This window comes from Drosophila subobscura, chromosome O (genome assembly GCF_008121235.1).
Source record: "Drosophila subobscura isolate 14011-0131.10 chromosome O, UCBerk_Dsub_1.0, whole genome shotgun sequence".
Lineage (NCBI taxonomy): Eukaryota > Metazoa > Arthropoda > Insecta > Diptera > Drosophilidae > Drosophila > Drosophila subobscura.
Window position 1 is genome coordinate 14507726 of NC_048533.1, and position 239463 is coordinate 14747188.

At 46.8% G+C, this 239463-nt stretch overlaps 26 protein-coding genes across 36 annotated transcripts; 16 read left to right on the forward strand and 10 right to left on the reverse strand.

Moving 5' to 3' along the window:
* The first annotated feature begins 472 nt into the window (after positions 1–472).
* Positions 473–976, forward strand: LOC117897207. Its single transcript, XM_034805910.1, has one exon. It carries the CDS (start codon positions 620–622, stop codon positions 818–820), a length of 201 nt encoding a protein of 66 aa, XP_034661801.1. The 5' UTR covers positions 473–619; the 3' UTR covers positions 821–976.
* Positions 977–2639: 1663 nt separating this feature from the next.
* LOC117896500 (protein timeless homolog) lies at positions 2640–71180 on the forward strand. The gene is made up of 18 exons (XM_034804847.1): positions 2640–2843; positions 2905–3228; positions 6864–7121; positions 7185–7504; positions 9149–9334; positions 13039–13162; positions 13804–13967; positions 21221–21389; positions 23625–23758; positions 23822–23902; positions 29233–29333; positions 64965–65048; positions 65123–65171; positions 65919–66060; positions 67994–68199; positions 69015–69103; positions 69295–69498; positions 69576–71180. The coding sequence occupies exons 1-18, from the start codon at positions 2742–2744 to the stop codon at positions 71087–71089; spliced, it is 4251 nt and encodes a 1416-aa protein (XP_034660738.1). The 5' UTR covers positions 2640–2741; the 3' UTR covers positions 71090–71180.
* On the forward strand, positions 3235–4044 carry LOC117896502 (E3 ubiquitin-protein ligase TRIM39). The gene has a single exon (XM_034804851.1). It carries the CDS (start codon positions 3265–3267, stop codon positions 3898–3900), a length of 636 nt encoding a protein of 211 aa, XP_034660742.1. The 5' UTR covers positions 3235–3264; the 3' UTR covers positions 3901–4044.
* LOC117896501 (insulin-like growth factor-binding protein complex acid labile subunit) lies at positions 42921–62928 on the reverse strand. 2 transcript variants are annotated; one of them, XM_034804848.1, is made up of 4 exons: positions 62763–62928; positions 61954–62373; positions 47005–49044; positions 42921–44078 (listed from the first exon to the last, which is right to left on the reverse strand). In XM_034804848.1, exons 3-4 carry the CDS (start codon positions 48145–48147, stop codon positions 43113–43115), a joined length of 2109 nt encoding a protein of 702 aa, XP_034660739.1. In that variant the 5' UTR covers positions 48148–49044; positions 61954–62373; positions 62763–62928; the 3' UTR covers positions 42921–43112. The 2 variants fall into 2 exon arrangements, with proteins under 2 accessions (XP_034660739.1, XP_034660740.1); XM_034804849.1 differs by lacking the exons at positions 61954–62373; positions 62763–62928 and adding an exon at positions 53224–53258 and having other exon boundaries at positions 47005–48892.
* A 13593-nt stretch (positions 71181–84773) lies between the features above and the next one.
* Positions 84774–85638, forward strand: LOC117896860 (cilia- and flagella-associated protein 299). Its single transcript, XM_034805389.1, has 2 exons — positions 84774–85105; positions 85164–85638. The coding sequence occupies exons 1-2, from the start codon at positions 84800–84802 to the stop codon at positions 85557–85559; spliced, it is 702 nt and encodes a 233-aa protein (XP_034661280.1). The 5' UTR covers positions 84774–84799; the 3' UTR covers positions 85560–85638.
* A 6298-nt stretch (positions 85639–91936) lies between these two features.
* LOC117897256 lies at positions 91937–92773 on the forward strand. The gene is made up of 3 exons (XM_034805980.1): positions 91937–92056; positions 92120–92299; positions 92359–92773. Exons 1-3 carry the CDS (start codon positions 92009–92011, stop codon positions 92659–92661), a joined length of 531 nt encoding a protein of 176 aa, XP_034661871.1. The 5' UTR covers positions 91937–92008; the 3' UTR covers positions 92662–92773.
* A 2120-nt stretch (positions 92774–94893) lies between these two features.
* Positions 94894–95461, forward strand: LOC117899002 (E3 ubiquitin-protein ligase RNF5). Its single transcript, XM_034808749.1, has one exon. It carries the CDS (start codon positions 94931–94933, stop codon positions 95459–95461), a length of 531 nt encoding a protein of 176 aa, XP_034664640.1. The 5' UTR covers positions 94894–94930.
* Positions 95462–113832: 18371 nt separating this feature from the next.
* LOC117898871 (cysteine-rich secretory protein LCCL domain-containing 1) lies at positions 113833–119006 on the reverse strand. Of its 2 annotated transcripts, XM_034808553.1 has the most exons (5): positions 118603–119006; positions 115325–115525; positions 114815–115073; positions 114510–114745; positions 113833–114473 (listed from the first exon to the last, which is right to left on the reverse strand). In XM_034808553.1, exons 1-5 carry the CDS (start codon positions 118685–118687, stop codon positions 114016–114018), a joined length of 1239 nt encoding a protein of 412 aa, XP_034664444.1. In that variant the 5' UTR covers positions 118688–119006; the 3' UTR covers positions 113833–114015. The 2 variants fall into 2 exon arrangements, with proteins under 2 accessions (XP_034664444.1, XP_034664443.1); XM_034808552.1 differs by having other exon boundaries at positions 113833–114745.
* A 4673-nt stretch (positions 119007–123679) lies between these two features.
* LOC117898874 (chaperone protein dnaJ 20, chloroplastic) lies at positions 123680–124521 on the reverse strand. The gene has a single exon (XM_034808555.1). The coding sequence runs from the start codon at positions 124460–124462 to the stop codon at positions 123839–123841; it is 624 nt and encodes a 207-aa protein (XP_034664446.1). The 5' UTR covers positions 124463–124521; the 3' UTR covers positions 123680–123838.
* A 2104-nt stretch (positions 124522–126625) lies between these two features.
* Positions 126626–169211, reverse strand: LOC117898870 (acetylcholinesterase). 3 transcript variants are annotated; one of them, XM_034808551.1, is made up of 11 exons: positions 169207–169211; positions 166193–166200; positions 149423–150169; positions 147592–147730; positions 146990–147535; positions 146723–146930; positions 141865–142007; positions 141334–141483; positions 137059–137222; positions 136749–136912; positions 130902–133862 (listed from the first exon to the last, which is right to left on the reverse strand). In XM_034808551.1, exons 3-11 carry the CDS (start codon positions 149722–149724, stop codon positions 133747–133749), a joined length of 1932 nt encoding a protein of 643 aa, XP_034664442.1. In that variant the 5' UTR covers positions 149725–150169; positions 166193–166200; positions 169207–169211; the 3' UTR covers positions 130902–133746. The 3 variants fall into 3 exon arrangements, with proteins under 3 accessions (XP_034664441.1, XP_034664440.1, XP_034664442.1); XM_034808550.1 differs by lacking the exons at positions 130902–133862; positions 166193–166200; positions 169207–169211 and adding an exon at positions 126626–126945 and having other exon boundaries at positions 149423–150327; XM_034808549.1 differs by lacking the exons at positions 166193–166200; positions 169207–169211 and having other exon boundaries at positions 128555–133856; positions 149423–150327.
* LOC117898875 lies at positions 165129–166598 on the forward strand. 2 transcript variants are annotated; one of them, XM_034808556.1, is made up of 3 exons: positions 165129–165215; positions 165984–166150; positions 166404–166598. In XM_034808556.1, the coding sequence occupies exons 2-3, from the start codon at positions 166022–166024 to the stop codon at positions 166485–166487; spliced, it is 213 nt and encodes a 70-aa protein (XP_034664447.1). In that variant the 5' UTR covers positions 165129–165215; positions 165984–166021; the 3' UTR covers positions 166488–166598. The 2 variants fall into 2 exon arrangements, with proteins under 2 accessions (XP_034664447.1, XP_034664449.1); XM_034808558.1 differs by lacking the exon at positions 165129–165215 and adding an exon at positions 165274–165296.
* On the reverse strand, positions 166644–168154 carry LOC117898873. The gene is made up of 2 exons (XM_034808554.1): positions 167966–168154; positions 166644–167903 (listed from the first exon to the last, which is right to left on the reverse strand). Exons 1-2 carry the CDS (start codon positions 167995–167997, stop codon positions 166781–166783), a joined length of 1155 nt encoding a protein of 384 aa, XP_034664445.1. The 5' UTR covers positions 167998–168154; the 3' UTR covers positions 166644–166780.
* On the forward strand, positions 168518–172821 carry LOC117898868 (protein suppressor of variegation 3-7). The gene is made up of 5 exons (XM_034808547.1): positions 168518–169310; positions 169376–169960; positions 170029–170364; positions 170428–171312; positions 171376–172821. The coding sequence occupies exons 1-5, from the start codon at positions 168676–168678 to the stop codon at positions 172457–172459; spliced, it is 3525 nt and encodes a 1174-aa protein (XP_034664438.1). The 5' UTR covers positions 168518–168675; the 3' UTR covers positions 172460–172821.
* LOC117898869 (TBC1 domain family member 5) lies at positions 172809–175331 on the reverse strand. Its single transcript, XM_034808548.1, has 6 exons — positions 174480–175331; positions 174328–174424; positions 174117–174259; positions 173921–174063; positions 173516–173865; positions 172809–173456 (listed from the first exon to the last, which is right to left on the reverse strand). Exons 1-6 carry the CDS (start codon positions 175223–175225, stop codon positions 172929–172931), a joined length of 2007 nt encoding a protein of 668 aa, XP_034664439.1. The 5' UTR covers positions 175226–175331; the 3' UTR covers positions 172809–172928.
* Positions 175332–184287: 8956 nt separating this feature from the next.
* Positions 184288–189597, forward strand: LOC117897653 (stearoyl-CoA desaturase 5). Its single transcript, XM_034806635.1, has 5 exons — positions 184288–184594; positions 187222–187516; positions 187588–187924; positions 187994–188340; positions 188660–189597. The coding sequence occupies exons 2-5, from the start codon at positions 187222–187224 to the stop codon at positions 188914–188916; spliced, it is 1236 nt and encodes a 411-aa protein (XP_034662526.1). The 5' UTR covers positions 184288–184594; the 3' UTR covers positions 188917–189597.
* Positions 189598–190315: 718 nt separating this feature from the next.
* Positions 190316–191351, reverse strand: LOC117897482. Its single transcript, XM_034806345.1, has 2 exons — positions 190838–191351; positions 190316–190776 (listed from the first exon to the last, which is right to left on the reverse strand). Exons 1-2 carry the CDS (start codon positions 191349–191351, stop codon positions 190316–190318), a joined length of 975 nt encoding a protein of 324 aa, XP_034662236.1.
* Positions 191352–192750: 1399 nt separating this feature from the next.
* Positions 192751–193400, reverse strand: LOC117897392 (protein apnoia). Its single transcript, XM_034806203.1, has 2 exons — positions 193213–193400; positions 192751–193139 (listed from the first exon to the last, which is right to left on the reverse strand). Exons 1-2 carry the CDS (start codon positions 193325–193327, stop codon positions 192850–192852), a joined length of 405 nt encoding a protein of 134 aa, XP_034662094.1. The 5' UTR covers positions 193328–193400; the 3' UTR covers positions 192751–192849.
* A 1950-nt stretch (positions 193401–195350) lies between these two features.
* On the forward strand, positions 195351–196474 carry LOC117897152. The gene is made up of 2 exons (XM_034805824.1): positions 195351–196053; positions 196119–196474. The coding sequence occupies exons 1-2, from the start codon at positions 195354–195356 to the stop codon at positions 196442–196444; spliced, it is 1026 nt and encodes a 341-aa protein (XP_034661715.1). The 5' UTR covers positions 195351–195353; the 3' UTR covers positions 196445–196474.
* A 1013-nt stretch (positions 196475–197487) lies between these two features.
* On the reverse strand, positions 197488–198706 carry LOC117896698 (wnt inhibitor of Dorsal protein). The gene has a single exon (XM_034805152.1). It carries the CDS (start codon positions 198519–198521, stop codon positions 197589–197591), a length of 933 nt encoding a protein of 310 aa, XP_034661043.1. The 5' UTR covers positions 198522–198706; the 3' UTR covers positions 197488–197588.
* A 1555-nt stretch (positions 198707–200261) lies between these two features.
* LOC117899484 (glutamyl aminopeptidase) lies at positions 200262–203761 on the forward strand. Of its 2 annotated transcripts, XM_034809522.1 has the most exons (8): positions 200262–200639; positions 200688–201674; positions 201732–201829; positions 201894–202211; positions 202281–202399; positions 202469–202554; positions 202622–203027; positions 203087–203761. In XM_034809522.1, the coding sequence occupies exons 1-8, from the start codon at positions 200312–200314 to the stop codon at positions 203733–203735; spliced, it is 2991 nt and encodes a 996-aa protein (XP_034665413.1). In that variant the 5' UTR covers positions 200262–200311; the 3' UTR covers positions 203736–203761. The 2 variants fall into 2 exon arrangements, with proteins under 2 accessions (XP_034665413.1, XP_034665411.1); XM_034809520.1 differs by having other exon boundaries at positions 200262–201674.
* A 330-nt stretch (positions 203762–204091) lies between these two features.
* Positions 204092–207437, forward strand: LOC117899485 (glutamyl aminopeptidase). Its single transcript, XM_034809523.1, has 6 exons — positions 204092–204311; positions 204364–204719; positions 204926–205070; positions 205124–205657; positions 205718–206652; positions 206722–207437. The coding sequence occupies exons 1-6, from the start codon at positions 204120–204122 to the stop codon at positions 207386–207388; spliced, it is 2829 nt and encodes a 942-aa protein (XP_034665414.1). The 5' UTR covers positions 204092–204119; the 3' UTR covers positions 207389–207437.
* Positions 207438–207864: 427 nt separating this feature from the next.
* LOC117899483 (glutamyl aminopeptidase) lies at positions 207865–216863 on the forward strand. Of its 5 annotated transcripts, XM_034809518.1 has the most exons (8): positions 207865–207963; positions 208024–208333; positions 208391–208463; positions 209302–209672; positions 214239–215204; positions 215263–215406; positions 215467–215958; positions 216021–216863. In XM_034809518.1, the coding sequence occupies exons 1-8, from the start codon at positions 207954–207956 to the stop codon at positions 216694–216696; spliced, it is 3042 nt and encodes a 1013-aa protein (XP_034665409.1). In that variant the 5' UTR covers positions 207865–207953; the 3' UTR covers positions 216697–216863. The 5 variants fall into 5 exon arrangements, with proteins under 5 accessions (XP_034665409.1, XP_034665406.1, XP_034665407.1 ...); XM_034809515.1 differs by having other exon boundaries at positions 208024–208463; XM_034809516.1 differs by lacking the exons at positions 207865–207963; positions 208024–208333; positions 208391–208463; positions 209302–209672 and adding exons at positions 209815–209928; positions 212801–213207; positions 213638–214127.
* Positions 208682–209077, forward strand: LOC117899486. Its single transcript, XM_034809524.1, has 2 exons — positions 208682–208767; positions 208830–209077. The coding sequence occupies exons 1-2, from the start codon at positions 208740–208742 to the stop codon at positions 209033–209035; spliced, it is 234 nt and encodes a 77-aa protein (XP_034665415.1). The 5' UTR covers positions 208682–208739; the 3' UTR covers positions 209036–209077.
* A 462-nt stretch (positions 216864–217325) lies between the features above and the next one.
* Positions 217326–218929, forward strand: LOC117896801 (beta-1,3-galactosyltransferase 1-like). The gene is made up of 2 exons (XM_034805300.1): positions 217326–217575; positions 217649–218929. The coding sequence occupies exons 1-2, from the start codon at positions 217377–217379 to the stop codon at positions 218701–218703; spliced, it is 1254 nt and encodes a 417-aa protein (XP_034661191.1). The 5' UTR covers positions 217326–217376; the 3' UTR covers positions 218704–218929.
* Positions 218930–219553: 624 nt separating this feature from the next.
* On the forward strand, positions 219554–219876 carry LOC117896856. Its single transcript, XM_034805384.1, has one exon. It carries the CDS (start codon positions 219598–219600, stop codon positions 219751–219753), a length of 156 nt encoding a protein of 51 aa, XP_034661275.1. The 5' UTR covers positions 219554–219597; the 3' UTR covers positions 219754–219876.
* Positions 219877–230577: 10701 nt separating this feature from the next.
* Positions 230578–235416, reverse strand: LOC117897818 (pyrokinin-1 receptor). Its single transcript, XM_034806868.1, has 8 exons — positions 235279–235416; positions 233514–234161; positions 233294–233459; positions 233086–233218; positions 232343–232541; positions 232040–232254; positions 231864–231977; positions 230578–231797 (listed from the first exon to the last, which is right to left on the reverse strand). The coding sequence occupies exons 2-8, from the start codon at positions 233860–233862 to the stop codon at positions 231096–231098; spliced, it is 1878 nt and encodes a 625-aa protein (XP_034662759.1). The 5' UTR covers positions 233863–234161; positions 235279–235416; the 3' UTR covers positions 230578–231095.
* Between the last annotated feature and the right edge of the window lie 4047 nt (positions 235417–239463).

Genomic DNA, 239463 nt, shown 5'->3' on the forward strand with positions numbered 1-239463 from the left:
TTTGGGGCACTATTTAATGTGAATAAAGCATGGAAAATGCTATAATGATCAAAGGAAAGCCAAAGGGAAGTATAAACAGCTAATTTCGGTTGATTGGTTATTGAATTATGCTCCAAATGAAGCATCGTCAAGGAAATAGTCCACAGAAGTGACTGAAAATATTTTACGTTGGATGTGGATCGTGTGGATCGTGTGGATCACGTGGATCCCGAGAGCGAGCATGCACAGCGCTAACAGCATGTAGACTTGTGCGCTGTTACGCCAGACTGTTAACAGCGCTGTCGCCACGCTGCTAGTATGAACAAAAGAAACTAATTCTAATGTCACGCTTGCATTTTTGCCTACTTTGTTAGCTCTTAGAGTTCAGTTCTTGCCTGTGCCTCACCATGCATCGTTTTCTGATATTAGTGGGTGAGTAAAGGTAATATTTAACCTCCCCTGGGACTGCTCTGTCAATGCACAACTAACATTTACAGTGCCGCTGCTGCTGTGGCAGTTCTCCGGCTCTCTGGCTGGCTTCTTCGATGGCCTACAGCGGCCCGTGGAAATAACGACTGTAAGCCACTACTTGCCGGGACCAGTGAGGCTGCAGCGGACTGCGGGACGAACGCGACGCACCATGTCAATCGATCAACAGAATGCCACATTTGATGGCAAAATGGTGGACAACTATTGCTGCTTCTGGGTGTACCAGAAGCATCCAGAGATGCCCAAGAACTGGGAGCACCGCGCCGAGTATCCCTTCGATTTTCTGCTCAATGGCATTTTTGTGAGGAACGAAAGGAACTATACGGAGCCCAAAGCTGTGAGGGAAGATTAAACTGGACCCACAAATAGATGTGAACCCAGTCCAGTGGTTGCCTATCGATTGTGGTTATGCATTTAATTGGACGCTGGCCTGGCCCGGGGCCATGTACGGCTTAACTCAGTCGCAAAATTATAATTAACTTTGTCTGGGCTCAAAGTTGCCTCAAAACTTGTGTGCTGGATTCATTCAGGAGTATATCTACTCTTTTTTGTGCCCAAAAGCCTGACAGCACATAATGGATTTGACACATTATAATCAGGTTTGCATAGTGTCCTGCCTGCCTGCCTGTCAGCTCGTTGCTCCCAGAGCTCCCACTCGTCGTGGCCTGAAGCCTGGCGACGTTTTGGGGCCTTCTCGGGCACTTTTGACGTGCTTTTGCTTATTTGGTCAGCAAGTTGTTTGTTGTAGTTTGAAGTAGCAGAAGTTGTTCATTATCAGCAGCAGCAGCCTCAGCCTCAGCATCATCGAGCTGAGCATAAGTCGTAGCCGGAGCCAAGCACGTTGATAAATATGCAGGCCGGGCTCATGTCTGGGCATTTACTTAGTTAATTAAATTCAACTTCTTCAGTTGAGGGACTTGTCTAGGGGCAGCAAGGGAACGGGCAAGTTTAGTGCGAGGTCCTTGAGCAGGTGGCAAAGTCTTGCTCCCTGAGGTACTCCGCTGCTGCTGCCCTGCTTGCTGCTCCCTGCTGCTGCCCTGCTTGCTGCTCACAACTGCTGCTTTCTACTGCTTGCTATTGCTTCCCGCTGCTTGCTGCTTTCTACTGCTTGCTGCTAGCTGCTTGCCAACCCGGAACTGCTCAAGGAAAGTTTTGCCCAGCGTATTTGCTCATATCATAAGTAAATATCTGCTGCCCGCCTCGATGTTTGCTTTTAATTTTGCTTCCCTCTGCCTCTGCTTTTTAATGTGTCTGGATGATTAGTCGGAGCTGCATCTTGACCAGTTCTATTTGCATAATTCACATGGCCAGGCACCAGGCACCAGGCACCAGCAATTTCCTGCACTCTCCGACTGATGAACGGATTTAAACTTGCCACAAGGTGACAATGCCAACGACACCACCAGCAGTGGGAGGGAGCTGTGTCTGCATTTTGGATTCTTTGGGGGCTTCTCGCTTTTTGTGGCATGGAATGGGCTGTGGGCTGTGGCTGTGGCTGTGTGCAACTTATGCAAGCAAATAATTTCGATTTAAATCGATTTTAAATGGAAACGAGCGCATATGCTCGAGTGTTCAATGCATTTTGGGTTATATGAACATTTTCCCATCAGAATTTGCTTTGCTTCGGGGAGCAGCCACAATGGCAAAGCAAATGTTATTTAACATCAAGTCTATGTATGTATAAATGTATGTAAATATGTACATACGTATTTATGTATGCATCTCAGCTGTCTGTCTCCGTGTATGATGCTTAGTTCAAACAGCGGCACAATCTGCAAAGAACACAGCATAAGGTCTCTGAACCACAAGAAATAATCATCCGTGCAGGTGCTGCTGGGAGTGGCAAGGGATTAATCTTCTGTTGGATTTCTCCCTGCTGACACCTGAGAATGCAATCGGCTGCACAGGAGAATCAAAGTTATATAAATCATGGGAATGCTTATGCAGGCTATGAAAGTTAAAGCAGTGAAGCACGTGCCGCAGTGCCGGAGCTCCATTTAAGCCCATTTAAATTTTCCATTCAAATTTGAAATTTAGCGATCATTGTGAGCGCGCAATCGAAGCTGCAGAGCTGCCAGAGTGTCGCGTGTGAGGCTGCCACATCTACCCTTTGTCACAGACCAGATCAGTATCGAACAGCTGTTTTCAGCGATACATCGATTGAGAACATCGATAAGTTCGCGCGCATTTCACAATTTTGGATCAAAACAACATTTAGTTCCGCCTTATAATTGCCAATAAATTAGTTAAACGCTTGTGCATTGTTATTTGCAATGTCTGTGCTGCTGGCGGACATTGATGCCACTTGCGCGGCGCTTGGCTACAGCGATGGAGAGCGCTATCAGGCCGAGCCGGATGCCGCAGAGGGCCTGAAGGTAACCCAACAAATAAACAATTCAAATTGGTTTTTTGTGTTGATTAAACTCCATGTCTTAGCACTTAATTTGGATCCTTCGACGCGATCTGGACAATCATGAGTACCGGCGGCATTTGGGACGCGCCAAAGTGCTGCAAACGGATTTGGTCTACATGCTGCCCGACCACGTCCACCACGAGGAGCTGTCGGACCTGTTGATTCGCCTGCTGGTCATTCTCACCAACCCAACGCTGCTGCTGTATCGCGAGGGCCCGCCCAGCGACAACCACGGACGCAAGGTGTTCATGGAGCTGATCGACATACTGCAGGGCTACAAGGCGGCCTTTGCCAAGGACAAAATCTGGACGGCGCTGTTCGACAAGCTCAAGCAGGCGCTGGAAATTGTGAGTATTACAGTAAAGCAGAGCAAGCAGTTCAAAATGCCACAAGTAGCGGATCAACGAGGGGGTAATGGAGGAACAGGAAGCAGTGGAAGCGGCGACAGCGACGGCGATGAATCCACAGACGACCACTACACGTGCTCCGTGTGCCTGGGCACCGCAGTCCGTCCCCGCGTTAGCTTCTGCGGGCATCTCTTTTGCGCGGCGTGCATTGAAGGCTGGTTGCAGGCGCTGGGACCCGTTGTCAGGTGTCCCTTCTGCAGGTCGCACATTGCCGAAAAAACGCTCATCACGGTGCAAGCCGCTTCAAGCCGCAGCACACCCCACCGCAGGTGCAAATCGCTGCAGGAGCATCGCCAGGAAATGCTGCAAGGTGCGGAGTACGTTGCGCGACCGGCAGCTCTGCCGCAGGCTTCCATGTTTCTCAGCGCACGAATCGAACTGCCACTGGACGCGTTGCCGCGCTGCAAGCCGCTGGCCGAGCCGCTGCTGCGCTCAAGTCAAGCCGCAGCGCCCGGTGCAGCGCGCATTCGTGGACTACAGCTGGCAGCAGCGTGCCATGACGCTCTTCATTCTGGTGTTTCTCTTTGCGCTGCTGAACTCCACGCAAGTCCTCAAGTAGCAGCATCGAAATTCCTTGACTTTTTCGAATTAGATGTCCCAAGATTTCGTTAATTAGTCTTCGCATAAATGTGGCGGCTCCTGTGGCATCATCGTAAGCCGCGGCAATTATCGTTCGGGCCCTTTGCGAAACTATTCCTGTAATCTCTATAATCTTTACATTAATGGCCAAGCGGGCACGGAAAACTTTTAATGGCCAGCTGCAGGGCAGTTTTGTTTTGGCTTTTGGATTGTGCTGCCGTCCGTCCGATCTCCTTTGTGGGCTGCTCCATAACTAGTTTGAACTTCATATCTGTGTATCTTCCTCGTTTTTTAGCTATTCTTCATTCCCTTTTACGTTCGACCCACAACAAAGTTGAAGCCTTAAAGTGGGCCTCTCACGCTGTGGGTTCTCGGCTAAAGTTTAAGTTTAATTTGGAAATATTTTACTCAAAATGGAATCGGAGGAGGAGAAGGAGAGGGCAGCGCTGCTTTCAGTTCAATTTTCTTTCAAGCAAATCCGCAACAAGTCACGCCAGGCGGCGTGTGTGTCCGTGGGGGCGTTGCAGAAAAATGTGTAAAAGCGATTCTAATTCCGCAAGAGTAAAAGCGCCCACAACAATGCTTGCTCAGCGCTGTGTGTGGGTGTGGGCGTGGCTGTGCTTTCATTTGCAAAAAAGCGATGCAGAAATGGAAACATCGGAAAGGTGCGTGGTCGGAGCTTTTGCATGCTTTTGATGATTATTTCAGGAGCTGTTGTGGCTTCTGGTACTGTAAAGAGCTGAAATTTGGTGGCTTTAGCTTCAGTCAGAACTGATTTCAATAGAGATTTATCTTTGCTTGTGTTTGGAGTCCAAACTTTCGACAAAGCTGCGCTTGAAGGGCAATCTTTCTGTTCATTTCATGACTTAATTCAAAGGAAAAGCTAGACACATATTTAAGCAAACATTTTGGCATTTTTTTATTTAATCTTCTTGTTTATACACACGCGAGGCACTTGGTAATTATACCCGGTACTCGAAGAGTAAATAGGGTATATTGTATTTGTGCACAAAGTGAATGTATGTAACACACAGAAGGAAACGTCTCCGACCCTATAAAGTATATATATTCTTGATCAGCATCAATAGCCGAGTCGATTGAGCCATGTCTGTCTGTCCGTCCGTCTGTCCGTCCGCGGACACGCGTGGCTCTTTTTTGAAATACACTTGTAACAGTGTGAGCACACAGAAGTATGGATGCAAAATTTGGTGGCTCTAGCTTTTATGGTCTCTGAGATCCAGGCGCTCAACAAGACGGACGGACAGACGGACGGACAGACAGACATGGCTCAATCGACTCGGCTATTGAGATGATCCGATTGGATCATTATTATAGCCACAATGAAGAAATTAATTTTAAGTGGCCAAACCCACCCCGTCCCGCAGCTTATAGCAAAACACTGGCCGTCTGCCGCTGGCTCTGCCGTGAGTCTGCTGTGTGTGGGTCTAGGGAAGGGGGGCGAGCTAAAGGAGCGTGTTGGTGTGAGAAGTGTTGTAGATGTAGATGACAGATGAAGAAAAAATGTAAAATTTGACAAATAACCGCTAATGTACAGATGTAGTACTGAGTGCCGGGTATAAAAGTTGTGACGCGTAAGAAGCGTCTCACACGTCCCTTCTCGTTCTGTTTGCAATTCCGAATTTAAAAGATGATTTTTGTACAGGCCCAAAATCCGCTTGAAACATTTCCCTTACAAATTCCGAATAAAAAGATAATCTCTGGAATTTAGTGCTAAAAATTAACTTTGAACATCAAATGGGGTCAAACTATTTGGCAAGGCGTCGCAGGGTTATTCCTAGCAACCGAAGCAATACAAACTCGAGCCTCAAAGATGGTAACAAAAATGAAGCTTAGGAGCGGGGCGGGGCGAGGCGAGGCCTCCCAAGCCTCGGTTTAGCGCAACGACACAAATAAATTCATTTAAAGCCGATTGTATCGACATTCATAACACTCCGGGGAGCAATTCCAAAGGGATTTTCATGGGAGTCGCTGCGAGGATTTTGTTTGCATTTTCATCTGCTTTTTTTTTGCGCGTTGCTGTAGGGAGCGAGGCAGCAGTTTGCCTCTTTTATTTTTGCTGTTTTTTTTTCGGTTTTGCTTTGCCTTTTGTTTAGGCTAAATACAGGCGAAATTTCGTTCTGTGTGGAATGCTGCTGTCTAGTTGTTGTCGTTGATAATGAATGTGTGCGCGAGGATTTTTCCTCGCTGTTGCCTCGGGCTGCCAGGCTCTGCCACTGCTGCTGCTGCTGCTCCTGCTGCCTGACTTTTTATGCTTTACTTCGCGTCGCGCCGACTTACACGCTTTGATGTATGCGCGGCGAGGCAGCCAAGTGGACCGACCAGAGCAGGCGGTTGAGGCGGAGCCAGAGGACTTTCGAGCTTTCAGTTTTGAATGAGCCACCTCCGTGTCTGATGTGCTTGTTGTTGCGTAGGGAAACCAAAAACGGAAGTCATTATTAACTTTGGGCTTTGAGATGTTGGAGCTTGGGCTCTTGCCTTTGCTTGCTGCTGCCTTGCCTTGCCCCCTGCTTAGGCTGGGTGTCCGTGTCCGTGTTCGTGTCCGTATCCGTATCCGGGCAGGAGTCACAGCTGGCTTGTAGGCACAAAAGCCGCATTAGTTGTATTTATTTTTAAGCTCACAGCAGCAACTGTAATGGCCGCAACGCCCCACCCAGCAACCAACCAGCCCCTAGCCCAACCCCAACCCCAACCATTCGCTGTCTCCCCTGGCATTCCCTTATCGCCCGCCCACACCCAGCCTCAAATTGATTTCAACTTGACTTTGTTGTGGTCCTGTCCCGGAGTCCGTGGGCTTTCCGGGGGCTTCCGTTTCACAGTCGAGCTACATAAATTTGCAATTTAATTTAATTTCATTTCATTTGATTATTTTAACTTGACTCGCGGGATTTGGTGCTTAGATTTTTGCTTCTTTCCTCCCACTGCGACTTAGTGCAGCATTTTATTGACTTTGACTTTTAATGTCTGGCCGCTTCCAGGGCTTTGCCGTACGCAGCGAGGAGCAAAATTTACTGATTGAACGAGTCCTCGTGCTGGTGCGGAATGTGCTGCAAGTGCCGGCCAATCCGGAGGCCGAATGCCGTGCGGACAACGATGCCAGTCTGCACGATCAGGTCATTTGGGCGCTGCACCAGACGGGCATGCTGGATCTGGTGCTGTTTGTCATCTCCTCGCCGGATGAGGAGCAGTTTCATCTGCACGGCCTGGAGATTGTTTGCTTGCTGTACAGGGAACAGGTTGGCTGTCCTTTGGCTCAAAGTTCTCTCCATTTCAATTAACATTTCCTTTCTCTCCCGCAGACCGCCGAATCCCTGGCCGATGCTTCACTCCAGCGCAGCCTCAGCGAGAAGCAGCGGGATCAGCAGGAGCTGCTGGCCGCTAGACGGCGCGAGCGTGCACGTCGTCAGGCGCGTCCACCCACCGGCAGACACTCGCGCTTCGGCGGCACCTACGTCATACGCAACATGAAGTCCGTGTCCGATCGCGATGTCATTTGCCACCAGGCCTTGGAGCGTGTCTCAGCGATAGATTTCGATCGCGAGAAGCAGCAGCAGAAGCGCTCGCATCGGCACATCAAGGAGGAGGCGCAGGTGACGCGCCGGAGCGCATTTACAGTGAGGTAAGGCTGGGGGCAGCTCTCTTCCCCTCTTCTGGCCGCCATGTCCATTTGTCTGCGCGGGCCACTTCCTGCACTTTGGCGCTGTGTCTGTCCATTGTGTGGCTGTGGCCCGGCCATTAGCATTGGAATTATTATGGCCACAGCCACAGCCCTGCCATGCCCATGCCCATTCAGACCTTATCCCAGCCATTGATTTTCGATTTTACGCCAGTCCAGAGGTGGAGCTGTGGCTGGAGCCGGAGTGAGCAAGCGTATAAAATAATATTCAATAATAAATGAAGCCATTTCCTTTTGGCCGCAGTCAGTCGCTCTTTCGTTGGCTGCTGGCTGCTGGGGGGAAACAATATCTTGCCCGTTGGCGCCTTTGTCGCTCTGCCGCTCCCCCTAATGGCGGTGCCGCCAGGTGCAGCTATTTTATGCTGCTCCGCTAACCAACAAACTACTTAAAGGATATCCACAGCCCAGGATGCCAGAGACCTTCCGGGGGCGCAGCTTCAACAGCTACTGCAGTGGAGAGATCTTACAGTTTTTTCTGCTACTCCGCGCACAAATACCCTACCAAAATGTGGAGAAAATCTAAACAAATCTTAGGGATTTTGTTTATAAAACTTGCCAAGAGCATTCGAACTTCGTCTGCTGTGTGGACAAAGATTTTCTCAATTTGTGGCAAGCATAAAAACCTTTTGCTAGAGATAAAACTGCAGCAGCAGAAGGAGCGGCGCCATCGGCTTTCTGCCTCGCCATCGGCCAACGGCCAACGGCATCGACTTTGGAATCTTTTTCTCTCTTTGCTGTGCTGTGCTGTGCCCAGCGAGCCATGCAATTTTCAAGTAAAATCCTCAAAAGCTTTTTACCCATTTGGCTGCTGCGATTTTCTTTTGCCCGGCCTCTGGCAAACATTTTTGCTTGTTAGTTTCTCCACTGACTTTTGCCCCGGGCCTCGGGTCAGGCACAGTCCCATGCCCACTCCCATGCCCAGTCGCTGCCTGTTTTATGGCCAAGATGCTGGTGGAGCAAATCTTTAGGCGCCCATAAATTGATGGAGCAGCACAAATGTGTCCGAGTCGTCGCCGGCAGGCTGTGATTAGACAACGCCAAATGTGCCACACCAAGCTGGGAGTCTCGTTCGAGGGGGGGCACGTAGTGTGCGGCCAAAAGTTCATCAATGTCGCGTGTTAGATCCCCGTGCAACAATTTGTTAGACCCACCGCAAGTGCAACGAGTTGCAAGGAGGTTTTTTGGGGTTTGGCTTTGGCATAAATTAATCCGCGTCGGCATCGATGCATTGGATTTGTGCTCTGCCTGCGGTTGGTCGGCTGGCAGAGATTGCTCGCTGCACGGATGGATGGTTGGGTGGGGGATGGGCTGCGCCCTGGTTGGCTGCATCTTTTAGCCAGCTTTGCGCAAATAAATTGGCTAGGCGAAATTTATTGCATGAAACCTTACCAAATGCCGCTGCAGCCAGCGTTCCGCATTTGTTAGAGACTCGTAAACTGATAGAGGAAGAGCGCAGAGCTCGCTTTCAATCAATATTATTGTGGTATAACCATTTTTCATTGCATCCCATCCCAATCCATCCCTTTCCCACTGACTTTCATTCAATTTTTTGTGCTTTTTTTATTTGTTTTTTGTTTTTGCTTGCAGACTGTGCCTGCGCGAGTACTGCATCGAGGTGCTGCGGTCCGCTTACAACACGCTGGTGAGGCAGGTGCGTCGTGTGCTGGAACGCAATGCCGGCTCGTCGAGTCACGATGACTCCTATCTATTGTGGGCCATACGATTTTTCATGGAGTTCAATCGTTTGAGTGGTCTACAATTGCAGTTAGTCAGGTGAGTCAGTGTTTGCCTGTCTGTGTGTGTGTAGTTGTGGCTGTGACTTACATTTGCCAATGTCAATGCAGGCCTGGGGGCTCGAGATATGTCTAAAGCGGGCGTGGGCACACAGACACTCGCATGTTTAAGTGCTTTTGTATGCACAGACAACAGAAACGAAGTCAAAAACGTTTCTTGCTTCTCTGCCGCTGCGCTGCCGCAGCCGAGCAATTGTGAATAGTCCGCAGCAAGGTGGTTTACTTATAGGGTGACGTTGTCCGCTATCCAAGCACTTATTCACCACGCACGCTCGGCGCTCGCTAGAATGAGATAGCAGTCTCTGTGGTTCTGCGGTGAAAACGACACCCCAAGTAAATTCATCTTGGCTGCGGCTGTTCTCTGTGCATAGGCCGAAGCCGAAGACACAAAGCTTTTTTCGCTGCGCGCGTGCCGACTGCGCTGCCCGAGATCTTCGCCCATGCACATAGCAAACGAAGCTGTCGACTTCTGCTCTAAAGTGTTCAAATTAATTGCCTAAAAGTTTCAAAGGAAAGCGCTTTGCCAAGTGATTTGTTGATGCTGCTGATGAATGAGCTTCAGTGGCTAACAAAGCGCTGACCTCGACTTCGACTTTTACTTCGACTTCGAGCCAAGTCAGCAGTTATGCAAATGTTATCCCAGCAGCTCTCGCTCTTATCTGCTCAGTGGGCAAGGCACGGCACGCCTTCATCGGAGGCTTTCAATCAAATTACTTTGCAGCACACTTCAAATGAAACAATTTCTGCAAAACTTATTTGCACTCGCACTTTGAATATATTTTTCATCAAATCAGTTTGGGTTACGAAATTGAAAAATCGCAGTCAGCCAAAGCCAATTCTTTAAGATAAGCCATTGGGGGGGAAAAGTCAAAGAGGATGGAATACTTTTGGTTCTATGTTTTATGGAACAGTAAAAAGTTTCCTCCGACTTAATTTATGCATTTTGGTGGTTCTTTTTGGTCGTTTCGATTAAGTACTTAGATTTGTTTTGAATGCAGAAGTTTTTTTTAACATTTTATAGCCCATAGAGTAGAGTTCAGAGTTCTCGTTTGAAATGTTCCATTCCTCATATATTTAAATATAAATTTTAGTTGGTTTAAATTTATGCTCTAAGCCATTTTGTGGTCTACAAAAATCAATTTTCTTAAAGCTTCTTAAACTTCTTAAACTTAATCTTATTACAAGAAAATATAAAATTGGTTTTCGTTCGAATAAGCTTCAAGAGCTGTGAATCTGCCATAAAATCCATCCATCATTTGAGACGTTGAGGGGAGAAAATCAGAATTTTCCTCTTAAATGGGGCAGTCCTGGGGGCGATGTTCTTCGCTTTGCTCTTCCGCTTTCTTTCTTTTTACGACAAAAGGGAAAAGTGCGCTGCAAATAAAGTTTTGTGCCACGACAATTTCCATTGCCATTCGCACTTGGCAAGCCCCCCCATAGCCCCAGCCCTAACCCAACCCCAACAATTTTCCGGAAAATGGTCAAGCAGCGTGTCAATACAAAAAGTGATACGTTGGCAGTGCTTTCAGCTCACAGCTCACAGCTCACAGCTCCCAGATCCCTACCACGCTGTGGTGACCGCACAATTTGTATGTCATTGTTCGGGGTCCTGGGTCCTGCCATCAGCGCCTCGTCACTTGAGTTTTATTGCATTACTTTGGCCGTACAACGGACAACAAACACATGCACAAATCAAAGCCAGGACGCCAATCGTTGACCTACGGCACTTGGCCACTTTACAACTGCATGGGCGACTGGCCCAACTCCTGCCTGGGGGGAACAGTCTAATATTCTTTTTGACAAAGGAATCAACTGAATCCGAGGCTGCCGCAACCCCTGCAATCCTCTCCACAGCCACTGGGACTGCCACTGCTGTTCTCACTACCACAGCGACTGCCACTGCCACTGCCACAGCCACTGCTTCTGTTGTTGTCCTCATTCTTGTCCAGCATGCTGTTAATAAAATTTTGCGTTCTTTATGCTGTCATCCGGCTGACGTTGCTTCCTCGGCTCCTTGTCCGCTTGCCCGCTCTGTCCTGTCCGCTGTGTGGTGGGAAATTTCTTTAAAATTGTTTTGGTTACTTTCAAATTAGTTTCTGAATGACAACAATGAAGCTTTGCAAAAATGTTGTCATTCCGTTGGCGCAAAGTTTTTCGGAGAACCCCTCGTCCCAGCTGCAAAGGGGATGCGACAAGGAGACTGGACTCCCTCGCACTATTCTAAGTTGCTGCTCGGTTGGTTGCTTCTGTTGCTGCTGCTGCTGCTCCTTTTGCTGCTCCTGTTTTTATTTTTACCATTACTACGCTCTGGCCCTGTCCTGTCCTGTCCGATCCAGTCCCTCTCTGCCTTTTATCATGCCTTTTCGTCTCACTTTCTTACTCCGCTCTCCGCTTTGCACTCTCTCATTGGAGCTCTTTCTGCCTGTCGTATATACTTGGCAACCATAAAACTTTCTGTTTATTTCCCTCAAATGCAATTTGACGCTTCCCCACCACCGCCCGCTCAACTTTCTTTATCGTCTGCCATTTTCTACTGATTTTGCACTATATAAAGCATGGCATTGCTGTAATGTATGGCTTGGCCTCTCTCTCTCTCTCTTTCTCTAAGATGGGCAAACTTTCTGTGCCCGAAAAAAAAAGTGAAATTGAGTTTGTCATTTTGTTTATGCGAATACAAAGCTTTGAAACACAAATCAATCGCAACGGTGCTCGTAGACGATACAGCGACTGCACGAAGAGCTTTCATGTCTGTGAGGCTGCGCGCTTACACGCTGCAGCGCTTTGCATGCAGCTTTGATCAGGGCAGAATGAGAGAGACATAGCTGTAAAGCTCTGTGCAGTGTGAAATGAGATTATAAGCATCACACGTACACATGCTACAGTGCAGCCGATCGGTTCACAAAATCTTTACTGTTCGTAGAAGCTTTTACTTTTCTTTACTTTTCAAACCTGCTGAATTTTTAGTTAATACTCTGAAATACCAAAAGTTTAGTTCGGCACAGTCTCATTACCGCTTTTCGCTGGAATAATTGATAGAAAACAGTTTACCGCATCAATCACAGTTTGTTGCTGTTCCCGCTAGCGTCGATTCAGCCAGTACTCTGACAGTTTCGTGTAGTTGCTCATTGCAATTTTATTGATTTTATAATTTATTTATTTGCCTTCCCATTGCCTTGTGCTGTCTGCCTGCCTCCGCACAACTGTAATTAATTTGATTTTAATGCTTCTTCAAATGCTCTCGACGTTGTCGCCGCAGCGCACCAGTTTCGCAAAACTTTAATGGTCGCCGCAGCAGCGGCAGCAGCGGCAGACGTCGCGCTGCTAATTTTGCAGAGGGTTGTAGGCAAGGCAAGGCAAGGCAAGCAGCATGAGCAGCAAGCAGTGTAAGCAGTGAGTGTGGGTGTGTGGGTGTGTGGGCGCCAGGTGCGGCTGGTCCGGGCGCAAACTTAGGCTGGCTGGCGCTCATTTCTAGCGCTACTTAAAAATTAATTTTGTTAATGAGTTTTTCGTCGAGCGCAGAGTTGGATGTTGCAAGGGGCAAGCTGCTTACCTGCTTGCATCCAACTTTTGGCCAACTTTAATGCAGCGCACAGCATTCCACTTGTACGACTACTTAAATATGCGAATACCCACCAACATACATATAACGAATCCTTGTTTTGGCTTTTTCCATTTCATTCGCAGCGAATCGTTGAGCGTGCAATGCTTCCACTGGGTCCTGACGCGCATGCAACATGACATGGACATGATTGTGAGCGACAAGAAACAGGCGCGTCTCTGGGCCAAGCGACTGCATGTTGCCCTGCTGGTAAGTTTGTGCAGCTGCTCCACCCCACTGCTTGGCCAGCTAAGCAGTGCGGGTGATTCCGTGCGTGTGTGTGTGTGCGGGTCTGTTGTTGTTTGTGCGAGCGTAAGTGCACTTTTGGGTGCACTCTGTTGCTGCTCGTCGTTTGCCTTGGATTACGACCGGTACTTAAGCCAACTGAATGTACCTTAAAGAACACCGGAAAGACGGCTTCAACTTTCAATGAGCCCTAAGAGCGGAGCTTTGTTCGATATTACTTAGGGTTTGCTTTTAGCTAAAGAGATTTGCTGATGAGCTAAAATTAAATTTACAATTGCAAATCGAATTTAATGCTCGCACATCTAATTACAGTTTCCAACACGTCTTAAATTATAACTCACACAAAATGTAATTCACTTCGAAGCTTCATCAATTCCATTAGCACTGAAGATAGATCCCTAAGCAAGGGAGCCGCATTATATGTACTCGCACGTTGGTTATACTCATTAGTCAGTGTTGAGACACAGAGACTCAGAGGCTCATTACAATGCAACACACACACAGCACTCGGAGCTCGCTCGGGTTACAGGTTCAGCGCCTGACCCCTTTGGCAATCAAACGTCTGAGTGTCTGCCAAGTTAATGCTTACCAATTTTTAATTAAAGACATTCCGGGAATTGCTGCAAAGCCTGCTGGCCCTGCAGAAGCTCAAGGATGACAACGCGCGGGCCCTTTTCGACATGCTCCTGAACAACGTGTGCTATGTCCTGGAGTACAGGGAGACAATACTGCATTTGTTAATGAACTACAACGAGGCGCACAGCACAAAGTGAGTATCCCGAGTACTCCAACTATTGGAAATAACTGGCCCCCGAACCCAAAGCCCCATGCCTGGCAGTGCCCGGCTAGGCTGCATTTCTGACAGTAAGTGGGGACGGACGGGCAGACCTCATGGCATGCGCAAATAAGCAAGCCAAACACACGCCGTCTAATGGGATTACTATTGAGAGTAGTTTGCCCCCCATCGAAGTATGCAGCGACTGGCAGTGGATTCCACCCTCGCTCGTCCTGACAATCAGGCATTGTTTGTCTTAACGGCATGCCTTTGTCTTAAGTTCGTGGTCTGTTTGTTTGGCTATTTGCACATGCGTCTGAGCTGTACATACATACATATATGTATGTACTTATGTATGTACATATGTATCTAGTATGTATTTATGTACACATGCCCCAAAAGCAGCCAGCGGCAACTGAACTAGTTGCGCGTCGAGTGGTTCGTGTCGGTGGCTAAAAATTTAATTGATTTTACAAGCAGCAGCGGCACGCGTGCCACCGCATAAGAATTATGCCATTTGGCACACTGCATTTTCGTGCCACGTTACCCCTGCTGCATCCTAATTGCAGCGTTGCACCACCCTTGATAAATCACCGAAGAGCATTGGGAGAGAATTGTGTGGAGCAGGCAGCTACAGTAGATTTGGCAGCCGATTCACAGGAGCGTGCTGCTGGCCCTCGACTTGATTTGAAACTCATTAGATTGGCGGCACTTACCTAGATTTCCCGCGAGTTCATTGACTTATGCTCAGCAACATAATAAACACAGCAGAAACCCTCCAACAGGACCTGCGTCATGCGTGTGTGCACTTTCGATTACGGCTGAAAATTGTAGCCAAGAAGGCCCCTACGGGACACGCCCTTTATTTTTGGTAGTCATATCTGAATGCCACTGCGAAATCCTTTTAGATAATTGCAATTTGTTGTAGTGCCACACATGAAGGGTTCAACTCACTTGAATATTTCTAAATGGCTGCACAGTGCGTCTGTCAAACAGAAGTTCGCTCCACCGCGGAGAGCTCGACTGATGATACCTGCAATAAATGCCTGCAAATGTATTTCTGTGCCACAGACAGTGGCTCCCCTGGCTGGAATGCTGCCACCACAGTGGGGCATTGCCAAACCGCTGCATAAATTTATGCAATTTAAGTCAAATAACAAATAGCTCAAAATATTCAGCGAGCAAAGTGGATAGAGAATGTTTTCCGTTGGTGAAAAAAATGGCAATTATTATGACAGGTTTGAATGAAATTTGTGTTGGTTTCTGCATCTGAATTGATTGCAGGAGCAATGCAAATAGAAGTTATTAAAATATGTTAGAGAATAGACAAAAATATAGAAAAAGAACTCCAAAATAATTTACAGAAGTTACAGAAGATTTTAGTGCATTTAATTATTACACAAAGATACATAAAAATATGTAAAAACAGTAACAAATCATGGGATTGCTTGGCATCTATCAATGATTGGAAAAATCTATTTATTTGTATTATTAGTTAGTGTTTAAATGAGTAACACCCTGCAGCTAGACTTTCCTTTTCCATAATGTTCTTTATTTAGTAAGAAAGTGCACGAATTTTTTTATTCCACCTTCTCAAAAACTCCCAAAAATGCGTTTAGCTTAGAAAATATTTCTAATATTTTTTTGTTATTTATGTTAACTCAAAATACCTTTTGGTTTGCCTACCACTGTGCCACAAGCAAATGCACAAATTGTTGTCAGTTGCCTGTTGCCATCGTTGGGGGGTTTTGAGTGTCAACTATCAGCTAGTGTGTGTGTCCAGCTCCTAGTCAGTGTGTCTGTTAGTTTGAGGACTGGCAATTTCAAAGCTTTGACTAAATTAATTTAGCGCGCAAACATGAAATTGACAGAGTGCAGCCGGGGTTCGGGGCGGTGCGAGTTGTTCCAATTGCGGATGCAAATTGTGAAATATATCCGTACATGCAGCTGTGGATGCTGGCTGGCTGCTGGCTGGCTGGCTGGTTAATTGGAGCATGATTAATGGGAATCGAGTGAGAAAATAGTAGATGTTGCCTCTAAAGAATTAAATCGATTAAATATGTAGCTGATCCAGCGGGCGGGCATTCAATTGGCTGGCAATCATGTAAATTGCGAGTGCTCTGCCTTTTGAACTGCAATCAGTGTTCGGAGCACTCGACAGATTAAAGATTTTCGTTGTCAAGATGAATAATTGATGAGTGCCGGCAGCCCACACAGGGCGGAGGGGGTCAGATTATTGCCCTGCTGCTGCAATCGCGGGCCCATCACTCATTGTTGTTGTTGTTGTTGCTGTTGCTACGCTGTCATAATTAATAATATTTTCATTATAAACGTCTTATGCCAGCAACAACAACAACAACAAGCCACAAATGTGCGTCTGCCTGTGTCGAAGTGGGAGTCACAGTCTGGGCGCAATTACATTTTATCATTTATTCAACATGCGCTCAAAGTCGGCGCGAAGACAAACCCCCAGCACAACCCCTGCACAACCCCTCCTAAGCTCCAAGCATTGACCTAAGCTGGCTGGCCCCTACCCCACTCCCTAGCCCTACCCCACTCCCTACCCAACACCCAAGTGTTCTAATTAATTTTGCTCAACCTTCTATGGGGCTACTTCAACTTCTTCTGCTCCCTCCGTGCACGGTGGCGGCCTGTCGTCCATTTAATCAACGTAAACGCGAATATCAAATCAGGCGGCAGCCAGCCAGCCAACAAGAAGTTACAAAACCGCGCCCCCTCACATACAAATTAATTATAAATAATTTATTAACGATTTATCTTTGTCCTGCCGCCACATGTGCTTGAGCTGGCGCGGTCCAAGGATGCGAGTGGGTGGGGCAGGGGGTGGGGGTGCTGGGACTCGATTTGCACCTGCGCATCATTAGGAGGGGTGGATGGGGCAATCGATTTGCGTGCGCTTGTAAAATGGTTTGTGGCATGCAATATGTTATGCAACCCACCCACGACCCACCTGGCTGCTGGCTGCTGGCTGCTGCTTCTACTGCTTGCGGTTGCTTGGCGTTGTGGTCAGATACCCGCAACCTGCCAGCAAACGCCACCAGCAGCAGGCAGCATCAGCTCTAGCGCACGGGCAGAGCACTGCCTTCGGCTCTCCGTTCCGTTTCTCTGGCTCGTTCTGCCAGCAGTTTTTACGCTTCGACTGCTGTTAACGCTGCCACCACCGATGCAGGCGACGACCACAGACATCTTTGCGGTAACGTCGGCGTCGGTAGCATGGATGTGCTTGATTCGTTTCACATTTGAGTTATCATCAAATGTGCACCACACACACTCACACACCCATCCGCTCACGGTTACACTGCCACACACTCAAACACAATCTCTCTCTCTTTGCTCTCTCCTCTCCTCTCCTCTCCTCATATCGTATCAGTTACGCCTTGCAGTCAACTGACTCCTTTTATCATCAATTTGCTGCTGCCCAAAGCCATCATCGTGCCCCACCACCAGCCCCGTTCCGCACTGGCTGTCAGAGTTGTGGTCCATTGCTGACAGTTCTTGATCGGTACAAATGGCTAAATATCCTCGAATTGGCTGGTGAATGTTGAGAGGGGCATTTGCTCAACAGATGGTTTATGTTGTCCCATTGAATTTCTAGCTCAATTAAGACTGTCTAATTTATTGCAGCATTAATTGTGTGTAGTAATTTGAGGAGCCAAATTCCTATATGCAGACGAACTACTGGGTTGCAGATGGTTCATTGATACAGTGACATAAAGCTGGAGTCTGTGTATGTTTAAGAAAGAGCGTCGAATATTAACTTCATCTGATTTCTTAAGAGCATTTAATATTCGTCTATTCTCTCACATGCAACGAAATCACAACTCACAATCGCGTTATTGCTTTGAGCAGTTTTGACTCTCTTCAGTCCCTCTCTTTTATTTCGTTCTCAGAAACTCAAAGCTTTTGAATTATTTGCGTGTTTCATTTGGCTAAATGTCTATCTACGCCATCGATTCCTGTTTACCCGGAATGCCGGATAACCACTTCACATTACAAATTCATTTCCCCGAACGCAGCTACGTTGCCATGATGATCACAGGTTGGCTTCTGTTTTGTCCTTTTCCGTGCGGCGCTGGGCAGCGCCGAACGGCACGTTGACCGCATTTCAAAATGCTGTTGCTGGTGGCTGCTGGCATTAAAATTTGCAATGAATTTGCATAAATTTTGAACGGCGACTTCGTTGACGACCTTTTCGAAAGTTTAACATTTTCCGCTGGCAACGCGATTTAACCATTTCATGGAACTGAGAGCCGGTACCCGGATCCGGTCCTGGCTGTTAGAGTGAACGCGGAAGGGCTTGACGCGAAATGTAAATGGGTCACATGTATGCAAATATTGGGAAATCATGTTAAAAGTCGGAACCCAGATTATTCAGCTCGAACTGGGCAGCCTATACACATACACATTCATTAGTGGGAGAATGAAAAATATCTACTCTGGTTTTTTCTGGTTTCTTCCCCCACTTAGCTTTTGTCTCCTACTGCATTTGCTGTTCTTTTCTCACACACATAAGAAGAACATTTGTTTTTGCGTTGCTTTCGATCGCCTCTTCCATCCCATGCCATTCCAAGAGGGCGCACAGCACAGCACTTTCCCCTTCTAGCCATTCACCGTTGCATTGACAAGTCACAAAGGCACAAACGCACAACACAAAAAGTCAAACTACAACGAGAGAGCAATTAAAAAGTGCTTCTGCGAGTATGTTGGAGCCGCTCTCACACCTCATTTTCGGACGGCAGAGAAGCTTTGCTTCTCGAGCATTCCATGCTGTCCTCTGCTCAGCTTCTTCTCCCCTCTCCCACCACATGCCAACCCAGAAGCATAGTACTTTCCCCTTCTTACCATTCACCGTTGCATTAAAACTCAGCAAACGCACAAAGCTTCGCTCTCTTGAGGTAGCAGAGGCAGAACACAAATGTCAAAGTCAAATGAGAGGGCAATTGGGAAGCGCATCAGAAAGAGAGATGGAATGTTCTAGAAGCCAAGCCACCTACGCATGCAAAGCTGCGCCGCTCTTTCACTTTAAATTTTTCGGTGCAAGCGCGTGGTTTTAGTTCCGCGTTTCGGGTCGCGAAAATCGGGAATTGGATGAAAAATTGTCGCGCAGTTGTGCAGTGCAGTGTAGTGTTGTAGTGCAGTGTTGTGTTGAAGTGTTGTGATGCAGTGGCTTGGTGTGGTGCAATGCAGTGTAGTGTGCAGTTTTTAAAAAGGGCTTCCAAAAGGCAGAGCGGCGAAGGCGTAATAAGCAAATTCCTGAAAGTGAAGTGTTACAAGTATATTACGCAATTGATGCAGATTGTACATTTTTTTTCTCGTTCACGTGATCTCCGGCAATGTGGATTCGTGTGCTTGTGTGTGTGCAAGAAATGCATAGCAGAATCTTGCATCGTGCCCACCCCCGCACCCAATACGAAGAAGAGGAGAAGCGCAGTACGAAAAGAGCAAGTGCAGCGTGTCGACGCTCTCTCTCTCTCTCTATCTATCGTATGGCATTCAAAAAGCAAAGCGGCGAAGGAAAAATAATAAATCAGTGAAAGTGAAGTGTTACAAGTGTGTCGTGATCTCTGGCAATGTGTGTACGTGTATTTGTGTGTGCAATATACCCAATGTGAAGAAGAGGAGAAAAGCAATAAGAAAAGAGGGGGTGCAGCGTGTCGACGCTCTCTCGACTCAAGTGTTTCATTGTGTGAGGGAGGTGAGGTCTTGGCGATCTGGCTCTCTCTCTCACTCTCGAGCTTCAGTCCCGTTATGCCTCATCTTATATTAATCTACCCAAAATATGTGCTCCCATTCGAATGTGCTTAAAATGATTTCAATTCCTATTGTTGTGCCAGTGCGTTTTCGTTTTCGTATTCGTTTCGTAAATCGATCTTTCGATAATTGTCTCACGGTCTCGTTTATTCGTCCGACGTAACCACGAAATCTTTGACTTCTCATGTGTGAGGCAGAGGAGCAGCAAAACGTTATGGCAGAGGTAAGAGAGAGCACAAACATTTACTGTTTTTTTACACGGTAAAGGTTTCTCACGGTTTCTCCTCGTTTTAGCTACATACACATAAAACACAAAAATTAAATTTAGTCAGCTTTAATGCATTTCGTTTCTTGTTTCCTCATCCGTATAGTTTTAGGAATTGCTTCGTTGCCCATTCTGATTTACGAGTGCGTGTGTATATTTGGCCCATCATTGCCCGCCTATTTTGCATATTTTCTGGCTTTGAATTGTCCTTTTGTGTGACTCGCGCGATTTTCATTATTCAAACGGCAATCAATCATTTTAACAAATTGACGTGCACAATGACGCAGGCTTTCATTTTTTTGTTTGGCTAAAAACAAAGCGGAAGTTTGGCCCTGCATAGCGGCAGCTGATTTTGGCAGTTTCGCGGCTGTCTTTTGCCCGTTTTTTGTTACGGTTTTCGGGCCTTTTTCCCCATTCTAAGGGTAATTTGCTAATTGGAGGCGTCATCGGCCTCGACAGCGGCCAACAAGAGCGAAGGCAAAGGAAAGGGCAGATACAGACACAGGGGCGGGGGCAGAGGCAGAGGCCACATCATCAGTCAGAAAAGGTCTGTCCTTGTGTGCCGCCGACCCTTTGAATCCAGTTAGGTTAGTTAGTCCCGACAACGGGGTGGCCTCAGGCTCAGACTCAGGCGCTGTGGTTGGTGGGTGGAATGGAGTGGCTGTGGCTGTGGGCGGGCCAGCCTTTTCCCCTATTTAATGTGCTCGATGATATTCAATAAATATTTCGGAGCTGCCTGAAAAGGTTATTGATGTTCGGCTTTGATTTGTTCGCATAAAAGCTGAATGAGTGGTAAAAATTGATTGAAAATTCTTTAAAGAATTTATGTTATTAGTTCTCTCTTGCGCCATAACTGGAATTTGCGTATTTGGGCTGATCGTGATATCCAGCTGGTTAATTGTTGGCGGTTTGGGATGAACATAAATATTTCTCCATTAAGCTGGCAACATGGAAATTGCACTGGACGATGACACAAAAAAACAAACACAAAAATGTACGTTGAAAAGGCAGGAAATGATGGAAGCGATTGAAAAAATCATACATTTGCCACATTTAATTGAATTTTGAGCATGTGGCATGCATTTTGCATAGGGGAGGTGGTCGACATGTAACAAATTCAATTTCGATGCGTATACATGGATAATAAAAAATTTAATTACAATATATTTTCATTTTGTTAACTATTCCATTCTCTCTCCCTCTCTTTTAGGGTCTTCCTGCGCGATGTGGTGGAAACGGCCAACGTTTTCATTAAAATGATGGAGCGATTCTGCCAGGACTCTGTCGTTGTTCAGGACAAGCGGCGCGTCGCTGGGGGCCGCAGGAAGAAACAGCCGAAGGCCAAAACCAAACAAACAGCGGCCCCACAGCCCACGGAGGTAAGAGCAGCTAAATTAAAATATATATAAATACATTTTTGGTTAAATGTTTAAAAATAAATTGCCGCATTAAATAACTTTACTCGGGGCTACTGCTGGTGTTCAACGCCCGCTGTGCCAGCCATAAAACATACTCTAAATTGCCAATAAAATGTATTAAAAAGGACGCAAAAAAACGAACAAAAACAATTGTCGTCTATGCTGGCTGGCATGGTTGAAGATTTATGCGTACGATCGTGAAATTTAATTGAGTGAAAATATATCCAAAAAAAGAGAGAAACAAAAAGGCAAGAGCAGCTTCTAGGCGATGATTTTGCGCGGGTTGCAGTTGTTTTCTGTGTGTATATGCGTATTATTTCTATGCAACTGAATGTGACCTTACCACATGCACGCGGACACACCGACACACACACACACACACACGTGCATATTGTGCGAAGCTTTGGGTGCTGGGTCCAAGCTCGCTTCTGTTGTTTTTCCGCCGCTTTGACCCTTTTCAAGCGGCTCAGACTTTTTGTTTGTTTTACGGAAATACTCTAAGGAGAGCAAGGGTAGGGTGGTTAGCACAAGCAATAAAATATTACGATTTTTAAGGCAGGTTTTACTTGCTAGATTTTATGTTTAGTTAATGCAAATATACCTAAAAAGAAGTTCCATAATTTCTTCTACTGAAAAATCAAAGCTTAGAGTATCTTCGGTGCGTAGTGGCAAGTTCTTTTTCCTAGCCCCCGCTCTTCTATTTCTAACCATCTTTTGTTTTTTCTACACTTTGTCGCGCTGGGACAGGACGCGCCGCTGAGCGTGATTTCCGGCCACTGGCCACTGGACACAGGGACCGCTGCATGCCGACTGTCGACGGCTGGCCTTTGCCGCAACTGTGTAGAACCTGCACAGGCAGTCGGGCTGCCGCTTAGCTTTATTATTTTTTTGTTTCCCCTTTGTGGCCGCCGTTTTTAGCCTGCTGGCCGCAAGCTGGTCAAAGGGCACGGACAAGGACATGGATGCGGATCGGACACCGATACCGACACTGCCTTGTGGACTGAAAGAATGCCTTTCATGCCACAACCTTCGATTGTGCACCATTTTGACATATTTATTTGAATTGTTGTTGTTTTTATATTGCCGTGCCAAACGCACACACGCATTTCGCGCATCAATTTTTCAACAATTAATTTATAAATATTTGTCATTGCCGGCGAGCATGAACAACATGAGAGAAGCGCACACACACAGACAGGCACAAATATTTGCATGTTCCTTCCCTTTTTCAGCAAACAAAAGTTAAACGAGCGATAAACAAAATGTATAAAATTGTGTAACGTGGAAGGCAAACAAAAGCATTGCGAAAAAAAACAAGGAAAAATCCCGAAAGAGTTTACCGGAAAAACGATACCTGCAAGTCATGTTTGTCGCACATTTTCCAACGATGGAAAAATAATTATTAACTGAATAAAAGTGCGTGGATATACCTTTTCGAGTACCCTGCATGCAGAGGGATATTCCATTGCCTTGCCATTGATTTTGCAATTTAATGAAATGAAAATGCTTTTGCCATATGCCAATGTCCTTGTATTTAGAAGGACGACGCTCCTCGTCAGACCAGCCATCGGTGTTCAATTAATATGCATTGTTAACAGAACCGATAAGGCAAAAACAACGACAACAAGGAAAAAAATGCGAAAACAATGGTTTACAATTATTTTCTTTTATGCAAATTATACAACAAATAATCGGGTAGGAAATCAGGCCACAGCAGCGGAATACTCTTAACATGTTTTTGGGCTGCGAATAATAATAAGAAATTATTCAGCTTGTGCTTAATGAAGAAATGCAATTATATAGAGCGGAATGAGCGCTGTTCCTATATGACAGGACTCAGTATAGAGCCTAAAGTAACGCCAAATACTTGCCAAAATCCATGACTAAATCGTAATACTCCTTTGTTTGTGTGCTTTTGTTTGGGAAGCTTTAATAAAAATTCCAATTATGAAAATCATTTTATTTGCATTTTAATCTCTATCGAAATGTGTGGCGTGTGTTTTATTGAATGTTTTAACTTTGCGCAGGTTTTGTCTCTTGTCACTTGCAAATGGCCGACAAATGTTATTAGATATTTGGTTATAATTACTATTGCATATCCGTGGAATTAATTTTTTGCCATATTCAGCATTTTTACACTGCTTCTGTTGATTATCTATTCAGTTTCATAAATAATTGATTGTTGCATAATTGCAGGATGAATTATCGAGCAAATGGGCCGAAATGGCATCGGAAGTCTGCACCGTGCTCTACGGAGGAGTCAACCTGCCCGAGGAGGAGCTGCCCATACCCTTTGATGCGGCATCCGACAAGTCAATCGATGATCAGCGGTTAGTAGAGCCAATGGTACACCTTTTTTCTATTATATTTTCTCGGTTCTTCCTTACTTACAGCGAGGATTGCATGATTCGCATAAATAAAATGCTGCGCACCGAGAAATTGGAGCAGGCCATCGCCCTGCTCCGTGCTGCCAGGTGAGTGTCTGGCTGGGGCATCAAAATGTTATTTAAGCCGCTCGCTGGCTGTCCCTGTCCCCTGTGAAGCCGCGTTGCCGTAGTGAACTTTGCCATCAAATTGAGCAACAACTTGCAGCCGTAATCCCCTTTTGAAAATTCCTCTTTTAATAACTTGACATTGACTATTGCGGGTTGGTCCTCCCAGTCCGCGCTCTCCGCATCGCTGCGCGTAGCTCTGCGAAAAAGGTACAAAGCAATTCGCATAATAAATTAACTCTAGTAAAAATGGAATAAATATAAACGCTTGGTCTTGGTTCAACCTTCTCGGTTCCGGCATTCTCTGGGCTTTTGTCCCACTTGGCTGGCCTTTATCGAATTTTATTCTCTTCCTGTTTACTCCTCGAATTTTCTCTGGAGCGAGAGTCTGCGTGAGCTCCGAGTCTGGGCAGCCCTTAAATTAAATAGTTTTTATTTATTGTTAAGGCAGAGCACGAGGCAGGCTGCTCACTCCTTCTCCACAGCCAGGTAACTACAGATAATGGCCGCGCGAGGCATTGTGCTCCATGTCCTTCCTTGGTCTGCTCCGCCTGATAATGAGAACGAAAGAGGGAGGAAAGGTGGTGTACTGATGGCTCTGTGGTCTGTGGGCAATGCAATTTCGAGCCTGGGGTTTTGTCTCGTTCTCGTGTGCAATTTTTCAGTCAACAAACCGCAGCGGCCATGGCGAAGGACAGCGCCGTAGCTGGCTCAGGGTTCAGTGGATATGCCCGCCTGCCTGCCTGCCTGCCTTTCAATTTAATTGCCCGCTCAATTATGTAAAGCTCATTGAAGACGCGCCCAAGAAATGTTTATTGTTTGTGCTGGAAAATTGCGTGAAAATAATTTATCTTTTGCGCGTCAACATTTAAATAAGGCCAACACAGCGCAAGCGACACAAGACAGCAGGCAGCAGGGCCAGAACCAGCAGCATCCTCCACGACAGATGTCGTGTACTCAAAGGCTGACAGAGCAATCGAAAACGTGGTTTTAAATATTTCCAAGTCATTTAATTACAACCTCATTAAAATTTTCCACCTGCTGCATGCTGGTCCCGGTCGGAGTTCGTCTCAAAGGCTCACTCCCTGCCTCTGCAAATAGTCAGCAACTCTCAATGCTGGATGCTGTGTATTTGTCTGCCGCTCAAGCGGTTCGACACTGTCTTTCGTTTCCATTCGGGGCAAAGAGTTATTCTGTCAGTTCCTCTCTCTGTTCCTTTGTGCAATTGCAATTGTCAAACTTTCCTTGAAATTTATGTACATTTTAATTGTTGCCAACATACATACATTTTTTTGTATTATTATGTACAGAATTTTTGCCTGTTGCCCTGCTCTGCAGTGGCAGCTTAAAAAGGTCTAGACGCTTTTTGTGCTAATAAATTAAAATGCGATATGCATATAGAGAGAGAGAGAGCAGACCCAAAGCAGTGCACTCCCACTGCCACGAGTAATGCCACTTGCACGGCCCACGGCCCACGACCCATGGCCCACGTCTCTACGTAACTCCCACTTTTGTCTGGCCATTGTCTGGAACTTTTTGTGCCCCCGTTGCCTAGCACTCACGGCTCGGGACAGTTACACTCTCACTTTGCTGCTTGCTGCATACACTATGAAAGCGAGAGACTGACAAGTTTTGGTACTAAAAATGTATCAATGGCAAGGGATGGAGATTTGGGAGCTATCATTTGTGTTTCTGCTATAGAAAGCATGAACCAAAACCAAACATGAATCGAATGTATCAAAATCAAGCTATAATTCGCATGGAAAATGTGAAGATTTCACACATTTTTCTATGTATCCAACATTTACATGTTTCTGTCATAGAAACTGTTTCTGTTTAGTGTATTCCGCGCTTCGACTCAGCCAAGATCCACCAACTCTCATCTCTTCTAGTATATTATACTGTTTTTCTAGCATATAGAGAACATTTTTGGGTAAACAAAATATTGAAAATAAACTCGAGTCGCTCGCAAAACAAATTCCTCGCACTGGGCTGTGTCTGGCCCGGCATTTATGTACATATGTAAAAATGTATGCATGATGTATGTACAAATGTAAGTCCATTTCTGCATGTGTGTGTCCAGCATTTTTAAATAGTTGCCAAGTCACACTATTAGATGGGGGTTTTTTCGTATTTAGTTTTTGTATAAAAAGAAGAAATGAAATTGGAAACGCTTTTGGGGTTTTTTCTTCCTACATCTGGCTTAATGGGTGCACAGAAATGTCAGCAATGGGAAAAAAAACCAACTTTTAAGTGAAGTAAATGCGCAAAATGTTTATTCAAACTTCACTTTGGTTGGAACTTTCAGTTCTTTTACCCCCCCACTCGTCTTGCCCCCGCAGCTACGGCTGGAGCTCTTAACTAAGCTTATTTAAGCGTCTGCTGATGCGCTTATTTAGCATAGCAACGGGGAAAGCTCCAGCTCCAGCTGCAGCTCCAGCTCTTGGGTTTGGCTTTGCTACTGCCCCGTGGTTCCCGCTGCTGCTCCTGCTCCTTCTATGGCTGCATTTCTTGTTGACTTTGTTGACTGTGAATATTTAGCATTTTGCTGCTTTTACGAGCAAAAGCTGCCGTGCAGCTTGTGTTTTTCAAATCAACACAAAATTCATTTGCGTTAAAGTAGGAGGAACCAAAAGGGCAGTAATCATAAACTTCAAATAAAAATGCTTAGAAAAATTCCAGCCAGTGGCCAATGGTCATCATCCATGGCACTGAAAGTGAGATCTTTGAGGGTACTAAAACAAATCCGTTTCATTGCAATTAATATCCGAAATCAGCTATGCGGTTGCACACATTTAATCACGTGAATATTAAATGTCGGCATTTTAGTTTGACCAACGAAAATATGTGCACGAAATAAATACCTTGAACAGCTCGTTATAACATATTATAAATTTAATCACTGGATTTGTCTCGGCAATGTTGTTCCGGGAATTTGATGCCATCAAATAATCCTTGCTGCTGCCCTGGCATGCACATCGATTTATAATTAATGTGATTGTGCCTCAATGTGATTATAAAATGTTCTCTGCATAAAACAATTTATCTGCCGTTGCGAGAGACAATGCGGGGGGACTTAATCTAAGTTAAAAGCCAGCACCGAAAAGTTGCTCTGTCCGGCCACCACTTTGATTTTGGTTTTTCATAGATTTTTTCATGGTTTATAATTAACCAATAGTTCGTCCCATGACCAAAACCGCCATGCAAAAACCGCTAATTATCGTCGTTGCGCTGCCACTGGGGTCGGACTGGGAGGGAGTGTGGGCTGTGGGGTGCGTTGGGTTTGACACTGCAAAAGTTATTCACAGAATATGTCGCATAACTTTTAAATGAACGCACACAAATGTTGATGTAAACCAAAAATACGGAACCCCACTGCCGCGGCCACTGCCACAACCACAATGATGCTGCACTATTGTTGCTGTTGCTGTTGCTTGCAACTGTTGTTGGACCTCTAAAAATGGCACCCGTAGGATTACAAAACGAAACGCAACTAACGAACAGCCCAATGGAACCACTGTTCCAATTTTGAGGCACGGTAGGAAGCGGAATAAAAGGTTGTTTGGTTGACTACGAGGCTTTAGTTTTTCAACATCAAAATATGATGCTTAACTGGTAGCCAAAAATATGAAATAAATACGTAAAGAACAAGTTTATCTTCCCTGCAATTCTGTATGTCCTGCCTCTAGGTTAAACCTTAATTAAAAATATTATGTGCGCCTTTTGTCTGCATTTTCGGGTATCCTTTAGTCGAGCACCCGCCTGCACTGGCACTTTTGGCTGCTGCAAGGAAGCTGCTCTGTAGAGCGTGGTGTCTATCAATTTATTGGCTGGGCGACAGCGAAAAGCATAAGTTGCAGCACTATCGCCTACGAACATGAACAAATAAGCATAAATATGTCGCTTAGGCAGTCTTCGGCAGTCCACTGCGCCTCCGCACTGTGTCTGTGGGTGGCTGTGTCTGTTGCCGTCTGATATGCCAAAGAGGAAAACTGACACACTGCCTGAAGGCCAGTTTATAATTGGAGTAAGGGGGTGGGAAGCAACGAACGTCACTATCTCTTTCTCGTTATGTTTTTGCTGTGCGTTGCATTTTAAGCTGCTTTCAAATATTAAATTAACAGCGGGCAACGTTGCGAAAAGCCTGCAGGCGGCGGTTGCTTGCATCACCAGGAATGGTGGGGGATTATTTTGGACCGACACACAGAGAGAGAGCGAGGCGAAAGTGCAAGCCAGAGCCTGAGCTTGGTGGTCCTCGTTGCCGTTTGGTTGCTGCTGCTGCTGCATGCTGCATGCTGCACACATGAGACGCAATTTTAAACGCATCAATTTCAGTTTGCGAGAGCTAAAAGCTTTGCTTGTTGCATCCTTGCTTGCTGCAGTGTTCGAATTTTTGCAGCAGCAGCCTGACGCTGGCCAGAGTCGCTTGTTATTTCAGGCATTGTTGTTGCCAGCGCTGCACTCCGCCCCCCCCCAAGCCGTGCTGATGCTGTTGATGAGAATGCTGATGGTGATCATAGGGGTTAGGGTGCGAATGATTTGTATAGGCTTGTCGATTCACGTTCTTCACGCTGAATTTGCAGCTTGAAAATCGATTTGAAGCAAAGTTTAGCTCAGTTTAGCTTATGCTGCAGTTTTGTTAGTCGCTAATGAGGATTAAAATCAGGCATAAATGAATGTATTCTGTTGGAATTTCGGTTGCTGAGCTTAGCGGGATAAACTCACTACAAATAATCAGTGAATGTTACAGCAAAAGGAATTTTCTAGCATAAATTTGATTAAAAATTTAGCTCAATTGGCTAAAGTCAGCAAAAAGCTAACCAACTCCATTCTCAATCAATGCACAACACTAACAGAATTTATGAAAAAATGCACAACTTTCTGAAAAGGGAACATTTATAGGAATCTTCGACATAGTTTTATGAGAAAACAGGAAAACTGCTTCCGCGTTCACCCTTAAAAATACGAATAATAGTTTTAGATTTATGCAATAAGTTTTCTCCTGACTAATGCTCTATATAATTATTGATTTGAATCACATTTTACAACCATTTTATATTGCAAACTTCACGATTTAATATTCCCCATAACATTGCTTTCCAATAAGCTGCCATAATGGCAGCAACTCCCAGGGAACCCAGAGAACCTTCCCAGTCATAATTAATTTTTTCTGTGCTTGCACGCTGCACGTGCCACGCTCCTTGTAAATAGATGTACCTACGTATTTGCAATCTATTTTCCTCCACTAACGTTCTGTTTTCTACTCTTTCTCTCTTTCCATCCTCGCGTCTCTTTCTCTGTGCATGCTGCAGGGAGGTCTGGCCGGAGAACGATGTGTTTGGCGCTCCTGCCGCGGAGCCCAAAGATGAGCTGCTGCTCTTGCGTGAGATTTTCATGCACAATATTACAACAGGTGAGTCGAGAATGGGGTTGGGGGCAACATTTTAATTATTGTTTATTACGGTGCATTATGAAGGGAGCACCACCGACCAGGAACCTTCCGTCTGACCGTTGTTTTAATTAAAAATGAAAATCTGCCACTTGGCTTTTGCGTGTCATTTATCTTGCGCTGTCTGCTGTCTGCGCTGTCTGCTGTCTTCGTTATTTTTTGCTGTCTCCTGGCTCGTGCCGTCCCTAGTCCTTCGGGCTGCTCCTGCTGCTGCTGCTGCGTCCTGGACAGTTGGGGCCACTTCCGGTGCAGTATTTTGCATTCTCCACTCTATAAATTTGCTGGCTGAAAATAAGCCAAATTATAGCGCAACTTTTCAGCTCTCTCTGTCTCTGTCTCTTTCTCTGTGTTTCTATCTCTGTCTCTGTGCATGTCCTTGTTGCATTTCGCTTGGCATTGTCTAAGTTTTGTGCCGGCTTGGCTTTGGCTTTTTGCGTTTCTGGCCAGCCATCCTTTGCTCTGCTCTCCCGCTGGCCAAGCATCCTCTTTGCTCTGCTCTCCCGCTGGCCAACGAGCTGCGCTTAACAAATTATCCAACAGAAATTCTTGCGCTTCATTAAAAGGAAAAAATACAAACTGAGAGCCAGCATAGAAGGAGCTCCCTTCTCAGCGTCTGTTTTTGTGTGTCCCTTGGCTTGGGTCCACTAAATGAAAATATATTAAACGCGTAATTGTTTTATTCCATTTTTTGTTTACACCGCCCCCGCCCGACCGCCCGTCCGCCCGTTTGCCTGCCAAGTGCATTGGCTTGTGAAATTTTCTGTTTTGATTCGGGCCAACCCAGCGGAGCGGGGAGCGTTGACAATTCGCCGTCCATATTTTTTCCATATTTTCCAGCGTCAAGCACGAGTCAGTGCCTTTCTCTTCCGGGATCTTCCTCCACCTTAGCCTGACATGACTTTTCAATTTGCCATCTCGTTGGGGGCGCACCTGAAACTGCCAAAAGCTGCCTCGATTTCTTTGCTTAGACAAGGATAATGGCTTTCGGGCTTTGCGCTGTTGTGACGTGCTCGTCAAATACAGAGGAGTATCTATGCATATACATAATAATAATAATAATAGCGTTCCTGCGCTGCACTCGAGTATCCCCATATACCTTATCGCTGCACTGCACTGCAGTTCTCTGTGGCAGCGAAAACTTTTCCCTGACAAGCGTTTTAAAGCGCGCATCCATGGCTGACACTTTTTTTTCTTGTATGAAATATATATACAGTACAAGGACGTTGGAGATGGTGATGCTGGGGAGACGGTGAAGAAGACTCGCTGCCAACGGCAAAGTTTTCAACTTTTGCTGCGCCGTGCAGTTAATCGAGATTTTTGTGTGCGAAATTTATGATTTCCGCTGTTGGGAAGGCAACTTATATCAAGAATTTCGGTTCGGTCTTTAATGCACGAGTTATGGGCAGAGTGAGATACTTCTTTTTACTTCTAGTGTAAGTTTTTTGATAGTCAAGTAAAGTTAAACTGCTGAAATGCACTTTTAAGAACTGAAAGAGTGTCATTAATCTGAGAAGGCGCCTTAAGAAATTGTAGCTGCTGCACTTAACCATGTCATACATGGCCAAGAAGTAGTTATAGGAATTACCGAGGTACATTCCTTCACATTTATTACCAACAGATTCCCAAGAGAGTAATTTCTGACCTAAAAGTGGTTCATTAAATGATAATGTTTAAGTCAACTGACTAATTTTAGGATTTTGTTTAGTATTTTTTGGGTTTGTTTAGTATTTTGTAGTATTTTTCGTATTTTTAAATCTATAAAAAGATTTTTGTAGAAGTCTTTTGGTATTTTTTGGTATCTTTTATAATTTTATGAGTATTTTTTGTAGTACTTTCCTTTGCCTTCATTCTAAATCAACTTAGAAATTGTTTTTAAAGCAGCATTTCCCCATTTTGCTTTACCAAATGGATTGAACAATGTCTGCACAATGGCTTACTCCTGGCTCATCCTCTTGGCATCCTTTTTGGGCCGCTGTCTGTGCCTTGAAGCGCATGCATTGTCCGTCCGGGTGTCCACATGAAAGAGTTCGCCTCCAATCGCAGTGCTTAAAGCATTTGAAACCCTCCTTTGTGTCTGCGTCATCGCTTTTTTTTTTCTGTTGCTCTTCAAAGGGCTGAGCTCGTTAAGTCCCCCTCAAACAGCGTGAACCGTTCTGTACCCGACCAAGGGATTTGATGGGGCAGCTTATCGCCCGCCGGCCGTCAATAGATTGATGGTCAGTTGACAGTTTTCCCGGCTGCAACAATATGCAATTTAACAACCCAAAAAAAGTTCAACATCCGCTTAAACAAATGTACATTGTACATGTGCATGTTATGCACGAGTGTGTGTAAAATGTACATGCTAATGTTAAAAAAAAAAGGAAAAAGTCCCCAAAGTGGCCATTGACTAGGTCTCCTCCGTGACTCTCCGCCGCTTGCTTGTTGCAGCCGTACATTTTATTAATTACCGGCAACCGCAAAACTGCATGTTGTGTGCTCTCGCTCTGCCTGTGGTTTGGCTTTAATTAATATATGTATTTTTTTCTGTATTCCTGCTACCCTGTGGGTGTGCAAGGGGGTTGTGTTCGACATGGGTGTAGGTGTTTTTTCCATAAAGCTTTGCTTAAACATAGCGAAAAAGACAAACCAAACAGATAAACGCAATTTCTACAAATTCAAAAATTGTTTGCTAAAATTGTTATAAATAAACAATTTAAAAGTCTTCCTCTGCAGATGCAAAAAGCACAACTTTTGTATGAAAATAAATGACAAAACCACAATAAGAATCAGACTCCAACTCATACTCAGATACAGATAGAGAGGAAAACCAGTCAGAAATGCAGCAGCTTCTATTTTTAGAGCGTTGTCTGTAGGTTTTATGTTGTTAATTTGCCTCAAAATATGATACACATCAATCAATATTCTCGAGCAATCCTTCACCATCATGAGGATTACGTGCCAGGTTTATCTATGCATTTGCTGTATTTAATTGAGCTAGAATTTGACATACTAATTGGCGCCACAATGAGTATCAATTAGTTGTGCCTGCTCTGCCCTGTCACATTTAATTATTTTACATTATATTAATTTTGCTTTGTGCAAGCCGCCGGGACAGGGCCCTTGGGCAGGGCAAATGGCAGCAGGCAGGAGCATGAGGCAAGAGCATTGACACTTTGCATAATTTATAGCACTTGTCTATTGTTGTACTTCACAGTACAGCGCACACACACACACACACACGTACATGCATATGTGTGTGTGTGCTTTGTTTCGATTTCAAATTGAATTGAAAACTTAATTTTGTGACAAAAAGGCAGCCGAGGGAGTGGCAGAGAGGGAGGTGTCGCTGCATGCCAGCCAGTCTGTTTGCTTAGTTAAATCTTAATCAAGTTGCTTCGTTGATTTCGATTTGTGGAGCGCATAATAAATGACAACAAGTCCCTTGTACTTCATTCTTATACCATCGCAGACTCATTCCGTTTCTGTGTTCTGTGCTGTCCCTTGTCCTGACACACAGCCAAAGCCAAATCAACGCCCAGGACTCATACAAAAATAACACAAAAATCCACTCAAGTGTTAAAACAAAACCAACACAGCAACAGCAACGGTGGAGAGCCTCAACGGGTGGGGAAAACAAGACAGAGTTGGGATGTATATTTCTTTGTGTATATTTCAAGTTCTGGCCAAGTCTGTGCGCCGAGTCCTTAACTGATTTCCCAGCGCAAACAAGTTGGTTCTCTTGTTCCTGCTCGTTGTCGTTGTCGTTGTCGTTGTTGGTGTCCCCTGTCCCACTTCTTTTTGTCTCGCATAAAAATACAAAGTTTATGTTATGAACACAAATAAAAAAAAGAGAACAAGAAAAACAACAAAAACACACGACAAAGCTCAAGCAAGAACAACAGAAAGTGCGCACGAAACGAATAAAATACAATAAAATGGAATAAAATATCCACAGAGCAGAAAGAGAGAGAGAGAGAGAGTCATTTGGACAGAGCTCAACCGAATGGCGGGGCCAAGAGGCAGTGCTCGTACTCGCAGCCAGTATATTTCGCCAGTTGACGTGTCTGCAAATCCACTGCCGTGTGTGCGAGACATCAACCGCAACACCACAGAGCACCACAGGACCACAAACCCCGTGCAACCAACCCAACTCCCCCTCTATGCGGATGAGGCTGTGCGGATGGTCCAGCGATGACACTTACTCAATTAGGTGCCATGACTTGGCGCTGGCTTGACACTGATTTGCCTTTCATTTGTTCATTCTATTTCCCGGTTTTTATGTGTGTCTCGACTGCAGCAACGTCCCCTGCCGTGCCGTCTCGTTCCCTGTCGTTCCATTTAGTAACATTCATTTTAATAGCTCTCTCTCTCTCACTCCCCCTCTCTCTTCGTTTACCTTGATTAGTTTATCTGTCTTTTGTGCGGGTTTTTCAGCAGCTAGTTTGCTTTTTCAATTTTTGATATAATCCAATAATCGGGCACACATCGGTCTACAAAATGGAAATCCATTGACACAAAAACTATGACTAAAATGCATAAAATGTTTACGTGTATGCAGATTTTCGGGTGTTGATGTTATTCAAAGCGCCGCTAAATAAAGCCTGGGAAACAACTGCTGCTGAAATATTTTTTATTTAAAATAAATGAACATATTTCGTGGGGAATTAATTTCAGTTTGAGCATGAACGTTTCTTGTTTAAAGTTATGGAAGGGCAGGTCTGGGAATCAGGTATTGTTACAGATTACATATTACGATGGTTGGGCCTTAATGTAGCATTGATCGAGCTATTTAGGAATTGCAACTAAACCCTGAATCTTAATACAAAAGTTCAAAGCAGGAACACATTTCAAACTGCTAGACTAAAAACGATTGAAAGCTACAATTTAAATATATTTTCATGCCATTGCTTGAGCAACTCTTCTCAACATTTTTGTGCATTTATTTCTGTCTTTTTTTGTGCATTAAATTTACTCTTAGCGCGGATTTTCAGTGCAGCGCTTTACAGCCAACAAAAACTTTATACCTCTGTCCATTCATATCAATTGGGCGGGGTTTTATTTTGCTATTTTTTGTTGTGCCACATAAAAAACACGCTTCAACCACACCTGAGTGCCAGCTGACATTACTCCAGGGGGCAGCGACGGGCCGAGCCGGCCACAGTTGCCGGCAATGACATTCAAAATATGTAATGTGGAAAAAAAACCCAAAAAATTAAACTTTAAATTGAAAAAGCGGCTAAAAAATGTGCGAGAAGCGCCCTCCGAGAACTCGGGGACTTTAGAACGTTGTTTAAATAAAAGTTGTCATAGGATGTGCTGTGTGTGCACGTGTGTGTGTGTGTGTGAATATGAGAGTTCGAGCGGAATTTTACCTCTAGTAAACATAAAACGTTGCATACTTTGGGGACGCTCTCTCGCAGCTGAGCGACAATAAAAGCCAAGCAAAGCGAGGAGACCAGATAGAAGAGAGAGAGAACCAACCATAGAAAGAAGGCAAGGCAGAGTGGGAGGTTGTTAGAGAATGAATGAGGGACCGAGGGAGCGTAAGGCAAAAGTCATAACGAGTGCAAAACCATGAAATGAAATCGTTACCGCTGCCACCCCAACCCACAACCCACAACGCCCAACACACACGGATGCCGCCCAAACGTTTTTGCTGCCCCCAGTGTTTCTCTCCCTTTCCACTCGCAAATGTGTTGAAAAAATAGATGAAGTAACCAACTTGGAATACTCTTATAAAAAATACAAATTTTGAGTACATTTTTGCCTTAAATTGAGGTTTAAAAATTATAAATATTTTATCTTTCTATGGAACTATTGACAGCGACTTAAACTAATATTAAACCAAGCACCTCATCGACTTTTTCATCGCAAAATATTCGTTTTCGCTTAACAAAAATCTTTTTTTTATTAGTTAAAAAATAAATAAAAATCCCATAAATTGAGTTATGCCCTCTGTTAGAGTATAAACTTCTCGAGGTATATTGTAGATATAATGCCACGAATTTTTTTACATTTGACATTTGTGTGTGGCTGGGCGTGTTACACATGGCTCTCCCTGGTACGAGCTCCCGGGACTCTACTCCACGCACTGGGCGGATGGGGCTGGTGGGGCTGCAGCTGAAATTAAGCAATGTGTCCCCAGAGTGCACTACGTTGCGTATACGTAATGTGTCCGTGCTTTTTGGCACCGCTGCATTAAAAATGAATGCAATTTAAAGCAAAGAGGCGGGGGCCCTATGCGTATGCTGGGTGCTTCCCACTCCCCCGCGACCCGCAGAAGTTTTTGCATATTTATAAAAATCGAAGAGCAAAAAAGCGTAAGTTTGGCTTCCCTTTTCTTTCCTTTCCTTTCCTTTTCGTTTTTTGTTCTGCTTGACTGGCGCTAATGGAGCCCCATTTGGCAGCACTGTAGCATCGAAATCAATTAGATAAAGTTTTTACCCCCAGCTGCTGCAGGCACACACACACACACACCCACTATGAGCATTTTTAACTTCAGTTTCGGCAGCGCGGGCAGTAAATTGCATAAAAATGAACAGTTCAATGGTTACCCCGGCAATTATGCCATTCTCCCTACCCTCCAGTGCACTTTTTGCTTTCCTCTGCATCATCAGGGTAGAAAAGTTGCAGGGGCGAAGATCATGGCAAAGTGGTTTCTCCTTGCTTTAATTGCTTTGCCAATGCGCATTTGGGTTAATCAGAGATAATGTTCTTATGGCCTCAGTATGAGTTGCCATCAGTCAAAAGTGCTGCAAGTGCCTGCAGAATATTGGCCCATAAAGCCCAGCTAGAAGCCATTCCCATCACCATTCACCTTTTGCTGTGTTCGAAATTTGTAACCAACCAAAAAAAATTAATCTCGATTGACATTCGCTCATCAAACTGTCGGCGCGTGTCGACACAAATTTCGTTATATTTTTATTATTTTTCCATTAACCTTTTTATTGCGCACGCATTTCGGTGAACATTTCCCAGCTCCATCCTCCACCCGCTTCATATTCTGGAATTTCGATGTTATTGAATGTTGGGTGTGTGTGTGTGCGAGTGTGTTTGCCTCGTTGCAATATTGAATATTTAATTCCGAATGTCCAAGGGCCGCATAACAATTTCTTGACATGTGCGCTTCGGTCCATGTGGCTCCCCAATGCGGCGACAGTTTCACCAACCGGCTCCAGCTCCAGCTCCAGCTTCGGCCTCGGACTCCGGCTTTTACTGGTCTGCTCTCCGTTCCCTTCTATGGCCAAGCTAACGATGTATGCCAAAGGAAACAAAAGCGCCACAAAAGGTCACAACAGGACAGCAAAGATGAGAAGAAAAAAAAAAACGAAAAACGAGAACGAAAAAACAAAACAAGAAAAACCAATTGACTTTCATTTTGTCGGCCATTTGCACAGCGTCGTTTCACACACACACACACACACACAAGCACAAATGTATATATGTGTGTGTGTATCCACTTCCTGTTGCTGAACGCAATCATCTGATTGCAGTTTCGTTGCGAAATAATTGGATTTGAAATAAAAATGTTGCTTCCCCCGCTTGGTTCAGTTCTCCCCATCGATTTTTGGGGGGTTTGTGTGCGGCTTGAGTATTGGCATAATTTAGCCAGTCCCATTTGCTTCGTGCTTAACTGTCCTGTCGCATGTGTCACTAATTTAACGTTTATGTTTATCGTCCTCCTCGCTTGGTTTGATCTCCACATTATCAACCTTCTGGCTTCATTTGTTGTGCTCTAATGAACTGTTTTTGTCTCGCTAATTGGTTGGACGTGGAAGCTCCTTGAAGGAGTTCTTTAGTTATGCAAATGCATAAGGCAAGTGGCACATTTTGGTTGGCTGTCTTAATGGGTATTTTTAAAGGGACATCAGAAGCTTCTGTCCTTTAATGTTTCCTTTTTACTGCCCCGAAACTGCAGCCATTGCATGATTAAATTTCCTCTTCGAGCTGCATCCTCGCCATAAAAGCAATAATAACCAATATTGGAAGTCGAAGCTGAGCTGCCAGCATATTGGTTTATTCTTTGCTTGCTCTTTATTTTCATCCTTCTTCCCTTCCCTTTCAGTATATACAATTGATCCACTTTCCCCCCATTATACTCAGTTACTTTAATCCTCTCCGCCCATAAGAAAAATATCGAGCGTTTTCTTTCATTTCAAATTAAATAATTTTTCTCAATTTTTATTATTTGTTCACATGTTTTCCGTTTCGCTTTCGGGTTTTTTGCATTAAAATTGTTTTTGTTTTGGTTTCGAGAAGAATTCATAAAATGTTTACGTTGTCTTTACATACATTCTTTTTAATTGCTATTCATATTTGCTATATCCATAATACATTTGTTTGTCTTACTGCTAATTCTATTGTTAATCTCCACATTTAGAGCTTAGTTTTCACTGCTTTTATCAACCATTTTTACGCTACGATTTTGGCAGCACTAAGACTAAACATTTATAATTCATATTTGCAGAGCCCGCACCTCTGGCGGATATTTTCCATTGTCGAACAGCTACATAAATAAATACTCGAAATGTTTGTGTTTTTTGGCTTGTCATTTGCTTATTTTCACATTTATTTTATTCATTTATTTACAAAATGCACAGGGAAATTATTATTTACTTGGTTTTTGTTATTCACTTTTTATTTCTGCCATTTGTTTCTGTTTCTGAGAGCTGCTCGCTCGCTCCCGTTCTTTAATTAAAATGCTGCGCGTCATTTTCTCTAAACGAAATACATTTGCTGTGTGTGTGTGTGTGTGTGTGTGTGTGTGGTTTTTGTTTGTAAATAGAATTGTATTTGTTTATTAATTATTTGCTCGGCTTTATGCTAGAATTGTATCTGTTACATACATATTAGATACCATATATATTTTTTGTATATATTTTCTCTAACGGGCTACAAACTGTTACGTCAAATATTTGGCAATTAGTTTTTGCTGTGTTATTGTGGGCTTTTCCTTTATTTTTAACGCATTTATTCACATTTGATTTCCGACAAATTAAATGCAAATATTAACGTTACTCGATTTTGCGTTTCCTGCGCGCTTTTTTGTTTGCTTTTTGTTCGCTATTTTGGGTTCGATTTTGTTCGCTTATTGTGTTGCTTTTTGTTTGGGTTTTTGTTTTTATTTCTCTGTAAATTGTAAATACATATTCTACGGAAAATTGTACATGCAATATTTGAGAAATTGGAAATTGTAATTATCGCAAAACTATCGCAAAAGTATCGCTACAATTAAATATTACCAACTATAATTTACAGTTTGACATATCGAATGTACAATGCGCAATTAACTTTAATTATTGTAAGTGTGTGTGTGTGTGTGTGTGTGTGTGTGTGTGTGTGTGTGTGTGTGTGTGTGTCGAGGGAGGTGCTTTCTGCTGTACTTTTGCTTGCTATCATTTTTTGGCCACCAATTATGTGCCGTTATTTATGAGCCCAAGCAAACCGCCAAACTGGAAACTGCCAACTGCCAACTGCCAGCGGGGCCCCATGGTCCAACCAAACAAAAGGCAACTTATTTTCACATAATTTTCTAAATCGCTTTCATTTAACGGCCACCCCGAAATTGTTTGTCCCAAAAAAGCCATTTAGCAGGCAAATAATTACGTCCTGGCACTGGTGCTGGTCCTCGTCCTGGACCAACTTTATTAACTGCGCAGGGAGACAAAAGTCGACTCTGCTGTGGGTTCGGAAAATGTGTGATCTGAGATCTGTGCTGCCTGCCCTGCCCCATCACATACCAAAGATTGTGTGGAATGTGCCCAAAGTGTCAAATATCGAATTAACTCATTTGAGTTGGTCCTTCCTAGCACTTGATGGCTGGAAAACTTCCTAAATCTTGGCCAGCTGCGTTGTGTTGGGCTGTGGGTGGATGGGAAACCTTCATTAAATTTGACAATGCTTCAGGAACGAACCGAACCGGACCCCACTGGACTTTGGGTCCGCCCCGAACCCATTGTATGTCCCTGTCCGGCTTGCCGTTTCTTTTGTAGGCGAAAATTTTGTGCTGTGCCGGCAGAGTCGAGTATTAAAAAAGGTTTCCTTAAACTCCCAAAGAAGACACAAAAAAGAAAGTAAGAGAAATGCCTCCTGCTGCCTGACACTTGCCCACTTGGAAGTTCCTTAATTAAGATTTTGTGCGTTCTGGCAGCGGACACAACCCTCGGACTTCCCGCCCTCTGCCTGGCATATAATCCCCACCCCAAATCGGGCGTCGCTCGCTTGTTGGTCAGCATTACTTTAATTGTTGTTTCGTAGCGAGGCTCTCACTTTGTTGGGATATTTCGCTTGTGGCCTGCAAATAAATCCTTCAGAATGGCCCAAGGAGTGCGCTTGAACGCCTTGTTGTGAGCTGCTCTCTCTCTCTCTCTCTCTCTAACCCATAGCTATCTCTGTCTCTCTCTGCTCTCTCCACTTTCGGCCACTTCCTGTTGCTGTCGCCACTCGTGTGCACGCGCCTTCCTCTTGTACTTCGCATTCGTATTCCAATTACAAAGCCACAAAAAGTTGCAAAAGCTGTGCAATGATTGTGGTGTGGCTCTCGGCCTTCCTTCCAAGGGGTTCTCCTTAGCCTCAGCCTCAGCCTCAGCTCAGTTCAGTCTGGTTCCGTGGTTGAAGGGAAGTCTCGGCGTGCTTTGTGGGCTCGCTAGATTGTTGCACAACTTTTTATCGTGTCTTAATGTAATTGTTGTGTTCTGTCTATGGCCTGCGTCTGTCCCTGTCCCTCTCCCTGTCCCTTGCTGCGTTCCCTTGCGCGTTTCTTTAGCTGTTGCCGCGTGTCTGTTAATTTGATTTGCTGGCACATTATTCTAGATCTACGTCTAAATGTAGCTTCAAATAGTTTTACAACATTTCACTTTTGGCATGGCTTGGATGGGATTGCGCTGGATTTACACCCATATGTTGTGTCTGTTGTGTCCGTTGGTTGTTGGTCAATTTGTAAAATGAGGTTAAGTGTGGTGCTGATTGTTCGAATGGGGCTGGCGATGGGATTGCCGGATGGCAACACTTGGCAATTGAGGGTGGACTGGTGTGTGTCCAGCACTGGGGGCGAGACTGCCGACACAGGCAAAACTTTAATTAGATTGCAATTTAAACACTGGAATCTGCTCAAGCAGCAGCCGGGCAAAGTAGGTTAAGATGTAGTCAAGCATTGAGCAGTGCAGAGACAGAAGAGTCTGGAGTAAAGCACAACGAAAGGGTTGCCCAGTGGCCCACCAATTTGCTCTGCTTTATTCCCCCTTGCTCAGCATCTGCTGGCAGTTGGATTTCTCTTTGATTTCTTGCCTTGCAGCAGTCGTAGTCGAAATTGAGCCTGTCATAAACTAAACTGTTATTTAATACTTGATCGATATTTCATTTTTATATGCATGACTATCACAACACTTAATCTTGGGCACTCTTATAGAAAGTTAACTGGCGGCACACACACACGGCACACGGCCAGGTCTGGTCTGGTGTGGTCTGGTGTGGTCTGGCCAGTAAACTGACCTAAATACGACCACAAGATGGACATCAAATTGGGAAGGGGAACACGGCCCACCGCCCTCTTGAATGGCTCATAAAAACTTTGCTGGCGTGGGCTATTTGGCTAGGACTCTGTGCTCTGCCTCACGCGGCGTATACGTAACTGAAATTTATGACAAATTGTTGCTGCTAAACGCTAAGAGGCCCCGGCAACGTGTGCGGCGAAGCATCATAAATCAACTGAGCGGCAAAGTCAATGGGACTTCTATTTGGCTTTTGTGTTCTGAGTTACAGAATCAAACTGGAGCTGCAATTTCTATCAATCGATTTGGAGTCTCTTCTAAAAACAAATTCCAACATTGGAAAAGCAAAACCCAAAGAAATTTCCGTCGTTTCCGTAACTGAGAACCGCTTACGGGACGGGACTCTGGCGCCTCTTAACTTTATGACTCATTTTGCACAGTTGGCAGCTGACAGTTTCCTGGGCGGGCAGCTGAGTGCTGGATGTTGGCTGTGTACTGGGTCGGACCTTACTCTCTACTCTCGAGACTCGACTCGACTTGCCTCGACTTTGCCTCTACTGGAAGGGCGCATATTGCCGCTGTCCAAAGACGGTTTGTCACCAGATACCCAGACGCCGTGAGCTGGGTGCCATCAGCCTGCTGCTCACTGATTTAATGACCGGCGGCAAGGTCGGTGCTCCACCGAGGTCAGTGGCTGCCATTCTGTCTGCTGCTGCTGCGGCTGCTGCCACACGGCGGGACTGGCTGCCACTGCTGAGCAGCTCCATGGGCAGGCTGGGCACAGCGAGGCCAGCGCTTGGACTGCTGGGTGCCATCTCAATGGAGTAGCTATCCTCGTGGCTGGGCGATTGCAAACTGCTGCGACTGCTGCCCGAGGAGCCGCTGCTGCTGCTGGCCAGCGAGGCGCTATAGAACTGCTGACAGCGCTGCAGTCGATTCTGCTCCAGTTTCAGCCGGCTCTGCTCCTGTTGCAGCTCTCGAGCCTGAAGATTGTGCAGCGGCGAGCTGTAGGGCGCCTCACGCCGGGTGCTGTGGTGCCACTTCTGCAGCCTTGCAGGATCTGCCTGATAGTTGAGGAAACTGTGCGCATCGTCGCTCTCATTGAACTGTCGCTGATGATGCGGTCGCAGCTGTCCCGGACGTCCGCGTCGCTGCCAGGGCAGCTCACAGCGATAGACGTGGGCCAGTCCCGCCAGCAGCACCACAACCAAGACGCAGGCCAGCAGCAGCATCACGCCAGGATGACTGCTCGAGAGTGTGTGCTGTCCCTCCAGTCGCTGATCCATCAAGTGCTCCGGCTTGGACTCGCTCTTCAGCTCCACGTAGGCCTTCAGTTGGGCAAATGTGTTGAGCTCCTCCAGCGCTCCTTCCTTGGGCGTATTCACGCTGCTGTGTTGGTGCTGCTGTGTCCGCGGGGTTGTTGGCATGGCTGGCGGCATCTTTGTGGCCGCATGCTTGGTGCTGTATGTCATCTTCTTGATGCTCAACGATGGCTTCTTCTTGGTCTTTGCTGGCGACTTTGTGTCGCCGTTTATTGCTTCCGGTTGCCGCTTATCAGCAGACGATGTCTGGCGGGTTTCCTGCTCCCTGTGCTGCCTGTGTTCCTTCTGATGCTGATGCTGCTCCTTCTGCTGCTGCTGGCTATCTTCCAGCTGTCGTCGTTGTTGCGCATCCGCCACGGTGGCTGTGCCGGGCAGCAGCAACTGTTCGGCATCCACCAGCAGCACGTCGCCCTTGTGCATGAGCAGCGGTGTGCCAATTAGATGGCGATCCTTAATATGCAGCTGCAACGTTGCATGTTTGTGTGGCGCCACAGTTGCTGCTGCTGCTTGACCGGATGTGTATGTGTTGCTTGTAGACAGTTCTGGTCGCGCTGTTGTTGTTGTAGTTGTTGTTGAGGTTGTTGTGGAGTATTTTAATAAAGTGTCAGTTGACTTATCAACGCTGCCTCCCGTTTGCGCTGGCATTTTGTCAGATTTTTGTGCTGTTAAAATTGTTTGTGGCACTTGAATTGGTGTTGTTGGTGTTGTTGGTGTACCCGTTGTTGTAGCTGCTGTTGTTGTTGTTGCTTTTGTTGTGGCTGCTCTTGTTGCATGTTCGCTAATGTTCTTTGGCACTGCCAGTCCCTTGGGTTTGGTTGCTGTTTGTGGTTGCAGCATTTGCTCGTTGGAATTCATTGTTGTTGTAGTTGTTGCTGCTGTTGTTGTAGCCATTGTTGTTGTTGTAATTACTGTTGTTGTTGCTCTCGTGGCTGTTGGCATTGCCAAATTGTTCACCGCTTGTGTTGCCTTTGTTTGAGGCAAAGTTGGCACACTCGGCAATGCTGTTGTTGTTGTTGTTGTTGCAGTTGGCTGGCTCGGGTTTTTGTTGTTGTTGTTGCTGCAGCTGGCAGACTCTGTGATGCTGTTGTTGTTGCAATTGGCATGCCAGGCATTTTTTGTTGCTGCTGCCGTTGCTGAATTTTCGCTAACAAAGTTGTTTCTGTTGGCCGCAAAGTTTTTGTGGTTAACTGAGGAATGTTGTTACCGGCTGATTGCTGCGTTGTTGTTGCCTTATCTTGTGCCTTTGACTCTTGGCTGCCTTGTGGCAGAGTTCGCTGCGTGGCTGTTGCAGGTGCAGTGGCCTCCAGACTGCACTCGGGCGGCCTTTTGTCATCTTCCGTTGCTCCCGCTTCCATTCTCCTGCCACACTGACTGCCAAAGTTCTCATAAAAGTCATGAAACTGCAGAAATTGCTGCTTCAAATCGATTTGGCCCCTCGGCTGACCCACATCCACGACGCGACAGGGGCTGGCCCACTCGGCAATGCTCAGCAGATCACTGCACCTAATGGGATTATCCTCCAGCAGCAAGTCCCTCAGCTGCGGCAATGTGTGCACAATCGATTGACTCACACTCTCCACACCAGACGACTGCAGGTTCAGCGTCAGCAGCTTGGGCAGTGCCAGAGCGGGCAGGAAAATCAAACGATTGCCGGACACATCCAAAGTCTGGAGATTGGTTAGCCCTGCAAACGACTGCGGCGGCAGCTCCATTATTTGATTGTGCTGCAAAAAGAGATGCTCCAGCGAGGTGGGCAGACTGCCAGGCACTCGCATCAAGAGATTATGATCGAGGAAGAGGAACTCCAACAGCTCCAAGCGGCCCAGGGCATCGTCCTCGACATGAGCAATGCGGGAATGGGACAGATCGAGGTATTGGAGCAGCGGATAGCTGTCCATGTCGCCGCAGTTGATGGACTGCAAAGGGAGAAGAAAATAGTTAGTTCATATGGGAGTGCACAAGTTATGAATTTTGACCTCTCTTGGGGGTCTCTTGACCTCCGTCTAGCCGTAAACTTTGACTGCCAATAAACTGGCAAGGGTTCCCCCTAAAGATTTCTTCTTCCCGCCTTCATTTGATTAGTGCCCCAGACATGGAGAGCGGCAGGTGTGAGTTGCATGGCATTGTTTAAAAATTAACTTAAATCTGCCATTATAATTACTTCAAAAGACTCGTCAGGCGCGCTCTTTTGCCCCTTTTTGCCAATGCCTCGGGGCTAGTGCTCGTCTAGGTCTAGCGCCAAAGTAAACATAGACGCGACTCGTTAAATGAAACGAGTGGTGGCAGGCAACCAACCAACCAGCCAACCAGACAGCCTGCCTGCCCGTCGTCTCTGTCCTCAGGCAGTGCAGCCACAGACATGGTAGGGAAAGGCAAAGGAGAAGATTGGTAGAAGAATGAGCAGCAGGGGAGCGAAGCACTGGCACCTAAACGCCATAATTTGCCATGAAAAGGCTGCGTGTTGACTGCCGATAAAAGCGGCGAGCCAAAGCAGCGGCGAAAGCAGAGGCAGAGGCAGAGGCAGAAGCAGCGGGCAGAGCAGCGACAAAAGCAGCGGAGAAAGAAGCAGCGAGCCAAAGCAGCGGCAGAAGCAGCGGCGAAAGCTTCGGCAAAAGCAGCAGCAGCAGGCAGGCAGGCGAAGGCAAATTAAAATGGCTAGGCAACAGAGGAGGCGAAGCGGGGGTGGGACAATGAGGAGTAGCGGCAGAAGCAGAGCCACTCCAGTAGCGGCAGCTCCCGCATAGATAGTTGGGCTGTTGCTCCGTTTTGGTGCCAGGCGTCCCAGCTGCACGTTAGCTTGTCTGCTGGCTTAAACGTGATTATGCTTATGCCAATTATCCTTATTTTATTAATGCCAAGCGTCGGTGCCTGTGCCTCTGTCTGTGTCTGTGTTTGTGCCTGTGCCTTTTGTCTCTCTGGCCCTAAACAGCTTACGAGGCGGCATTTTTGCACCTTTTACGGCTGCTGGCATAATCGACATGGACAAAAGGCGAAGCGGCAAGCGGCGAACGGCAACCAATTTATGCGCCGCATTTGCTTGTCTACACTTGAAGCCGTTTAACCATAATACCTGAACAAAGGGTGGGGCCACAGTCCCAGCCGCAGCCTGAGTCTCTGCCTCTGCCCCAGTCCGAGGCCTCCTCCGCAGCCCTGGCGGCGCTTTATGCTCATAATGCAATCGGGATTGTTGTCTATTTTTGTTTGCCCTCTAAATCTGTTTTGCTGTTTTTCTGTGCCGCCCTAATCTGCAGCTCGTGTTGCTGCTTATGCCAATCAAGCCAGAACAGTGTCTACTTTAGGCCTTCCTTTTGCCCCAGCTCCCAGTCTTTTTTGTTCTTTCTTTTTTGCTTTGGGGCGAATTACTTATTAAGACTTGATGGCTGCCCGCCTAGCCATTATTTTCCCTTTTGTTTGTTGAAAAGTGAGAAGTGCACTTTGCTATTTCCATTGTGTGTGGCCACATTGTGTTTTAATTACGTTCTTAACTGGACCTGAGTGGCGTGTCCTCTTAGCCCAGACTAACAGTTGAACAATTGTGCTTGCACTTCCACTCGAGGCGGGGCCCTCGTGGCTAAATATTTTCTTGGACTCGCACTTGAGTCAGTCTTCCGCCCGCCGTTCCTGGCTGCAGTTTAATAAAATTTATGGAACACCATCTTAGATGAGCAATTGCTGGGAAGTTTCTGGGCAGAAAAGCTAGTGAAAAGTTTGCTGCAGAAAAGCGTATAAATAAAATGTTGCTTGATGAGCGTGAAAAAGTCACCACGGAGTCGGCAAAAGTTTTTGTAGGTTTTTAACGCGTTTATCATGAGGATACCTTACAGGGAGACGATCAGAAGTCTCTTGCTATAACTACGATAAATATCTACAATTTATGGATAATGTTTGATACTTATTAGGTGTTTAGAGCGGACATAAATAGCTGCTACTTGATTGTAATTGTGGGTTCAACTTCTATAAGATATTCTTTAGTCTCTAGCTTGGCTTTTGGTGTATTGAAATTTGCTTTTGTAGCTCGTTTTCCCTCGTTGTATTTTAACACTTTAAACACAACAAATTTGTGCACTTTTTCTACAACACTCTGTGTCTCATTAAGTGCCACAAATTGGCTTTAAACTTTTGCTAATTTGATATTGATTGCCACAGTTTTTTCCAACAAAATTCTGGCGACTGCTCAAAGAATCAATAAAATAAATTTCCGGCTTTTTCCCCCATAATAATTCTCGATGCTAAAATTAACAGAAAATAAAATTAACCTTCCACCGCTGTACCCCTGCCGCGCTCGTCGCTATCTTTTTCCTGTTCCCCGCCGCTATCCTCCCATTCTGTCCCCTCTGCCCCACAGAAGGCGGAAGCAAAAGAGAGCCCAACAAAATGGCGAGGGGGCACATTTAAAAATAACAAAGTGTAAATCATACGCGTGGCAAGATTGCCTTGCGGTTGCTTCGGTTGGCATGGATGTGGGGCAGAGGCTGGTGCCTGGCTATTGGGGGATAGCTGAGGCTGGGGGAAAGCGCACTCAAGCACGCAGTGGAGCCCGGGCCACATAACAGATGCTAATTAATGGCAGCAGTACACCCCCAGAGCAGCAGGAAGGAAGGAGCCTGCAGATGCGAAGTCAGAGGCAGAAACAGGGACCGGGGCAGAGCCAGTGCCAGAGACAGCCCCAGAGTCAAAGCCAGAACCACAGCTGGCAAGTGTCTGCTTGGAATGTGCCGTTAATTGTCGGCAAAAGCGTCAAATTGCGGTTCATTGGAGCTCCGCACTGGCGCTAGCACGGCTCATGGAGTCAGCAATTTATCGATTACAATGATTTCGCATTGGAAATGACTTTGAACCTACCTTGAGCCAGTTGTCGGATAACTTCAATGTGCGCACCGACTGTGCGAGAGCGGCTGGCACCTGACACAGGCCTGTGCCGCTGGCATCCAGCTCCTTGAGACTCCAGGAAGCCACAAATTCCTGCATGGCAGCCCCCACCTGCGGGTTCTGGGCGATCGAGAGGCTAACCAAGTCGGGTATGCCCTGGAGTGCCCGAATGGCGGATCCACTCAGACGATTGTGGGACAGATCCAAGTGCTGTAGATTGGGCAGCGCCAGAAACGTTTCGTAGTCAATGTCCGAGATGTTGTTGTGGCTGAGGAGGAGCGTCTGCAGCTCCAGCAGGTTGTAGAACGTCTCACGGGACACGTTGCCCAGCAGGTTGTGGGCGAGGTTGAGGTGCCGCAGCTGCGGCAGTCGCTGCGCAAAGAAGTTGGACGACAGCCGACTGAACCGATTGCAGGACAAGTCGAGTGTCACCAGCGGCAGCGAGGGACTGCTGTCGGCCAGGCTGAGAGGTATGCCACTCAGTGAATTATTGCTCACATCCAGCTGCCGCAGCTGCTGAAAGTGATCGATGCTGAGGCGACTCAGCCGATTGTTGCTCAAATCCATGGACGTGATCACCTGCAGGTCGCCCTGCCACTGCCCGCTGCTGCTGTTGTACAGCCGCAGGCCGCGATTGGTGAGATTCAGCCGGTTGGCGGGTGCATTCAGCTCACGCTTTTGCCGCGTCTGCATAAAACGCTGCTGCTGGTAGCGCTGCTCCGCCCGGAAGCTCGCTGTCTCCCCCCTTAAGCTCGCTGGTTCATTCTCATCGCGCAGTATGCGGTGGATGCTTTGGTAGCTGAGGCCGCGGTGCTGCTTCGACAATTGCTGCTCCTCCCGATCGGCAGCAGCGCGAGTGGAGACTTCGGCAGCAGCGCGAGGCGAGATATCGGCTGCAGCGCGAGTCGGGATCTCGGCAGCAGCGCGAGTCGGGATTTTGCCAACAGCGCTGGTGGAGACTTTGGCAGCAGATGGAGTTGAGATTTCGGAAGCAGCGCGGGTGGAGACTTCGGTTCGAGTGGAGACCTCACGTTGGGCGCACGCCAACCTCGTTAGGAGCAGTGACCATGCCAGCAGCAGGCCCACATCACGCAGGGGTGCCACGATTTTCACCATCTTTTCTTGCTCTTGCTCCCCTTTGCCCGTTATCCGCTATTACGGTAGACTCTCCTTCCTTCCTGTTGGGGGCAAAATGTCCTTTAATTTCACTTGGAATTTATGCGCTGTACGTGCAAACGTTTAAACGTTCAATTTTGAATATGGCTGGCTGGGTCATTCATTTCCTTATTCATTCATTCACTTTTGCTGTGAGAGGGCGGGCGTCACGTGCGCGCCTCTTGGCCAGGCATGTGACAAGTGTCAACAGCAGGTGCTGGGGTCGCAGCTGAAGCCGAAGCCTGAACCTGAATCTGAATCTGTGTCTGAACCTACGCCTGAGGGCACTGCCAATGGCAATGGCTGCGTTTCCCTTGCAGCGGCCATTGCTCAAATGTTCTTGTTAAAATTTCATTGCCCGATGGAGGGGCAAGGGCACGTCGCGGGTTGAAATGTTTTTAATTTTTAATTAAATCAACTTGATCATTCTATTTTGGCCGCGGGTTCGTTTGTTATTTGCTGCTGCTGTTTTCTGCTTTCAATTTTTCAGCAGTTCTGCAATTGTTTTACAATTTTAATTGCTCTCTTTTGTTGTTTTTCACCGCGAGCTCCCGCTCTGCCCTCTCTTCTTTCCTCTCTGCTTTGCTGATTTTTTCCTCTGTTTCGTTTAAGTTTTCCTTGGCCAGCTAATTGCTGTTGAACAAAACGCAACTCAACTCGAGCAAATGTCAATTAAAAAGCGAACAGCATTGCTCCTCTTCTCCTCCTGATGTTGTTGTCCTGGTTGTTATCCTGCTTGCCCTTTGTTCTCCCTGTTATTGTTGTTGTTATGGCCAACTGTTGTCACATTACAGTGGAAAGTGCTCCCCTGTCGTTGTCGTTGTCGTTGGCCGCCCGCTGTCGTTGCGTGTATAAAATCTGTAATAAAACGTGAAAAAATTGCTTGTAATTACGCGTTTGCTCTTTGTTGTTGTGTGAATACGAAATGTGCCAAAGGTAAAATTTGCTTTTAATTCGCTCTCGCAGCTCGCTCAGCATTTATCTGTGTGGGTGTAAGTATCTGTGTGTCCCCTCTGTGGGTGTGGGTGTGGGTGTGCTCTCTCTGTGTTTTTATTTTTTTATCCCTTCTTAATTTCTACTTTGGCTTTACGACTTCAAAGCGCTTTGGCCGTTGGCTTTAGTGTTATTTTTATGTTGATTGCAGCTAATGAAATTATAATTTCAACAGCAGCTCAGCCTCAGCCAGCGAGCAAACGAGCCAAGAGCCATGATTTTGGGTCCAGGCCCAAGCGGCGAACGGGTTGTCCCGCCTGTCAGCCGCACGCCACTGCCACTAAGCTACGGCCATAAACCCCCTCCGGCACCCAAACATATGCGTGTGTCCGTCTGTTTTGCCATAAATCATTTAACTGGGTCATTTCATTTCCGGCGTAGACAAGCGACACGGCCAACAGCCCAGTGTGTGTGTGTGTGTGTGCAACCTAACTGTCAACCGACAACCCACAATCCACAATCCACAGCATCTGGTAGCCCAAAACGACGCAAATTTGATTTACTCATTGCCGGAGGGGGGCCTAATGATGCTCGAATGGGAGGCTCTCCGCTCTGCTCACCACTGCGTTGCTATCTGCTCAACTCTCCGCTCCTCTGCTCTGCTTTCCGCTTCTCTGCTCTACTCTCCACTGCTCTGCTCTGCTCTGCTCTCCGCTCCTCTGCTTTGCTCTGCTATCCGCTCCTCTGCTTTGCTTTGCTCTCTGCTCCACTGCTCTGACCTGCTCTGTCCTCTGTCCCATCCCCTTCTGCCATGCGTTTTTTTTTTTCAATCCTCGTAAATTAATTTGTCAATGTCTACTTAAAGTCGAACATGGCATTTTGATAACCCCAAAAGTGGAGCCACATGCGAGTCTATTTGCACTGCATTGATGGATGAATTTCGTGGGGTGATCACTTTCAGCAGGGGTTAACAGTGTGTCAGTGCGTGAGAGTCCCATTTGAGAGGTGTCAATTACTCAATAAAACACTTAATAGACTCATCTCAATAAACCATCATGCCACAGCTGCAACTTGTTTAATTTAATAAACATTTTCTTAGGCATCAGCTTGTGTCGCACTTTATTTGTTTGATTACTTTTAATTTACTTTATTTAGCAAGGATTTTCCACAATGAACTTCGCCACTGATTGCCATTCCAGCTACTAAATAACTAACAGAAAACAACATTAATGTTTCTCTAAAGTTTAGACTCTAAACAAATGCTTAAATTGTTTTATTTTTTGTCTTAAAGTCTTCTAAAAAAGGGCTGCTGCTTGCATTGCTTAATGGCTCAAAGCGTAGCGTGGACACCTTGACAGTTTTGGCATGTGAATGCAGCTGGTACCCCAATAGCTACCATGGATTAAGCTATCCAAAACTAGAGTTGGTTGTTCCTTTTGTCATGGTTGAAATTGAATTAAAATCTGCTTGAAACTGTTCTAAAATCCTTTAAGAAAATGTCTTGCCAGTCATATCTATTAGCTGTTTTATTTGTAAATTGTTTGCTTTTGTGGCCAAAAACCCACAAAAAAAAACACACCACACACACACACACATACAAATATACAAGAGTATGTACATATGTATGGGTGTATTTGTGTGTAAATTTGTACATAGCAAAGCCCTGCCTGGGTTTTACGTTTAAATTTATTGACAAATATCATCAAGGTGCTGCCTGGCATCTCATTTCATTTCTGCTGCCGTTTGCTTACATAACAGAACGGAGTAACAGTAAAATTTGGGCCATAAGTTTGGCGACATTCAGTCAACGCACCCGGCCCCCCACCCACCCCTCCCTCGAGAGACAGACAGACGCAAGTCAATTGACATGAAAGTCGATTCCAAAAACCAACAACAAATGAGGGGGAAATATCAACAGCAACAACAGGGGTAGGGCGAGGGGACATCCTGTGGGTGGGGTGTGTGTGTGTTGCTGTCTATTTGCTCGTTGAAGATTGACGCATCCCACTGTACCGCTGAGGGGTGCTCCCTTTTTATTTTGGACGAGGTTTCTGGTCCTGCCCCGTCGGTTGTCAGTATATTTTATGCCAGCTTGAAAATAATTTGCAAATTGGTGTGCCATATTTTTCCTGTTTACTCTCCGGGCTGCTGTGTTTTACGACGCGACATTAGCGAGGGTTGCTTGAGGGCATTTCCCCCCTCTGCTGTCTTGCGTTTATATTGCAAAATTTCCTTAGTTACTTTATTCTTTCATTGCATATTTTTGTTAGTTAATCAAATGCCCAGGACAAAGCAAATAACTTGCGCAGTGCACAGAATGGCTCGAGTACATTATTTGAGGATGCAAATGCCAGAAGGAGCAGAGGCAAGCGGCCAGCAGCACAAAGGCGGGGCACAGATGCAAAGGCCAAAAGCTGCACAGCAAAAAAGAAGATACCAAAAGCTGCGCATAGAAAAAAAATTACGAAAGGAAAGCGTGCTGCTTAAATAAAATCCAAGGCGCACTCTGGGTGAGAGCTGAAATTGGATTTTGCAGCGCAGCAGCCCCACAGCCCACAGCCCACAACCCAACACCCAACACCCTCCCAGATGCCATACATACGTCAGTGATTTATTCTTAGATGCCCAGAACCCAAACCCAAACCGTAACCCAAACTCTAACCCAACCCTCACCCCGACATGGCTTTATCAGCAAATGCAAATGCAGTTGACAGCAAGGACAGCCATATGGCCACCCGTGCTCCGCCATTGCATTTCATTGAGTGCGCCCAAGCCCCCTGCCCGTTTGCCCTTGCTTGAGACTCTGCTTTTTGCTTCAGTGGCGCGCTCAATGGTGCAACAAAATACACACAAAATTGTATCTATTCCCCGTCTCGACCGACTGCAGTTCAAGCTTCAGCTTCAGCTTCAGCATTTTTACCAGCACAGCGCAGCATTTACTGCCCAGTCTTTCCTTGTGTGTCCCTGTGTGTGTCCCTGCTTTATTTGCATGGAAATGTTATTGCTGTTGGGCTGGTGGGCTGCCTGCTTGGTTGCTCTTTCGATGCTCTGCATGCCGGGCATGTTTATTGTTTAAGTGCGCTCCCAAAGTTTCTATATGCATTCCTATCTCCATCCTCCCTTTTGTTTGCTGCCTTTTTAATACACTTCCCGCTTTGCCGTGGGTTTCATAGAGCTCGCTCGCTCGCTCACTCGCCTTCACCTTGTGTGAGCGACATGGAGGCGAATCCTTCTGCTGCATCTGTGTCAATGTCGGGCACGTCTGGCCGCACGTGCCGCTACGTGGCATATGCATGTGGCTCTGGGAGTGGAACTGGAATCCGGCATCTTTAAGCCGAATGTCCAACCAAGCACTTGGCAAACAATTTGCTGCGACACTTTTTGGGCGATTCGCACAGACATCGATTTGCCGTTTTTATTTGCTGCGCATAAAAAAGTTTTCAAATTAAAGTTTATTCTCAGGCTTTTCGACTGTCAGCTGGAACAGCCTGAACGAGCTGGCAATTTGGCGGCAAGAGCCGCTAAGATATTGACAGACAGGCGGCCAAAGTGGCTGCTTGGTTGGGCATTGAAGAAGCATATCGATAACGTAGGGCAGAGGCTGTTGAGGGTTTTTTTTTCACAGGCTGCGCTGCTGGGAGAGTGCTCCCAAAATTGGTTTCCCCCAAAAGTTTCTCAGTGGCTGCTGTTTCGGTGTGGGTTCAGGTGGCAAGAAGATTCTTTAAGGCAACTTATGGGCGTTCGTTTCGTTGAGCAAATAATATTTTCACAGCAAAAAATCTTCCTTTTGCTTATGTACTGGCACTTCCAAAATAGTTTCACAACATTTTCCACTCATATCTCTGTCGCTGAGCAGTTAAAGTTTTTGTTGTTGCCGGCACATCCTTGAGGCACTGTTCTTGTGGGGATTTGTCAGCGGGTGTCGCAGCGACTTCTTGGGGGCGGCGCGCACTCGCATGTCATTGACTTTCGCATTCGCATTCTGCCATCATGTTGTGCTCGCTCTTTATTAATGCCCTGCGGCAAAAAGGGAACCCTCCCATCCCACCCAACGGAGCAGCCTCCCCACTAACCAAAAACACATAAGTAAAATCTGTAATAAACTTTTGTTGTTGTTCTTGTCCGTGGTTGTGCCTCTGCCTCTGCCTCTGAGTGTTTTGTGTGTGTTTGTGTGTGCGGCTTTTATTGTTTTATTTGTATGCGTGTGCGCTTCCCCTCCCCACCCTCTTATTTATTCTCTTTTTTTTGTAGTTTTTCCCTCTGCTTTTATTTGTTAAATTGTGTTGTGAAAAATCGCTGAAGGCCCTGAAGGCTTTGGTCTGGGCCCCTTGTGTGTGTTTGTTTGGTTGCTGCTTTTGCTTCCTGCCGTTCTTCCTATTTTTATGTGTATTCCATTTTGCCTTTGTGCCAGCGTCTACGTCTTGGGCTTTCTTTTGGTAGCCCAATTTGGGTTTTGCCAGCCGCTGGCCTGCTGGGACCTGGGACCTGGGACCTTGAGTGCGGTGAATGGGCCACAAAACAATTTTTTAAATAAAAAATAAGGCAGCAGTCAGACAATACGCTAAGGCTGCCTGCCTGGCACTCATTTTTATGATGTTACGCTCATATTTTGTAAACCCTTTTTGCTGTCGTGGCTTAGTTTTGGTTTTGGTTCTTGTGTGGCGAAGCTTTCACTGAAATTGAAAAACTTTTTCAATAACTGTGCATAAATGGTGGAGCACTCATTTGCTGCCCTTATTACTTATTGTTAATATTATATTTGCTCAAGTTACAGCATCCCCTTGGAGCCGGGACAAATTGTGTAGCTGACAGCCAGGAGTCTTGGTAGTTGGGGGACTCTCTCTCTGTCCCTCTGTCTGTCTGTGGGCCACTCATATTTCCTTCGAGTGACACAATGATTTTCTAATAATTTGCCAAATTGCCTTTGGTTGACCATTAAATCTGAGATACGTGTCTCACTGGCAACGCCTCTGAAAGCTGATAGCCGGATTACAGTCGCTGCCACACACACGCCACATGCCCTGTGCAGACAGACATTCTTCTCGGCTCGGACATCACTTGAGACCGTGTTCTGGCCTGGCCCTGTGCGTTGCTGGTCTCATTAAGTGTCTTCTCAGTTGCTCTCTGTTTGGACAGACACTTAAAGCCATGGCCCTTAAAGTTCTTTGGCTCTTTGCTGAAACTAAATCTGTGACTAGTGCAAAATCAATAATTGGGCTGCTGCGCTTATGCGTTTTTCCTTTTCGCTGCTTTGAAGTGGTCTCACATTTCCCACTGCAAGTGCAAAAATGGTCCACAAAAATTCAGAAAAATCCACAAAGGTTCGGGCATGTCCGTCCGTTGAGTTGGCGGGCATTGGCAGTGCAAATGAATCTGCTCCATGCCCTTGAAGTTACAATATGTAGAATTTTGGAGACCCTTTTTGCTGGTAATCTAAGCTCCCAGTTCTGCCTTCAAATTACTCAAATATTTGCCCCTCTGTAACCAAGTTGCCGTACAAAAATTCGTTTCATATTTTTGTCGATTTTTTCTACGAGTATTTCGTGTCAGAGTTCACCAGCCATTCCCATTCGATATTCTCCTCCCCACTGAATATTTCTCGTCTTTTATTTTGATTGTGGTTGTCAACGGCATTTGTTTGTTCGTTCTCTGTGGCTGTCTGAAATCCCCTCTCGTTGGTCCTTGTCCGTGTCTCTCTGTGTCGTCAAGTTTTGGCATTTTGTGTCTTTTAATTTTCATAGCTGGCGGGCCGGGCGCTTGTTGATCCCCTGACAGATTCCCAGCTCCACTCTGCCAGTTTCCCCTTTGACATCGATATAGCTGCGGAGTTGCTGCAACCCTCTAACTCCGCATTCCTCTCACAACTGACAACTTCTTCGGCAATTAGCGCTTGTGCCTGCGCATAAATCTGCCTCGGCAGCCATTTATCAGACCCTGGCACTTGTCAGTAATACGCCGCGCCATTTACATTAACGCACATTACGCTCCATTTTTCGAGTATCAAATTGTGGGGGGGCTGGCTCTGGCTCTGGCTCTGGCTCGGTGTGGCAGCAAACTTTAAATTTTTACGACATCATTTCATGGGCCACAAGGCAGCGGCAGCCAACGAACCCTCCGACAAACCCTTAACGATTGCTGTGCCTTGTCTGCCACTCAGAACTTTCAATGATAATTTGCCAGCACCAGTCTCAGTATCCCTACACAAAAGGAACAAAATATTACACGCATAACTGTCGTATTTTTTGTGTGCCAAGCCAAAGTCTGCGGCGCGGTGTCTGTGCCTGCCTTTGTGTCTTCGCTTTTTCGGGAAAAACAAAAATTAGGCCATTAAGGCATTTACCAAATGCGCCGTGTCCTCAACGGGCATATCGCCCTCTTGTTTTGTTGTGGAATTGAAATTAATGTGCCGGAAATCACAAGTTCCAGCACGCAACGCGGCCTGCAAAGGGTTCAAGGGCTCAGGTCCTTGAGCCGCTTGATATATGCTGGTAATTTCTGTCGTGCGCCGATGATTAGAGTGGCAATTAGTGAATTAGCATACGAAATATGCTTAATGTGTTTCAAATGAGGGGATGTCAGGACCTCGCCTCAAGCGATTTTTGGTGAAAAGTTTTGAACGAGATTTGATGCAATTTTCGCCAGAGCGTCCCTCAGTGAAGATGTGTTTGGGATATGCCCAAAAGTTATGGTTTTGCATGCTGTTTAGAACAAATCGAAACGGATCTGCGTTGCCCATTTTTCCCATGCTTATTCGCTGCTTTAACTTTGCCTCCCGGCTGGGCTGAATTATTAAGCAATTTTTCATATTTTAATGGCAAAACATTTTGCTGGCAAAAGGAAAAGAAAACTCGGCAAAGTTTTTAATTTGTTATGCTGCTTGCGTTGCCGCTGCTGCTGCTGCCGTGTTCCACGCCCACGCCCACACGCCTCCATTGAAGTCCAACGCCCACGCCCACGCGGCGGCGTGCTGCATTTCGCATATTTTATTTTCAACATTTATTGTTCGCCTTTCGCAGGCAACGTCTCGGGATCCAGCACCAGCTCCGGCTCCAGCTCTGGCATTCATTATAAGCCATAACAATTTGACCGTGAGGCATAAAAGTGTCGAAAGTGCAGTGGGCGGCGGCGGGGGGCGTGGCAGCGAACTTTTGTTGTCCAACAATGGCAAGGAAACAGTTTAAACAACAGGCGCCAGAGTTATGCTTGGGATGCTCGCAACAAAAAACATGGAAAATGTTAACAAAATGTGAGGAGGGAGCCCCCGAAGAGGGGTGCTTTTAACTTTATTTTGATGGCCTGGCATTTAATTCGATTGAAATTATATCTACATAAATGTCTGCCAAAAGGAGAGCTGCTGCTGCTGCCACTTAAGATGTGGCAAAGTCAAAGGAGCGGCTGCCACTTATGATGTGGCAAAGTGCAAGCCACACGCATAACGATAAGGATGTGTTTGCTTCTCGTTTTCTTCTGCCTTTTGCCTTTTGCCTTGGCCCCTTGGCCATTGCATAAATAAGCGCGTGGGCCTGCGTGGAACTGCTGCCAACAAAACTTATAAATCCCAGATATCCTGACCTTAATGCCACGTTGAATACCAAATGATGATGCTGGTAGTCCGTGTCTGTCCGTGCCAAGCACTAAAAGCCAAAGCCAAAGTGTGAAAATAAAAACAAACAGCATTCAGGCAGCAGAAAGATAGCAGCTCCAGCCTCAGCCACTGCACACGAGAAAGTAAGACCGAAAAAAGGCGTCGAGAAAAATCGATGGAAAAGTGTTTGCTGTCTAAAAAAGTTTGCCGCAACACAAACACAAACACAGTCGGAGGCTGCGGCGCAAAGGTGCCTTGTAGGTGTCGCCTCGGGGGGCAGCTGGTTAACTGTGCCGCTGAGTGGCTGCTAAATATTTTCAAGGATAACTTTACAGCACAAATGTGTTGCATATGTGTGGGCGACCCGAAACTTTGTCGCCTAGCTGGCTGCTTATTGTTTTAGCTTTGCCACTCGCCGAGGGGATTAGAATTGACGAAAAGGTTACACAAAAGGATACACAGGCTCGCACTTCAAAGCCCTGGCGGGGGATATCAACGGGTTGTAGGACCCCCGCTGGAAGCTTACTGCCACCTTCCTGCCTGTTTAAACAGACCTTGAAATGGGATATGCCCGAGTTATGCCGCGCTGGCCCACAACTATTTTGCATATTTTTACTATTCCTCTTTCTGGTTTGTCACCCAGCTACGTGACTTGGCGCTCAGGGACGCCCCCAAAGGCGTAAATAAATTATCAGCGTAGAAAAAATTGTTAAATTGGAAAGCAAACAGGAAGAATCTTTAATGGAGAAGAAGGGATGTCTCTGGTAATTGCATGAGGCCTCAGTAAATCTCGATTACTTGCAGCATTGCAGGTCATATATCCCGTGCAACATGTGCAGCCCCCCCCCGGCCCTGCCATCGTTTTTATGACATTTCCGATGAATACAAAATGCTTAATTAAATGCCGTTGAATGTTGTCGTCGTCGTCGTCGCACACAAATTGCAGCTAGGCAACCCTAAGCCGGTGGCGGCTGCTCGTGCTCCAGCTCGTGGCCCCCGCCCAGCCTCTCCCCGGCATGTGATGACACGCATAATTTATTCAATTTCCATGTCTGTGTGTGTGTGTGCGGCACGGCTCTCTGAGCCCCGTTAAGGTTTACGCGTCTCTAATGCTTAAATTACACATTCAAACACATACGCATAGAGCACACGCAGGACACATAGACGCGCTCGCACGCACACAGTGTGCCGCAGTCATGTGCGACATTTGCTACGCAGAACTTTTTGCCGACGTTTTGTTTCCCACTTGGGCAAATAATGATCCCCAGACAGAGACCTACACACAGACAGACAGACACACGCGGAGCTTTTTTGATGCGTATTTACTGCAAAGATTATTTGCAATGCCTCCGTTCCCTTTGTGCGATACTGATGAGGGGGGCGAAATGCTGATGGAAGAGACGATGCGGATGAGGCAGCAGCAGCAGCAGCAGCATGAGGTCGAGGGGGTGGCAACTCACAGTATGCGGCCGCTTTGTCTACAACAAATCACTTTGTTGGCGCAACACTTTAATGTCTGGGATTAGGCATTACGGTGAGATTTCGCTCTGTGTGCGGCATTACGGTTACGCTTGCTCGACAGAGACGTAGTCGAAAGGGGACGCGGAGAGCAACTAACCTTATGCTCATTATTGCTCATAATAGCGAGAGCAGCTTTGCTCATAATTGCGTGAGCAGTGGCTGGCGCTGCACTCAGCTACTCTCAGCTGAAAGCTCCCCCCTGCACAGTTTCTGCCTACGCTTCTGCTTACCTGTGTGCTGGCTGTACGCACACAAGCCTGTGTGTGTGTGCTTGAGTTCCATTTGCACTGTTAAAGTCATTCTGCTTAAGGAAATGTAGTCAAATGTTGGCCATTCGTCTCTGTGTGAGTGTGTGTGCTTAAGTACAAGTTCTAACGGAAGTGGGTTTTTGGTAATATCAACTTCATATGTCAACTGTTTACCCATATTTGTGCATGTACAAATGTACATACATACGTATGTGTATGTGTGTGTGCACAGTGGAACATGCACAAATGTGCACTCAGGTTTTGGAGTACTTATTATTGAAAAACTATGTCAACATATACATATGTATTTTTGGCTGCATGTCAAGCGTTAAAGTAAAGCTGAAAAGCTTTCAAATGGCAAATCTGCTGGCATATGTTTTAGCAATGATTACAAAATGAGTTCGCTTTGGGGGCCATACGGGTTACGTTTATTTTTGTAGGCATTTATTCCGTGTGGGAAAATAGTTCGAATTTTGCGATTTATAATTATGAATATTGCAGCGAAGTGGAGAGAATTTCTGACACTTAAATGTGCAGCGAAATGTTTGGCATTTTATTCCCTTTTATTTGCTGATTTTATTGTACTTAATAATTTCCACGGGTAGACAGATTTCCCTTCTACCACTGCTTATCCAACATCTTAAAATGGATTGTAAAGTTTAAGTGGAACACATAAATATAAACCCTTAAAATGCTTCATTTGCTCGCAGATTGCTTTAAAAATTGCAGCATTCCGGAGCAAAACTCCGCGTTAAATATTTCGCCACGGGTAGACGCATTTCTCCCTTTTACATATTTTTTTGCGCCACCATTTATTTGTAAGTGAAAAGGCAGCCCTTGAACAATATAAAGCCAGCGATCAAAATCAGTGTGTAATATTTTGTGCTGTTTCGCACTCGCAAAAAATGTTTTACAATTCAGACGATGGCGCTGTGTGGCTGGGGAGTGGGCTGCCTGGGACTGGGGGCGTGTGTCGCCATCAACTGCAAATTGCTCACGCAAATTGTCTGTTTCCTCATGCCGCAACTGGAGTTGAAGCCGGGCGATGTCTATTTTGCGCCTGTAAATCGTAAATCAGCGCAGATTATTGTTGCAAGCCCCCAAACCTCACAGTCTCAGGCTCAGCCTCATCCTCATTCTCATCCTCAGCATCCTCGTCTCGGCGGCATTTACATTTGTTTCTTTTCCTTTTCGTCTGTCTGCGTTTTTCAATTTGGAGCAGCTTAAAGCAACCGCCAGCCAGCCAGCCAGCCAGTCGTCTCCTGCTGCTGTGGCGCTTTATCAAAGGCCGTTCTTCTTCATAAATATGCAAATTGTTTCAGCGCGGGCGAGAGCCCAGAGCCCGTTGTGGCTGCTGCCGTTTTACGGCTCTAAATCGGATTTACTTTCACTGGCTTTAAGTTTCCAACTGGCTGTCGTACATCGCTGCGTCCCTTTGTAGTCGCAAAAATATTTGATTATTTGCCGCCGCACATGGAAGGGACGAACGGGACCCTGCTCGGGCTGCAGCTAACGATTTTGATTGCCACAACACGAGGCACGTGATTGCAGGTGGCCGCAAACAAAGCGGGAATGGGGCTCCGCTCCTCCAGCCTGTCTCGAGTGCTGCTGTGGCAGCTACCCGCATCACTCATACGCACTGTGGTGGCAGCATATGCTGCTCGTGCGAGCAATAACTTTTGCCTGAATCACTGGCAATTCTTGCAGCGTTTCAGGTAATTGGGGTAGAGCGGCTGGGAAATTCCCACTAATTAGATCAAAATGTTCCCATATTTTCAGCAGCAGACAACAGGCTCCGAAGTGTGTCTGAGCATTGATTAAAAGTTTTGTGTAAATTGAGTTTGAAATACTCGCATTATTATGCAAGAATATCAAGTTTCCTTCCGTGCCCTCAACCGCAGGAGGGGCACTTACATACGCAACACTGCCTGCCCACCTGCCTGCTGGCAGCCTTAATTGAGACTCCATCCTGCTGTCAAGCAACCCCCACATAGACGGTAGCTGTCCTCCCCCCAGGAGTGTGGGGTGCGTGTGCTATCTGGCGGCACTTTTGCTGCCTTCTCATTAGATGTTGGGGCTGCATTAATTGCCACCCCGCAAACTCGGACTTTATGGCTTTTCGAGCAGCTGAACGGCTGAACGGCTGAACGGCTGAACGGCTGACTGTCTGCGTTTTATTGCCAGGATAGATAAAAGTCGAATTAGCGTTGACTTAATTCGCCTGTCAAATGGTTTATGCCTGACATTATGTACTCGCCACCTGGGCCACGATTTGTACATAAATTGGCATTTATTTTTGCAGCATTTACTGCTATAAATAACAGACTGGCCCACTGGAGTTCCGTAATACTTTTCCCGCTTTGCATGCATAATTCAGGCGCATGAATTTCATTCGAAACAATGCAAAAAATCAATCAAATTAAATTGCAAATGAAAATCATGGGAGAAACACTTGTGAGCCCAAGGCCGGCCTCAAAACTTGTCCAAGCTTTCTCCAGCCACAATGCCATTGTGCCAGCTCGCAATTTCACAATTTAATTATCGATAGAAAGGAGGCAGAGGCTGAGGCAGGGACAGGGGGCAGCAGCAGGAGCTCGGCCCTGTACACAAAGTTGCGCAAAAAGCCTGCAGGCTGGCAGTTTCTGTTTTTGTTTCCATTATCCATTCACAAGTTGGTTTGCCGCTCCCAGGAGCCTGGGATTTGCATTTTGCTCTCTGCATTCCCAGATCTTAATTTATGGAATTTGTGCAATTGACTGCGGGCCGGCCGGAGCCAACCGCAGTTATAGGTTGGCTGTGTCCATGGCCTTTGGGGCATCGAGTTCTTATGTAAATGAAATTAATATTTGATATTGTTTTTATTTCGATCAAATCAAATCAAATCAAGCAACACAAACTCTAAATGTCAGCTGCTAAATAAATTATTCCATGCAATAATTAATGCCAATTCCATTACCGAGAGGACCCACAGCGGTTGGGCTTCATTGTTGAATGCTCATTTAAATATTAATTGGATGCCATGGCCATGAATTGATTTTGGCCAAGTGTTGATTATGTTTCGAAATTTGAAATTAATTTTCAATTTTTCACTCGCCTTTGATTAGCTCCAGCGACTAATGGACTGCCAGTTGTCATTCCACGGCGAAAATGATTGTTTTTGGCTTTTCTTTTTAGGCATGGGTGAAACTTTTTCAATTTTCGCTGCTGCCTTGCGTCTGGCTAATTATGAAATTCTTAACTAAAACTCATCCGCAGCACGAGAAAAAATTGTCTTGCAATTAAGGCGCAAAATTAAAACTGAGCAGCAGCAGCGGCAGCGGCAGCGGCTAAAATGTGAATGAATTAGTCGCGATTTGCATGAAAATTTCATAAATATGTAAGCAGCGCGGACCGTGGACCAAAAGCAAACACAAAATGCTGCTGCTGCTGCTGCTGCTGCTGCTGCCTCCCAAAGGTACGAGTAATCAAAGCAAAAATTACCTAATTAACATAATCCGCAGTGGCCAAATGAGGCGGCGGCTGCTGTTGCCACTGCTCCTCCCGCGGCTGGGGCTTGGGTGTAGCCTTCGCGTCGTCTGTGGCCGTTGATTAGCTGCTGCCTGGCTGTACTCTCTCTCTCGCTCTCTGTCTGTGGGTCTGTCCGTAAATCCTCAGTGATAAGTTGTCTAGGACTTGATCCTGTGCCGACGACAGTTTGTCTGTCGAGTTTCCTAGCACGTTGATTAATTTGCAGACGTTTAAAATTCGCTTTTTTCTCTCTCTCTCTCTCTCTCTCTCGCTTACTTTTTGCACTGTTTTTGTTTGGTTTTCGGCTCTTTGCTGTTTCGAGTTTTCGTTTTCGTTTTGTGCTGTGTTTATGATTATCTCACATTGCTTTGTGTTTGTTTGCGTTGAGGGTTGCTGGAATTAGATTTCACTTTAAGGTTACACCGCTGACTGACTGACAGGCTTTAAGAACAGCGCCTGCTGACTTCCTGAACATTCACACTAAATTATACAAGTTGCTTCAGGCAGCAGGGAGGCAGGCGTATTAATTGTGACGCAAAACTAAAAGCCAACCCAAGAAGCCACCCAAATGCCCGGGACACCGGCTGAGACGCCTTGCTGTCTGCCGCTGCTGCTGCCAGCCTGCAAAAACTTTTCTGACTTTCTGACTTTAGCCGAGGCGGAAGCAGGCCACAGACAACAAATCTCGAACTCACTCACACACACACTCTCAATCACACACACACACACACACACACTATCAGCCGCAGTTGCGTTGAGCACTTGAAGGCTGATCTGTCTACCTGTTCTTGGCACTCGTTTTAGCTGCACACAAAATGATGGTGAAGGCGCGAGCGCGTGTGTCGGGCAGCAGCCTAATTATGTTTGTTGGCACTCGGCACTTGTCAGCTTTTGTCGCGCTGTCCCGACTTGGTTCCGCCTGTGGGCTTTATCGCGTGTCCTGGCGTTGGTGTATTCAGCACTGAACTGAGCTACACAGGCGGCCAGGACATGCTTTTAAGCCAGTGATGCTCGGAGGCTGCTGCTGCTCGGCTGCCGCTAGCTGCTCGAAAGTTCGAAAAGTTCGAAATTCGAATTCGAGCGACGCGCACGCGCTGGCTCTCCGTCGCTCGCTCTCTGGTGCTGGCGCTCTCCCGCTCTCTCTCTCTCTCTCTCTCTTTCTCTTTCTCTTCAGCCCTGCGGCGTTGTGCGCTCTTTGTGTTCGCTTGCTCGCTGCGTTTTGTTATTATTTTGTTTATGCTGCCCCGCCAGGCAATGTCCCTGTCACCTGTTAGCATTTTGCGAGTCCTTGAAAGCGTGTCGACTCGTCCGGCTTGGCCTTCAGCTGCGACGCTTGCGGGCTGCTTTGGCGGAGTCATCCACAAACCTTAGACTGCTGCTGGCATTGCTGCACATTATGTAATAATCACACACAGACACAGACACTCACACCCTTTCTGCTGTTAAACTTCAAATTAATTGCTACCGAAAAATATCACTGGCAGGATGTGTGTGTGCAGGACCTTGCCTGGTGCACAAAACCACAAGCCAAACACCAGGCACGTTCTTGCCTAAAACATGCTGCGAAGGTCAGTTGCAGTGGGGGCGGACAGGTGTCCTGTGTGTGTGCGACGCGCAAAAGTCATTAAGTGTGGCCTGAAAGTGCGATGTACGGACAAAAGCTGAGGCCACAACAACAGCACAGGACACACACAGACATTATATTTTTGATGACAAACTCTCGACGAGATGGTTACCCCGCATTTGGGGAGTTAGTCCCAGGGGAACACACTCCCTCCTCTCTCTCGAAAAGTTTGGCTTTCAAAGTGCCAGCAGGACTACCCTGGAGCTGTCCCTGTCGCTCTTCCTATAACGAGAACATCAGCTATGTACGCCGTAACGAGGTTCATGTTTAATGGCCGTGCAAAGGACGTGGAGTAGAAGGGGGCGGCGGGGGAAGTGGAACTTCATCCAGGCTCCTGTCTCATGTCCCAGCTACAAAGGCCAGCTCCAAAAAGACATGCACTAATATCACACCGTAGAGCTGCTGCTGCTGCTGCTGCTGCTGTCCGTTCTGTAACACTCCGCCTGTTCGTGTTGCATGCACCATGTAGTAACAGCTCTGTGTGTGTGTTTGGGCTTACAGCTTGAACCTGACACAGAAAATTGTATTTTAATGATGGGGCCATAGCGACACTGGCAAACGACAAGGGGACAACCGAGCAGGACAACCCATACAACCCCATGGACTCCTACCCATGGCTTTCCCCATTCAAGACGTTAATAAAGCGATGCAACGCAGCAAATTCCAACCGAAAGGGCTCTCGGCGAGGAGCAAATGAAGTTGTAACTGCCTGCAGTTCTGCCAGCTCGTGCCTGGCCCCATCCTGGCTGCAGTCAGCTTCGTGTTTGTCTGACATTTTTTTGGTGCGTTGCCATTTCATGCCTTGCAGCAGGTGCATGCATCACCAGTAGCCAGCAGCCAGCAGCCGGCAGACAGCAGCTAAGGCACAGCACACAGCTGAACGTCTACAAACGAATTGCTGTCCGTGCAACAGCCAAGAGAAGTCTCCTGTGGCATTGCATATTCCATTCCAATTGCATTGCAACAACCCCTGGCTGGCTGCCCTTTCGACTAGCTTTCCATTTAATCAGAGACACATCCACAGACGGCAGTGTGTAGCTTCTGTGTGTGATTTGTGTAGCATTTTTGTGGCATAAGTAAACTTGTTTATGCCTTGCAGCAGTCATAATTGTGGTTAATGGGGCCAGGCATGGCTCTATAAGGGTGCTAACTTTTGCTATTAAGAACTCCAACTTAGAGCAGAGTAACGGGCCCGGCAGTGGGGGTGCCTTTAAGACTGAAAGGGATGCCAAAAGAGTCTCACAGCATTTGTATTTGTTCACCAATGTTCTATTTCCATACACAATAAATATTTTCCCCGAAATTCATTCATCATTGCAGCGCTCTAATGATAGCTTACATTTTCTATAAATATTTTCAGTTGAAGCCTTGGAAGAGGACCAAAATGATGAAGACGAGGATGACGAAGATGACGACGTGGAGAACGAGGAATTCGAGGAGCAGAGTAAGCGCAAATCTGTGATAAATATGAAAATAATTTACGGAAATTTCAACTAATAAATGGCAATCTCTTCCCAGATAAAGGACTCACCGAGAAAACGTTCAAATTTGATGATTTTGCCCGCAGGTAAATGGGAGCGGAGCCGAGCCCAAGGTTCAGCGTGGAAGGGAATGGAAAGTTTTCGAATCAAGGCCAACCGCTTGGACAATTTTGTGTGTGCTTAGAGAGGGGAGGACTGGGAGGGGCTGTGGCTGTGGCTGTGGCTGCGGCTGGCTGCTTATGCCTGTTATTTGAAAAGTTCTCATGGAAGTCGGGGTCCATCGGCTGGTTCTTGCACTGGGATGTTCGTGTTGAAAATTGTAATTGTATTTTTAATTGAAAGGCAGCGGGCCAGTGCTGCACAGCTCGTGGCTACTAATTAAGGATTAGTGTCAGAAATTACTTGTGCCAAAAGTTTTATGGCCGCGGAACGCCAAACGGGGAACGGGGACACAGAGTGGAGCGGCGTGGATCGCTCACAGCTGCCGCAGGCAGGCCCCAGCTTAGATTCCAGATCCCAGCAGCAACAGCAACAGCTACGGAACTGTCCTCCCCCACAGCTATAACCATTATAATAAAATGACGTCAAGTTGGTTTTTGGTTTGCTTTATTTTAATTGTTCTGCCAGTCGCATTGTTGTTGCTGTTGCCTCAAATGTTTCTAAAACTTTTCCCTGGCTGGGCTTGGGTTGGGTTTGGAGCTGTTCTGCGGCGGCTGTGGGCTTTGCTTTTTGGGGGTGTTGGCAGGGATAAACTCTTAAATCATAATTAGTTAAATTTAGCATAATTTAATTGGAGTTTGTTTGTATTTTGTCTCTATCTCTTCCCCCCACAGATTGCTGCACCCAAAGATTGTACGCGCCTGCACTTTGGTGCTCACAGACTGGACACAAATACCCACCAGATCCCTCAAGGCTGCCGTTACCGTGCTCCATCGCATCGCCTACGGCTGCTCCTGTCCGGGCATGCTCTTCCAGGTGAGCCAGGAGCAACGTTGCACCTAATTGCAGGTCTCTTCTTGGTTGGTTGGTCTCCTCTCTCTCTCTCTCTGTCAATGATTGTGTGGGGTCGTTGCCTGCCTGCCTGCCTGCCACGCTTTTAATTCTTTTGGCCAGCGACCTGCACATAAATCAAATTCAAATGCAAAAACAAATGCGGCGGCTTAGCTGCTCCCTCGACATTCGCTGCGGCTCATTTTTTTTCTTACACTTCCTAGACAGTGCAGTGAGAGAAAGTTTGGGTTGAGAGAAAGTTGGAAGAATCTAAGAAAATATTACATACATTTTCAATGAAACTTTCCACATTTTTACATATTTTTTAATGTAAATTGAACAACAGTCGAGGCAGAAAGCTTTACAATTTTAACGGAATTAAATAGAAAATCAAAGCTTCATCCTGCCTCACTTTTGAGTCAATATTCCTGCGAGATTCAAACTCAAAGTAAAGCTAAATATTTGTAATTTTATCATGTAAATTGTAGAAATTTGTAGACATTTTCCCCTTGTGTACTTCTTCTTTCACTGTCGCTGCTTTTCATTTCATTTTTATGGTAATTTGTACAAATTAAGCGAAACCTTTTATTCTTTTTTCTATTTGTGCTCAGCCACAAACGATATTTGCAGCGAGTTCTTTACGAGTTAAACGTACATTTATGTGTGTATATAACATTTTTTGAAGCGAGTCACCCTGCGCGCCCTTTTGGACCCCCCATCAGAGCGCCCATTTGGAATTTGAACTTTTTAAGCCTTTCACGCGCTGCCTTGCGTGGAGTTTTCCCTTCCCCCGCCGCTGCTTTTGGTGGAGCTCCTCAAATATTCAAATGTCTGTGTTTGAGTTTGTACAAGTGTAGACCATACCCTGGGGCATATCAAATTTACTAAGCAGCATGACATTTTCCGTGCTTTAATTAACAGTCGAAATGCTGAAATTTCTCTGTAAATTTCCTCAAGCTCTTCGGAGTTAAATAGGACAAAAAGGACTCCCTTTTTAGTGCACTTTGGTAGTGTATTTTTACGGCTGCCTTTTTAGTACTCGCTCGAACTTTCTTTCTTCAACTGCTTATGCTGCTTTTCACGGCTGGCAATTAAACTTTTCTCCTTTTCCTTTTCCTTTTTTTGTGTTGGTTCAGAGTTCATAAATCACATTCAGCAGCAGGCGGCGGCCATGCCGCGATTTGTTCTTTCTGTTGGCTTTAAGCGGCTTTCTCTCTCTGCTTAAAGGTTTTCTTCTTTGGTTTTGAGTCATTGAGCAGCCTGCAGAATGGCTAATCACTAAAGCAGCCGAAAAACGGCAACAGCTAGAGGCAGTCAAAGCCGATATTCCAGCCAGTGTCTCGTCCAGCCAGGCAGCCAGTCAGCCAGTCAGCTCTGGCATATCAGCGTCATCTAAGCCGGCTCACTGTCTGGCAGACAAGGACAATGCTGACAAGAGAACGAGCTGTAGCTGCTGTTGCTCCAGCTATCCATTTCAATGTGTAGGCAGACTCCGCCTGGCTGCCTGGCTGCAGCACAAAAGTAGCATCATATGCAAAGTCAAAACCACTAATGGGTCTGCGCAATCATAGGATAAATTAAATTCCAAATACGAGCGACAGACTCAACGAAGACAACAAACGATACACAGAGAAGGGGAGGGAGCTGTAGCTTGTAGGGTTAGATGGGGGGTGGTGTGGTGTGGCATTTATAAAGTTTTTGCCAACTGCAAATGATATCTTGCTCAGACAGAGCCAGAGCCCAACCGCAGGAGGGAAGGCAGTGGCAGGCAACCACAGAAGGACGCCCCAAACCCACTCGCAGCTACAGTCTGGCTGCTCCTGCTGTTGTGGCTGTCCCTGTCTTTGCTGAAACTTTTCATTTGAATATGAAGAACTCACTCTTCCTCTCCCTCTCCCTCTCCCTCTACCATCCACAGGCCAAGCTGTTTCGCATCTTTCAACAAGTTCTCAGCGTGGAACGTGACGCCCATCAGGAGGAGCTGCGTCGCCTGGGCCTCTATGTGGTGCGCAAATTTGTCGACGTGGCACCAACTAATCCCAAAATCTATGCAGAGTTATTATTTTACAAAGGCATCAGGGAGGCAAATGAGCTCGAGACTGGCTATTGTGATGCCTATGAAGCGTAAGTATGGCCAGAAGACACTCACTCCCCGCCCCATTGGCTTTGCCTGCCCTGCCCCATTGTCTTGTTGGGGTTAAAAGGGCCCATCATCATCACAATGGCCGCATGATTGACTGAGCCAGAGCCGTTGGCTTCATCGTCTGTCGTTTAGTTGCCAGATGATAAATGATGACCAGCACAGCCCACACCGACAGAGAGAGCGAGCAGCCAGAACTTTACCCAACTCATTGTATTTGCATACCGTACAGCCCCCCAGTCAAAAGGGTGCAAGGACAGCACCCGACCCCCTGGCAGAACAAGCCAAAATCATGACTAAAACGTGCACTATAAAATATATTTCTATTGCTTCACATGGCCAGAAGAGTGGAGTGAAGTGTGGGTCTGCTAGGGATGGACAAAAGCGAGGGACACGGATGTACATTTATCGATTTATAGTTGAAAAAGTCTTTTTAAGGAATGTCTAGCACAATTGTAGAGACATTGCAGATGATTCTGCTACTTTATAGCAAGGTTTAAAATCAACTTTTTGACAGCCTTTTGTCTTGGCAAAACGATCCCTAAAGATCAGAGTCCATGTTTAATTGTTTCGATATTTAATTCGATATTTAATCTCTTCGCTGTTCATCCCTAAACTACACCAAGCCATCCCATCTTCTCCACATTCTTCTGCCTAGAAGTTGCTCTTCCATCGATCCCCAACAAGTCCATCTTGCATGATTTGTTGTGTCGATGTTTTATTATCGATATTTCTTCATTGTTCATCCCTAACCGAACCCTTCTAACTTGTGGTTTCTGCATGCCTTTTTATTTTGCAGTGGCACCAAAGGCGCTTGGAGCGAGGAGCAGGAGTCGGAGCTGCGCTTTCTGTTTGAGGAGAATCAACGCAATCCCGAAACCGATAAGGGTAACTATGGCACATTTGAACACACACAAGGGGGAAGGCTGCTCCCAGTGTGAATTAAGACTCCGTTTTACAGTAAATGAATAGAAGCAATCAGAGCTGCTCGGGGGGCACTCGAGAGTAGCTTGGAGCTTGGGGTAGCTGGGCAAACAATGGCAAAAAGCATTGCAACCCAATTGTGTCTGCTCTTTCAGATGTGATTGATTGGATTCTGGACAATTTGGCCGACAAGACACGCACTCGACGTGGTGTCCTCAAGAAGATGAAGGAGTTGGGTCTGCAATTCAAGGCGCCCACCAAACGCTCTACAAAGTCGGGGCAGAGTGGAAAAAACCTTTGGCAGCCGGAAGAGGATGAAATGCTAAGAAGCTTATACGATCAATATCGCATCGAGTCGGGTAAGTGGGCGGCAATTTATTTGTCCCACCAGCAGGCAGTGTCCTGAATGCTCTTACTTTTCTCTATCTTTTGGCAGATTGCCTGCAGCGCATTGTGGAGGAGTTTGGAGAGCAGCGCAGCAAGCAGCAGATCATCAAGCGAATGCTTCAGATTCATTTGATAGCCGACAAGTCGGAGATACTGCCCAGCAAAGGACGCGGCAAGGGCAAGTCGAAGAGGCAGCAGCAGGGGGCGAACAGCGATGGAGACAACGACAGCGACGAGGACATGGAAGAGCCCATGTTTGAGGATGTTGGAGCTGGCACTCAGCGACAACACAAATCCAGGCCACGTCAGGTGGTGCGCACGCCGCTGGACGTAGGCACGGTCCAAGCTCTAATCGCTCAGGTGGACACGGAAAAGTATCAGCCGGCCATTGAGTGGCTCCAAGAATGCCTGAACGATGCCAGCGAGGACACGGACGAGCCAGCGGAGGATGATGATGGTGTGCCGCTGCTGCCCTTGCTGCAGGCTCAAAAGGATGCCATGGAGGATGGCGACTTTCAGAAGGTACTCGTGGCTCTGGGCATGCAGCCGCCAATTGCCGGCATGGAGAATTACTGGCGAGTGCCGACCTATTTGAATGCCGCTGACTTGAAGCTGCGCGCGAGAATCCTCGCCGGGGAGGAGGTGGAAATGGAAGAAGAGAATCTCCAGCAGGAGGACGACGCGGAAGATGACGAGGAGGACTATCTGGACAAGCGCAGCAGGCAGCGACAGCAGGCCAAAGCGGAGAACATAGCAGCCGAGCAGCAGCGCCGGCTGGACAGCCTAATGTTCAGCAAAAGCGATGACGATGATCAGGCGGAGCAACGAGCGCCGCTCAAAGCAAAGGCAAAGGCCAACGGGCAGAAGGCCAAGCGACAGCGCAAGGGCAAAGCCAAAGCCTTGCAGGCAAAGACTGAGTCCGAGGATGAGGCTGAAGTCAATGAAATTGCCCGCAAATTGGCACGCAAGAGACGGCAGCCTGATGTGTCCAGCGAGGATGAGGAGGAAGAGGATGATGAGCCACAGCAGACAGCAACGAAGCAGCCGAGCAGCGCCAGCGCGGATGATTTATTTGAACAATTGAAAACGAAGCGAGCCACTAAAATCAAACTGGGCGATATGCTGCTAAATGAGTCAACAAAGGCGGTCGCGGAGCAGGCAGACGATGATGCATTTAACTTTAACTCGGAGGACTATCGTGCCAGGCTGCTCGAGCTGGAGGAGGATGAGGAGACTGAGCAGCAGCCGGAGGAAGCGGAGAACAAAGAGAACAACACGAGCAGCAGCAAGGAGAAGCTCTCATCGTTGTCCTTGCAGCGTGCACGTCGCGTTAATGTAATTGACTCGGATAGCGACAACGATGGTGGCGCCTCGCCCGCTGACAGGACAAACAAACGCCCACGCAGCGACGATGGACAAGAATCAGACGAGGCGGAGCAGCAGCAAAGCGACGATGATGCCAATTTTCTCTCGCGCAAAAAGCCAGCAAAAACCGTCGAGAAGCCAGCCAAGCGGCGACGTGTGGCCATCATCGATGACGACGACGACGACGATGAGTTTTAATGCACTTCAGTTTTGATTTTTAATTGCATAGCCAGCAAGAGTTAAGCGCCCGAAATAAATGTAGCCTTTTAGTTGTCAATTTTACAACAGACAGGAGATGTTTGTTGCATTGTTACGCGTCTGTTGGTGCCGCAATTCCCACAGCTGTGCGCAGCCCACTGGTGCACTCGCATCGTGCGCCTGCCTGGGGGCAACATGGCGCACAAAAGTCAGGCAACGCCACAGTGGCGGCTGTCTGGCAGCAAACAGTGCCTATAAAACCCAACTCCCAGTCCTAGGCCAACCACTTCTATTACCTCTGCCATTCCTCTGTTGACTTGATGGCATTTTGTGCTGGTCCATTGTCGTGCACCCCACACACACACGGCTCCTGGATCTCGTGTACACTCTCTGCCTCGAGTGCCTTTTGTGTGCGTCTGCTAATTTGGTGGCTTTTGTTGCTTGGGTTTGGTCTGAGGGCTGCAGGAGGCTCAGCTTCGTGAAATGCATTTTGTTAATTTCCAGGCAAAGGGCCAAGTCGGGGTCGAGCCAGAGTTCGAGTGCGGACATTTGTGCATTGCCATTTGCAATTGCAACCTAGAGAGAGAGGCTCAGACATTGTCGCTAGGAATAATGGCACTTAAATGCATTGCATTGTCACGCAGAGAATTGGGTTGGGAACATGCGTCCCTGAGGCAAAGGTTTTCTCGTATTTTCATTGGATTTTTCGACCTGCTGTCACGTTTTTATTGCCACGTTTTATTGGCAAATTACACGGCCACAATTGCGACTGCTATTGGGTCTGACTGTGAGGCTTAAAGTCGAAGTTTAATGCAATAATCAAAGCCAGCTGTCTGCGCGGCTTCCGCTTCCGTCTTGCAATCAGGCGGGGCATGTCGCCAGCGATGGCATTAGTTCAATTAAGTACATAAATTGAAGAAGAAATATGTATCTATGCGGGAGCCAACGTGTGTTTGGCTTAGGTACTTCATTTACGTGGCAGCCAAATGAAAAGAACGCGACAGACAGACGCGTGTGTGGGCCCCCAAGATGTCACATTATTAATTTCAAGATGGCGCGGCACTCAATTTAAAAAGGCAACAGCGAGACGCTGATGAGCAGCTCATAATTTATTTCATTAATTTAATCAACCTCCCTGGCACATGTCAACTGCATGAGCTGGAGAGCTGAAAAGAATGCCTGCCCGCCTCTCCAGCCATGCGGCTGAGGATGAGGATGAGGATTTCGAGGAGCTGAGGAGTTCGCGCCCCCTGCCACTGCCTGGCGGTAGGTGTGTCAAAGAGGGTTTTGGCAGCAGCAACAAAATGTTTGAAATCACTTAATACATCGTAAATTATGGCAAGTCAGGGGTTGGGGGTGAAGCTCTCTCTCTCTGTCTTACTTTTTTGCCGTGCCAAAGGCAGTTCATTAAACCCTCCGCAGCCAAGACAAGTACAAGGCAGAGCTGGAGAATGTATGTAAATATGTACGCTGGAGTGATGTGCGTTCGTGGGCATAATAAACTGTAAACTGCAACTGTTTTCATTAGGAGCCACAACAACAGCGAAACAAGCAACGCAAATGTGAGCACGCGGGCAAAGAAAGAGAGAGAAAAAGAGTTATTGCCGAGGCTTTTCACACGCTCTTTCTCCATCATTAGAACAAAGGCCGAGCAGATAGCAGGAGTGGCAAAGGATTAACCTAATCTCGGGACTATAAAGGAGACTTTATTGTGACACAAACACACACGCGCGCTCCGTGGAGTGAAGTGGAACAAAAAGTAGCGGCTTTTCGTCATAATGGGAAGGGGAATGGGAAGGGGAATGAGCATGGCGCTGACAAGGGAGCGAACGTGGCATATGCAGATGATGCCGTTGTTTGATGAGTCTCTTCCCCCCACCCATCCCCCATTGTGTGCGTTTTCGTGTGCCCGCTGGCACATGTTTTTCTAACAATCACACAATGTTTATGCAACAACAACAACTTTATATACGCCGCGTCGCTCATCTCGGCTCAAATTGAAGCAGATTTTTGGGGCATAAGACAAAAAGCGCCTTTGACGTGTGATAAACACTTCCAGCACAGTCTGCCCGGAAAGCAGAGTCAAGGAGGAGGAGCAGATGAAAGCACTCTTGGCACAAAAACTTCACCGACTCCTCGCTATGGTGAACATTTCTGTGTGACAAAAAACAGTTCACTTTTGGGAAATCACAAGAAAGCAAAGGCAAAAAACGTGAAGACTTTGACTTAATTTTTGGGCTGCTGAAGTTGCAATACACTTACGGGCGTACTTGGGAGAGTATTTGTGTGGGAGGATAATGTCGTGCAGAAGATATTCAGTCGAGGAATGGAAGATAAATAGAAGATGAAGAGTTAAGAAGGGTGCCTGGCTCGTAGGTGGATTTTAAGTTGATTAAAACTGCTGGAAGGTAGGGAATGGAAGTCAACGAATGACGAAAGATTAGTAGGTTTATGCAGTATATTTACAGTGTAAAGATTAAGCAACTCTTGGCTCTAAATATAAACTGTTTCACTGCCACTTTTGACGTTTTTTTATGGTATTTTTCGTTATTAAAATAGATCAAAATTGTTTGTAGATATTTTCAGAAAGCTGCAACTATTCCATACAGTTCCTAAAGTAGCTTCACTCTCAACAACTTTCAACCAGTAACATTCCCTGCCTATGCCCTAGCCTGCTGGGATAACTAAGGGCGTGACACAAAAGTGTCGGAGGATAATTGTAAAAAGCGTATGGCATGCACTCTTTAGCCTGAGCACCTTTACGGCACGGCACAATGACAATCCTGAACGGCCTTTGTTAGCCCCCAATGGATCGAACTAACCAGCCCCAGCCCCAGCCCCTGCCCAACCCACCCCACCCCACCAAATCCCCTTGTTTGCAGCAGCTTATGCCCAAACTTTGTGGACACTTTCCTTTTGCGCCTGATGAGGGTTGGCAGTAGATGAGGCTGGGTAGGCTGCTGCTCTCTCGGACCTCTTAAGCCCTCTAATTGTTATTGTAGTTTATGTTGTGTGTCCTCGTACAAGGCACTTTGAGTGCCCCCGACATCAACGTATGGGATTTATCGTTTTGAAAGGCCGATTGCCCATGTCTAGCTTGGATTTGTACTTGGAAAAATCTTATAATTAGCCTAATGGCTGTCAGTCCTTGCAGTCATTTTTAGATGCTTGAAGAGGGTACATATTGTAGAAGAGGTTTGATATTTATAGCAGATAAAGGGAAGTGTAAACGAATCAATATTTAACATATGGTATACTCATCGAGGGTGGAGTGCTGCTGTTGATGTAAGTTCTAAAAGTAAGCGCAGGTGATTTACATTATGGAAATGGCGCTGTTGTTGCTGGTAATAATCTTGCATGTTAAAGCCGCTCGCGAGCGCCTTATAGATCGTGAGAGAGCGAGCGCGAGCCCACGCTCAGAGCACTGCCGAAGAGCGCTAACAGCACTGTAGACGGGTGAGCTAGCAGCACTGGAGACTGGTGCGCTTACAGTCTGTTAGCGGGCAGCGGAAGCAAGGCTGTTACACTGAGCTGTTAACAGTGCTGCCGCTCCGCAAGCGCTGTTAGTCTGTACAGTCTGTAAATAGTCGAATTTTTCTTCTTTGTAAAAGCAGTTTGATTGTCATAATTGTAGCTGGTCTTTAGCTACTATAAAGTAAACAAATTAATGTACAATTTATTGGTTGTCTCGGTTGGAGACGGGAGAACCACTTCGACAGCTCCAAAACCATTTTGTGTGTTGTTGAACTTCCAGCGTGCAACGAAAATCCCCTCAAAGCTGCCATTTTGGTTGAATGTTTGCCTTGTGCTTGGGTCGCTGCCATAAATTGCCATATGATTTAGGCTGTTCTGAGTCACTTTGGACAGAGTTTTGTGCAGCCCCTTGATTTTGCGCCAGATATTTTACACTTAACGAGTCATAAATAATTGCGCCGCTTCGACATTGTCGTCCCTCGCCGAGCCACTTGGCTTTCGCCAATTAAAACATGAATTATAAGGCCCCCAAACAAATCGCAAAGATGTGGGCTCTGGCTCTGGCTCTGGTCTGGGGAGTTGAGGCATAAATTTTCGCTTGCCAAAAAGTTCTGCCCCTCGTCTGTGTGGATTTATTACAAACGAAATGCGGTTAGATGTTGAGTGTCCCAATGCTAGTGGGCTTGGGGGGAAGCTTTTGTGTTTTCTGGAGTAGAAATTAGCCCGAAAGTTGGAAGCTTTCGAGTGACTGTGGTCAAGGGGAAGCGCAGCTTAAAGCTGGAACTGCCAGCGCTTGACATCCCCCCTAGAAAATATTCCAAATATTTGCACATTGCACCTGTAAATTACCGCTGCATTGTGTAATGCATTTCGTGTGCAATAAATACGTACAAGCTGCGAATTGCCACACCCACACCCACACACGCCCCAATCCGTATTCATACACGGCCAAAATGCAATGCCAATTCCAAGCCAACCGAAGGCAAAAAACACAAAAAATTGATGCACAGCCACAGTGATTTTTATTTATGAGCCGCCATTGGATAGTGTCTGTTCTCGGGGGAATGAATGGCAGACTGGTGGAGGGGGGGTGCAGAGAGCCATCGCATTAACAGATTCCCGACAATAAACCAAAATTATGGCATCGGCGTCGGCGTCGGATCTGTTGGCTCTTATTTGCACTGGCGCTGCAGCCTTGTTGATTAAATTGATGGCAATTGCCAAGCGCAGATCGGAATCACTTCTGCCCCCGCACCCGCGTACACCCCCTCCCCTCCCGCACTGTTTGCACAGACAAAATGGCGACGCAGGTGGCTCGGCTGTGGCTCGGCTGTGGCTGTGCGCCTCCCTTTTGCCAGCGCCGATTGTCAGTTTGCATTAAAATGTCGAAAACAATTTCAGTTCGAACATTTTGCAGGCGCAGCTCCCTCCAGCCACCGCTCCAGTATATGAATCAGTTTCGCTGCCGAGTGTTTGCCTGCCCCTCAGGCGGCATAAGTAATGGAGCACCTGCTCGGCATGCAAATCGCGACTCTGGCTAAACATTAAGCACCCAACAAATGTGGAATTCTCGGCAAAACGCCAACAAAAGGCTCGCAGTTATTCACTTCTGTGGCTGTGCAAAAAGTATCTACGCTTTTTGCCATTTTTAATATGTTTGCTCGCTGTTTGCTTTGCCTTGCTGCGTGTGTGCTTCTCTTTTGGTTTTCCTTTCCTTTTTCTTTTGGTTTCTTTTCGCTGCTTTTTGGCCCGTTTACGTGCGTGAGCTTACGGTTTGTATCCCCCAGCTACGTGGCCCACGATTCCCGGTTTGATTCCCCTTTTATAATCTGCGCCCCGTCCCCGTCCCCGTCTCTGTGGCAAATTCGCAAAGTGCGTGAGCAGACTAACTGGATCTGCCGGGGCCCAGCCACTGTTCGAAATATTCCGCTCACCTCAGTTGACATTTCATGTGGCCGAATAAGTCTCGGGGAATGCAAATTTACAATTGCAATTGGAAGCTTTAAAACAGAAACTGAAAACCCTTTGGAACCAATATTTGCAGCTTTAAATGTGTGCATTTTGGTGTCAAAAACAGGGAATTTAAATGTAATTAAAACAGCAGAAATACGCCGAAAAATACTTAGTTAAAATGAACAGAAATAGCAAGTAAATGCCTTGAAAATATGTTGAAAAATCTGCCATGAATATTGCGCAAAATACTGCCAAAAATGCTGGACACAGAAAAGCATTTACTCCACATGGAACTCAGTTCCCTTTTTGCGTGCGTGTTGGGTGTGAAATTCGTTGCCAATCAATAATCAAATTGAATGATTTTTCCATAAGAGACAAAACTGGAATGCCTCGGACCCACAGGGAATGTGCGGAATTATTAATATCCAAATAACAATCCATATGCCAGAGCAGCAGCAAAGGTTAAGCTAATCAACTGCTCAACGCTTAACGAGGGTTGCCGCACGAGGGGGATACAGAGAGAGAGAGAGAGGATAGAGAGCTAGAGAGAGACAGCGAACACAGAGGGAAGGGAAGTGGAAGCTGGCTGCCTGCTAACAAGATTAAAAACCTTTCAGCGTCGGAAATTGAATTCAAATTCGACACACAAAAGTATGCACAGGGCACAGCATTGAAGGCTTTTCCATTTTTTCTGTGCAAGCCAAACCAGAGGCAGGGCGGGAGTGGGAGTGGGAGCCAGAGCTGTAGCCACAGTCGCCGCCGCTGCAGCCTCAGCTTGGCAGCAAAATGACAAATCGAGGCGGGGCAGACTTGCAGCAGCAGGAAGCAGTCGGGGGGGGCATGTGTGAGGGCAGAAGAATGAGTAAATGCCACTTGGAAGTCAAGCAGCAGCACTAACAGTCAGCCGAAGATATGAACGTGCCCAGCAGCAGTCCGACTGCCAGGCAGACAGACAGACAAGAGGCGGACAAAGGCTTGCAGCAAGTTCGCTTATAACTCATACGCCTAGTGGGCCCGTGCCCCTGCCCTGCCCTGCCCCACCCGTCCATTGTGTTGTTGTGCGCTCCACATAGTCGAATTTCAAGTTTTAAGTATTATTACATTCCTTCACCCTTTTCAAACGAAATTTGTCTGCGTATTTTTTTACTCTCTCTCTCCCTCTCCCTCTCTCTGGCAGGGATTTGGCTGGGAGGAGGTTTTCCCTTTTTTTATTCTTATTATTATTGACTTTTTGGCGAGGGCGACGGGCCTGTCGTTGGCGTCGATGTCGAGTTTGACTTTCAGCGTTTTCAAGTGCACGTGTCGGGGGCGGGGGCAGGGGCAGGGAATGCTTGGCAAATAAGCCAAAGGCAAAAGTTCGCCTGGCAGTGCGACAGAATGTGGCTGCCTGACTAACTGGAGGCCTGGAGGAGGACGCGCTGCCTGGAGTGCCACACAACACACAGACCGATGAAGCTGTTGAACCTGCACACATCTTTCACTGCATTTGAGCCTTTATGAAAAGAAATCCCAGACTCCAGACTCCGGACTCCGATGCTTGCCTGGCTTCCACTTTATTTAGATTTTTAGTGGCATGCAGCATGTTGTACACTGTTCATCCTTGTCCCTGCCTTCCCACACACACACACACATCCATTTACTATTCATATTTGCACATTAGATTATTGCATGCCTAAGCACATCCTCTGTGGCAGGAGCAGGAGCAGGAGCAGGCAGTGCGGAGTCTGTTTGCACTTTGGCTAAACTTTGCTGCTCGAAACTTGCACAAATGTTTGCCATTTGTGCCATTGGCTTTTGACGTTGCTGTTGCCGTTGTTCGATAATAACGGAAATATCAAATAAATATTATTTTCCATCTTAGCTGCATATCTCTGCTGCTGTCCTGCTGCAGTCCTGCATTCCATATGCGAGCACATTCCTTGTCAGCTCAGTGTTTCGTCTGCACTTCGAGGCCCCTCGAATGCTCGCAGAGAAATACTTTTGGTGTCGAGTGTCAGTGGATCTAACTGCTTCGAGTGTTGCTCAATTGACAGACAGCTGTTTGCCTGTTACAAAATTATTTTTGCTGTTTTTATTCTGATGGGCAGACATATTTTTGGTACGCAGCTGAAGGAAGAATTTGGCTACTATAAAAATAGATTTAAGTCTCTGGAATTTATAACAGATTCCGAACATCCAGAGGTTCATAATGATGGGGAAATATGTATTTTGAAGCACTCCACCTTGATGACAGCCTCTTGTAAATAATGCACAAAAAACCTCGCCCATAATTACAGCTGCAAGAACTTTCAGGAGCGTTAAACTTGCACACTCCTGCCACAAATTTTACTACGCCATTGTCTTCCCTCTTTTTTATTATCATACAAATTTTTCTTTAAAGAAAATTGCAATTTGACAAAAGTTTTTTGATGCTCTCCTGGCGCGAGCGCAGAGATAATTTGTGCTTTTGCGAAATTGCCGCATCAAGAATGCACAGGCCGTGGACGTTACACACGCAGGGCGAAGCAAGGATATGCAAAAGGGCAAGGACCAGAGAGCAAACAAAACAAAACACAGCACAACACAAAGGCCAAAGCGACACACAAAAAAGTGTAGCAAAATTGTTGTCATACGTATGCATAAATATTTCAGTTGGACAAAGGACCCAACAACATGAACACAACTAATGGGGGAAGGGCGGCGGAGGCAGCCACAGGACATTCTAAAATTTCAACAACTTCTTGCGCCCTGTCCCAGACTCCTCCTCAGTTTATGGAAAAACATTTTGTGGCCACACACAGAGACGTAATGCGGCGAGTGTGTGTGCGGGTGGGTGTGGCACGGGGGTGGATCGCATGATATTTCATGTACAAGTGTGCTGCTCCTTTGCAAGTGTAATTGTGTGCGTGTGTGTGTGTGTGTGTGTGTGTGTGCGATGGCTGCGTGTATTGTTGTTGATGTGATAAACGCGTCTGGAATTATAATTAAAGCAAATCTATGAATGCCTCTGACTGCCTCTGCCTCTGTCTCTGCCTCTGCCTCTGCCCATGTGTGTGTGTGAGATTTCCTGTAAGCCTGCGAGCATGTGTGTGTGTGTGTGTGTGTCTTCCCCTGTGCCTGTTCTCTGTTTTTGTAGTACTTTCTTCGCATTTTACGTGCTTTCATTAAAAATGAAAACATTCCGTCGCCGCCTCGACTCGGCTCGGGTTGCTCCCGTCCCTGCCCTGCCTGGTTGCTTGGTTCTTCTTAGCAGCAAACGTCGCTAAATTCTAAGAGGACTATAAATGTTTGCTACATGTGTAGGTACAACTGTGTACGTGTGTGTGGTGTGTGTGTCTGCCTGCGACTCCTTGAGGCTGCTGCTGCTGGGCGACATGTTTCTGCTTCGTCTACGGCTTCGCTGCTGCTGCTGCTGCCGTTGTAATCTTCGTAATAACCACAAAAATTATTATTGTTGTTGTTGCTGTTGTTGCGACGGCCAAGGCCACTGCCACTGCCACTGCCACTGGCTGCTGCTGTTGTTATTGTTGTTGCAAGTGCCAATATTGTCATTAGAGTGGCTTGTTACGCCAAAAGTAGCAACGTCGAACGGCAACATCTTGCGGCATTTTTCGCATTTGCGTCTTTTATTTTTGTGTATTTTGTTTTGGGGCATGCGACACGTTTACACTCTACGGCAGCGTCTCAGCCACAAAACTCGCCACCCTTGGAGCTTGGAGCATCATTATTTTCGGCTTCCTTTGTTCATTAAACGAACATGAAACGTTAATTTAATAAAGTCGGCAGGGGGAGGGCCTGGCTGGCGGGCTTGCGGCGCTTCTAATTGAGCAGCAGAAAAGCAGAAAGAAGGCAGAAAGCCGCCAGACGCAGGCCCCAGCTCAGACGATGATGCCGAAAGTTATATTGAGGCTGTGTAGGACAGGATGCAGTACTTATTGGCATTAATTTTGGTACATTTTGCGAAATTATTAAAAAGGCTTTGAGAGGCTTCGACCAACATCAACCTTCTAGTTCTAATTCTAGCAAAAAAAGGAGGGAGCAAAAATGCATTTTTCAACCCCAACTGCGTGTGCCCGAATGTTGGTTTAACTTTTGCCCTTTCAGCAGCCGAGCGAGCGCTATGCAAAGAGCTCATTGAATAGAATTTGTAAGCCAGCCATAGAAAAGGCCTTATGGCTATCTTTTTGTATGCTCAGCCAGAGTTGAAGGTGAGTTGTGTGCTGTGGAAATGTCAAGGCTGTGTGCTTAAAGAGGAACCCCTGAACGAGGCAGACTTTAATAACTTTTTTTTTATGTTAGTGAAACTTTGCGCAGCTATTAGTATGTATTACGAATATGTAGGTGTTTATGTTTGTTGTTACAAGTAATGTTTAACAAGTGATGAAATATAAAGTAAATGGCACAGGAATTGCATTTAAATATCGATCGACTTCTGTTGTAACCTTTTTCGTCGGCGGCTGCATTGAAAGCTCTCTGCCGGCGTCTCTCTCACCGATCTGCTTGTCGCTCTCGTTTGAATTCGCTTTCGTCTGAATTCGCTCTCTGTCGTTCTTGCTTTGTGTTCTGCTGTCGCGCTTGGAATTTGCATGGAAGCGAATTCGCCCTTTCTCATTTTTGCGTTGCCTACGGATTTCGTGTTCTTTCGAGTTGTGCAGCTTGTGCACTGCTGAAAGTCTGCCCTGCCCCATTGAGCTTTGTTCCATGGTCGCCAAAAATGATTGGGCCTGCTCTGCTTCGACATAAGCAGCGACTATTCCTAGATCCTTGTCTGTTTTCGCTGCTAATAATCTGAATGGATGCAAGGGGTTATAAATGGCGGCGTCAGAAAACTTTGCCAATGGACATAATACGTCCTCGTCTTGGCCATTTTAGTCGCATCCCTTTGTGGGTGGGGGCGGGCATGAGTTGCCAACAAAATAAAAAGGGAATCAAATAATGGAAAAAAGCTGAGAGAGAGAGAGGGAGAGAAAAAAGTTGTGCAAAGTCCATTAAATACATAAACCAGACCAGCCACGAAATGTTCATGGAAAGCGTATAAAGAAAGTTTTGTAGACAGCAGGCGGAACGGAACGGAACCGAACGGAACGGGGGGCGACGGGGCTGAAGCTATTTATGCTCGCCATATGTGACGCACCCAGCCAACAGTCCAGCGTCGGTCCATCGACGAGGCATCGCCATCGCCCGTAATAACTTGATTTGCGCCCATGCGGGCAGAGGACGGACACGGGTTCGGAATCGCCTTTTGGGTGTACAATCGACTATTGGCGCAGATGCAGCATAAAAATGGGCGCGCCTCGCTCTTGGCATTGGGATGGGGTGAGTCCTGGCTGGCTGCGACAAAGGAAGACGGACAATGAAGACGCTGGGTGGACTGCTGCTGCTGCCCCGTCAGCTATTGGGTTATTTATGACTTCCTTTGCATCGGCCAATGGAAAAAGCATTTCTGTTATTATGCACATTTCTGTCAATGTGGCAGAAATTGATTCTCGTTAAAATAACAACTGCAGTGGCGCAACAATACGACCACGCCCACCACAGACTAATATAAAAACGCCTCCTCAGACACAATATTTTTGGAAATTCAAAGCTGCAATTGGCTGTCAAAGTAGATTTAATTGGCATTAAAATGGGGAAAATGAGACGCATAAATAGAGTTAAAAGCCAGAAAATGTTCTGATAAAAATGAAGATAAAAATGTTATGCAGTTGCTTTCAGGATCTTTGAATGGAAGTTCATTGACAGGCACGAGTCAGCTAATGGAAATTCGCATAAAAAAATAAAGAGAAACTCAATTCTCAGCAGAGTCTATACAAGCAGCTGCCAGTCTGGCCATCTTTTTAAATAATTTTCCCAAAATTAATTGCCGCTTTTTTTAGTAGTTTTACTCACTTTTTACCTCCTGTCTGCCTTTGTCGCTCACGCCTCTCCATGGTGTAATTGCCGCACAACGTCGGGAATTGACCGACCATCGTGAGTGGCTATTATTTATTTTGGCACCACTAAAATATTAATACAGATGACTCCTTTCCCTGTTTGCCAAAGTGTTTTATTTTGAGTTTGCCTCTGGCTGGCGGTCATAAATTTCTCTCTGGCAAAAGTAAAGCAATTAAAATTTGCATAAAATTCAAATATATTTTCCGGCTTGTCTAAAAACTAAACATCAACAGGGCACACAGAAAAAAGAGCAAAAAAAAATGTATACACACACACAGAGAAATGAAACATGACAGCCACAGAGGACAAACAGAGACACGTTGGGGAAAGTCCTTTGGAATTGAAAAATTACGTCTATGCCATGTAACACTTGTGGCTAAAACTGTGAAGTGCACTCGCTCACAAAAATGACAAAGCTCTCTCTCTATCTCTCTCGCTCAGGCACATGAACAAAATAATTACCGAAAATCCAAACCGTAGCACATAAATCACATGGAAAATACAGCCAGGAAACTATCGTTATATTATGGCTGTAAGTGGGGAATTATTCATGCGATACGAGCAGTATTTAAGGCTGTCTTAATCATGTTTTTCCGATATCGCAGCACTACTTAAGTCATGTATCTTCATCTATCGGCAAATGCATATTTAATGGAGACTCGTATTTAGTCAGAGCCTTTCTGGAACGTATCACTTTCTCTTTGCATATTTTTTGCCTCTATTTGCTTAGGTTCCCGCTGCTTGTGCGTTCGAGTTGGTGTTTGTGTGGAGTCAGGCAATTTTGCGCATTCATCCCTTTTTCACATCATTTGGGACTTAATCTTGTGTGATGTATTCATAGACTCCTTTTTGCGCCATTAGTTTTGAGTCTATTTGCATAGCTTGGCGGGGGGACTGGCAGGCCATCCTTGCTGTGGAAAATGTTTTCTCAGCTCACACACTGCAATTAATATTCATAATTACGACTTGCGGGTCGCGTTGTCGCGTTGCCATTTCTCATGCTCTTAAATGCTGTCATCATTCACACATGTGAGGGCACATCTATTACGGAGTGCACTTGCAGCCAGCCAGCCAGCCAGCCGCTGCTCTACACAAAATGCAGATGCATTTTATATTCATAGTTGTGAGGGGCAATTTTTTAAGTTTGCGATCTTGGCCAGCATTATGCACAACAATAAATTTATTCAACACATGCCAAGGCGAGGCAGAGGACGCTCAAAGTGTTTTACAGAATTGTCTCCGAGTGTGAGTGAGTGAGTGGGAACGATGGGATTTGGGTCTGTCTGCGGGCTGTGGGCATGTGGACTGTGGGCCGTGGGTTGTGGGCTTCGGGCTGCGGGCGTGTGGGCTCTCGGGTTGTGGACTGTGGGCCGTGGGTGGTCGACCTGATGATTTATATGAAGGCTCTAAATTACACTCGCAAAGAGCTTGCTGATATTGCAGTTGTTGATGGCCTACGTGTGCGTGTTGGTGCCTGGGTCGATGTAAATAACAACGAATATCAGCAGGCCCTGCCACTTGATATATATTTAAATGCCAGCTACACACAGCATGGTGTGTGTGTGCCTGTGTTTGTGTGGATTTATGCAACTAAAACACATTTCAGTTATCACAACCATCGGACAACTCATTGGGGGACATAAACAACACGCACGGAACGCAACGCTCTTTCCCAACTCGTCTGGCGCGGGTCGATTTAATGTCAATAAATACTCGAGGCTGGGTACACGCAAATACTTACTCTGCTATTGATAATTCAACTAATTAGCATGCAAGTTAATTATTTCCGATTCGTATGTTGAGCACGCATTGGACATTTTTGCTTTTGTTATGCCAGCTGTTTGGCTGTTTGGCTGTTCACGTGTGCGTGCTCGGAGCGGAAATTGCTCTAAAACTGTTGATACATTTAAATGGGCTCACGGCTCTTAGTATTTTTATTAGGATACACATTTGGGCTGTTGAGGATATAGCTGTTGCGGTGTGTGTTCTTGTTACATTTGTGGCGTATTTGGGATTAGCTTTCGGGTCAGCTACTACAGCGCTGAAGGACACATTTTTGTCTATTTAGGATTATTGACATTGCGCCAGTCTAATTATTTATTGAAAAATATCACGAAAAGCTTAGATATCAAAGGAACTGATTCATAGTTTGCGGTTTGATTTCGTGCGTGCTGTAACAGCATATTATCCATGCTGTTCCATGTGTTCGAAAATGTGAATCAGAAAACTAGTGAAATATTTTAACAAATATTATATTTCAAAGTAGTAGCTCATAGCTTTAGAGTCAGCCACACATAAACAACTAAAAGTTAAACTCGAAGCACAAAAAAAAGATACATTTATTTTTCTATTTTTTCATTAGTTAGAACCATGACCGACTTTAATGTGGTCAAGTTTAGCAATTACGAGGATTATCTCAGGTCGTTTGCCATAGTCCAGGACTATCGCTATTTGCCATGCCATAAGACAGTTAGAACGGTCACGAAGCTCGGCTATCGCGACAATGGCAATGTTTACACCGAGGATCAGTTTCTAGTGGCCAAGCAACAAGTGGAATCGCTGCTGCGTCCATCAGTCGTGATGCATGCATTCTACAGTCATTATTTGAAGGGCGATGATCCGGCTCTGGTGGCGCTGGCCGAGCGCGAGGCTCCCAATGTGCAGCAGCAGATCTCGGTGAGAGTCTGAGAAAAGTAAACAATGATTATACAATGAACCAGACTTCCCCCACTAGACTATAATATTCCTGGAGATACATCAGAAAAGCGGCTTTGCCATATCCGGTTATATAGACTATGAGGCAAGTCTGCGCAACTACCGACTCGACGGACCCAACGCCGTCAATTGGCGTGCTATCTTTCAGACGCGGAAACTACTGCGTCCCCAGCCCTCTGACATTGTCTTCTATGACTGGCGCAGCCGCAAGATCTTCGCCAACGACAATGACAACTACACCACTGTGGCCCATCCCGAGCATGGTCTTCTCTTCATACACAAAGGCGATCACAAGTTTATTCCGGTAACCAACAGAAAGAACCCTTTCAGCAGCAATGTCAGGCGCACCATGATTAAGTCAAAATTGTATGGCTTCATGACATTTTACGATCACACTGTCCGTAAGAAAACTTAGAACTAGCCTAGGAACCATTGCAAATATTATTCGAGTGCATTACAATTATTTTAGAAGAGAAAGCATAACAGAGTTTTAGCTGGATGGGGATAAAAAATAATATCTGTAGCGGTTTGAATATATTTAAGTAGCAGAAATATTATTTTATATATTGGTCTTAAGCGACTGATGGGCTTTCCCTTGCTGTATGGTGTAATTGTTTTCGTCTCTAACTGCGTCGCATGCACTGTGCATAGGCAAAGTTCTCAAGCAGCGCAGTCGGCGCAAGCAGAGCGTAAAAGCTTCGTGTGCACAGCGAACAAACGCAGCGGCAGAGCATCAACTTCGTATATTGCCTACGCACAATTGATCGGCTGCTGCAGCGGCAGAGAAGCAAGAAACGTTTTGTCTGTGCATCTGTGCATGCAAACGCTCTAAAACGAATAAAGCAAGAAACGTTTTTGACTTCGTGTGTTTTGTGAGTGCATACAAACACAGTAATGCATGTGACTACCTGCGTGGCCGACCCCTGCTTTTGTATACAAACCAATAACTGTCGTTCATTTACGGTTAAATTCATCTGCTATAAGCTAAATATTGCATTGCTGTAGCAAGCAAAATGCCACCCAAGTTGTCAGCACACTCACTCAGGGTTACTCATATATTGACACTGGCCCCCGCCCCCAACCATCGGGTCGGACACGCACGGCCGCCCTTCACACATCTATCCACACCTTAAATACCCAAATCAAAAAATAAATGGTAAGCACCGGACTGCCCACAGACCGCAGGGCTGTTGTGTGACGTGGCCCCATGTCCGGGGCGACTCTATCGAAAAATGCTGATGATACGATATTTAGAATATTCCTCCTTGTTGGGGGATATGTTGTAGGCTCTGGCACTGGGGGCTCAAAATTCCTGCAGAGCATGGCAAATATTTATTTAATGCTTCGAAGTGGACGCCCGATAGCCAGACATGCAAACAGAGCTGGGAATGGGATGGGATGGGATGGAACGGGACTAGGTGGGACAATGAATCTGTTTTTGTTTGCTTGTTGGCGACATGGCAGGGCGCTCTCGCTCTCTCTCACAGTGGGTGTTCTTTAGTTCCATTGTTTCTTTCGCCGGGGCAACTTTGTAGTGGCCAATTCTGCTGCTTAGTTAATTTCTGGCCATCAGCTGGCTGCTACTTACAAGGCGGCTTTTGTTTAGCTGCCACTGCCACAGCCAAGGGAGGCGGGAGCTCGTCGCTGACTACATAAGCCCTGGAAGAGCTCCAAAAGTGGCAGCAAACAACAAAAAAGGCGTTGGGGTGTGGCTAGTCTCTATTGTGTGTCTAGTTTTAAGTGCTCTTCCAGTGCATACTCGTATAAATCACATTGTTGAGCATTTTTACCCAATGCCCGCCTCGGGTCCCAGGGCTGCCTTGCAGGTAATGTCTGCAATAAAATATTTTCCTTTGGCTGGCAGACGCTTTAAGTGGATTTTGTAGACCACAAAATGGCTTAATAGGAGGAAAGCCCAAACTCCAGGGACCCCAACCGCCAGGTTTCATTAGCATTAACAGGCGGCCGAGTTGTCAACACGCCCACATAGGAGCGCTGGCGACTAGAAACAATATTTATGGCCAGGTTAACACGACCTAGCATGTGTGTGTATCCGTGTGTGTGTGTGTGGGTGAGTTTGGGTCTGTTTGCTCACAAACCTGATTACAAAACTCATAAAGTCGCCATGAAATTCAAACAATGCGTTACGTGCATCGAATGCTAAGAGTCAACCAAAGGACAAAGCCCAAGCAGCTCGTACTCGTGCAGGACCCATGCCTAAGCAACATTTTTGTTTGACCCAGCATCCTGCAGGAGTTGAAAGCGCTTTTTGTTCACATGCGTGTGTGTGTGTGTGTGTGTGTCCGTGAGATGTGTGAAGGAATCTCTTCGGCCTGTTTATTACATTTTGATTATTGCAATCTCGTTTACTCTGGCCATGCCCATCCGCAGCCCTAACCCCAGCGCCCGAACATGAAAGGATCCGAGCGCAGATAAAACTGATTTACAGTTGTGGAAAAAGTTGAGAGAAACAAATGAAAACAGCATTAAGGAGAATCAAATCAGTGAATGCCGCACACGCACAACTTTTGCCAACTTTAAAAGCATTTTAACTGCCACAAAGAAGCATCGCCACCGGCAAGGGACAGGAAGAGGGGCGGGAAGAGGGACTGCGGCTAGGGCCAAGAAATCTACTCGTAAATATAAATATTAATGCGGCTGGCCCGCAAAACGATTTGTCAAAAGCGGTTCTTACTTGTGGATTATGAATACTTTGCTTAAATTTAGCTGACAGCACAAAATTATTACGCAATGATTAATATTTATTTCCGCAGGCCACTGAGCAGGCCAGTCCCAGTCCCAGTCCCAGTTCCCAATGGATGCCAAGTCCTAGTCCAAGTCCGAGTCGGTGTCTTCGGCCACAACAAGTGACAATGTGCTGAATATAAATAATTTATTTTTCGCTTCTTTTCCTGCCGCTGCTCAAAAGGGCATTTAATTTAGATTTATGCTCGGCACGGCACTGTGACAGGAAGAGCAAACACAAACACAGGACCCGTTGCCTGCTAAAATTATGATATTTGCCATCTTCTGAGCCGCCTTTGGACTGCGCTCTGATAACGTATCGAACAATAAAATAGCCCCGGTATAGGCTGACGGCTGCTGGTTGCCGACAGCGATTGGGGTCGTGGCCAGGCAGGAGTCGGGTCTGTGTCCTGAGCCATAAGTCGACACAAAGCACATAAGGATATGCGCAAATAAAATGGCAATAAATCAAAACGATTGACGATCTCATGATGCGGCGGCTGGCCTCAGCGATTAGGGCCTCCACTGCTGTGATTTCTCATATAAATCGACTTGAGGTCGAGAAGTGATTTTGATTGTTATTTGTTTGCCAGCCAATCGGTTTGCCAACTTCTTAGTTAGCTGCCTGCCTGTCTGACGGTGAAGGTGGAGTGGGAGTTGGAGGAGTCGCGATTTGACAAGCAATTTATTGCATCGCACTCCTCGAAGGAGGAGCATCATTGTTGTCCATAATTTATGCCGAGCGGCATGCATGCCAACTAAAATCAGTGCAGCGGAAACGCGAACTCCGACTCGCAATCGAAATCAGAATCGGAATCGGAATCAGAGTCGTCAATGCTGCTGCGAGTTGGGGAAACTCCCGCCTGCCATTGTCAATAAGGAAACTTCATTATAAATTACCCAACTGACAGTTGCAGGCAGACGCCAGAGAATAATAATAAAAGCAGCTCCGCGTAGGCGGAGAAGTCAAGCTCTCTGCCAGCAGGGCATTGTGGAAGCTTTTACCCACTCCAGTGATGGCATCAATCTGCTTAACCGACCCTGGCCCTGCCGCTTCTAAATCAAAAGTCTTGGCCCCAGCATTCAGATCTAGCCATTCGTTCCTCTCTCTCTCTCTCTGCCGATGGTCATTGAGAGCGATTGTTGTGTTTGAAATTGCTGTATAATTGTGCGGAAGTTGGTGGGGGGAACTGGATGTCGTTGCACTTTCTGTTTTAGAGTGGGAAGCTGGGGCAATGAATCACATAAAAAGCAAATGTCACATCGTTAGGTTAAAAGCTTTATGCAAATTCCTTCATCTTCCTATCATATTCCATTTTTTGTTGCGATGAAAAGTGAATAAAAATTGTATTGAACAGGGGGGCAGACAGGGCATGGATAAGGCAGCAGTAGCTGTGCAGGAGCTACCCTGAAGTGTCTGCAATTAGGGGCAATTGTTTGAGAGAAAGTGTCAATCAGCTGAGCAATCGAGTACACAAGGCACTTACGTCCCCTCAAGAGTATTGTTATTGCTTGTTCGACTGTGAAGATATTGTTTAGGGGCACTATGGCTCATCGTATTGTATGGCACCTCAAGAGAGAACTGCAGCATGCATATTAATTAGCTGCGGCAGATTGTGCACCCTCGAGTGGCGGTTAATGTAATTTAATCACCTGTGAGACTACAAATGTACACAATTTAGCGGATTGTTTGCTGCAAAATGAACAACTAATTGGGTATTACTTGTTGGAGTGTATCTTTTGGGGTATAATTTAGTGAACTTTCATGGCAGAGACTATTGTTCGCTATTTGCACTGCTCACTATACAAAAAGAGTTCTAGCATTTGCTGACGCGCGGCAGCGGCCGTTCTTTCGTCTATCTATCCCGCCTTCTTTGTTGCGGCACTTTTCTGTCGCTCTAGCTAAGCTTCGCTCTCAACTTAGCAACAGCCGCTACCTGCTCGAACGCTCTCTTTACATCGCTTTCTCTTTCGTCTATCTATTGCGCTTCCTTCGCGGGCGACCTTTCTTCTCGCTCTAGCTAAACTTCGTGCGCAGCTCACAGCAGCCGCTACCTGCTCCAAAGCTCTCTTTACATCGCTTTCTCTCGCACGCCCGTTCTTTCGTCTATCTCTCCCGCCTCCTACGCTGCCGCACTTTTCTGTCGCTCTAGCTAAGCTTCGTGCGCTGCTCACTGCAGCCGCTACCTGCTTCAACGCTCTCTTTACATCGTTCTGTCTCGCTCGCAACAAGGAAACTTTGCATAGGGCACGGGCAATTCAAACGGTCAGCCCAGCAAGTAGCTGATCGTCATAGCTTTCAATTGTATTGTGTTCTTTTCCCTCTACCCACGTTCGCTCTCGTTTGCCAAATCAATTGTACAGTGACAACATCGAACCTCACTGGCTATTTATAAACTCCACAGCTCAAAAGCTCAATAGCTCAGTAAATAAATCGAGCCTGCATCCATTTATGTACATATGTATGTACATATGTACATCTGTATGTAATATTTCAAATCAAATTGAAACGGCCCTCCCTTCATAATCACAGATAGCAGATAAACGACAGCTGGACTGGTGCACAATTAGGATGCTTTGTTCGCACGTTGGAGCTCACGTTTTATGGATGACGCTTAAAAAAAATGAAAATGAAAAAGAGAAGCAGAAGGAGAAGCAGCAGCAAAATTGAAATGCGTGCCAAGAGGCGCAAGGAGAGGCTTCTTTATTGGCAGCAGTCAGGCATCGACATCCTGCCACTGCCAGATGCCTGCGGTCGGTCAGTGGACATTAGGCGTGCCCGAGACCATTGTGGACAACGGGTGCTCATGACCAAGGCCAAGAGGAGGAGCAGCAGCAGGAGCAGGCGTACACGAGCATTATGTTCCGGCGTGTACATGAGATGGGGTCATTAAATACACATTACCATGCACCGTGGCAGCGCGTGCAGAGCGGGGGGCAGCGATAAAGGCACAACAGCCAAACGGCTAAAGCAGGCAGCGAATAGCTATTAAAAAGAACCGAAGATACCCGTAGACAGGGGACAGCAGCAGCAGCAGAAGCAGCAGCAGCAGCTACAGTGGCAGACATAACAAATTACAACATTTCGACAGCAGCAGCAAAAGCAGCGGACCGGCGGGATGGGCCAGAGGCAGTGGCTCCAGTCGGGCTCCATCCAACAACCACCGTTCGATGGCAGCTTCAGGATGGTGTTCGGTGTTCGGTGTTCGGTTTCAATTGTGCTGGTAAACGTGACTCCAAATTGGCTACCAGCAAATAATTCATACGAAACACTTTCGCACCGTGTGCCTTGCCATTAGCATCGTGGCTGACCACCCACCCACCCACATATCTACCAGCCCATCGGCCCGAACCGAACTGAGGGTACGGCACGATGAGTCCGTTGCCGGACTCGGTTACGCCCCGTATAACCCCACGATTGCATTTACAGCAAATTATTTATGGCTGCGACAGACACGAACGGAAGAGTAAGCGGTAGAGCGGGAGAGGGGTGAGGGTACGGGGTACGGGGTACGAGTGTGCGCTGCCAACTTCACGTCTATCAATATTTTATGAAACTCTGTCTGCAGGACGCTCCACGATGCCGCCACAGACAAGGGCGGGGAGAGAGAGAGAGAGAGACTCAACTAGGACTTGGCTGAGGGTGCGGTATCTGCTTACATGGAGTCGGTTGCCTGCCTGCCAGCCTGCCTGTCTGTCGATATCCGGTTAGATGAGTATCTAAATTGCCTTTACTCTTGATGAATTAGCGCCGGATGCCGGCTGCCGGCTGCCGGTTCCCGTTCCCCGACTCGGGTGCGAGTGCGTGCCTGGTCGGGTAAGATAAGCTCCCATGCCTGCCCACAATGGAAATTTCAATTTGTTTTGAATGATTTTGTGCACATCAAATAGGCCGGCAGAGCCAATCTAAAAACGACCTTGGCCGCAGGGAGGCTGGGCCCATCCATCAAACCAAATGCAGAGTGCAACGCGAAATGGGCGGCAACAAATGGCTGCCACAATGGCTGCCATAATGCGAATGTCTGACTGAAACACATTTGTTTTAACGTTTGCCTTGAGTCTAAAGTCAGTTTGCTCCTTGAAAATTCGCAGTAAGAAACGCAACGCTCCGCCATTAGAATGCTCTCCAGAAAGGAGCTGGTTGCCATTATCCTCATGCTGGCGGCGGTTAGTTGCACCTGAGTATCAATTGGTGACCCCAAGCCGACACACTTCTGCTTCCATTTGCAGCTCCTCTCGGTGCTAAATGCCGCCTTCTTCGCCAACACTCTGCCCGTTCATGTCAGTTACGAGCAGCTGCTGCAGCAGGTCGTCTGCGTGGGCACCGCCTACCTCTGCCTCCTGTACGCCCTGAGCACCTGGATGTACCATTCGAATTTCTCCCGCACGCGCCAGCACATGCGTTGCGCGGTGAGTGCTCTGCGAGCTGGCGCCCAAATCACATTTTACGACTCTCCCCCCGCTCTTAGCTGCTGCTAACGCTGCTGCTGCTGATTGTGGCCAACCTGGTGGGTGCGATTGCGCACATGAAGCTGCTGTCCTTTTCCCAGTTCAAGGAATCCACCGACATCAGCGGTCTGTTCTCTCCGTTCGATGTTGCCTGCAAGTCCGTCAGTCTGGCTCTATCGATTCTAACCGTCATGCTGCTGCTCATCGTCGTGATGGCGGTCTTTGTGACGATCATTCGAAAGCACAAGAAGAGGAGCCTTCAGGTGCACAAGAGGGCAGCGGCACGCAGGTCCCAGCAGCAGGAACTGAAGCAGAAGCCCTAAGAGTGCAAATAAATTTTGGTTTTCATGCAACGCCCAACATTTCATGTCGTTGCAATGTGGCGCCGCCGTGGCAATAATATAAATATTATACGCAGACTTGAGACACACACAGGTGCTGGCTGAGGGCAGGAGAGTTACAAAAAAAATGCTCCACTGGCAGCAGCAAATCGATGTGGGGATGCCCTCGCAGGGACTCCTTCCTCTCTCCGTTAGGGTGCTGGAAATGCCATCGGAGCCATGCAGCTGATGCCAGCAGCAGTCTGAGCTGCAAAACTCATAAGGAAGACAAGCAAGCAGCCTCTTCAAACGGCTTTTTGTGTGTTGCATTTTGCATAATGAACCCGACAGACAGCGGCAGACAAACGAAGTTAAACACAAAACTTAAAGGCTTTTCCATCAGAGCTTCCCAAGCGCAAAAGTTAAAGTTAACTTTGCAGGGAGCAGCAGCAGAATCTGGCTGGGGTTGGGATGTTTATCAAGGGGGTTGGGCCTGTGGGTGGAGCAGCCTAATTACGCTCGAATGGTTGCCCATCGAAAGTGACATTTGGCGTGGCAGGCAGCGCACAATAAAATTTGCCAGCTAAGTTATGGCCCAAGGAAGCAAACCCGGTGGAAAGTGAAGTCGAAAGTAATTTGGAATTTAATTGCGTGTAATTTAGAATGGCGAAATGTTTGGCGTGCGTTTAATTAACTGAAAAATAAAACGAAACGAAGACACTGAAAATGCTTAACATTAAATGCCAACTAATTAAATTTCGGGAAATTCCATGACAGTCCGCGGCAGTTGGCAGTCGCCAGTCGCCAGCTGAGCGAACTTCCGAATTTATTGTGGCATTTAATGGGCAGCCCATGTGGTTATGCCTCGTAAAACCCTTTCCACCAGAACCCTTCTGAAATTCTGATTGTTCGACTGCTGTCCGTTCAGCCAAATGAAGGCAATAAAGTGTCCGGCAAAACTGCAGCTCGCGTGCAGAAAAGTGATTCATGTAAGCTGATAAAATGTTAATCATATTTCACGTATTAACACGTAATTATTAATGCCTGATAAATGTCGTCAGTTGGTTGAATGTGAAAAAGTCGCAATTAATGAACAATATTTTCCCCCTGTCCTTTTTTCTTTAATTTCAGCAGCGGAAAGGTGAGCCTTTGCGGCATGGAATTTCCACGTTTTCCACGGCATTCATTTCTTTTATTTATGCAGCAACTTTAAGCAACTTTTACAGGGTACTAACCCATCAAACCCCGCTGCGAGATACTCGGCAATTCCATTTTATTTGCTTCACTTTTGTTATTACTTTCATTACTATTATTATCTGCCTGTCTGTCTGTCTGTCTGTCTCTTCTCTTATTGGTTTTGTTCCCGTTTGTTAATTATGCACAACAATCACGAATCTGGGTTAATTAACCAACCAGCCTCGGGTTGCTGGCCTTCAGCATTCAACAATGCAGTCAGAGTGCAGTGCGTGTCATTGCGGAATTTAAATGCTGCACAAACGGAGCTGCAAAAGTGTCTGCCCCTGTATCCTGCCACTGGTTCAACGCTCGCATAAATTATTCCAACATATGTCTGACATCTGGCGTTATTTTTGTGCTTCCTCCGCTGCGCGTAGTTTTCTTTTTTCTTTTTGTATTTTTTCTTCTCTTTTGTGATTTTACGCAACTGTCAAGTGCCGGCTGTGTGTAGGTCGCAATTTACGAGCCGCGGCCTGGCTGCAACAGCTTTCGTCTAATTGTCATTGGCATTATGCCAGTGCCGGCGGGGGCCACATTTAGTATGAGGCGGGGCGACGCAACTTCCAGCTGCAAACTTAAAGTGGCAAAAAGATTAGAGGCTTAAATGCCATGCGAAATGTTGGAAAAAATCAAGCAAACAGCACGGAAGAGTCTCGATGCTGTGTATGGGTAGAACGTCTCCTTTTGATTATACATTTTCATGGAAAAGTGTCTAAAATTCTACACTCTTTAAGTTCTGGCAGATCTGTGCGTAAATTGTTTCTATTCAAATAAATCAAGTTACCAAAGCCTCAGAGGAAAAACTCAGCTCAAGCAAACATTTCTTTATGCCAACGAGTCGCCTTTTCATTTGTGTACTTTTAGCTCACAATTGTCAAACATTTTTCAACCAGTTGTGGCAGAAATTATAACCAATTCTCAGTCCAAAAATTACTACAAAGAAAATTCATAAAAAGCAAAGCGAAACATGGAGGCAGCTGGCGATCAGCGGCTGGCAGAGCACTGCCCTGTGGCAGATGAGACAATTGCAAGTGGAATGAAGCCAACTGCAGGAGAAGAGCAACCCAAGGCAGCAGAGAACATCGGACCGTTGCCCCGTCAACGCAGCAGCAAAAAACTGGAGCCCTACAAGTGCTGTTTGTGTGCCAAATACCTGCGTTGCGGCGTCATTACCATCTGTGGGCACTTCTACTGCTGGAGCTGCCTGTGGCCGCAGCTGCATGATGCAGAGTCTCCCAAATGCTGCCACTGCTTGAGGCCACTGATCCTGCACGAGGACATCGTTCCGCTGCACTGCGATGGGCCCAATGATGGGGCAGGCAGCAGTCTGCTGGCCCAGCCGGGCAACGTGCCACGTCCCACGGGTTTCCACTTCAAATATGCGAATGCTTCCAATTGGTTTACCTTCTGCGAACCGAGCGATAGTGCTAATATCCCTAGTCGCAGTTTTTGCCGTGTGTTGGGCACTCTGCGCAATGAACATCCGCGAACTGTGAGGGTGTTGGGCATCCTCAAGTGCATCCAATGGCTGTGCGTTGGTGTCCTGTGCCTCCTTTGGCTCCTTTAATTAGCGAGAAATAATCAAAGATGTGACAACAGTTTTTGCACCTGACAATTCGCTGTTGAAGACAAAATAAATTAACCGAAAAAGCCAACAGAAAAACTCAGAGTTTACTTGGAAATTATTCGCTGTATTTAGTTTCCTGGAAGAGCAGGCCAAACTTGGCGCAAACACCAAAATATTTGATCAACTGCTGGGCCAAGTTGAAGTTTGTTGCCTGCAACAGGAGGAGCCAAGTCCAGGGCCCGGGCACGGGCCAGCTGAAACAATACATTCCAGCGGCAGTTGGCCAAAACTTGGACCCAAAGAAAGCAGCAGCAACCCAAAAGGTCGAAAACTTGGCCCTCAATCGGGGAACTTCATTCACGTTGAAGCTCCGAGCACCTCAGGGAACCGCAGAGAACTTCAGAGCAGCAGAAGCTCAGAAGTTCAGAGCCTTCTTAGACCTTGAGGCAATAACTGGAAGAGCGCAAAGCAGGTAGAACCCAAGGACGCTGCTCTGTGATCGGCCGGATTGGGTTTGTTTTTGGAATTTGCATTGATTTTTCGGCTCTGCTCACTTTTGGCTGCACTCAGGGGCAATTGGTGGACTCGGCATACATCGAAATGTATCATAAATAAAGAAAATGTGGCAAGAAAAGTCCTCAAGCGACAGCAGCAGTCAGGAAAAGATTGCAGGATGCCTTCCATAATTCCCCCCTGATTATTGCTGCTTAAATGTCATTCTCCACGCATGTGAAAATCCATTCTTTTGGCACATGACATCGTCCGCTGCAGTGGGACATTTGAAATGTCATTAAAGTGCGGAGAAACTTAATCCCCGATGCACGCAGGCAGACACGAGCGAAGTCTACATCCTGGCTGCCTGGCTGGCTGGCTCTGCTCGTTCGCTGAGTAAATGAAATGAATTCTGTTTGTCTTGTTGCTGTTATGACGCTGACTCTTCGGCTGCTAGTTGCAGGCAGCGGCAAAGTGTGGTCCGTGCATCGATTTCCTTTCCCTTTTCTGCCAGCCAATTTGGACGTGCAGCAAGGGGCGGGCCAGAGGCAAAGGCAAATATTTAGCAGTAATTAATTTAAATCAGCATTGGTGGCGGCGTCTCATCATCATCAGTTGGCTGCCGGAAGTGCCACTGTAACCGACGGCATCATTAAAATCTTCCGCTCGCTGCACAACAAAGCGCCCAGGAAATTGCTCGACAACGAGTGTGGCCCAGTGTTCCCCTTTGCGTCTTTTACCCAAAATATGCACATATTACATGGCTTTAGTCGACTGGCATTATGCTTGCCTTATGGCTGGCACACATGACGTATACGTAATTATGTGCGGCACACACAGGGGAACGGGTTGCGTGGGGCTCTGCCTGCCTGCCTGCCTGCAGTAATTTTCATTTCAATTACAGTATCTGACGCCTAGGCATTTGAAAAGAGAGCGACACACACGACAGGCGTCATTTAGGGTCCGTTTAGGCAGCAGGCTGCAGGCTGCCTCCCCTCGTGGCTGGCCAGCAGCAGCAGCAGCAGCAGCAGCAGCAGCAGCAGCAGCGGTAATGTGGCTTTTATTCATTACATAATTACAGTTGTGTTTGCACTGCGGCATGTGCCCTGCAGCCTGATTATGAGCAATTGTCAAGGTTGGTTAATTACGGCTGGGGGACTACGCTTAGCCAGGGGGAAGCTGTGACAGTTTGCCTGCTTTGGGGCATTCTTTGCACCTTTAAGCTGAGACAGGAAGCACTTTAAGGGTGTGGAAACCCACTCTAAACAGCCATAAATAAGCGGCCCGCTCCCTTATTTGTGCAGAATGGCATGCACCATGCACGTTTCCGTTTCCGTTTCCGCTTCCGCTTTGAGCCTGCTGCAGGCGTTGCAATTGTCGCAGGCTGCTACATTTATCTGTCTGCTGTCTCTGCTGTCTCTGCTGTCTGCGTGGGTGTGTCACAGTCTGGCGCACATGGCGTATACTTTATGCATAACAAATGGCTGCTTAGTATATTGTGTAATTTATCAAGCATGAATTATTTATGCCAAAATGGCGAGTGTCGAGTGTCGGTCGAGTGTCCAATGCAAAATAAAGTGCAAAATTCTAAGCTGATACTTTTGGGCCACAGAAATTTCCACACTCAACGAAATTTAGGTGCTGAAAGGGAAGGATCTACGGCACATGGCCAGGATAATTCTTTGTGTTTAGTTAGAGCGAATTTCCCGTGTTTTGCCCAAGTGCAGCTTTCCCTTTCTTCATGGGCAAAACATGCCGAGGCGTTGACCTGTCGAACGCATCCAAATTTATGTGGCTTAAAGGGCACAGAGTCCCATTGGTCCTTGCTGCACAGGTGTCTCTTCTGGCCATAAAATACCGGCATTGTTCGCAGCCCCAACTTATGGCGAAATGTTTGTTGAAATGAGAGAGAGTTGCAATTGAATTGCGTTGCATTCATTTAGATTTATTTCAGTTGATTAATGTGCAGGCACAAGTGTGGGCTAACGAGCAGCCGCAGGAGTTGCACAGACTCTGCCCTGACTCTGCCCTGCTTGTGGCAGTTGATAATTGCTGGCAAAACTCAAGCGGCCAAAAGTTGCCTGGCACAGGAGTGTGGCAGAGGCAGAGGCGGAGTCAGGAGCAGCGGCTGAGGCACACGAGATTGTGTGAACACAATGGCACGTCTGAGACAGAGTCAGAGACTGGAGGCAGGCGGCAGGTACATGCCGAAAAACACAAAGAAATGCACACGACATTGTCTGCGGAGCAGGCTAACGAGTTCAGCTGAAGCTGAGAGCGGGCGGAGACCAAGTCGAGGCCGAGACCGAGGAGAGTATCATTCAAAACGTGCACCAGCTCACACACACACACCTGAATGGCCCCTGTTGAGCTCACTTTAAGCCATATTGTGTACAGATAACGTGTCTATTCAGACGAGAACTGATATGACGACAAAAACAGATGCAAAAGGCAACCCCAAAACAGAAGCAGCAACAGGGAAGGCTTTCGGGTGGGGGCCAGACATAATCTTGACTTCCTCTGTGGCTGCAGTAACAAGTTGGGCGTGAGGCGGAAGCTGCAAAAACTGTTGCATACTTTCATGCGATGCCACAAGCCATTGCCATTGCCATCGCCACCACCGACCAAACACGAACACCACCCAATCCGAAGCGAAGCGACCCCGAGACAGGCCCCAGCCGACCCCCAAGCCAGTGTCAGAGCTGCTCGACGCTTATCACCGCAAAAGTTTTTACCACTTTAGAGCCAGCCTCGGAGCTGCCTGGGAGAGAGAGACTTTTTTCTTGTGCCGACTACTGATGTGCCGGAGCTGTCAACGCTCAAAGTTTGCCGCCAGAGTGCAGAGGAATTCGCCAGCTTTAAAGATTCGCCATTAAATTATACATAAATGGAGCTGGGGGGAGCAGCCACCGACTCCGACAACGGGCTGGAGCGAACCTCCAACTCCGACTCCGACACCGAGATTGTGCCGAGGGATTGGCAGGCTGTCGGACATTTGTTTGCCGTAACTTTTCTCCATTTTAATTGCCATTATCACTAATTACAAACTGCCACACACTCAACCCAGCGAGCGTCATCAAATCAAAGGGTATGCCCCGTGCCCATATCCTGCTGGGCTACCCACAATTAGCAGACACTCAACGCTCGGCATTCACTAATTAAAACAGACACGCACACACAGTGGCAGCAGCCCCAAGCCCCAAGCCCCAAGACCCAACTGCAACTGCAAGCGGCAGTGCCTGGAGGCACAAATCCAAACCCCTGGGCACAGTTTTGCTGTCGGCCGAAGTTATTTTCCAATTTGCAGCAGGCATTGTCAGGGGTTCGGCCAGGGGAGAGCTACAGGTAGTTCGCCACACGAATTCTGCTCAGTGTCAGCGAGTGCGTCAGCAGGGGAAGGATAAAGAGTTTTGCCCCAGCCACTAATGTGGCGTTGTCACCAGAAAGGTCACAATGTTTCGTTTAATATAAAAAAATATGCATTAAGGGAACAATTAAGGGAGGAAGACCCAATGCCAAGTACTTGTAGAGCATATTTTGAGTGTGTAAAGTTACTTGTAATAGACCCAAGAAAGTGCTTTCGTGTATCCTTAATGCTGTGATTAATGGTCGAGTGGAACGTGTCGCGAAATTCACTGAATATGAACATCCATCTCTGTCTGCCCTTGGGGAGAGATAGGGTGGTTTTATTTATAAGCGAGACGTAAAGAATTCCCTACTCTAGATAAATCTCAAGCACATGTTATTTTAGAGAAAGTTCCATGTGGGCTGCTGGGCTGCTGCTGCCAATTGCGATCCGCAGACAACGCAAAAACGAGCAAGAGCGAATTCGCAAAGCAAGCACGACGCTGAGCGAATTCGGACGGGAGCGAATTCAGGAAAGTGCGGATCAATGAGAGAGGCGCTGGAGAGAGAGCTTTACATTTTGCACATAAATAACAGAAAAGTGATAAACATTTCGGAACAGCATTTACAGTCATACAGTCCCGCATTATACACATTTGTGCGGCTGCCAAAGTTTTAAATTTATTGAAAATATTTTTGCCGCTGGCATAATTCGCATTTCATATTTTTCTGAAGTATTTGCATTTTCGATGATTTCATGTTTGATTGAATAATTTTGAATGTCAAACTATATTTAGAGCTGCTCCAGGACAAACTTTAATTAAATTCGCACACTGAGTGCTTGACCCCCGAAGCTCATTGAGCCAAGAGAGCCGTGCGATGGCCACTAAAGTTTCTTTTATGGTGGCCTGAGCTTGAAGCTCTTAAATTGTTCGGCTAATGGTTAGAGCAGATGGAAATTCCCCGTGGGGGACACTTAACTTTTCATCCGTCAAAATGCTTTCGACAGCGCTGCCCAAAGGGAAAATCGTTTTAGCAAACAGAAAGGGAAAAAAAGCGAACAAAAAGGAAATGCCCAGACAGACAACAGACAACAGTCTGTCTGCGATAACATCCCATCGAAGGATGAAGGCTTTTCATTATACTTTACAATTCACATTTTAAGCAAATGAATCTACTTCCCCAGAGACAATGGAGCTGCCTCCAATCGCGATTCGCGACTCGCGACTCGTGACTTTGTTGCCAGTGTCCCTCCGCGCTCCTGTCGCTGTCTGCACTGCTATAAATCTAGGGATAATTGTGTAAAGTTCGGAGCGGAGTGCAGCATTAATTCGTTTGTCCTTTTTTCGGCTAAATTGGATTATAATTTATTTTAATTGGCAAAAGGCAAATGCACACATAAAACAAACAAAATAAAACAAAACAAACAAAGCAAAGACAGTGCCAGGGAAAAGATCTCAGCCTGTCTGTGTCCCAAATGAAAATTGCCCACAAAATTACGCAGTCTGATGCCGCTTTCATTAGACTAATTGTAACTCTTGGTCGGGCGTGCGTACGAGTCGCAGTCGAGTCGAGACCCATCTCAGTGATTAGGCCTTTGCCTGTACCTTTGCCTTTTCTGGCCAAAAGTGGCACGAAACGATGCGTGACAGTGTTAAATTGTAACCCGAGAGGCAGCCCCATGGGGGGTGGGGTGGGAGACATGTGTGCGGCTTTTAATTAGAGCCAAACAATGGCAGGAGGCAGCAGGCAACCTTTGGCTCACATATTAACATATGAACGCAAAACTAAAAGGCCTCTCCACACCGGATGGACGGAGGCCCGGGACAAAGCCAAATGCCTGAGGCCAAAGCTACATCCAATGTCCAAAGAGAATGAAAGATATATGTACGTATGTACCTGGCTACCCAAATCCTGGCCACAATTAGGCAACTGAGCCAGGTGAGTGCGTGGGTGAGTGGCTTGGGTTGGCCATTAAGCCAGAACAAGCCATCCACCCCCCTTCCATAAGCTGCCAGTGGGCAAACAAACTTTCAAGATTCGCCCGAAAAGTTCCCCCTGTTGCTCTGCTTGCCTTGTTCGTATGTTCCCCTGTTCCACTGTTCCGCTGTTCCACTGTTCCTCTGTTTACGGGTGTGTGTGTGGAATCCGCACGTTTGACTTTTAACCTTTGGCTACATTTTGGTACTCGGCACGAGACTGCGACAAGAGCGCTGCTCCGCTGGTTTTGTTCACGATTTGTGGGGCAGTTATGGCTGCAGGTTCTTGTCTTATTCCTCAATTTAATGGCCAGCAACAAACAAGGAAAAGTGGCAAGTTTTTTGTAGCCAAAGAAACATTTATCTTGACCTAACATTATGGATTAACTCTAGAACTATTTAAAGTGCAATTCACTATCACAGATGAAAGCATTTCAGGCGATGCTCAAAAAGCATTTATGTGGGCTTGGTTTTGCACCCTGCGATCCGTAGAGAACGCAAAAATGAGCAAGCGGAGAGCGAATTCAGACGAGAGCGCAAAGCAGATCCGTGAGAGAGACGCCGCGAGGGCTTGGCTTTCGATTTGCAATTCTGCCTGCGACGAAAAAGCTCGCGACGCTTAAATTCTTATTCTATATACGAATTACAGTAAACTTATTGCCACGTATTTATGCAGGTTCTCCTATGAGTTGCTAACGCACTAAAGATAACTTTTGGCTCAGCTCCTACATCTCCAATGTACTTGCTGAATCTACAAGCTTGAAACCAAAGCGGGAACGCATGCGATCAGTTACACTTATGGCGCCCATTCACAGCAGTTGCCCTCAGTGGCAGCTGAGCAACTATCAGGAAAGCTCAATGTGGGACGCATACATGTATGTACTTATCAAATGACTATTGAAATCGTTAGCATGCTCCTGCCTGGCCACAGCTATGTACATACATGCATACATTTATGTAATTCGAAAATGTAATACCACTCACACACCCCTTTGGCACATGATGAGCTGTAATTGAAATCAGAAGGAACCCTGGCAGTATCAATTAAAAATGCAACATTTATACGTACACGAACACGGGCATATGCCACTTAAATAACAAATTCAAGCAACCCCTCCCGCAGTGCCACACCCTCGCCACAGTGGCAGATTTTTCCATAAATTTATGCACCCCTCGAACTAATTTTTGCCAAACCAAACGAACACTTGCCTCCCCAGCTTCGGTATTTTTGCATATTCCATGAACCCTTTGCTTGACCCGGACTGGAGTGCAGCGAACCCCGGCGCTGGCCATATTTTTGCACTTTCAATTGCCCTTTTCACAGAGTTTTCCCCAGGGGGATGCCATCCTGTCTCCAGCTTATGTGTGGGGGGAGTATTGAGTCATAAATTCCAAGAGTTGCCATTAAAAATTACAAGCGTTGACAGCGTCACGTTCTGGACAGGCTTCTGGGTATGGGTACTCCAGCCAAGTGTGAGGACGCAAGCTGGTTTCATTTTTTATTTTTTATGTGTATTTATTTTTCGTATCCCTGTGTGTAGTCGGGCCTTGCTTGTATTTATTTTGCCATACGTGCGCGCAAATAAATATTTGCAATTACATATCGTATTTATCAGGAGAAGTGTGTCATCAAAGGAGGAGCCCGGCACGCCAGGATTTTGATTTAGGCCTGGGCTCCCCAGCCATAATTGTTTGCTCTCACTTTGGGCACGCACAGACCAGACTCGGGGTGGTGGCGGGTTTGGCCCCCTCGAATGCAAATAAATCTGTGTAAAATCTGCCGCTTTCTGTCTGCAATCGGGGGGGCAGATACCTTATTTGATTGCGTGCCCATTTGCATTTTCATTTGCCAGCAAAACACATGGCAAATTGATTGCTTTTACGGCTCATTTTGCCGACGCACTCGAATGGCGCTCTCGGCTCGTTAAGGTATTTATTTCACCTCCTTGCCACATAAAGATAGCGCTCTGTCTCTCCGATACGTAGAATGTGCGCCAGAGCCGAAAGTTCATATTTTGTGGCGCCTGCCAACAGTCGCTTGATGGCTTGTTTGTGTTTCCTGTCTGATAAGTGTCATTCGCGTTGGTCTCCAAATAGCGAGAAAACATTTTAATTTTACAGTGCCTGGTGGAGTCGACTGTTAAAGTATTTGGAAGAATTTATGTGGGGGTATAGCAAAGTAAAATACTACAAGAAATTAAATTTGAACTGTCGGCTGGTCTCTCACACAATTTTTTACTGAAACTCTCTTTGGGCGTTCCTCTCGCAGATCTGCTTTTCGCTCTCGCCTGAATTCGCCCTGCGTCGTTCTTGCTTTGCGCTCTGCTGCCGGGTTTAGAATTCGCATTGAGGCGAATTCGCCCCTTGCTCGTTTCTGCGTTGGCACGGTCTACGGATAATGCAAAGCCGATTGTTCTTGCCTTTACTTTCTGTTGGAAGTGGATAATAAACTAATATTAAGATTTCTAGTTTACTGAAGAGCTGAAAGCCCGACTTATTGTTCCAGGTGTGCCATTAAATTTAAAAAGAAACTCAAAAATAACCCTCTTCACGTCACTACCAGTCACAGCCTTCCTTGGCGAGTCCCCACAACTGAAATACACTTCAAAAACACATTAAACACATATCAACCTACTCAGTGCCGTTTGTTATGTTGTTCAAATCAGCACATTGCCGCGCTAAACTGTTCACACCGATACTACCGGGCCACACAACCACCCCTCACCACCCCCCTGAAGGTGTGCGTGAGTCATAAATTGATTTTGCCCGCTCGCCGCTCGCTCGCTCGTCTTTTGTGTGGTGCTTCGCTCGACTTAATCGCACCTTTTGACGCCTTGTTAGTGCCCCCTGCTAGGGGGCAGCCACGCCCCCACCCCAGATGCCATTGCACTCGGCCGGGCGCACCCTTGTGGCGAGGTGTTTGCTCGGCAGGGGGTCGGGCCATGTCGGGCATCGCGTGCTGGGCGCAATTTATTGCACCGCTGTAAACACTTTTCCATCCACGCCCGTGCCCGTGCCCGTGCCCGTGCCCGAGCCAGGGCCCGGGCCCAACCACTCATCAAATTGCTGCGGCTCCACGCACTTTGTAGTTCAAATTTCAATTGCAGGGCACACACGCACAATGCCGGGTGCGGGGAAAGGTGCGGCAAAGGCACATCAAATTAGTTTACATGTTTCTTATTGTGTTTGTGCAAAGGCGGGGCGCCACCACCCCCCAAAAAGTATGCAACGAGCCACACGCCTCAATCCGGTAGCTTGCTTTCCTGGTGGTTGCCTTTGCCTTTGCCTTTTGCCAGTTGCCGACATCCGCTGGCAGGGCGCACAAAAATGATTTAATGGCCGTAATGTTAGTTGAATGGTTAATTCACTTACGTTTATGGCCACCGAGCTGGGGCTCAGGCACGGACACAGCCAGAGAGAGACCCACTCGAAGTCTCCCGGGAGCCATCGTCGGAAACATATGTGCCCGTCTGTCTGTCTGTTGCACTGAGGTTGTGCCCTGTCCTGTCCCTGCCCCTTGCCCTTGCTGGTCGCATGTGTAATTATTGTTTAGATTTTATGCCAGAGCCCAGCCAGAGCCCAGCCGTGGCAGCGCCGCAGCCTTTAATGTGTTTATAACGTCTGAGTAATGTGAGTGCTTGGCGGCTCCTTGGGGTCTGCTCTGGGCTGCTCTGGGCTGGGCTGGGCTGAGTGCCCAGGCGTCATCGAGGGCTTGATTTGAGGCTCGTGTGCTTTTAATTGAACATGAACAGCACAGCCGAGAACGAGTTTGAAGAGTGTCATCAATCTCCTGAGGGCCTTGGGCAGCAGAACATCCTGACCCTCGCCTCGCCTCGCCACGCCACGCCTCTATCCTGGCGTTTCATTTATTATGCGACGCAGCCCACACCCAGAGACATCCCTCATAGTTTACTCTCCTGAATGTCTCGTACTCAGACTCGTGTCTGTGACGTGGCAATAAAAACTTTTTCATTAAGTTGAAGAAAAGCGCACATTTTTTTCGAGGACCACATCCGCATGTGGAGAGTGCGGGCCCCGGAGGCTACACAAATTCCGGCGCGTAGTTTATGAAAAAACATTTCTCGTCAATGTCAGTCAACTAAAGTGACAATTGCCAATGCACACTCGTACATCAGTAGCACACTCTCCCGCTCTCTCCCGCTCTCTCCCGCTCCCTGCCTGCTTGTCTGCTTACTCGAGAGTGTGCTCGTGAGTGTTGCTGTTGATGTGACAAACGCTACGTGCATGATAAATCAACTTCCAATACACAGAGATTACGAGTATGTGCACTTGAGTACTCGATTCGACAAATGTATGTACATATGTACATTCTCGTATTTATGTACATGCCTCACATGCTGCTTATGTACACAGAAAAAAGCAACAGTAGATAGTCAAATCGATATTTTTTTGACATGAATGCCCGCAAGGCCAGAAATCTGAGCAACATTCTACCATTTTTTATCTGGTTTAAGTCAGTGAAAGAAATCGCAACTGGCACACAATCCAAAAATAGAATATTGTAGTTAGAAAAAAGTCTAATAAATTGGTCCAATAATTATATGCAGTGGAAACTGCACGTCTGCAATCGAAAACAGCGTTTGAAAGTGCTACGGTACTTAGTATTTGCTTCCCACTCCCACTTCGAGCAGAGCCGTAGCAGAGCCACAGCCGAAAGATGCAAAAGCATTTGCTCTGCTCCCACAAGCAGAGCAGAGCAGAGCAGAGCAGAGCAGAGCTGAATTAACTGTAAATTCACCTTGCTCTGCTCTGCTTTGTAGCGAGCAATTGCAAGAGCAGGTAGCTGAAAACTTAGAGCGCAGAGAGCGACGGAAAGAGAGGGCAGAGCTCTCGTGTGTTTTTTTGTTTTTGCTTTTTCTTTAATTCTGTGATCGTTTTGTTCGCACTCTGTTTCGTAAGGCACCGTTATTTAGGCTCCTCGCTTGATGTCGCTTGTTTAATTTGAACACACAGGTAGACATACAATATGTGACTCTTAAATCCTAATACGATTATTTTCCTCAATTAACCATAAGCTGATAAACTTTAAATTTAAACTTAGTATTTGTAGACATTAGCAAATCAAATACTTAGAACTTTACACCGAATTAAATTACACTTTTAATGTCGCAAGATTTATTCCACTTTAATTTCCAAAGTCATCAGCATGTTTATTTGAAATCAACATCTCTTAAATGACCAAAGACGGAAGGCATGGTGCGGGATGCTAGCACATGTGCCAGATTCTGAATAAATAATGCTGTCTGGCTCGCAGGCATATTGTAAATTCAATAAGACTTTTATTAGGCACAATTTACATGCGCTGGAATATTGTTATGTATTCTATAATATTTGTATACCCGGTACTCGAAGAGTAAATAGGGTATATTGTATTTGTGGGGAATAACGGTTGTATGTAACGCACAGTAGGAAACGATTGAAGCCTACTTCAAGGTTCAATTTTTTTGTCTTAATTTTCAATGGCTAAACCCTCCCCGTCCCGCAGCCTTTTTTTGTTTTTTTTTCACATTCTCTCTTCTCTGCGCAGTGGCAGAGGGCTCTGCCTCTGACACGTCTCTGCCTCTACCTCTGCCGCGTCGCTGCCCTGTCTCTGCAGTGTGCGGCTCTAGGGGAGGGTGGCCAGCGAAAGGAGCGGATTGGCGTGAGTAGTGTTGTTGATGTAGATGACAGATGAAGAAAAAATGTAAAATGTAGTACTGAGTGCCGGGTATAAAAGTTGTGTCGCGTAGGAAGCGTCTCACACGTCCCTTCTCGTTTTGTTTTTATTGAATTTTAAACAGCTGCGCGTCAAGTGACAACAGAGGGGCGCAAGTGCCGCAGGGGCATGGGAATTGTATCCTTGTCAGCGTGTCCTGAGTGTGTCAGCTGTGCGAAATGGTTGCAATATAAACGTGTGCCCGGCAAATTGAGAAATAATGCAAATATTTTGGAGCCATAAAACAGCTTGAGTGCGGACTGAAAATGGTTTTATTAAAGACGGGAATGGAGTTTGCCTTGGGTTTTCTTTTCCTTTTGCCGCTGCCGCTGCTGCTGCTGCTGCTGCTGCTGCTGCTGCTGCATTTGTGTCACATTTTCTAATTGACATGCCACAGCGACAAGGAACATTTGGGGGCACTTTGGAAAATGTTGCATTGGCGGAAACGGATGCGCACAATTAGCATATGGGCCAAGGCCTCGGGCTGGGTTTGGGGCTGCCTGCTGGGTGCTGGGTGCTGGGTCCTGTAGCTGGTGGTAGACGCATCCGTTTCTGGCGCCGCTTCAAATTAATTACGCCAATGCACACGAACAAGAAGCGAAACAACAAATGTGCCGCACATGTGTCACTTTTTCAATTGAGCCCAACATAGACACACACACACACACACACACAAGTGCAGTGTGAGGCAGCCACAAAAGTTTGCTTGCCGCCTGGCTGCGCCTCGGGTATGGATCTTGGAGCCCGTTGTTCTGGCATTTGCAACATCCGCTGCAGACAGCAGCAGGCTGGGAGCAGCACTTGAAATTGAAATTATTTTGCAGTTCAACAAGTAAAAGGTCCAGCCACTGGGCAAACACGAGGTAAACAAGCAATTAATGCTATGATAATGTTTCCCTCTGGTCACAAGACAACAAATAGCTTTTGGTCTGTGGCTGAATCCTGTTGCAGTGCAAAAGAAAATACACATTATGACCTCATGAGGGATTAGACAGAGAGAGAGGCATTCCACTGGCCAGGGAACATAATTCAGGAATTAATTAATCAACTTCGAATTGTGGCAGTCTCCGTCTCCCCGGGTGTGTTTGTGTGGGAAAAAGCAATAAGCCAAGAAACCATGGTATTTAGCAATAAAACAAATATGCAATCTATGTGTATCGGTTGGGAGAGGCAGCTTTTGACTGGTTTGGCTGCATTAAACGAATCAACATGGACGAATGTGTGGAATACTTTATCGACAGATCTGCTTCCCCCGTTTCCCCTATTAATGAGTCATTGATGCGCACACAGGATAAAGACCAGGAAGCGGCTCAAGGCAGCAGTGGGAGAGCAGCAGGCAGGCAGCTCCTAGCTGGAGTAGCGAAGGAGATGGGAGATGGGAGAGGGAGAGGGAGAGCAAAGCCATACCAACAGCAATACATATGCAATAAATTGCTCCATGGCACGTTGCATGTTTTCATTTTAATTGGTTTTTCTTGTACAAGTCAATGCCGCATCCAGGGGCCGAGGGGATGAGCTCCCTGTCTGGATATATCCATCCCCTGCAAGTGCAAATGGCTGTAACGACGATGAACGGAGGGCAGGAGAGCAGAGATACCGACAAGTCGACTGTCTTTGAGTAGGGTAAGGGCAATCAAGTCAGATTAAGCAATTAATTGATGGAGATCGTTAGACTTTTCTTTTGCATATGTGGGAGTTTAGGTTCATTGTTCAAAGTTAAGATTGGGAAAGTTCGTTCTCTTCTCACACAATCTTTTACGTCGCAGGCGGAATTGAAAGCTCTCTCTCTCGGCATCTCGCTCACCGATCGCTTTTCGCTCTCATCTGAATTCGCTCTCCCTCGTTCTTGCTGTGCGTGCTGCTGAGGAATTCGCCGTTGCTCGTTTTTGCGTTGCCTGCGGAACGCCTATATGAAATGCTTAAAGTCGCACAGGAACAATTCGCACAACTGCACTCCGTTGTGTCATAAATCTTCAAAAAATCAAGACACTGATTAACGGGCGACAAATGCGTCGACTACGTGTTGCGAATGCGGATGTGGCTGCGACTGATGATGGAATGTCCCAAGCAGAGCACAAAGTGAGCAATGTGAGCGTTCTGCAAGCGGATGCTGCTGGTCCCGCACAGGCCGCTAAACTAGCCAAAATAGAGTTCTGTTTCGTAACCAGCTCCTGTGGCCTGACCTTTTGATTAGCAACAATAAGAGTGCTGATTGGCATCTGCCGGACCTGATTGGCTCGCCATCACTTTGCCCCCACGTGAGTCGAATTATGTAGATTTGATGAACACATTTTAGATTGAAAACGGACACCCGCAACAATATTTTGTGTGCAATCAAGGGAAATGGAACTAGCAGCAGGTCGGCATAGAGCCGGAGCCGGAGCCGGAGCAGCAGCTAAAGCTGAAAGAGGATTGTGCCCCAACCAATCTGGGCAGCAAACACGGCCAACCTGTGGCAATGGGGCGGCAGCTTGTTGTGCAGCTTTGATGGGCCATAAAGTCGACTTTGTACAGTTTAGTGGCCGTTGCTAGGAGAGGGCCCAAGCTCGAGCCCTGTGCGGGTTTTATGTTTGATTTAACGGCAGTCGGAAGCTGTCATTCCGTGTTTGCTTTCCATTCCAGGCGTTGCCTGGTGCCGATACCCGGGCACTAATGCCACATTCAAAGACAGTTCATCCGATACCCAGCCGCCCACCCACGTGAGAGCCCACACGATCCAACGCACATTTTTCAAAGCAAATATTTCCCTTTCGCAGCCGCACAGAAAAAAGCAAAGATTTATGTAAAATTTGACGCGTAAAGTTCAACAAAGGCAAACGCAGCTTCGGTTTTTTCCAGCGAATTTGGTCCATATTTATTTAACTCTTTTGTGCGCCCAAAATATGCAAATTCATGCAGGCATTTTTTACTACAACGCTGCGCGACCGCCATAAATATTGCCGCACAGGCAAAAGGGAACTTTCTTGGTCAACAACAACGAAATTACTTGGCTGGAATCTATCGAAAGTGAGCGCTGGAGATTGGCTTGACAACGTCAGATGTCAAGGACAGAGGAGTGCAAATGGTTTGGGGCGAAATAAGTGGAAACTTCTTCCAATTGCAACACTTTGGGGCTGGGGCTGGGGCTGGGGCTGCCGTAGTCAACAGTTGTCTGGGCCAATGGAGCATCAATGGGACTTCGAACACTTTGAGCTAATGGCTTTGTCCATGTCCGTGTCTGGTCTCTGAAAGTGTTTTGCATGAATTATTTGCCAGTTGCCAATTTGGGTTCCATGTTCAAATTGTTCCCCTGCATAATGTGTGTTTAATGAGAGTGGCCAAAGGTACTGCTGCACTTCCAGCTACATTTTTACACAATCTGCAGGCACCGCAGACACTCATAAATAAAGGAGCAGCGATCATTTTGAAGGACTCTCTCTCTCCCCCTCCATGGCACGCTTCGTCTGCGAAAGTTTTGCTCTTTTGATTCCATTTGTGCACCGCTACGCGCATTTTTTGGTCATTTTCAGCTCAGACTGCCCTTCGTTTTCCATTTCATGGCCAACTGCGTTCTGGTCGGCGGCTTGGCATGCAAAATTCCACTTTCCACTACACAAAACGAATGCCAGCGGGCGGGCGTAAGGGAATGGGGAACGTGGAATGGGAGCGGTGGATATGGATATGACTGGGATTGGGCCATGGTTACGGGTGGGGGCGGGAGTTTGTGGCCAAGCTACCAATAATACTCGCAAAATGGTTTTTCGGTTTGATTTCGCTTTCCCCTCTCTCTCTCTCTCTCTCTCTCTCTCTCTCTCTCTCCGGCTGGCGTCTCGCTTGTTGGCCATTCATGAGTTTTCATTTCATTTTCGCTTATTGCTTACATTTTGCGTTTTGCTGCCCGGCTTCGCTCCCATTTCTAATTTTGTATTTTCTACGCCAAAAACTGCGCGCGAGTGTGTGAGGGTTTCCCTTGCCCAACAAAATGCTCGTAGCTCTGGCTCCGTCTGCTGCTCCCTCCCCCACAGCGCAGGAGATAGTGCTGCATGGCGGAAGGGGGGTGGGGTTCTGGGAGGCAGCGTCGCCTCGAGGTGGCAGTGTGTGGAGATCTTTTGCATGTGAAATAAAAGCTTTGCTGAAATTGAAAAACTTTTCCAATATCTAGTATACTTTTTGTTGCTCTTTCTCTTCCCATTTCTATTATTGCATTATATGTGTAGTTTTGCTGGATATTTTTATTGTTTCATTTCAATTGCCTTTTATTTGCCGTCTCTGGCTGTGGCATGCCATGCCATGCATGGGGGCGTGGCATTTATGATTCTACTTCCTCAGCAGCGACAGCGACAGCGGCAACGGCAGCTGCAGCTCCTAATCCCATTCAAATTGGCTGCCAGAATTGGCGACAATTTTATTGGAGGTTAAAGTTGGCTGAGAGAAGATGGAAAAAGGGATCAACAAAATGACATTTCTAAGGAGAAAGGTAGCTTGGGTTATGCAGGAAGTTTCTTGCACCTAAACATGAATTAAATTTCACATGTTGCCGCTTAGAGAGTGCCACAAATCGCTGATCCAACTAAGCAGCGAAGCCGCTTTGTTCCCCCACAAAAATCTTTAAATGTAATCAAACTCTTTTCTTGGGCTTGCTTTAATGAATACTTTTTGCCCAAGTTTTCCGCTAATTATCCCAGAGGCAAGCCGCTCTCCCAATCTCCCATTCTGATTATTTTCCTTTTTATTTTTTGGCAACAATCAAAAATGACACTTGGCAGCGGCAAGCGGCCACAGTTGGGGGATCAACAAAGAACTGGGGGAAAAAAAAGGGTACGAAAATGAAGGGAAATAAAATTAATGCGTGGAAATTCATAAGCCCCCGGGACAAACTTTGACTCCGGGCGAGCTGGCAATTTGAGGCACATTAAGCGACTTAATTACATGCGGCCATTTAATTTTATTTTTCTTTGCAGCTTCCCCCCCAACGAATGGCAATGAAAATGGGTTTTTCATGCGTTTAACTCACAGATTGCATTTCCTCCGCTGTGTGACAGCTGCATCAAATTGACGTTTGTGTTACATACATATAAATGCATATGTACATATGTACATGCCAGGCCATTTGCTATAAATCAGGCTGGACAAGCGCGAAGTGCGAGTCAGAGTCAGCAGCAGAAACCATCTTCTTGGCCTGACAGTAAACGACACTTGCAGCCTCTCAGGACTCGCGTCATATTTAAATATATGGCTGGGCATAAATAAAATGCGAGGGGGGAGCTGAGCTCGCCACAGCGGACTCTGGCAGTTAATTTCACGCTGCCAGGCTCCGTGAGTGGGCCTTGGATGATGGAGTGTGGAGGGGTAAAAGCTCCCTTGGCCTGGACCTTTGTGGCGGGACTATTGTGTGTTTGTGCGTACAGATAAATAAAGCATATTGCGACATAGAACATAAACATAACTGCAGATTCAACCTTTTTCATATGGGTACACTCAGAGAGAGAAAGTTGGGAACATTTTAAATGGAATTCTATAAATTTTAGAAAACTTTTTTGAGCATTAAATATCAAAACTGAACCCTTAGCAGCTTTAAAGACAATCCTTTGGCTGAACAATCCCTTCCAAAGGGTAGTAGGCAGCAGCTAAATTTGCTTGCTTTGGTTTCTTTCTCCCTGTGTATGCTTTATGGCCGTCATAGAGGCCAGGCCGCCCCGCCCCAACAATTGACAGCAATATTTGCCTATCTTAATTCCATGTCACAACCAAAATTGACACTCAAATGCCGTCTGTGTGTGTGTGTGTGTGTGTGTGTGTGTGTCTGTGAATGTTGTGGCACAGCTAAAGGTCTGTGCAAATGGAACAATTAAAAGCGGAAGTCTCCCCATGGCTGATAAGCGTGCAGCGAAAGTCACAGCTTTGATTGCCCTTCTGTGGATGCTTATCAAAAAGCACTTTGGCAACATGCGGCAGCGAGGGTGAGAGCGAGGGATGTGTGGCCAGAGGGTAGAAGCTTCCAACTGAAAGGAAACTTTTTCCAAGGTTCCACCTGTGCACTGAGCTGGCAGTAAGACGTGAGTGGAGCGCACCTGATACGACACAACGACATGGCATGGACGACCTTGAGCTGGTGCAAGGATTCCCAGCACAAGCACAAGCACACCCACACACACACACACACAGGCACACACGTGTGCTGCTGAATTCCGCAGGCAGCGCACACAAATTAGATACAATTGCCATTGAGGCTCATTAGCAACATTTGGATTGTTGCTTCTGCTCCTCAGCTCTTCCCTGCCTTTGCTTTCCTTCACTTTGCCTTGCTTTCCTTTGCTCTTTTGTCATCAGGCAAACAGTCGCTTTAATTGTGCGTGTGGGTCTTGCTGCACTTGTCGCACCCGCATGGCGTTCGCCCACACCAGCTGTGCGCTCTTCAGGCGCTGCCGCATTCAGCGTAGTATTCAGCGGCAGGCGCAGGCGCTCTCTTAGCTGCCAAACTGTACCTGTGCTCTTTCGCTTTGCTCTTTGTAGCTGGCAAGAGCGAACGCGTTGTAGCAGCCAGCTTTGCACTGGCAGCAATTCAAACAGCTTTTGGCTGTTACCCATATTCAAACCACTCTGTTAAAATCAATTTTTCATGTTTTATTTAGCTTGAACACAATTCTAAGTACAACTAGCTGGTTAGATGTTGAACGCAGAATGACATTGTTTAGTGGGTAGCAAACATTTGATACAAACATTCGTTTGGGTGAGACGACCTCCTGCTTCTGCCAATTTTCATTATAAATAATTTACAGCAAGCGGTTACAGCACGCGGCATAAGGGCATGGTTGCGTCTGGCAGTTGTCTGGACTGTGTGTGTTTAACATACAATTGGCTAGGGCTAGGGGGTGCGACGATAGTTGGTGTTGGATGGGGTTCAGAGTCGATGATGGTGTTTCAGTGGGTTTCTAATGGCACTACATAGTAGCTATTAATGGTGCGGGGGGGTGGGAGGCGCGGGCCTAATACATTGTGCGGCATACGAGTGGTGGACTATCCTCTCCTCTCTCCGGCTGTCTTCAGCCACGCCACGTCAGCAGGCTCCAGCCGCGACTGGGCTTCCGGGTGCTGGCTGTCTGCTCCTCCGCCTGTGCCGCTGCCGCTGCCGCTGCCTGTGCCTGCGCCTCTGCCGCCTCCGCCTGCTGCTGATTCTGCTCTATGTAGGTGCGTAGAATGGTGTGCTTGTGTACGGACTTCTCGAACTCGGCCGCAGATGGGCGATACGCCTCAAGCTTGTGCTTGTAGCGGCCGGACTGGTACGCCGATGGCTCCGGCTGCCTCCGCTGATTGGCCTCAGTTGTGTAGGCGTGGCTGCCGCCGCGCGTTGCGCTGCCAAACGAGCTGCCGCCGGACGTCGCTGCTGCTGCTGCTGCTGGTGCTGGCGCCGCTGCCTGTGGGTTGTTGTGGGACAGGGGATGGGGTGGAGAGGAGGATGGGTGTTTGGGATTATTGTAGAATCGATTGTGATTGTAGTTGGATTGTTGCTGCTGCTGCTGCTGCTGCTGCTGCGGTTGTTGGTTCTTGTTAATGTTGTTAGTCGGCTGATTGTTATTGTGTTTGTGGGTGTTGCTGTTGCCACTGCTGTACTCATACGTTTCAATGGTGTTGCCTCCGTAGACGCTGTTGCTGATCGCCGGCGATGCTCCCGGAGCGGCACACAGACCCTGGTACTTGGACGAGGGCTTCATGCCGTAGGTGGAGCAGGCGGGCTTGCCCACCTCATAGGGATTGAAGCCCACCACGTTGCCGCTGCAAAGGGGAGAGAGGAATGGCATAAGGAGAGAGTTCTGGGTCGGATCTGGGGCGTCTGCCACTCACCCTGGCCCATAGTTGCACACGTAGAGCTTGTTGTACTTGCTGGCATCCTTGTACTCCGCGTAGCCGCAGCCCACGAGGCTCGTCTCGCCCCAGACCAGCTGCGAGTAGTGGCCCGTCTTGGGGGACCAGGCATCGCCGAAGGAATACTTTTGCACCTCGTTGAACCAGCTCTGGATGCGCGAGGGAAAGTCACCGTCGTCAGCATCCAGCGGCGCTGTGCTCCAAATGATAGCCAGATTCTGGCCCATGGTAAAGCGATCTGCGGGTGGACGGGGACACAAATTAGTCTCAAGTTTGCCCTTTCGTGGCTGGGCATGAGGGGGAATGCAGGTGCTGTGGCGACTGTCGGGTTAGTTTTAGTGTTTTAAAAGCGCAAAGTGCAGGCAGTGTATGGGAAAAGATGAGGAAACCTAGGAGCTAGCAGGCAAACCAAAGGAATCCGCGCCAAATGTCATGCGGGGAAGAGGGGAACCTTCAACTCCTCGTGGCAAGAGGGAATCTCCAACTTACTTATTGTGCGATGCGGATCGTGCCGGAACTGGCAGTTGTCCGCCCACTTTTGGGCGCGTGCCGCCAGCTCCTCGTCCCAGACGATCTCGCGCATGTTCTCCGCTCCTGGCTGGCCGGGGTAGCGGCCGGTGGCCACCAGCTGCCTCAGGCGATTGTGTTCCTGCAAGATGATGGATCGCTCTTCCGCGCTGATGCCCGATGCTGAAATGATTAGGTCGAGATTTGCATAAATTAAGTGTGAGAGGGAGAAGACGCAGACGCAGACGATGCTGATGAGCAGCGAACGGTCAGCGCTCTGGTGGCCAATGGCAGAATGTTATCATTTCTATTTTTGTTTGCATTAAGAGCGAGTTGAGTTTTTGGAGATTTCTACGATTCTACGAGGCAGGAGCCGGTTTGAATTGAGTTAATATTCGATTCGCTTTCAGCTGGAAGAAAACTCAAGTGGGGTGCCAACATTTACATTTTCCCCCTTTGTTTTACATATTTTTGTGGGCAAACTTTTGCAGCTGCGTGTGCTCTGCATTGTCCACGTTTTCACTTATGTAACGAGGCGGATCACAAGACTTTATTCGTGTCACTTTCCTGGAGGCACATGCCCAACCGGTTTCCGTAATGTTGGGCCATTCAAATAGATACACAGAACATCCAAAACTCTCCACGACAGCCACAAAATGAAATGCAAAAACCAAAAAAAACGACGCGGCGCGTGCTATTCAAAGGCGTCAATTAAAAAAGAGCCAACCGATGGCCATTAGCCAACTTTGTTGAGTTTGTTGAATACATCTTCTATCTCTTGAAGTGTGTCAGCATTTGGGAGCGCTGGACTCGAGCAGTGCAGGCCCCGCGGGTGCTAATTGCCCCGCACAGCGGGGTCCTTGCCGACCGAGGGGCGTTGCCAGTTGCAGCGCTGGTTGGCCCCCCATTTCATTTAAATAATTACGCGCGCTTAATAATTTTTAATAATTATAATAATGGCTGAGCCGATGGGCGCTGATTGGCCACGAGAGGAGACGTGCTAGCATTTAGCTGTGCTCCACGCCAGACAGGAGCTCCGTCTCTGGCTGTGTCCCTTCTCCAATTCGGAGTAGGACCCAGCTTTGACCATGGCATCTCTGCCGACCGGTCAAGTGCCGGTACGTGTCTGTCTGTCAGAGACTCGAACTCAGACAAGTTGACGCGCCCAGCGCCTGATCGGCGGGGTAAATAATTTGCAGCTTCGCTTTGCTGCCGCTCGCACAAATATGGGTCTAGATGTCAATACAGCTGTTGGCCAACAAAAAAGAGCCGAGAAGTGTTTAAGGCAGAATGTTAAACACACGGCGTTTGCTTTAGCTTAATCTTAATACGCGCCCAAGGTTGGCCTGCGAGTCTGGGAAAGAGACAGGGACGGGGACTGGGACGGGGACTGCGACTAAAAATAGCAGATGAGCGATCACAAGACTCAAAAACGAAAGACTCGGACTTGACCGCAGCTGTCAAATTATGCTACATTTGTATCAATATGGAAACACAAGCTGTACACACACGTCGAGGGGCATCACGCCCGAGTGGTCGCTGCTCGCTGCTCGCTGCTCGCTCTGTGGCCTGCAACTTGAGGCGCTATGCAAATTTGTGAACTACCTTCGCTGACAAATTGCACATAAAGCTGTCGATCAGTTTCCGGCCCAGGCAGTTGCCACATTTACATATTCTCGACGAAGACAAAACAAAGTGCTGAAGCTGCTGCTGCTGCTGCTGCTGATGCCTGAGATAATGTTGACAACGAAACGTCAACAGCTTGCAGTAATTTTGTGCCGCCTCGAAAGATTCAGGCAACGAACTTGCTGTGAAAACAGACACAGAGACTGGAGACTGGAGAGACCACAGCCAAATGCCGACAATATGTTAACAAGTGCTTAACTGCAGGCTCAGGCTCGGGCTGGGGCTCAGCGCAGGCGTTGACTTCACCTTGAGCGCATGTCGCTGGCCCGGAACCCGGCGACAAGGACTGGGCCCAGACGTTGAAAAATCTCTGCCGCATTTAGCGCGAGTTAATTTTCATAGTTATGCTTTATGTTTCGTTTCAGTTTCATTTATCATTCACTGATTATCACTACAACTAGTTGCAGCCTCCTGCCCGTTGTCCGTTGTCCTTTTTCGTATCTACATATTTAATTACATTATTAGCACCGGCCGCCTTTTGATGGATGCCGCAGCAAAACGCTTAAGCCGCAGTTACCAGAGGGCAGCTGCGACTTGAGCTGTGAAATTGTACACCAAAGATACACATCAATGAAGAAATCAATGATTTGTATTGGTAGATAACCGAAGACAAAGCCCATAAAAGCAATCATCAATCAGCCACGCACACGCGCACTATAAAAAAACTTTTTTGTTTTCGATTTTATGACTGGAATTTGACTGTTTTGCCTCTGCAGCACAAAGAACATTAAAATGTTTGTTTTTTTGGTCATTTGGAGCCATTTCTATGCCTGCTACGACGCTGCCCGCGGCAATGACCCATTAAAATCGAATGATTTGTGTTTAATTTTAGGCGCACATTTTGTTTTGCTTTGGGTGGCGCCTGCGTAATTATAAAAGCAAATCAGAGATGATTTCAATCGGTTCAATGAGCTCTTTAATCATGCTTAAAGACAGATACTTGTTAGACCGAATTGATGGGCTGCCGAAAGGATTCTTCTGATCTGAGAAGTTGATTGGCCTTTGCCTCACTTTCCGCACAGTTGACAGTTCAGCCACCCAAAAAACATTTGCTTCGGCCCGAGCATTTGATATTTAATATTATATAAACTCGAAATTTGAACCGGTTCCCGTTTTGACTGCCTCGAATAGCTCTTAAGTAATATGCCGCCCGATTGTCTTGTTGCTTTTTCTAAACTATTTTATTTATTATGCAATGCTACAAGCCATAAAATCAGGCAGGCAAGCGAAAGAAAGGCGACTCGTTTAAGCTAATGTTTGGTTGCTATTTTTGGATTTATGGCCAGCAAACGTGCTGGGAAATATTTACATACGAATAAAGGACTGGCCGGGCAAATGTTCTCGAGCGCACCTCGCTAAAGGCAAATATTTGCCCATTACCAGGTGGCTCTTCATTCACAAAACAAATGGCAAAAACGTGTACAAACTGAACTAGACAAAAAGAACAAACTTTCGGCGCTCTATTTATGCATGCCAGACATGCACTCGCCTGCTCTATGCTCTGTGGAAGCTTTCTGAAAGCTCCTCAAATTCCTGTGAACTGGGTGGGTGGGTCCGAGCGTGTTGTTGCTTACCAATTATCTTTCCATTGCAGGCGAGTGCCGCTCCACAGGAGACGATCAGGATGGTGGACAGAATCAAAGCACTGTGCTGCATCATTTTGGTTTTGATTTTATTTTATTTGAAAATTTTATTTGATTTGTTGATTTGTAGCACTCGTTACGCACTAGTTGGACACTTTCTTAACGACTAAATATAACCTTTTCATGTACGACAGTGTTATATTTGGGATTCATACACTTGGCATTCAATTTGAAATTTGAATTTTGGTGGGGGTAAATTTTTGTATCACAATTTTGAGGCAGAAAGTGTGCTGCCAGTAACCGAAAAAGCGCCACGAAATTTTGCCGACGACTCCAACTCCACTCTCGTGTACGTGTAGCTAGACTTGAAGGCGTCGTATGTTTGGTTAGCGGCTGCTCGGCGCCGAAGCTTTTATACCGATGCCGAAGCGGTGACTCCGAAGAAGCTGCTGATCGGCACCTGCTGATTGAGTGCGTGCAGAGAAGAGAAGAGAAGAGAAGCGACAGAGCAGCAGTGACAACAGCGTGAGGGAGCGAACGGGGGAGAGATCGAGGGCGTGCTAGCGGGAGAGCAGCAGCCGTTGCGCAGTCGCAGTGGCGGTTTGTCAACATGCTGCGGGCAACATGTTGCTGGGGCGCCGCTCTGTTCTTTGCATAATTGCGCCCTCCCAGAGTCAAAGAGCGAAGCGGAGGCAGCGGCAGAGGGAGAGCAGATTGAAGCCCAATATCAATCATTGCTGCTGGTTCGGCAACAATCACTTGACTGCGCACACGGGGCGTGGCATTGGAACATTGAGGGAGAGACTGGGACAGCAGCAGCAGCAGGTGCCCTGCGGCCAGGAGCATCAGAGTCCAGTCGCAGCTTCGATCATTTCGCGTATCATTAAAAACCAATAAAAACACCCAATTAAATACACAGCGCTGAGCAGCAGAACAAATGCCGCCAAGATCCTTTCACCAGTCGGCTACCAGATAAAGTGGGGCCTGTGCACATTCACATTGGTATGAGTGTGAGTACACTCACACACCCGTTTATACGCACCATGACCATGTCCGCATTTCCGCCTCGGTTCGATTCGCGACCGACCGTTCGGCAATCTGACTTCTTGCCAAAATAATTACGCGTACAAAGCCATTAACAAGTACAAACGATTGAGCCGGCAGCCGCAGTCCCAGTCCCAGTTCCAGTCCCAGTTCCAGTCCCATCCCCAGGCAGCATGGACATAGCGCAACCCAGGGAGATCTTTGCCTGGCAACTGGCAAACTGCTAACTGGTTCTGTTTATTTCACCTCGTTTCTACCCATTCGGATGCCACACATGACGTTTTGTATAAGGGAACCCATGTCCCACGTCCCACGTCCCATGTCCCACATGTCCCAATCCCAGTTGCAGTTCCAATCCCAGGGTCCAGCGATCAGTGATCAAGCGAGGCAGTGACGTCTCTGCTGCTCCGCTGATTTATTTTATTTCACGAAGCAACTACATAAATATTAAAAATTATGCTTTACAGAAAATATGAAATAAACATATGCCCGAGACGAAAACACGTTCTCGGATGTTCATTTTGATGTTGCCTGCACCCTGCCCCTGCCCCTGCACCTGCCCCTTCCCATTCGTTTCGATTTCGCATTGTGTTCTGAATGGTAGCGTACATTTCCTACTCACTGTTGGTTTTTGCAGCTAAAATTTAAACAAACATTATTGGCCTTCGATTTTCGTGTGCTTCTGCGTGTGCGGCTCCAAGCACAGCCACAGCCACAGCCACAACCTACTCCAAGTCCGCGTCCATTCTCCTGCCAAGTATTTGCATTTAAAGTACGTATCGGAGGTGTATCTGTCGATGTGTCTGCGCATAAGCTGCGTACATTTATGCGCATGTTAAGCAAAGTAAAAAATTCCCAACACCTCATTTAACTCAATTTAACAGCACTTGGCATCATCCGACTGATATCGAAGTGCTTGTAGCCGTTCTTCTGGTTGTTGCTGTTGTTGTTGTTTTTCCTCCTCTTATTACTTACTGTTGTTGTGGTTGTTCCCTCGCTTGTTGTTGTTGCTGCCTGAGCCATTGTGCGGATTTTATGACTCAATTTAATGTCTTTGTTGCGTTGCGCGTGCTGCTGATCGCCACCCATGCTGGCTCCTTTTCCTTTTCCTCTTCCCATTGACATTTCCCATGTCGCTGCTGAGCAACACTTTTCACTGAAATTCCGCCAAATGTATTATTTATGTGGGATATGCGTAACATTCAGCAGCGTGAATCATTCGTTACAGTTATGCTGCGAAAGTGAATCGTCGCCTGAATCATGCAGCGAATCAGTGTCTGAGTTGCAGCCAATGGCCAGACGCGTGTTCGGTTTTATGATGACACTTAAGTACTGCTCAAAATAGTAACTTTTAAAAATAACTAAGAAACAAGTTTCTCTTCAGCTTTGCGCATTCTAAATATACAAATGGATATTGAGATGAAGAAAGTAAAACAAAGACGGCATAAATTAATTGCCCAAGTCCGAGCCATAAATATTCATAAGAGACAGACATAGTCGTGGCCCCGCTCCCTCGCAGTTAGAAAGCCCGAACTGCTGTCAATAAGGTCACTCATATCTGAGACAGACGGCAACACGGGTTTCCCATTTGCTGATGATACAATAACGCACTCCGCAAGGTCGCTGATAACTTTTCTAATCAGTCATTTCTAGTGCCAACATTTGCTCGGCGCTCGTTCGAGTTTGTTTGCGTTTCATCTCAGCGATCGCCTTGCGGAACTTCTCGCCACAGGCCAATTGACATTCGTCTGTTTTTCCTATGTAAATGCTGCTCATGGCCTAGCAATATTGTTATTATTAATACTCTCGACGTGGCAATGCAGTTGTCAAGTGGCCACATCAACGTCACTCAAGCACATCCTTGTTGTCGATATTGTTGCTTCCGTTGCCATTAATCTTAGCGCATCAACGATCCAAGCAGCTACGCCTCCACGCCAGCCGAGAGCTTGACCGAGAGCCAGGGATGATCACTTGAGTAGCGGACTAAATAGTGGCATTACAAATAAGTACTCGTAAATCTGTTGCGAAAACGAAGCTGAGGTAGGGGCGAAGGCAGATTTAAAGAGGGTTACAGAAAATGAACAAACAAAAATCATAAATATTCCTGCATGAATTACATCAATTTTTCCATGAGAGTGGATGCATTTCCAGCATGTAAACTTCAGTTTAGATTTTAACCAATATCAGCTGCAAATGATGTTATGGGTTATGGTTTAACTGTTACTCAAAGCTTTCCCTCTGCCAAGGCTGCCACTCCACTCCACTGTCACCCCCACCTCCAGCAGTCACTGCGGAGAGAGAGAGAGGCCTCTCTCGCTGACTCATATTTGCGCTGCTCATCTCCAGATCAACTTGAGTGTATGACAAAAAATTTCCATTTCCATAACATTTCAATTTTTTGTTTGCACTTGAAGGCGAGCACGGGTATTATTATTAAAATATTATTATTAATTACAATTGAAAACTGGCCGCCAGACTGTCTGGCTGGCTGGCTGGCTGGCTGTCTGACTGACTGGCAATTTGACAGCAACATAATTAAAATGTCAGGCCGTTGGCGTTTATGATGAAGTTGTGCGCGTGAGAGAACTCCATTAACAAACGGCGCAGTCGGAAACGGAATGGGAATCGGACTGCTACTAGAGCGGCACTTTCAGCCACCTTTGGTGAGGGTTTCTCAATCATAATTGAAAATAAGTCAATAAGCCATGTCGAACACGTGTTTGGGCGAATGAATGGGTTGAGCGTCGTAAAGCTATAAACAATTTTCATTAGAGAAACGTTTTCATTCTTATGCTAAAAACCGATTCATATGCTGATCAATGCTGATCATGGCTACGCTTGTGTGACTCTTTTTTTCGGTTTCTTTTCTCGTTTTTTGAACTTTTGTCGGCACAGAAACGAGCTCAATAAAATGGTGTATGCGGGGGGAGGTAGGGGAGAGAGCTTTATCTGGGATATATGTATATATGTATTTATGTATGCGCACACACCTTCATTAATTCGCTTTGGTAGCCAGCGATTTTCATTAAAAAGCCGTCAGCGTACAATAAATTTTGACCATTTTTTTGTTGATTTTTGATTTTTTTTTTTTTTTCACTTTGCCAGCGCCTGCTGAGCTGATTTCGCCCCAGCTCTTTATAGGCTTCATTATGGACCTCGATCGGCTGTGTGTATTTATTCTGTCCGGCCCGCTCAGGCGACAGAACATAATTTTAACGCTCTTTATCGCGCCGCTCCGCTGCGCATGCGCCGCAGAGAATCGCTTGGATCGACACCCGATGCGAATATTGATTTATGTTTTTGGGCATTCTTTTTTTTTGCATCTTCTCTTTGCGACTCGGGTGGAGTTCTCAGTTTCAATTCGCTTGTTAACTATATCAGCGCATTTGATCGCGGACTGTTTGACATCCATCGAACTTCATTTGCATAGAACAAAATGCGAAACCCAACCCAGCCTCAGAAGCGACCCGTCGAACGACAACTCAATCGAAGCCAATCACTGATCATAATTTATCATTATCGTTAGGACGGAAAACCAGCACACGGAATGGAAATACAATACTCAAATTAACGTTTACTTTCCGTATTACGGATTACCAGACGACTTACTCTTACAGCCTGTTCTTCTGTAAGATTCTTTCTGATTAGACAGCAGACTCCTTCCTATTGATAGTCGCTGCTAGGCCGACAAGGTTGGCAGCCGCTCGCCTTGAGCAACGTTCCATTTAATGGCATCATAATAGAACATATTTATCTCGACTCTAAACAGAAGCAACCAAGCCCCACCAATGTGCCACAATGCCCCTGCTTGACTTAGGGTAGCGCCCAGAATCATAATTCTTAATTAGCTTTTAAACTCTGAACTAGAAGCGGTCCGTGTCTGTCCCGAATGGGGAAACTCGTTTGTCCGATCTGCAATCTGCGATCAGTTATGCTGCCCCCTGTCCGGTGGGAATGACAAATGATGCATAATCAGACGGCCAGACGTCGTAGATGTTGTAGTTTAAGTTCGAGATTCACACAATTAACGGGCAAATTTATATATTTTTCACTCAGAAATCTAACAAAATAATAGTTGGCATGCCTCATGCATATGCATGAGTTTGCCTCGACACGCTGGTAAAAAGATTGTTGGAAGATGGCAGTTGACACAGCCACAGCCCGGTCTGGTGGGTGGTCTCTCCTAGAAGTATGACCACATGAGCTCCAAAGAGCTATTTGCCACACTAGGGGATTGCTCATCCTGCCTGGAGCTCTTTTTGTGTGGCGCAGACATCCAGTTATGCCCACGCCACACCTTGAGGGAGCTCAGTATGAGCAATCCACTGACCAGGCTGAAGCCCGTGCAGCACAAATTTAACCTCCAGTTGAATCTGAGTGAAGCAGGAGTCTCCCAGCCAGGTTTAGTGTTCAGCACCGCCTTTTTCTCTGGCAGCCAAGTGGTGACCGCTGTCTTTGGCCTCCACACTGCCAACCCATTGTAGAAGGATCGCTTTTGCTTATTCCGCATCTGTGTGTGAAACTTCTGCCAGACACTGGCCACGTTCTGCTGGCATCTGTGCAGCTGGGGACCCGTTTGCTGCTTGAAGTTCATGCTGTTGTCGTAGTGCTGCCGCGTGCTGGGCCTGTGCAGCGTCTTGTATGCCTCCCACAGCCTGGAGAAGCGCTCGGAGTCGCAGCTCGGACTGTTGGCATCCGGATGATACTGCTTGGACAGCTCAAAGAAGGCGCTCTTGATCTCCTGATCGCTGGAGTTGACGGGCACGTTTAGCACTTGGTAAAAGTTCTCCGACTGACGGCGCTGCATATTTCCTCAATTTCAACTAAAAATTTGGCCCAGTCCGAATACGATACAATAAATCTACGACAGATACGCTCGCAGCTACACAGAAATTTCTAATGACATTTTTGGCTATGGCAACTGGAGATTTCGGTTGGAAAATCAATTGATAAATTCCGGCAGTGGAAGGGCATGCCAAATGGTAAATAAACCCTGACTATTGTCACTTTTTGCTTATCTTCAGCGTTGCCCTGCCCAAAATGTGCCTGACAAGGGAGCGACAAACTTTTTGTGTCAACCTCCGTGTGCGTTAAAAGATTGACCCTGGACTCGCGTATATGTGCCAGCATGGCCAATTCTGTAAACAGTCACACAATTGTGTTATGATTTGTGGGCCATTATCTCTTTGTTTGACCTTACGGAAGTGCCAACGAACTTGGCAATGAATCTTCCACGCATGGAGCAACGCGGCGACGCGTGTGCTCTGAATATAGGCAGCGCCGGCAGCAGCAGCTTACACGGCGAATTTAACCCAGAAATGGTTAGTGTGGGCGTCAAGTCGAGGACGAGAGCGAGAGCGTGGCAGGGCGAGAGAGCGAGGAGGGCGAGAGCGCGGCGAGAGCGCGTCGCGGCGAGGGCGAGGGCGAGAGCGCGGCGAGGCTAGTGGGTCATTTCTCTTCCATTGAACTCGGCTTTTGGCTGCTGCGTCAGCGTCAGTGGATTGTGAATGCCGCTGAAGTTGGTTCAAAATATTTGCACAACGAATTATCGTAATTGCAATCCTCCAATTTCACGCGAACTTCCATGACATACAGCACAATATTTGTCCCATTGAATTACTCATGAGAGTCACTCTTAGTGGGGGCCCAAACAAATCTACGAATTAGTGCGGCCATAAATTAAATTATAAATAAAGATGCGGCCGTTTTATTGTTAGCTGGTACTGCTCGTTGAGGCAGAGTGAAGTGTCGTTGGGCAAACCCACACCTTGAGCTTGACATCAGCCTCTTCTCCTGGAAGATCTGCTAATTCGTTTCAGATGAGTGCGGCCCGTTTGACACCTTCTTACAGGTCTCGCTCCCTCTTGCCGGTGACTGCCAGTGGGCCAGGAACAGTGACAGTGACAGTGACAGTGACCTCGGAGTGGAGTGGAGTCGAAGCTGCTTCCACTATCGCAAAAGCTGTGAAAATTTAATTGGAATTGACTAAGTCGCCGGGCCGGTTATTGATGGGACTGTCATTAGTATTTTTAAATGGTTCCAAGCAGTTTCGGCGCGGATTCCCCTTCTATTTTTACTAGTTCAGAGACCCAGCAAATGCCCTCCCATCCCATCGCATTACCAACGATTGTGCGTCACTGTGCCACTGGATGAGCATCGTAGCATCAGTTTGGCCACAGCCCATATGTTAATTGACACACACAAGCCATCGGCAGGTTCTGTACACGTTTCAGCCAGAATTACCATACATAAGGTGGGCATCGGGTGGAGGTTGGCGGTGCCCGTGGCAGTGCCTGGACCCCTGGGCGAAAGCAAAACGATAATTGGAAACAGGTTCTATTTCTATTGAAGAATTAGCTGCGTCTGCTGGGTCCGCCTTTTGTGCCGTGCCGAACCAGAGATTTACGACAAGTGGTGACTGGTTGTCTCCGCCGTACGCTGGCTCATTTGTCTGGCAAAATTCGCGAGCTGCGACTCTTTCTTTTACCATCTCTGGCTCTGCCTGCTGTAGTTTGTCACTGGCATGTCTGATGGCCAAGTTTATGAGTGGCTCTTCTGTGGCGGGCGGCATGCTGGGTCAATGGACATGAACGCCAAGAAGTCTGCGACTGCCATGCCTCATCGATTCGCGTTGCTTGGTTTATCGAGTCACAGCACGGCATGCCCCATACATCGAATTTGTAAATTATTCACATGCCAAGTTGAAGGTCCATTCGATTGCCAGATTAAATCTGCCACTGGGAGATTGTCCGGCGGATCAATTAAATCTAAGTAATAGTTGCCGGAGAACCGGCTGAAAACGGAAATACTCGGCAACTTAATCAAGTGAAATATATTTATTTAGTACGTAAAATACGTATTTAACATTTGCGATTTGCTCTTTAGGGTTCAAAGTGGAAAACAAACAACGTTTACAGTGTGTGTGAGTGTTGTGAGGGTGTCCAGCACTCGCTCTCAAAAATACTCTGCATCGAAGCACTTGGATTTACATTCCTAAATTCATATCTCAGATCCTGCAGCCTTGGGCCACGTTCTCCGCTTTATTGTCTCTCCTTTCATCACCTTAGTCGTACTATTTCCAGTCCTTAGCCTTAAGCCTAACTACCATTCAATCAGACTTTCCGTTGCTTTTCTTGGTTTCTCGTGGAAGTGAGTATTTGGAAGGTGCTTTCGGTTAACTCTTAAGTCGTAAAGGGCACAGGATACCCACTCCACTTTAGGCACTGATCAGCCATGTCCTCAAATAGACAAATGTTGAGGCTGCCACACGGGTTATCTGCTGCGCAAATGCTGCAAGAGAAGAGAGCGAGCATAAAGTTTATTAGATATGCCGGCATAAAAAGTGATTTAACGAGCGGTGTACTCAAATAAAGTTCCTGCCGACTGCCGGCGACTGCGATGACTGCAATGCTAATTTGCATTTACAGAATTGCTTTTATGCTAAGCGGCCCGCCGTGGCCCCACCCCATAAGCCGCGCGCTCTGGGGTCACAGCCTCCCCTTAATGAAAATGCAACGTATTCATGCCAAATACTCTTACTGAAGTGGAGTAACCCAAGCGACTTTGGGAAGTAAATAAAACAAACAAAAAAACCAAATCCATTAAAGCCAAATGAATATTATCCTTGAAAAGATTTCTGTTAATTAAATTGATTAAATCCGAGCAAGACTTCAGCTATTCATAGAGCATGCCTGCGTCGCCATGAGGCTGTCCTCAGGTGTACCAAGGCTCAGCCCGCAGCTTATTACGACCAACGGCAGACAGTGCGGGTCCTCGTAAAACCCAACCCTGAGCCGTGTGCCCTGACAAATTGACAAATGGACTTGTTCACGTGAAAGGGGGAAAACTATGCTGGGCCATTTGTGGGGCATCTTTCGTTTTAATATGCCTTGATTAATTTACATTTTGGCCGGCAGCCGACAAACGGCATGCGGAAGCAGCGGCAGCAGCAGCAGCGAGAGCTTACGGGCATAATTGTAAATTTATTTGCATCATAAATTAAGTTTTCTTCACTTGAGCCCGCTCGTCCATTAAATATGCGATTTTATTTGGTGTTTTTCATCTCGGTTTTTATTGATTCAATGTAGCGGCCAGTGAAGCCCGCAATTAGTAGTCACTAAAACAGAAAGTGATAGAACTTGTAGTCACTTAACAGAGAGTAATATAAGTTGTTGTCTCACTCCGGCGCTTCCTGAAATTGATGAACGCCAAACCAAACTTAACGGTGAATACGTACGAGATGGGGTTGAATGACGTACATATTGTACAGTTGATTGATGGTCTATCGCAGGTACTCACATGTACTCACAACAGGCGCGAAGTCAAAAACGTTTCTTGCTTCTCTGCCGCTGCTGCGTGAGCCGAGCAATTGTACATGGTCTTGTTGTTGTTGTTGTTGTTGTTGGTGCTGTGGCGCTGCGGCTGATCTCTGTGCCTGGGCCGAAGCTACACGAAGCGTTTGCGCTGTGCATAGGCCGAAGCCACACGAACTTTTTACGCTGCGCTTGGGGCGACTGCGCTGCCCGAGATCTTTGCCTATGCGCAGGTAGGTAAATATGCACCGTTAAGTTTCGACTATTTACTGTAATTCTTTTGGGCACCATGGCCTCGTACACACCTCACTGTGAAAGAATTTGTTGTCATATGCAGTTTCTAATTTAGCAAGCTGAAATGGCTGAATGTCCCCACTGTGCGACCACTGCCGACATCTGCTCCATGGAAATAAGAACGGTCTCGGGTTTTGTTTAGTACATGATACATGAGTTTTATTTGTATTTTTCTTATATTCATCTTGTACCGATATACAATATATTTTCGTAATATAATTTCACTTAAATTTTGGGTTTTCTTTATGTTTGCTTTAATGCTGGTTACACATTACATTTGTTTTTGTTTTTGTTTTTGTTTTGGTAGTTCCTTACTTTCTCTTGAGTTTAGCAATCGTATTACATTTAGCATTTAATTTGTGTTATCTTTTTGTTTTACGGCTTTCTGTTTCTTGGTTTTTAGCAGAATTTTCGGGGTTTCGATTACGAGTATATGTAGTTATAGTATGTATATATATATGTATGTATATATATTCAGTAAAATGATCCCTACATTTTGTATGCTCATGTCATAATTTCCAATCTATATGTATCTATATTCATACATATATGTATAGTAATATCTTAAACAGCAATTATACTCTTGCATACGCAGCTCCGCATAACTGCATTTCCTTTAGTTGTTAAAGTAAGTTCTGCGACAATAATAATTATAATTAAATTGTTAACAACGGCTCTGACAACGTACTGGTACACACATAATACATAGAACTCTGCTTTTTGCCTTTTGCTTTTGCTTTGGTTCCGCTTTTGCTGTGTGTTTGCCTTGTCGTTAAACCGATATTCAAATTCAAAACAGAGAATGAGGACCAAAACACTGAGCTGCCATTTAAGCCATTTAGCCAGCTGGCCATTTGGCTGCGTGTGTGTATGTGTGTGTGCTTGTGTGTGCTAAACTTTATGAGTCTCGATTTATTAATTTTTTGTCGAACTGCTCTTGACTTTTGCTCTTTTGCGTGGGCAAAAGCTGTCTTGTCGCATCTGTTATTAATATTTATTTTTATTTTTAGTGGCTCTTAACTCTGTTTAGTTGTCTGATTTGCTGGACACACTACTGGTCTTGGTTAAATACATGGCTTATTACATATTACTCATGTGTTTGAGAGTGTGTGTGTGGAGGCAACTACAAGCAAAAATGAATAAATCAAAAATGTACGTCCGATCAAAGAAGAGTCAACGCAAAATGCTTGGCATGGTTAAAAGCTAACAGCTTAATTACAGTTGGTTTACTTATGTCTTGTATTGTATGTGTTTGTTTTTTGTTTCGTTACAGAGACGTTTACGCTTTTAAGTTTTAACTTTTGTTTTTTATTACCACTAACAAGTAAGAACACATATTTAGCCACAATTTCGTTTTGGTTTCCCCGCCGTTTCGGTGCGGTTCGGTTCTGCTCGGTTCTGTTCGGTTTTTGCCGGGTTTTAGTGTGTGTGTTTTTTGCTGCTTAATTTTATACAAATTGCCTACTTAAAAGGTCATAAATCAGAGCCCTCTGGTGTCCGCTAGCCCACTATCCAATATCCTTTATCCTTTAACTGCTAGCCGTAGTATATAATTAAACTAAATAAACAATAGGCCATATATTGATATGTATTTGATTTTATACATAAAAAACTTGTATTCAATTTCGCTAAATCTTCCTCTAAGGTTTTATTTATTATTATTATTATTATTATTATTCACTTATTTGTAACGCTAAGTGTGAGAATTGGTTTTTGGTTTCAAATGCATTTCTGTGCCTGGTATTCCTTATGTTTTCTTGTGTGTTCTTCGTATTTGGTTTCTGCTTTTGGGATATTGTATTGGTATTGTTTAGCAATCAACATATTACATTGTACAGAGAGAGGCTCTTCCTTGTCTACCACCTATATTCGATTTTATTATCAGATGTCGTAGCTGATATAATTTTTTAACTTGTTTCTTAATACACAACAAACAAAAAACTTGAACTATGTTTTGGTTTTTCTTTGCTTTTTCTTTGCTTTTTTTATGCCTATTTCTGTTTGTTTCTATACAAAAACACAAACCCGATGCTGCTCGGACACTTAATGTGTGTGTGTGTGTGCGCAGTACATAAAGTCTGATAGTGTGTGTATGTGTGTTTCAGTGTGACCAGCATGCTTTCATTATTATCATAGATTGGAAAATGTCGTGTTATATTTTTACTCGTATAAATTCTTTTACAACTGGCAGACTACTACAGCAAAAGCACACTGCAACGTGTATGTGTGTGTTGTATTGTGTGCGTGTGTGTGTGTGTAGCTACTATGTATGTATGTATGTATATGTAGATGGCTTTGGAAGAACCGCAACGAAGAGTACAAATCTGTATAAATCATACGAGTGGCATTTTGGTGGCGCCTGCTTTTGCGGAATGTCCATCCATGTCCCAGGTGTCCGTCCACATACAATATAAAAAATTTTAGATCTATAAGCATAACACTTGGAATTTTGTTTGTCTTTCATTCGTTTTGCTCCTTTTTTGCTTCTAAGGCGAAATATTATATTGTCAATTCTTTGGCTTGAGCCGAAAACCATGCAAAATGACAACAAAAATATTCCTATTTTTCGGTTGAGGCGAAAGGAATTGGAAAAATATGTTTTTAGTCGTAGAATGAATATAGGTTCACTTTTCTTTATCGTTTTTCGTTTTCTCTTGTCAAAGGCAGAAGGCATAATACACACTAAATTCATATATATTTTGCTTACTACAACATTAACCCTAGGTCTGGGCCCGAGTGGACCCGAAGCCACGGCTGCCGATCGAACCTGCACCCCAGCCTGGCCTGGAGGTTGGGCCAAAGACTGAGTGCGGCAGCCAGGGCAGCCTTGGCCTGGGGCCCACTCCTCGCTACAAAATGGATGAACTATCAAAGTCTAGTCTTGGGTTTTTTTAATCATTTAGTTTTTAGTTTTTTTCTTACTTTGTTTTGAGGCGAACGTGGTGCAATCATTTGGGTAGGGTAGAGGGATTAAAGCTAGTTTTTTTCTTGGATTTTTTTCACATTTTTATTCCGGGGTGGGACTTAAACAGTCCAGTCCCAAGTTTTAGACAAAGTTTTTTCATTTTGTAGTAAAAAAAGTTAAAGTTAATTCTCGTTCATTCTTTTGTTAAATATTTGTTTAATGCAATTTCGGTTTTTGTTTTCATTTTCATATTCATATTCATATTCGTTTTTTCGTTTTCATTTCACTTCTTTGCATGGTATAAAAATATAAATGTCCACATTATACTCGTACATAAAAAATCCCATTTTTTGTTTAAGTTTCTTTTTTTGTCTCCTCATAATAAAGTGTTTGTCGTATTTGCTGTCTATGCTTTATCGAAGTTATTTTTATGGTAGATTGTAACTTAGGAATGCCCGTGTGGATTATGGAATTGCAATTCGTTTTTCGCGGTGCATTTTGGAGAGTTCTGAGTGTGGGAGTGCTGGCTATCGGTGCGAGGGGGTTGGGGGATTGTGTCGAGTGGCTTTGGAGACCCTGCCATTTGACCCCTACTGTGTCCTAAGTGTCATTTAATTTTTGGTTTCGTAGTGGCTACCAGTGGAAAGCGAACATCGCTCAACAATTCTTCATTCCTAATACAATTACAACATTTGAATTGTTTTTTAGATTTGTTTTTTTAGATTTTAGATTTTAGACTTTAGTTTTGTTGTTGTGTTTTAGACTTTAGTTTTGTTGTTGTTGTTGTGTTTGGTTTTAAAACGTTTTAAATGTTTAGCAGACATTTGTTAATGTTACATTAGTCGTGCCGCCGCCGCATGTTCTTCATAAGTCTAATACTTTGTTGTTTCTAGGGTGTGGTATTTCATTTATTTATTATGATAATAGTTTGATAAAAATAACTTAATTAATATCAGTGTGGCTTACCTTAGTTTAATATCGAAAGGTTTGTTTTTCGTTTCATAGTTTTAATACATATTGATATGCCTTTAATACGATTACAGATTACAGTTTACGGTTTACTTTTTACGGTTATTACATTATTACATATTACATATTACATATTACATTTACGATTACGGATTTTGCTCTCCATTAGCTATCTCTCTCCTTTTCTCTCCTTAGTCTGCGACACACACTGAACTCTAGGGGTTTGTTGACAAATGATCTATCATTACTTTTGCTTAGCTTTCTTGATTTTACTTTTGAACAATATATTTTTTATTTATTTATAGATATAGACATACCAAGTACACACTGTTTTTTCTCATTAACAATAGTTTTTTTGGATCCAATTTCACTAAGTGTATAAAATTTCTAATTACCATTACGCTTCCAGCTCCCTTTCGCTCCAATTTATTTTATTTTAGTTTTTTGCTTTTAATTTTTCCTCCTGTCACTAAGCCAATTTGTAAAACGTTTAGTACAAATACAATATTCCGTGTATATATGTTTTTTGGTTTTCGTTTTTGTATGTATATGTATATAGATATATATATATATAATATACTGATATGTTTTGCCATATAAATATTTCCACTAGCCCCGTCCATCCGTAGGCTAAACCTCCGCTCTAGCCCGCGTTCGATTCTTTATTACAATTTTATCAATTTGCTTTGGTTGTTAATTTTCGCAAAAAATTTGTTGTTTTTGGGTTTGTGCTGGACTTGGGTTGGGTCTTAGCATTTATCTCATAGTTAATTTCATTTTCAATTTGTTCCAACGCCAATTGTTTGTGTACAATACAAATGTCTGTGTCTGTCTGCTCTCATTTTGTATTCCAAAAATTTCCACTTGGTTGTGCATACAATTGGTTGTTGTCGTGTGGTTTTCCCTGGGAAAGCAAATCGAAATCAAGTAAACACCTCAACCTAATGTGAAACCAATGCAATTGTTGGCCAAATACCGTTAGGCGACAAGGACGACGCCTTCGAACTGAAAACGCAACAAAAATCTGTGCCATTAAATGCGCTCAAGATGTGGCGTGGCTGGCCCTCTGGCAAAATGGTGTCTGGCTTTTGGCGAATGGAACGCAAGTCCATTCGGGTCTACAAACATTTTCAATTATCAAAAGTTCTGTGTTGGGAGACTGGTCACGCGTCGCCGGGGGCCAGGTTCCTACAAAATCAAGCGTCCTAATACACAAAAACAATTTCTTGGTTGAGTTTTGGTTTTGGTTTTGGTTTTGGTTTTGGGCCCGGCCTCGCCACGGGTCCGCAGACGCTCGTGTGATATGCAAAAATTTTTTAGCTGGCTCTAATTTCAATTTACAAATTTGTTCAGCAAATAGCAATCGTTCAGCATGTAATCCATCCATTGGATCGGCACTAGCCGATGCCACTAGGTTCCGTTTTTAACAAATTTGCTGCACCTTCTGCTGCGTGCTGCATAAACATTTTTCTGCCTTTCTCTTGCCGCTTGCTACATTTTCTTTTTGTTTATTATTATTTAATATGTGTTTTAATTTTAGGTGTCTCTTTTGAGTGTGTGTGTGTGTGTGTTTTGAGTGTGTCTTTGTGGCTGTGGCTTTGTGGTTTTCTTTTAGAAAACTCCTTTGGGTCTCAAGGCGGCGCCAATGCAGAGCAGTCCAGCGAGCAACAGCAGCTGCAGTGTGGGTGAAATGGAAGCACTGCCCGAGTCGCCATCGCAACCTGTACCTGCCAACAGAGTGGAGAGAAATGGGTTTAGAACTGATTGAAGATCTGCGCTCTGTCTGAATGATTGGAAACAGATGGGCAAAATGGGTTAAGAGTATGTGTTGGGGGGGCTCTCCTCCAGCAGCTGCTACTTCGGCAACCGATCACAAAGCCTACTACAGTACAAAGCCAAATACAATTACGAGTATTTATTCATGTTTAAAATTGAGTAAGTAAAAGCATAAGCAGTTGGTTTTTGGTGCGTTTGTTGGTGCATTCGAAACGAAAAGGAAAAGGAAACAGAAACGAAAGGATTACTTTGCGCGAACTTACCTTGACCAAAAATCTCCTACAAAACGTTCTGCTATGCATTTTTTTTTTATTTGTTTGTTTTATTTTAGATATTCTGTCAAAAGTTCGAAAGTTGTTTGGCCACAACAACTTCGGATAGCCCGACAATGGATACTTAACGGCAACACCTTCAAATGGGCTCGGCCCGAGTGGCGGTTCGGATCGGATCGGATTTCAGCAAACGAAAGCCGGCCGGCAAGTGCAGCATTTGTACACAGGTACGACTCGCTCAACGACTTCATTTATAAACCTCACTTTGAGGGAGGGGGGACAAAACGTGGTGCAAAGTGTGCAAAAATTAAAACGAAAGCAAAAGCAAAAGCAAACGCAAACGCAAATCAATTTCAAAATCAATCTTCCAACAGTTGGGCCATAAATTGCGCATATAATGTACAAAATTGATCATATTTATCGCTCGCGTGCATTTAATTTTTGCTAATTTGAATTTAAAAGGCTGAGACCAAACCAAAGAAATAAATTGGCACAGCGCCAACCGATTGTAGATACAAAATACATTTGAAACACGTGTCGCTTAACACACACAAGAAAACACTCAACCCAGAAATCAGTAAACAAAACGCCAGCGAGACAAAACGAAACGAATCGAAACCGCAGGCCCCAGAGAAAAGGCCAACACAAATTCATACAAAAAAGATATTGTATCCACAGCGTTTTGTATCGCTACACGCGGGCACGCGTGCGCCTGAGTTATGACACGGCAATCGCTTATTTATCTCACACTCCCTCGGATGCCCAGACCCCCCCAGCCCATAGCCATACACAGTCCCAGTTCTCGTTCCGTTCCCCGTTCCATTCCCCCGCCAGCTGGTGACATTTCGCTGGCTATGCGAAAGCTCTGCGGCTGGCGGTGCCAGCGTGTCTGGTGTCACATCAGCAGCAGGACGAGAGCGACCAGTTCCAGTTCCCATTGTATGAGATTAATACAAACTAGATCGCTGAGCGACCGGCCGGCACTCTGTGGCCGGGCTTCGGGTGAAATTTTAAATGGCCATTAAGCCGAAATGGGAAGCATTGTTGGCAAGCGCTCTCGTCCATAAAGAATAAACCGCTACATATAGAGATGCAAATTAATTAACTTTGCCAAATCCCGAACCGGTTTGTGGACAAACCGCCGCTAGAAAAGGGGGAACGCGGCGGCAGGGACACCGCTGCGCCGGGGTGCTAAGTGGAAACTTTTACCTCAACCAAAAGAGCTTCAAAAGTGGAGCTTGTCATATACGAAAAGCCATCCCGGGGTGGAATGATCGATTGGAGAGATATTTTAACCCGCTCTCCTGCTCCTGCCCCCTGGGATCATTTGCATACCCGTTCGCTGGGGATCAGTCGGATTTATGTAAAAACCAAAATTAGCTCGAAAACCAATAGAAAGAAGCAACAAAGCAAATACAACGCAGCAAATTAACATAAATTAAGTTTTTATTAATTGGTGTGCCAGTAATTTTCTTTTGTGCCCGCTACACGAGTCACCAGTGGTGCCGCTCCGCTCCGGACCAGACCAGACCAGACATTGTGGCGCGGTGCGAGGCGATTGCGATCTTTCACCCAAAAACCCATAAACTGTACCACTGTCCACTCATTTTAATGGCCGCAGCAAGCTTTTACCAAGTTAAGTGCAAAACATAAAAATCAAACGCCCACCCGCTCGCTGCATGCAAATGATGTATGAATGATGTACAAATGTATGTAAATATGTATCTGGCGTAGCCCTTGGACTTATCATTGATCATTGTCAGTGTTCATATATGCATATTCACATTTCTTTCTCGGTCAGTCGTCCGAATCTGTCTAGAAGCTCATTTCGCCTGATTGATGCGCACATTTTGGGCAACTGACAGCGCCGTAAATAAAGGCCTCGGGTCGAATGCTGATGCGCATAAATGTCATAAATTAAAAAGCAAAACTATTCAATCTTTCACCGGAATGAAGCTCTGACTCATGACTGCCACTAAGGGCATAAATCTCGTGTCCAGCTCGAATGTAACTGTAACGCAAGCTCTGCTTAAACATCAATCTTTTCGGGCAGAATATTGCAATCGGCTTACGGATTGTCATGCTAATTGGCACGCCTCAAAGAAACGCTGAGTGTGGAGTGTGAAATGTTAAATGGGATGGGCTGCACGGGAGATATGATCAATAACCGTTTTCCATTTCATATTTTTAAATGCTTCGCTTGACCACAGTGAACTCCAGGCCGGAGAACGCGGGAGAGCTCATCGCGGCGCACGTTGAGGTGTGGCCGGCACTGTCAGACGACAGTCGACAGTCGACAGCCATTAGCGTGGCTTAATGCCACCTTTTTTACGATACATCGTGGCGAATACGAAATTTATGTTAATGGAGGGATGCTATATGGCAGAACTTACACAGAAACGAAAACAACACAAAAAGAACAACGAAAGAAAGATAAAAGAAACAGCAACCAAAGTGGAAGTAGAAGTAGAAACAGCAACCTCGCGCCGTTGACTGTACTTTGGATTTCTTTGTGCCACAATCTGTCCCATCAATCTGGTGGTATCCACATGGTCGACCACTCACCTGCCCAACTCCTGACTTTCGGTAAGTAATCGTTCCAGAAGGAACAGCGTGCGGCCAGGGGGCCACGTGCCAGTTTCTCGATCTTGTCATCCGTGCTGAATATGTAGTAGACGGGATCCTCCTTGGAGAAGTTTGGCCACTCCTCACCATCTTGTGCGGGATTGCTGTAAGCAACGAAAAAGCTTTTATTATAGCAAGCCGTGCGCTGGTTGCGGCACTCGCTGAGCGCAACACAGAGCAAGCGAAAGCTTAAGCAACGCTCTCGCCTAGCTGAGCTTTCGGAGCCAACAAAAGCTCTTGCTATACTCACCCGGACTTGGCAAACTCGATGACCGCACTGAGCATACGCTTGCCCAGCTCACGCTCCACAGGTCGATACTGCAGAGAGTTGTTCAGCGGCTGGCCGAAGAAGTACTCAATCTCATCGCCATGCAGCACGCCCATCCACTCACCCCACAGCGAGGTGCTTGTGCGCTGCAAAAGAGAGAGCAAGAAAATAAACAGAAAGAAACGCAAGGAAACGTAAGTAAAAGAGAGAGAGAGACAGGGAGTACGGCAAGTCGAGAGTTAGTCCCGGTTACCCAGTCGTCGTAAATTCGGCCAAAAATTATGCAGATAAACATCCTACCCTTTTTATTTATTTATTTGATTTTGCTCCGCTCGCTGACTGCTGACTGTTGGCTGTTGGCTGACGGCTGCTGGCTCGCTGGCAAATATTGTCGCAGCATGCCGGAGAGCGCGCGCCGCGCAAAACAACAACCAACGAACGAATGAATAAATAAATAAATGCCTGGTTGACTGCCAGTCAGCTGAAGCTGGAAACGCTGTCGCCCTTGACAGGCACAACACGGCACCAAATGTACTCCCTGTTCGCCCAGCCTGTTTACCGTTATCCTGGATGCAGTTGCATTTCGCCGTGCAAAGAGCGCCACAGCAGCACGTACATGTGTGACGGGATGCAGAAGCTTATTTGTTACATTGGGACATGGCACTTAATACTTCACAGCTGACGCGACAACAATTGCAATTATGTCTGGCAGACAGGCAAAGACTTATTTTCTTTTAAAATGTTAACAATTACTGGGGGAAGCCTTAACGTTGCTTATTTTGACACCAATTAAATATGATTCAGCATTCAGCCTCAAACAGCCAACGAAGAGTAATGCGAACTCCCTGTTAAATGCTAATTAGATAATCAACATGGGAGAATGCAATCTCTAGCGCAGCATAAAACAGTCCAATGAGATTCAGCTGACCGTAAGTCTGTTCTTAGGGTGAACGTAAGCCTAGGCCCAAGTTGGCCGCAATCGGGCTTTGCATGAGCTGCACCTTGACAGGCTGGCTGGCAGGCTGGCTGGCAGGCAAGTGGCCATTGCCGTAGCTGCCAAGTCGCATAATGAATAGTGTCCGGGATGCGAGCAAGGCTGGAAGCCGTACAGCTCGAAGTTGCCTGAAAATTTATGCAACTGTCGGCACACACACGTCGGCACATACAAGTCGGCCTGCTCCTTCCACCATTTCGCACAAATAATGAAAAACTGTACGCAGCCATAGCGGAGAAAGAAACTTTTTTGATTTAAGCGCAGAGCAAGTTGGACACTGAGGTCATAATGGGAAACGCCACGGTCGAGTCGCGTTGAGACGAGTTGAGTAGTCGGCGGCAGAGAGGAGAGCAAAGTGGAGTAGGGAGAAAGGAGCAGGGGGAGTAGGGAGTGGAGAGTGGAGAGTACAGGGGAGTGGAATATGAAAACTTATTTAAGTGCCAGGCACGTTGCACGCTGCAGTAGTCAGGCGAAGAAGGAGCAGCAGGAGCAGCGGAGGAGCTACAGCAGGAGTAGCTCTGGCTGGTCACTCGAGCATGCTCGGGCGGGGGGGGCAGCCAAGCAGATAGACAATCTGGCAGGCACTTTAGCAGCTGGCGACCCCATTTGCCATGCTTCGTCGCCCCATCGTGGCCGCCGTCAGTCTTATTGGACCCCGGGTCAGTTCGCTCCCCTCTCCCTCCCCCCTCTCCCTCTCCACGTCTCGTTTATGGGCAAAGTGAGTTACGAGTTTTGTTGCGGCAACTTGACGGTTGTAATTAAAACTAATTTCATTTGCTTTCATTTCCATTTAGGAGCCAGCAGCTACCGACTGTCTCTGCTGGAACTGCTCCTGCTGCTGCTCCTGGCCCATGGATTATTAACAGACGATTGGATCTAAACAATGCAACGGACACACACACACACACACACACACACACACACCCTGCAGCTGCAATCAGCACGCATTATTGTGACATCAACTGGAAGGAGCAGCAGTCCACTATTGATTATATATTCGTAATTTCCTGCTTTGTGTGGGCCAAATTTGCATTCAAATGACCATTTATCACCAGCCAATATCGACTAATTATATTCATACGTACGAGAAATCGATACTCGTACGCATTGTGTATTGGTTAATCATTAGGAAGGTTCAATCGGGAAACGGGAGACGGGAGACGGGCAGTGGCAGACCACAGACGACAGTTGGTTGTAGCAAACCGCAGGGCAAAGTCGTTTAAACAAATAACTGAGGGAAATTATGCCCCACACGTGCAGGCCATGCCGGGCCGTGACCTCGTAAATTGAAGTTTCATTAGTCGACACGGACTGGTCCTGCTGCTCCTCCTCCCTCAACAATCCAGCAAGGATTGCTGGTGCCACTGGTACTGTTCCCCCTCTCCTCTGTCCCGCTGCTTGTTGTTTCTGTTTCTTGGCACAGGCAGAGCAAGAGGCAGTGCGTGTAGTTTAATTGGCGCTGTGCGACCGAGAGTGTGTGAGTGCCCGAGTGGCAGGTGGCAGGGTGGCAGGTGGCAGGTCTGTTTGTATACATTCTGTGGGTGTGTATTGCGTGAAACTTTTGGTTACCATAATTATGGCGGCCAAGGTTGCCAGCCAGCAGCAACGACACAGAAAGGACACTGAAACAAGAGCGAAAACCAACGACGACGACAACACGAGCCGCCCCCTGCCTAGGTGGGGACACCCAATGAAGTCCAATCAAATGGATTGCACGCGTTCTGTGGCTGTCTTCAGCAAATTGCTTGATTAATTGAAAATGCCGCACGGACAGGACAGGTGGCATGGCTGAGTTGCAATCGGAGCACGCGCTGTCCGGGGCCCAATATCTTCATCAAATGGCGGTGATTTTTCAATCGTAACAATCACACAAAATACTATAATTTAAGGGTAAATACACACGAGCAGATTGCAGCATTATCGCAATCAAAGAGCTTGACGGATTAATTGGATAATAAAAGTGTTTCACGGCTTGACTGGAAATCACGCAATATTCAGTTAGGGATTCTTAAGTGGAAAGCAAAGGTTTGTGGGTAAATTTATGATACGAAAAAGAGGCTTCTGAAGTCATAAACTTTTACAGAATATAAATAATAGCATTAACGATCTGTTTTGCCTTTAAACTACTGTTTTCAAGTGCCTGCGATAGTTTTTCCAACCATTAAAACACTTTTCGAAACTTCTCTGCAAATCAAAAGTTGCGTGGCACAAATCAAATCAACCTTTAAAAGCTAAACTTTAACCTTAGCGTTGGCCAAAGGTTCCAGAACTTTTGCTCAAACAGTTTTACAATAATTATGGAGCGGCGGGGGGGTGGAGGCCATAAATAACACGAATTGTCTTCTATGCTTGAGCTATTCTTAGCCAGTGGCTCACACTCGACGGTGTGACATGCACCTGACCCCATTTTGGGGGCTAGAGAAACTTTCGCTTTCTGTGCTGCAGATTAGCCGCAAGCTCTGCTTTCTTCGTGGCCCTCCCCCTGTGGTCCTGCCCTGCCCTGCCCTGTCCCGACATTAATAATTAAGGCAGACACCGTCACGTTGACATTTTCCTCTGCCGCTCTGCTGCGTAGGCAACTCTGACTGGTACGTGGCACCTGCTGCGGGAGGGATGTCCGCCATTAGCCTTGTGTGCAATTTTAATGACAAACAAATTGCAGTCGGCCAGGCCAGGCCCAGCCCAGCATTTCGTTTCGTTTCGTGCATTTTTGCCTTTCGCGCCACTTGCGCCCCATTTGACCGCATTTCGATTGGACGAACGCACGCGCTTCAACGCCATCTTACGTGTCAGAGCCTGAGAAATATTTAATGATTTGCCGGCAGTCTACAGTGGGCAGAAAACGGAGAAAAAGTGAGTGTACTGAAAGCACTGTGCGGTTAGTCATACTGTTTTCTTTATGCTAGATAATGTTTGCCAATTGCGATCAGCAGACAACGCAGAAATGAGCAAGGGCGAACTTGCTTTAATGCGAATTGCACACACGACAGCAGAACGCAAAGCAAAAACGACCGAGAGCGAATTCAGGCGGCAGCGAATTCAGAACGGAGCGAACTTAGACGATAGCGATGCGCAGATCGCCGAAAGAGAGACCGGGAGAGCTTCACTCCAGGTAAAAGCTTTTGATGAGAGAATGCGACGTTCGCATGCAATTTCTTTTACCGTTGGCTTTGCATTCCAGCACAATAAACCCAAACCCTACATAAATCACTTTTAGTTGATAAATTCTAAAAATCAATATTTTCTTGGCCCCCCCTACTTACATGTGTAAAGTAATAGTAGTGCACGGAGGCGCCTCGCTCGGCTAGCGCCTGGGCATACTCGTTGGTGGGGCAGGTGAAGAAGTGATCGCCCACTGCGCGTCCGATTTGCTGCTGGTTCTGATAGCCCGGATTGCCCTCCCAGCTGGTGTACTGCAAAACAGAGAGGGAGAAGAGAGAGAGGAGAGGTTAGTTACTCAATCACGGGAATTAAGTTAGCTGTCAGTTTTGTCAACTTCCGCTCGATTAATCTCGGCTCTCTACGATGCGGACAGCTAATCCTGGATGCTGTCAAATCCATAGCTACAAGTGACGCATGCAATCGCAAAATTAGCTTTTCTGCTGACGGCACAGACTAAATGGATAAAGCTTCGACCGTGCCCCCACCCTCCCTGAATGCAATTCAATCAGGCTGCCAGCGTTGCAGTCGCAGCAGTCGTCAATGGAATCCACACGTCAAACCTTCTCTGCGATTTGCATATGAATCTCGTTGGAATTGCAGTTTTCAGGCTGCTGCTCCAGTGCACTTCTTACCTGGAATATGATGGCCTCTCGCTCCGCCTGCGTTGCCTTGCCGAAAATGTTGTTCATTATCTCCAGATACTTGTCGCGTGGCAGGGCTGTGGCATCGTCCTTATCGAAGTAATCGATGAAATCGTACAGCAAGAAGTAGGTACCTGCAACGACAACGGGATGCAGCTAGTGAGCAAAAGCGAGGTCACGCCACCACAATGTGCAGCCTGTGTGGCATGGCTGTGTGTGTGTGTGTGCGTTTGGGGGCACTGTTACTGCCACTGGAGCTCGATGAGGGTTCTGCTGGCGAATTCTAAAAAACAATTACCACTGCAGGCCGCTGAGGGCGCGGCTGCGGCGGCGGCGGCGCTTCAAGATTCCGACTCACAATAGACGGGTCGTGCCAAGGACGTTGAGTGCAGCATTAACCCCACGACCTGCCAGCAGCCACAACAGCAATCACAGAATGGGCATGGGGTTGGGTGAAGTACGAGTGCGAAAAACAAAAACAAGAGGAACAAACACACACACACTCGGAGACACAACAACAGAGAGCGACTAGCCAGCAGCAGCGCAGGGCCAGAGCGAGAACAAAGCGTCTCCTTTGCTGCCTTTTATTAACTTAATTTTTATGGGGCACTTGTTGTTGCACTGTCGCTGTCGTCAGGCCTTGTCTTTGCGGCACACTTCAAATATGAACACACTAACGAACCATAATTGCTCCTGCCTGCCCACAAAACTCGTTCATGTTGCAACAGCCACAGCAGCAGCGGCAGCATCCATAAGGATATGCACACGTGTGTGTGTTTTTAGTTGTGTTTTGTTCAAACCATTTCCATATGTTGATTTTTGCTGGCATTCAAGTAAAGCCCAAAATATTATGCAAAAATTTGGCATTTAGCTAAATCTTACTCAAAATATGCCCAAGTCACGTTCAAAATTGTATCCTTTGGTGCACTAGTTTCTCGGGGAATGTTTTTTAGATTCAAATTTCCATTGGGGTCATTTGCCAAGCCAATAGCAGAGAGAAAAGTTGGAAGTGCAAATCCAAAATGGTCTGACTCTCACTTAAATGATTACTAAAGGCAACATGGACAGCGGAACGACTCCAAACTGCTGTGGTTTCATGCTCCCACTTTTAATTAAATTGCCAAAAACACACACACTCTGTGGCCACAAATTTTTGCACTTTTTGCGGCCAAGTCTCACTCTCCCCCAAAACGAGTACACACACAGACAGCCATGCAAATCTGCTTTTAATGAGTGTATAATTGAGTTAGGAGCAGCAACAGCAACAGCAACAGGAATATAAACGGAAACATCGAGCTGATTCGATGGAGCAGAGCTATGGCCAGGCCCGAGGCAGCTGCGACGACGACTCCACAACGCGAAGCAATTAACAGGCAAACAAGCGCTGGCTGGCAGAGACATTTCCACAATCGCGCAACAGAGACAAGCAGAACAGGAAGAAGGAACAGAATTTAAATTATTTAAAGCACCAAGAAATCGTCGAGCTGCAGAGAATACAATATTTATTTCTGGTTGGCATTTTCTTTCAACATTTTCTTTCAATCAATATTAGAACATTACCACAAAAAAGGGTCGCTTTGAAATCTACTAGATTTATTTAAGTAGATCTCAGGACCATGCTTAAAATTTTGAAATTTATACCAAAAAGTCGTGTATTTTTTTCCAAAATAAATAATATAAAATCGGTTTGGTTGGATTATAACCCGATTTTCAGCCTTGCTTTCCTCAGCTAAATTTCACTGCCATCACAAAGTTTCGTAGCACTTCCCGGTCAATACATACTCGTCGTAAATTTAGCTGAGCAAATATTTTATTTAGAATAAAAATTAAGGACATACACACCACAGACACACAAACACACACACGCATACACGTACATGTGGCAGTAAATGTGAAGGAAGGGCCGAAGGGAAGGGAAGTGAAGGGGGAGAGGCAACCGAATTTGTCAAACACAAACAGAAAAGGATGCTTTCATGTGCGCGGCATAGCGCAATGTATTTGAGTTTGTATTCGTATTGTTGCAAATGCTAGATGACCTTGAACTCACAAACACAAACCCAAACCCAACACTCACACACACACACACACATACCAAAGCAGAGCTGCCAGGCCAGGCACGGTATCCCCTCATCGTGGTGGCAGTCGCCTGGCGGGCACGCACGCACACCTTTGGCCAAGAGAACGGCGGAGAAACAGGCAGCGAACGAATAAAAATGTAAGCTGCAACAGGAATACAGAGAGAGCGAGAGAGAGAAGAAACCCAACAGCGACAGAGAGAAGCAACGAAAGACAGAGAGAGAGAGAGAGAGAGAGAGAGAGAGAGAGAGAGAGCGGGAGAGGGCAGAATAACAGCAGCTGTGAGCAATGAGTGAAAGTGAGCAGAAAGCACACGTGCCTGCTGGCAAGACGGCGACGGTGACAGGAACAAGAAATCGAAAGCGGACCAAAAGCACGAAGTAAACCAACGGACACAAAAGCACCGAGAATCTTCTTCAATCTGTTATACGAGCATAACAAAAGCAACACATAATACCCACTCCCCACTACCCACCCCCACCATGTTCTGCGGTGGCTCGCGAAATAATAAGAAAAGGAAACACGCAAAAACCCAAAAGTTGTGCCAAGTGCGCCATTTTTTCTGCCCTGGGAGGGAAAGAGGCAGCAGCAGCACCGCAAATGTCCAGAAAGATGGGAGGAGGGGGTTGAAGGAAGCCAAACAGATATTATATTAAGAGGGATTCTCATTGAATTGTAAAACTAATCTTCAGCTCATATTTGTGTAACTTTAACTAAATTTAGTGCCTGGCAGGCTCTCTACGACTTTCTCTCTCCGCTCTGCGAATTTATCTAAACCTAAAAAAGTGCGTTGCAATGCGAAAAATATATGTAGTTAAAGTGCTTAAGAGAACATATTATAGACTGAACACGACGATAAAAAGTTAGCAGAGTTTCAGCAGGCAAAAGCCAGAGAGCCGCGCAAGACAATATCTACACGAATCTTCGAAGATTACTCTTTAAACTGCATGAAAAACCTTTAACTATTCACAAATCTTAAGCACATAAACCGCTAAACAGTGCACTACAATAATTTATTACGTTTTTGCTGCGTTTAAAAGTTCTGCGCTAAATCGGAAATCCTTTCTGCAAGGGTAAAATAATTACGACCAAACTTTAAGTCTGCTTGAAATAATACACGTAGCGGCCACAATCCCCTTCCCTGCCCTCGGATGGTAACCCCTTAATAATAAGGCCATGGACGTAAAACCCCCTGCCAGTCTCTCTCCCTCTCTCTGTGTGTACGACAATGCTGCGGCACGTGTGGCACTCACGCGTCCCGTTCCGCCCATCAAGATGGAGGGCTCGCTTTTTGCTGCCTGCTACCTGCTACCTGCTGCTTTCTGCTTGCCAGCCCCAGCCTGGCCAGCCCCTTGTCACCTGAGCGAAATATATTTAAATAATTTATGATGCCGTCCTGCACAGCTGAGCGCTCTCCGCCTCCCTCTCTGTCCCTCTCTCTCTCTCTCTCACTCACTGACGAACCGCATGCTTGACTCGGACTGTGTGTGTGTTCCTGTGCCTGAACCTGTGTGTTGGTGTGCTGGTTTGTGCGTGCGTTGCTCGATTTTTGTTCTCTATTTTGTACTTTTTTTCCTACCCGGGGATACCGTTATTTGCGTGGGCAAGTCTGGCGCGTTCGGCTAGCGGCGGTTCAGGGTCTGCCTCTGGCTGTGGCTCTGACTCTGTCTGCTCCGCTTACAAAATTAAGACATACGACCAACGACACTGCGGAGCTTTGACACGCACCACAATTGGAGTTTAAAGTTTGTTTAATTCGTTTGCGTAGCCAAAAGCCGCAAGAGCCACAGCTACAGCTAGAGCCAGAGCGAAAGCCGCAATCACAGTTGGAGTCAGAGCGGGAGTTACAGTTAGAGTCAGAGCGAGAGAGCGAGAGCCAAAGCCAGAGTCAGAGAAAGAGCGAGAGTCTGTGCGAGAGCCACAGCCACAGTTATAGTTAGAGTTAGAGCGAGAGCCAAAGCCGCAGTCACAATAAGAAACGGAGAGAGAGAGAGAGAGAGAGCGAGAACCACAGTCAGAGACAGAGCCAGAGACCGAATCCCAAAGCCGGGCAGAGCCAGCAGTGCAGAAACATTATACAAAGTGCAGTTTTGTGACAGCAGCAGCAGTTGGACGAGTGGGGGGGAGAAACCACAATAGTTGCTGGAGCAGCATCCCAAGCAACGAACAACCAAGCCCCCACCACAGTGTCATGCAATAAACCATAAAAATTAAGCACTCGAGCCAACAGCAAGAGCAGCAAAATGTATTACGAGCAACGGTACTCAACAGTGTGCAGAGAAACATTTTCTGTTATGGGCGGGGAGGGGAGGGGAGGCAGGCAGCACGGCTAAGCCGCACCACCAAAGCGTGCACGAGTGTAGCCATGGCAACCGCCGTAAAACGACAAGAACGAGAATAAAATGCAGGCAACAACAGAAAATATAGATATGTACGGGTATAATGCCAGTGTACAGCAGTGGCAGAAAAGTAATAAAATCACAACAACAAAATAAAGGATGAAGAGCGAACTGCAGCAAAAAGTTTGCCATGGGAGGAGGGGAATGGGGGAATGGCTGAGAGCTTGGCAAACAACATTGGCAATGGGTAGTACTTTGTTTCGGATAAACTTTAGCGCTGACGTCAGCCGCAGAGGATGCAACAATGGCGGCAAGATAGAGTGGCAGAGCGGGGAAGGGGGTGAAATGAGGCTGCTGCTCTTGATAAAGTCGCGACCCAAAAGGAAAATTGAAGCAGAGTCTTTGGCCAACCCAAGAGAGATTCTGAGTCTTACCCTCATCCCTGACATTTCCCATTAGTATGTCGTAGTCCTTGAGATCCGCCGTCTTCATCAGTGTCATGGGATCCGCGGGCAGGAACGCGCCATCAATGGTCGGCGCCGATGGGAAGCTGAGGATGCCGGAGTACGAGTTCCACTGCTGCACCGAAATGGTTTTGGCATCGACGCCACGCATGCAGCTCATGACATGAGCGGGATTGGTCTGCAGAAGGGGAAAGAGTTGCCAAAACTCGATGCAGAAAATAAGCGATCCAAACTCACCTTCAGCATGGAGGCATTGCAGTTGCAATCGTTGATCAGCGCCTTGCCAATCTCCACAGCCTTCTCGCTGGTCATGTGGCTCCAGGGGGCATTCATCGTGCCCGACTGCATCATGCCCCGCTTGACCACGCCCCGCGTCACCGGCGACATCAGCTGAGCATTCACCGAACTGGACCCGGCCGACTCCCCAAACAGCGTCATCCACTCGGGATTGCCGCCAAAGGCGTGCGCATTATCCTTGATCCAGCGTATGGCCAGCGCCTGATCCCACAGCCCCACATTGCCGGGTGCCTCCTCGGCAAAGTCCGCGGGCATTTCCGGCGCCAAGTGCAGAAAGCCAAACGCACCCACACGATACTGAAAGGAGGCGACTATCACATTGCCCACCGCTGCCATGATATCCGCATTGTAGATCTCCAGGGTGGCCGAGCCGGTCATGAATCCGCCGCCATAGATCCAAATCAAAATGGGCAGACCATTGGTCGTGTTCTGTGGATTGCCATTGTGGATGAGATGATCCGTGTCCGCTGGCTTGGCGCCCGAGTGCTGTGCGGGTTGTCAAAGTTACTCGCTGTGGGAGGAAAGTGCTGGAACTCACTCACCTCTGCCCCATTGGCGCCTCGGCCATGTCGTAGACGCGCCTTGGCCGGCGCCCAAACGTTGATGTACAGACAATCCTCAGAGACATTTGTGTTGGGATTCCAAATCTCCTCACCGGAGAAGCCCGGAAAGTATTCGTAGCTGTAGGTGGAGGAAGGAAGTTGCTTGATTAGTGTCTGACCCATATGCAAATCAAAGCTTCGTGGGTCTGGCTCTCTCGCTCTACCATCACCCCTGGAATTCGCTGGAATTCGGTCACGCCAATTACGAAAAAGCGAGCCCAGCTGTGTGCTATTTATTTTACGAGTGTTTGCTCATCCCCCTCTGGCCACACTGTCGCTTCTCACTGCCCCCCCTCTGGCCACACTGCTGTGCCTACCATTTGACATAGTTTTTTTCGCCTTATAAATGTTTGAAATGCCTCGGAATCGATATCCTCTCTACGCATTCGCACAAAGCTCAGCATTTGTCTGTGCGTTTCTATAGATACCTTTTGTGCAGATACACACACAGCTACACACACACACACACACACACACACACACACAGCTGTATGGCTAGGTGTGTTTGGCTTCGTGTCCATTAAAATTAACTTTTGCCCGTTTCGCATAAAAGTAATTTATCACAGAGAGCGAGCGAGAAAGCCGCTGCCTTTATCTCTTTATTTTTCTAATTTCCTTTTGCAACACACACATCGATGACTTAGGGTGTGTGTGTGTGTGTGTGGCAATTATTTCAAGAGCAGAAACCGGCAGAGACCTGCCAGGCTCGGACTGATTGAAAGCGGCAGCGAAAACAGGAGGATGGCAGCCCCCGGGGCAGCGGGACAAACCCCCCGAGAATGTCTCTATACTTGCTTCCATCTATCGTAGATGTTTTATTAAATATTTATAGTTGCTAATTGCAACATTAATGAAGGAAGTTGAAGGCAGACAATGGAAAATGGGGCATAAACATGAACGGAATATATTTAATGCGTGAAGTTGGAATGAAATTGCAATCAACATTTGAGAGATACTTCTGTAAAGAAGGAAGTAGTGATAGAAGCTCCTGTCTGGGTATTTTATAATACTTTTAGTGTCTTAATTTATTCTTCGGAAAGGTATAAATAGAATCTAATACATCGCTGACTCGTTATATGTCAATGGAAGTCACTGCAAGCTTGTTCTTTCCCTCTAAAATAATCATAATAATAGTCACACAAGTTCCTGTCACAATAGTTCCTGACAGTCATAGAAACATTCAGCTAAACTTTCAAATGCTTTCAGCACTTTCCTAACTAATTTACTTAATATAATTGAATATGTTAACGATGGCAAACTGAAGGCTGCCCTGCCAATGAATGAATGCCTTCTGTTGCTTTTCTTCTCTCAACTCTGGCGACCCTTCTGTGACTCTTTTTTCACTACTCTTCAGACCCATCGATGACTCTGCTCTACTCTCCACACTCTTGCAGCACTTCGAGACCTCCTCAAAGACAATCTTTCTACTCTAACAAACTGCCACTTGCCGTTTGCCTTTTGCCTTTGCATTAACAATTTTCTGCTACAATTTTCTAGCCCAACAAACGGACTTCTGACTTCTGTCGCTCTTCAATAATTAAATGCCAACACGTTGCAATTGCAGAGCTGCAGCGCAAACGACCCCGGCTCTGGCTGGGGCTGACTTCTGTTTCTGTTGCCGTTTGACCGGCATTTTGGCATGCGGCATGACGTCACTGGCAACAGTTAGGTCAACAGCGTGAACCGTTGCAAGCTGCAGCCGGGCTCCCATTTGGTTTCTGGGTCAACTGCAGAAGTGGAACGAAGCCGAAACCCAACCCCCTCGACTTACCGCTCTTGGACGCAGGTTGCCGATAGACGTGTGGCGTCTAGGACGCCGTGCCAGGGCTCCGCCGGTACCGGTTTGCGAAAGCGCAGGTCCTCCACCGGCGGCTTGGCGTAGGGGATGCCCGTGTAGACATGCACCTCGCGGCCCTGCACGGTGACGGAGCGGCCGCGCACCGGGCCGGATGATGTCTGCACCACCAGGCGATCGATGACGCCGCAGACGCCGGACAGTTGCAGCGAAAGTATGAGCAGCAGCGCCGCGGAGAGCGCACTGAGGAGGCTGCTGTGCTGCGTGGAGGATGCCATGACGCGGATGCGCGACAGCGCCGCAAGCGGATGCGCCGTGCGGTGTCCTACTTGACGCTGTGACGTCACACCAAAGTGGCCAGCAGCTGGCAGCAGATTTGACTTGGCTCTGATTGCGTCTGCGGCGTGAGGGCTTAAGGCTGAGCGCTGTGGCTTACGGTCTGCGGCTTCGGTTCTTCTGCGGTTTGCTGTGATTTTTGGTGAATTTTGCTTATGCTTTGACGCGACTACTGCAACCAGCAACCATCGGCGTGGGACTACAACAATTGCCGCAGGACTATTATCCAGTTGTGCTTGCGGGTGCTGCTGCTGCTGCTGCTGCTGCTGCTGCTGCTGCCACAGTTGCCACTTGAAGCTGCCGTATGTGTCCTGCACTAAACATTCTTCCACAGCCTCAGCTCGGTCTCCCCTGGGCCTGGCCTGGGACTCGGCACTGGGCTTGGGCACTCGCTGGAGTTCTGGGGCTGCAGCTGTTGCACTTTTTGCAGCTGGAATTTGTCTCTGCGCTTCCTGCTGGGGTTGCCTTTTGCCTTTTCTTTCCTCTGCCGTTCCGGTGTGGTCTGCCTTCTGGCTGCTGCTGCTGTTCCTCCTCCTCTCGCTGTGTTTAAACTGCAAATAGAAAGGACAGGCATTAGGGTATTTGTCTTAGTTTCCTGCCAGTGCGCTTCGAGCTTTGTTTAATTTTTGTTTTTGCAGCTGCCATCACAAGTTGACTTCTCCTCTGCTGCTGCTGCTGCTTGTCGTCGTCTGCCCCCATTTCTGTGCTACAATATTTAAGTGTGTTTGCATTTGTGTCGGTCGTATGTCGCTGCATCTGTATGTGTGTGTGTGTTTACCACTTCAACAGAGATGCAAAGGCACAGAGACCACCTGCCTCGGTTCTGCATTCACAAGTTTCCCCCCACATGCACATTGGGGCCGGGGCCGGGGCCGGGGCCACTCACATCTGCTCTCGAGTTGTCGTTCTCTCATATCGTGTTCCAAGTCTCCTTCATACCCCCTTTGGGCAACGTCGTTAAGCATCATTTCTCAGATTTCTTATACATTTATGGCCGTCGTTAAAGTCACTTGACCGATTTATGCAAAATATATTTGAAAACATGCAGAACTCCATTCAGCAGTCGTAAGTTGTGGGTTTGAGGCTCTTGGCATAATTGGAAATGGAATGCATAAATCTTCTCTAGACACACATTAATATGGGGCACTAATTGGCAACTAAATTTTGCTTTTTCTTGCACATTTCTTAATACATTTTCTACAATTTTTCTGCACTTTTCTACAATTTTTCTTCTACAATTTTTATACAATTGCTCTGCAATTTGTCTTCAATTTGTCTGCACTTTTTCTACCATCTTTCTTCACTCTTTCTACAATTTTTGTATAATTTTTCTACAATCTAAAATTGTTCTGCATCAGAAATAGTCAAAATTTTTGGTAGACCTTTGACGCAGCAAGTCCAGCAAATACTTCTACCAACCACTTCTAATTCCTTAAATTCCTAGACATACGTCCTTGAGTTTAAGTTTATTTTGCATATTTTATTCATTATTTTGCACATTTTAAGATCACTTTTTGTACTGGTTTATTGGGACTACCATAAATTGCTATTCTTCCTTGAAAACTTTACACTTTGAAGTGAGTTTTCCCTGTCGAGTGTATGCACTGCTAATGGAAAGTTAACAGACAGAACTTGTGCCACAAATATCATTCGCAAGAGCCCAACTATCTGTCCCACACACACACACACGAACACACACACACACACACACACACACACACACACACAAATTAGGCGATGCCATTTCATTGGTTGGCAAAAGTTTCCTCTGTGTGTGCTTTGCTCTATAAACATGGCATTTTATGCCAGCTGTCGTCATGGGGAGGCTGCAGCTTGATGGGCAACAAGACAAACAAAAGAATGAGCAAACATTTTGCCGCAGCAAATAGCTTAACCCTGTCATGTCCTTGATGCGCTGCCAGCGCCTCGTTGCAGCGGAACTTTCGATGCCAAATTGAGCCGCGACCCGGACATGCCCGATCCGGCCCCGTGGCAGTGGCTTGCATGCTGGCGGCCCATTAAACGGGGCCCGTACAATAAACTCCACAGCTGCCACACCCCCCCACTACGTGCGCCCAACTGCACTGCACCTTATGCTAAGCAGCTCTCTCTCTCGTCGCTGGCGCCGCAGTAATTTAAATGTTATTTTGTGGCACAATTAAAATGGCATTAAGACGCCACCGAAATGCGACTTGCAGGCTGCCAATTTAATTCCCTGCTGCTGCTGTTCCCCCCCTTCCAGCACATTTCAAACTAAATTAGCTCCATTTTCCACATGTTCCTTGCATTTTCATTTCTCCTTTCTCCTCTTTGTTGCTCACACTTTTGCTGTCCCTTTTGCTGTGGCCATCTTTGCACAGTTCTCTCCCATCCCCAGCCAGGCTCTGTCAACAGCGCCTGCTGCTGTGCAGATAAGACCAGAGTCCGGACCTAAGTGAATATTTTCTTAATTTTGTGCGGCTGCAGCAGTTTTTACTGGAAACTTTCCATGGCAACGAGTCAGTTTTTAATGCGACATGGAGGCGGCGTGGGAGTGGCACACTCTTCTTTCGCCTTATTTCATTTTATGAGCCAAGCGCTTAGTTTCAGCTGACACGGCGACATTTTCCTTTGCCAACTGTTTTCATAAAGTTGCAGCTTCAAAGTTGTCTGAAGGAGCCACTAAAAGCTTCCAAAGTATAAGTACTCCATGGAGTTCTGTCAGAGCTTAGGTCAGGGCAGCAGCATGGAAAATGTCCACAATTTTCCTGACTCAAATCCGAATTAATCTTTGCGGAATGACAAAATTCGAGAACGTAATTATTGGCAATTTGTGTTTATTTTTGCAGCTTTTGTCTAGTCACGAAGTGAATCGAACCACAAAAATAATTTAAATATTGCCAATAATTTAATTTGATTTTTAGTTGTTTTTTAAATATATTTTTTAGTGTTTTTAATTTGATTTTTAGTCTTTTTTAATATAATTTCTAGTTGTTTTGGTGCGCTTTTTTAATTAAAATTCTGTTGACGCTGTGGCAAGATTTTCCTCATAAACATTTCATAGTTTTTCTTGTGGCTTTTTGGCTTTCTGTGCTTTTCCATGGAAATCACATGAATACCCCGTTTGGCGAGCGACACCCTCAGCAATGGTGTCATGGATATGATAACAGACAAAGGAAAACAGAGACAGAGCGAGTGAGAGACAGAGAGGGGCAGAGAGTGAGTGAGAAGGAGAAGCGCGAACAATTTTAATGACATTCAAATTAAATTATAATTTCAAAAGTTTCGCCAGCGCGCCATGAGAACGTTTGTGATGACGATGATGACAAGGACATGACCAGCAGCAGCACCAGCGCCAGGAACAGGTGAAAAGCGAGCGGGCGACACTAGTGCCCCTCCAACACCCTCTCATCACTCCACCCGCTCTCTCCCTCTCTTTCTCTTTTGGGGCCCTGCCTGGGTCAGTATTCGTTGGCCAAAGGTCAAAAGGGGGAACACAGAAAACAACGATAAAGGTTTGGCTGCCTTCCACGACCTCGACGCTGCTCCCATTCAACTCGCTCCACTGCCCATCTCTCCAGCACTCTCTCTCTCTCTCTCTCTCTCTCTCTGCCTCTTTCCATCTCCTCCCCCGCACCATCTTTTGTTTTCAAAATTTGGCGAATGCTAAAAAACTTTGCTAACGACAAAACGAACGGTAAAAGCCAAAGGGTAAACAACACAAAGGCAAAACGAAACAAAAACAAAGATGAGAGACACCAGAGGGTGAGTGAGGTTGCTGGCTGAGGAGAGCAACGTAACGGGATGGGACGGCACGGAACGGAACGGTACGGTACGAAACGAAGCTTACGGGTTTTTGTTGTTTGCCGTGAATGTTGTTTCTACCACACATACACACAAGAAATATTGTACGTGCCTATTAGAGATGGGAAGTGGGAGAACGACATCACGCACGATTATTGGTTTTAATAAATATTTTTAGTGGAAACATTTTTAGTTGAAAAAAGTTGGGGAAAAAAGTCAGAGAGGATTAAGTGCGAATATCGTGAAAATTTTTATAAGTTCTAATTCCTTTCATATAACTGAAAAATTAGCCGAAGAGATCTCCTTGGCTGGTTTACACGAACTCAAAAGCGATGAACACGAAGTGTCACGTGTCACGAAACCCTTCTCTAGCACACAGCGTATGCCTCCAACCTGATACATATCCGTCTATGTCGATGTAAAAATGTGTTGTTTAATTGGTAGGTTGAAGAGGGTAGTGGCAGGCAGGTTGAAGAGAGAGAGAGAGCAGGGCACAGCAGGCTGAGGGCAGAGCAAGCAAAGGGCAGAGCAGGCTGAGGGCAAAGCAAGCAGAGCAGGCTGAAGGCAGCGCAGTGGCAGAGCAGTCGAAGGGCTAGCAATCGGATGGCAGTTGGCGACGCTTAATTGATACCCAAAACGGCAGAGGTGTGAGAGACAGGTGTCTATTATGGTGCTGAATACCTAAAGGACTATTGGCTAATAGTGTGACAGGAACAGTTGACTGGGAACTTGGTGGTGCTGGCAACACATCTATCCAAGAAGCAGCTGCAAATGTATAAAGATTCAAATATCTCGCTGGACACATTCTGTTTAATCTTTTCCAGGCCATTTCCCTGTGCTCGCTCCCTTCCGGTTAATAAACTTCCGCACAATCATTAAACCTCGCCTCGCCATGGGCCCCCTAAAAATATGACCATCTGCTTTAATGGGGGGCACAATCATCGTCAACTTGCCACTGACCGTTTGACCTTTTGGGGCCACAGCAAGTAGCGGCAGTCCGATCACAGGCATCAGCGCCATTAGGCGAATGTCTGGCGCCAGCCAAACTATAAAATAAATGCACAGGCGTGGCGCCAAATCGTAGCCAGGGGTGCCGGACCACACGACAAGCAAATGACCCAAACAACGACTAGCAGAACAGAGACGAGAAGGAGAATTTGACAAGAAGTTGAGCCTCTGACAGAAGCTGAAACAAAAACATACTTGATTTTTTTTTCTAGTTGGATTTTGAGTGGATAAAAGTGCAACGCTTGGCAGCGGTAAGAGTTTTCATAAATACTTCTCCCATCAATTATGCTTTAAATATATTTAACACAAGCAATAAACTGCTTCACCGATTTGCACTTCAAGCTGCTGAGTCTGAGTCAGACGCTGACTTCTATTGGGTTTGTAACGGTAAAACTTATATGAAGACCAAAATAAAATGCAAGCTACGCACCGCTGCAGCGCTGGCCGGATAGGAGAATAGCGCAGAGAGGGAGCGCGCTGGCTGCAAAGGAGAATAGTGCAGAGAAAGAAACATAACAGTGCACGCAGCCGAGGAGCAGAGAGCAGAGCTCGCAGCAGAGGAAGAGAGGAGCAGAGATCAAAGCTCGCAGCAGAGGAGCGAGAGCAAAGATCGCAGCAGAGCTCGCAGCAGAGGAGTGGGAGCAGAGATCACAACAGAGCAGAGCCCAAAGAGGAGAACAGAGAAGAGGACAACAGAGCAGAGCAGGTAGCAGAAAATAACAACGCAGCGCAGCCCGTGTAGAGAAGACTGCGGCACTGGCGCTTAGTTTTTTTATTGCACGTCTCCGCATGTGGTGGCTGCGGCGATTGTGGTGACTCTGAAGGAGGGTGAATGCCAGGCCAGCCCCCAACATTAAACAAGTGCCGCGTGGCCACGTCCGGTGCACGACTTTGGTTTTTAGTGGCGGCTTTCGCCCGTCAGCGGGTACGTCGTTAACGCGGAGACGCTCAATTTGGCGCTACGCTTGCCTGCGCCTCGGTCGGTGCGGCTGACCTTGATGATATCACCGGCAGTCCTCCATCCCCCCTGTCCACACACTTTCAGTTCCTGTTTCAGGCCAAGAACTAGTCGAAGACATGTGCGAATCTCTCGCTCAAAACTCACACGTGCCACCCTGCACCCACACACACGCAGCCCGACACTCCTCTGCTCCGCTCCCCTTGGTGCCGATGTCTTGGGGTTCTCGGGTTACCCCATGGGTGTGCTGCACTTAATGCCCAAATAAAAATCAATAATCGGGCAAATGACAAGTCAACCAGCAGCTGAGCCGAGCTAAACGGGCGGAGCCGACAATTCTGAACCGTCTTGCGGCCCCAAAAAGAAAACTTATACATACGTACATATGTATATGTGTACATGTGCTGCTCACTCTGTGTGTGTGTGTGTGTGTTGGCATGTTTGTTAGGAAAAAAGTTGTATATTAAGTAACCTGACAGCGAGCTTCCCCGTGTCGCTCGCGACCCCAAAACGTGCACCGAAAGTCTCCACTCGACTTGACTCGAATTTATGGCATTTTCACTTTTTATTTATGTATTTTTTCTTGGTTTTAGGCTGCATTTGCTGGTATGAAATATATGGAGTCATTAACCCAGAGAGAATGTCAGAATTTGCAAAAGAAAATGGCACACCAGAAGGCGGCATAAAAGTGGGGGATCGTAGATTATTTGGTCTTGTGTGCATAGTTTTTGGGGAAGAATTTAAAACTAGATTAAAACAAACAAGAAAAAGAACTAACATGAATTTTACACTTTCTGCAACGTAGACAAGAAAGAAAGAGAGGAAGAAAATCCGACACATAAGAGATGGGAGCGATGAGACACGTTAAAAATAAAGTTTTTATTGAAGAATTTAGGAAGAGTTTTAGGGATCTAATATAGTATAAGCGTCTCATACAACAAATATAAATGTTGCGGTGGTTTTTCTACAAAGTCTTCGCATTGAATACTTAGCAAAAGTAAAACAAAAATTCTTTCAACTAATTAAGCGCTCCGAAAGGTGTCGTTGCCCTGTCAGAGATTTGTTTTGCCAAACATCTCAATCCTCAGTTTCCCACTTAAATGCCCCTCTTCGCCTCTCCCCAGCGGATGCTGCATAAAATGTCAAAAGTGAATGCTTTGTTTCCGTATGAAATGACGCAAGAAAGGAAAGCGCTTCCACTGCCAAAGGGCATTCAACAATACCAGACACAGACACGATACCCAGCAAGTGACGTCACAATACATACATACATTTACATACATATATGTGGATATGTGTGTACCCGAAGAGTGTGTGTGCTGTGTGCTTGGTCCTGGCCCTGTGCTGACCACAAAACCTATACAAAAGGCCCCCGAACGAAATACCAAAGTTGCCGCAGGCTGGTTAATTATATGAAACAATAACATCAGCATCGTTGAGAGCAACCAGCAATGGGGCTGGCATCCTTGGCACATGTGCAACATTGCCCCGGCATAATGGAAACTGTGCAACAGCCACAAGGGGGCCACAATCAATATTGATGCTTTTGCGAGGCTCTGATGCTAATATGCGATAGTCGACGGCAATAATTAAGTTCATAGCAGCGTAAGAGTTTTAATTGGGCTGCTTATTACAATAATCAGTGCGTAGGGAGCAGCTGCGGGGGGTGGTGGCAATGGGGGTAAGGGAGTCTGCGACTCTTACTATCACTGGGGCTGTGTGCGCTCGTGTGCACTTGCCTGAGTTATTCAATTTGTGGCAGCAACCAAATTGCAGCCAGCCACAACAACAACAGCAACAACAATGACGGCAATCACGGTAGAAATGACAGCAGCAGCAACAACAATCAGCGAAAAATTAAGTGGAAAACGCGGGCTGGAACTTAAATGGAAATTTAATTGGCATACGCATCGATAATTTTGTTTAAATTTTTCTACTACAATAATTGCAAACGTTTTATTATTTATGCGGAGTCGCCGCTTGTCAATTAGTCAGGCTGCTATAATTATGCTTGATTATGCATAAATACTGCGTACATTCCATAGATAATTCAGCCGAATAAACCCAATTAATGCATTAGTTTTGCGATTCCAACGCATTTGCTATCAGCTCATTAATATTGATCATTATCATTGTTTTTGTATTATTTTTATAATATTAAATGAACAATTAGGTGAGGTAATCGATTAATAAAGATGTACGTAAGGCAATTGCATTATAAAATAAATATAAATTTGCAGATATCTAAGGACTCTCAGGCTCCCAATTATGCTCACTGGTTCATGGCGGGTTTTGCTCTTTCAAAGAGCGAATGACGATTGGTTAGCTTTAATCTGTGCATGGTTAAAGCAAAGATAAACCAGCATAAAAAGGGGCGAACTGCGAGCGATTTACAGTCAAAGTCTGAGCATTGTACAATCACACTGAACATCGGGCATACGCCGCGTATTCCCAAAGACGCAGCAGAACTTCGCATTTGTTTGCCTTTGAGTGGCACATGCGCCGCGCCAGAGCCCAAGCCCGTGCCACACTTGGCACTTGCTTTTATTTTACCCTGGGTTACTTTTAATGCCCGGCCATGGAGGACAAGGAGGCACCGGAGCACCCGGGAGCTCGCTCGCACACACACATCGAGCGGCTTATTCCCAGTGCACGTTCCGGGGACTGTGCTCGTGAGTGATTATCCACCTGCAAAAATGGCGCAGAAAACAAGAGCTTATATTTACACACGCCGATGCTCATTTCAAACGCCCAAAAAGGCTTACAGCTAATCAGAGAGAAACCATTTGTGTTTAAGGCAATCTCGGGGCAGGTCAGAACTGTCCTTTTATGAAAGAAAATTTACTGAAAATTTAGCAAATAAATCTGTAACCAACAAAACACATTTTAAAGACTTTAAAGACAACTTCTGCCTCAGCTTTAAGCGCAGCTCCCTGGCTATCCCCAATAAAATCTAATGAGACTGCAGCAGACAACAAATCGCCGTATTATCGCCCGGCAATGACCAGAGGGGGGAAGGGAAAGACACACACAAAACAGCAAATAGTAAACAGCAGCAAACGGCAGCCAAAAACCAATAAAAGTAGCCAAAGTACAGACAAATAAAAACCAACCGCATAAAACTAATGTTAAACAATTCCCTTTTTGCTCCGCTCCTTCGCTTCCCCTCCTAGTTCTTTCGTTGCTTTCCGTTTTTGTGTTGCGTGCGTTTTGCTTTGGTTTTGGCTCCTCAGCTCTACGATTGTCAGGGGCTGTCATCGCCCATCGCCCATCGCCCAATCGTCATCGCAGGGCCCCTTATAGACACAATGATGGCTGCCCCAGGGCCCCCGAGGGTATGCAATAAAATTGCGTTTTAATGCTGCTCAAACGGTCGAGCAAGAACACATTTACAATGCTCCTCGAGTGGCTGTCTGTGCGGAGTCGGGTGCTGGCACTTGGCTGAGGCTGAGTCTGAATCTCGGCATACTTTTTCGAGGTACGGCAAAGCAGCGCAGGAGAAACCTATGGAGGAGGAACCTATGGCAGCTTATTTACCACAAGAGAAACTGCTATTAATATACAAACAATTCAATTAGCTCGAAGAGAACTCAGATAGATTTAATTTCAACTCTGAAATCAGTTGTGGAAATTCAACTGCCGACAATCTGTGGCAAGCCCGACTGAGAGCTTGCTGTCTGCAAATCTCGAACGAACTGTGGAGGTAAATCCTCGGTTGGCTCGCACTCGTTTCGTACCTTCAGCTCGTCATTCAATATTCATATTAGCCGAGGGTATACAACTGTCCCACTGTCCCCCTTTTGTTTCAATTTTATAGCCCACTTTTTATGCTCTTTTCTGTTTGTTGTTTGTCCTTCGCATTGTTTTATGGCATTTTATTTGCATATTTTTGCGTGTTTCCTGCTGCGAATACACACACACACATGTAAGAGTTTCTGTGTGTGTGTGTGTGTTTGTGTGTATATCGCATGATTTTCGATTCCTTAGCGAGAGCGGCAGAGTGCAAGGCGAAAAGAATGCTACTCCCAGCGGACCCGCTGGGGCCATGATCGCAGGGCCAACTCCTTGGTGGCTTTCATTTTGCATTCAGAAGTTGCTCGTTGAGCCATAAAATATTACACCGAAAAATAAGAGAAACAAGGGGAGGGGGCAACGAAAGGCAACGCAAAACAATTCTCAAGTGCTTCGCGCTTTAAGCTTTTGCGGACGCTCTCTGTGCTGGGTGTTCCTTTGTGTGTGTTCCGTGGATTCCGTTTGTTCCGCGATGTTCGGGAACACAAAACACGGCGAGAGTTCACGGCTCCGTGTTTGAGCTGCAGGCCGGAGTTCCCACGCCACACGGCTTCCTTTGTCAGTTAATCATACATTTTTTTGAAACTGATTCAATTAACTCCAGTCCCCACCAAGCCACACTCCAAACCCACTCACTTGTTCTCACTTTATCCCAGTGGCAGAGTCTACCGTGCCCTATGCAGTGGACAAAAAACTGCATTCAAGTGGTGATTGGATGCATTGTGTGTGCGAAATTGATGGCTATGGATGGATGAGTGCACTGTTGGATGGATGGTTGGCTGGATAAGCTGGTGACAACCGGAAGCTACATGCCGCCGCATTCGTTTTCAATTAATTTTAATTTTCAATGCCCAAAGGCAATCAGCCGTCACATTAGCGAGAGTCTGGAATAGTTTTAATGGCATTTAAAGCTGCGTTTTGCCCAGGAAATGTGCGAAATATTTCACAGAGATTATGGGAAATCTTCTCTGAGTAAAAATGTTAAACAAAATTGATTATTTTTCATGTCATTTCAGAATAATTAGCAAATATTCAGAGCGCATGAAATCCGGCACAGATTTTTATTTAATTATTCAATCGATCTTTTGGGCACCAAAAAACCAAACTGCAATCAAAATTCGACAAACATTTCTAGCAACAACAATAAAATATATTTGATAAATATTATTTGCATATTTAGGCCCCAAATGCAGCCCTTTTATGAGCACTGAGAAAGATTTCATTTTATTTTCATAAATATTTTTGTACACGGAAAAGGAAAAGCAACATAAAGGGTTATCAAATGTGCAATGTTTACCGTTGTGTGTGTGTTGCATATGCAACATAAATCTCAATCTAAAATGCAGTGCACATAGAAAAGAGCAGAAACAAAAGCCGTATCGGCGGGCATCCAACAAAATAGTTGAACACATTTAAGCGCGCTCATAGATACAGCACAAACATGCTACGAGATACAAATGTATCATAGATAGATGCGAGTATCTGGGTATGTTTGAATGCGAACATGAAAATAATCCCCCATGATTGAAGCCGCACCGAAGCGAACTGAACGCAAACTGCACTGAGCCGGGAGCCGGTGCCCGGTGGTCGGTGACCGGTGGCCGGGTCCGGCACGCAATCTCATGAATCTGGGCAACTAATCAGCGTTTGTATCTAATAAGCCGTTTGTGGAGGAGGGCGATGATCGTCGTGTGTGCTGATGATGCTATACACTATGATGCTATGAATGTTTGGGCGGGTGGAGGGTTGATGCATGGGTTAAGTGTGATAAATCGACAGTTGAGTTAAGCGAGAGCTCCCTTTCAGCATGGCATGGCATGGCATGTGGACTGGACTGAGGGAATGTGTCACAGCAAATCTAGCAAAATATTTATACGCAGCACTGCTGCAAATTAAGCAAAAGTGATGCCACACACACACACACAGACACAGCCATAAGCTTATGTATATTCGTGCCCCACTTGGGGACACCATAATCAAGAGAAATGAAAGTGGAAGCAAAGAAAGAGGAGCGCCAGGCAGACAGACAGAGGCCAGAGACAGGAAAATAAAATAAAAGTGTCTTTTCATCAGAATTTTAAATGTGCCACAGCTCTCAGCGCCAGAGTTCGCTCAGTGTGGGTTGCCGAAAAGAAGGCCCATGTATTGTGTGTGTGTGTGAGAGTGGGTACAGGTGTGCGCGTGAGCCGACCGAGCGGAAGTTATGGAGCCTACGTGCCCCACAAAATACATGGATGGTGCCTCAATATATATGGGCCAAGCGGGCCGACATTGAGGCAGCGCCAGAAAACAGCAAAACAGCTCAACAGGGGGGAGAGGACAACGCGGCGTCACTCGATAAACCACCAATACCAATGACCAGCGCCATGTACATACATACATATGTATGAATGTATGTGTGTGTGTTTGTGTCAACACACAAATTATGAATTTTGTAAGACACTCCCGGCCCCCCCAGCTTTTTTCGCGCTGCTGTTGCTGTTGTTGTGTGCGCCCCAAAATTGCTGAAGACTTTACGGATCACGGCGCTCATCAAAAATCGTTAAATGCGAAAATCGAACAACAACAACAACAAAATATATGGTGAAAAGGAGGAAAAGTTTGAGGCAGCAAAACAATGCTGAAAGTCTCCTCTCGCATAACTCACCTTTTGTGCGCTGCTCGCAGCGGCAGGATGCTGAAGATAAGTATTTCACCTCCCCCACACTCTCACCACATGTCACTGTTTCTTTTTTTTTCTTCAAATATTTGCAATATTTCGCTCAGCTAGTTTTTCGAAAACAGCAAGTGATTAGTAGAGATTGATTTCGGTTACACTTCACTTGGGTTCAGCAGAGAGGCACGGGGGCAAATTTCAGCTAATGAATATCTTTCCGCTGCCTATGTTATGCCATATGCATGCGGGCATCTACATACACATGTACACATACACATACATATAAGTAGTTGTGCATGTGTGTGTGTGTTTGTTTGAGAGCTGGCCAACACAAAGGCGGAAAGAGAAACACTCTGGTGTGCTGGTGCTAGTGCTGATTCGGATGCCTGTGGCTCTCCTTTGAAATGGAATTGGCGTAGTCTTCGTTTTGCTTTACTTTATGTTGTTGCTGCCTGGCCTGCTGCCTGCTGCCTGCTTTCTTCTTGCTTTCTGCGTTCTCCTTTGCCTTATCTGAAATTCGTTTGCTTGTATTTTGCGCACTGAAAACTACTGCCGCCGCGCTACGTGGTTGCCTGCTGCATAAAACACGAAGCTTGAAGCATCATGGATAGCATCATTGGATATCAATTCATGTCAAGATTTGTATAATATATTTTAAGTTTATTTTTTTCGTCGCGAATATATTCAATATTTGTTGGTTTTTGTACCGAACTTCAATCTGAATTCAAGCAAAACTTCTGTTGTGTCGTTGTGTCTGTTTCCGCGGCCGAGAAAATATTGAAAGATTGAGGCGAGCCCACCAACATACCCACTGTCGGAGCCGAGCGCAAACGAAGCCTAGAGAGCTGAGTCGTTTTGCTGAGTGATTTCGTTTGTGATTCCTATTTCGGCTGAGTGGGATTTTTAAGGGACGATGCTGGCTGGCATCACGCTCAACTCAAGTCCGACTGGGATGGAACAAAAGAGAGCGGCGCCAAAAGCGAGAGCCGAGCTAAATATATTAAAATGGAATGGACTGAATGGAATAATATAACGGAGATAAAAATCTACTGCGACTGTTACACGGTAACGCAACGCAACGCTCTCTCACTCGCTGTCTCTCTCTCGCTCTTTATATTTTTGGCAAAAAGCTCTAAGCGTAAGCTTGGAGCTTGGGCACGCTCTCGGCGCCCCCCTCTTCGACACTTTGCGGCATTTACTGTTGTTGTTGTTGTTGCTGTTGTTGGTGTTGTTTTTCTGCCCCACGAAATTTCATTATCTCGAGTGGTCGTTTGTTTATTTATTTGTCAAGCACGCTCTCGTCTCGGTAAATGTTATTAATGCCCTATTGTTCTATTGGTTTGTCAATGGGCAGGCTCTAATGATGTTTAAACAATTGCATTCGAACTACTTCTAGTCGAAGTCCGCTACATCTCCTTCTCCATCCACTTGTGCGAGTACAACTGGATCTAAGATTACACTCTGTGGCTTAAACACGTATTATCATGCAAACACAGGTGCACAGGTCTTATCAGCAGTTGTTTGTTTTTGGGGCTGTAACACTGTAAGAGCCCCCAAAAATCGATCACGCTGTTCTGTAAATATTCAAGCCATGCCAGCTCTCTCCCACACACGTAAACAAGCAGACACAGGCACACACAGACGCAAGCACAAACACAAACCTTCTGCTTCAGCTTCAGCTGTTTTGTGCCGCAAAGTATGCCATACCCACAACATGTACAAGTATTTACCGTATTTATTCTGCAAGCACTTGCCACTGAACTGATCTGATCGAATCGAGGCGAACCGTCACTGAAAATGCCACTGGCAATCACCTCCTTTTCTCTACAACGGCTCTACTCTGCACTTTTCGGAGAGGACCGTACAGACCGCCAGCTAGGAATCAGAGCCCCCAATCGGAATTACCGTTCTCTGTGCGGTGCGACAACGAAATGCGGAGAAAGTAAGCGTCGGCGTCCGGGATGAAACTTTTTTTCGTTTTGTTGTACATGGAGGAAATTTGATATGAAAACATTGAGAAGCACCGCAATGAGCTTTCAGCCTTCAGCTGTGTGCAAAAGTTGCCAGTAACCAAGCGCTCCGCTCTCTTTCTCTGTTCTCTCTTTCACTCTGGCATTCTGTTATATGCAGCAAACGAAAGCTTACGCGAGTGAAGTACAATCAAGTTTTGTATTCAGACTCGACTAAAGAAACGTAATGGCATAAGTATCGAAATAAGTCACTGGGGAGTCCAGAAAATAAATGATAAGGTACATGAGTTTGTATTCAAGCTGATAAAAAAATCTTTATACACACTGAATCATCCTGATATTTATTGGCCTTTTTATCTTACAACCTATAAACGTGTTGATCAACTCTCGGTATCTAGTTGAAAGCTCTTCGAGGAAGAGCAATCTCATGAGCTGTATAACGGTCGAACAGACCGGGAGACAGGTTGCAGCTGGAAAATGTTTGAACTTTGGTGTCTCGGCTTTTATTTCAATAAAGATTATTATTTATTTTAATCATTATTAATTATTAATCAGATATAAACAAGGAAATAATAGAATATTTTTCAAATCTCCATGAGGGCAAAAAAACTGCTCAAAATGTAACTTTTTGCGATTAAAAACTGAATGCTAGAAAAACTGTAAGATTGATTAGTAAATAAGTAAGTTTAATGGCGGTTGGTAGCTGCTTTTATTCGCTTTTCATAACATTTAACAGTTCCTTTAAACCAGGTGTAAAACACTCAAGATTTGATAAGATAAGTAAACTTACCGCTGAAAAAAACACTTAAAGCTAAAAAATAAATACTTTATGCACTTAGAAAATCGTTGTAAATTTAATCAAGTAAGTTTCTTGTGCACCCTAAATATTTATACCATGCGATCGCATGCAGTTCTTTATACATACATATGTATATATGTATGTACATATTTACTTATATACAAATGTATGCATGCACAGTTTGAGTTACTTGTTGCGCCGGTTTGTGTTTACTTTGCCCAAAACCATGAAGAAACTATATAAGGTCTCTTCGTCAAAAATTAGGGAGCGTAACAAAGCTCTCGCTGTAAGTGTGAGTGAAACGACAATGGAGTGAGCGCCCAACCTTCCGCGTCGCCAAGCAAATTTTAGGAAATAAGACGAGGAACGCTGCCGCCGACGAGACCTCCTTGTAGTTTCTTCATGCCCAAAACATTCTCCAAGTCGCTCGTGCCTCGCCGATCTCTCAGTTGCTGTTGAATCTTTTGGTTGGTTGGTTTGATTTGATTTTGCCGTGCTCTTGGCTGTGTTCTAGTGCATTGTTTTTGATTGCCTTACGTGGGTGCGCGGTAAAGAGATTATTTATAAATTTCACGCATATTTGGGCGTACAGCGATTAATTGCCTGAATAACAGCACATGTGGGATCCTCCAAATTCGCACTGGCGTTTGCCTGAATAATTAAAATATTTGAATCGAATCACTCCAAGTGTTAATTGTGCCAACCGGTTTGTTGTTGTTGCTCCACAATTGTTCCACTGATGACTTAAGTCGCACTGGGAAGACACACCCCACCAACTACATAAAATATGAGTGCTATTTGCATAATGACGACATCTAATTGGAGAGGATCAGCATGTAATCAGCAACTCAAAACAAAGCGCTGAAATGTCGCCCTGACCTCAGAGCTCCCTCCTGGGGGAGACCTTCCACTTTCAAGCTGCCTTCTTTGGGCAGAATCAAAATCAGCTCTGACGCTCGAAAGCGATACCCAAATAGGTCGCTCGAATGCTTGTCACGAACTTGAAGTATACAAAAGTGAAATCTAACTGAAAGAAAGCAGCCATTCAAATGCAGTTGTGTGGAGAAATAAAACCATTAAGAAATGCATTCCAGGAATGCCAGACAAGTGGAAGAACGATAAGAGAATAACAGAAGTTCCATTCAGAGTCGGCAATTTTGATGTGTTGTGGGTGGATCTCTGATAAGATTCGCAATATGTTCAGGCACATCTCTTTCATTTATCTTATCTTGCAGCTTGAATTACGCCGAAGAAGCAAACTCTACACATCAAGATGCCCAATCCACTGTGGTTTATTTTCTGGCTGCTGGTCTTCTGGTTCGTCTCCTTCTTCGTGGCCTTCTTCTGTGCCTTCTTCTACATTTGGGTGTATGCATTCGCCTCCTGCATACCCGCACTGTCGGTGAGTATGGGTACGGCCAGAATGGTCCGGGGTGGGGTGGGGTGGGGTCTCTGTCTCGGTGTCGGGTGAGGTCATCGCCACTAAACAAGTGCTGCATGCGGCCTGTTGCTTATCGCAGACAAGTAGATTTCTTCACCATTACTCATGTGCCATAACTGTGTGGGGGCTTTACGGAAAATGTGTGATAACATTTAGGGGAGATATGCTCCTACACCTCCACTTACTCAGCAACGAATTACTTTATCATTCGCAGGGCATAGCGGACATGCTGCTCCAGGGCGTGCAGTTTCCGTTTTTCTGCGGCAAGGCCATGCTGGAGGGAAAGCCCGCCTTCTAGAGACGATTACTTATTTATAAACAAATACATTTTACGACTAAGTGAATAATAATAATTTATAACACTTGCTTTGGACAATATCTTACAATTAAATGTAATTAATTACTGTTTTTAAAAACCAAAAGAACATTCATTTGCGGACTAAAATAACAATTAATAAATAAATTTATTAATGAAAATCGATTAACAAACTTATAAAATGTAAACTGATGAAAGCACCAGAAAGCAAGCAGCTGCTCGACTTGAGCCTTGTTTTGAACTGATTCCATGGGTTGAGTGTGGCCGCTGGCGCGCTACTTTGTCGTGGATGCCACTGTTGCATTTTGCTGGCTGCTGCCGGGCGTATCAGGCGTAGCTGCACTGGCGGCGAGATCGAGACTAGATTGAGCGGCAAACGAGCAATCCTGGTCGCTGAATGCGCGTAGCTCCAGCTCTCCGATCAACTGCATGACTCGGATCTTGCCCTCGGTGGCTAGCTTTGGCGGTAGCGACTTGACGGTGGCGCAGACGCTGTCGAAAAACAGCTCCAGGGAGTCGCGCGGCGGGGTGGGGGTGGAGAAATGCTGCAGCTGGTAGGACTGCAGCTGCCGGGATGCGTACGACTGCGGCAGACGCGCGGCTGGTGTGAAGCAGCTGCCGGAGGCTGCTATGGGCGTGATGGTAGCCTTGGTCGTAATCTCATTCGACTGTGTCATGTTTGCTGGCGTGCACTGTGCAGCCATTTGACCCACGAGCGCCGGCACCTTCTTGATGGTGATGCGGCATGGCTGCGGCACCGTGGCAGCTGGAGGGTACGGAGCGCCGGGCTGCGGCTGGCTGGGCAGCTCATTGATGGTCACGTGGAGTGGCAAGTAGTCCAGCATGCCGGAATGTTGCGAATCACTTTCGGATATGAGGCGCTGTTTCTTGGATGCTGGCTCTGTCACGTTATCGTTCTGGGCATCAGCATCGCCATCTCCATTTGGGTCGGTGTCATCATCCTCGACCTCTGCATCGGCAGCGCCATCTCCATCGGCATCGCCATTTCCATCGGCATCGGGAATCTCGGTGTCGGCGTCTTCATCATCATTCTCTTCCTTTTCTTGGCCTGTACCATACGACGTCGGACCCTCCTCGTAGTCGGAATATTCCCACTTCATGACCCCGGACGACGCCTCCGCATATGTCTCAGTATTTTGCACCAGGGACTTGCGGGTCGCATTCTCCGTGTGCTTGATGCTGCCCTCGTGCTTGCCCAGATCGGAGCGCTTGCAACTGAGGCGGCACTCGCATACCGCGCAGAACACAAAGTGTGGATCCGTCTCGTCCGGCAGCAGCCATGGATATATCGCTTGGTATTCCGGTTTTGTTTTCGGTCTTGGGTACTTCAGAAGGGCGCACGGTCTGCGCGGTCTGTACTCTGAGCGCAGTGCATCGCTGTGGAGAAATGTGGACACGGATTAGCGACAATCGAGTGGCGGCTGGTTGTGAGTACTTACAGTTTTTCCTGAGTTAACTGTAGGTTGGCCATTAATGCAGTTTTTGCTAAATATAAACAAATTTGAGTGCAGTATTAGGGCTGCAAAACCAACGATGGCACTATCGATCAAATTGATGGTGTTGCAAATAAACATGCGATTAATTGATTGTGAGAAAACGTAATTTTTAAAAAATATACAAAACTAATACAATTAGAAAACATCCTTGTCCAATCGCGAAATCAGAGACACCAAATAATTAGCGATATGATATTAGATATTTTCGATAAAAATTTCCAAATATCGATGGCGTTTGCAGCCCTGCTCGTATGACCGTGCGTGGTATACAGCCAAAATACCGCAACGTGGTTGTTTTTCGAAAATTAAACAAATTACTTAAGCGACCTGTTGCTAAAAATGATTTCTATAACGTTAGAAGTATAGCCATCATAAAATGCATCTTTTGCATGCACATTTTTCATACAAAATAACTATACATGCATGCGTTCAAAATAAGCGCGAAGAGTGGAAGCAAAATATCGATGCATATGCGGTTTGGCAGAGTGACCTTATCGATGGTTATTGTGTTCCTCCCCTCCACCCTCACGCATTCGTGAGTGCAAAAAGTTTGACTTTTTTTTTGTTTGTTTGTTTGTTGAAGACGGCTTGCTGGGATTTTAGAATTGTTTAATTATACAAGTGCGAGTGCCTGCAGGCTTCTCTGAACTCGAATGGATGAGCAAAGTGCACTAGATGTAAAAGTAGACCAGGCGTCAGACCCAGGCAACAAAATGGCGTCGACGGATGTCGACTTAAAGACGATGCGACACGAGCTGAAAATCATGGATGTCGAAGGACCTACGAGCACAGTCGCTCCCATTATTATTGAGGTGGAAGACTCAGATATAGAGGAAACGGACAGCCATGCGCCCGTGGCTGCAGATGAGAAGCTACGTGACGATCCACTGCTGTATGACAAAGACAATGTCTCCGCCAAAACGGAGCTCAGCAGCGATGTGGAGAGCAACAACTCGTACGTTGACCCCATGGGGCTGCTCGAGCGCATGGATAATTATGGGGACGCAGACAGTCAGGACGAGGAGGATGACTTCAGTGTGGACGAGGGCACGTCTGTTAGCACGTCCCACAGGCGATCGAGAGCAGGTCGTTGGCTCATTTGGATGAAGCGCTGGCCCTGGCTGCTGCACGAGGACAGGGACAAGGACTACGCCTACTGCCTCTACTGCAACATCCAACTGAACGTGAACAGGCGCTCCAAGTACATTCAGCAGCACAACCTATCGCTCTACCATCAAGAGCGGGAGACCAACTATCTCGCCTTCTTGGCGAGCCAGAAGCTGAACGCGTGAGTATTCCCCCAGAGCATATTTGTGGCGCCAAAAATGTTTAATTTGTTGACTATCCCCACAGCACAAGCGAGCTTAGCACCGAGATCAAGCACGAGATCGGCACCAGCAGCTATGTGGCGGCCATGAAAGAGAAGCGCGTCAGGGAGACAGATGCCTTCAGCGAGTTCAATTGGTCGCGTTGGCTGGTCATGCACAGCTGGCTGGAGCGCACGGGGCAGCAGGGCACAATTGGCTTGTGCAAATTGTGCAACGTGAAGATGAATGTGGAGTTTGTGTACCTGCGCAAGCGGCACGAGGGCACCAAAGGCCATCTGGAGGCTATGCGATCGCAGGGAAAAACAGCCTCGGGGCAGCAGACACTCAAGCGCAAGCGCAGGGCCAGCACGTACCAGGCACCTGTCCCTGTGGAGGAGGACTCAGACGACGAGGAGGAGCAAGCGCCAGCGTCTCGGCGAGCCAGCACCGTTGGGACTGTCGTTGGCGGGGATGCCGATGCCAGCAAATGGTGCGAACTCATTGCCGACACGAGTCCACAGCAATGTCGCTGCACCCTGTGTAGCTGCCAGATGGTATTAACTAGCTTCCAGCGCCACAGCAAGACGGGTGCTCACTACCAGAATCTCCATCTCCATCAGACCTTAAAGGGGTGAGACATTACCTTGAGCTATACATGCCGCAGCCCCAACTTTACACCCGTTTTTGTTGTCTTTTTAGCTCTGGGACTGATGGCGGATTTTGGGCGCGTTTTTCCGAGCTGCATCCCTGGCTGGTGGCGGATCCTGAAGACCCCAACTTTGCTTTTTGCAGCATCTGCTGCAAGCGCTTCATGTACGGACACTCGGAGATCAAGCGCAAGAAGCACGACAGCTCTGAGAAGCATCTGGCAGCAGCTGCCGCCAAGAGAGCGGCGGAGGGGGAGAATCAGGAGCAGCAGCAGCAACATCCCAGCGAGCCAGCACCATCGTTGGCCTGCACGGAAAGCGAGCGCAGCTATGGGCAGTCCCAGATGGATGAAGATGATGATGATAATTGGTCCGAGGCGCGTAATCGGTGAGTTTGCTGCATTAATAACCTCAAAAACCTCTCTGTCTAACCCTTTTGGCGTACCCTTAGACACGCTGCAGAGCCATCGGACCCGTGGAAGGGCACGTCCAGACCCGCGCCTCGATTTTATTCGTGGCTGCGCCTCTCCAAAGATCGCAAGACACAGCTGTGCCGTTACTGTCGCGTGCGCTTCCATAACGAGTCGGGCAAGGCGCGACACGAGCTCAGTGCGCGCCACAACAGGCTGGTTATGCAGCAAAAGGTGCGCCAGGGAATGCTACGGGTGGCGAACAAGCAGCAGAACCGACTGCAGCAGGCCGAAGGCTCCGAGGAGCAAAGCAACACGGACTCTGGCACCGTGCAGGAAAACACGGCGGAACCAGCTGTGAGGAGTGTCAGCGCCATTCCGGCCACAATGAAGGGCAAGGTGATGGTGTGGAAGCAGCGTTATCCCTGGCTCTCGTACAAGCGCAGCGAGCTGCGCAGAAACTACGGCTGGTGCAAGCTCTGCGAGGTGTCCGTCTTCCTGCCCACCTCCAAGTACGCGTCGAAACATCAGCGCTCCACGCGCCACGTGCGGCTGCGCATCGAAAGGAAACGCACGGGTGGCAAGCCGCCAGCCGCAGCGGTCATATCCGCGGCAGTGGCCACTGCGGCAGCGCTGACGAGTGCCGAGGCCAGGCAGAAGGCGGCAATGACCGAGCTGCAGGCGAAGTACGATTGGTTGGATCCCGATGGCACCGATGAGAATCACTGCCACTGCCGCATCTGCGACACGCGGCTGCCCATCAAAGTGTTCTTTCTGCGCCAGCACGACGGCTCGCGTAAGCATGCCGATAATCTCGAGAAATACAAAATCAGCGAGGCGGCCGCGAGCCTCTCCTCCAGCAGGGGTGCGGCCGAGGTGCAGGCGGATGTCTTGGATCTGGACAGCGATGGGGCGTTGAGCGTCAAGTAAGTGAATTGAAAATGGCTCAAAGGGAAACCTCACTCATCGGTTTACTCTCTTCTTTCCAGATCTGAGGGCAGCACGACGGGTGATCCGCCGTCTAAGCGTTCACGCCGCTCGATGGAGATGCGGCACATCTTGCGCGCCCTGCGCGACTCCGTGGGCAAACGTTCGGACGAGCGCAGGCAAATGGACATGGCCAAGGACATGATCTGCTCCTCCTTTGACATTGTGACGCGCCTGCGCAACCTGGAGCGTGGTGCGGGACAGCCGCAGCAGGATTCCACGGCGCTGGCGCCGGTTTCGCCCAATGTTTCGATAACCTCCGTGCCACCTGGGCCACGGCATGTAATGGACCTGTTCTTCGACAGCATTTCGCCGACAATGAAAGCCCTGCCGGCCGATTTGGCTGCGGAAGGCAAAGCCAAAATCATGCAGCTCGTCTGTGGGCTGGAAGTGCGCGCCATGCAGCGTATCGTGGTTCCCGCAGCTCCTGCGGCAGCCAACGGTGTCGCCAGCAACACGGAGACAGTCAGCTCTGATGCTTCGCCCAACAGCGGGGCGGACTCTTCGTCGCCGGCGCATTCCAACTCCACCACCATAACCATAAGCGATCCAATCGATGAGCACACTGCACAGCTGAACAGCAACGAAGTGGAGGCCAGCCCCATGCCGTGCCAGACGACAGTCAGTGTCAATGGATGCACCAAGGAGCTGTTGAGCAATGTGCGCCGCTTCTTGCCCAGCTCGCTGCAGGTGTCCAGCCGCCACGAAGACGCCGACGCCTTGCGCTGTGTGCCCCTCAACAAGCTGACCACAACGAACAGCCTGAACGTGCGCTCCAACAGCCTCAATGGCGCCGCAGAGACCACCTGCACGTACACGCCAGTGAGGTCCAACTCTCCACAGACAGCGGATGTCAATCCCCTGGCAATGATGCGCCAGATACGTGTGAACAATGGCAGCCAGTCCAAGATGATAACCATTTCAAAGACACCGACACCACAAGTGCGACATTCCGCAGCCAACAGCAGCAGCATCATCAACGGTGGGGCGCCGATACAGTACTACAAGGCGGTTCACAGCAGCAGCAGCAACAGCAACCATAATCGGAAGAGTCAGCCGCTGGCAATGAGTAAACCATCGCAGTAGGACATCACACACACTCCACAGAGTACTCCCCCTTTAATCCTAGCCTTAGCTTATAGTGTACTCCCCCCCCACGACTAGATGTTCCCTTGGTTGGTCACGTCTCCTCCCCCCGTATTACATATTCACGTAGCTTGTAGGAAGAATTATTTCAGTTTAAAGAACTTATGTGTTAAGGTTGAAATGCCGATGCCGAGAGTGAGCCTTCCCCCAGGCCTGAGTATGATTAGTTTATTCCAAAAGCAGTGAGTTGACACCAGTTACATCCCCTTTATATACATAGCCATATAAACTGAACGAATGTAAGCTGATTTTTTGCTTGTTTCGAATTGGGAGACGAATTTACAGAACATTTTTTAAGCACTTCAAAATCATTTCGTTTTATTTCTCCAAGAGTACAGTTCAGCACAGCCACTTCGTGGTTGTTGTTTCATCCTAATTAGGTTCTTGTTCAGTCGATGGGTTGCTGCTTTCAGCGCAGATCATTGATGGGGGTGTGGTGGTGCGGCTGCTGCGGCTCGGCCGCCGGCAGACCATTCTGGACAACTGCACCCGGCTTCTCGTCGCTCGTTATCGTGGACAACTCAATTTCGCGCAGTTCGCCCAACAGACGACGCATCGAGCTGTGCATGAACGCGTTCTCGGGCAGCTCATAGCCACTGGAGACGGCTGCCGCAGGCGTGGGAGTGTATGAGGGCGATGGCGTGGCTCTGTTTGCTTCCTGTTTTGCCTTGGCTCCACTCCGGTTTAGCTGCTTTTGCTCGTTAGCCTCCAGTGCCTCATCGATGGGCGCCGAGCGCGTGTGCAACGGAAACATGAACTTCACGTCGAGGAAACTGCACAGCTCCTCAATGCCATCCAGCGTGCGGCTGAGCTCCTCGTTGCACTGCCTGGGCGCCACATGCTGGCGCACAGTTCGCAGGTAATTTTGCAGCTTGCTGCGAGCGATTTTGATGACAGTTTGGGCATTCTTCAGCTCCAGACGCAGCAGCTCAGGACTCTGTAAAAAACGGCAAAGGATTGAGCAGCGTTAGGTGGAAACGATGGGGATTTGTATACATTTTCCAGATAGCCATCCATGGCCACACGATGGGCATCCTGCAGCTTGGCCAGAGCCGAGGAATCGGCCGCATTGCGCTCCTGCATGTAGGTGATTTGTCGATCGATTTGACTGCCACTCGACGACGTTTCTGAGTTGGTGCGGAGCCGTTGCGGCGGGGCTGTCCCAGACGTTGAGGATGCGGCTGGAAGACTGTTGGCAAAGGAGACACACGTGAAGGCATTCGCTGGGTAATCGAACTGCTTGGGGTTGAGCATGAAGAGCGCATGGCGCAGCACCAAATTAACGTCAACGTTGCCCGGGTATCGCATGAGATAAGTCAGCGTCGTTGTGTAGTCACTCAGCAGCACTGCAATCGAAGAGGGTGAATTACAAAGTGAGGCAGACGCTGGGGAAATACCCACGCTTATCTCGTATGTGCACCAGCATGGCCACCAGAATGTAGTTGGGCAAGTCGAAGCGGTCGCTGTCCGCGAAAATGGCATCCCAGAGCAGCAGCAGATCCAGCAGCATGAACTCACGTCCAAACAGAAGGCGTAGCCAGCGACTGCAAAGCGAAATATTTAAATTTCCATAGATGGAAGTGACTCGCGCACGTACATGCCAAATATGTGCAGCGGGATCTCCATTTTGAGCAGATAATGGTGCAAGTGTTGGTCCTGCTTGGCCAGTATTTTGTCCCGTATGCGATTCAGCTGGCTGATAACCTCCACCTCGGTCTGCTGCTCCGTATCGCTGCAGGCCTGAAAAGGGAGAGAGACACAGCGATAAGATTCTTTGTTTGCTGTCTTTTGTCTCTTGCAGACTGCACCTCGTCCAGCTGCTCTATGTGGCCGCCAGGTGTGGAGACAAGATTCGATACGCGATAGTACGACTCCACGGAGGCCATGAGACGCGAGAAAATGGAGCTGCAACATGGAAACAGATTAAAACTAATAGTGGGCGGACAGTGGATGGACCTACTATGTGTCCGCCTCCAGATACGCGGGATCGAGGACGTTCAGCAGCGTCTCGTTTGTGTCAGTCTTGGCAATCTCGCTGAAGTGCAGCAGCGACTGATGATCGCTGTAGATCACAAAGATAATGGGCGCCAGTATCTCGTGCATGCCCTGGCGATAGCACATGTAGGGATGCTCCCTGGCATAGTAGAACAGAATGTTGACCATTGCATTCTGAATCAGCTCCTTGCGGAAGAAGTCAACGCCGGGAAAGGTGCGCACCACATCCTGGCGTATGACAGCGAACAGCTCCTGGTCACTGAAGTACTGATTCCACACGCTCTTCGTGGACTGCGACAGGGGATCGTCGTCGGGCACTACCAGCTCGTGGGGATTGCGCACATAGTCCACGCGGAATTTGTCGTATCTGCTGCGCTGCTGCTGTCGCTGGGTGTGCCAGCTCCTGTGCTCCGCGTTGAGTACGCGCAGCAGCAGCGCCCAGTAGACGCTGCGGAACTTGGACATCTTCAGGTCGCCATTGAAGGCGGCCAGTCGCAGGGTCTCCGGGTCCTCATCCAGATTGGACAGCAGCTGCGTCCACTCCAGTCTATACCGCTCCACGGAGGTCATTGTGCTGCCACTTGCTGCTGCGTGGGGTCCAGGTTCAATGGCTTGACCCCGCTCCTCGCGAATGTTTGTTTTGATCTCTGATGCGTCGCCCTTTGCCTTTGGCATGTACAATTTGATTGCCTCTATGCCGCGCACTGTCATCGCTTGTTGCTTCTCTCTGACACTAAGTTGATGTGCACGCCCTTCTGGTTGCCATATCAACGCCACCAACACATGCGAACTTCCAAATAAACTTATTAAATCAGATAATTATTTATTTAATAATTGTTATACACGGTAATTACACATTTGCGACGTATCAACTACATATTTACGTAATTAGCTACAGAGACATCTAGCGAGGAAATGTATTCGTTTGTTTGTTGTTGTTTCGCCGCCACTTTTTCATACAACGATGGTGGAAGCGCCACTGTGAAAAACATCCGTTATATACTTTTAACATTCTCTTTGTACTGAAATTTTTGAAATAATTGAGCTGTTGATGGCAATCAATCAAACACTAATTAGTATTCGATGTGGCTCTAAATGGCATTCCTACACGTTTTCTACATTGTTGCATTGGACGAGCGGTTGATGCATAACGCGTTTTTAAAAATACTGCAAGTAATAAAATACTTTAAAATACTTAGAAAATATTTGTTGATCTTGAAAAGTACACGGTCACCCTGAATCTAGTAGCAGAAAAATACTGCAGCTCGCACGCAAACGGTGCTTTAATATTTTTTGCAGATATGGCAGCCGCGAATCAACAGCCGGCCGAACGGCTCCTGCACAGTGGGTCAGATATCAGAAAGCTGGCATTAAATCCATTATTAATATTTTACTGGAACATCTTTATCACTGAGATATTTGTGTGCATACAAATAGATAAGGCGACATGCATAAATCAATTCCTTAAACTTCCGCGCCGCAGCTGTTCATAGATTTTAATTGCAGAGAATATGTACATATGTATGTACTTACATATGTATGAATGTACACTACCGTTGCAAGCCGAGCCCTGCTCGTTCACAGTTGTTGTTCAGAATCTTAACAATGGCCCTACTTCTGATTAGACAATACTTGAAAGCGTCTTAATATTATTAATAATTTTAGCGGAACACGAAATAGTTAAACTAATTTAGTCCAATCGGATATAAACAGTTTGTGTTTTGGAGTTGAGTGCTCGTTCACAATTAGCCGCGGGCGCAATTTAATCTTGTGATTATGTACCTCCCATAGAAGAACCACTGACATGAATTTGATAGGAATTTCCATACAATTAGGTTTATGACTTGAAAAGAGAATTAAATATGCTTAGAAAGAGGCCGTTCTTCCCTGGATCCTTGTGGTACTTCATTCTTCACTTTAAATGGACAAAATAATGAAAAGTTCTCCAAACATTTTTGGTTCCTCCTGCAGATACATTTATCCGCGTTGCTTGATATGTGCTCTGCTTCACGTAGTTTCCGAAATATCAATATTTTGTGTTTCTCGATAAACACATTATACAGTCGCGCACACACACACTGTCTTATTGAGGTCAAGTCGCTGAGTATAATATGCAACAATTAATTCATGATAATGCCAAATCGACGTCAACGAAGCGGACCCCAACCAGGAAATAGAAGACAAAACGACAAACAAAACGAGAAGACGCGCGTCGCCGCATTAGCTCCATCCGATCCAAGCCGATCTGTCCGTCTGCTTCGCTTTGGTGTCGGGCCGGGCCGACACTGAGTGGCGCTCTGCTATCAGCGGCAGAAGTTTTGACCCTATGCTATGCTAAAAATTGCAAATAAACCAACCGACTTTTTGCTAATGGCTATAAAGTTTTCTATTTTGATTGTGTTTATGCCTTGGTAATGCCATGACATGCCGGTCAATGCCGTTTTTTGATCTAGTCTTGAGTAATTTTTCTAATATTCGGCATTTTGCCTTTTGGGTTTTTGAACTTGAGCGCGCTCTTTGGCTTTGACCCAATGACTGAGCTGCGACCAGTCGAATGTCGAATGCCGATCGTCGACTTTGGTGGGTGGCGGCGACCAATCGAGTGTGTCCAGCGTAATAATTGCAGCAGCATTCGGTCAACCATGCATCCATCCATCATCCATGATGTATTGTCGCCAGAGTTTGCTCAATGCATTATGCGTGCATTCCGCATTAAAGCATATAAATTCGTTAAACAGCAAAATGAATTGCACTTGAGTTGCATTTCTTCGTTGCATGCAAATGCTTAAACTCGCTGCAGTCCCTACAGCAAACACACGTAAACATTTCCCCCCCGCCTGCACCCATGTGTAGTCACAAGGTAAATTTACTTCCAAGGTGCCGTTTTGCTCTGTGGGGAGGACCAACAACTTATTCACCACGCATCAACCACCAAGCGCTGGAGAGGGATAGAGATGGAGAAAGAGATTGCCCTGTGGTGAAGACCTCACCTTGTAAGTAAAGTACCGTACTTGCGTACAGTGTGTCGAATAAGTGTTTTTACATGGTTACAGTTCACCCAAGCGAAGAAGCCGTTTCGTCACAAAAAAAACCTTAAAGAGTTAGTGCCGCATTTTACACGTGCTGAATAGCTTTCAGGAAATCTGAGGGCAATTTCGTTACACAGTCAAATCTTTCAAAATTTCTGCTGGTACAGAAAACTTACATATATATATATGTACATACATACATATGTGTACTGTAATTTTGCAAACTTACATTCAGAATATACATATATTCCCAATCTCACCTTAGAGTCATACGATCCACCCGCTGACAAGCCTTGAAATTTTGTGTCAATCGCCTCCACCGATGTTTACAAGTAAAAACACTTCTTTGACATACTGTATACACGCACTCGCCTGCATGCATGTATGACACACACGTTGTATGTACGTGTATGCGTCACATTGGCTTCGATTTATAATTTCTCGGTCAAAGTCAATGTCAATGCAAATGGCAAAAATCAGCGGGCATCCACTTCGGAATATTCGCAATCGCTGCGCTTCGTCGCCAGCCAACCAGCCAGCATCGCATTATTAACGATAATCACTCAATGGGGCTATCTGGCCCAGTACCCAGCGCCCCACTGCCCTCCCTCCCGTCACGACTGCGCAGCCATGGGCCGTGCAACGGTTCGAATGCGAACAAGTTTGGGCCACACTCGGAACGCTTATCAATACGCGTCTGCCTGCCTTTGGGCCAGAACTCGTTTGCTGGTGGGGCCCTGTTACAATTTTGCTTTTGGGCTGCTTAGCATTTTGTATTTCCTGATGTTCAATCAGCCGAACCGAGACAGCAACTTGTTTTCGGGGTTCACTTTTTTGTTCGTACCCTGCACAGAGGGTACCACGATTGCGGTGCAACTTCTGGAACTTCAGTGAGTCAGTTTTGGACATATGAAGATTGTGTTAGAATACAGGAACCATTAGAATGAAATTAGTATGCGGATGCAACATGCAAGTTCTGTGGCTTATGTTTTGTTTATTCGTAATTAATTATAGTTTTTTTGGCCACAAGGGTGTTTGCAGCTTCGCAAAGAGTTCCTTTCCTTCGAGCTAAACTTTGGTTTTGATTTTATTTGGTTTTGGTTATGGTTTCGGTTTCGGTTTCTTCTGCCGCTCGAGGTTAGGCTTGGAGTTTGGGTGGTTTTGTCTTTGTTTTCTTTTTTTCGCGCAACATTGGCCTTTTTTTGTGTTTTTGTTTGACTTTGTTTTCCATTTACATATTTTAATTGACTCGGCTGGTCCGAACTGGTTTACTGTTACATCTATGCGGAAGTCTGACAAGCGGAAGTCCAAAAACCACTGACCAGACAGTCTGCAATGAGCTGTGATAAATTAAATGTCCAATTTTAATTACATCGATATCTAAATTCAAAGTCAAAGGTCGAGAGGTTAAATGTAAATGGAAGTTTTGTTTGGCTCCTACAACATATTTCATGTTTGCTGGGTCCGACCGCGTGTATTAATACAGCTCTGAGCTCAGATTGGGCCAGTCTCGTGTTGGCCAAAAAACTTGTTCCTTAGCCAAAAGAATTTCTTCTAAAGAATTATCTTATGCTATAAATAAATTGAATTTGTATTAAAAGATCTCTGCTATCATGCCGCTGGCTAGTGTTAGAAGTTCTACTTCTGGCGTGTGGGGACAGGAAAATATATATTTACATTTTCCCTATTAAAATTACCAAATTTAATGTGCATTTTCGCTGTTGATCACTTAAACGAGCTAGGTTTAAAGCGTCTAGGCCTAGTTCTATCTCTCGGGTTAGCCTTGACTGATTATCATAGCCCTGATGAAGTTTATGAAGCTGACCAACTGGTTTTCAATCGATAAGGGCTGCCCCCCTCGAGAATCTATTCTCAGACTGGGAATGAATTCAAAATTAGCGTGTACATTGAAGAGCGATCTGCGGCTGGACCAATAGAAATATGTACATGCATATTTATGCAAATTTCTTACACACAGTAACAGAAAGCTTAAGAATAGAAAACACCAAAAAAAAAAAAAAAAAAAAAAAAAAAAAAAAAATATATATAAAACATACAATATATCGGCGAACTGGTGGAAGGCATTTTTTAAAACCCGAAGCAGGTTTGTGATCCCCACACAGAATTCTAAGCAGGCTGCTCTCGGCTCTTATCGATGCCGATCATGATCGAGTTGTTAATGAAAAAGAGAAGCGAGCATTTTGGTGACGAGTTCTTAGTCCAGCCAACTTCCCCGGGGACACGCCGAGAATCTGCCAGAAATCGGGCTGCTCCCCAGGCATACGGAAATGCCATGGACGCCAAAATAGAAAATCTGAAAAATTTCGGGTGTGGGCGAACAGAGCAAAAAAAGTGACTGCGAGGCACGTGAGCAATTTTGCTAATTTCTACAGCTACATTTTGGTTCCAATTCGGTTCCATTTCGGTTTATGGCTTATCAATGTTTTTGCATTGTTTTACAGAATGATAAAGTGGCCGATTTAGGCTAACGAATGGGTAATGCTCTGTAGGTTCCTGCCACCAATTTCGTTACTTTGTGGTGATCGTTGTGCTGTTGGGCAACTTCGTTGCTGTGCTAACTAGTTGTAATGGGCCATAAACTCTGTGTTTATGTGCGGGCAGCAACATAAGTCATTCTAAGGCTAGACAGCACTCAACCTTCAACGTTCAGACGGAGTAAGTTTTGTTTTCTTTTTGGTAATTATTAATTTACATAATAGACATAATATTGAATATTTAAGAGGTGAGTTTTGAATGTAAAAATTCACAATCCAACACGTTTCCTCTACTCCTCATCAACACCTCTCATTAATCACCTAAAAAGTGAACAAAATGAAACTCCAACAGCTTCAATTACCCAAGTAAATATGCTTAAAATAATTATGCTATCAAAAGCCACAAAGATCAGCAATAAACGCAAACATTTGCCCCAAAACTTCCCGCCAAATAGTCGCCAACCCATTGAGTTAGTTTGAATGCCGCAAGAATTGTTTATAAATAGCTGTACAGATTTATTATCTTGCGTTAAGCACTAATGGATTTGGGTTGTACGAGTACTCGGATACTGGCCAACAAGCACCTCGAAGTCGTAAAAGCAATGTTTGATGAATTGGCCAAAACGAACGGCCTGAGAATCGCCAAAAGCGCCCAATGGCCAGAGTCAGAAAAACATAAAAAAATAACAAACAGAAAAAAAAGAAGAACAAAACTCCAACAGAGGCGTGTGCTGGAGTGAAATGTGAATTTAAAAACAGATTTATGCGATTATATTTTATGCAGATTCTCGTTGTTGGGGTTTTGTGACAAGTGACAATGAGATCGGCGATAGCTTTGGGTATTCCAAAGCCCTGAGAATCCATTTAGGCTGTGCTCCTTATCCGTACAGCAATCTTTATTGGTGTGCCAGTTGCTGTATCTGTATCTGAGTGAACGCTGTAACGGACATGTAATGAGACCTTTGTTTGTGTTTATTTTTCTACTTTTTCATGGCACATTTGATGCGAATGTTGACTTGACATTGCCTCCTTCCTGTGGCATGTTTGCATAAATATTTGGTTAAAGCTGTGTGGAGACCGCACCTGGAGGAGCGCAGAGACGAAATGTTTCCATTTTTCACGCACTTTGCACTTGAAATCTTTTGACTTTGCCTCCGCCTCAGCCAGCCTGTCACATCACTTGAGTAACTTCAACAACAAAATGTCGAAAGAGTCGCCAGGCATGCATTTCAATTAGCTGCAATTAGTTCGGGCATCACATATCACATCACAACAGCTCAGAGTGGGAAATTTCATTTAAGTTAGTTGAGGCAAAAGTTTCGTTAACCACGGGCCAAAAGGTTGGGGCCAAAAGGCTGGGCCATGCTCGGTTAGTCGGTGAGCCAACAAAACTGCTCGAGACCCTCGCACTTAATTGTGTAATTTGTGGTTATTCAAGATTCTGCCAAGAACACGGCATGGCCTTGACTGCAGCACGACACACAACACACAGTCCCTGTGCCATTCCGAGATGCCACTGCCTGCCTCTGCCACTTTGCAAGTCATGTGTGTCATTTGAGGCTCAGTGCAGAAACCCCTCAATGACAACCATTTAGCCACAATGTGTTCATTTTTCCCACAATTACACAGAAGAGATTTTCGATTAAAGGTAACTTATCGTTCTGCATTCTGACACTTGGCTGTGCACATTTGAAAGCTGCAGTGCACAGTGGGCAAAAGAACACGGGGAACGGCCTGCCTTTCCTCTAAGTGAATCATACGAAAATACCTCTGATTCAATATGCAAATAAATATAAATAATGAAACACTTAGTGCACTTCGCTGGATGTTACTTTTGCAGTAAAGGAAATGTTCTAAAGTTCCGAGAAAATTGCATTGGTTTTCTTTTGCACATAGTGATCAATATCCTCTTGCCTTTTACTTAGTTAAATTCTGTATGCAACTTAAATCTTTTCATCATTTACCTTTAAATATTTATAATATTTCTATTGCATAAACATCACGTACACTTAAATTTAGTCCGTTCATCCGCTGCGTCAAAATGCCATTCATGATTTTTGCAGCTAAATCGTACTCGGAAATGAGTAAAATTAATTTTGAAATTATAACAATTAATCGTGTTGAGTTCTCGCGCTGAATGGCACATTTGGGGGTGTGTGTAGTCTGCGATTAAAATGTTCCCATTCAGCAAATGGCTCGACAGATATTGCCATTTTATGACCATTTAGTGGGGCACGTGTTGAAAATAAACTCTCGTATTATGTTGATTTATATTGAAAGCAATCAAATCAGCACATTCACGTAGTATGCGATGTCTAGTGCCAGTGCAAGTGGACTTGCATTTGTACTCAGGCAAAACGTGATACAAATCTAATTGAAAAAATCATCTTTGCAGCGTATTTCAGTGCGGAATCAAATATGTTTTTGCCAAGTAATCCTCTCCAAACTTCTTAAAATCTCTATTCAAATATAAATGTATTTCCACTGGTACTTTCCATTTGACTGGAAATGTTAGTACAACCGAAAAAACCTGATTTTCGGGCTGTCTAGCATTGAATATTTATATCCAAAATCCTATTACATCAACAGGTTGAAAAATATTCTTATAGTATAGGAAATTCCGACCTATCCTAAACATGTTTGACCTTTGCTGACATTGAGGTAATTTTTAGTAATTTTGTACACAACAAATTATAGAATTTTAATAATTAATCAGAGTTTCTGGTTCTGGCGTTCAAGGCAACTGAGTCCGTTTGCTTATGGAAAATTTGTACAGCGAAAAGGGAATGTCTTTGTAGCTTAGCGATGGTAATTTTTCGATACATTGTAGCCACAACACTTGTCACAGTAAATGAAAAGAAACATCCCCTCGAACTTTGTGGTTAGCTGATTCAACCACAAGGCAATGATGCATGGAATGGCCCGGTTTGACCTTCAGGCCATGTTGCCACAAGTGGCCACAAGTGAAGTCTTCGCTGCGAGTTTTTTGACATCGCAACGCCGAGTTGTCTGTCGGCCAAAAGATGGCAAACAATTTTAGTTGCCGCCACTAAAAACGAAACAAAAAATTAGACACAACTCATTTCAACTTTACGTTGGATGTGAAAACCCAATAACAGCAACAACCAAAAACTGTAAACATATTTTCGGGTCGCTGGGGCACACAGGTCTTGGTCGGTATGCGGTAATTGCTGTTTGTCCACAGGCCTCTGAGAACTGAGGGCGACTAAGCCAATTATTGGCCCATTTTTAATCGTGTGTGTCACTTCGCTAGCCAAATATTGGGGCGGACTAAACAGCAATTAAAAGTTTGTAGGAAAATAAAGCCATTTAGAATCTGTTGCTGGTGGTGATGAGGCTTTGAACGTCAGGGTGGATGGAATATGCATGGGCATGGAGCATGGCAAGGCCAAAGTGTGCAAAAACTGGTTAAACACAGCTTTTGGCATCTGACATACATCGGAGTTATATATGGCCCAGATCCGGAGTGAATTAAGAACATTATATAATGCGGATAGTGCGACTGATAACAAGTTTTCATAGAAACAGTAGTATGTGCAGTGGATAACTTCATTAGTAAGCAGCACGAAAAAAAAGAAATCACCGCCGAAATGCGCAAGACGTGCTCGCTTGACCGATAGTTTGATCTGCTTGACCCGAGCGACTGCCCTGCCTGCGTTGAGCAAGTACGAAAAAGCGTACGAAAGGCAGGCCAAAAAGTTGCAGGGCAAGTTCAGTTCAGCGAAAGAGAGGGAGAGGTAGAGGGAGAGGTAGAGGGAGAGAAAGAGAACGGACTACGTGAACTTGTGCGCGCCTCCCTGTTGGTATTTCCCCTTTCCTGTTGGTGAAAAGTGTAAGTGATCTGCAAACGGCAACTAGATTATTCTCGGACAAAGCCACGCGCCGCGCATCACCAAAAAAATACACAAACACACAGACAAACACACACAGCCGCAGTCGCAGACGCAGACGCACATGCTGCAGCATAGGCGACCCCGGCCCCGTCTTAACGATCGTCTTCGAACGAACGAAACGAACCGAACGTCACAGCCAAAGAATCGCAAGCGACGAAGCTGAGGCTGGCGTAGCAGAGAGTGAGAGAGAGACGGCTTTAAATTTCGGTGTTGGTAAACTTTGGAGACACTGTACAACCAGCCGAGTGCTCTCTCAGCTCAGCTCAGCGGCGGCGCGTCTAACAACTCGGCTGTGGCCTGTGTGCGAATTCTTTGAACTAGGCGCTTAAAAAGCACTGCCACTCGATCCGTACCCTCATACGCCGTGCATTCATCGCGCCTCGTGGACGTGCCGTGTGTGTGTGGCCGAAAGCTGACTTAAACTTGACTAATTATAAAGAACACCCCCCCAAGACACCCTCCCCAATCAAACCGAACGAGCCTGAGTATCCTTAGTCACTGGATACGGAACGAACTCTTGTGTGCCCCCCTCCCACCCGTGTGAATTTCGGTGCAGTGCCAAAAACGAACCCAAAAGTGCGTGAATTTTTTCATTCGTTTCATCTTGGATTTCCCCCAGTTGTTGCTACACAATCCTTAAAGGTGAGTGTGAGGTGTGAGAGTACTCCCAGCTGCTGTAGGAGGTCGTCTCTTGCGTTCGCTTTGCGGAAGTCAATCGAGTCAGGAAACCAAAATCGAAACTATCGTAAAAGTTGGAGCCGAAATTCGACAGAAAACCCGCTCGAAACCACTTCAAACAGACAATCAATCCAAGGGGGGGTTTGTGATTCATCTATAGTATAGGAAGTATCGCATTCAGCTGAGCAGTTAAAAATATTTATGAAAGAACCATTTTGGTTGGGTGCTTACGCAAATCCAAATCCAAATCCAAATCGAAATTCAAGCTGAAGCAGCTGCCGCCGCACGTACTCCTCATAATACAATAATTATGCTACCCTTAAAAAGTTCGAGTGGAATTGTCTAGATAAATACTTAGAATGATCCAAGGCGAGTGGGCATTGTGTTTCTATGGGGGAGAATTCCCCGGGAATCTCTCTTTTTGCCGCACGCGCTAATTGCGAATGCGGCAGAAGTAACCAAGAATGAATATGGATGCCACGCATAATGCGAACTGCTATTGCCATGAGCATATTAAAGCTCCCAACCGCATATAGAACAGTGACCACCAGGCCAAAGTCACGTTCCCAATCCCAATACCCACAGTCTAAGTCTCACTCCGAGCACAGATTCTGAGTCCCAACGATTGGGGTTTTTGTTATGCGACAGGCGTCGCGGGTTGCGTGCGCAGAACGAATCGATCAATGGAAGCTTTCTCGGTATCGAATCACTGCAGAGCCACCGTAGCGAGTCACAGTATACGGCATTAGATTTGAGTCAGGTTCCATAACAATTCAATTTTTGTATTCTATTTATTACTATCGGTTATCGTCTCCGGCTACGGCTCCTACTCCCTCGATGTCTGCGTCTTGTCCGCCTATGACGTGGTTCGTGTCGCACGGCCAAAGTTCGTCACAAGATATGTTGGAGTCAGAACAGCACACCCTGAAAAGATTGCTCAGAGAATGTAGAACCTCAAAGCCAAAAACGAAAAGCAACACCCAAAACCCCCCAGAACTTGTTGGAGAAACCTTGGTCGTCGGAGACGTCGGAGAACCCGAAACAAAAGCAGTTCTATACATAAATTGATCGCGGTTACTTAACTATGCTAATATTCCGGTAAGGATGATTGAACGTCGTGCCTGAGCCGAATGGATTCATCTGCCTCTCGTGGGGCCCGTGGCAAAACAAGTTTGCTTTTGGCAGCGCGTGGCTGCTGCATGAAATTATCCATGGCTCACCTTAGACAAGGGCCACTACGTATTCCTCAATGGATCGATGACGATACTGAATTACAGTACCTCCTCCCCGTCGATCGAATTGTAATGAGCATTGTATTCTAATTCTAAATTAGCTGGACAAATGGTTCAGCCGCAGCCTTTTCACGAAACTTGAATTGAACGGCGGCCCCAGCCAGTGCCGTCGGCGAATAAATTCAAGGCACACGACTTGACATTGAACCATGGCAACAAGTTAATGGCTCGAAATCTATGCGCAAAGCTTGAGACACAGCCCCAAACACAGCCAATAAGAATACTTTTGTTTGGATCAATAAAAACATGTACAGCCACACGGGGAGGTCAACCGGTTGTCTATTCTAGAGATTCTAGAGGAGGTGAAGATCAGCCATTTAGGCAGCTGGCAACTGAAACTGGCTTCTCGCAAAGTCGGTTATTTATGTTGCACTCGCGAAAAGATAGAAAACTGCATGGCCAGAGGCAAATGACTGACTCTGCAGCAGCTTAAGTGGCAGTGGGGCAGCCACTGGCTGCTGGTGTTTTGCCTTTCAATGTGCACGAATCCCATGAGGCCTGAGGTGCGAGTATCACAGGTATCAACGAACCCTCAAGGCACTGTATTGCTTGAACCCCGTGACACGAGTCCATACATGAATTAATTCACCGCCTCATAAATTACAAAGAAATTCAAATGTGTCTTTATCTGACTACCCCAATGGCTTATGTTTTGAGCACGCTTCCAGTACATGTTTAATCCATTTTCCCCCCTAGCTTTCCACTTTGTTTTCGATTCCGTATATCCATTATTTTCCACTTGTCTTTTGGCTATTCTGGCGAGGCTCTTTCTAGATCTTTTCGAAACAGACCAAACGGACTCATAGAGGAAGACGTTCGCCGAAGAATGGTTATGCAAATAAAAGTTCAAGCGAATTATTGATGGTTTTTTGGGGGGGATTTTGTTTTTGATTTTTCGTATTTTTCGGTATTCTCTTTGCGCTTCCGGCTTGCTATCTTTGTATCAGCTTCAAGTATCATTGAGGCTGGCTGGCTAACGGCGAAGGTCGCGCTGATGAGGCAGCCGTCACCTCAATATGGTCCATAATTAGTCGTGTGCGATGCGATGCGATGCGGTGTGGTGCAGCTGGGGATGCCTTTTACGTATCTGTGGAAAGCCAAAGGAACCTGCCTCGCATACCAAATGAGTTTGGTGCTGAGTTGTGGCAACACCCATCCGATCGACACAATGATTTGCATCTCTAAGGTGCCCAGATTGAGACGACAAAGGCGGCACCCGGCGGTGACAGGCCATAAATCAGGAAGCAACCTCTGGGAATGTCAATACTAATGGGTGCGTGCTTTCCGATTGTTTTGCAGATGACGCCCAACATAATAGGCAGCACCTTCATACTGGCCGAGACGGCCATTGCTGATGGCAACAACAACAAGATGGCCGCCGCGCCCGCTGCCTCAGCCACGACGACGACAACCCCAAAGGCGCCCGTCAAACAGGCGCTGGCCAAGAAGGCGGCGGCCGAGGCTGGTGCCACCAAGCCCTTCCAAATGGAGATTGTCTGGCGCAACGTGGGACTCTTCGTTGTCCTGCACTCGATGGCGCTTTATGGTCTCTATCTGGTCTTTGCCGAGAGCGCCTACATGGAGCTTCTGCCCGGTGAGTACAGCCGGAATTGTGGTAGAAATTTGCGTGACTTTTACTGATTTCTGGCGATGTCTTCTTTGCAGTGTACGCGACCATGTTCCTGGGCGGTCTGGGCATCACGGCCGGTGTGCATCGTCTGTGGTCGCACAAGGCCTACAAGGCCAAGCTGCCGCTGCGCATCTTCCTGATGCTGTGCCAGTCGCTGGCCTTCCAGAACAGCATCTGGGAGTGGACCCGCGATCATCGTGTGCACCACAAGTTCACGGACACACACGCCGATCCCCACAACTCGCGACGCGGCTTCTTCTTCGCCCACATGGGCTGGCTGATGTGCAAGAAGCACCCCGATGTGACCAGCAAGGGCAAGCAGATCTCGATGGGCGATATTGAGCAGGATCCCGTGGTGATGTTCCAGAAGAAGTGAGTTTAGGAACTTCACACCGATCCTTGATGAATCCTTTCTAAACCAAGAATCCTTTTCCTTTGCAGATTCTACTTTGTTGTTATGCCCATCTGCTGCTTCGTTGTGCCCATGGTCTTCCCCTACTACTTTATGGGCAGCTCTCTGCGCGTTTGCTTCTTCACGTGTTCTATGCTCCGCTTCTGTCTGTCGCTCCACTTCACCTGGCTGGTGAACAGCGCCGCCCACTTCTACGGCATGAAGGCCTACGACGTGAATGTCAGTGCGCGAAACAACAAGCTGGTGTCGACTCTGACCATCGGCGAGGGTTGGCACAACTATCACCACGTCTTCCCCTGGGACTACAAAGCAGCCGAGCTGGGCACCTACAGCTTCAACTGGACCACCGCCTTCATTGATGTGATGGCCAGAATCGGTACGTACTCGCCAATCTCCCCCTCAAATCAGGGGTCGGCACGCAGGTAGTCCAATTTTGCAGTGCACGAACAGAAACGAAGTCACAAAAAGTTTCTTGCTTCTCTGCCGCTGCAGCAGCCGATCCATTGTGAATGGGCTACATACGAAGTGGCTTCTCTGCCGCTGCGGCTGTGCATTGGCCGAAGCCACACGAAACTTTTGCGCTGCGCGTGTGCTGACTGCGCTGCCCGCGACTTTTTCGCATGCACATTGCACAGGAACAGTAAACAGAAACAGTTATTTCAATATTGTCCCTCTCTTCTCTCTGCTTTCGTCAGGTCAAGCTTATGATCTGAAGTTCGTCTCGCAGGAGATGGTGTACAAGCGTGCGCTGCGCACTGGCGATGGCTCTCATATTGCCGCTCTGTTGGATGCCAACAACAACAATGCCATACCCACCAGCGAGCTGGTGGCCCATTTGGACCACGAGAAGGAGGAGCACGCCATCTGGGGCTGGGACGACAACGACATTAGCGAGGAGGATCGCAAGGGCGCCACCGTTGTGAACAAGGAGGCCGACCTCAAGCGAGACTAGGCGAGGGCGCAGCGGTCCCATCGAGTGGGTTACCCAATTACCAAGCAGTTACCAATCCTAACTAAGCGAGCGAACGAACGAAATTTCTTATTTCACAATCGGGTCTGCAGTATTTAATAGTAGCAATTAATGAATGCTCTGCCCCATGCTGCCTACTCATAAGTGGTGTGTGTGTCAGTCTGTTAATACGAGTGTGTATGGGGAAAGTCCGAGCAGGGGAGCGACGGGAGACCCGATGGCAAAGCAGCGTCTTACAAATCAATGGCTTCAATTCCAAATACAAAAAAAAACAAAAACAAACCACAAGAAGAAAACTATTCGAGATTAGTCAAAGCAAAACAACACAAAAAGTGCACACACGAAATTGTTAACCCAAAATCGGTTGCACATTTATTAATTCTTTACACAACCTTATCTCGCACTTGTCGTTCAAGGACGAACGCATCTGCCAAACCCCCTCCCTCTCTCTATCACTGTATCTACATATAAATAATTGTATATTTACGCAAGAGGTTCTAGCATTAAGTGTACCCAATAAGCTCTACTCTAAGCATCGACTTTTATGCGTTTGTACATTGTGTTAGTCATTTAGGTCCCAACTGTACATTCCAGTCCAACGATTTCAGTTGCGAAACTCTCTACCAACAAAATTATATAAAAACTGACAAAAAATCAGCCAAATGTGTTGTGTTTGCTTTGGGAATTCTAAGATGGAACTGCAGCTTCAATGAAACTTAAAAAATATGCAACAGGCTTCGCTCTTAATGATCCAAAGTTAAAACCACTTCAAAAAAGTAAACATTTGAAGTGAAATGTCCAGCAACAATATGTTTGGTAAATCCATCAATAAACTGGTATTTGTATTCCATAATTTGAATTATTCATTTAGAAAGTTAATGTTTGAAAGTTCCCAAAACTCTCAGCAAAAACAGATGCAACATGCACCAACAAAATAGGAAGGATAACTTTGAAAACATTGATTAAATGACCCAAGTTAAGGCCACTTTTAGATGCTCTAAAAAATATCAAAACATATTTGATATAAATAGCACTCAGCGACATATTTATCTCTTATAAATCCATCCATCATCAAGTGTTTTCGGTGTGTGCATATAGGAAGTGAATTTATTTCTCTCGCCAACTACTGAACCTTCAAAATGTTCCAAAAATTCCATCAAAAAGAGTCAAACAGAGGTCATGTATTCCTTTCCCCCTTATCGCATAATGCCACCCTCATAATTTCAGTTTCTGAGTTTTTTTTTAATAATTTTCTAATCTATGAAAATCTATAAAAATGAAACCATAACACAAGAGACAGTCTTTATTGTAGGAAAGTGAGAAGTGAGTGAAAAGAGAGGAAAAGAGTAAAAAGAGAAGTGTTTTTCACTGCTCTTCATAGCTAACTGTAGCTAATGTGCTGCTGCTGTTCCTCGTGTGTGTTGAACTGCGTGCGTGCGGCATAGAGCAGGGCGGCCATGAAGGCGCCATTGTTCATCAGCAGCGACATAATGGTGGCCATCTTGAGGGCGGGCAGTATAAAGGGCAGCAGGCTGCCCAGCAGTACAACGGGCAGGATCAGCATGGGCACGGCCACCTGCATGATGGTCAGCTTGTTGGAGCTGTGCTTCTTCTTGCGACGTCTCAAGAGACCGCCGACGCCGATGCCGCCGCCACCATCCTCGGACCCACCACCACCACCGCCGAGAAGACCCTGCTTGGAGTCACCCTCCGCCTCGGGCTCATAGTTCTCCACGCTGCCGCTGTTTCCGCCCACGCCGCCCATCGCGGGGATGTTCATCAGATTTAGCTCCAGGTCCTCCGTTTCGCGGCGTCGGGCACGGCCCACGCGAGATTTGCCAGCTGCAAGGGGGTAAGCATCACTCATCAGTCAGTGTTGGACAGGACAGGGCTCACGACTTACCCTTCTTGAGGGAGAACCTCAGCTTGTTGTCCTTGCTGGGCACAATCTTCACCAGCATTCCTGGCAGAAAGTGCAGCTTGAGGTCGCGATGCTTGAAGAACCGCTGAAAGTTCCCGACCAGCCGCTGGTTCAGCTCCTTCTCGGACATTTGCTGGTACTTCTGTGAGATGAGGCTGCCCATTTGCGTCTCCTCGCCGAAGAACTGATCGAGAAAGTCTCTGGTCAGGTTGCCCGAGCTGGCCATGTGGCGGCGCTCCTCCATCTTTTGCAGCACATACAACTTGGTGCAGTGCAGCATGCTGGACTCGCGCAGGCACTCGTAGATGCGCATTGGAATCGACGCCCTAAAGTATGACACACTGTTCGCCGAGTGCCCACGGGGCTGCGTCTCCGACGGGTTCGAGTCTTCGCTAACATCTGCCTCAAGCTGCGCTGAGGCTCGATTGAGGCTCAGGCAAAGGCAAAGTCCGAGCAGGACTCGCAAGGCTCTGTTGCTCGTGGAGTTGGCGTGCATTTTCCCGCAGTTTTTTTTCTCGGCTTAGCAACACAACTGCACCTGAGCAGTGACAGTGCAGAACTGAATTCAATGCCAAGATCGTACCAGCAGCAATCCTTGGACAGTCGATTTTCTTGGCCGCTTTCCTCTGGCCAACTGGTTTCGACCAACGCGCGCACAGACATGCGAGATTTAGTTTAGCGGGTCAAGTTGCAGTTTTGCTTTTGCTTTTGCCGCATGTCGCTCGCCGCCTTGCCCCATTTGCCTGACTTATGGCCAGCCAATACGTTTGTTCACCGTCGTAGTCAAAACATTTATCCATTCACACCTGGCCACAGCATCCATTTCACTGGAACTCTAAACCCATTTGTTCTGGGTGCAATTCGGCGGTGCAGCACTTGCCACATGCATCAGTCGGGTTAACTGTGTCACCAGCAAGTAAGAGTAAACCGCTTCTCTTTCTAAACATTAGAAACTTATGTACACTATCGAAGAGAGGAATATGTGCGGGAATGGATAGAAGGGAACGCATATTGGAACGGAATTTTCATTAACAAAATTCCATTTTCCACTAAAACTTCAGTTTTCAATGCAGCAAAAGATTATGAAGAACAATTTTTAGTTGGTTCTAAAAAGTGAAATTTTTCCCGTTAAACTTCCTTTTCTTATTGCAGCTGACATTCCAATTGGAATTTACGTCTGAGTTGACGTTGTCCGCTGTGGTGAGGATCAGCACTTATTCACCACGCTCTCTCGATGCACAGAGAGACGAACGCCAGAAAGAGAGCGCAGCTTTCGTTTGTTGTTGCTTTGCATGTGCATTGAGGGATGATCCCCGAAAGCGTTTTGTCTCTCTGCTTTGAAACTTATTCCAGCTCTCCCAATAATTACTAAGAGTATCCAATAGTCTGTGGAGATCACCGCCCCGCTATTTTTCGCTGACAGCGTACAAAATTGTTCAATTGGCGCACAAAGTGGAACAATTGAAGCCGGATTCGAGATGATTGAGTGGCTAGAAAAGTGATGTGTCTGTCTGTTTTCAAGTAAGTGACTGTCGCACTGATCAAGTGAGAGTCTAATTAATTAGTCTTTAACCATAATGAGACAAAAGTGATATTCATGTTAATAGCAAGGAGAGAAATTCAATCCAATCCCAGCCAGATGACCCATTTCCACAGCGTTGGAGGAACGCCGCGGTCTTTACTTCGCTTTGCTTTCTATGTCTGTGTGTGGGTGAGCACGTCCAAGTTGGGAACTGGCACTGCGGAAGAGCAGTTAAAAGAACCGTAAATCAGCGACGCCCTCAGCTGCATAAGCAATGAGGCGCAGGTTTCACTTTCTATGGGCACAGAGACGCAGACAGAAATCAATGCTTTCCATTCTTTACTTTGTAATAAATAAATAAATAATTTAAACTAAACTTAAATTATTATTTGGTTGCATGCTCGCTGAGGTTGAGGTATTATAACATGGCCTGCTACCAGCTAGCTCTCTCGCCCCGAACTCTGACCCCCCTCTACCACTCCTTCTCCAGCCACACGGGCTGCTGGGTGTGCGAGTGCGAGTAGACGACGGGCACGGGAGCTGCCACGGGTGCGGCAGCATAGGCGGCTGCCTGCACTGGCAGCGCACGCGACAGCATCTGTCCGATGGCCAGCACCAGCAGAATGACGCCCACGCCCAGTCCCTTCATGGAGACGACTGTCAGAGCTGCCAGCAGTGTGGTGATCACGCCCACCACGAAAGCTCCAGGCACCAAAGCGAAGCTGATGCGGCGCAGAAAATGATGGCCAAAGGTGCGGCTCTCTGCAAAGAACAAAGAGCAAGAGGAACTATTTAGCTTCTGCAGATTCTTTCTGTTCCTTTCTTCCGTACTAACCAGCTACATCCGTGGCGTTGTCCGAGCTATTGGCGGGCTGCTGCTGGCCCAAGACCACATTGAGGCCCAGACACAGGCACACGAGGGCGAAGACAATTTTCTGATTGGCGGCCATTTCGAGTTGGTTTCGTTTTTAGTCCTTTTGGTAATCCGTTGGGCACTGCTCTGCTCTGCTCTGCTCAGCTCTGGCACCGATCGACAATTGAATGCTTGGCCCACACTGACATTGGCTTTTATCGAAGTGATACGTGGGCCAGCCAGCCCTCGGTGGGGCGGCTACTTGACATGCGGCAGTCGGACAGACAACGGCACGAACGTGCGCCAAAACAAGCAAATCGTGCCACAGTCTGTGGCTGGCTGGCTGATGCCGAATCTGATGGGGCACTGCCGACATGTCGTTGGCCCTTTTTTGGGAGCGCAACGCAAACGCAAACGCAAACGCATTTGGTGGCACATAGGAACACTCGCAGCTGGACTTGGACTGGGACTGGGACTTGGGCATTCTTTCACGACGCGTGTCTATATTGAGGGCAGGCCAATCGCTTTCATTTTTCGTCGATAATGATTTATCAGCTAATTAATAAACAGGCAATGCATTTTAATTTTTAATCTACGCCTGTGCTTAAAGAGACAACGGAAAATGCTTTACTCCACGGCATAGTAACGGCCGTCCATTGATGAGTGTCCGGCACCTCTCCCTGACGATTCACTTTCATTCACGGCCTAGCGAAAAATGATAATAGTAAACGCTAATTTCTGGCTTTCAAGCAGGTGTACAGGTTTTCACTGCACAGCAAAAGGTTCTTTATCTGATAGGCCATACATAATGGCAGTGCAGAGATAAACGAAATTTGTTTTCACTGTAGAAGAGAGTGAAAAATTGGACAGGAATGCAGTGGGAAGTGCTGCACATTTTTAGAAATTTTTTGCAGCTGGAATTTCGTTTGATAAGTGATTAAATTTGTGCTTAGAATTGGTTGCAACTTTGGGTTTGTGGCAATTTAATATAATGTCATGGATAGACCTGCCGTGGAACTAGCATGAAAATATCTTTACATTTGCTTGCTTTTTTTTGTGCTTTAGTTTTTAGCTCCCCGTAGTTCTCCGATGGATTACTGTTTGTTCCGAAATTTATTGTGGATTATCTGCACTTTTTACGGCTAAGATTAGGCTGAAACTTTGTGTTTATAGGAACACTGATAAATGTTATCGTTGCACAGATATATTCGCACTGTTTGCAACTTTTGAGTTTGTTTCCATTTTTGTATTGGCTAATTGGCTGCTAATTGTGTGAAAGTAAACGAAGCTACCTAATATGTGTTGCGGATTTTCAATGCGACCAACGATAGAATTTACTTTCTACTCTGGATTTTCAGTCGCCAGAAGATCAGCTCTCTGTGCGCCAGTTTTGTCAACAACTTTCTCATGCAATTGCCGTCAGAGTTAATTAAAGGCGTCTCTGTCTCAGGCAGTGTCTCCTCCGATGTCTCCTCCGATGTCTCCTCCGCTGTCTCTGTCTCTGCTCTTAGCCAGCCTGTGGGCCAAAGAACCGAGTCATGAACCGTTAGCAGGCTACTTAAAGATTCGGTATTATTTATGGCTAATGCCGACGATGCCCTGGTGTTGGCGGTGGGGCCAGCAGCGGCAATTACAGCTAAAAGAAATCAATGAGCGAGATCAGTGAGAAATTGCAGGCCAGGCCTACTCCAGATATTTTCCTCTTTCGAACCAACACTCGCAGCGGTCCAAGACTAAGACATCGACATCGACATGGACATGGAAATGGACAACTGGCAATTTAATTGAAGAGGATTCTGTTGTGCAAAATCCAGCACAAGAATCGTGTTCTATCGGTGGTTGGGGGCAGGCAACCTGTTGGCAGCTGTGTCCCCGGCTGGCTGGCTGCTTGTTGGCCGTTTCTTGGCTTGGCTGTGCTCAATTCCGATGCCAATTCCAGCAGCAGAATGCACACTCGTCTGGCAGCCACCAGGCTCCGTCCGCTACTCTAGCCGCTGCTCTTTCTGCTTTCTTCTTAGTTGATAAAACGCTTGGCCACCGCTGTTCGTGCCACATTTTGTGGCTGTCCAGTGCAGCGTGCGCACATCGAGCGGAGCGACAAAATCAACACAGCAGCAGCAGAGATGAGCAGCCCAGTGAGATTCCTTTTATTGAGTGTGCTCTGCACCGCCCTGGCCTGGGCGCAGGAGACCAGCAGCGAGGCGGGGCCTGGCACGGAAGCGGCTCGAGGGCTGGCCAGCAGCTACGAGCCGGAGGACAAGCAGCAGTCGCTGAGGAAGAACTCGCACATCTTCATGGGCATCTACAAGAACTACAAGAGCACCTATCTGGGCAACAAGACGACCAGTGAGTACAAGAAGCGACTGAGGGATCGCGTGAGTGCTTCCCAACTGACCAACAATGAGGCTGGAGCCGAGGGCCAACAGGAGCAGCTCGAAGCTGCAGATGTTCTCGCCCAAGAGCTGCGCCAGGAGGCCAATGCTGAGGCCTTGCTGGAGGCACAAACTGGAACGCCCATCTACGATGACAACGAGACGGCGGCGGGCAAGAAGCGACGCAAACGCAAGCGCAAGGATCGCAACAAGAGGCGCGAGGACACAGGCTCAGCAGAGACAGCAACAGAGAGAGAAAGAGAGACAGAGACGGCGACAGAGCAGCCGGAGCTGCAGTCGGAGAATGAGACCATCAAACGGTACTTTGTGGGACCCGGCCTCAATGTCAGCCTGGACATGAGCAACGACATTATACACGTGAAGCTGGATGGCGAGAATCTCAAGGAGATTATGGCAGCTCGTTGGATGAACACGGATGACAGCGAGGAAGGTAAGTCCGCTGCTACTCTGGGAGCCAAAGCTCAATCCACTTAAAACCCACTTGACACCTTCTAGGTCGCGGCAAGAAGTACGATATGATTACCAAAGTGCTGCCCCTCTTCATACTGCCGTTCCTCATTCAGTCCGCCATTGTGCCGTTTCTGGTGACGAAGCTTAAGCTGCTGCTGGTCAAGTCAATTTTGGTGGGCAAGCTGGCCATCTTCCTGCTCATTATCTCGGCCATCAAGAACGGCAACAAGATGGTGCAGAGCTACGAGGTTCCATCGTACTGGGCGGGCGAGCCGAGCCGAAGGTCCGAGCTGGCAGCTGCCGCCTCCTCAGCTGCGGCCGCCTACAATGGATATCGGGTGGAGGGCAAGCCAGCCGCTTGGATTAGCTAAAAAGCACCGCTGCACAGTTAGTACAACAAACACAAAATGCATTAAGATTCAGTTATAGGTTCTAAGTCCATTGGAATAAACATATAGACATCGGGGTTGATTGCGTTGATTGATTGATGCGTGGGGTTCTGAGCAGTGTATAGAAAACAATTTCAGGCAGCGCAGTCGGCGCAAGCGCAGTGTAAAAGCTTCGTGTGTTTGAGCGCGTTTGTGTGCACAGACAACAGACACGAAGTCAAAAACGTTTCTTGCTGCTCTGCCGCTGCGGCTGCCGTGCAATTGTGAATAGAGCAGTGCATATAAAACAATTGCGGGCAGCGCAGTCGGCGCAAGCGCAGCGTAAAAGCTTCGTGTCGGCAGGTAGACAAATGTTTGACTGCGTTTGAATGCACAGACAACAGACACGAAGTCAAAAACGTTTCTTGCTGCCCTGCAGTGCTATTGTGAATGGGCCACATACGCAGTTGGTTTTGTGCAGCTGCGGCGGTTCTCTGTGCATGTGCCGAGGCTTCACGAAGTTTTTAAGCTGCGCTGCGCTGCCCGACTGCGCTGCCTGAGAACTTTTTCTATGCACAAAACATACGACACTAAATAACAGAATTGTGGTCACATCTGCTGCTGCTTAGCTGAGATGAAAGCTCTGCCATCGATCAAGCATGTTTGTTTTTGGGAGCAAGCTGTTTAAGCTCCGCTATGAGCTAGTAAATCGTGATCGAAACCCAGTGGTGATTCTTTTCCAACTTAAATTTCGCTTCGGAGTCCATGTAATATTCTAATTTATGGCGTCGCAAATGCTTCTTTCTTTAGTTTTTAGAAAGGCGCAAATAGTTTTCCAATTTAAATCTTCTTCGTGTACAAGCACTTTGGCAATCAGCTGAAATTGCTTTCACGTGCAGCAAATCAGAAACCAATACACATGCTCCTATCTGACTAAATAAATCATTCTGACTATCTGTAAAAAGTTTGTCAAAGAAGTAGTAAAAGACGTTGCACAATTTTAAGTATGTTTAAATCGTAAATTAAATATTTTTATTGTTGGTATTTTAGGTGGAAATAAATAAGCGTTGCAAACAAATAAATTAATTTAAATCTAAGTTTTTCGTGAGGCTTGACCAGCGCCCCAGGCCCAGTCTGCTGCTTAGCTCTAGTAGCAGGTGTACTGCCGTTCCAGCTGGACACAAACGTCGCACTGGAGACGGAATCCCCAGACCAGCTTGCAGTTGCAGCGCCGCTCGCTGCGCACGTGTTGGGTGCGCACGCGGTAGCCGCAGACGCGGCAGAGCTGCTGGCAGGAGAGGCGCTCCTCCACGGAACCGCTGCCATCCCTGGAGCACTGGCGGCCTCGTGTGCCTGTCCAGCGGCCGCTGGCCTCGGGCTCGCAGTAGTTGGGCGAGTCCTGCATGAAGACGAGCGAGTCGAGGGGAATGTTTTGCCACATGATCTTCAGATTGCTGGCCGTGCTGTCCAGCTGAATGGCATCGTCGTACATCTGCAGCAGATCCTGCGCCACCGCCTCGAATGGTTTCAGCACCTTCACGCACTCCTCCTCGAGGCACTTGCCCTGCGGTCCGGGTTGCTTGCAGCGGCACTCCTGTACCAGTGACTGTTGCAGCAGCGAGCCAATCACCCGCTGATTGTGTGCAGCTGCATCCGAGCCGGCACCAAAACGCTTCTCATACAGCTCCACGGCCTGGGCTGGCTCATGGGCACAGGGCACGTTGAGAGCGTTTCCTGTGCAGCCGCAGCCAGCGATGACTCCATTGGCGCAATCCTTGGTCAGCTTGTGCACGATGGAAGCCATGGAGATGGCTGCCACATAGACATCCTCCCGCTCCGGCGTTTCCGTAGCCGGTGCCGTGTGCCGCTTGACAAAGTCCGTGCTGGGGCAGTTCCAACGCTGCCACTTGAAGCTATCCTGGCAGCTGGAGAGCGCCTGCTTCAGACCCGCACCAGTGATGGCCTCCCACGAGAGCGGCGCCTGAAACTGTGTGTACTGGTAGTAGTTCATGTTCATGGGCTCAATGACAGCCGCCGAGGAGCCGGCAATGGCCAGGAATAAATTCAGTATGAAGAACATTTTTGTGCGTGGATTTTGTGTTGTGTGTGTGATTTGTGTGTTGTCTCCGTTGTGTCTCTGGATTGACTGAATGGTTGAGGTTCATGGCTGTTCGCATTTATACCAGGAGCCAATGACAATCCTGGGCCGTACCCGTGGGAAATTCGGGCCTGGCCGAAAAACCGGAAATTTGTCTTGGGTTGGGATTTTGTGGAGAGACAAAAAGTCCCAGCGGCCGGCGCACACACAAATAACCCACTGGTGGTCCCAAATTGCGGAGCAGCCCAACCGCGCTCATCCGGACAGCGCTACCTACCTGCTGCGCTTTGGATCTTTGCGCTCTCTTCGCTGCGCGCTCTCTCGCTCTCTTTGCGACGCTCTCTCAACTTTCCCACGCTTAAGCAGGTAGACGTCATGTGGCGCCCTGACGTGCGCTCATGAATGAAATGTGCCCGAACTCATTCAGTCCGTTCGGTAATTCCCGTTACCCACTGGACAATATCAATGCCCCGATGCGCGCTGCCCGTTGCGCGCTGCCCGACGATTCGTTAGATCGGGTTTGTTTGGGTTTTGTTTCGGGGATATTCGATCGCACGTTGTTGATCCCGTATTTTGCGTGGCGGCGGCAGGCTGGCCAAGCCAAGCCAATTATATAACAAAACATATGACAAATAGTCGAGGATATATAATTTGGGAAATTAATTGCGCTTTGTGGTAAGCTGTTTTGGGCAGAAGAATACCCCAGGGAAGGACTGAAGCTGTTTGGTTTGGTCTGGTATTTACGCGCAAAAGTTAATACGCGCGGATTAGGCCAAATGGCGCTTAATGCCAGAGATAAGAAGTGAAAAAAGATAAGAAAAATACATGAAATTATCTACCATAGAAGATGTGATAAGAAATGTACTTTGACGCCAGCAGAAAACAATGAATAATGCATGGAATTATAATAGAATAAAAATCAATCGAAAGATAATTAAATTATGTTAGAAAAGACAAAACCTTTGAGTGTCAATTGCTTGTCAATAACTGCAAACAAAAGTGAATTTCCAACCGTCATCAAGATGGCAATAAAACACGCTGCAAATTTACGATGTACTTAGCGGGGAACGATGCACAGACAAAGTCATTATAAATATGGTTCCATGAGGTACTTGGGCCAGGCGTTTACGTTTTGCGACAAAATGTGTTGCGGAAATTTGCTTGATTGGGTTTTAACACAATGAAAATACCGTTTGCGCGTCTCTAATTAGGTCGAAAATCGTTTGCGGCACCGGAAAAGGGTTTTTTAGGCCTAAGCGCCGGATAATACAGGGAGAAACAGCAGCGAGCAGCGAGCAGCGAGCACCGCGTAGGTAGGTAGGCCTCAAAATTGCTCAATTGGTCTTCACACATGGACGGGCATTTGTTGGAAACTTTCGGCGCTGAGCACTGGGACTTTCAGTGGGACTTTCTGGGTCTCGGCTCGGCTCGGCTCGGCTCAGTAGCCCAGATTGGAATTTCGACTGGCGGCAGGAAAAACGCGACAGATCTTTTGTTGGCATTTCTAACTTTAATCAAAGCGAAGCCCAGCGCCATGACAGGGCCAATAAATTTGGAAACGATCAGCAGTCGATGAGCCAGTCGTGGCCGCGATTAGATTAGCAATCAGCAACACGCCGTATCACACATCGGCTCTGTACATGTCCAATTAAGATATAGTGGAGCCACTTGAGGTGCGCCGGCAGTCTACCTCGCTCCCAGCCCCACGGGACAAGGCTTAGTAGCGCATTGGATGCGGCCCGTGCTGGATTAGCGTTGCACAAAGATTGAGCATGATTGTCACCGCCAAATTGGTGGCCATTGGGCTGAGTTTAGCGCTCACCGCGTTTACCGTCTCCACCATTGTGCTGGCCGTGCAAAAGTCCAGTTTGACGAATGATTTGCGCGAGGCGCAGGAGAAACTCGATATGCTGGAGGCGGGTCTGCAAACGACGAGCACGAGCACGGCAACACCTGCGGGTACAGAGCCAGCGAGCCCTACAGCAGCGCCGGGCACCACAGCAGAACCAGGACCCACAGCAGCTCCTGGCACCACCGCAGCTCCTGGCACCACCGCAGCTCCTGGCACCACAGCAGCGCCAGGCACCACAGCAGCTCCTGGCACCACCGCAGCTCCTGCCACCACCGCAGCTCCTGGCACCACAGCAGCTCCTGGCACCACAGCAGCTCCTGAGGAAAAGATTGACTATCGTCTGCCCAGGAGCCTAGAGCCCACCCACTACGATCTGTACCTCTTCCCGAACGTGGAGACGGGCGTGTTTGATGGCCAGGAAACGATTCAACTGAACGTGCACGAGGCCACCGATACGATTGTGCTGCACTCGCTCGACCTCAGCATTTCCAGCGTGTCCGTGCTGAAGCCGGACTACTCCAGCGTGGAGGTCTCCGAGATCAGCTTCGATGCGGTGCGAGAGCTGCTGGTGCTGCAGCTGGCGGAGCAGCTGACAGCGGGCACTGCGGTGGAGCTCCACCTGGGCTTCGGCGGCTCCATGGCCAACAAGATTGTGGGCCTGTACAGTTCGTCGTACGTGAAGGCGGATGAGAGTCGCAAGTGGATTGCCACCTCGAAATTCGAGCCCACCTACGCCCGCCAGGCCTTCCCCTGCTTCGATGAGCCGGCGCTGAAGGCCACCTTCCAGATAACCCTCGTGCATCCCGTGGATGGGGACTACCATGCGCTGTCCAACATGAACATCGAGTCGCAGGCCAACCAGGGCGCCTACACGGAGGTCACCTTCGCCAAGAGCGTGCCCATGAGCACCTATCTGGCGTGCTTCATTGTCTCTGACTTCACGGCCAAGTTTGTGGAGGTGGACACCAAGGGCATCGGCGAGACCTTCACCATGGGCGTCTATGCCACGCCCGAGCAGATCGGCAAAGTGGACTTCGCCGTGGAGGTGGGCAAGGGTGTGATCGAGTACTACATTGACTACTTCCAAATTGAGTATCCGCTGCCCAAGCTGGACATGGCGGCCATACCCGACTTCGTCTCCGGCGCCATGGAGCACTGGGGTTTGGTCACCTACCGCGAGACCAGCCTGCTCTACGACGCGGAGACGAGTTCTGCCACGAACAAGCAGCGCATTGCCTCGGTCATTGCTCACGAGTTTGCTCACATGTGGTTCGGCAATTTGGGTGAGTGAAGTTCGAACTTTGACCCCCACTACAGACTCATGTTTCCACTCTTTCCAGTAACCATGAATTGGTGGAACGATTTGTGGCTAAACGAGGGCTTTGCCAGCTTTATAGAGTACCTGGGCGTGGACTCTGTCTTTCCCGAGTGGAAAATGGCAAGTTGGCAAGGGAAAAACTGGGAACTCCCTCTAGCTAATGTCTAACCTCACCTCTCCACAGCGCGATCAGTTCATTGTGAGCACTTTGCATGGCGTGTTGACCTTAGACGGCACCTTGGGCTCCCATCCCATCATCCAGACCGTGGAGAATCCCGATCAGATCACAGAAATCTTTGACACCATCACCTACTCCAAGGGCTCCTCGCTGGTGCGCATGGTGGAGGATTTTCTGGGCGAGACCATCTTCCGGCAGGCGGTGACCAACTACCTGAATGAATACAAGTACACGACGGCGGAGACTTCCAATTTCTTCACGGAAATTGATAAGCTGGGACTGGACTACAATGTGACGGCCATTATGCTGACATGGACAGTGCAGGTGGGGGACCTCGGGCAGCTGCTCTCCAGTTGAAACATTTCTAAACTTTTGTTGGAACTTACCTTCCAGATGGGTCTGCCAGTTGTCGCGGTGGAGCAGCTATCCGACACTGAATACAAATTGACGCAAAAGCGCTTCTTGTCCAATCCCAATGACTATGACGCCGAGCACGAGAGTTCGGAATTCGAGTGAGTGCCAGCAGAATCCACCTCCAACCGATATCTGATTGAAATATTTCGCACATACATTACCCACAGCTACCGCTGGTCAATACCCATCACATACACCACCAGCGCAGAGTCCAGTGTGCAGCGGGTTTGGTTTTACCACGACCAAAGCGAAGGTAAGTCGCGACATCTGTATGCGCGGCAGACAGCGCTCCATTTAACGATCTTCTCTTCCGTTTGCAGTCACCATAACTCTGCCCGCTGCCGTGCAGTGGATCAAATTCAACGCGGAGCAAGTGGGCTACTATCGGGTGAACTATGCTGCGGCGCTGTGGGAATCGCTGGCCACGGAGCTGGTGGCCACGCCGGGCGCCTTCAGCGCGGGCGATCGCGCCTCCCTGCTCAACGATGCCTTTGCGCTGGCCGACTCCACGCAGCTGCCGTACGAGATTGCCTTGGACATGACCAAGTATCTGGACAAGGAGCAGGACTATGTGCCCTGGAGCGTGGCTGCCTCGAAGCTGACCTCGCTGAAGCGCACGCTCTACTACACCGCCAGCTACGTGAAGTACAAGAAGTATGCCACGGCGCTGATCGAGCCCATCTACACGGCACTCACGTGGACAGTGGGCGAGGATCATTTGGACAAGTGAGTGGGCAGGAATGTCCTTCTATGATGCAACCTTTACATGTCTCTTTTCTGCTTAGTCGCCTGCGTGTGACTGCCCTGAGTGCCGCCTGCTCTTTGGGCCTCGAGTCCTGCCTCAGCGAGGTGGGCGCACAGTTCAACAGTTGGCTGGGCCAGCCCAGCGAGCGACCCAAGCCGGATGTCCGCGAGACCATCTACTACTACGGCATGCTGTCCGTGGGCGATCAGCAGATCTGGGAGCAGGTCTGGCAGCTGTTCGTCGACGAGGCGGATGCCAGCGAGAAGTCCAAGCTGATGTACGGCCTGTCCGCTGTGCAGGAGCCGTGGCTACTCAAGCGCTACATCGACCTCGCCTGGAATGAGGACTACGTGCGCGGTCAGGACTACTTCACGTGTCTGACTTACATTGCCTCGAATCCCGTGGGCGAGCCGCTGGTCTGGGAATATGTGCGCGAGAACTGGCAGAAGCTGGTCGCTCGCTTCGGGCTGAATGAACGTTACTTGGGCAATCTGATACCCTCGATCACGGCCCGCTTCAACACCCAAACGAAGCTCGAGGAGATGGAGCACTTCTTTGAGAAGTATCCCGAGGCGGGCGCGGGCACTGCGGCGCGGGTACGTGCCCTCGAAACGGTGAAGAACAATATTGTGTGGCTGGCCGAGAATCTCGAGAGCGTCGACGCCTGGCTGGACGAGCAGCAACTGTAGCTGGCCATCCCCTTGGGGTTTTTTGTGGCCATAAAGAACGACCAATGGGAATAAAGATAAGCCAAAGTTGTTGGTGAAGCAAATTACAGCTCCATAAATGAGCGCAATTATCCATTTGCCACGATAAGGTGGGGTTTGGTGTGGGGACACGATTTGATTTGATGGCAGAAGTGCGAATGCAGATCCACTGCCGTGCCCCGTCATGTGGTGGCCATAATCGAACTTATTTGGCCAATTATCGCCGCCTGTTCGGAGCATAAACTTTGAGGGCAAACCACAATCGGCGTTAGTTTTTATAGCAGCTAATCGCTGGCGCTGGTTCGGACCGGGGCCGGTACTCTTGGCTGGTAGTTTCAGTCGCTGACGATTGTTGGCATTGCAAAGATGTTCTGGACGCATAATTTGCTGCAAGTGGCGCTGGCCTGGGCGCTGGCGGCTTTTGCCACGGCCACTGTGGTGGTGGCCGTGCAAAACGCCAAGTTGGAGGCAAATCTGAGGGATGTGCAGGAAAAGATTGACATTTACAAGGAGGTAGATGGGGGGCAGATCAACCAAAGGCAGCGACGCGACGATGAGGTGAGTCATCAGAGGAATTTCCACGAATTTTCTGCTACATTTTTATCTCTAGCTTAATTATCGCCTGCCCACGGCACTGCGGCCCGTGCACTACGAACTCTACTGGCATCCGGACCTCGACACGGGCACCTTTACGGGGCAGGAGAGAATCACCATTAGTGTGGTGGAGGCCACCAATCAAATAATTTTGCACGCTTACCTGCTGGATGTGACGAATGTTTATGTGCTGAACCAAGAGGTTGTGGGGTGGGAGCTGGAGTTGGAGCGACAGCTGCTGATTATCACGTTGAGCACGGAACTGACAGTCGGTTCCAGCATCACTTTGGGTGTGCTCTTCAATGGCAAGATGACCGATAAGCTGGTGGGTTTGTATAGCAGCACCTACAAGTCGGAGGCCGGTGATCAACAGTAAGTCAAGTTTTGAGTTTTGCACGCAGCAGACACTGCACGACAGCAGTTACAAAACAATCGCTACATGACAGAAGCTGAACGAAATCTGCATCTCAAGCAGAGCGCTCAAGCAGAGACCTCTGGCGATGGAAATGTTCACCATTTTCGCATTTCTTCGTTAATTTTTGAATGAAATTTTATTTTAAGAATTTGCCTTTTCTCAGCAACATTTCCTCCACACAATTCGAGCCCGTTTATGCCCGTCAGGCCTTCCCCTGCTTCGATGAGCCGGCAATGAAGGCCACCTTTGCCATCACTGTGGTGCATCCCACGGGTTCATATCATGCAGTTTCCAACATGAAGCAAACGGTGAGTCCAGCCTTAAGTAAAATACTCTTCAGCTAATGAAACCCTTCCATCAGGACTCAACTTACTTGGGCGAGTACACGGAGGCGGTGTTCGAAACAACCGTGTCCATGAGCACCTACCTCGTGTGCATCATTGTCTCCGATTTTGCCTCCGAGTCCACGACGGTCCAGGCCAACGGCATTGGCGAGGACTTTAGCATGGAGGCTTTTGCCACGCCCCATCAGCTGAGCAAGGTGGCATTCGCCTTGGAGTTTGGCGCTGCCGTCACCGAGTACTACATTCAGTACTACAAAGTGCCGTATCCACTGACCAAGCTTGATATGGCTGCCATCCCAGACTTCTCCTCGAATGCCATGGAGCACTGGGGTCTGGTCACGTACCGCGAGACTGCACTGCTTTACGACGAGAATTACAGTTCGACGCTGAACAAGCAGTCGATTGCTGCCGTCTTGGCCCACGAGATTGCCCATCAATGGTTCGGTAATCTGGTGACCATGCAGTGGTGGAATGACATTTGGCTAAACGAAGGATTCGCGCGCTACATGCAGTACAAGGGAGTGAATGCCGTGCATCCAGATTGGGGCATGGTAGGTGATTCATGGGAGAACTTTTCGAGACAAATCTACAACCTCTTTTCTTCCCTTTAGCTGGAACAATTCCAAATTATTGCACTGCACCCGGTCATGGTCTATGATGGCAAACTCTCCTCGCATCCCATTGTCCAACAGGTGGCGACACCTGCGGAGATTTCTGCCATTTTTGACACCATCAGCTATGAGAAGGGAGGATCGGTGATTCGCATGCTGGAGACGCTCGTGGGCGCTGATACCTTCGAGCAGGCCGTGACCAATTACTTGGTCAAGTATCAGTACCAAAACACCGTCACGGACGACTTCCTCAGCGAGGTGGCCGCCCTGGTCACTGCCTACGATGTGAAGCTGCTGATGCGTACGTGGACGGAGCAGATGGGCTACCCGGTGCTCAATGTGTCCCGTGCGGAAGCTGGCTTCCTCATCACTCAACAGCGCTTCCTCTCGAACCTAGCCAGCTATGAGGAGGCGCCGCAGGACAGCGAATTCCAGTACAAATGGAGCGTGCCCATCACCTACACCCTGGACTCTTGGGCGGAGGGAGAGACCGGTAGCTTGGTCTTCCCCTATGACGAAGATGCAGCGGGCATAGCTCTGGACACTGAGGTGCAGTGGATTAAGCTGAATGTCCATCAATTGGGCTACTATCGGGTCAACTACGAGGAGAGTCTGTGGAATGCACTCATCCAGCAACTGATCGCCGATCCATCCCGCTTGGATGTCGCCGATCGTGCGCATCTCTTGAACGATGCCTTTGCCCTGGCCGATGCCAGTCAACTGTCCTACAAGGTGCCGCTGGAGATGACCGCTTATCTGGGGCAGGAGCGCGCCTTTGTGCCCTGGTATGTGGCAGCGGAGAAGCTCAAGGCGCTGCAGCGCAGTCTGATGTTCAACGAGGGCTACGTGTCCTACTTGACCTACGCGAGGACTCTAGTTGGGAGCGTCTACCAGGAAGTGGGCTGGACTGTGGATGCCAACAATCATCTGAATAAGTAGGCATTGACTCTCTGCTTGGCCTATAAAATCCTCTCTGATCGATCCTTTCTCTACCCTCTTTGCAGTCGCCTTCGCGTCTCCCTGCTCTCTGCAGCCTGCTCCCTCGGCCTGCCCGACTGCCTGAGCCAGGCTGCTCAGCGCTTCAACGCCTGGCTGCAGAACCCCACAGCTGCCAACCGGCCAGCGCCCGATCTGCGCGAGATTGTCTACTACTACGGCATGCAGCAGTCCACCAGCGAGGCCAACTGGCAGAAGCTCTTCGAGCTCTTCCTGGCGGAGACGGATGCCAGCGAGAAGCTGAAGCTGATGTACGGTTTGGCGGGTGTGCAGGATGCCCAGCTGCTGTTCAGCTTCCTGGAACTGGCCGGAGACGAGAGCATTGTGCGCTCCCAGGACTACTTCACGCTCGTGCAGAACATTGCCGGCAATCCCGTGGGCGAGCCCGTCGTCTGGGATTACTACCGGGAGCAGTGGCCACAGCTGAGCGCTCGCTTTGGGCTGACTAATCGCAACTTTGGGCGGCTCATAGCGCAGATCACAAAGAACTTTGCCAGCCAGGTGAAGCTGGAGGAGGTGCAGCAATTCTATGCCAAATATCCCGAGTCTGGGGCTGGGGCCAACTCCCGGCTGGAGGCGGTGGAGACCATCAAGTACAACATCGAATGGCTGAAGCGGAACACCAATGACATCAGCGACTGGCTGGACGGCACCTCCGTTCCCTTGACCAACTAAAAACCCATTGTAAACGCGGTCTTTAGAGTACAATAAACAATCATACGTACGTCCAAGTTCGTGTTTTAGAGCCAATTGGCGGGCAATTAGCTGGCGAAAAATTGCATAAGAAACAAAATTTCCGCTCAAGTTCAATAAAATAAAGTTCCAAAATCAAACCATAAATAAAACCAAGAATTTCCGTTCTTTTTTATCCAAGAAACGCTGATGGTCATGCAGGCAGGCAATCTAGGGAGCAATCATCCTGGCGCTGTGACTGTCCGGCCATAAACTTCGATATACAAGCGCTGCGAAAATAAACACATAAATGTCCGTCCGTCCGTCCGCGTGGTCTTATGGCCCAGACATAAACCTAAACCTAAAGACTATTTATCTGGCCATCGGGGGAGCTATATGGCTGTGGCATGTCTAGATATCGTATCGTCCAGCAATCTGGACAAGTTTATCAAGTCCAACTTGCTTGGTCAGATTCGAAGTTTGCATTTAGTTTCCAATTTGGCGCACAGCGCAGTGGAAGCAAATTTCGAAAGTTCTCCTCAAAAGTGCAAGGATAAACGACCACAAAATGGTTGCCTGTGAGTAGTCCAACGTTTGATGGTTCGTGTGGAGATTATGCAACCCAAAAACCCTTTCAGGGCTGACTGTCAAGTTTGTGGCCATCTTTCTGGGCCTGGCTACCACGGCCTTCTGCATTTCCACCATTGTGCTGGCCGTGCAGAATACCGATCTGGAGAATGATCTGCAGGATGCGCTGAACAAGATCGATGCGCTTACAGCGGACACCACTTCCACCTCAACGACGACCACAACAGCCAGTCCTGGTGGCACTACGCCCAGTCCTGGAGGCAATACGCCCAGTGGGGGTACAACTCCTGGCAGCGGTTCGGGTACCACTCCTGGGGGAGGAACAACTCCTGGAGGTGGCGCAACCACTCCTGGAGGCGGAACCACTCCTGGAGGAGGAACCTCTCCTGGAGGAGGAACCTCTCCTGGAGCTGGCACCACAAGCACCCCCGCAGCTGGAGTTGATCCCATCTACCCCACACTGCCCACAGGACTGCCCGATCCCGAAGCGGTAAGTCCAGCAACAAAACCCGCAACCAAACCCAATTGGGAAAGCACAAATTGTGCCTGTCTGCTGCCCATAAAGGCGGCATGGCCACCAATTCACGTTTTATCATGTGTCCGGAGTGGTCATTTGGTCATTTGGTCATTTCAAGTGCTTATCGCTGGGGGTAAATGATTGTGCCTTGTTTTTGTTTTATCACATTGAAACACGGTCTTTGGGCGCTGTCAGGCTCTCGAGTGTTGGTTCAGTTGAGGCAGTTTAATTGAGTTGTCAAGATCAGCCATGGGCAACAAGTGGCAGAATATAAAGGGTATGCATGGCAGTGGATGTCACCTAATGGTCAGAAATGAACGTCTCTTGTGTGTGCCTTAGACTGGATCACAGCGGAGCGAGTGGCCATATTCTTTGGCCTGCTGTCCACCTGCCTGATTGTGGCTCTCGTGGTGGTGCTGGTGCACCGCGACAATTTGTGGCTGCAGCTGGACGAGGCGCAGCGGAAATTGGACGTGCTCGAGGACTACATACAGAACCACATAAGGAATGCCGCTCCCGACCAACTATTGAACTCAAGAGAATGATTCTTAGGTTTATCTTAGTTTAGTTTTTCGTACTTTTCAATGGCGTCAATAAACAAATCATTTCACAATTAAACCAACTCACAAGTGCACTCAAAATCGTATAATGCTTGGGTCGCTGACGCATACCCCGACCAAGTCCACCTGTTTTACGATCTGACCAATCAATCCGTATCGTCTGGCCTTATCAGTCACTCGTTTCCTTTATGAGAAATGCTTATTATCGTTGCTGGATATTGAATAATCTTTACAACACCCTCACCCCGCAGATTCAATGGCGTCTGCCCGCGGAGCTGCGGCCCATCAAGTACAAGATCTACATTCATCCCGATCTGCAGACTGGCGGCTGTGAGGGCACCGTGTCCATTCAGTTCCAGCTGAATGCGGTGACCAATCTGATTGTGCTGCACGCCAAGGATCTGAATGTGCACAGCATCAGCATACTCAACATGATGGCGCGCATGCGCATTGCCATTGATGAGTACTACCTGGACGATACGCGGGAGCTGCTCATGATTAAGCTGAAGGAGGTGCTCAGCATGAACAAGGCGTACACGCTGTCCGCCAGCTTCGACTGCAATCTGGAGAGTCTCACGGGCAGCTACAGAAGCAGCTACACAGATGCGGCAGGCAATCAAAAGTGAGTAGTGAATACCCCTAGTGCATGCTCTTGGAGTTCGGTTGTTGCTTTGCAGCTTTTGCTTCGAGCCGGTCTCAGCTGTTACGGCAAGCTTTCACGCAGTGCGAGCTTTCGCCGCGTGCCCGGCCGCAGCTTCGGCCACTGTTGGAAGTTTCAAGCTGAGCGCGACGGTTGTGAATGCGCGTCGCGTCTGTTATTCCCGATCTCATCTCTCGTCGTGCGCGCGCGCGCTGCTCTTTGCCGATTTGAATCACGAGTACGAGTACGATATGGCTGCAGGCAGCAGAGCCAAATGAATTGCTGGACATTAAATTAACAATTAACTCCGACCGCACTGAGATCGCGCGCTGTCACTGTCACAGAAGCTGTAACTGCCGTTGTAACTGTAAATGAAGCGCAGCTGCCGAAAGAGCAGGTGCCAATAAAGCGGGCGACATAGTGCAAAATGTGAAAATAATACGCGCATTTGGAGTGGATCAAAACATATACCGTTGAAAGCTCCAACGGGCCGCTATCATTGTCATTGAACTGTTCCGTTATGTGGCTCTCGGTGTGTGTGCGTTTTGCGTTCTAATTGGGCGCATTGAGGCGGCAACTAATTTTAATATTCGCGCCCGTAATACGAGTATTTTGTATCGTCCATCGAAATGCGGCCACGGAGCTCCAATGGAATTCTATGCCAACTTTGACTTTCAACAATGAACACGATAAACAAGAGCCGCCGATAAATAACAGCAGCAGAACACCGCATGGGCATGGGAAAACAGGTTGCAACAGCGCATGCGTCCCATCACCACGGCACGGCACCTCCACTCCACCTCCTCCTCCGCTGTTGCAAACTGGCTTGGAGTCAGTCCCCAGCCCCAGCCCCAGCCCCCGGCCCCCGTCCTCGTGCATACACATAGTTCACTTGCCGCGCAAGTTCTTGGCCTTAAATCGGCCAATACACTCTTGGAGCCAAGATGTTCCGTCCGCCTCAATGGCTGAAGAGTCTTTGGCTCTGCCTCTGCCCGATGGCCGCCTGAGAAATTACTTTCTTCCAAAAGGCAAAACGAAATGGGTCGACATCATTGACTGCCAGCGACTTGTCGTAGTATTTCTCTTCGTCTGCTCTGTCTCTGTCTCCGTCTCTTTCTCATTTCTCATTTCTGGTTTTTGTTTTGTTCTGGTCAAATATTTTTAATTTTTTTTTGCTTTTTCATTTTCATTGACACTGATTTCTTTTTTGTTCTGGGCGAAATTTCTAGTCTGTGTTTAATGTGGGAAAAGAACCACCGAAGAATGGTCAGAGAAGTTTGCTTGAATGGGATTTAAGTGCTAATAAGCGAAATCAATGGATACTTAACACCTTTTGAAGTGTGAAACAATTCAAATGTTCATTCAACTCTTAGGAGCGAAAGCGATGGCAGCGATAAGCAAAAACCTTTGCTAAATAATTGCTGATATTGCTTTAGTAATGGCAGATTCAAAATTGATGGATGTGTCTTATGCAACATCCTTGATTGATAAAATTGCGATATTTTGCATTTCAAACCGTACAAACTGTGGCAATCATTTTGTTGTCTTTGCCCACCATCTCCCTTTGTGATATTTATTGTCGCTTTTATTTGATTGAAATTTCAAGCACGTAGACCCGACCTTTGTCATGTGTCACTCCCCAACTCCCAATAGCGGGAGTTACTTTTTGGTTAATTTTTTATCTGGGTGGCACTTGTCACGTAAATGCCAAACGATTTGCATTTGTGCTGCCATCAGATGTGTAAGGTGCCGTGAAAGTTATGACCTTAAAAAAGACGCAGGCACGTGTGTTTCATATAAACAAATTTCAAATTTATAAACTCCAAACCATAAACCTGGAATGCTGCTCGAAGTGCATTCAACTGGTCGACTTAGTCATTAGAAGCGAAACTTTTTTGTTTGACAACTGGTGGGCGAGCGATCATCAGCGGCAGAATTGATGTACAAATGCACACACATATGTAGATGCCTATGCATTCTGGTTGATGCGATGAGGCGTGTCAGATTATGCAGTCAGAGATACGAGTACTGGTAATACTCCGCAGCTGCCATTGTCTTTTGATGCGCACAAGGTAGCGTCTCATGCAATTGCTGCGGCGGCGGCGGCGGTGGCTTTGGCTTTGTGTGCGCCTTAATTGAGTCAGCGGCAGAGTCGCTGCATTGCATCATCATCACCATCATCATCAGGCAGGGCAAGAGACAATTGCCTGGCAGCTGCTACAAATTAGCATATTCTACAGTCTTCAATTCCTCATTTCGCACACAATTTGGTGCAATCTGAAATGAATACTTGGCATAAATTACGAGCACACCTACGGGTAAATGATTCTCTCAGTTGCATCCTGACATAATTGTCAGTGCAGCTGCATGGGTTTATGGCCAATTCAATTCATCTGCAACTGCTTCCCATGCCACAAATCGGAGTATAGAGACTGCCAAGAGATGATGCCAATAACCTTTGGCATGCATCCGTCAATCAATCGCAACACCAACGCCCCTATAGAAAGTGGCCTGTGGTGGACTCGACGGATCATTGCAACAAACCTGGAGGGGGATTTTTGTAATGCGCCTTTGCGGTTAACCAGCTCCAACTCTGAGCTGTGGAATCGTGTTGCTCCAACTATTTGAAGTAACAATTTTCATGAAATGACCAACTTCATTACGTGACCATGCGAGGGGGCAGAAGTGGCAGTCAGCCTGCCATCTGATTGATCTGCAGCGAGACAAGCTCCAATGCGGAGAGGAATAAGTTGTAGCTGATGGACTCGCGCTCTCTCTCTCTATCCCCCCCCTGTACCACACCATAAAAAGCTATGAAAACAAACCCGAGTTTGTTTATAAGTAGCTCAGAGATTATAAAAAAAGTGTGATGATGGTAACGGCGACGCATGTAATTCGGTCTCTGCTGTTTATTGCGCTCTCGAATTACCTCCCTGTCGATGACACAATGGGATTGGAGTGCTGGGAGATAAAAATACAGTTAAAAATGTGATTTACAGCAGAGCAATGCCAGTGACAGCTTCTGACAGTGACAATTTGCGATAGTGCGGGCTTAAAATAAAATAAAACCAAGTTCAAAAGTAACATCCACAGCTTTTCGCTTTTCGTAGCTCGTCGTCGCGTCATTCGTCTCAGTGTGAACGAGTCTAAGAGTTGAAAGCTAAAATTTAAGCAGCAGAACAAACACAGTCAACCGTTGGCATGTATGCAACAAAAAACGTGCGCCCACGCAGCAGCCTCTCCACAGACGACAATCACCGCATCAAGGACACCAATCGGCCGCACAAGGCCCCAGGCAACACCATCCTCACGCTGGTCGCCTTCTGCGTGTTCCTGCTGGTGCTGTGCGGCTTCCTGCTGGGGGCACTCGTCTATGTGGGCAAGAATATAGCCGATGAGCACCAGCGGCAGCAGGCGGCGAACAGCACGCAGGCGGCACTGAATGCGACCATACGCACAGTCTATGTGGACCGTGATCAGTTGTTGTCCACCAAACCGATTCTGAGTGTTTTTTCAGGTTGGTTCAACATAAAATCTTGATATATGAGTCGCGGGAAGTTAGCTTTTTTTTACTAAAATGACGGATATATTTTGTATGGGATATAATGGGTTAACAAGAGCTATTACAGCCAAAGAACAGCTATTCCAGTGGGAAGCAAAAAGTAATTGGAACAGAGTTACATACAGAAATTAAATCAATTTATTAGATTAGGTTTGAAGTCAGTTTAGAAAACATAATTTTAGCAATATTTAATGAAAATAGAGCACACATCTTCAGCTGTATAAATAAAGGGGTTCTAAGTGGGTTAAGTTCAGTCAGTATATTCGGTATATTTCTGCGAGGCTGGCATGACAAATACCGTATTTCAACGATAACTCCGCGGTCACACTAATGCAAAAATAAACTGAAACGAATTTTTATAAATTAAATTGCATATTATCGCTAGATAATCGTGCACCCACCACCACTCAAGTGCCTTCCAATACCAAATCACGCGCCATGCCCACCGTCGCGCCCGCCATTAGAGCCGCCAGCAAGGTGCTGCAAAAGCTCGGCTACCGGCTGCCAAAGGAACTGAAGCCGAGCAAATATAAGCTGCAACTGCGTCCAGATCTCAACCAGAAGAACTACACAGGCAACATAAGCATCAGCCTGGAGGTACTCGAGCCGATAGCCTTCATACCCGTGCACGTGAAGCAGCTGAATGTGAGCACCGTCGATGTGCAGCACTTGGACGAGTCGGGTGCGCCGCTGAAGAGCGTAACGCCAACGCTGACCTTCTCCTATCCCGAATTCGAGTACTGGGTGACCGAGTTCGAGCAGCCGCTCGACGTGGGAAACTACACGCTGCGCCTGAACTTTAACGGTTCGCTGACGGATCGCATCACGGGCCTCTATCAGAGCTCCTACTGGGACAAGCTGAAGAATCGCAACAGGTAGCAAAGCTACTAACAACCGAACTACCCCTAACCCTTGCATGCAATCAATTTAATTAACATAAAAAGAGTCTTTTGCCACGTACTAACTCCTTCCTTGTTGCCTTACAGATGGATTGCCAGCACCAAATTCGAGCCTACGTATGCCCGCTGGGCCTTCCCCTGCTTCGATGAGCCCGCCCTGAAGGCACAGTTCACCATAACCATTGCCCGTCCCAGCGGCGATGAGTATCACGTGCTGTCCAACATGCCCGTGGCCGCGGAGTACATCGATGGGGATCTGACTGAAGTGACGTTCCAGGAGACTGTGCCCATGAGCACATATCTGGCTGCCTTTGTCGTCTCAGACTTTGCCCACAAGACCACAACGTCCGCAGTGAATCCATCCATTGAAGTGCGCACATTCGCTCCCGCTGCACAAGTGGAGAAGACGCAATATGCTCTGGACATCGGCGTGGGCGTGCTCGACTATTACATTAACTACTTCAACATCTCCTACCCGCTGCCCAAGCTGGATTTGGTCGCCATTCCTGATTTTGTATCGGGCGCCATGGAGAACTGGGGTCTGGTGACCTTCCGCGAAACGGCGCTGCTGTACGATGAGGCCACCAGCTCGAGCGTGAACAAGCAGCGTGTGGCCATTGTTGTGGCGCATGAACTGGCGCATCAGTGGTTCGGCAATCTCGTCACCATGAACTGGTGGAGTGATCTCTGGCTGAATGAGGGTTTTGCCTCGTTCATTGAGTACAAGGGCACGAAGCACATGCATGAGGATTGGGATATGGACAATCAGTTTGTCATCGAGGAGCTCCATCCAGTGCTGATCATCGATGCCACTTTGGCCTCCCATCCGATTGTTAAATCCATTGAAAGTCCCGCTGAGATTACCGAATATTTCGATACAATTACCTACTCGAAGGGCGCTGCTTTGGTGCGCATGCTGGAGAACCTTGTGGGCGAGGCCAAGTTCAAGAATGGAACAACTCGCTATCTGAGGAATAACGTTTACTCCACTGCCACCACTGAGGACTATCTGACGGCCATTGAGGAGGAAGAGGGACTCGAATTTGATGTCAAGTGAGTGTCCGTTGGCTGCTGTTGCTGTTGCATCAACTAATTGGTTTCAAACTTTCAGGCAAATCATGCAAACGTGGACAGAGCAAATGGGTTTGCCAGTTGTCGAGGTGGAGAAGAATGGCAACAGCTACAAGCTCACGCAGAAACGTTTCCTGGCCAATGCCGACGATTACGAAGCCAGCGCTGAGGCCTCTTCTTTCAAGTACGTATCGGAATCATCACTCAGCATTGCCTCATTGACTCAACCTTTTGTTCTTTGCAGTTACCGCTGGTCCATTCCCATCACCTACACGAGCAGCATCAGCAGCGAGGTGCAGTCGCTGATCTTCAACCACAACGACAATGAGGCCAGCATCACGCTGACTGGCGATGCCAGCTGGATCAAGTTCAACAAGGATCAGGTTGGCTATTATCGCGTCAACTATGCGGCCGAGCAGTGGGCTGCGCTGACCACAGCGCTCAAGGCATCGCGGGAGGACTTCAGCACCGCGGATCGTGCGCATTTGCTGAACGATGCCAACACCCTGGCCGCTGCTGGACAGTTGAACTATGCCGTGGCCCTCGATCTGAGCACGTATCTGGAGAGCGAACAGGACTATGTGCCCTGGAGTGTGGGCACCTCGTCGCTGGCATCGCTGCGCAATCGCGTTTACTACACCGACTTGTACAGCAACTTTACCACCTACGCCCGCAAGCTGCTCACCCCCATTGTGGAGAAGGTTACGTTCACCGTTGGCACCAATCATTTGGAGAAGTAAGACAACTCGGACAGGGCGCAAGTTACAATTAGAGATTAACTTTTTGTGCATTTTACAGCCGCCTACGCATCAAGGTTCTGAGCTCCGCCTGCGCCGTGGGACACGAGGCCTCGCTGCAGCAGGCTGTCACGCTGTTCAACCAGTGGTTGGCCGCACCTGAAACACGCCCCAGTCCTGACATTCGGGACGTCGTCTACTACTACGGTCTGCAGCAGGTCAACACGGAAGCCGCCTGGGATCAGGTGTGGCAGCTGTATCTGGCCGAGGCCGATGCCCAGGAGAAGGTGCGGCTTATGAACGCCTTGGCTGCCGTCAAGGAGCCATGGCTGTTGCAGCGCTACATCAATCTGGCCGCGGATGAGAGCAACGTGCGTCGCCAGGACTACTTCACGCTGCTGGGCTATGTGTCGGCCAATCCTGTGGGCCAGAGCCTTGTCTGGGATTATGTGCGCGAGCACTGGGAGCAGCTGGTCGAGCGCTTTGGCATCAACGAGCGTACTTTGGGTCGTCTGATTCCCACCATCACGTCCCGCTTCTACACACAAACGAAGCTCGAGGAGATGCAGCACTTCTTTGAGAAGTATCCCGAAGCAGGAGCTGGCACTGCAGCGCGCCTGCAGGCACTGGAAACGGTCAAGGCCAACATCAAGTGGCTGTCACTGAACAAGCAGCAAGTGGGCGATTGGTTGGCCAACTACGCGGAGCAGTCCACCGTCACCAATAGCATCAAATGATTTAGCCACGGCCAATCCACACTGTAAAATATAATTATGTAAAAAAGAAACAACAACAACCAATGGAATTGAACATAGTCTTACTTTGTAGCCAACCAAAAGCAGCCAGAATGCTTTTCCAAAATGTGAATGAAGAATTGTGAATACGTATAGATATTTTGAAGAACAAAGAACTGGAGAATTGTGTTGATCATTTACTCTAATTAAGGCAGAGATACCTATGGCAGGGCAGCGTAATTTAATATTTGTTAAACGTAAATTATTTAGCTTTCATTCTGGCAGATGGTTAAACAATTGTGCCAGGAGGTACTTCGGTATGGCAGGGTATATTGTGCTGCTAGAAGCTTTTGTAACAGTTGGTACATGGCAAACGTTTGCTGGAATTTATGTTCACTTAATGGTGCACTTGCATAATTATTATTTGTGTAATTTAACAGCGTGAACTTATGTTGCAAAATGTGTGCTAAAATCGTTCCAAATGTAAGCGATGCAACTGGAGGTACTCTGCTGCATATACCCCCCAACTCTCTGTCAAAGGGTACTATTACACAATTAATAGCAGCTACTCTTTATTCCCAGTACAACTACCAATTACAATCTCACAACTATTGATTCTCTCCCAGCCACACGCGACCAGCTTTCAATTCCCTTCAGTTGGTTTTAGATTCCGCAGCTGCACCATGCTCCCATCGGGCAAACTAAACTCAAACTCAAACTCAAACTTAAATTCCGCTATTAAGTGGAAGCTAACCAAATGCCACAGAGCAACGCCAATAATTTTATTTCGTGCTTGCTCTTACATCCTGCCAGCGCTCCTGCTGTACACGATGTTTCAGGTTTACCAGCTGAACAATTTTCTTGATTTGGTCAAGCGAAATAGTACGGGACACACACACACACCTATCCGCTTGCCATTCAAAGTGAATTAAGGGTTAACTTCTGCTCTTTTCAGCGCCACTTTCGGACTGGAGCATGAACACATCCCTCAACCTGAGGGACTACATCTGGCCATTGGAGGACACCGCGCTAATTGTGCCTCGTGACTTTTGTGGACAGAAAACTCTGCTGCTTATTGTCGTGGAGTCGAGTGTCAATGGCTCCGCTGAGCGGCAGCTCATTCGAGAGACTTGGGGCAATACGACAAACTTTAATTATCCAGTTTTTGCCAAGCTGCATGGCCACCTCAAGGGCTCTTATCTTCCTCCTCTGAAGAGCCGATTGCGTCTCTACGCGGACTACCTCAGTGGCGAGGGCGAAACGCTGACGGCCTCTGTGCAAATTGTATTTATGCTTGGCAGCAGCAAATCTAACCTGCAGCCAGACGAGTCAAAGCAACTGCAGCAGGAGGCACATCGATACAATGACATCATTCAGGAGAGCTTTATCGACACCTACAACAATCTGACGCTCAAGTCCGTGCTGGCCCTGAAGCATGTCAGCAAAAGTTGCTCCAACAGCACCGCCTTTTTCTTCAAGTGCGACGACGACACCTTTGTCAATGTGCCCAATCTGCTGCACTTTATACTCGGTGGCACTGTGCCCCTATACAACGACACCATTAAGTATACGTCCAGTTGGCAGTCGCGCCTGGGCGGCACCACGGAAGTGATGCGCGGTTACAAGTTCAGCAAATCCAAACCCATAATGAACACAACCAGCAAGTGGTACATGCCCCACTACATGTACCCGCACAGCACATATCCGGAGTACCTTTCGGGTGGCGGCTATTTGCTCTCCATTGATGTGGTGCAGCGCCTGTACGACGCTGCCTGGTCCACCAAAATGGTTTACTTGGAGGACCTCTATGTCACGGGACTCTGCGCGAAGCGCGCACACCTGAAACCCCTCCACAGTTCACTTTTCTACATTAAATACTCCATGCAGTTATGCGCGTACAAAGCGATGATCACGCTGCACAAGGCCAAGGGCAGCAGATTAAAGAGAGTGTGGAAATTTGTTACTGACTATGGCAGAAAGTGCGCAGCGCCAGATCTCATTGCTAGTTAGAAATGTGCCTGAAATGATGCTTAAATATAGGAAAAATAATATAGTTTGCAGCCAAAACGAAAGTTCTAAGAGTTACGAAAAGTTTTAAACAAATAAAAATATGCTTAAATAGATTTAAATATTTTTGGGATAATATTTGATACAAGTGCAAATATTTCACTGCCCCTAGGATTGGTAGCGCACGGTGGCAGCTCCTAGAAATAGTTGGAAATTCTTAGGATATCATATATAAATATTAACTAAATATAACATATATTTAAGACACTTTAAGTGTAATTTTTACCTATGAATTCAACTTGAACATGTCCAAATAAAGTCTTAATAATATTTAATAAATATATAAAATATTTCGAAGCAACAAATTAAATATATTCTATCCACTTCAAAGTGTTTTATGGACGTTTCTTTTAGATAAACATAATCTAAATATATGTGTACGATCCCCAATTGATCGTAATATTTAGCCAACATTTTCCAATCATTCTACGCTTCATATTTGCATCAGCATAGACTCCAAATATTGTCATACATTGTTGATCTTTCGCACACGTTTCTTGCATTTACTCTCATAATTTATTAGCTCATTCTTTTGTGCAAGCAACAAGCTAAAGATCAACAATGGAATATTAAATGCTCATAATGATAATTACAATCTTCCGCGTGGACCACACAAACAATATTTTGTTGCCTAAGCAAGTTGCAGCTAAGCAAACATTTTCCCACTGCCCAACGACGCATAAACTCATATTGTTATGACGTTACAAAATAGTTTCCAATTGCTTTGTCATTGCATAACACTGACCAATGCGTCAAAAGTGTCTGGTGGTAGTTCGTATAAATAGGCGGAACTCCGCATCGTTAATTAGTTCTGAGTAAAGAAGCAACACAAGCATCATGCAGTCCACAACCTTCCTGATGGCCATCCTGGTGGTGGCTTTGCTCATGCTATTGAGCGCCCCAGCCACTGAGGCCACCTTCTTGCTCATCGCCTGCATGCTGAGGTCGCCACTGTGCCCATGGGTCACCGCAGCCAGCTCTAGCACAACCTAGGACAACATTGACAACTCGCATGAAGGCTCGATAACAGACATCCTTGGAATGAAATCTATTGGAACAGACGCACTTGGAAAACGCATATATAATAAATGAAAAGTTGTTTTTTGTTGCATTGAATTGATGTATGATTTAATAACATTTTATCGGAAATATTGCGATATTTTTATATGGAGAACAAATGCAAAGAAATCATTAGCAAACGTGATTGAATATCTGCATTGGAATTTTTAATGAAAGTGCGACTAAAATCTCCAAAAATTAATCTAAACTCTCTTTGGCGTTACATCATGTGTAAAGTTAAAATAATAAATTTGTAAATTTTTTTAGTTGTGTTATTAAGTTCAAAGTGTAACCCAACCCAAGGGAGTGGCGTAGTGTGCAGCACAAAATAACTTTTACCAAACTTTAGCTTAAATGTAACCATGTTAAAATATACTCAAACTATGTGTGCTCTCAGGCAGCTCTATAAATTTGTCACGTTGCCGTGCTCAACATTTTTTTTGTAGAGCAAAGTTTGAGTTCAGCTATGATGCCACGATTGGCACTAAACCGATCGAAATAAAGCTGCAAACTATTTGGAACTCAATTTTTGAACAGATCAATGCCATAAATAGAACTTCGAGATGCTGCGAAAACAGGCTTCACATGGCAAAGTTTTAGCAGCAACTTTAGTGCAATTTTTTCATAGATGTTAAAAGTGGCAAACTACTATAAATAGCTTCAGCTTTTGTGTGGAAAAGGAATCAAATGTACAAACATACCGGGAGGTATTTAACTCTACTAAAAATGAAAGTTGGCAACCAAATTTCTAGCTGCCAGTTGGCAGATAACATTGGCAAAGGAATTTTGTCTCTGATTCCGAACTTCTTTGGGAATAATTATCTTGTAGTAGATACAGCAAAATAGTCATACAATAAATTTGCATTCAATTGCGTATTTTATGGAATTTTTTCTACATGAAGTACACACTCGTATGAACATATCTACAATGTACATCTTTTGTAATTCAAATTGTCCTGCTTTATATTTATGTTTATGTTTCAAAACTTCCAAAAAACATTAAACAGCCGCAATGCGCGCTTAATGGTGCGTAAAGTCGATCCCGTCCTGGTGTTTTCCCATCCACATTGGTTGTATTTCTTAATCATTTCACAGATTGATTGGTTACACAGGGAACTCTGTAGATACTCCTATAACTCCTGATTAATGTGCAACATTGAACAACAACTTTGCCAATTTCTACATGTTTTTGTTTATTCTTACAAACATTTCTAAGCTAAGATTCCACTGAAATTGCGGAAACGGAAACAACTAAGAACAGGCCAGCCAGCCAGTGTTTCGCTTAATTCCCATTTGCTGCGCGCTTTTATGGACACATTTTTATATGCCCGATTTTATGAGGCCAAAAAGTGTTTGCGGACCACAGGCCTAAGCAATGACGTAAACAGGACATTGTCAGAAATTGTTTACGCCTGGCATTGATAACATTGAGCAGCGCTCAGATGGCACACTCCCTCCGCGTATGGGCGCTCGAAAGTCAATCAGAATCACTCAAATGGCGCGTATCCAATAGGCAAAAATGATGACGACATTCCAGCGGAGCGCATAAATTCCGCTTTGCCAACGCTGAGTTATCGCCCAGCATTTCGCTGGCAGCATTCGAGGCAGCAATAATCTGGTGCTGCCATGGCAACGATTTATCTTTATGTTCGAGTGTCCCCGATTTGATTTGGCTCGTCAATTTCGGCATAGTTGAAGTACAGGCGGAGCGCAACTACAATTTAAAGTGAAGTCGCTTTAAGCGACGGGACTCCGGCTGAGCCCAAGGTCAGTCGAATTGAGTCGTTTCCACTATTAGTGCAATTGAGACAAGATAATGAACATTAGGCCAAATCAAGCAGACGAGCAGAACAACCTCTAGAGCCGTAACAGCTGCAGGCGTTTCAATTGGCAACCAGGCAGGGACCGTGCCTTTGTCTCTGTGCCCCCTGTGTGCCATAAAGTTTACCATTTCTGCCGCAGATACGAGTGAGCTCCGAGTATCCCGTACGATTAGTTGGCCCTGGGCCAGGCCAGACGCAAAACGAGAGCCATTTGTAATCAAAATAAAAGCAACTTTAAGCCAAAACTCTTTCTAATTTATAACACGAATTATTTATGCGCACAATTTCACTTGGCAACATTTAGTTGTGGCTCGATTAAACTGACTTTTCTTTGAGTTTTTTTGTGCAAAGTTTTCAATTTGTGGCAGCAAGCAGCAACCAGTCCGACTGGTGGCTTATTTCTGCTGCTGATTTGCCACTCAATGCGTCTGTTTGGTCAATAAAAAATAATTGTGATGCTGCCTGCGAATTGTCATAAAATCTTAGTGTCATGAGCCTGCCGCAAAATCTCAGCCCGCAATCGTCCTGCCTGACCGGCACGTTCAAGTGTTGATGTCTCTGCCCTTGGCGCTGGCTGCGTGGGAATTTGTATCTGCTGCAGTGACATCTTTTATGACCACAAACCTGTTGAGGCTTGAGCCGTGTAATGGCTTGAGAATAAAATAAATTAATTGGCGACCTGATGAAATTACTTCATTAGCTGCTAATTGAATTGAGCGAGTCCTGTGGAGTGTGCCAGGGAACTGTGGCAGGGAGTTTGGGCTCTCGACATGATTAATATTGCATTTTGGCAGCGACTTAACAACAAAGGAGCTCCGACATCGAACAAGGGACAAGACAACAGAGTTGTAGCACCACCGGCATTTTGTGGGTGTGTACAGCCTTTGGACCCCGAGCTACCATCGTTCATTGTACATGAATGAAAGCTTCTGTTTTCCGGTCCGGCAGCTCCCACCCACGCGCGCCATTAATCTCAATTTGAAGGGCAAACATTCAATCAACCCGGCCAAAGGCGCCTTACTAATTAAAGACACATTAAGGGCTCGTTAAAATTAAAGTGGCACTTGAAGAGCTCCCGCTGTCATGGCTGCCAATATTAAGAGGATATGCCAATGTGCACCTCGAAAACTATTTATAATGCCCCGGCCAGGGTGCACCTGAAGCGTGAAAAGAGTTTAATGATGCATAAAAGTGGCAAGAATGCAGACTCCCTCAATCGCACAGCCATGTGCACGTGACTAAAGGCGCTTGCAATAATATTTGTTGGCCAATTAAGCCACTCGAAGAATGTTTATTCGAGTCTCGGCAACATAACAAAACAAAGCACCAAAAATAGAAAATCAATAGAAAAACTTATGTGTAGAAATTCGGCACAGCAAAAAACTTTGTTTATCCACAAACATTTTTCTTCATTCTAGTCGGAATTTGTTTCGCTCTCTCTGTGATTTATTTATGTATATTGTTGAGGAATTTTCCATTGAGTCTCTGTGGCAAGCGCAAAGCAAAAAGCATTCACAAATCTCAATTGAAAATCAATTAAGGCGCATAGAGTGGCATTAAGGCATTACCAAATGGACTTGAAATGCACACACAAAAAATAGAGAGAAAAACTCAATCAAAAACGACAGACGCAGACAGAGAGGCAAAGAAATTCTCCGAATTTTAAATATTTTAAGTAGCAATTTGCAATGTCACTTCGGGCTCTGGTCACAGGCAGATTAATTCAACGGGTAGCGAGCGAGCGACCGATTCTACTATCTGTCTGATCCTTGTTGGTGCATGAAATTTCTCTGGCAGTTAAATTGTTGCTGAAGAAGTGCCATAAAAGTGCGTTTAATGGCGCGACGGATTGTAATTAAAATCCCACACGCGCCGCCGCATCCCGCCACCGACTCTACTCACACATCCATACATGTCGTATGCGTAATGTGAGTGAACTCTAAGCCAAAATGCCCAATGATGCGAGTTTTAAATGCACTTCAAGTCTTTTAATTAAATGGCTACAATTTGCATTGCCTTTATTGGATTTTTACCCTTTAATACGTTGATGAATCTGCCCTTCTGCCACTTATTTTTGTGTAATTTTTTGTTAGTTTGTCCACCGCTTTTACATGGTGGAACATTGTCTGTGGCCGGAATATGACACTTGATTTATGGCCATTTGTTTTTCGCTTTCCAAAACAGGCTCATAAATACAACAGAAATGGCAAACAAATGGCAAATAGTGAGTAACAAATGGCAAATGGCGCGAGCCAAAAAAAGTGGGAAAAAGGAGTCGAGTGCCGCCGTTATGCAACGCTCTCAGTGCAGTGGCTGTCCAACGGTTGGCTAATTTTAGCTGCGCTGCAGCTCGTGCGCTCTCCGCGTATACTTAATATTGTCTGCGGTAAATAATGGCAAAGAGATTTTGGTCGCTGCGTATTTGGGGAGTGCGGAGAGCGTAAGCAATATCCGTTAACACGTTTCCACTCGCGAACTGCTCGCTTCTCTGTTGTGCCTTTGCCGAGGTACGGGTCCATGTCCGGTACTCCAGGTAAGCCGCCTTTATTGGAAAACTTTAGCTCGAGGCACCCCACGGCATTCGGCACTGATTTAAATTTATATCCACGCAAATTGTGCTGCGGCCTAGGCTCTGGCTGCGCTTGTTGCATTTTAATTAGAAGCATCGTTGCAACGGAAAATCGCTATTGAAAGTAGAAGCGGGCGTATAAATAACGCTCATAAATCCCCGATCAGAAGCTGCTCCGGCCACAATTTGACAACTTGTGGTCACGCCTGTCGGGGCTCTGGCAACTGCGGCTGGTATTTCATTCACGGGAAAATTCATTAACATTTACAAACGTTTCATTTTTAATGAACTGACAAATCTGGGCGGGCGGCTGCCCTGACCTCTCGCCAGCCCATAAATAAATCCACACTCGCGCACAGACCCCACGCCGTCGCATAAATCTTGTTTAAAAATTACACAGAAATTTCTCATGCGTATTTATATGCAAATTAAGATGTTTACAATACTCCCGATTTTTTACACTTTGATCCGGGCCAAAAATGCGACGGCAGGGAGAGTGAGTCGCCGGGACACAATGAATCATAATTTTATTGACGGATGAGGTATTTGACTCTAGCGACAGAGACTGTGGCGCTGACGGTGACGACGCCGGCAAAGTCTCCTCTTCCACGGAAAATGTCGCAAAAAAAATGAGATGATGTGTACGCACATACAGACGTAAATATGTATAGAAATGCATGCAAAATTTAACAACACAATTATGTTTGTTTGTATTTTGGAATGCGGCCAGTTAGTCAAGTGGAATTCGGAATTCTCTTTAATGGCCAAAGAGAATAGCGAAAGAGGCAAGCCAAAAGTTTTGAAAAGATTATCTCTTAGGGGGGTGTTTGTTGCTCAAATTTAATTTTAGTTTGGACTCAAAATGGATTACAGTACTTAAGTTTCTGTATAATTAAAATTGTTATATTTCTTCTTAAAAGAAAATCATACATGCATACATTGCAGCCCAACGCAACTGATCACTGGTGTTCACTATTTTGCAATACTCACTGTACATACGCATAGTTCCAGCATGTGCTTACGCGCGGCAGCCGTTTTTTCACCACTCTCTATCTCGTCTTCTTCGTTGCTGCACTTTTCGGTCGCTCCAGCAAAGTTTCGTTCTCAACTCAGCAGCCGCCGCTACCTGCTCCAACGCTCTCTTTACATCGCTTCTTCTCGCTCGGCCGTTCTTTCGTTTGTCTATCCCCGCCGCCTTCTGTGTTGCTGCACTTCTCTGGCGCGCTAGCTAAGCTTTGTGCTCAGCTTAGCAGCCGCCGCTACCTGCTCCAACGCTCTCTTTACATCGCTTCTTCTCGCTCGGCCGTTCTTTTGTTTGTCTATCCCCGCCGCCTTCTGTGTTGCTGCACTTCTCTGGCGCGCTAGCTAAGCTTTGTGCTCAGCTTAGCAGCCGCCGCTACCTGCGCTAACGTTCTCTTTATGTCGCTCCCTCTCGCTCGCTTTTGCATGGGGTGCAGGCAATTTTGTTATTGCTTTCGTTTGCAAAATGAACTGTACATTTACCGTTGCATCGAACCTCTTGGACATTTGCTGTAAATAAAAAACCAACAACTACTAAAAACGCTCAATAGCTTCACTTAATCTTTATCCATATTAATAAATATTAACCGTCTAAATATCGTCTAATATCACACTCCCAAAGATTTCCTCTATTAATAATTTATTAAAATAATTTCCCAAACCACAAACAGCATGCCGTAATAGTAATTGCCAACATTTCGACTAAACGTTTCTGGAATCGTCTTGACTTAACAGCTTGTTTTCCGTGTCGACGTAAATCAAATGCCACTTTGTTGAACTGCCAAGACTCTGCGAACTTTCAGTCAGCTCTCCCGATGTGGGGAAAATTCAATCAAAATATTATTGCTCATGGTACAAATGGGAAGTGTCGACGAAGTCGTCACTCTTGGCTCCCTCACACGCACGCATACATCCGACCAGCACAGTGCAGTGGGAAGGGTGGCTATGCCTTCGGTACGGTACCCCTGCCTTCTCCGACACCCCTCTACGACATGACGTGAATGTGCTCGTAGATGAACTGTACTGCGTCGGGGTTTTCATGGCTTGTTTACAATTAATTAGGATTGTTATGTCGCCGTTTGATTCAATCATTTCTTTGTGCTTTACGCTACTTTTTAACAGCCAGTCATAAATTTGCGGTCTGTTTTGGTAGCGAGGAATTATGGGGAGGCGGAACCGCCTGCATTTATAGCCCACGTCCCGCCCACGCCGATACTTCGCATTCGCATTGGTTTCCCATTCGATACACAATCCCACAAGTTGAATGCGCCAGAGTTTCTATTAATTAGCAATTTTGATTTCAAAAGAAACTCTGACAATCCGCCAACTGGCGTTTTTGAACTTTGAGCTAAACTTTTTTTTTGCTTCGTATTCCTCGGAATATGCTTCAGGTGTTTTTGCCAAACGAAATCGTTGATCATTTCTCAGCATTCCTTAGATTACGAGACTAAGACAATGCCTTCCCACCTCAACTGCAAGGAGTGACAGTTTAATGCCTTAAGCTTCGTGTATATGTTCCATGAATCATAACATTTCTGGCTGTCAGCTATTTTTACCTGGTCTACTAATAAACACTTTTTGAAGCTATTAGTCGGAGTCACTGCACGAGCATCTCTGCAAAACTTGATTGAATATATTAAAACCGAATAAAAACAAAATACATTTCAACATTTGTATGTTAATAATCAATAACACGTGCCATTTGATGACCTGTCTTGATTTTTGTTTTGCTTTTTCTTGTTGTTGAAATTGACTTGCCCCACCCTCGATTTTGTTGTGTATACTTTTTGAACACAATTTTAATTATTTAATATAAAAATCATCTCACGATTTGTGTCAGAGAACTAGTTTTTATGGCTTTTTAAGCAGTTATTTATTACGTTGAACTTTTTTTTATATTTGGACTTCAATTTGCAATGCAATAAAAATATTTTGAGGGTCGAAAAATTTATATTTTTTAAAGTTGAATTAAATAAACTGTAAAACTTTGATACATTTTGGCAGCTCTGTTGGGGATTATATGTATGTGCAATAAGTCCAGCTAGGATGATGTCATGAAGATTTAATTCATAAAAACATATTTCCATACATACATTTGTATTTGTAAATGTACCTTAGCTGCAAATTAGAATCGTTTCTAACAATTGCAAGCCTGTGCGGTTCCTGTGGGTTCAAGCCCAGCCCCTGCACATCTTCCATGACTTTCAGAAGTGTTGCACGTGCAACTTTTGTGGTTCTTGCTAAAATTCAAATGGCAAACTTTACTACGCTTCAAGAACATGCGAAATTAAAATCTGACCTGACGTCTGTGCACATATAGGACAAGGCTAGCAGGTATTTTCGTAGCAAGCATAAGTGCCCAGTGTGCCGTTACAAATTTAACCAAAATGCATACTAAATTCAGAACATTTTTCAGAAAATATTCTTGGCTACGTACAGGTGCTGTGGGCTTGCTGTTGTCTTGTTTGCGTGGGCCGAAACCATTTGCGGACTAGGACTTGAAGCAATGGCACGAAAAGTGAGTAAAAATATTCCGAAAATATGTAGATAGCTCTAATGAATTGATTCGTAAGCTATGCCTAATCCTTTGCGTATTTCCCAGGAAGTAGCACTCCTTCCGTACATCTGCACTGTGCGAAAAATCAATTGCTCAATTGGTATCAAATCTGCTCTTCTTTTTATACCTCAATCGAAACGTTGTATATTTTGTTTCCCAGTACAGCCATCGCCTGGTGTGGCCCGAGTTGGCAATTGAATTTCGTTTAGTTGGTTCTTTGGCAATCTAACCGCATTGTACTCGATTTTTCCCTGTCAAACCCGATCAAATTTCCACATTTATGAGCCACACCCACGAGCCGTAACTACGTGCGAAATGCCGGCAACAATGCCACTTCCCAGCGCCAGGACACCGCCCACGGGTGTAGCAAGTCGGGAGAGCCAGACAGGGAACTGTATCGAGTAAATCTCAAATGGATGCACACTCCCAGCCCAGGCCAAAAAGTCAAACATATCAAATCGTAGCCACATGCCTCGCCTTAGCATAAATCCCGAATGGCAGCAGCCAGCCGCACGTGCCGGGCGGAGAGCGAGGGAGCCCAGACATCAAGTTGGAACATCTCCACATTAAGTGTCATGGCAAACGCACTGCCCGACATGTTCGGCATCCCGAATATTCGTACGTGTAAAGTCATGTGTTGTCTTTTTCACGTTGCGACTTGTTTAAGCGGATATCGAGCAAACTCCCAAGGATGCACGCAAATTGCAGCTTGTCGGGCAGCTTAATTGATAGAGTGTTATGCAAAGCAATCAGTGCGCCGTTAAGTGGTTCAGTTATTTTTTCAGCTACTCGCATGCACATAAATTCTGTTTAATTTTCCCATCGATTGAGAGAGACCAAAGCCTTTGCAAAGGGCCCGCGGGCTGGCCGCGAAAAGTAGGCAACGATATTTTACGGCTTAATTGCCGCCGACACAGCACCACGCCCACCTCATAACGGCCACATGTGTGTGTGTGTGTGTGTGTGGATAGGTTTAGTGTAGTGTATCGCACATCGTCCATTTGAATTGCAAACATGGCTCATACATATAAATGAAATTGAGAGTTTATGGCATAGTCACGGGCTTATTCGGCCGCCAACGCATCCCGTCCCAGAATTGCTTATTTATATCGTATTTATGCGTTATGAGGGTCTCTCGGCCATGTGTGTGTGTGTGTGGTAGTTCGTGATACGAACAAAGACTTATTAGTGGGTTTAAAGTAAGAGGCAATGGCGTTTTAGGCCGGCGCGTAAATTGAATGCCTCAATTGCTTTCAGTCTGCCAGTCTGCCAGTGTGCCAGTCTGGTGGTGCCATCGAGACAAGTGATAGTAAATTTGCACAAATGAAACGCACTCAAATTTATTGTGTGGTTTTCTCAGAAATGGATATCTATCCTCTCTCTCTCTCTCTGTCTGCGTGTTGTTTTTGGCCAGGGCCATAAAAATGATGAAGTTCATCGAAACTATTTGACAGGGTTTGACTTTTATGTCGCACAAATGATGTCCACCCTAACCTACCCTTTGCTGGGGAAAAGGTCTCGGCCAAGGCAGCGACCTAGACCCCAACGAAGACCCCAACCACGAGTCGTTATCGTTGACGGCCATAAAAAAGTAGAACGTATGGGCGGGCGTGTGTCGCCGATTAGCATCTTGTCTCTTGACAATATTGTCCAAACACCGAATTTTTGCTATCAAAGCAATTGGCTTGTTCATCAATTTGGCTAAAAATAAACACAAGTCTATAAGACTTACCTAATATTTAATATTGAAATAGTTTCGCTCCACGGAGGGTAAAAGTTAGGGGATGACAAAACTGCCAGACAAACTAATCTGTTGGCTGTGAGTAGAGGAAATCTGGCTACAAAGTTGTTATTAAATGTTGTGGCATAACTTTTGAAGTGACTTTTACCACAACACACTTACTACTAAAGAGATGAGAGAAGGTTGGCAACTAAATCATAAGCAAGAAAGTTATTCAAAAACATTTAAGGAGAAAATATCTTTAATTACAAGAAGCGGAAAAATCTTCACAATTTCTGGCTGAAAAGTGATGTACAAAATCGAAGCTAATTTCTGTGAAGAATGCTTCTGCTTTAGTCTCCAAAAACTGATGAAATTAAAATTTAACGAACCTCCAATTTGGCAGCACAACCTGTGCAATGTGTTACACCACATTCCACCCACATGTAAGCGCCTGAAGTGCAGCTGTAACATGCACATTAATTACCAGAAATGAGTGTAAATTACGTGAACTTTGTGTGGTTACAGTTATTCATGGACGCCACATCCTGCCCGGCATCTGCTGCCTGCAGTTTATGAATGAAATGTCATTTATTTCTGGTGGCAGCCACAACTTTTAGCTGCTGCCTGGGGCTAATTAATTGCATTTGCTGAAATTAAAACTAAATGCGACGCTATGCTAATTAGTCAGACACTCACTCACCCACACACACACATAAAGAGTCGCAACCGTACTCATACTCAGTCCGTGCGTGGACATGCACTCAGCAGTTTTTTGTGTCGTTTTGGGCGTCTAGACTGCAGAATCCGGAGCGTAGAGCTTACTTGTGCGCTTGATAGACATCTTAATTGCTCATCGGGATTATGATGCGGAGAGAGAAGCTCGCTCTCACTCTCTCTGTACGCTTTTTAAGTGCAGCACGCGCTCGCCTTCGTCCATTAGTCAGAGAGGCGTGCGTTGAACTTGCTCTTTGATAATCCCAATCCAAACCCACAGCTCCACAGCCAAAAGCAAATAAAAAGTAAAAGACAAAGTTGGAGGAAAATAGAACAGGCTACTTTATTGAGACTTGCAGTGGTCTGACTATCTAAAGCAGCGATCGCCCACTCATAGGTTTTTGTGCATGCACGGACATGCACAGAAGCCAAAAACGTTTCCTGCTTCTCTGCCGCTGCGGCAGCCGATCAATTGTGCAGAGGCTTGTTTTTGTTTCTCTGCCGCTGCGGCAGCAGATCAGCTTGTTGTTATTTCTCTGCCACTGCGGCGGCCGAAGCCACACGAAGCTTTTGCGCAGTGCATAAGCCGAGGCCACACGAACTTTTAACGCTGCGCGTGTGCCGACTGCGCTGCACCAGAGCTTTTTCAATGCACAGAGCATGCGACGCGTCCGATCTCTGTTCTATGAATGTATATTTATGTATCTATTTGCTACTTTTCGCGTAAATTATGACTATGGGCAACTAATTGACCGAACTTGGAATATTTTTCTAGCCACTCTCATAGCAAGCTGAAGAGTGCTTGCTGCTCTTATCACAGTTGTGTGCCACTCACGAGCGGTCTCCGGAATCTCCATTAAGCGGCTGCTCTTAGTAAGCGGCTCTCTCACTTGAGACCTCGTTGGCGCCCGTCCTGGTGTGTGGCTTGTGGCTGCCTTTGCGTCTGGCACGCCAATTGAATTTGGCCCTGAGACTCTTGAGGGCACTGGAGCTCTTGAGCGCTTTCGCCTTTGCCTTTCGCACTTTGCCATTTGCCTCGTGTGCCGCAACGCCCACATCCACGCCTCCACCCCCAGCCCCGCCCCGCGTAATGCGCGTCAGTTTGAGGCGTGAGCGGGAGACTCCCCCCACATCGTCTGGCCCCGACGACTGACAGCTCAGCTCATCAATGGAGCACATGGGGGGTTGCAGCTTCAGCTGCTGCTGCAGCGTTGAGTGCTGCTGCTGCTCCTCTGGCCACTGGATGTCCGCCTCCAGCAGCGAGTGCGCATCGCCCACTGATGACAACTGCGATATTTGCGATTGCAGAATGCGACGTGGAGGGGCATGGGGATGGGGATGAGATTGCTGTTCAAACAGATCCTGCCTGCTGCGATTCTGACTCTGATTCTGACTCTGACTCTGACTCTGTGCGCTGTCCAGTGAGACGCGATTCAGGCGCAGCGAGGAGCGAGCCAGATTGGCAGCCAAGGCTGCTGCCCCACCATTGTTGTTGCTGCTGTTGCTGCTGCTGCCATTTAGCACGGTTGTCGTGGTTGTCGTTGTGGATGTCATCGTTGTGCGAACGCTGTCCTGCAGGGGGAAAAGAAGAGAAAAACCTGCAATAGATATTCCCGTGGCAACTGCATTAATATTCACCGTTGTGTGCAGCCGCAGAGATCCCGTTTGATTGCGTCGCAGCGCGCTGTAGGTGTGGGGCAGTCCACGGTTGGGGTTCTTGCCCGAGAGTCCAAAGTGACGAGCCAAGGTTACCTGCGGGAGGGGGTGGAGTCATTCAGTCACTCAGGGGGAAAGCAATCAAAGTGGAAGCTCACCTTGAAGGCCTCACGGAACTTGTGGCTCATGATGTTGTACAGCAGCGGATTGATGCAGGTGGAGAGGAAGTAGAGCACACCGGATGTATAGTCGAGCACGCTGAATACATCGTTGAACCACTGCGACTCAATGCCCGAGGAGGAGCCATAAACCGCCATCAATCGCTGTGCATGAAAGGGAGCCCAGCAGATGAAGAACGCCACCGCAACAGCCACTGTCGAAGGGCGAAGGAGGAAGCAGAAAATCCATACATTACTTGCCCGTTTGGCCACCGCCACAAAGATGCCAACGGCAGAGCTTACCCAGCATACGGATGACGCGCGTCTGGGCGCTTATGCCGCGGTTAACGTCGAAGCAGCGCCGTGGCAGCGCCTGCAGCAGACGGCTCCGCTTGAGCTTCACCCCGATGAGGACATACAGCACACAGATGGCTGTCATGGGACCGCCAAAGAAGAGGAAGCCCGACACGGCAAACACATGGGCAAAGAAGTCGTTTTTCATCTGTCACAGAGAAGACAAAAAATATATAAAATATTTCATGCAAAAACGATATAAAAGACACACTCGAGATAGTGTTACAGCCAAGGCCCGTTGGGCTTTAGCCGTTCGGCAGCGTGGGCCATCAATTTTATTTGCCGCTAATTGAGTCAACCCACATAAAATGAGGATTTAAAGCGAAGTGTTAAATGACTGTGGGCCCTCTGGGTGCTGCACAGAGAAAGTGGAACTAAAAGATTTAAATCTGAAATATATTTTAGCTGCCTGCACAACTTTCTTTGCTCTTTTTTATTCCGGCTGCATGCTACTTTTTGCTGCACTGTTTTTCAGCTACTTTTCTAATTTTCCCTGCTCGACTTTTCAGCTACTTTTCTACTTGTCCCTCCACCACTTTTCAGCTCAAAAGTTTGAGTTTTCCCCGTTGCATCTCCTCAATTTACAGTCTGAAATAGTGCCAAATATTTGCCCAACAATCCCGACGCATACTCTCTGCTACATAAAACGCTTAAACACTTTCCATGGCTACACTTCGCCCCATCAATCATACCGTGCAGGAGGAGCCCACGCCCTGCAGCACCACCGAGAATTGGATGGCTTGTGGCAGGGCCAGCAGCAGCGCTGCAATCCAGATGGCAAATATGAACTTTATGGCGCGCGACAGCTTGGACATTGTGTGCTGCCTGTGTGGGAGAATTTAAAAGCAATTAAACGTGGCAGAATGACGAGTGGCAGTGGATTGGGTTAATAATGCGCACCTGAACGGATGACAAATGGCAATGTAGCGCTCCACGGTAAAGGCGGTGATGGTGAGGACCGTGGCATTGGCTGCCGTTTCCGAGACAACGCTCTCCAGTACGCAGATGGTATCGCTGAAGGGATAACTGTCGGGATGCCAGAGATTATACAGATCCTGGGGCATGCCTGCAACAAAATTCAATAAGTGCCAGCCAGCTACGGGACTCTGCGCAGACCCACCTGAGCACAGCAGGATCATGTCGGACACCGCCAGATTAAACAGATAAAAATTCGTTGCCGTGTGCATAAAATTATTGCGAGAGATCACGATGCAGGTGATGAGATTGCCCAACACCCCAGCGATGAAGATCAAGGCATAGCCGACACTCAGCGCCGCCAGCAGGGACATGGGAGGCAGCAGCTCCTGTGGCCCGAGGCCCTGCAGCAGGCTCGTCAGATTGTCCGCCGAAATGTTCAGCTCTTGTGTCAAATTAAAGAGGAACTTTTCGTTCTGAAACATCTGAAGGTCGGAGGCTGCCAGGAGGCTGGGCGTTGTAGTGTTCACCGGCAGCATCTTGACGACTGCCATGGACGAGAGTTGGTTTTTGTTTTCGTTTTTGTTTGTTTTTCCTTTTGTGTTGCTTTAAATTCGAGTTCGTCTGGGCTGCTGATTCTGCTTATTTCTCTTCGATTGAAGGTTAAGCGCAAACAATGTTTTCATTATGCCCCCACCGGAACTGGGGCTCATCAAATTCGTCTTAGGCCGGAGCAGAGCCACTGACAACCTGTTGTCATGGATGCGGGATTAGTAGCTTGTCGTGAGTGTTGCCCTTGTTCGCCAGGCATCTTCCTGGGGGTCAGTCAGGTGGCTCCCAGAGCTGCTGCTGGCTGTAAATTAATTTGAATTGCTAAGTGCCATTTAGTCAAAATATTTGCGCACATCCCGGTGTATAGGATGAGTTTGGGGCGGGAATGTCTCTCCCAGGAGGTACTCCCGCGGGGAGTAAACAATTTAAGCTGCTCGGCACGCTGTCAAGGTCATTTGAGTGGAGGTGAAGCACGGCTAATGGGGCGACTAAAGCGACTAAAGCATTTACATAGTTTTTCATTTAATTTCATTCCATTCCACTCCATTCATGATGAGTGACCGCTGCTGACCGTTTTTGGCGGTTTTTATTATCATTATCATACGAGCAGAGAGGCTGTGGCTGCGGCTGTGGCTGCCACACACAAAATATGCACAGTTCAAGAATGCTGTCGAATTTGGTTTTATTATTTTTGTATATTCAATCAAACTGGTTTGTTTCGTTTTTTCACTGTTTTTTCTCTGGCTCGTCTGTTTTGTGTCTTTGTGTGGCTCGTCTGTGGCGACTGTGTAGCATCTCAGCAGCAAAAATTATGCACTGCCACTGCCCATAAAGTGTATGTTCACGAATAGATTTGCATATGAAATACAATATTTCAGGCTCGTACGATTACGATTTGCACTGGAGACACGAGTCAACATTGATCACTGATCATCAGGGTGGCGCGGGTTCAACGTGTCTTTTGAGGCTGCAGTCGCCGAATTTTCTACCTCAATTTTCCCTTAACTTTTCTTCATTTGCAACGCACACACATCTCCGCGCCTCTGCTGGGGTTCTCACTCCACCTAATGACAATTAATTATGCCTTTTTTATGCCTTTTTTTGTTTTTGTTTTTGTTTTTTGTGGGCTATCGCTTGTGCATTTAAAACACGTTTAATTTAAATTTATCAAACGTTGACTGCCTGCCACATTTTTGCAAAATGCATTTATTTTTGATTGCTTTGAACTTTTCGTGTTTTTTTGTTATTTTTTTGGTTCATTATTTTTGTTTTTGTTTTCTTGCACGTTCATTGCACTCCACCTCCGTTTGCTCTTGTCTTTTGTTTATGAAACTCTAATGCATTATTGCTAATCAATTTTTACCATGTGCTAAGTATTTATTAATTACCACGCGCTTTGGGGTTTTGTTTACACGCACTTGCAATTATATTGGCCAACTAAATGATCGACGATCTTCCCCGGCGCACAATTAATCCACGGCCAACACGCGCGTTCCCACTACGCCGCAATTCGTACGGTTCTTTCGCTCTGTTCGGTAAAACGTAACAGCGACAGAAACTGGCCGCAGCATCCGAGAGACTGAATTTGCCCAAAAAAAATCTTTGCCGGCACGCACGGTTCGGGCCAAGGCGTTAACAGCGGCGTAACAGAGCTGCCGCTGTCGCTGCCGCAGTCGCTGTCGCTGTCACTGTTGACGCAGCAGCCAAGAACTACCGGTTGCTTTTCGTGGCGGCGTTCTCTTCGCGTGGTGGGGGTGTGTTAAGAGCGAGAGCGAGAGCGAAAGCGAGAGCGAATGGTAACGGTAATAAAAATGCAAATACTATCGGAGTGCCATGCACTTTATCTTATTTAGTGGCATATTAATTTGTACAAGGCGACAAATGGTTTGATTATTATGTTAACAAAAATCAAAAGGACAATGCAAAAGGGCAACCCGAAGCGGGAAAGGTGAAATGGCAACACCTACGGGGGCCTAAAGAATTAATTTCGGAATCCACTTGGACTGCTGGGGCCATGTCCGTGGCTTCACTTCGTTTTATGATCAGTCAAAAAGAAAGATTTTATTAGGCCCTGGGGGTGCCTTGGCTTGGCTTTTATGGCCATGTGCGGGAAAATCTATCAGAGCTTTTGGGGCCCATAAAAGTCGTTGTTTGCCCTGTCAATGTCAGTCCTACGGCTAGTGGTATCTATTTTTATGCTGCGCGTATTCTATCCATAAAAGAGAAGAAAATAGCCAAGCAAACAAACAAAATCAAATCAATCCATTGCAGGCCATTCAATTTCTCAATTTTTCATGCAAATAATAAGAAACAATTTTTCTGGCACTTCATCAAAACAAAGACCTAAGCAAACAGAGTGGAGGGCGGGGCAAGCAGCGAGCACGTGCTGCAAAAGGCATTCCCAGTGGAAAGTTTGACTGCTGTGGGGAAGTCCTGAGTGGGGTCAGGGGTACAGCGCGTCTTTCACTTGTTTTCAGTTGAACTGTGGAATGTTGTTTGCTTTTGCTCTTTATGAACAAACGGCATGACATCAGATTCAAGGCGCCGCTTCGAACTTTCTTTGGCATTTTTGAAGTCCTGGCCGGCGGCGGCATCCTCGTCAGCAGTTTGGCTGAATTCTCTTGCAAGTTTCCAATTCATTTAGTTTTTATTGCACGCCTCCCTCCCCCAAAATAAAGGGCAAGCCGAAAGTCATTCGCAGTTCGACCAACCCATGTAACCCGCTCGCACTGGTGGAGAGCGAGCCACATTATTTTCCCATGTTATTTGAGCTTAAAAATTGGCACATTAGGAGGGGGAAAAGGCAGCCCAAACCCCGTTGGGGCATTGCTATAACAATTTATTGAACTCTTGCACGCGCTCAACAAGTCGTTGACAAAGGCAAAAACTGTTCTGTTTCTGCTCGCTAATTGTAGAGATCGATTTTGGGGCACAACCTTTCGAATAATTGAATTCACTGGAAAAGCAAGAGGTGTGCGTGTCCGGTTGGGTTTCATTTGCTTAAAAGCGTTGCCCCAGCCTCTGGGCCACTCGAGATGGCCAGTTCCGAACCAAATAAACTACAGCCCACGGGCCATGCATGAGTAATGATGGTGAAATCAACTTCCCACAACTATGAAAAGGGATACGTTGCTGCCGGTTCAATGTTCGAAACTCTAAAGGCCAAGGACACTCGCTCGCATTTAAGTTTAGTTTTAGTTAATTAGCAGCAGCGTCAAATGACTTTGACGCATTCAAAGTCGCTCTAAATGACATTTGCAGGCATCGTTCATCAGGCTAAAGACGCAATCAGCAGCTGTGGCTGGAGCTAGACCAACTGCTGCGCCATCAAAGCATGCGGTCGGACCCTTTTCGATTAGACCCCCATCATTTGCCTCTCACTCTCACTCTCAGTCATGTGTGTGTCCTGGGACATTATGCTAATCAGCAGTTGCCACAATCTGCTGGCCAATAGAATTAGCTCCACTGACAGACAAGGCAACACGGCAATGCGCAGAGAGAGGTCAGCCATTGTATCACTATTATTGATGGTGATTACGCTTTCATTATTCACCCTCCATGGGTGAACCCTCGACCAACAGATTATGAGGCTGAGATTACTTTGGGGGGCGCCCCGTTTAATCGTTTTTATGGCAGATCAAAGTGTGTGAGTGGGGAAAAGTCTGGTGCGAACTTCTCCATTGTGGTCTCGGGAACATCATTCACTTTTCGCTGCAAATTACTTTTAAGGGCACTCGTGTAAGCGGGATTTACTCAACGGACACTATGTGAGGGGTTTCCCTAATAGCTTAAGGAGCTTAAGGTTGCCCGAGGCATAAAGAACAGACAGGCGCAGACCCCGAGCCAGACCTCGAGCCCATCCGTTTTGTGGTCACGCTTCAGTTCTTGTGCATATTTACCGCGAGCAGACAACCATGCCGAAATTACACCCAAAATTCAACGGCGTTTGAACCTCTTAAAGTCGGCCGCAAGAAGGCTTCGGCAGCTCCGCCATTTCCCGCATTTCAATTGAATTCGAGGCACGAGACTCGAGCCCCGAGGCAGTCGAGGAAAAATCAAAACAAATCCACAAATCTGCGAGCGATGGCCAAGGCCTGAATTGACATTAATATGCGGTTGCTTCTCCCCCTCTCTTACAATAAATAAGAGCCGCATGCGGCTGCTCCTGCCTTCTTACAACAAACACGAGGGGCGGGAGCAGCGTCCGTATCCGGCAATGGCTCATGTACTGCAAAAACAAACACATTTCGCCCACGACTTTACGAGCGCTGAGGGGCCTGTCAGGGCAACGGCTTAGATTTCGCGTTGCGTTGATTGCTTCACCTAAACAATGTGCAACCCCCCTGCAGGCCCACACTCCATCGATTGTCAAAGGTCAAGTCAGCGGCGGGCGGTTGAAACACTTTCCAGGGGCGGCGCCAGCAACGATAAATGTTAAAAGTAAGTGCAAGTGGTTCGGGCCATTTGCACTTTCAATTAGCAAACTCGGAGCACAGAAACTAGCCATTACAGTGTCATTTCAGACAATTCGATTGACTGGCCATTTATGGGCGCGCTCCGGGAGCAGCTGCCCCGGATATTACTCATGCGACAAGTAAAACATAAACTGCGGGGCACAAAGTAAAGGTACATGAATTTATGAATGAAATTAAATCGCAATGTTTGTGTACCTCAGACACAGCACAGAGAGAGAGAGAGAGAGAGAGAGAGTGAGCGACAGTCGTAACAGTCGTGTAACAGTGGCAGCGGGCGAGCTAGGATTCGGCCGTTAGGCTGTTAGTTAACAGAGCCCGCAGTGTTGCTAACAGCGAACGGCAAATGCTGCCGCCATGGCCGCAAGGCAACTCAGTCTTCAACGGATTACACTAAACACCGGACGTGCGCGACGTGCCAGGCGAACGAGCAGCCAAAAGGAAGAACCGAAAACTCTCGCCTAAATATCGCAGAAAAGTGAAACAAAGATCGCCAAAGTGAACAAAGAAAGTGAAAATAAATTAAAGAGAAAGGAAAAATAGGTCCAGAAATTGTTGAAATTTATGCTGCAAAAAAAAACACAAGTGTTTTCTTCTATTAATAAGGAAATTCAAATTAAAGAATAATTTTTCCAAGAGTGTTTGCAGGAAATTTGAGAATATTATAGCAAAAAAAATATTAACAAAATATTAAATACAGGAAAACATGTTGAAATTTATTTAACCAAAAAAAGCTTAAAAAGTGTTTGTGATTAATTATAGTTAATTATATTTAAATAATGTAAATTTATCCACGAAAAGTACATGAGTCCAGAAAATGTTTTAGAAACAAAATCAACGATCAAATGCAAGGTGGAAAAAATGTATTAAAATAATTACAATAAAACTCAATACAAAATGCTATATATGAACTGTAATAAAAGGCAATAAAATAAAATTATTGTCGCATAAAATAAATGACAAATATAATCAACACAATCAAACAGAAATGTCACAATAATTGATTGAATAAATTAACATAAAATCGGAACGCAGCGAAAACATGAATGAATAAAAGAACCTATAAATAAATAAAGCAAATTTATGTAAGGGCCCCAGGGAAATGCATCAATGAATGAATTAAGTGATTGC

Bases quoted from the DNA above. Each gene is read 5' to 3' on its own strand.
- LOC117897207 (XM_034805910.1), top strand. From the start codon at position 620: ATGTCAATCGATCAACAGAATGCCACATTTGATGGCAAAATGGTGGAC.
- LOC117896500 (XM_034804847.1), top strand. From the start codon at position 2,742: ATGTCTGTGCTGCTGGCGGACATTGATGCCACTTGCGCGGCGCTTGGC. The intron at 9,335-13,038 runs GTGAGTCAGTGT...TTTCATTCGCAG, and splicing joins CTACAATTGCAGTTAGTCAG to CGAATCGTTGAGCGTGCAAT. The intron at 66,061-67,993 runs GTGAGCCAGGAG...TACCATCCACAG, and splicing joins GTCCGGGCATGCTCTTCCAG to GCCAAGCTGTTTCGCATCTT.
- LOC117896502 (XM_034804851.1), top strand. From the start codon at position 3,265: ATGCCACAAGTAGCGGATCAACGAGGGGGTAATGGAGGAACAGGAAGC.
- LOC117896501 (XM_034804848.1), bottom strand. From the start codon at position 48,147: ATGGTGAAAATCGTGGCACCCCTGCGTGATGTGGGCCTGCTGCTGGCA. The intron at 44,079-47,004 runs GTAGGTTCAAAG...CTCCCTTTGCAG, and splicing joins TATCCGACAACTGGCTCAAG to TCCATCAACTGCGGCGACAT.
- LOC117896860 (XM_034805389.1), top strand. From the start codon at position 84,800: ATGACCGACTTTAATGTGGTCAAGTTTAGCAATTACGAGGATTATCTC. The intron at 85,106-85,163 runs GTGAGAGTCTGA...TTCCCCCACTAG, and splicing joins ATGTGCAGCAGCAGATCTCG to ACTATAATATTCCTGGAGAT.
- LOC117897256 (XM_034805980.1), top strand. From the start codon at position 92,009: ATGCTCTCCAGAAAGGAGCTGGTTGCCATTATCCTCATGCTGGCGGCG. The intron at 92,057-92,119 runs GTTAGTTGCACC...TTCCATTTGCAG, and splicing joins TTATCCTCATGCTGGCGGCG to CTCCTCTCGGTGCTAAATGC. The intron at 92,300-92,358 runs GTGAGTGCTCTG...CCCCGCTCTTAG, and splicing joins GCCAGCACATGCGTTGCGCG to CTGCTGCTAACGCTGCTGCT.
- LOC117899002 (XM_034808749.1), top strand. From the start codon at position 94,931: ATGAAGCCAACTGCAGGAGAAGAGCAACCCAAGGCAGCAGAGAACATC.
- LOC117898871 (XM_034808552.1), bottom strand. From the start codon at position 118,687: ATGATGCAGCACAGTGCTTTGATTCTGTCCACCATCCTGATCGTCTCC. The intron at 115,526-118,602 runs GTAAGCAACAAC...TAATCATTTCAG, and splicing joins CTGCAATGGAAAGATAATTG to CATCGGGCATCAGCGCGGAA. The intron at 115,074-115,324 runs GTAAGTTGGAGA...GTCCACCCGCAG, and splicing joins CGATCCGCATCGCACAATAA to ATCGCTTTACCATGGGCCAG.
- LOC117898874 (XM_034808555.1), bottom strand. From the start codon at position 124,462: ATGCAGCGCCGTCAGTCGGAGAACTTTTACCAAGTGCTAAACGTGCCC.
- LOC117898870 (XM_034808551.1), bottom strand. From the start codon at position 149,724: ATGGCATCCTCCACGCAGCACAGCAGCCTCCTCAGTGCGCTCTCCGCG. The intron at 147,536-147,591 runs GTGAGTGAGTTC...CAACCCGCACAG, and splicing joins GAGGCGCCAATGGGGCAGAG to CACTCGGGCGCCAAGCCAGC. The intron at 137,223-141,333 runs GTAAGTAGGGGG...TCTCTTTTGCAG, and splicing joins ACTACTATTACTTTACACAT to CGCACAAGCACCTCGCTGTG.
- LOC117898875 (XM_034808556.1), top strand. From the start codon at position 166,022: ATGCCCAATCCACTGTGGTTTATTTTCTGGCTGCTGGTCTTCTGGTTC. The intron at 166,151-166,403 runs GTGAGTATGGGT...TATCATTCGCAG, and splicing joins CCTGCATACCCGCACTGTCG to GGCATAGCGGACATGCTGCT.
- LOC117898873 (XM_034808554.1), bottom strand. From the start codon at position 167,997: ATGGCCAACCTACAGTTAACTCAGGAAAAACT. The intron at 167,904-167,965 runs GTAAGTACTCAC...ATTTCTCCACAG, and splicing joins CAGTTAACTCAGGAAAAACT to CGATGCACTGCGCTCAGAGT.
- LOC117898868 (XM_034808547.1), top strand. From the start codon at position 168,676: ATGGATGAGCAAAGTGCACTAGATGTAAAAGTAGACCAGGCGTCAGAC. The intron at 170,365-170,427 runs GTGAGTTTGCTG...GCGTACCCTTAG, and splicing joins TGGTCCGAGGCGCGTAATCG to ACACGCTGCAGAGCCATCGG. The intron at 171,313-171,375 runs GTAAGTGAATTG...TCTTCTTTCCAG, and splicing joins GATGGGGCGTTGAGCGTCAA to ATCTGAGGGCAGCACGACGG.
- LOC117898869 (XM_034808548.1), bottom strand. From the start codon at position 175,225: ATGACAGTGCGCGGCATAGAGGCAATCAAATTGTACATGCCAAAGGCA. The intron at 173,866-173,920 runs GTGGGTATTTCC...CTTCGATTGCAG, and splicing joins GGTGCACATACGAGATAAGC to TGCTGCTGAGTGACTACACA. The intron at 173,457-173,515 runs GTATACAAATCC...CGTTTTTTACAG, and splicing joins TGGATGGCTATCTGGAAAAT to AGTCCTGAGCTGCTGCGTCT.
- LOC117897653 (XM_034806635.1), top strand. From the start codon at position 187,222: ATGACGCCCAACATAATAGGCAGCACCTTCATACTGGCCGAGACGGCC. The intron at 187,517-187,587 runs GTGAGTACAGCC...TCTTCTTTGCAG, and splicing joins CTACATGGAGCTTCTGCCCG to TGTACGCGACCATGTTCCTG. The intron at 188,341-188,659 runs GTACGTACTCGC...TGCTTTCGTCAG, and splicing joins TGATGTGATGGCCAGAATCG to GTCAAGCTTATGATCTGAAG.
- LOC117897482 (XM_034806345.1), bottom strand. From the start codon at position 191,351: ATGCACGCCAACTCCACGAGCAACAGAGCCTTGCGAGTCCTGCTCGGA. The intron at 190,777-190,837 runs GTAAGTCGTGAG...ACCCCCTTGCAG, and splicing joins GAGGTTCTCCCTCAAGAAGG to CTGGCAAATCTCGCGTGGGC.
- LOC117897392 (XM_034806203.1), bottom strand. From the start codon at position 193,327: ATGGCCGCCAATCAGAAAATTGTCTTCGCCCTCGTGTGCCTGTGTCTG. The intron at 193,140-193,212 runs GTTAGTACGGAA...TGTTCTTTGCAG, and splicing joins CAACGCCACGGATGTAGCTG to AGAGCCGCACCTTTGGCCAT.
- LOC117897152 (XM_034805824.1), top strand. From the start codon at position 195,354: ATGAGCAGCCCAGTGAGATTCCTTTTATTGAGTGTGCTCTGCACCGCC. The intron at 196,054-196,118 runs GTAAGTCCGCTG...GACACCTTCTAG, and splicing joins CACGGATGACAGCGAGGAAG to GTCGCGGCAAGAAGTACGAT.
- LOC117896698 (XM_034805152.1), bottom strand. From the start codon at position 198,521: ATGTTCTTCATACTGAATTTATTCCTGGCCATTGCCGGCTCCTCGGCG.
- LOC117899484 (XM_034809520.1), top strand. From the start codon at position 200,312: ATGATTGTCACCGCCAAATTGGTGGCCATTGGGCTGAGTTTAGCGCTC. The intron at 201,830-201,893 runs GCAAGTTGGCAA...ACCTCTCCACAG, and splicing joins TCTTTCCCGAGTGGAAAATG to CGCGATCAGTTCATTGTGAG. The intron at 202,400-202,468 runs GTGAGTGCCAGC...CATTACCCACAG, and splicing joins CACGAGAGTTCGGAATTCGA to CTACCGCTGGTCAATACCCA.
- LOC117899485 (XM_034809523.1), top strand. From the start codon at position 204,120: ATGTTCTGGACGCATAATTTGCTGCAAGTGGCGCTGGCCTGGGCGCTG. The intron at 204,720-204,925 runs GTAAGTCAAGTT...GCCTTTTCTCAG, and splicing joins TCGGAGGCCGGTGATCAACA to CAACATTTCCTCCACACAAT. The intron at 206,653-206,721 runs GTAGGCATTGAC...CCCTCTTTGCAG, and splicing joins GCCAACAATCATCTGAATAA to TCGCCTTCGCGTCTCCCTGC.
- LOC117899483 (XM_034809515.1), top strand. The intron at 209,673-214,238 runs GTGAGTAGTGAA...GTTGCCTTACAG, and splicing joins GATGCGGCAGGCAATCAAAA to ATGGATTGCCAGCACCAAAT. The intron at 215,959-216,020 runs GTAAGACAACTC...TGCATTTTACAG, and splicing joins GGCACCAATCATTTGGAGAA to CCGCCTACGCATCAAGGTTC.
- LOC117899486 (XM_034809524.1), top strand. From the start codon at position 208,740: ATGGGCAACAAGTGGCAGAATATAAAGG. The intron at 208,768-208,829 runs GTATGCATGGCA...TGTGTGCCTTAG, and splicing joins CAAGTGGCAGAATATAAAGG to ACTGGATCACAGCGGAGCGA.
- LOC117896801 (XM_034805300.1), top strand. From the start codon at position 217,377: ATGCTCCCATCGGGCAAACTAAACTCAAACTCAAACTCAAACTTAAAT. The intron at 217,576-217,648 runs GTACGGGACACA...TGCTCTTTTCAG, and splicing joins TGATTTGGTCAAGCGAAATA to CGCCACTTTCGGACTGGAGC.
- LOC117896856 (XM_034805384.1), top strand. From the start codon at position 219,598: ATGCAGTCCACAACCTTCCTGATGGCCATCCTGGTGGTGGCTTTGCTC.
- LOC117897818 (XM_034806868.1), bottom strand. From the start codon at position 233,862: ATGGCAGTCGTCAAGATGCTGCCGGTGAACACTACAACGCCCAGCCTC. The intron at 233,460-233,513 runs GTGGGTCTGCGC...ATTTTGTTGCAG, and splicing joins CATGATCCTGCTGTGCTCAG to GCATGCCCCAGGATCTGTAT. The intron at 233,219-233,293 runs GTGCGCATTATT...TCTCCCACACAG, and splicing joins GCCATTTGTCATCCGTTCAG to GCAGCACACAATGTCCAAGC.